This window comes from Meles meles, chromosome 9, assembly GCF_922984935.1.
Source record: "Meles meles chromosome 9, mMelMel3.1 paternal haplotype, whole genome shotgun sequence".
NCBI lineage: Eukaryota > Metazoa > Chordata > Mammalia > Carnivora > Mustelidae > Meles > Meles meles.
This window is the reverse complement of record NC_060074.1, coordinates 82,027,534-82,315,891: the sequence shown is the minus strand read 5'-3', so window position 1 is coordinate 82,315,891 and position 288,358 is coordinate 82,027,534. Positions and strand designations below refer to the sequence as shown.

The 288,358-nt window shown below is 41.3% G+C and overlaps 1 protein-coding gene and 1 pseudogene across 1 annotated transcript; one reads left to right on the top strand and one right to left on the bottom strand.

Annotated features, from left to right (window-relative positions):
- Positions 1-60,071: 60,071 nt before the first annotated feature.
- Positions 60,072-116,628, top strand: LOC123950439 (annotated as a pseudogene).
- A 4,620-nt stretch (positions 116,629-121,248) lies between these two features.
- Positions 121,249-223,396, bottom strand: ITGAV (integrin subunit alpha V). Its single transcript, XM_046018569.1, has 30 exons — positions 222,900-223,396; positions 211,906-212,033; positions 182,057-182,148; positions 179,113-179,227; positions 174,085-174,146; positions 171,507-171,552; positions 168,218-168,343; positions 166,389-166,433; positions 165,531-165,574; positions 165,387-165,443; positions 162,915-162,967; positions 162,314-162,516; positions 157,631-157,822; positions 155,438-155,483; positions 153,942-154,049; positions 151,968-152,026; positions 150,266-150,420; positions 140,347-140,484; positions 138,696-138,763; positions 137,894-138,041; positions 137,279-137,371; positions 135,286-135,365; positions 133,832-133,912; positions 133,235-133,340; positions 132,472-132,630; positions 131,350-131,460; positions 126,124-126,237; positions 125,916-126,023; positions 125,230-125,352; positions 121,249-124,971 (listed from the first exon to the last, which is right to left on the bottom strand). Exons 1-30 carry the CDS (start codon positions 223,082-223,084, stop codon positions 124,876-124,878), a joined length of 3,141 nt encoding a protein of 1,046 aa, XP_045874525.1. The 5' UTR covers positions 223,085-223,396; the 3' UTR covers positions 121,249-124,875.
- Positions 223,397-288,358: the final 64,962 nt, after the last annotated feature.

Below are 288,358 nucleotides of genomic sequence, written 5' to 3'. Positions count from 1 at the left end.
GGGACTCGATCCCAAGACCCCAGGATCATGACCTGAGCCGAAGGCAGCGACTTTAACCCACTGAGCCACCCAGGCACCCCAGGAGATTTTTGATTACTGATTCAATTTCATTTCTGGTGATTGGTCTGTTCAAATTTTCTATTTCTTTCTGATTCAGTTTTGGGAGGTTGTATATTCCTAGGAATTTATCCATTTCTTCTAGGTTGTCCAATTTGTTGGCACATAATTTTTCATAATATTCCCTTATAATCCTTTATATTTCTATGGCATTGGTGTTATTTCTCCTCTTTCATTTCTGGCTTTGTTTATTTGAATATTCTCTCTCTTTCTCTCTCTCTCTTTCTCTTTATCTCTCTCTTTTTATGATGAGTCTGCTAAAGGTTTCTCAATTTTGTTAATCTTATCAAAGAATCAGCGTCTGGTTTTATTGATCTGTTCTATTGTGTTTAAATCTCTATTTCATTTGTTTCTGCTCTGATTCCTATTATTTCCTTTCTTCTGCTAGTTTTGGGTTTTGTTTGTTCTTTTTCTAGCTATTTTTGGTATAAGTTTAGGTTGTTTATTTGAAAATTTTCTTGCTTCTTGAGGTAGGTCTATATTGCCCTAAACTTTCCTCTTAGAACTGCTTTTGCAGAATCCCAATGATTTTGTTCTGTTGTGTTTTCATTTTCATTTGTCTCCATGTATTTTTAAAATTTCCTCTTTGATTTCTTAGTTGACACATTCATTGTTTTGTAGCATGTTGTTTAACCTCCATGTATTTGGTCTTCTTTTCTCTTGCAACCCTCCATGTATTTGTGTTCTTTCCAGATTTTCTCTTGTGGTTAATTTCTAGTTTCATCATGTTGTGATTAGAAAAGATGCATAGTATGATTTCAATCTTTTTAAATTTGTTGAGACCTGTTTTGTGGCTTAAATATAATCTATTCTAGAGAATGTTCCACGTACACTTGAAAAGAATGTATATCTGCTGTTTTAGGATAGAATGTTCTGAATACACCTGTTAGATCCATCTGGTCCAATGTATCTATCAAAGCCACTGTTTTCTTACTGATTTTCTTTTTGGATGATCTATCTCTTGATGTCAGTGGGGTGTTAAAATCCCCTACTATGATTGTATTACTATTGATTACTTCCTTTATGTTTGTTATTACCTACTTTTTAATGTATTTGATGCTTATGTGTTGGTGCATAAATATTTATAATTGCTATATCTTCTTATTAAATTGTTTCTTTTATGATTATGTCCTTCTTTGGCTCATTACAGTCTTTGTTTTAAAGTCTGTTTTGTCTTAATAAGTGCTGCTGCCTCAGTTTTCTTTCACTTCCACTTGCATGATAAATACTTTTCCATCCTTTATCTTTCAATCTGTATGGGTCTTTAGGTATGAGTCTTGTAGGAGCATATGGATGAATCTTGCTTTTTTATCCATCATATCACCTTCTCCCTTTCATTAGAGTATTTAGTCCATTTACATTCAAAGTAATTATTTATTGGTATGTGCTTATTGCCATTTTGTTAGATGTATTATTTTTTTTTTAAATAATTCCTCTCTGTCCATTTCTTCTCTTCCTATCTTCTCTCACGGTTTGCTGGCTTTCTCTTTATTTTTTGCACATCTATTACTGGTTTTTCATTTGTGGTTATCATTAGGTTTGTATATGACATCTTATGCATATAGCAGTTCATATTAAGCTGATGATTTCTTAATTTTGAAATTCTTTAGTTCTTTCCCCTCAGTGTTGCAGTTATTTGGTTCATATTTTACACCCTTTAATTTTGACAGATTTTTACAGATATACTTGTTTTTGTGTTTGTGCTTCCTATTTTTCTTACTCTTATGTATGGTTTTTGTTTTTCACTCATAGATGCCTTTTAACATTTCTTATAGGGCTGGTTTAGTGGTCATGAATTCATTTAACTTTTTTTTTGTGGCGGGGTGGGGGGACTCTCTGTCTCTCGCTCTATTCTGAATGATGGCCTTGCTGGGTAGAGTATTTTTAGCTTCAGGTTTTTCCCTTTAAGCATTTTGGGTATATCATGCAGCTTTCTTCTGGCCTATAAGATTTGTGCTGAAAATGAGCTTATAGACTTCTGGGATTTCCTTTGTATGTAACTGTCTTTTCTCCTGCAACCCTTCAAATTCTTTCTTTATTACGATTTTTTTTTTTTTTGCCATTTTAATTACCATTGCCTTGGTGTGTATCTCCTTGGATTGATTTTTTGGGGGCTCTGGATCTAGATTTCTGTTTCCTGCTCTGGATTTGGGAAGTTTTCAGCTTTTATTTCTTCAAATACATTTTCTGCTCCTTTTTTTCTTCTCTTCTGGGATAACTAATGAGAATGTTATTATGCTTGATGGTGTTACTGAATTATCTTAGTCTACTTTAATTTTTTATTATTTTTTTCCCTCTCCTGTTCAGCTTGATTAGTGCTTTCCACTACTCTGTCTTCCAGGTTGTTGATCTGTTCTTCTGTTTCCTCAGTGTATTATTTTCCATGTAGTGTATTTTTATTTTCAGTTATTGAGTTCTTCCTTTCTGATTAGTTCTTTTTTATTTATTTATTTTTATTTCTTTGTTGAGGTCTTTGTTGTTTATCTCTCACTGAGATCCTACACGCTTTCCTCAATAGTTCTTTTTTATTTATTTATTTTTATTTCTTTGTTGAGGTCTTTGTTGTTTATCTCTCACTGAGATCCTACACTCTTTCCTCAAGTCCATTGAATATGACCATTACTTTAAATTTTCAATCAGGCATATTACTTATCTCTTTTTGCCTTCCTCCCCAACCTCCTAATATCCAGAATCTAGAATTTGAAGGTAATGGACAATTAGGCAGAGTCTGTCATTTTCATTAAGATGTTTGCTTACCCATTTCTTGAAAGATACTTTCAGAAATGTGAGGTTTTTACAAAAGTAAGTTAATTCTGAAGTTCACTTATTTTATGATTCCAGGTTTGAACTGAACGTGCTTACATGGTGAGAATGTGAAATGGCAGGTAGCACCTTCTGGGGAGACATGCTGTGTTCCTACCTGTTTGTCCCTCCTCACCCCTACCCCCAATTTTAAATATCATAAGTCTGTCCTATGAATATATATGAAAAGCAGAGACACAGTCTCTTCTAGGCTTTGACCCTGAGACTTCCTCCAGCAGTAGATGCATTTCTATAGCTGGGGGACCCAGTTGAGGGAGCGGCAGCTCATTCAAGGGGAACAAGCTCTCCTGCTGTAATGGGTCTGGAATGTAGATGTGGGATCTGTCAAAAGAGCTACTCTCTTCTTCATATTGACAGCTTGTGCTCACTCCATGACACGGGTGCTGCAGAAACATGACCTGGAACTGATATATTCTGGCAGAAACAAGCTGGGAGATTTTGGTCTCTTTCTCTTACTTTTTTCCTCTTCCCCAGTGGTACTGAATTGTTGAAGCAGGAGGGGGCTTGTAGATATCCGAGAGGGTTTCCAGCCTCGCCATCAAAACCAGCTCTGTGGCCCACTAAATCTATGTGGAGACCATTCCCGGAATTCTTGTTAGATGACACTGTTATATGCATATGAAATTGTACTATACATTGCATAAAATTCTAAGGTGGGCTATCTGTAAAATAGGGACTAAAAGAATAAACAAAACCAACTTTTAGATAGGAGAAAATGGAAGTAGTATAGAAAAGGGCTACGATGACCTGGTTTTTCAATTCCATATACACAATCAATTTTGATATTGGAATATAAAAAGTCTATTATGATCAGGCTTGATTGCCTATGTAAATAAAATTAAACTTTTTCTGTGTAACTTTAAAATTTATTTTTTTGGAGGCAGGACAAATGAAACTTTGTTTTTGAAAATTCTACCCAAGTCATCAAGCATATGTTAATACATTTATTCAACAAATATTAAATAATATTTACTCTGTATTAGGTACTAAGGATGCAGTGGTGTGGAGGAGAAGGATGATTCCCCCAAGGCTTGTCTTTATCAAAGGCAAGTACCCAAATAAAATATTTACAAAATCTGATAAGCATATGAATGAAACCAGAGAGGGACTGAGAAAGAGAACATAGGTAAGGATTAAGGGGTATTTTAAGTGGATGTTTAAGATGAGATTCAAAGAATGTGAATGGGATAGTCATGTGGAATGGAGGATGAGCATCTTGGGTAGGGGGAAAAGTAAATTCAAAGGCCCTCTCAAGATTTGTTCAAAGAACTGAAAGAAAACAAGTGTGGTAGAAGTTGAGAAGGGTGAGAAGTATAAAGAGGGATGGAAAAATGACCAAGAGAGTAGTAAGGAATTTGGATTTTGTTAAGTGTAATAGGAAGTCCATAAAGAGCTTTTAGCAGGGAAGAAACAATACACACACACACACACACACACACACACACACACACACACACACTTTTTAAAACAATCTTGGTCTTAAAGTATAGCTCTTCCTCCAGAACCATTTGAGAATAAGTCATTGTATGATACCCTGTATTTATTTATTGCTGTGTAACAAATTATCCCACAATTTAGTGGCTTAAAACAGCTTTATAATCTCAAAGTTTCTGCAGGTCAGAATCTGGGCATGGCTTAGCTTGCTCCTCTGTCTCATAGTCTTTCATGGGCTACAAGAAAAGTGTTGAGAGGGGCTGTAGTCTTACCTGACACTTGACTGTAACAATTCCAAGTTTGCTCAGGTGGTTGTTGACAGGATTTGCTTCTTCATATGTTACTGACCCAAGGCCTTGCTGAGGACTCAGTTCCTCACAGGCTTTATTACAGGTCTCCCTCAGCTCCTTGCCATGTAGCTCTCTCCCAAGGGCATCTCACAACATGGCAGCTGACCTGTTTCAGGGTGAGTGAGCAAGAAAAGGAGAAAGAGCAGGCAAGCCGGGAGACAGAGTCTTGCTATAACCTAATCTATTAAGTGCTATGGTATCATTTCTCTTATTTTCTAATAATTAGAAGTGAATCCCTGAATGTAAATACACTCAGTGAGACGAAATTGGGCATGGGTATCAAGAGGTGGGTATCATGAGGACCGTCTTAACAACTACCTACCACATGACCCATCACACCAAGCACTTTACAATAAGGATGTTCTACTAACCAAAATGCAATCACCAAAATTTAAAAATCAAATCAATACTAGCCTCAGGCCCTACTCAAGTTTTACCAGTTATTATAGTAATGTCCTTTATAGCAAAATGATCTAGTTCAGAATCATGCTTTTCTTTTAGTTGTCATGTCACTTTAGTTTCCTTCAATCTGCCTGCTTCTTCAATCCTGTCATGACAGTCATGGTCTTGACATTTTTGAATATTTGCAAGCTACTTACTTTGTAGTCAGTCTCTTGGTTTGGGGTTTTCTGACATTACTCTATGGTTGGATTCCAGTTATGCTTCTTTGGCAGGAATATCATAGAAGGGATGCATTGCATCCTATCAGGTGGCACATGGTTTTGATTAACCCATTCATTGCTGGTGATTTTAACTTTGATCTCTTAATTAGGATGATATCAGGTAAGCTTCTCGACTATAAGGTTAGTTACCTTTCTCCCTCCCTTGTAATTAATAAATATTTTGTGGAGAGGTGCTTCCCAGCTTTCCCATTCCCATAGAAACATCCAATCTATTCATTTTTTTATTTGTATCAGTATAGATTAGTCAGTATAGATTTCCATCTTATTACTATCACTATTAATTTTGATGCTAAATAGTTTCAGATTTGACCCATGGGAGCTCTTTCAAATTAGCTTCTATGTTTTTTGACATGTCCCCATCATTTTTAAGCACTTCCTTAGTTTCTGACATAAAAACACGTTCCAGGTTCATCTTGTACTTCCTCTACCCCAGCCTTGGGATTATCCATTTCACTAAGAAGTCCTTTGTTTCTTTTAGTGGAGAGTGGTATTTAGAAACCAAGACATGCACATATTGCTACTGGGGTGTTATATCTCCCAGGCTTTCTCAAAGGATAGAGCTAGGGAGGTATACATGTATAGCCATACACATGTGTGTATACATGTGTGTTTACACACATTTATATTTATGTTTATGTTCATGTCTATTGATGTATATGGGGAACTGTGAATTCACACTGCTATCTCCAATTCCAGTGCAACACTACAAGGCAAATTCTATTTTTCTACCATTTTGTATTTGTAGCCCCTTTTCCCACAGTGAGAAACCTGACTTCCACTATACTTGGTATATTTACTTGTTTAAACAGTATCCCTGTATGCAATCAACCTCCAATTTCTACTACCAATCCCTGCTCCCCTACTTCCCAGTATGGATGATCTCCTGATGGCACTCAGGCTCCCATAGCCATTTTGGATTACTACCGTATCCACCTCTTCTGTGTGGATATCCTTCTCACTCATCCAGGCTTGGCAATATGTACTATGATATCACCCCATGTAGATGTCTTCCTCAGCCCTGCTTAGGTTTTGATCCCCAGTTGTAGGCCATTGTGGTTAATTCCCCACTACATGGATGCCTTCTTTATTTAGCACCAATGAATGACTTTGGAGCTGAATTGGGCTTTTTTCCCTCCAGTTTTATTAAGATATAATTGACATATGGAACCGTATAATTTTAAGGTGTACAGTATAATAACTTGATATATGTATTATAAAATGATTATCACAGTAAATTTAGTTAACATCCATTAATTCATGTGGATACAAAAAAAAAAGAATTTTTTTTCCTTTGCAACAAGGACTCTCCTAAAAACATTCAAATGTACCATATAACAGTGTTAACCATAGTCATCATGTTATACATTCATCCCAATGTTTATTTATCTTATAACTGGAAGTTTGTACCTTTTGAGCACTTTTATCCAACACTCCCTACCCTTTGCCTCTGGTAAACAGAAATTTGATTTTTTTTTCCTGTGAGTTGTTGTTTGGTTTGGTTTTTTTAGATTCCACATATAAGTGAAATCTTCCAGTATTTGTCTTTCTCTAACTTATTTCACTTAGTGTAATGCCTTCAAGTTCCATCCACATCATCACAAATGGTAGGATTGCCTTTTTTATGGCTGAACTGTATCCAAAGGGCAAAATTTCTGAGGAAAGTTGAGAAAGCAAAATAGAAAAGAAGAGCCACAGTATATTTTCAGCCAGTATCTCTTATTGTTTTATGGAGCATGGATGAGAAAAGGCAGGAACTGGAACAAGGAGACCAGTTGAAGGGTACCCAACAATGTTAGCTGAGAGATGATGGTGAATGATTTAAGGGTCAGGTAGTGGAGTGGGAAAAAAAACCACTTGGGAAGTTGGGATCATTTTCTCTCAGAAGACAGTGGGAGGAGCAGGAAAGAAAGAAACCTAGTCATCTTGAGCAACTGATTGAAACATGGTGCTTTCTACTAAGATAGGAAGGAATTGGGGTTGAGAGTATAGTGTCCTGAGAAGAATCAATCATTATTTTTAAGTATGTCCAGCTTGAGATATATATGAGACATTTAAGAGGAGATGTTAAGTAGGTAACGGACATAGGAGTGAACTCAAAGCAGAAGTCTGGGCTGGCAATATAAATTTGGGAGACATGAACATAGAGAAGGAGTTTAAAAAGGGAGAGCATCCAGGACTGACCTTCAGAAAGTCCAACAATCAAATGCCAGGAAGAAGAGAAGGATCTAGCAATAGAGTTTGAAAAGGAGAGGCCAGTGGGTAAGAGAAAAACCATAAAAACAAAAGTGATACTACATAACTAAGAGAGGAGCATGCTTTAAGAAGGCAGAATTAATTGATTATATCAAATATGCTGAGAAGGCAAACATGAGAATTCAAGTGTCCATAAGCTTTACCATAAGCTATACACCAAAAGTCATTGGTGATGTTTACAATGTGGCATTCAATGGAATGGCTGGGGAAGAAATCAGATTGTAGTGGATTAAGTAGTTGAGAAGATACAAGGACATATAAATGTGGTGGGATACAATGCTTTTTTTTTCTTTTTTTTTAATTTGTTTATTTGTTTATTTACAGCATAACAGTGTTCATTTGTTTTGGCATCACACCCAGTGCTCCATGCAGTAAGTGCCCTCCCTATTACCCACCACTTGGTTCCTCAACCTCCCACCCCCCCCGCCCCTTCAAAACCCTCTGGTTGTTTTTCAGAGTCCATAGTCTCTCATGGTTCATCTCCCCTTCCAGTTTCCCTCAACTCCCTCTCCTCTCCATCTCCCCATGTCCTCCATGTTATTTGTTATGCTCCACAAATAAGTGAGACCATATGATACTTGACTCTCTCTGCTTGACTTATTTCACTCAGCATAATTTCTTCCAGTCCCGTCCATGTTGCTACAAAAGTTGGGTATTCATCCTTTCTGATGGAGGCATAATACTCCATTGTGTATATGGACCACATCTTCCTTATCCATTCATCCATTGAAGGGCATCTTGGTTCTTTCCACAGTTTGGTGACCGTAGCCATTGCTGCAATAAACATTGGGGTACAGATGGCCCTTCTTTTCACTACATCTGTATCTTTGGGGTAAATACCCAGCAGTGCAATTGCAGGGTCATAGGGAAGCTCTATTCTTAATTTCTTGAGGAATCTCCACACTGTTCTCCAAAGTGGCTGCACTAACTTGCATTCCCACCAAGAGTGTAAGAGGGTTCCCCTTTCTCCACATCCTCTCCAACACACGTTGTTTCCTGTCTTGCTAATTTTGGCCATTCTAACTGGTGTTAGGTGGTATCTCAATGTGGTTTTAATTTGAATCTCCCTGATGGCTAGTGATGATGAACATTTTTTCATGTGTCTGATAGCCATTTGTATGTCTTCGTTGGAGAAGTGTCTGTTCATATCTTCTGCCCATTTTTTGATATGATTATCTGTTTTGTGTGTGTTGAGTTTGAGAAGTTCTTTATAGATCCTGGATATCAACCTTTTGTCTGTACTGTCATTTGCAAATATCTTCTCCCATTCCGTGGGTTGCCTTTTTGTTTTGTTGACTGTTTCCTTTGCTGTGCAGAAGCTTTTAATCTTGATGAAGTCCCAAAAGTTCATTTTTGCTTTTGTTCCCTTGGCCTTTGGAGACATATCTTGAAAGAAGTTGCTGTGGCTGATATCGAAGAGGTTACTGCCTATGTTCTCCTCTAGGATTCTGATAGATTCCTGTCTCACATTGAGGTATTTTATCCATTTTGAGTTTATCTTTGTGTACAGTGTAAGAGAATGCTCGAGTTTCATTCTTCTACATATCGCTGTCCAGTTTTCCCAGCACCATTTATTGAAGAGACTGTCTTTTTTCCATTGAATATTTTTTCCTGTTTTGTCGAAGATTATTTCACCATAGAGTTGAGGGTCCATATCTGGGCTCTCCACTCTGTTCCACTGGTCTATGTGTCTGTTCTTATGCCAGTACCACGCTGTCTTGGTGATCACAGCTTTGTAGTAAAGCTTGAAATCGGGTAACGTGATGCCGCCAGTTTTGTTTTAGTTTTTCAACATTTCCTTAGCAATTCGGGGTCTCTTCTGATTCCATACAAATTTTAGGATTATTTGCTCCAGCTCTTTGAAAAATATTGGTGGAATTTTGATCAGAATGGCATTAAAAGTACTTTTAAGTGGTTTGCTCTGAATGACGGGAAAGATAGTAGCATCAGTGGAAGAGTATTTAGGGTTTAGAACAAATCATTTATGATGGGTGATATTGGAATCTATATTCTAAGGGCAGTAATCTCAGAGGAAGAGACTGATAAGACAGAGCAAAGGGGAAAGCCTAAACAGAGAAATCCTTGACGTTGGTGAGGGTTGTTGTCATAGGACAAGTGGAGGAGGTCTTTGATGTGATTGTTCTCAGTGGTAAGGGGAAAAGAAAGAGATGGTGGATTAACAGATCTATTTATAGTGTAGCAAATTGGATATTTAAAAAACATATCCTGACATATTTTTTCCTTCTTCCTCATCTGGATTTTTCTTCCTTAGCCTTCTACTATAAGTCTAAAGCATAAATCTTCTTGCCCCAGGGAAGAAGTGGAGGATATTGCTTTGAATAAAGTGTAAAGGATATAAGGAAATGATGTAATGGGAGTTCTTGCCTGGCAGACAGGGAAGTAGGAAGTGAGGAGAGGCTAGAGAATAGAGGAGATGTGAAAGAAAGAATCCTTTTGAGGTCCAACCTGAGTGTGTCGTGTTGGCAAGTTCCAGATAGATTTGCAGGAAAAGAATCCAGACAGCTGGTATTTACTCTCCTGGGGGCTAGCCTGAGTGGCTGAAATCCTCTCAAATAAGCCCTGCATTTCACTTGGCATCACGTTCAGCAAGGTGCAGGGCTGGCAATTAAATCAAACTGAAAGATGCATGAGAGCTGCCTCACAGAGCCTCTCTATCAACAAAAACCCACTCATCGGAGTGGGAAAAAGCAGATATTTCCAGCTTCCTGGAGGGATGGAGGTGCTGAGAGGAACAGAGATTCATAATAAGTCTGAGTTTGGGATGAGAAGCATGTGATGTGACAGGAGACCAGGGCATCATTTGTGGATACCATAGGACAGCCAGGATTTGATTAGAATGAGCCAACCCCTAGCCAGGACTGGTGAAAACTCAAAGGACAGTGCATGGACCAGAAGCTTCGCTTTTATTTCTGTAAATGCATGTGAGATTTCGCTATGTCCAGATGCTTCCAGGGAGAGGAGAAAGACAATAGGAAATGGAAAACACCTTGAAAGATTATTTACAACAAGGAGTATATTTAACCAAAGCCTCTTTTAAATTGAAAGAAAGTAAGTTACTTTTAATAAATTTGTTTTCATTTTCCCCACAGAAGTAGGAACACCAGGGAAAGATGAAGTCAATGAGAGAAAATTAAATTCGCCATTTCCCCAAACATGGGCTGCTCTGTCTCTGTGGACAGTGAATTGGTAGGTTTGTTGGTGTGAAGTTAAGAGAGGTTGCATTACAAGGCTTTCATTGTGCCTATGAAATGTGAAGTGAGTATTGGTTGAGAGTGGGAGTTAAGAAAGAGATCTGGGAATTTGAGAAAAGGAGAGAAGGTATAAAACTGTCTCAGGGAGATTCCAAATGCACCTTAGTAGCTTAAAAGTCTTTCAGAAGTCTTGTTTTAGAAAAAAGACACTTGTTCAAATTACATACAAGCTAGGACAGGTCCAGTTTTGGTGGATCCTGAAGCTTATTCAATTTGAAAACCCTTTTAAGAAAAGGAACCCAAGGGCTGCCTGGGTGGCTCAGTTGGTTAAGCATCTGCCTTGGGCTCCGGTCATGATCCCAGGGACCTGGGATAGTCCTGCATTGGGCTTGCTGCTCAATGGGCAGCCTGCTTCTCCCACTGCTGCTGCCACTCCCCCTGTTCCTGCTCTCTCTCTCTCTGACAAATCAATCATTAATCTTTTAAAAAATACAAAATTGCAAATACAAAATCCAGAACAGCTTGGCAGGGACTCATGGAAACAATGGTTTCTGAAGCTCCAGCTTCAGTAGCTTTACAGTAAATCCACCTCTACCTATGCATTAAATGACCATATTTGCTTATGAGAAGACTTTTTTCACTTCCACACCTACTGATGACACCAGAATAGGCTACTTAACATCAGGGTAGGACGTACTGACACAGCCTGTTGTGGATTCTCCAACTTGCCTTCCTTCTCTCATCTCTCACCTCTCTCACCTCAAACATACAGTTGATCCTTGAACAACATGTTAGGGGCACCAACCCCCCACACAGTTGAAAATCCATATATAACTTTTGACTCCCCTAAAACTTAACTACTCAGAGCCTACTCTTAACCAGAAGTCTTATTGATTAATATATGCAGTCAGTTAACATCTGTTTTTGTATGTTGTATGTATTATATATGGTGTGCTGATGATAAAGTAAGCTAGAGAAAAGACAATGTTATTAGGAAAAATCACAAAGAAGGAGAAAATAGATTACAGTACTGTACTTACTGAAAAAAAAATCTGCTTATAAGTGGACCTGTGCAGTTCAAACCTGTGTTGCTCAAGGACCAGCCATACACCATCCCATAGCTGCTTGTTATTTTCCTAAGAATACCAGTGTCACACCCACGCCACATCTCTCTACAGCTTAACTTCCAACCTCTGTAAATGGGTGCCTTTCAAACTTCTTATCCCATAACCCATAACAAAAAATATATTTTATATTGTAATCCAACACCCACATATATCACTGAGAAAACTTTCACAAAAGGCATCTTATTTTTTTATGTGCAACATACTGTAATATTTTCTAGTCAATGTCTTGCATATTTAAAAATAATTTTGGTTTGGGGACACTCTGGCTGGCTCAGTTGTTTAAGTGTCTGACTCTTGGTTTTGGCTGAGGTCATGATCCCAGGTTCATGGGATCAGCCCCGAACTGGGCTCTGCAGTCAGCCTGGAGTCTGCTGGAGATTATCTCCCTCTCCCTCTGTTCCTCCCCTGCTTGCACTCTCTCTCAAATAAATACATGAAATCTTAAAAAAAATTCTGTTTGAGCCACACTAAAATGATCTTACAGCCAGCAGATTGAGAAATACTCTCTAGCTAGTACTGTACCTCTAATGCCATTTTTTGCTCTGTGGCTCCCTTACCCTGGATCACCCTTAACCTCTGCTATGATTTTGGAGATCATTTTCATTCCTCTGGTTTAAAATAACACCTTACAAACTTTTATATAAAGCCATCCATTTAATCCTCTGCACTCTCATGGATTTTGCATTCATATCTGTATGCTAGATATTTTATTCTGCTTTTGATTATAGTTAATTATTTAAAATCCAATACTCTTCATTTGATTGTGAATTCCTTCAGGGTAAGATTATATCTGGTTCTGGCATGGTAATTTCTATGACTCCTATAGCATATAGCTCCCAGTACCTTGCAAATTTGTAAAGTCAGAAAAAAATAGTAGTGGCTCATAGGGTTGTTATGAGGATTAGATGAGAGAATACACTTCAGAACTAATGGTATGCATAACACCTTCTGTACTTGTTTTATAGCTGAAATAATTGGCTTAGGGTCACACAGCTTGTAATTGGTATAGCCAGGACACAAGCCAAGCCAAGCCCCACATTACCAGCCTCCATGCTATTCTCCTAGTGAAGTGCTTCACCTGTAGGAAGTACTCAGTAATTGGTGACTACTGTTATCACTTAACAAAAGGGTGTTGGATCAAAACTGAATGAATGATTTGGCAGAAACTATAGATTATCTGTAATAGCCTTTATGCCTAGGGATAATTTCATTCATCATTCTGCTATTAGCTCGGTATTTAATCTGCTGTTTTATTTTTCTGTGTGAGTGGCTGTGACTATATGATTAAAAATCACCAGATCAGGAAAATGAATTTACTGTCTTTAGTAGTCTTAATGACCACATCAGATTAACTGCAAGACTGATTCAACTATGCACAAATTAGATATTAAGATAGATGAAGAGAATCCAATTTGACCAAAAAATGATTTTGAGACTGCATAGGTCAAACTAATTTTCTTCCTTTGTGCAATTCAGTTCAATTCAGACCTTCAAATATTCAGTGCAAAGCACTACAGGGCATAGCAGGAAAATAAGCATCATCCCCTGTTACCAGGGATTTCACAGTCCAGTAGGGCTGCAGGTGGAAGGAATAAGATGTCCATATAAATAACCCTAATATAAGGGAGGGTAAGATCTGCTTCATGAGGTTTCAAAGAATCCTGAGGTCCCAAGGAGGAATGGATTTTTTTCTCCAGGCAGACAGTTGTGGAGTGGAAGAGACATCTTGAAAGATGGGATGAACAAGTGTGATTCTGGTTCTCAAAATGAAGAAGATGTGGGATTCTCCTCATGGCAGACCAGTGGCAATTTCATAGATTTTTAAGTAAAATTCTAGAATTACCTATTAATAGGGTGGTGGGGAGGTCAGGTGTATAACAGGAACCTGGGGATTAGTAAGTATCATTGAAGAAGTCATATCAAACTAATCTGATTTTCAAGGTGGGGGGTCATGGTTATTAAACTGGTACAAATGATAAAAGAGATATGTATGGAACAGTCAAATCCCAAGGATAGCCTTGGGGACAAAACAGAAGAAAAATGAGGTACATTAAAATTGATGAATTGAACAATTGTATCCAAAGGATGCTGATTAATAGAGAGATGTTATCCTGCAGGACACTCTTTAGTGTCTTTTCATAGGCCTCTAACTTGAACACTGTTTGATTCGTATTTAATCAGAAACTTGACTAAAGATATGCAAGACATGTTCATTAATCTTCAGATGAACAGAGCTGGGAAGGTTAGCAAACAAATAGTGACAAAATCAGGACCTATAACAATCATCATTAGGTTGAAATGATGGCCCAAATCTACCAAGATAAAACTCAGTCTTCTTGATCATCATCTAAAAATTTAATGGCACATGAAAAAGATGGTAGAGATATGACTTAGTAGTGGCAAAACAGGCTTCTAACTTTAATTAGTTGACTATGATGGACTAGGAATATTACAACATCAGTGAAATTATCATCTAATAGCGTTTATTCCATTGGGCCTAGGATGTGGTGGAATGGCAAGCATCTAAAGTTATGTGGCTGTTTGTGGTCAGATAGAGACTTGGATGATGTCTTGTCCTTTGCCAAAGGTGATGTATGCTCACTGAGGGTTTTGGAGGGGAGAGGGGTGGGAGGTTGGGTGAGCCTGGTGGTGGGTATTGTGGAGGGCATGAATTGCATGGAGCACTGGGTGTGGTGCATAAACAATGAATTCTGGAACACTGAAAAGAAATTTTAGAAATAAATAAAAATTTAAAAAAATAAGGAAGAGAACATTAAAAAAAAAAAAAAAGGTGATGTATCCTAATGGATTCATCTTTTCATCCAAAGAGTTACAATGAGGGCAGAGGGGAAAATTCAAAATGATTCCAAGGAGTCTTGAACAATTTAAAAGTGAAGCTTGACATGGATCATCTATATAATTGGACATGCTGTATTTTCTCTGCAGTTTCATGGGTGGTGAAGTCAGAAGGTGAGTCTTTGGGAAGTCTCCTGGATGGAGGTATGCTGGTGGCTTCAGGAACCCTGGGGCGAATTTCTGTAGCTGCTTGCCTGACACTGGGTGAGTCAGGTTATCCCACAGGTTTTCCATTTCCTCCTTAGGAAATTGCTGGCAGGGAATGTTCTGCTTAAAGCACAACCCTCCTGCACTGTAGATGGGCATGCGGGTTGTTGCAGCCACTCTGAAAGAGTATGGTGGTTCCTCCAAAAGCTAAAAACTGAACAACCCTAGGATCCAGCAATTGCACTCTTAGGTATCTACCCAAAAGACATAAAAATGCACATTCAGTGGGGTACAAACACCATGATGTTTATAGCAGCATTATCAATAATAGCAAAACTATGGAGGGAATCCCAATGTCCATTCACTGATGAATGGAAAAAGAAGATGTGGGAGATCATACACACACACACACACACACACACACACACACACACAATGGAATAGGACCCAGCTTCAAAAAGAATGAAATCTTGCCATCTGCAAAGACGTGGATGTATCTAGAGTGGATTTGGCTCAGCAAAATCAGTAAGAAAAGACCAATACCCCATGACTTGATTCCTGTGGCATTTCAGAAAGAAAACAGATGAACGTAGTGAGGGGAGAAAGATAGGCCAATGAGGAAACAGACTCAACCTTAGAGCACAAACCGAGGGTTGCTAGAAGGCAGGGGTGTGGGGGGCAGGGTTAAATGGGTGTTGGCTATTAGGGAGGGCACTTGTTGGGATGAGCTCTGGCTATTCTATGCAAGTGAAGAATCATGAAATCTTACCCCTGAAGCAAAGGAATTATCACTGCATGAAAATGAATTGGAATTGAAGTCAATGAAGAAAAGAAGACCACGTTCTGCTTCCTGAAGAGTGAGGTTAAAATGGAGTGATTTTTGCTCTCCTATTCTGTAGACGATGATTTTCAAACACACTGTGGAAGGATATGCTAGTTTCTTATTGCATGAGCAGTCCTCAGGAAGCTGCCATGAAAGATTCAGATGTCAGAGCATGTACATGTTCCATTGATTTGTTACTTACAGTTTGCCCAGGTAGAAAGGAAAGTGGAGAGAAATATGGCAGAAGAGGAAAGGAGGTGTTAACCATTCAGGAAGTAGCCTTCTCCCTTTCTCATGAAAGCCCTGGGCCAGTGTAATTTTGGAAGAAGGATGGGGGAATCCTAGAGCTTTGCTGCAGACAAGGGAGTTCCAGGTCTGCGTAGAGCTGACAGGCGTCCCAGGGGAGAGCTGAGCTAGAGGCATGACAGATTTGATCTGCTGGCACTTAGCAGCATCCCAGGGGGGCTGAGTTGAGGTGTCAGAAGGCTGTCAGACTCTGGGTTTGTGGCCAAAGGGGCTGTGAAAAGTGTGGGTGGCCTCTGGGGGGCATGCAGGTTTCTCCTGCTGAGGATTCTACACAGCTCGGAGCAGCACAGTTTCCATTTGCATTGCAGGCAGAGTCCTGGGATGTGTCTCAGGCATCCCCAATCTGAAGGGCTTGGGGGCTAGACCTATGGGGATGGAAGCCTGGAAACAGAACTTAGGGTTAGGGTTAGAACCTAGGGGCATGGCAGGCCCGATCTTCCAGGGCTGAGGCAGACTACCCTGGGGGTTGAGTTGAGGGCAGGGGTCATGTGGCAAGTCAGACTCTGGGTTTGTGGCTAGGGGAGTTGCAGAACATGGAGATGGCTTCTGTGGGAGGGCATGCAGGTTTCTCCCACTCTGAGTGTTCTGTGCATCTCCAAACAGCACGATTCCTCCTGGATGCCAGGCAGAGTCCTGGGGTGTGGCTGAGGGGTTCCCAGTCTGGAGGGCTTGGGGCCAGGTCTCTGGCGATGGAAGCCTGAAAACCCAAGCTAGGGTTAGGCTTAGGGCCTGGGGCATGGCAGGCCAGATCTGCCGGCACTGAGGCGGGATCCCTGGGGGGCTGAGCTGAGGAGAGGAGTCATGCGGTGTGTCAGGGTCTGAGTTTGTGGCCAAGGGGACCACCGTTGGGGTGGCTTCAGAGAGGCATTCCGGTTTCTCCCCATCTGAGGGTTCTGCACAGCTCCAAACCACAAAGTGTCCATCTGGGTGGCAGGAGGACTCCTGGTGTGTGGCTCCAGGGTCCCCAGTCTGGAGGGGTTGGGGGATAGGCCTTTGGAGACTGAAACCTGAAAACCCAATGTAGGGTTAGAGTTAGGGCCTAGGGGCATGGCAGGCCTGATTTGCCAGCGCTGAGGCAGGCACACCAGGGGGCTGAGTAGAGGGAGTGTTTGGCCACGTGTGAGCCTGGTTTTTGGAGCACTTTCTCTCAGGGTTTGGGCTGAGACCATTTGGGACCATAGTCCAAGACCAGGTGGCTCCCCTGAAGGCCCACACAGCCCAAAGCAAGTTCGGGGTTTGGGGGCCAATTCTCATGAGCTTTCTTCCCACATTGATATCAATTTGGCAGAAAGCTCATGAGAACTGTCTGGTGTTGTGGGGCAATGCTGGTTGCGCTCACACCCACTGTTTAGAGCGTTTTCCATGTGTGTTGTGAGCATATGGGAACACGGACCAGAGCCACGTGGCTCCACTAAGGTCCCTCGTCAGGGGAGCTTTCTGGGAACAGAGGTGAGGAAGGTTGTCAGGGTGAGCATCAGATTCCGTGTGTGGCCTGCTTAGGCACCAAAGGTGGGAGTGGCCTCAGGGTGGCATGCAGGTTTCTCCCACTCTGAGGGTTGTGCAGAGCTCCAAAGGGCATGGTTTCCTCCTGAGTGTCAGGAGGAGTCCTGGGATGTGGCTCAGGGATCCCCAGTCTGGAGGACTTGGAGGGTCAGGCCTCTGGGGACAGAAGCCTGAAAACTCAACCTAGGGTTAGGGTTAGGCCTGATCTGCCAGCGTTGAGGTGAGATTGCCTGGACACTGAGTAGAGGGCAGGGGTCTGACAGGGCATCAGGCTCCCGGTTTGTGGCAAGGGGGGACATAATATATATGTATATTAAACAGCATGTTTAAAAAATGCATTTATTGGAAGCAAATGTTGGAACAGGACAAAATATTATTAATTCCCATTCAGAGTTAATAATTCTATCAGAGCTAAGTTTAAATATCCCTTTAATATATGAATGAATATACTTTGCCAAAAGTGCTATGATTATCAGTTTCTGAGCTTTCTGTTATGTTCCATTGATTTGTGTGTCTTTTATGCCAGTAACATACTGTTTTGATGAGAACAGCTTTATAATCTAGCTTGAAATTGGAGTGTGGTGACTTCAGGTGGCTTAGTCACTTGTATTTTCTTTCCATCAATGAGATTATTTATTTATTTTTAGTTAGTTTACATTTGTATTCCAAATGTTTTTCTTTCACTTCTTTTTTATTATGATTATATGATCTTTTTGTTTCAGGGGTACAGGTGAGATCCTTCTGTTTTACAGAGCACATAGTGCTCACCACAGCTCATACCCTCCCCATGCCCATGACCCAGTCACCCCATTCCCTCACCTTCCTCCCCTTCAGAAACCCTCAGTTTGTTTCCTGAGATTAAGTATCTCTTTTGCTTTGACTCCCTCTCTGGTTTCATCTTGCTTCATTTTTTTTTTTTCTCATGCTCTATGATCCTCTGTCTTGTTTCCTAAATTCCATGTATCAGTGGGATCATATGATAATTGTCCCTCTCTGATTGACTTATTTCACTTAGCATAATATCCTCTAGTTCCATCCATGTCATTGCAAAAGATTTCTTTTTTTTTAAAATATTTTATTTGTTTATTTGACAACAGAGATCACAAGTAGGCAGAGAGGCAGACAGAGAGAGAGGGGGAAGCAGGCTCCTGCTAAGCAGAGAGCCCAATGTGGGGCTTGATCCCAGGACCTTGGGATCATGATCTGAGCCAAAGGCAGAGCCTTTAACACACTGAGCCACCAGGTGCCCCATGATTTCATTTTTTGATGGCTGCCTAATATTCAATGGTATATATATCCATTCAACTCTGGATGGACATCTGGGATCTTTGCATACTTTGACTCTTGTGGGCATTGCTGCTCTATAGGGTGCAGGTGAACTTTGGGCATTGCTGCTCTATTGGGGCGCAGGTGACCCTTCAGATCTCTAAATTTGTATCTGGGGTAAATATCCAGCAGTGCAATTGCAAGGTTGTAGGGTAGCTCTATTTCCAGCTTCTTGAGGAACCTCCACACTATTTTCCAGGGTGGCTTCACCAGCTTGCATTCCCACCAAGAGTATAAAAGTGTTCCCTTTTCTCCACATCCTCAGCAACACCTGTCATTTCCTGACTTGTTCATTTTAGCCATTCTGACTGGTGTAAGGTGGCATCTCATTATGGATTTGATTTGTATTTTCCTAATGTTGAGGGATGTTGAGCATTTTTTTTATGTGTCTGTTGGCCATTTAGATGTCGTCTTTGGTGAAATGTCTGTTCATGTCTTTGGCCTATTTCTTGGCTGGATTATTTGTTCTGTGTGTGTTGAGTTTGGTAAGTTCTTTCTAGATTTTGGATATGAGCCCTTTATCTCATACGTCATTTGAAAATATCTTCTCTTGTTCTTTTCATTTTCTTTTCATGTTGTTGACTGTTTCCTTTGCTGTGTAAAAGCTTGCTATCTTAATGAAATCCCAACAGTTCATTTTTGTTTTTGTTTCCCTCACCTTTGGAGATGTGTCTAGTAAGAAGCTGCTGTGGCTGAGGTCAAAGAGTTTCCTGCCTCTGTTCTCCTCAAGGATTTGGATAAATTTCTGTCTCACACTGAGGTCTTCCATCCACTTGGAGTCTATTTTTTGTGTATGGTGTAAGGAAATGGTCCAGTTTCATTATTCTGCATATAGCTCTCCCGTGTTCCCAGCACTATTTATTGAAGACACTTTTTCTCCCCATTGGATATTCCTTCCTTGACCCTAGAGTTGAGGGTCCATTTCTGGTTATTCTATTCTGTTCCATTGATCTGTGTGTCTGTTTTTGTGCCAGAACCATCCTGTCTGGATATTACAGCTTCGTAATAGAGCTTGAAGTCTGCAACTGTGTTGCCATCAGCTTTGGTTTTCTTCTTCAACATCCCTTTGGCTATTTGGGGTCTTTTCTGCTTCCATACAAATTTCGGGATTCTTTATTCCAGTTCTGTGAAAAATGTGGATGGTATTTTCTTAGGGGGCACATTGAATCTGTGGACTGTTCTGGGTAGCATAGACATTTTCACAATATTTGTTCTTCCAATCCATGAGCATGGAACATTTTTCCATTTCTTTGTGTCTTCCTCCATTTCTTTCATGACTATAGTATGGTTTTCTGAGTACAGATCCTTTGCCTCTTTGCTCAGATGGATTCCTAAGTATCTTATGGTTTTGGGTGAAATTATAGATGGGATGGACTCCTTAATTTCTCTTTCTTCCATTGCATTGTTGCTGTAGAGAAATGCAAGTGATTTCTGTGTGTTGATTTTCTATTCTGCCATTTTATGGAATTCCTGGATGAGTTCTAGCAATTCTGGGGTGGAGTCTTTTGGGTTTCCCACAGAAAGTGTCCTGTTGTCTGCAAAGGATGAGAGTTTGGCTTCTTCTTTTCCAATTCAGATGCCTTTTATTTCTTTTTGTTGTCTGATGCCTGAGGCTATGGAATCTAGTACTATGTTGAACAGTAGTGATGAGAATGGTCATCCCTGTTATTTTCCTGACCTGAAGGGGAAAACTCTCAGTTTTTCCCCACTAGGAATGATATTTTCTGTGGGTTTCCCATAGATGGCCTTTATGATGTGGAGGTACCCTCTATCCCTCCACAGTGAGGAGTTTTGATCAAGAAAGGATGCATTAATTTGTCAAATGTTTTTTCTGCATCTATTGAGAGGATCCTATGGTTCTTGTTCTTTCTTCTACTAAGGTAGTGGATTCCATTGATTGATTAGTGGTTGTCAAATCACCCTTGCATCCCAGGAATAAATTCAAATTGTTTGTGGTGAATCATCCTTTTAAAGGGCTGTTGGATCGGGGCGCCTGGGTGGCTCAGTGGTTTAAGCCACTGCCTTCGGCTCAGGTCATGATCTCAGGGTCCTGGGATCGAGTCCCGCATCGGGCTCTCTGCTTGGCAGGGAGCCTGCTTCCCTCTCACTCTCTCTGCCTGCCTCTCTGCCTACTTGTGATCTCTCTCTGTCAAATAAATAAATAAAATCTTTAAAAAAAAATTAAAGGGCTGTTGGATCTTATTGGCTAGTATGTTGGTGAGAATTTTTGCATCCATATTCATCAGGGATAGTGGTCTGTAATTCTCCTTTGGGATGTGGTCTTTGTCTGGTTTTGGGATCAAGGTAATGCTGGTCTTATCAAAAGGGTTTGGAAATTTTCCTTCCAGTTCTATTTTTTGGAAAAGTTTCAGAAGAAGAGTTATGAAATCTTCTTTAGATGTTTGGTAGAATTCCCCTGGGAAGCCATCTGGCGCTGGTCTCTCATTTCCTGGAGGATTTTTGATGCCTGCTTCAACTTTGTTGCTGATTATGAGTCTCTTCAGGTTTCCTTTTCTTCCTGGTTCAGTTTTGGTCATTCCTATGTTTCTGGGAATGCATCCATTTTTTTCGAGACTGCCTTATTTGTGGACATAGAGTTGCCATCCTATGTTCTTATAATTGTTTGTATTTCTTTGGTGTTGGGTGTGATCTCTCCTTCTTGACTCATGATTTTATTGATTTGGATCCTTTCTGTTTTCTTTTTGAGAAATCTGGCCAGGGGTGTATCAATCTAATTAATTCTTTCAAAGAAGCAGCTCCTAGTTTCATTGATTTGTTCTACTATTCTTTTGGTTTCTACTTCATTGATTTCTGCTCCAATCTTTATTATTTCTCTTCTCCTTCTGGGTTTAGGCTTACTATGCTTTTCTTTCTCCAGCTCCTTTAGGTTTAGGGTTAGGTTGTGCATTTGACATCTTTCTGGGTTCTTAAGAAAGGCTTGGAGTGCTATATACTTCCCTCTTAGGACTGCCTTTGCTGCATCCCAAAAGTATTGAACGGTTGTGTTTTCACTCTCGTGTGTTTCCATAAATTTTCAATATTCACCTTGAATTGATGGGTTGATCCATACATTCTTTAGTAGGATGATCTCTAGCCTCCATTTGAGTTCTTTCCACATTTCCTCTTGTGACTGAGTTTTATTTTCAAAACACTGTGGTCTGAAAATATGCAAGGAATTATCCCAGATTTTTGGGATGAGAATGAACATGGTAGCCTCCCTATCTCTGGCCCCAGAGTTGAGAACTTGGGGCCCCACTCCTCAGTGTGCCCTCATAGAAAAGCAGTCAATCCTTCATGTCTCCCCAGTCTCTGTCTGTACTCCATGCTCACCGGACCTGTGACCAAGTATTTCTGTCTTTGGCACACAACCCTGTTTGGAATCTCCAAACCCAGCAGACTCCTGCAGCATACACAGGCACCATTCTTCCTGGGGGATGAAGGGGGTTCTCCCCAGTAGTGCTGCTTCTTGGGTCCCTTCTCAAAGAACAGTGGCCAGACTGTGCTGTGGATCACAGTTTATGGTAACCTCTAGCTTAGAGCTCAATCCTGGGCTCACTCTTGGCAGCTGGCTTCCCTGCTCCAATACCTGGGAGCTCTGCTGCCCTCAAGTGCCCCTGGTCTTCCTGGGACCCCAAGGATCCTGAGACCACACTATCCCATTGAGGGTTCCACCCCCTGCCTAGCTGTCAGAGCAACATCCCTCACCAGAGCAGACTTCTAAAAGTTCCGATTTTGTGCTTTGCTGCTCCTAGCACTTGGCAGTAGCTGGCTGACAGAGATTTCCTCTCCCCAGGGTTTATATTCCCACCTATCAGCTTAGACTCACTTTTCTGTACCCCCTACCTTGTGGAAAGTGTTTGCTTTTCTGTTTGTAGAGTTGCTGCTATTCTTTTCTTAGGTCTGTGCTTGAATTTGCATGTGTTCAGAATGGTTTGATAGCTATCCAACTAAATTCCTTGTGCCATATGAAATGAAGGTGTCTTGCTCCTCTGCCATCTTGGACTCTCTCTCCTTCTTCTTTCTCCAGTTTGCTTTGGTACAGTGGACACGTTAATATTATTAACTCTTCCAGTTAATGAGCATGACGTATGCTTCCATTTATTTGCATCATCTTCCAAATCTTTGGCCCATACATCACCCACCAACACGCACATCCTTTTCTTTCCTTTACCACCATGTGTGCAGTATACCAGGTCTTTCTCTTCCTTGGTTACTTTTATTCCTAGATTTTTTTTTTTTTTTTTTTTTTTTGCCTGATGCAATTGTAATGGCATTACTTTCTTAATTCCTCTTTGTGAACGTTGGTCATCAGTATATAGAAATACAAGTTGGGGCACTTGAGTGGCTCAGTCGGTTAAGTGTTTGCCTTCAGGTCAGGCCATGATCCTGGGGTTCTGGCAATGATTCTGGCATTGGGCTCCCTGCTCAGCAGGGAGTCTGCTTTTCCCTGACTCTCTGCTGCTTCCCCTGCATATGCTCTCCCTCTCTGTCTCTCTGTCTGTCTCTCTCTGTGTCAAATAAATGCATTCTTTAAAAAAAAGAAATGCAACATGTCTCTGTATATTGACTTTGTATCCAGTAGCTTTACTGAGTTTATTTATTCTAATTTATTTAAATTTGTTTATTTGTTAATAAAACAATTTAATTTTTTTGTGTGGACTCTTTAGAGATTTCTACATATAGTATCATGTCATCTGCAAATAGTGACCATTTTCTTTTCCTATTTAGATTTCATATCTTTATTTATTTATTTATTTATTTATTTATTTTGTATAAATGGTGTGGGGAGGGCTTTCAATACAAAGATGAATGAAACTGGTAAGAGTGGGCATCTTTATCTTGTTCTTGCTGGTAGTGGAAAAGTTTTCAGCATTTCACCCTCGAGTGTAACATCAGCTGTGGGCTTTTCATATAGTGCCTTTGTTTGGTTGAGGTATGTGCCCTCAGTACCCAGATGGTTTAGAGTCCTTACCATAAATATATTGAATCTTGTCAAGTGTTCTTTCTGCATTTATTGTAACAATCCTAGGGTTTTTATCTTTTATTTTGTCCAGGTGGTGTATGCTATTGGTGGATGTGCAGATGTGGAATCATCCTTGCATCCCTGGAATAAATCCCACTGGGTCATGTTGTGTGATTCTCCTGATGTATTATTGAATCAATGTTGCCAATAATTTGTTGAGGATTCTTGCATCTCTGTTCATGAGGGATATTGGCCTTTCCTTTTCTTCCTTGTTTTGGTAGCAGGATAATGCTGCCTTCATAAAATAAATTTGGACATATGCGCTTCTCTCCTCTTTTAAAAAGTTTGTGAAGGGTTGGCGTTAATTCTTCTTCTACCTCTGGTTGAACTAGTCAGTGAAACTGTCTGATCTTGGGCATTTGTTTTTTGGGAGGATTTGATTACCGAATCAATCTTTTTACTTTAGTGACCAGTCTGTTCAGATTTCTTTTTCCCTTCAAGGTTCATTCTAGGTTGTTGTTAGGAACATATCTATTTCTTCTAAGTTGTCCAAGGTGTTGGCCTCTACTTGCTTATAGTACTCTCTGATGATCCTTTGTATTTTTGTGATATTCATTGTAATAGCTCGTGTTTCTTTTTTTAAAGTTTTTCAAATTTTTCATTTAAATTCAGTTAGCCAAAGTATAGTTTTTGATGTAATGGTCAATGATTCATTAGTTGCATGTAACATCCAGGGCTCATCACCACATGTCCCCTCCTTAATACCCATCACCCAAATACCTCACCCCCCCAACCTACCTCTTCTGAAGTTTGTTTCATATGATTAAGAGTCTCTCATTGTTTGTTTCCCTTTCTGATTTCTTCCCATTCAGTTTTTCCTCCCTTCCTCTGTGATCCTCCATACTATTCCTTGTGTTCCACATATAAGTGACACCATATCATTATTGTCGTTCTCTGCTTGACTGAATTCATTTAGTGTTACCCCTTCCAGTTCCATCCATGTCGATGCAAATGGTTGGCATTCATCCCTTACGATGGCTAAATACTATTCTATGATATGTATGTACCACATCTTCTTTATCCATTCCCCTGCTGAAGAACATGTCAGCTCCTTCCACAGTTTGGCTCTTGTGGACATTGCCGCTATGAACATTGGGGAGCGTGTGCCCCTTCCTTTCACTGCATCTGTATCCTTGGGGTAAATACCTAGGAGTGCAATTGCTGGGTCATAGGGCAGCTCTACTTTTAACTTTTTGAGGAACCTCCATGCTGTTTTCCAGAGTGACTGCACCAGCTTGCATTCCCACCAACAGGGTAAGTGGGTTCCCCTTTCTCCACATCTTCGTCAATAGTTGTTGTTTCCTGTCTTGTTACTTTTAGCCATCCTAACTGCTGGAAGGTGGTATCTCATTGTGGTTTTGAATTCCCTGATGACAATTGATGAGGAGCACTTTTTCATGGACTGTTGGCTATTTGTGTGTCTTCTTTGGAGAAGTGTCTTTTCCTGTCTTCTGCTCATTTCTTGAATGTTTTCATTGTTTCTTGGGTGTTGAGTTTGAGCAGTTCTTTGTAGATCTTGGAGACCAGACTTTTATCTGTCATGCCATTTGCAAATATCTTCTCCCATTCTGTAGGTTGCCTTTTTGTCTTGTTAACTGTTCCCTTGGCTGTGCAGAAGCTTTTTACCTTGATGAAGTACCAATAGTTCATTTTTGTGTTTGTTTCCCTGGCCTTTAGAGACATGTCTTGCAAGAAGTTGCAGTGCCCAAGGTTGAAGAGGTTGTTGTCTGTGTTCTCCTCTAGGAATTTGATGTGAGACAGCAATCAGTTATCTTTCTTTCCTGATTGTATTTGAGCCCTCTCTTGTTCTTGGTGAGTCTAGCTAAAAGTTTGTCAGTTTGGTTTATCCTTCCAAAAACAGCAGCTCATATTTTCATTGATCGTTTGTCTTTTTAGTCTCCATTGGATTTATTTCAACTTTCCTTTTTTTTTTTAACATTTTATTTATTTGACAAATGAAGATCACAAGTAGACAGAGAAGCAGGGGAGCAGAGAGGAAGGGAAGCAGGCTCCCTGCTGAGCAGAGAGCCTGAAGCGGGACAGGATCCCAGAACTCTGGGATCATGATCTTAGCGGAAGGCAGAGGCTTTAACCCACTGAGCCACCCAGGCGCCCCTCAATTTTCCTTTTTGTTATTTCCTTCTACCTACTGATTTGGGGCTTTGATTGTTTTGTTTGTTTGTTTCTTTTTGTTTTTCCACTTCTTTCCCATGTATATTAGGTTGGTTACTGGAGAGCTTTCAGATGGATTGATGAGGACCTGAATTTCTATGAACTTCCCCCTTAGAGCTACTTTTGCTGTATCCCATAACTTTTCCATTTGTCTCAAGGTATGTTTAAATTTTCTTTTGATTTCTTATTTGACTATTTGTTGTTTACTAGTATGTTGGTAAATTTCCACGTATTTATGACTGTGCCATTTTCTACTTGTGACTAATTTCTATTTTCATACTATTGTGGTTGGACAAGATTTGAACCAGAGCATGAAGGGAGCTTCAGTTTAAAGGTTATTTTCCTGGGGTATTTTCTGAGGGCTCATCATGACTTCTATGGGGACAGAGGAAGGTTTTGTAAGACTGAGGGGGAGGTGCACAACCCTTGTTAATAACTGATTACTACCATGCAGGCTGTGTGCCACTGTTCAAACTATAGCTCTGATGGACATGTATGTCCTTAGAAGCATTTTCCAGGAGGTTCCGGGTGGCCTTCTCTAATAGAAGGGTGCCATGTGGGTTCATGGCATGGCCCCAAGTCAGCAATCAGGATGTATGGTAAGTTGGGGGATCAGAACCTGACTTTCTGTAGGAAGTAACAGAAATAGGTCATGGTGAGTTTCATGACAATAGTTGAGGTCCCGAGTAACCCAGTGCATTTTTGTGGTGGATGATGTAGTGGAGCCTTTGGATCTTTCTCATCAGAAACTGTAGAATTCGGGACGCCTGGGTGGCTCAGTGGGTTAAAGCCTATGCCTTCTGCTCAGGTCATGATCCCAGGGTCCTGGGATCGAGCCCCGCATGGGGCTCTCTGCTCAGCAGGGAGCCTGCTTCCTCCTCTCTCTCTCCCTGCCTCTCTGCCTGCTTGTGATCTCTGTCTGTCAAGTAAATAAATAAATAAAATCTTTAAAAAAAAAAAAAAAAGAAAGAAAGAAACTGTATAATTCAGGGACACTCTCCTGTCTGTTGAGTTGTGTGGAGACAGGTAGACAGCAGTCTCTGGCCAGGCACGAAAGTCACACTAGACCACCACCAGAGGAGCAGTGTGTGGTGGAAGCCAGTGTTTGGTTTCCATGGAAACCAATCGGGATCTGGTGACTGTGATTCCAGAAGCATCCAGAGAAGAGGAGGGTGGTGGTGCACACTTCCTAGGGTTGTGGTCAGCACTAATCTGGAGTCCACTGAAGTGAACTGTGCCTGGCACAGAAGGCGTCCAGTCACTGTAGCTGTGGACACGGTGCCCATGGCACTTTCAGGTCCGAGTCTTCCATGCTGCCACCTCCTGCTTTTCATCATCTTCATGATCATGAGCCTATGCTCTTGCCTCATGGCCCCCTGGGGTATTTCCCTCTTTCCAACTGGCCCTCATCCTCTGCCTTGTGCAAGCCAATGCTGAAGTAGCCTTCTCAAGAGGTAGCTCTTTTGATCCCCTGATGGAACACTTCCTTCAATCCCCTGTGAGGTAAGGATGATGCCCTGTCCTGGAAGGAGGCTACAGGTCCCCAATCAGGAGATCCATGTCTTCCTTTTCAGCATTGTCAGCCCTCCCCTCAGTCCTCTTCAGGGAAGCTGTCCCCACTTCCTCGGGTGACAGCTCTGACCTTAAAAACCAATATTATTTTCTGTATCTCCATGCCTTAGTTCATCCATGGCATGTCTTTCAAACCTCTCAGTGGGTTTTCAGCAGTCCTGCAGGGCTGTCTGCTCAAAGAGGGGATGACCTCGGAGGGGCAGACTTCCCTGCCACCTCCCTCAACATGTCACTGAGTCCTGGAGCCAGCTGCCCCACTGAGTGCTGAGGGACCCGAGCCAGCGCTTCCTGAGCCCAGGCTGTGTCAGTGGTGTAGACTGATGTGTGCCAGGAGCGGTGGGCAGATGGCATGGACCAGGGGCAGGCAGTTTTCATTCTTATTCCTCCCCCTCCCCTCTCCCAGAGGTAGCTCAGAGCAGCCTCCACACCCCACATCACAAGATCCCTTGACCTGTGTCTCTTGCATTCATCTGGTGGGCTTGGTGGCTTCCCATTGCTTCTGTCTCCCATACCCACACCCATGGCAGTTCCTGGATCAGGGGAGGGATTATACCCTTGTCTGTACTTGACCCTCTTCCTATCCCACACTGAGCCCACCCACCTTTGTGTCTTCCCTGGATGTGCTTGGAAGCAAGCTCTTCTACAGAAAATGTATTAGCCAAATGAATCCAAGTAATGACCACTGAATTAGGGACCCAGGACAGAGAACAAACCTGCCCTGAAACCTGTCCCACACTCTGTGACCATCTCCTACTAAAACAGAAACAGTAATAGCTTTTTGGATTATGACATGGCATCTATCTCTACTTACACTCTCTCGAATGCATAGATGCTGATCCTGGATGAAAAGGGACCATGGCTCCTGTGGGCTAGGATTAACAGGTAAGATATAAGAATTTAGTGAAAATTGAATTTGAGGCATAGAGTGAATAAATATTTTCCAGGAAATACTCCCAAGTAGGGCATATGATCATTGTGTACAAAAGCTTTTTCAAATAGGTTACTGAAAGAAAAATCTTTTTTATTGTTTATTTTAATTCTAGTTGAGTTAACATACAGTGTTATATTAGTTTCATGTGTACAATGGCGTGAGTCAGTAATTTTCTATATCACTCAATGCTCATCAAGAAAAGTGGACTCTTAGTCCCCTTCATCTGTTTCACTCATCCCTCCATTTGCCTCCCCTTTGGTAACCATCAGTTTATTCTCTATTGTTAGGAATCTTTTTTTTTTTTTTTTTTTTTGGTTTGTCTCTTTTTTCCTCCTTTATTTATGTATGCTTGTTCTTCAATTCTACACAAGAGTGACATCATGTGGTATTGTCTTTCTCTGACTGACTGATTTCACTTAGGGTAATCCTCTCTAGATATCCATCTGTGTGGCTGCAAATGGCAAGATTTCATTCTTTTTATGGTTGAGTAAGTTTCCACTGTGTGTGTGTGTGTCTGTCTGTCTGTACATCTCTCATCTCATTTAGCACTTTATCAGTGGACACTTGGGTTGCTTCCCTATTGTTTTCTTGTATATAAGGCTGCAAGAAACATAGGGGTGAATGTATCCTTTTGTGTTATTGTTTTTGTATGCTTCAGGTAAATACCCAGTAATGTGGTTGCTGGATTCTAGGGTGGCTCTATTTTTAACATCTTGAGGACCCTCCATACTGTTTTTCAGAGTGACTGCAGCAGGTTGCTTTTCAACCAACAATGCACGAAGGTTCCCCTTTTTCCACATCTTCCCAACACCTGTTGTTCCTTGTGCTGTTGATGGGAGCCATTCTGACAGTATGTGCTAACATCTCATTATACTTTTTTTTTTTAAGATTTTATGTATTTGACAGACAGAGATCACAAGTAGACAGAGAGGCAGGTGGGGTGGGGGGAGCAGGCTCCCTGCTAAGCAGAGAGCCTGATGTGGGTCTCGATCCCAGGACCCTGAGATCATGACCTGAGCCAAAGGCAGAGGTTTTAACCCACTGAGCCACTCAGGCACCCCTCATTATACTTTTGATTTGCATTTTCCTGAGGTCAGGTGATGGTGAACATCTTTTCATGGGACCGTTGGCCATCTGTATTTCTTCTTTGGAGAAATGTCTGTTCAGGTCTTCAGACTGTTTTTTAACTGGATTACTTGTTTTTTGGGCGTTGAGCTGTATCCACTCCACATATTTTGGATGCTATCCCTTTACTGCATAGGATATTTGCAAATATCTTCTCCCTTTTAGTAGGTTGTCTTATTATTATTACTTCTTCCTAGTTCTTCTGCTGTGTGGGGAACTTTTTATTTTGATGTAGTCCTAGTTGTTTATTTTTGCCTTTAATTCCTTTGCCTCAGGAGACAAGCTAGAAAAATGTTGCTTTGGTCCATGTCGAGAGATTACTGTCCATGCCCTCTTGTAGGATTTTTATGGTTTCAGGTCTTTCACTGAGGTCTTGAAATTGTTTTGAGCTTTTGAGTCTGTATGGTGAAGGAAGCAGAATGGTTGCATTCTTGTGTGCATTGCTGTCCAGTTCTCCCAACACCATTTGTTGTACAGACTTTTCCTTTTCAATATTCTTGCCTGCTTTGTGAAAGACTAATGGGCCACACAATTGTGGGTTTATATCTGAGCTTCTCTTCTCTTCCCTAGGTTGCTGTGTGTGTTTTTGTGACCGTGTCATACTGTTAGGATGACTAAAGCTTTATAGTATAAATCGAAATCTGGAATTTTGACTTGTCCAGCTTTGTTTTTCTTTCTCAACATTGTGTTGGCTGTTCAATATCTTTGGTGGTTCCATACAAATTTGAAAGAGTGTTTGCTTGAGTTCTTTTTGTTTAACTGAATTTCAATGAGCCAACTTATAGTATAGGATTAGTTTCAGATGTAGTGTTCAGTAATAGATCGGGTGTGTATAATACCCAGTGCTCATTGCATCATGTGCCCTCCTTAATGCCCATCAGCCAGTTAACCCATCCTCGATCATCTCCCCTCCAGCAACCTTCAGTTTGTTTCTGTAATGAAGAAGCTCTTGTGATTTTTCTCCCTCTTTGATGACTTCCCATTCTGTTTTCCTTCCCTTTCCTTCTGACCCTCTGTGTTGTTTCTCCTATTTCACTTATGAGTAAACCCATGTGCCAATTGTCTTTCTCTTATAGACTTATTTTGCTGAGCATAATACCCCCCAGTTCCATCCAGGTGGATATGATGGTAAGTCTTCATCCTCTCTGATCACTGAATAATATTCCATTGTTGTTATGAGCCACATCTTCTTTATCCATTCATCTGTCCATGGACATCTGGGCTCTTTCCATAGTTTGGCTGGAGTGGATAATACTGCAATGAACGTTGGAGAGGGGGGCAGGTGCTACTACTTTTCACTCAATCTATATCTTTGGGGTAAATACCTAGTAGTGCAATTGCTGGGTCATAGGGTAGCTCTATTTTTTTTTTTAAGATTTATTTATTTATTTATTTGACACAGAGATCACAAACAGGCAGAGCACCAGGCAGAGAGAGAGGGGGAAGCAGGCTCCCCACTGAGCAGAGACCCCCAATGCAGGACTCTATCCCAGGACCCCACGATCATGACCTGAGCTGAAGGCACAGGCTTAACCCACTGAACCACCCAGGTGTCCCAGGTAGCTCTATTATTTTTAAGTTCTTGAAGAAACTTAATAACATTTGGCAGAGTGGCTATACAAGCTTGCATTCCCACCAGCAGTGTAAGAGTGTTCCCCTTTCACCACATCCTCGCCAACATTTGTTGTCCTGCCTTGATAATTTTAGCCATGCCAACTGTTGTAAAGTGGTATCTCATTTTGGTTTTGATTTGTATTTCCCTGATGGCTATTGATGTGGAGCATATTTTTGTGTGTCTATGGGTCTCTTCTATGTCCTTTGGTAGAAAGATGTGTTCATGTTTTCACTTATGTCTTAAGGTAGGATAGGGGTAGTCTCAGGAGCATGGAAAGCATGATGCTTCAGTGTGGAGACCTTAAGAGACATCTGAATTGAGGGCTAGCATTAAGGAGAGTATCAGGCTCAGGCTTTGTGTTCAGTATGGTATGAAAGTATAAATAAGCAGGGATTGGTTCAAGATGTTATTCAGATTTCTCCTGCTCTAAATCCTTTCTGGAGTTCCAAAAGGCATGATTTCTGACTTTGTTGTGGGATGAGCCCTCTGCTTTGCTTAAGTGTCCCCATTCCCTGGGGATTTGGAGCCAGGCCTCTGGGCTTGGTCCTTTAAAAAGCCAACCTACAGTTGGATTGGGGCCTAGGATCATGGCAGGTTCAATCTGCCAGCTGTGTGGCAAGACTCCCAGAGGGCTAAGTTGAGGGCATGGGTTGGGGTGAGTATCAGGCCCCAGGTTTGTGTCTAGTGGGCCACTGAATGTGGGGGTGGCCTCAGGTAGGCATACAGATTTCTCCTGCTCTGAATCATTTCCAGAGTTCCCAACGTCCTGGTCTCCTTCTGGGGGGAGGCAGAGTCCTCTGGAATTGCTTGGATGTCCCCAGTCCCTGGGGCTGTGGTGCCAGATCTCTGGGAAAGACCCCTCCACCCCAAGCCCAACCTAAGGTCAGGGGTGGGGTCAGGTTTAGGGTCCAAATTTAGGGTCATGGGTTAGGGTTAGGGCTCAGGGGTTTGCTAGGGTTAATTTATTTGTCTTTAATACAAGATATACATGCTTAAATAACACTTTCTTAGAGTATTTTACAGTGAGTAAAGTTTAATATACAACACAAATAGTTACAGAGAACCAAATTTTCCAAAGCAACACTTAAGGCAATATTTCTTAATATTTATGTTTTATGGTCAAATAATTAAAAATTGAATTTCTCTGTGACTCTTCTCCCAGATGAATTTGCTGGCCCTGTCTTTCTGGTCTTGGCTAAAAGCATCTTCTCAGTGGGCTTCCTTAATGGGCTTCTCTGAATACAATTGCTCTCTTAGCCCTTACCCTGTATTCCTTCCAATCATTAATCTATTGATTATATCCCACACTCTTTGCAAGCTCCCAAGTGGAACTAGAGCTATGTACATTTGCACTAAGTAGATACTCCATAAATATTTATTAATTCAACAAGTATGGCTTTCTTTTTAATAAAAAATATCCATGTTTTATCAGTGAATTTTTTACCATATCAGAATATATTTGGAGAAAGCTATTGCTCCATGAGTATACACCTGTCAAGGCTGTGACTTTATTATGTCCTGTGTCATGCTTCCCTGAGCTATCCAGAGTGCTCATGGCACATGTATGAATCTCAGCTTCAAAGCTTAGGAGTGAGTTCTGTGAAAACAGTGGGGGGGACGTTGGGGATTGCCCTGCTGGACACCACTGTGTCATGTGGGGCCAGATGTAACGTGAGCAGCCCCTGTTTCCCTAGCTTTTTCCATCATCTTCTACCACCTGTCAACGTGTGGGTTTTCCATCAGCCATATCTTTGCTGTGAGATGACCTATGGCTTGGGACTCCATTGATATCACAGAGTCTCATGACTAGTGTTAGAGGTTTCTGTGGCACTCACATGACCTTGGTTCCCAGAATATGCCCCATGAAGTGTCCCATGAGAGTCTGGGAGTCCAGGAAAGATCAATGGGTGGTTGCAGCTCTAGCTAAAGCCACTCTGGGGGATCATGCTGGAGGCCACCTCCCATCTCAGTCTGGCTCTTTTGCTGATTTCCAATATGACTTAGGAGAGTCATTTCATTGGAGCTTGAGGCTCCTCATTTCTAAAACGAGGAAATGTTTTTAGATTAATTTATTCATACAAGACAATGGAATGAACTCCTAGGAAGTTCTGGGCAGTCTCCAAGATGGATTCTACCTCAGGAGTTCTGACTCCCATCCTCCCCACTCCTAGTGAGTTCTCCCATTGGACACAGTGGCTGTTCCTTGGAAATTCCTCAGGGCAACACTGGACTAGCAAGTGTCTTCAGGGTGTGCCCCCCGGCCATCTGATGTGGCTGTGCCGCCTTACTTGCACAAAATAGCAGTGCCTGAGTCAGGCCCTCACTGCAACAGCTGAGCTGGCTTAGTGAGGACCTTGCCCAGGACACCAGCCCCTGACACTGTGAGGGCCTTGGTGTCTACAGTTAAGTCATGCAATGCAACAAGTGATTCTACATCAGGGTAGATGATGCAAGGTATAGTTTCAAGCAAACATGACAAAAGACATTTAAATGACAGAATAGTAAGTAGTTAAACATAGTCTATATTATGGCAGTGATGGGAAAAGCAAACAATGGGGTCAGAAAGGGGGAATGGGGGGCGCCTGGGTGGCTCAGTGGGTTAAAGCCTCTGCCTTTCACTCAGGTCATGATCCCAGGGTCCTGGGATCGAGCCCCACATCAGGCTCTCTGCTTGGCAGGGAGCCTGCTTCCTCCTCTTTCTCTCTCTTCCTGCCTCTCTCCCTACTTGTGATCTCTATCTGTCAAATAAATAAATAAAATCTTTAAAAAAAAGGGGGGGGGATGGGAGTTCCAAGAAGCAGGCTGGAGTCCTCAGGGGGTAGGGAGTGTTTCGTGAAGGAAGGGACCAGGAGACTTGTCACAGGTTGTAACAGTGCAGCATCAGGCTGTGTGGTCTGCCTGACCCGTGACACCCCAGGGGCACTGGGGGCATTCTAGCTCCAGAGGATCTATGGACTGCAAGTTGGCCTGAGCAGAGCTTCTGTGGTTTGCCTTCCTTGTTTTTGGGTGTGCCTCTTTCTCTGCTTCTGGAGGCTGTTGACTCTTCTTTTGTTTTCCTCTGAGCTGCACTATCTTGTGTGGATTCAGTGCTGATAGTTGACACAAATTCTTCCTGAAAAGAAGTGGAATAGTAGTCATCCTTGTTTTCTAAGTAGACCTGAGTAGATTCAACAGTAACAGCCTTTTCCCAGGCCCCTGGGCTTCATCAGCTCGCCAACACAAAGATTTTTTAAAACATCTACTATTCTTAACAGGTTGAAAGAATTAGTTTGGTTTTTAAAAAATTCAACAAAGTCACACTTTTCATAATCTATAGCATGATCTGTAAACATTGAATGAACAATGTTTGACAGGATGAAGGAAGAATTGGCTTTGCAGTGCGATTTGGGGCAATGCTTACTCACTGTTGCCCCCGTGTGGCCACTCTCCAGATAGCACATGGCCGAATGTGTTCGAGTTTTCCAGACTGGAGGGAGAATAAGACAGAAGAAGGTTGGTCCCTGAATTCCTTAGCTCCTAAAAACCACCCTCTAATTTAGGAGAAAAATTCTAAATTGAGTATATCTTAACTAGATACTAGGGTTTGGGCCAGAGTCAAGTTATATACATTAACTATGGACAGGTTTTTTTGTGTGTCAATCTTACCTGCCTAAAGCGCTTTTAAAACATAGACTGGAAAAGGATATAGTTACCAAGGCACTGAGCACATTACCTGCACCAGGAAATAGGTAACTAACATAATAATTGTTTCATCTTAGCTGAGGACCAGGAGCTGGTCCTACAGGTACTTGGCAGGTAGCTTCTGTGGCCAGCTGGCCATCTCCCCCTGACACCCACACCCAGCTCAGCACATCCTCTGCTCTGCTCAAGGGCAGCAAACAGACCAGATGCGGGTGGGACTCCCTTCTGTCAGGCATGGCTCACTTCCGACAGGTAGAGAAGTGGGCCAGCTCACATGCACATGACGTGTTCCTTTAGTTCCTTGCTATTGGCCTCCCCTTTCTGTCACCCGGGTCCTGAAACTTCAGCTCCTGTGAGAACTTGGGTTTGCAGATTTCTGTGGACATTTCGAAGTCCGTATCTGTGTTGCCTTTGTTCCATGTCCTGGGATCGGATATAAAGGCAGGTAAGTCGTCATACTTGAAAGCAACAAAAACAAATATCAAGTGTGTTCTGCCTCCCGGCACCTCAGGTTTGAAAGCCATGTCCAACGACTTACTTCATGTTCTACACAATGAGCTTTAGAGACTCATGGATGCATGTGACGTGAAATCGTACTGAAAGAAATCTCATTACCGAACTTTTGCTTTGCAGAAGACAGTTTAGGGATACCGCTCTTTGCCCACCCTGTCATGTCCAGTCTGGCCAATGCCAAGTCACACTGACACGTGTAGCCACACAAGGGTACAACTGTGACATCCTCCTGGAGCATTTCTGGTCTCTCTGTCCCCTGGTCTGGCCAACCCTGCACACACCCAGTCCTCCCAAGCATCCCTCATAGTGACACAGCTATGATCACTCTCCTGGAGCATTCCTGGTCCCCCTACCTCCAGGTCTGGCCAACCCTGCACACCCCCAGTCTTCCTGAGTATCCCCTTTCATGACACTTGTTACACAAGGCTGTCATTTGTTGTCTCTTGGTCTGTCCTTTCTCCTTAGGAGTAGATCTTTCTCATAGATGACAAGCAGATGAATGGTTTCAGGATCTTTTGTCCTGGAACAGCAGGCATCCTTCAAAACCCTGATGGGCAAGGGGAGTCTCTGTCCCTCTGTGTGCCCCCAGCCTCAGTGAAACCTAGTGTCCAGGACAAGGGACTTGGGGGTCCTCCCAGATGAAGTTTGTTCTATGAAGGTGGCTTCCTTCCGAGATCATTATGGAACCACATTTCATGGCTGTTCCTGTGGGACAGAAAGCTCGCTACTGTATTGTATTCTCCTAGCACACAGCTAGGCTAACTAAGAGGAAGCACACACTCACACTCACAAGTTCACACTTACACCTCCATTTCTGAGCATTAGTACCATAGAAAGGACAGTGAATTCCTGTTGGGCTGCAGACATGTAGATGTGCCATTCAAGGTGTAGAGGAGGATGGAGATGGTGTTGTGGTTAAAAGGATGGATGTCCTTGCCTCTGAAGAAATTAAATTTGACCCAGAAGTGCTAATGTTTTACTCAAAGAAGGGACATGATCCTAGGATCTATGAGACTAGGGATCAGCACAGACATTTCTGGAAAGTCTTCTGTAAAGATTTTCTGTGAGGTGTTGCAGTCCATGTGATGTCTCTGACAATGACGCCACTCTTGCACTGTGGCTTGAGAGCAGCCGCAGACTGTCCCTAACTAATGTTCCAGCCACACTAGATTGAGAGAATATGGGGGGAGGTCCCATTTGGCCCATGGGTGGTAGTTTCCCACATCCCAGATCCGCAACATGATAGATGGTGGGGGAGAGGGCTCTTCTTTTCCAGTGGCAGAGTGGGAACACACTGGATCTATTCTGCCTGACTCTGGTCCCTCCACTTGAAAGAAAAAAAAAAAGTTGATAGTGAGATTGGCCAACAATTAAGACCTCAGGAATCCCCCCCGCCCCCCATTTCTCTAGGCCTTGAACTTCCCACAACATGTTTGTCTGTGGTTGAATTCCATGTAGGTATTGTTTGGCTGTGTAAGTCCCCATTTCCTGGTGGGAATATCTTGCAGGTTATATACCACACAGATGGTCATCTTGTTCAGGCAAAGACCATGAGCAAATTTAGGGTTCTCCTGAGTTAGCAGAGGATCTAGCATGTGTGGGCTTCAGGTCAAGTCCGATTCAGCTCTCAGCAATGTTGTGGAGCACCTGGCTTCCTGGGCCATCTGTGGCACTGGCATGGGCCTGGCCTAGGCCACTTTCATAGTCATGATGGGAAACCCCTGGCCTGGGTGTCCACCCCATGCTTGGCTCTGCAGGCTCAGACCCAAGGTTTCTCCCACCTCCTTGGCTGGGACCAGGTCACATGCCCATGGATGAGCCAATCCCTGGAGCCAGGTTGTGGAGCCATGGAGCTTGGCACAGGTTGTTAGGATCTCTGTTATAATGACCTTTCTAATGGCTGTGGTGGCAAGATCTTCTGGGATGCATCTCGTAATAAAATAAATATTAATTTCTGATAGTAAGTGGGTCCAAGGTGCTGGCTGAGCACCTACTACCTCAGTTCCAGCACATCGGTACTACTCTACAGAGATAATGGCTGAGAATGAGCAAGGTGGATGGAAACTGGTCTGGAGTGCACAAGGGAAGGGTGAGGGTGTGTGTGTGTGTGTGTCTAGAGGGTTGGCGTAATAGCTCTGGCCAAGTTGTATCTCCAACTTATCTAGGTTCAAGAAGGTGCGGGGAATCCATGGCGTTACACCATTCATCATTTTGTAGATGAAAAATGTGCCTTTTGCATGGAGCAAGGCAAGACTTGTTCCAAGTATTCTCTTGTTGGTATGGAAGTTGGGGAAAGCAGCACCCTCTATCTGCTAGGATAGGCGTGAGAGGCTGAGTGCTCTCAAGAAGATGTCTAGCTTTTGCAGGGCTCACTGTGAGCCTGTACACAGGACTGATGAGGACAGTTCATGGTTTTGTTCTGAGGATGGAGTAATGGAAGAATGTGGTGCCCGTGTAATCCCAGGAAGGGGACAGACCTGGAGTCCTCTGTAGAGTTACTTCATGGGAGTGGTGGTGATCTGCAGCATCTGCTTCATGAGATGTCTGTCCTTTATTGAGTTCTGGGTGTGGTTTCTGTGACTTTGTCCTAATGTCTGTGATTTCCAAGGAGTGGGATTTTTTTGGCTTCACTGTAAGAATTGATCCACTGGGAGTGGGCAAGTTCTGCTCTCATGGGGAGAAGTGTGTCTCTAGTGGTTGGAGTGTGTATTACAAGCCTAAATATCAATGGTGAGGTGGTTACAGTGGTCAGCAGGCTATTATTATTGATGATTTTTATGGGTGAATTCTATTGGATGGGATGTTAGATCTTATGGTTAGGGAACCTTATTAAGTGCCCATCAAGGGTGCTTTTTCTGAGTTTCATATTCTCTATCTTTTTATTGCTTCTAATAGCCCTCCTTCTACTTGGTATCCAATGAGCAGTGCATTACAACATTGCCTGCATTTTATTTTATTTTTTTTTAAGATTTATTTATTTATTTGACAGAGAGAGAGAGAGAGAGAGATCCCAAGTAGGCAGAGAGGCAGGCAGAGAGAGAGAGGAGGAAGCAGGCTCCCCGCGGAGCAGAGAGCCCGATGCGGGGCTCGATCCCAGGACCCTGAGATCATGACCTGAGCCGAAGGCAGCGGCTTAATCCACTGAGCCACCCAGGCGCCCTTTTTTTTTTTATTTTTTTTTTAAGATTTATTTATTTATTTGACAGAGAGAGAGAGAGAGAGATCCCAAGTAGGCAGAGAGGCAGGCAGAGAGAGAGAGGAGGACATTGCCTGCATTTTACCCATGTGTTGATGAGGATTTGAGAAAGGAAAATGTTGTCAGTGCTTCCACAAATTGTACATTGGAAAGCCAAATAATAAAATTTTGTTTTGACACAATATAGGAAGTATCCTGCTGTGATTCTTAGTTTAAAGCAGGGGAGGGGGCCCTATTTCAGTACTGGTAACAAGTACCATAGGCCTTCCCAGGGAACATTATCAGATTCTATTGGAAACTTGGTCTTTATTATTGTGGAAGAATCAGAAGTGGACCAATTATTTGTCACCTGTTTCATTTTCCATGAACAGTTCCACAATATTTGGATTCTCTACCATTGTGTAATCATCCCAACTTTACCAGCAGCTTGCCCTTTTCTGCCAAGGGTATGTTTGAGACAAGACAAAGTGAATTTGGGTGATTTGGATCCCTGGGATCAGTATGCTGTCAGTAGGGAGTTACTGAGATCTTAAATTCTAAACCAGCTCCTGACACCCAGATGAAATATGTTTCAGATTTAGAAAGTTCAGATAGAAATGTTGTGTCCAGGATGACAACTGAAGAAAATGTGTCATTCCCTAAACCTAACCTTAACTCCTAATTTAAATGCTGAAACCTAACCTGACCTTAAACCCCAAACTAGAACCCTGAATCCCAAACTTGAAATTGAACCCAAAGCCTAGAGTCTGAACCTGAGCCCTGAACCATGAACCCAAACCCTAAACCAGAACTCTGAGCCATGAATCCTGAACCCAAATCCCAGCATGAACCCAAACCCCAAATTTGACCTTGAACTTTAATCTAGAAGCCCTGAGTCTTAAACCCTAAATCATAAACCCAAAGGCCTAGACTCTAACTGTTCCCTTACCCCTCACTCTAAATCCTCACCCTGACCCTACCTCCAAAGCCTGATCTAGAACTCCGACTAAAACCTGAACCTGAACCCAAATTCAACCCCTTCATCACACTTTGTTTATACATTCACCACTAATGGATATTTGCAGTTTCTACCTTTTGATTCTTGTGAACACTGTTTGGGTTGGGGGCTAGGGTTAGGGTCTTGGACTGGGGTCAGGGCCAGGCTTGAGAGCAAGTTGAGGTCAGAGTGTGGGTCTGCATCAGGGCCAGGGTCATGTTCAGTGCCACCTTTTGGGTCAGGGGCTGTTGTCATTCCATATTGTTTCCAATTCATTGTTCCTTAGCTATTTTTAGAGAAGTCGGGAGATATTGGGCTCCATGCAGCTTGAATTTCCAGAATGAAATGGCTTCAGCTAAACCCTCGGAGGAAGCAGGTGCTTCCACTGAAGGGTAAGCTCCCCTAGTCCTACACTGCCTCCACCACCTGCAGAGGGCAAAGGACCCCAGCTCCTGCCCTTAGCCTGGCCTGTGCAGCCACAGCTGGGACAGGAGCCTGGCCTCCTCAGGACCCACTGTGGAGACTTCTGGAGGATGTGGGGCCACTCCCATGCTGACAGGACAAGCTGGGGAGGATGTGGGTCCATATTCACACTGACAGGACCCACTGTGGAGGACATGGGGCCGTGTCCACACTGATAGCAGTCTAGCCCCCTAGGACCAGCCACTGGAGGAGGAGGTGAGGAGAAGCCACCTGAGAGGGCACTGGTGAGGAGGATTGTGGTCTCAGGACCCCATGGAGGAAGGGCGGACTGTGTGGACACTGGGGCTTCCATGGTTTTGTGTGTGGTGTAGTGGCCTCCCATGGTGCTGTGCGCATGGCTGTGGGGTCTCGCCTTTCTGGGCTCAGATGCACTCCCCGGATCCTGTGTCTGTGTTTTTGCACATGTGGATTTTGTTCCTGGGGCTCCTCAGACAGTCTGCAGTCAGGAAGCAGCTGCCTGGCTGGGTGCTCGTGCCCCCCCCCCCCACCTTGGCCCTATCCACACCCTTCAGGGTTGGTCTGGAGTCTGAAAGTTTGGGAACAACAGCGTGGACTCTGTAGATGGCTTTGGGGAGAGTAGGTATTTTCCCAGTGTTGGCTCTTCCCTGAGGACAAAGTGTCTTCCCGTCTCCGTGTGTCTCCCTGCCTGTGTGTCATCAGTGTCTCCTGGCTGTCAGAGGACAGGTCTGTCACCGCCTTGGTTCAGGGGACTCCTAGGTATCTTGTTCTTTTGGATGCAGTAGTCAATGAGATTGTTCTTCATAGTCTCTTTCTGGTGGTTTCCTCGGAGCATGTAGAAATGCAAACTGATTTGTGTATATTGATTTTGTTCCTTGCAAGTTTCTTGAATTTATTAGTTCTGTTTGCCTTAAACTCAAATTGCCAGTTATTTGACCAGCAAAATGGGTTTATTTGGGAAGAGCAGAGAATGGCAATCTGGGATTTGCAAGCTATGGTCACATCACAGGCAAGTGCAAGAAACAAAGGAGAGAAACATCATTTCCTGGAGAAGGAGAAAGCAGTTGGGAGGGTTGCTTGGAAGGAAGTTCACTGGAGAAAGGCAGGGGTTTGGGGTGAGGGAGTATTCTCACTGGCCGAGCTGTGGGCATTGTGGATTTCCTGTAGGAGAGGAACCTTCCAGCTTCCCCTGTGGGGCCTGAAATGGATGAGTCTCTCCTGTGGGTGATTCTAATGTGGGGTCTGTAATGGGCACTGAGCACCAGGTGCCCCCTTCCAGCCTCCCCTTCTGGAGTCCCCAGTCCACTTTACTGAGGCTTCCTTCATGCCTTTTCACAGTTCTAACCAGGTTGTGGTGGAGCATTGTGGAGAATTGGAATTCCGAATCCCACTGCTTCTACTGCACCCAAGACACCGGAGTGCACAATTTAATCCTCCCACAAGTCTCTTGCTAACATGTGGCTCCTCCAAGGGCAAGTGGCCTCTCCATGGTGGATAAACTGGATTTGGGGGGTGGGGGGGGGGGCTTGGCTGATGTCCTCTCTACTTCTGTGACATGGTGCTAATGTGGATGTTTGGAAGAGTCATTTACTCTGCTGTGATTTCAAATCTGCAGCAACTTGTCACAGCAGCACAAATACGATTTATCTCCACACTCAGACCCCCCAGCTGTTGTTTCTTTACCACGTGTGCCACTTCACACGGGCTGCTTCAGTGCATTTTACCACAAACAGGGACACTGCCATAGAAGCACCACGTGACCCCGCGTGAGGAAGTCATGATGGTTCCCACATGTGAACCCAGACCACAGGCCACTTCAGCTGCCACCACCTGCCTGGCGGTCTGAAATGTCTTCTCCATTCGGATCCAGTTTTCTTCTTCTCGAGCTTCTTCCAGGACTTTCCCTTATTTGGGTAACGTTGATGGACTTAAGGAGCACAGACGGTTCCAGTCTGAGTGGTATTTCTATATGGCTTGTGTCACTGGGGCTGTTTTCAGTGTCCATCCCTGTTGTGACATGCATCAGTCCTTCATTCACTTTTTCACAGTGACTAAACATAAGAACACTGACCCCTTAAAATTTCAGGTACATAATTCTCTGGCCTTAGCTGAGTTCCTATAGTTGTTCATCATTCTCCAGAATTTTCTCATTCTCCCCGAGGGAGTCTACGTGCATGAAATACCAACTCCCCATTGTCCTTTCCCCTCAGCCCCCTGAAGCCACATCCAGCTTTGTGTCCCAGACACCCCATCCAAGTAGAATCATACAGTATCTGTCCTTCCATGACTGGCTGATTTCACTCCGTGTAATGACTTCCAGGTTCAACCCGTGTTGTAGCCTGTGTCAGAACTCCCTTCGTTTTTAAGTCTGAATCATGTTCCATGGTGTATCAACCGCATTTTGTTTATCCATTCATCTGTCAGTGGTCACTTGGGTGGCTTCCAACTTTTGGCTGTTGCGAGAAATGCTGCTCTGAATATGGGTACTTCTACTTTCAATTTTTGGGGGCATATAGGCTACAGTGGAATTCTGTGTTTAATATTTTAAGGAACCACCATGTTTTTCCCCCACAAATGATCCATTTTACTTCATTCCTTCATAGGGTAGAAGAAGATAGCCATTTATGGCTCTACCTCATTTTGTTTATCCTTTTCCCCATGGATGGACATTTGCATTTTTTTTTTTTTTGCATTGTTTCTGGGTAGTGCCTATTGTGAACACTGCCACTATGAACATTCCTGTACATTTTTGTTTGTTTGTTTGAAACAGTGTTTTAAATTTGGGGGGGCATATATATCTAGGAGTACAGTTGTTGAACCATACGGTAATTCTGCTTTGATCTATTCGAGTAAATGCCAAATTATTTTATATGTAGACTGCACCCTTTTTCACAAGTGAGTTTTAGGGTTTCAGTTTCTCAACATCCTTTTGTTATTTTTAGTTTTCTTGATCATAGTGATTCTACTTCTGTAAAAGGATATCTAACTGATTTAAATCTTCATTTCCATAAAGACTAATGATGTTTAACATCTATTCATGTGCTATTCACCATTTGTATAATTTCTCTGGAGAAGGGTCTATCCAAGTCCTTCGTCCATTTAAAAAATGGGGTTGTCTTTTTGTTGAGTTGTAAAAGCTTTTTACATATTCTTGGCAACAGAGTCTTATTAGATAAATAATGTACAAATATTTCCTTCCATTCTGGGGGCTGTCTTTTCATTTTCTGGATAGTATCTTCTGATGTACAAATATTTTTAATTTTTTTTTAACCTTTCTTTTTTAAGAGTGAGTGAAAGAGATTGTGCAAGTGGAGAGGGGCAGAGGGAGAAGGAAAGAGAATCTTAAGCAGGCCCCCTAGGCATGAGGGTGTTATTTTATCTATTTTTGAGGGTATTATTTTATATATATATATATATATACATATATATATATGTATATATATATATATATATATAATAAATCTTTTTTGAGGGTATTATTTTATCTATTTTTTCCTTTCCCTTCTTATACTTAGGTGTCATATCTAAAAGCATTGATAAATCCAAGGTTATGAAGATTTATCCCCATTTGTTTCTTCTAGGGTTTATAATTTTACCTCTTACATTTAAGCCTTTAACTTATTTTGAGTTAATGTTTATATGTGGTGTGAGGTGAGGGTCCAGTTCTACTCCTCTGTACATGGATAGCCGATTGTCTAGCACCCTTTGTTGAAAAGACCATTCTGTCCCCCCCAGTGTAATGTTGTCCATCCTTGTCAAAATTCAGTGGACCATAGATGAAGGGATTTATCTCTGGGCTCTCAGTTAAATCCCACTGATGCATACTTTTAAAAGTATGCATAATTTAAAAAAAAATTTATTTTATTTATTTAAAAATTTTTTGTAAGTTTAAATTCAATTAATTAACATATAGTGTATTACTTGTTTCGAAGTGTATGCATACCTTTATGCCAGTATCACAATGTTTTATTTACTGTTGCTTTGTATTAAGATTTGAACTTTGGAAGTATGACCTTTCACCTTACTTTTTTTTTTTTTCAAGATGGTTTTGGCTATCTTGTGGTTCCTTAAAATTCCATATGACTGTTATGATTAGTTTGTGCATTTCTTCCCAAAGGCCTTTGCAAAATTTCTTGGGAACACATTGAATTTCCACATTGCTTTGTGTACTGTTGCCATCTTGTCAATAGTATGTCTTTGCATCACCATGGGGTGTCTTCAGATTTATTTAGGTTTCCCTTACTTTCTTTCAGCAGTGTTTTGTAAATTTTAGCGTACAAGATGTAGACCTTGATTACATCTATTCCTAAGTATTTTGTCAATGTTGATGTTCCTTAAACTGGAATTGTTTTCTTAAATTTCTTTTTGATGATTCATTATTAGTGTACACAAATAAGAGAGATTTTTGTGTATTGATATTTTTGTAACTTTGCAGAATTAGGGAACTGGCTGTGATCATTTTTTTGTTGATTCGTTCGGAGGCTCTCTATATAAGATGATGCCATCCCTGGTCTCTGAATAGACCTAGTTCTACTGTTTCCTTTCACATGTAGATTCCTTATTTCTTGCCTTAGTGTTCTGGGTAGAACTTTCAATGCACTACTGAGCAAGGAGTGAAAGCCAGCATGATGGACTTGTTCGTGATTTCAGAGTAGAGCTGTCAGTCCTCAAAACTGAGCATGATGTTTGATTAGGGTTAGGGTGGGGTTAGGGATAGGGCTTAGGGTTAGGGTCTCCATGTCCTCTGCTGTACAGAGCCCATTCTTCTCTGGTAACCAGCAGAGTGATCTTTTCAGAATATAACTTTTGATACTGTCTGTGATCTACTCCCCAGCTGCCTGTCCTCCCCAGCCTTTCCTCTCCCACCATATCCCTCCCACCCCCCGTGGGCCTCCCAGGTGTGTGATCCTCCCACATGTGCCTTGGGCCTGACTCCAGGCCTTTACATTCCCTCTACCCTCTGCCAGGAGCACTCTTCTCTCCCCCTGCTTCATGTCTGGCTTTTCTCCCTGCTGGCTGGACCTGGACTTGCCCCACAGTGACCTGACTTGTATCTGCCGGCTGTGTGTGGCCTTGTCCCCTTTTTAAATATAGCACCACTTTCCCTGTGTGAGCGATTTACTAAGCTGCCAAGTATGGGGTAGGCACAGGGAAGTAGCCTTAGTGCCTGTGTGAAAAAATCAGTCTCAGGGCCTGGGTGGCTCAATCATTAAGCATCTGCCTTCAGCTCAGGTCATGATCCCAGGGTCCTGGGATCAAACCCCACATATTTGGCTCCCTGTTCAGTGGGGAACATCTTCTCCTTCTCCCACTCCCCCTGCTTGTGTTTCCTCTTTCGTTGTCTCTCTCTCTGTCAAATAAATAAATAAAACCTTAAAAAATCAGACTCAGAGGGGCTCCCCACCCTTGCTGACAATGGGGAAGCTGCTGTCCCCACAGGCAGTCCCCTCAGAGAGACAAGCCTTCCACCTTCTTGGAGCCCAGGAGATGTAGACCTGGACCTGGAAGCTTCCACTCTTGGATTCATATGGCTAGGGCCTAAACAAGCCCCCTTTTCTTCCAGCAGTCCTCTTTCCCCTTGCCCATGGGCTGGACCTGATTCCTGATCTGGGGGAGGTTGAGGGTGACCGCTCCTAGGAATAGCAGTGGTTGACTGATGGGCCTTGTCAGCAAGAGGCCCGGTAGCCTTCAAGGGAGGACCCTAAGGGGAGGAGACAGCTCTGTGGGGGCCAGCGATAGCTCACTCAAAGCAAAGTGGGGCAGGAGGCCAGCCCTGATGATTCCAGCCAGCCTGTAGGCCATAGAAAGGAGGGCTGTGCCTAAAGGAGCTCCACTCCTGGCAGATGGGGACAGGACCTGCAGGGGGTTGGCCAGGGCAGGGCACCTGCGGGGTTTGCCTGGGAGCTTGGCTCAGGGGGAGTGTTCCTGGCTCCAGCATGCTGAACGTGGGCTTGGTTTCCCACCTCTGAAGCCTCAGACTCCCCTTTGTATGATGGGGTACTGATGGGGTGTTTGTGGGAGGCCCCACAAGCAGACTTGCTCAGGACAGGCTGGGAGAACGACTGTTGCTTAAAGCAGCCCAGGGCCTGTCCCCTGGATGAAGGCGCAGACATCCATGGCCCCCAGCTCTTGGGTCCTGCCACAAGCCTCTGACAGTCACCCTCCTCCCACCTTGTCCCTTGTCTCTGTAGATAGGTGGTCTTCCTGGAGCTGTCCCTGCAGAGGGCAGAGAAGCCTATCATGGTGGGACACAAGGTCACCTACTAGGCCGTCACTGACCAGCGGGCACCCAGGCCCATGTGCCCCCCTGGGAAGGCCGAAGGGTGGTGGTCCTTGATGTCCCCAGCGCCCCACACTGGCAGGATGTGTCCATGCAGCACATGGTGATGGTCAGCTTCTTCTGTGAGCAGCTCTTCCTTTGTGAGCTGGGCGACCTGGTGTGTGTGGATGTGGACATGAAGTTCTGCGATCATGTGGGCATGGAGATCCTGTCCCCCATTTAGTACCCTGCACCCCAGTTTCTACTGGGTGTCCTGTGAAGACTTCAGCTACCAGCACAGGCCACAGTCCCAGGCCCACATCCCCAGGGACAAGGGTGACGTTTACTGCATGGGGACCTTTTTTGGGAGGTTGGTTGTGGAGGTTCACCGACTGACCTTGGCCTGTCACCAGGTGATGGAGGTGAACCTGGCTAATGGGATTGAGGTTGTGTGGCATGACGAGAGCCACTTGAACAGGTACCTGCTGGACCACAAGCCCACCTAGGTGCTACCCCGGAGGACCTGTGGGACCCGTGATGGCTGGGCTGCCCTTTCTGCCCTTCATGAAGAAGCCAAGATTTGGGCTATGCCCAAGAATCACCGGGGCATCCGGGACTCATGAGGGGCTGTCCCAGAAGGACCTGTGGGACCCATGGCTTCTGGGCTGTCCCCTGGGGGACCTGGGGGACCCAGGGTGGCTGGGCTGCCCTCCCCACCTCTTCATGAAGATGCTGAGATTCAGGCCATGCCCAAGAATCACCAGAACATCTGGGACTCATGAGGGGCTGTCTCCGTCTCCATCAGGGGGTATTGTCCTGAGCATAGCTGTCAGAGCAGGCGTCTGCTTCTGTCCCCTTGAGAGAGATCATGGAACCCAGCCCGCCCACACATGCATGTCCAGGGCCCCCAGCTGCACCCACACAAGGGTGGCCTGCCTGGACACACAAGGTCCTTTCTTTGTGGTCACTACATTTTGATAACTTCTGGGTCATTTGCAGCTGTGAATGGCTCCAGTTTTAGGTCGGATATTTTCTGTGTCAACGCTGAGCAACTGTCTTTAAAAAGAACAATCAAGGGAAAAGGTTACAGACACCACCTGGTGGGTCTGGGAGTGGTCCTGCAGTGGCCATGGAGCCAGGATGGCCTCTGGTCAGGTCTTCCCTCCCAGTTTCTGAACCTTGTCATAACCATGGTGCTTCAGGGGCAGGGGTGCACCGAGCCACCTCTCAGACCTTCAGTCCCCTGACTGTCAGAGGCCTTGGCTGTGGCTGCTTGCTCAGCCTCCTGGAGCATGGAGCCCTCTAAGTTACGTACAGTTTATGCCTTAGTTTTATTTTTTTATTTTTATATTTAATATTTAATTTAAATTCATTAGCTAACATATAGTATATCAGTAGACTTTAATGTAGTGTTCTGTGATTCATTATTTGCCTGTAACACCCAGTGCTCATCACAACATGTGCCCCCCTTAATACCTGTTACCCAGCTACCCCACTCCCCACCCCCCTCCCTTCGGTAACCCTCAGTTTGGTTCCTGGAGTCCAGAGTCTCTCATGGTTTGTCTCCCTCTATGATTTCTTCCCATTCAGTTTTCCCTCCCTTCCTCTGTGGTCCTCCACTCTATTCCTTATGTTCCACATATGAGTGAAATCATATGATTATTGTCTTTCTCTGCTTGACTTATTTCACTCAACATAATCCCCTCCAGTTCTATCCATGTCAATGCAAATGATGGGTATTCATCCTTTCTGATGGCTGAGGAATATTCCCTTGTATATATGGACCACATCTTCTTTATCTATTCATCTGTTGAAGGACATCTAGGCTCTTTCCACAATTTGGTTATTACGGACATTGCTGCTATGAATATTGGGGTGCAGGTGGCCCTTTTTTTCCCTACATCTGTATCATCGGGGTAAATACTCGGGAGGTCAATTGCAGGGTCATAGGGTAACTCTATTTTCAACTTCTTCAGGAACCTCCATACTGTTTTCCAGAGTGGCTGCACCAGCTTGCATTCCCACCAACAGTGTAAAAAGGTTCCCTTTTCTCCAAAGCCTCGTCAACACTTGTTTCCTGTCTTGATAACTGTAGCCATTCTAACTGGTGTAAGGTGGTATCTCATTATAGTTATGATTTGTATTTCCTTCATGTCAAGGGATGTTGAACAATTTTTTTTTATGTGTCTGTTATGAACCTCCTCGGTCTCCTCTGCTCCCCTCATTTTCCTCTTCAGCCTAAAGATGATCCCAACCAATCTGCATCTTTGAAGACCAGTTCAGTCCAGATGCCAGGAACATACCCCGGGGGTCTCAGCCTCACCTGCTCATCTACCCTGTCCATGTCAGGTACACGTACCCCCTACCCCCACCACCAGCTGGCCACTGCTCCTCTCACAGATGTCCCCATCTCAGGAGAGGGAAACACCAAGTCCAGACCCTTGGATTCCTCTGTGACTTGACTTGTTGCTTTCCACCAACTCTCCTAGTAGTGAGGTGGCTACTGGAGGACATTTGATGTCCAAACCATTTAAAGGCATATGTGAGTCTCTGCTGCCTAGGGCAATGGGTAAGAATTGGGGCAAACTGAAACCAAGCAGAATCACTGGAAGAAAGGCTGAGTGATGAGGAGCTTTAGGGAAGAAGGGCCTGGAAGCTCTGGCCTATTCCTGAGCCCCTGGGACACCGCATGCATGGGCTGGGTGCCTGCTCAGGGCCGACTTGAGATGGCCCTAGGCTCTGCCCTCTGGTGATTGTCAGACATGGCAAGTAGGTAGTGCTTGCCAAGGCAGAGTGCTAAGGCGGAGTGCTAAGAGGTCTGGCTGGTGCTGAAGGTGTATCCCGACACCAACACCCCCAGAGCCCTCCTCCCCATCTGCAAGGACTGGATGGTTTTGTGTTTTTTTTGTTTTGTTTTGTTTTTTTATTCAGAAGGAGGGCAGTTTCCAGATATTTAAGAAAATCTCACCCAGTCAACAGTTGACTGCTACATTCACAGACAAGACACTTCTGTGGCCACACACAACAAGAGATACAAATTTGACAAAATCAGTTGAGAAATGTCACTAAAACAACAGCAGAACTACAGTGAGAGGAGCAGCAGCAGTGAACCCTGGGGGAGGGGAAGAACTGGTATTTGACTTGCTACATTACACTATTCAGAGGGTCCCAGATCCAAATGCAGAGAGACAAGTGGCGGTGACACAGGAAAGGAACGTATCTCAGTGCAGCCGACACGGGAAGGCCAAGGACTGGCAGGGTCTCAAGGTGTTGAAAACACTCCTGGGCTTTTGTATAAGGAAAATCTAGAACAAAGGTCGGTGGGCAGTTGCAGGAGGTCAGTAAAGTTCCAGTCAATCAGTGTCTTGGGGTCCATCATGTGGTGTCTTGCTGGTGACCTCAGGCAGTGGTTATTGCTTGAAGGCTAATTTTGGTGCCCACTGGGTCTTTGACTTGAGTTAACAGATAAGCCGGAAGGAGGGACATCATCAGTTAGGAAGTACAAGCGAAGGTCAGAGCGGAGGTGGGTAAAGTCCTCTTTCATTCCAAGATGGGGGGAGCTCCGAAACTTTGCTACACCTTGCCCTGCTCATTGCTTCCAGCTGACTGATCCTGAGTTCTGTCCTTTTAATAAACTGGTCATCTAGGAAATAACGTGTTTCTCTGAGTTCCATGAGCCACTGGAGCAAACTATTTGAACCTGAGGAGGAGGTTGCAGGGCCCTACGATCTGTAGCCATAGCTCAGAAACATGGGTGACCTCTCTGCTCAGCCACTGGCTGACCACTAAGTTAACAGCACAGGAATTCAGTGGCCACACACAGCAAAGAACATAGACTTGGCAAAGTTAGTTCAGAAAAGTCACTAAGCCAACAGTAGCAACCACAATGAGTAGCAATAATGAAGCCTGGGTTGGGGAAGGTCTGATATTCAGGATGCTTCCACTATAATATTCATCATCACACCCTGGACTTGTCAGTGGGGCCAAGTCCTCCAGCTGGGGGTCAGGTAGCTTCCCACATGTTCCACCTGCCTCCCCCTGGCTCCCCCAGCCATGCACAGCCCTGTGCTGCTTCCCAGCAGAGGGCGGTTTTAACCAAGGTCAGGAAGACAGGATGGATTTTCCTGACTCCACCTGCCACCACCACCGACCCTGGGCTGCAAGAGAGGTAAGTTTTCTTCAACTCCTCTTAAGGTCCCTGGCTGGGTCTGGAAATTGACAAAGATAGATAAACAGGAGAAAAGCTGGCAAAGCGTATTGATTTTTTTGCTGGGAATCTCACAAGAACATGGAGACCAGCAGAGGCAATTGGAATGACAGTTCTTCTATGTTTTAGGCAAAGAAGCAATAAATGTGTGAAGAATTGAGAGACACGGGGGTTTGAGCTAGGACTGGTAAACAGTAAAAAACTAACTAGGAAGATGAAGGTTAGTTTAAACAGGTTTGTTTCTATAGCCTTTGTGGCCCTAAATTCCTTGACTCTGGTTATAAGCATCTCCTCCCTGCAGTCTGGGGAGAGAAAGTGCCACATGGGAGTATTCTGACCTGCTGCAGGGAGGAAGGGCTAATGGCTGGGGATCAGAGGGAACTTCCTGCTTCTGCTCTGTGGAAAATTCATTCAGTTTCTATATTTAATTTGCCAAGGTGCCATAGTTGGGGCAGTGTGTCCTGAACCTCACTGACCTGATGCTGTACTCCATCTCCTCCTAGTATCCAAGACATTGAATGTGCTGCTGTGGAGACCGCCCAGCCCTGGGGCAGCCCCTTGTCCAGGGAGGCACCTGCCTCCAGGGAAGGGTTGCCTATGACTTCCCACAGGAGTGCCCTGTTCCTAAGGGTGGCCGCCCCTCCTCGGGGAGATTGGGTGAGAGTGTGCAGCTCTTACTTCGAGAAACTGACTTCATTTCCTGCAAATGTCTACCCAGTAATGGGATCATACAGGAGTTCCATTTTGAGCATTTGGGGGAAACTCCATACTTTTCCCAGCATGGCTGTGCTAACCAAAGTCAATTCTGGATTATTTTACCTATAAACCAGAGATTTTTCAAGAACCTCTCCAGCAGAGAACAGGACGAGAACATATTCAAGGCCTTGCAATGTTTACTAACCATAGGAACAAACTGGTAACTCAGAAACTATTGAAATGAAGAGCTGGTTGTCCTTCCATTTCTGGCTAGTGTGCCGGTCTGTGGCTCCATCCCACCTCAGGCCGCTGGAAGGTTGACCTCCCAGGTCGGCTGCCACTGAGATGGCTACTATTTCCAGAAATTCTTTGGGGGTGTGGCTGATTTTCCCCACCTGTGCACAGATCAAGTTGCAACCTCTGACAGTGAAGCCAGGGGTCCTCCTGGCATGGTCCCTCCCCCAACACCCAGTGGAGCCATCACACTGAGGGTTTAGGGGGACTAGAGCTGCCCCTAGGCAAAACCATCCGAGATTCCCACTGTCCCTACCTGACCTTCAGATGATCCTCAGTTACTCCTGTGCCTCTGGTGTCTTTCTGGAACCCTGACCTGCCTGTTTTCAGAGAGCTTGTCCAGCAGTAGCCTCACTTTCTGGGAGGGGGAGTTACTGGAATCCGCAGTGTGTCCTGCTGCCCCACCTGGATCACTTTTTGAAGTCACATCGTCTGGACTGTCTGAGGACACAAGACCATGGGCCTGTGGTCTGGAGGTGTTCTGAACAGAGCTGGTGGGATGGGAGGGCTGCAAGGCACAGAGGCAGGTTTCCAGAAAACTGTCTGGGGTCCCTGGCATTCTACCATTTTTGAATCCAAGCCTTGAGATCTTTAAAATGCCAGCAATGTTACAATGTGGGCCAGAAAATCACACGTCTCTGTGCGCCCAACACCACCTAAACTATTGGCCATTCCTTGCACGTGAGCGGAGTACAAAGGATTGGGAGTAGGAGCTTGAGGGGACATTCTGGGCCAGACTTTGTGTTTGGGGACGTAGGCCATCCAGACAAGCTTGTGCCAAGCCTCAGGAAGGGGCCTGTGTGGAGACCCCAGCTGCAGACACTGCTGTCTGCTGATGGCCCCTCAGTCCGTCCCAGTGCACCTGCTACTGGGGAGCACCTGCCCCCTCCTCTCTACCTGAGGGCTCTCTCCTGCACCAGCCATGCCCCTCCCCTACAAGGCACTGCCATCCTGCAGCCTGGGAGCGTGGATACCTTTATGACCTCCAGTCCTGGAGACAGATCCACTGTGGGTGGGACCAGGCCTCCATGGTGCTCACTCTCCTGGGGGCTCACTGTGCCACATCCTCCCTCAGGGTCCCTGAGGCCAACTCCTCCTCTGCTCAGGCACCACTCTCGGCCCGGGTTCCACACGCTGGAACTGGGAGCAAGTCATCTGGACCTTCTGGACTCGCACTTCCATGCCCGTGACATGGGCACAGCCTGGCCTCACAGTCTCGTCAGAGGAGACCCAGTGCAGGAAGATGCAGGCCACTTCAACAGAGAAGCCAGGTGACCCCAGATGGAGCGCACAGGCCTTGCACAAAACATAGGGCTCATGGAGCCCAGTGTGGATGTGGGCACCCAGCCAAGGGTCATGGGGAATCCTGGTGAGGGTGGCCCTGGTTGGGGCGGGGAGACCACAGAAGGGTCACAGAAAAGGCAGGAGACAAGGAGGATGGCAATACAGAGCTTCACAAGGAGGTCAATGGAAGAGTCAGAGGATCACAGAGACCCTTAGGAAAACACGGAGGATCTGGAGATGTCGGCTGAAATGCTGTCATTTGGTCAGAAAACTTGTGTCACAAACCCTGAGTCGACACTAGATGATTTACTCTTTGTTGCTTCTAGGAATCCAGGCCTATGGGCCGTCAGCACTTAAACTGAAGGAAGTCTAGGATACGTTTACTTTTCATCACTTTTCAGGACTAGATTTTTCTAGAGGAAGTGCTAAGCATGGGTCTCTCCATTCTTTTCTTTGTGCAACTGGCCTGTTTTCAGGGGTAGATTCCTGGTGCTCATCACCACTGCTAGCCCTGAGGACTGCCCCCTGTCACCTTCCACAGTGGACAAGACCACGTGGGTTTGGGGTTTGCTCACTGATGAATCCCAGTGCTCAGTACAGAGCAGGGACCCCAGATCTTCTGCTAATGAAGGAGGGCATGAGGGAGTGGAGGGAGGGAAAAGAGGGGGAAAAGGAAAGGAGGGAGGGAGGGGAAGAAAGGAGGGAGGATGGGGGAGGCAGGGAGGGAGTGAGGGAGAAAGGGAGTGTAGAGAAGGAGGATGGCAGGGTGGGAGTGAGGGAGGATGAGAGTGGGGGGTGATGGGAGGGAAGGCAGGAGGATGGGAGGGGGAAAACAGGAGAGAGAGGGAGGAAGGATGAGAGGGAGGGAGTGAGGGGAAGGAGGGAGGAGCAATGGGAGGGAGACAGGGAGGATGATGGAGTGGGGGAGGGAAGGGAGGGGTGGAGGGGAAGAAGGGTCATGAATGAGACAGCGAATAAATGAGGTAGGGAAGGAGGGAGTGAAAGAGCAGAAGTCTGGTCCATACATCAGGAGCCATTATTTGGGGTGAGGTCTGAGGGCATCACAGCCTGGGCCTTGGATGGTGGCTCAGAGCACATCCATCTGTCCTCCCAGGGCTGACCTTCCTTCTCCTTGGCCCTCCTGTCACCCTGAATCCTCTCCACCTCCTCAAACAATTCTGAAATTTCCCAGGAACAGGGTGGCAGGAGGGGTTCTCAGGAGGGACTTCCCAGATCCTGTGCCCAGATGACCCTGGGACAGTAGCTACAGGACATTCTATCACGAGGACTGGGACTGTGGATCCCATCCATCTCCTTGAGCATTAGCGCTGTTCCATTCCCTGCTCCCTACACCACCACTGTGCTGAACACTCCGGACAATCTAGCTGTGAAAAATTTTGCCAGAGTTTCTGGGGCTGAGTCTGAGGCTGAGCACTGCTGGGTGATGGGTGCACCTGCGGGCTGGGATGGGTGCTGCTCACTGTTCTCCCAGACAGGGGTGCCCATCACCCTTCTCTCCAGGGGATAGGCATTGGACTTCTGGTTCCTCACATTCTCCCCAGGACTGCTGGTCCCTGGACCAAACACCTGACACTCTGAGGGTGACCAGCGCTGCTTTCATAGGGTTTCCTTTGCCAGAGTCCTTCCCTGGGAGCTCCTGCATCTCTAAAACATACTCTCCACATGCCTATCCTCCCCCCCTGGACTTGCATGCATTTGGTTTTTGTCCCTGTGGAACCCCGTGACTTGGAGCCTGATTTGGAGCAGAGTCAGGTGAAACTTTTCTCTGGCTCTGGTTTGTGAGCGATATGTTTGCCCTCTGTGGTGTGTCTTCCAGCTTTCTGCATTTCCCTGGTTTCTGTGTGGGCCACAGGAGGAACCAGCCATGTCCTGTCTGGGGTCAGGCTGTAGTGACCCAGAAGGAACAGGTGTCTTGACCCCGAGATTGTGTTCATAATTCCTAAAGGGGCCTCTATGATTACATCTAATCTGTAATCCATCAGAGGCTTCAATATGGAATAAGGGTAATTCTATGTCACATAAACACAGAAAAAAAATATGAGTCCCCTTTGAAAATAGGTGGACAGACACAAAAGCATATATTGTGTGATTCCACGTACAGAAACATCCAGAACAGGTAAAGGAACAGAGAGAGAAAGCAGCTTAGGGGTTGCAAGAGGCCGGGCTGGAGGAGAAATGGGCAGGGAGGGCTTTGGGTCCAGGGTCTCCTTTGGGGAAGGGGATATCCTGCAGCAATGTTCTGTGGTGTGGTGACACAGCGTTGGGAATGTGCTTAATGTTCATGATGTGTTCAAGTGAAAACAAGTAATTTTATTTAAAATAAATAATAAACAGTATGCAGACCATGGAAAGATAAATAACAGTTAATAGGTACCAGAGAAAAAGAACATACAGGTAGGGGATGAAACATTCCTGTGGGCCATCAGGGTTGGCAGACTGATCAAGGGATAATTGTACAAAGAACAGGGCTGTGAGCTCTGGATGTGGCTCTGGGAGCCTCGTGGGAGCAGGAGTAGGGGTTGAGACAGGGGCAGGGGCAGTATCCAGGACAGATGCAAGAGCAGGAGCACAGGCTGGGGAAGGGAAGGGGCAGGAACAGGAGCACGGGTGGGAGCAGGGGCTGGGGGAGGGGCAGAGGCAAGAGCCATCTCTTCCAGGACAGCATCAGACCCTCCCTGGGCAGGTGCCTGGTCACCTGCTGGCTCCTGGTCTCCTGCTGAAGTCTCTCCAGGCACCATCCCCCCATCTGGAGCTGCGGATGAAGTTGGGGCTGGCTCTGGCTCTTCAGAACTAGACCCAGGTATCCAGACACCCACATTCCAGAGAAAGCCCCCTGCCCAGCTCATCTTGTTGGAGATCCTGAAATGAAGAACCCTCACCAGGTACTCTTCCCAACTGCAGTCCTCCCACTGGGTGCTCTGAGCCCAGTCATTGTTCCTGGCCCCACACCAGCCTCTGAGGTTTTCTTTCCTGTGGGGCCTAGCACTGATCTGTCCCCAGACAATCACATACAACCAGCCCAGCCCTGGCCTTCTCACCCTCAGGCTCGGCTTCCATGGGCTCCAGTGTGGTACCACCAGGGACAGTGGCCTGGGCAATGTCAAAGGCCTTCCCAGGCAGTGCCCAGTCCCTGCTCCTGGAGAGCCCCCTAAGTCACTCCGTCAGGGAGATGGAGCCGGTGTCCACCAGCCTCCTGTTTCATCATCCCTGGTGTTCTGCAAAGACAGGGACTGGTAGCCAGCCTGGATGCAACACAGCTCTGCCCGGGCATCCACACTGTCCTGCCCAGGCCCCCTGCTGCTCCCAGATCAGACACAGACCTGTGCGTGCACAACCCCACACCTGGGACAGGGACCCATACCTGCAGGACACAGTATAAACCCTGGAAGCTCGCAGCCCCCCACACCCTGTCCCACCCAGCCAGCCTTGACCTGGGATGTGGACACGACCTGCCCATTGGGCAGCTCTTAAGACCCTTGCTCTTGAGTGGGGTGGGTGCAGCCCAAGTGAATCTTCTTTGAAAACACACACACACACGCATGCACGCATGCACACATGGGGAGGGGACCTGGGGCTGCACAGGTTGGATCAGAGCGTATGGGGCTAGGGGCTGGCTCTGGGCCTCATGATGTCACCTTTCTGTACTTCTGGCCAAATGACCAGAGATGTCGGGGAGCCGTGGTATGACATGTACTCCCTTGAGGTCCTTCTGAGCAGAGAAAGTGTTTGCAGGGTGTGCTTTCCTCTGCCTGCAGCCTCCAGACTTTGGGATACAACATGCAAACACGTTCTTCTTTTGAGGATCTCCAATGAAATGAGCTGGGCTGGGGGTGTCTTTGGAATGTGGGTGCCAGGTTACTTGGGTTCCAAATTCTGTTAGGCTCTGTTGTCAGGGAAATGAGGTCACCACTTCCTAGGGACCCCTTACCCGACTTCCTCCTCACACCAGAGCTCCCTGAGGGCCCCCCTCCCCCAGCTGCTCAATGCTCACCCTCTACCTCATGCCCTGTCCATACAGTGACAACCACATAGCCTACCCACAGCCCCACGAGGCCTGGGTGCAGATGGTGTCCCTGCTGTGAGGACACAGAGCCAGGTTCAGACCAGGCTCCTGCTCATACCCAGGACTATGACCCTGGACAGACCCTGTGCCTCTCAGGGCTCCCCAGGATCCCCATCTGCACAGTGGGGTCTTCTGGCTTCTACTTCTAGGGACGCCATCAGGGGTAGGACCCCTACACATGTTCCTGCTGTCGCAGGAGACTGGGACATGCATGTGGCAATGCAAGGATGAGAGGGGGGCTGGATGGAGCTTAGAACACACCTTAGAGAGGTCTGGGTCTGCTCTGGGGTCCAGGCAAAGCCACCCTCCTCCTGCCTGTCTCCCAGACCCCTTGGGAAGTTTGCTGTGAACTGATTCTGACCTTGACTGAGTCTCCTCTCATGACACAGATGTCCAGGGGTTCCGATTAGATTTAGGCCCAAGTCCCAGGGCCTCGTCTGCACCCATGTGCTGGTCAGTCTCCACACTGGTTCTTAACATTCCTGAATCCTGGTCACACCTGCCTGTGGAATCCTCTCCCCTCCAGGGTGGATGGCCTGTGTGGCTGTGCTCTAAGGAACAGAATGGAGCACAATGATGGGATGTTGTTTCCAACCCGATTGAAGAAAGTCTGTGACTTCTCCTGGTTCTCTCTCTTGTGTTCATTCTCTGTCTCTGTCTTCTCTTGTGTCTCCCAGGAGCAGGACCTGGGGGCTCTGGGGGTGATGTGAGAGACCTCAGAAACCCACCTTCTTCCTGTTTCCCTCTCCTGTCCTGGTGCTTGGCTCCTTCCTAAGGCCTCCTCACCCTGACAAGAGCACTGTCTCTGGAACCTCTTCTAAATGGGGGCCTTGAGGCTGCAACAAGGAGAGTCCTGACCTTGGTCCCTAGACCAGTGGTCCAGAGCTTTGCCACATCCTGCAAACCCAGGTCATCATGCCCCCAAGCCCCCAGGCTGTCCTCTGCTCAGAAGGACCTCGAGAGAGTACAAAGCATTTTCCCAGGACTGGGAGGACAGTGGGTCAGTGATGAAGATCCAAGGCCAAGAGAATTTTCTACAAGCCTGTGGGACCCTAAAGACATCCCATCTCTATGGCCCAACTGACAGAAGAGTGAGCTGAGGCCATTTGTGCTGTAGCCCCGTCTGGACTTAGGGGGCATCTCTTCCTACTTCCAGTAGCCCAGGATGGTGATGGAAACCAGACCCCAGACCCTGTCCTCTCCCAGTGCCCTGGCAACCCCCCTGGGCCCTTTGGGGACCCCCTGACCATAAGCCTGGCCTGTCTCCCGACCCCATGCTATGGATATGGGGTCTTGCTAGAGGTTCTGATGTCCCTGCCCCATGGCCCAGCTGTCTCCAACCTCTTTCTTCTTTGCTCCTTGTCACCCACTTTTCCCCCAGGGTGTCCACCCCTTCTGACCCCAAGCTGGGCAGTCATAGTAGTGTGTGTGTGTGTGTGTGTGTGTGTGTATGCATGCGCACGTGCAGGCACACATGCCTTACTTGTCTGGGGATGCCCAAAGTCTTGTCCCCACATGGGATGGGGTGGGTAGCTATCCCCAAGGATCTGAGGCACTCTAATCCCCAAAGCAAACCGCATGGGAGGGTTGGGGCTGGGACTGGAGAGCAGCCCCTCTCCTTGGACTCTGTACCCCTCATTTGTCCTGGGCCAGTCCCTGCCTCTCTTGACCCCAGGTTCCCAACTATTCCTGAGTGTTTGACATGGAAATTCTTGAACTTGACCACTCCTCCAGGGGTAGGTGCAGGACAGGTCCACCAGGCACACAGGCCTCCCTCTTGAGAGGGCCAGGTATACACAGGGGACCTGGACACAGCATCTGTACCATGACCCAGTCCCACAGTGGACATGCATGAGACCCAGGGCTCTGCACCTGGCCGGTCCCCAGTGTTTCCTCACTGCTGCCAAGGGCTTTGTGGCCCCAAGGTCTGCTTAGCCCTGGAACCACACCTATCCTGGGCAGCAAGCCTCAAGGTACAAGGCTAGGTGGGTTGGACATCTGGGGACACGAAGGTCACTGAATACACCCCACCCAGCCGGCCAGGAATGCAGACTGCCTCCCAGGATCCATCTAAGTGCAGGGCTGGGCAAGAAGACCTGGAGGCAGCAATGGAGGCCGACTCAGGGCAGGGAGAAGAGCATTCCACCACATTCCCCTTCCCCTCTCCTCCTTCCTTGTCTTCCTGGTGGGACCCTGGGACAGAGATCCAGCCTGTCCCTGGCTGCAGCCTTGGCTGAAGTCAGAAGTGTGAGAAGGAGGGCAGGGAGGAGGGGCCCACCACCAGGATGCCCGAGTGTGAGGGTGCTGTTACTGTAATGAGGGACCCCATGGGCATTCAGGGATTTCAGCCCTTTATAGACATGAGCAGTGGTCCCAGTACTCAGCCCCTGCCCCATCCTTCACCCTTCACGAGGCCCTGCATTTCCCCCAGCCCCATCCTTGTCTGCAGCCAGTCCTCCCTCCAGCCCCAGGAAATCCAGCTGCTCCAGGGGTTGCAAACTTATTACAAGCTAGAGCCCAGTCAGTCCTATGGGGTCTGGTTCTGGGTCCTGGAGCCCTACAGTGAGGAAAGGTGATGCGGCACAGGGGCTGGGAGAGGGCAGAGTGGACTCTCCCTGTAGGTCATGGCTCCCTGGTCAGCACAGACCCTGTTGTGTGCTGGCCCCTAGGGCACCCAGACTCCATCTCCCAGGCAGCATCTGGGAGGGAGACCACAGTGTGTCTCCTGCCAGCTCAGATGTGTCATTCTGTCCTATAGCTACAGCCTGTCCCAGCTGTACTCCCACTCCTAGTTGGCCAGCAACACCCTCAGGGCCAAGAAGAACAGTGCATCATCCAGCTCAGGGGCCAGTGTGTGGCTGGGCAGGCAGGGGAGGGCTGGCTCCGGGTTCAGGGAGTCTCTGGCTGGGCTAACAGGGGGCTCAGGAGAGCTGGCCTTCCAGCCCCTCGCTGACCAGTCCAGTGACTGGAACCATTTGCCTCCCCTCTCTGGGCCCCGCTCTCCGCCTCTGTGCAATGTGGTGATGCTGAATGATTGCTCCCATGGCGAGAGAATGTGAGGTGCTGGTGATTGACCTAAGCTGGGCCCAGAGCCTGGACTGCAGAGTCCAGTGGGGGATGGTGAACAGTGTCACCAGTGAGCCCCCCCCCCCAAAAAAAAGGTAATTCAGCCCTTCCATGCAACTGCCAGGCCCCGGGAAGACCACACTCCTGACACCCGGTCCCAGTGTGTGGCTCTTCCTCGGCAGTGGAACAGGGTGGGGACCCCAGGATACAGGGCCAGCTCCTCCCTCTGAGGGCACAAGAACAAGGAAGACTTTCCCTGGGGTCCCCCAAGGCCACATAAGAGGGGAGGTGGCTGCCTTGAAATTCTGCTTCTGTTAGAATCTGAGCATGGGCTTTGTTCTTTCACACAGGCTCTCCATGACTCCTCCTCAAATGAAGAGCTGTTACAGGGCCTGCCCCTCCCTGGCTCCTGAAGGAGACCCATCCTCCCAAACACAGGATCATTTCAGGCCATAATCCTGGGCCGATGGGAGACAGCCCCTCATGGCTCCTGACTCGGGCTGAGAGGGCCTTTCTCAGGCACAGCAATGCCCACTGAACATGGGGACTTCAGAAAGAACACATACCTGGCCCACATCCCACCCCAGGATGGTGGCTGCCTTCTCCCCTCTGGAGGAAGAGGGACATCCTCTCCTTCTCTGGGTGGGGGTCCTCTGACCCACTAGCAGGCCCTGGAAGGGTTCTAGTCTGTCTCTGGATGTGCACCAGCACTGAGTGGACCAATCACTGTCCCCACACAAACATGGAAAACATGCTAAGGAAGCACTGGAGGGGATCCTGTGCAAATGGCCTGCAGCTGGTGGGGCTGGCAGCTTCAGTGGCCTCCAAAAGGCTCCCTTTCCCTGGATGGAAATCCTCCTGGAGTCTCTGTCCTCAGAGCTTCCTTCCTGCTGGTTTCAGGACCAAAGGAGACTGTGCTATGGCTTAGAAGGCTCCATCCCAGCCTCCCTCCTTCTATACACATCACTGCTCCCCAAGAAGCAGGGGCTGCTGCTCCCACATGCCCCACACAAGGCTGGTTTAAGGCCCTCATTCCCTCCGAGGCCCAGAGGCTCTGACTCTGTCACATACACAGTGGCCATGGCTGCCTGGCTGGGCCAGGAGTCCCAGGAGAGCTCTCCTTTCCCAGGATCACGGTTCATAGTCCTGGCCAGAGAAAGAAGTCCCATATGTCCTCTTCTAGAGAAGGTGAATTCCTAGGCTGAGTGGCCCTCAGGTGCCTGAGGACATGGGGGTCCCCTGGAGAGAAGGGTGATGGTCACCCCTGTTTGACAAAACAGTGAGCTGTGCTCATACTTAGACTCACCTCAGGAAACTCTGGCACGATTTTTCATGGATGTATTTTCAGGAGTGTTCAGAATAGCAGTGGTGGAGAGAGCAGGGAATGTACCAATACTAATATTCAGGGAGATGGATGGTTGCTCAGTTGTTTAAGCCCCTGACTCTTGATTTTGACTCAAGATGTGATCTCAGGGTGCTGGATTGAGCCCCATGTAGGTCCGTGTTCAGTGTAGTGTGGGCTCACGGTTTTCTCTTCTACCTGCTGCCTCTCCCATGACTCTTGTGCCATGTTCTCTCTCGCTCTCTAAAATAAATTAATGAAGTCTTTATAAAAATGGAATCATACAGAGCGTACTTTTAAAAAATTGTAAAAAAAAAATCCTAACATTGATTTTGCCATTTTAAACATTTTCAGTATAAAGTCCAGTAGTGTTAAGTATATTTACACTGCTGTGAAACATATCTTGAGAATATTTCATCATGCAAATCTGGAATTCTGTTCCCATTATTATGTTTTTCATGTAGAAAACATATCATATTTATTTATTTATGTATTTATTTATGTTCAGTTAGCCAACTTATAGTACAACATTAGTTTTTTTTTAAGATTTTATTTATTTATTTGTCAGAGAGACTGAGAGAGAGAGAGACTGAGCACAGGCACAGAGTAGTAGAGGGAGAAGCAGGCTCTCCGCTGAGCAAGGAGCCCAATGTGGGACTCGATCCCAGGACGCTGGGATCATGACCTGAGCCGAAGGCAGCCGCTTAACCAACTGAGACACCCAGGTGTCCTTAACATTAGTTTTTGATGTAGTGTTCAACGATTTATTAGTTGCATGTAACACCCAGTGCTCATCACAACACTTGCCCTCCTTAATACCCATTATCCTGTTACCCCATTCCCCTCCCCTCTGTAAACTGTTTGGTTCCCAGAGTCCACAGTCTTTCATGGTTTATCTCCCTCTCTGATTTCTTCCCATTCATTTCTCCCTCCTTTCGCCTATGGTCTTCCACACTATTCCTTACATTCCACATATGAGTGAAACCATATGGTAAATGTCCTTCTCTGCCTGACTTATATTATTCATCATAATCCCCTCCAGTTCCATCCATGTTGATGCAAATGGTAGGTATTCATCCGTTCTGATGGCAGAGGAATTGTGGGAGGCCGCGATAAGGCTTGAGATGAGGACCAAACCAGGCCCTGACTTGTGTCTCCTTTAAAGTCCGAATAGCCTAACCAAAGGTTTAGGATGGAAAAGTTGAGTAGCACTGAGAAAGGGTCTGTGCTATGTGCACTCGCCTATGCGATTTCCCACATGTTTATTTGTTAGATGAGAGCAATTTGGTTGGGGTCATAAATTCATAACTGGTCCTTGCTGTTCCAGCACAGCTTATGAATCACTCTCAGGTTTGTTGTTACTTCTTGTATGTTTTGAGTTACTTTGGAGTCAATGCAGCTGGTTAAGGAATTATCTGAAGACAGAGACCACTGGCCTTGGAGAATCTGCATTTAGACCGTGAGAAGTAGATAATGGGGAAGTCTGGAGGGTTTTTTCTGGATGTAGTAAATTCTTTTATAATCAGTTAAAAATAGTTACTATTGGCTATATAATGCCTTGCTGCCTTGAATAAACTCGGCATTGGTGGAAATCATCCCCTATGCTCCTCCTGCCCCCATCTCTTTGTCTCTTTAATTTCTTTTCACCATCCTCTTACCCTCGCGCTTCCTGGTCGATTTGTCACACGGGCCATGGCAAGGAATATTCCATTATATATGTGAACCGCATCTTCTTTATCCATTCATATGTTGAAGGTCATCGCGGCTCCTTCTACAGTTTGACTATTGTGGACATTGCTGCTATGAACATTGGGGTGCAGGTGCCCCTTCTTTTCACTTTGTCTGTATCTTTATGGTACAGGAGTGCAATTACTGGGTGGTAGGGTAGTTTTATCCTTAACATCTTGAGGAAACTCCATACTGTTTTCCAGACTGGCTGCACCAGCTTGATTTTCCACCAACAGTGTAGGAGGGTTCCTCTTTCTCCACATCCTCTCCAACATCTGTCATTTCCTGACTTGTTAATTTTGGCCATTCTAACTTGTGTAAGATGGTATCTCATTACAGTTCTGATTTGTATTTCCCTGATGGCAAGTGATATTGAACATGTTGCCCTGTGTCTATTAGCCATTTGCATGCTTTGGAGAAATGTCTGTTCATGTCTTCTGCCCATTTCTTGATTGGGTTGTTTCTCTTTTGGGTGTTGAGTTTGAGAGTTTCTTTATAGATCTTGGATACTAGCTCTTTATATGACAAGTCATTTCCAAACATCTCCTATTCCATGGGTTGCCTCTTTGTTTTGTTAACTATTTCCTTTGATGTGAAGAAGGGTTTATCTTGACTAAGTCCCAATAGTTCATTTCTGCGTTTGTTTCCCTTGCCTTTGGTGATGTGTCTAGGCAGAAGTTGCTGTGGCTGACGTCAAAGAGGTGACTGCTTACGCTCTCCTCTATGATTTTGATGGATTCCTGTCTCTCATGGAGGTCTTCCATCCATTTTGAGTTTAACTTTGTGTGTGATGTAAGAGAATGGTTGAGTTTCAATCTTCTGCATGTGGCTGTCCAATTTCCCCAGCACCATTAATTGGAGAGACTGTCTTTTTTCCCTTGAATATTCATTCCTATTTTGTCAAAGATGAGCTGACCATAGTGTTGAGGGTCAATTTCTGGGGTCTCTATTATGTTCCATTGATCTATGTGTCTGTTTTTGTGTGAATACCATGCTGTCACAGCTATGGAATGTAGCTTGAAGTCAGGCACTGTGATGCCTCCAGCTTTGGTTTTCTTTTTCAACATTTCCCTGGCTATGTGGGGTCTTTTCTGGTTCCATACAAGTTTTAGGATTATTTGTTCCAGCTCTATGAGAAATGCCAATGGTATTTTAACAGGGATGGTGTTGAAAGTGTAAGGTGCTCTGGGCAGCATAGACATTTTAGCCATGTTTATTCTTCTGATCCACGAGCATGGATTGGTTTTCCATATTTTTGTGTCTTTCTCTATTTCTTTCATAAATGTTCTATAGTTTCTAGGGTATAGATTGTTTTCCTCTTTGGCCAGGTTTATTCCAAGGTATCTTACAGTTTTTGGTGCAATTATAAATGGAATCAATTCCCTAATTTCTCTTTCTACAGTTACATTGTTAGTGTATAGAAAAGCAACAGATTTCTGTGCATTGATTTTGTATCCTGCCACATGACTGAATTGCTGTATGAATTCTAGTAGTTTGGGGGTGGAATCTTTTGGGTTTTCCACACAAAGTATCATGTCATCTGGGAAGAGAGAGTTTGACTTCTTTGCCAATTTGAATGCCTTTTACTTCTTTTTGTAGTCTGATTGCTGAGGCTAAGACTTCTAGTACTATGTTGAACAATAGTGGTGAGAGTGGGTATTGTATATGTACTCCTGATCTTAAGGAAAAAGCCCTCAGCTATTCCCCATTGAGAATGGTATTTGCTGTGGGCTTTTCATAGATGGTTTTTATGAAACTGAGGAATGTCCCCTCTATCCCTACACTCCGAAGAGTTTTAATCAGGAAAAGGTGCTGTATTTTGTCAAATGCTTTTTCTGTATTAATTGAGAGGATCCTATGGTTCTTGTCTTTTCTTTGATTAATGTGCTCTATCATGTTGATTGACTTGCGGATGTTGAACCACACACTTGCATCCCGGGAATAAATTCCAGCTGGTCATGATGGATAATCCTTTTAATGTACTTTTGGATCCTATTGGTTAGGATCTTGTTGAGTGTTTTGGCATCCATGATCATCAGGGATATTTCTCTGTAATTCTCCTTTCTGAAGGGGTCTTTGCCTGGTTTTGGTATCAAGGTAATGCTGGCCTCTTAGAATGAGTTTGGAAGTTTTCCTTCTGTTTCTATTTTTTGAAACAGCTTCAGAAGAATAAGTACTATTTCTTCTCTGAATGACAGCCTTGCTGGTTAAGGTATCTTTGGCTGCATGTTCTTCTCATTTAGTATCCTGAATATGTCTTTCCAGCCCTTTCTGGCTTGCCATGTCTCTGTGGACAGGTCTGACATTATTCTGATGTTCCTCCTTCCATCCATAAGAAATCTCTTCCTCCAGGCTGCTTTCTGGATTGCTTTATTGGTTCTAAGATTTGCAAGTTTTCCATTTTTAATTCTAATAGTGTATTTATAGATATTTTATATTTTCTATATATACCCTTATATTATCTGTGTATAGTCACAATTATCCCTCAATTCTTATTCTTTTTGTTTCTCTTGCTTTATAACACTTGGTAGATTCTCCAATGCAATGTTGACTAGAGTAGCATTGTTTGAAGATTTTAATATATCTTTCTCAATATCTGATAGAAAAAAACAGGTGAAACATTGGTAACAAGTGTGACCTAATTGACAAATATGGAACATTACACATTAAGTACAGAATACATTATTTTCAAGTGGTCCTAGGATATTGCCCAAGTAGATAAAATGTTGTACCATTAAGCTAGTCTACACATTTTAAAGCCTGAAATTAATTAGATTATATTCTTAGATCACAGGAGAATTGAGCCATAGTCATAATGAAAAGAAAACCATGAAGTCCCTCAATGTTTAAAAATTAAATGTAACTTTGCTACATATCCTAAGGGTCAGAGAGGGAATCACAAGGGAAATTCTCAACCTTTCCTACATCAGAGGTTGCAGACAATGGCACTCTATCTGTGAAGAGCAGTATAATTAGATAGATAGGAGCTGAGCCTTAAGTCAGAGTTCTGCCTGCCCCAGCCACACGGGGCAGCCTTGGTCTATGGTCCCCTCACAGCTGCCCTTTTTGGTAGCCCTGAGCTAAGAGGTACTACATGACCATACAGAAATAGGAAGCTCCCCACTCCCAGTGATGATGGTGGCCCCGCCCAAGCTGCCCTTTCTGGTGGCCCTGAGCTAAGGGGGACAACATAGCCATATGGAAATGGGAAGATCCACACCCCTAGTGATGATGGTGCTATTGTATTGTCCTCACCAGTCCAACAGCATGTTTTCTGAGTGAAATATAACACAGTAACAGGTTATTGACCTTCCTTAAGGTCTGAAAATCATCTTGTGAGTCATCTATTAGAAATATGGATTCAGGGCACCTGGGTGGCTCAGTTGGTTGAGCGACTGCCTTTGGCTCAGGTCATGATCCCAGACTTGCAGGATAGAGTCTTGCATCGGGCTCCCAGCTCCTTGGGGAGTCTGCTTCTCCCTCTGATCTTCTCCTCTCCCGTGCTCTCTATCACTCATTCTCTCTCAAATAAGTAAATAAAATCTTAAAAAAAAAAAAAGAAATATGGATTCAACATGTGTTCTTTCTTCTGGAAAAGAAGTAGACCCCAATAGTAATCATGGCTTCCTGAACACCTGCTCTTGAGAGCCATCACACTGGCTCTTTGTGGAATTCTCCCTTTTAAACTTCCAAACTATGATGTGGATATTATTAGTCACATTTTCTAGATGGTTATACAGGGGCTCAGAGATGATGGGAGTCTCAGAGGATTTTAGTGTCAGAAACCTAAGTGGGATCCCCAAACTGACTCCAAATCCTTTGTTATTCCATACACAGAAATATTTTCCTCTTATCTCTGGTCTTCTCAGTCTGGAAACACCTCAAGTCTCAGGATTTTCTTGTTGTGTGGTCGACTGGAATGAATTCAGCTGGCCTTTTTACCTCTGTCCATCATGATCATTAAGCATGGAGGAGCTTTGAGTAAAAGATGCAAAGATCCCTAGGAATAGAGACACCATAATATTTTTCTGATATTAAAGTTACTGAAAGAACTATCTTTTTAAAATTGATTCAGGTTCTGGTATGTTCAGAGTGTGCTGTAAGACAGGTCTGAAATAGTGTTTAAAAACACTCAGCTCAGTCTCTTCTACAAAGTGAGACAATGCTTATAAACATACTAAACTCTTACCTTGCCCATGGTTACTTATTTCCCAACTATTGCAGTGTTTATATGGTATGACTATGACTTGCATTAGTAAAAATCTGCAAGGAAAGAACTAAGACAGTGTATCCAAGCGTTAGGGGGACTTCATGTTTTATTTAGTGTTGTGACAATGAGCTACTCTGTTTCATTCTGTAGTCCAAGGGAATGGTGCCAGACATCTCTAAGATGTTGGGAGGTTCTAAAATTCTGAGTTTAAATTATCTGTGTGTTTCAGAGATTTGGGCAGGAGAAAGGAGGAGCCCAGCTTCTGTGAACACCTCTGTTACCTGTGTTGACCATGGAACAGGTAACCTTCTGTAGGCATCATTTCGATTTCTTAGTGCATTTTTAAAGGTGCTTTTGTCTCAAGTTCCTCTCTTTAGTAGTAATTAGAAGGATAATGGAAATTTTTGTCTTTTACCATCCATGGGCCCAGATTCTGGGCTCCCAGGGAAGCTATCCTTTAACATTTTACGAAGCTCAAAGTGACTGGGCAAAACCTCAGAGCATGGACCCTTTTTCTGCCCCAAGCACATGTTGTACATCTCCTTCGAGAAGAAAGAGAGAACAACAACAAAAATGCCATTGCAAACACAAAGATGAGAAAAACAGAAGAACCCCTCCTGCTCCCACAAGATTAAAGTCATACTGACTTGCACATACTGAAAACATAAGAAAAAGTCTAACTTTCGGGAATGTTTTTCCTCATGATGATGTGTCACTCTGTGTGTAAAACAAAATAGAACAAATGTAGAAACCTGCCCCAAATGTTCCTCCCCCGGAGCACTCCCTGCCTTGTGAAGATTGTGTCTCCCAGGCAGTTGTCTTGACTTGGGTTTGAAGAAAATTCTCTTCTTTTCTCCCTAAAATGTTTAAAAGGGTTTGTTCCTTTGTGTCAACAATAACAATACGTTTTCTTTTTAAGTGAAAAATCAATGTTCCTGGCTCACAACTCCAACAGTACAGAAGGGCAGTTGTTCTTGTTCATCCTGGAGCTTCCCTGCAGAACCAAGCATTTGTATACATATTCCAGCACAAGTGGACTCATCCTAGAAGGAGGCTCGGAAGGTCTGAGAAGCACTAGCCACTCCATGGGTGAGACCAGAAGGTGAAGCTCCTCCCACTTAGAGCATTACTTTTTGGCTGGAAATGTGGGAAACCACAGCATTTCCTTTTCTTCCCCTAAGATTTTATTTATTATTGGACAGAGGGAGACACAGTGAGAAAGGGAACACAAGCAGGGGAGTGGGAGAGGGAGAAACAGGCTTCCCACTGAGCCCGAAGCCAGATGTGGGGCTCGAGCCCAGTACCCTGGGATCATGGCTTGAGCTGAAGGCAGATGCTTAATGACTGAACCACCAATGTGCCCCAACAATTGCATTTCCTAAAGCCCAAGCCTGGGAAGGTCTGAGAGCAGCTGACCTTGCCAGGAGCCAGGGACAGCTCTATAGGCAGGGCTGGTGAAGGAAGGGAAGGGGTAGGGCTCTGAGGGTGGTCTGCAGCCAGAGGGGTCCCCGGAAGGTGCCAGATGTCTGGGGGAGGGGGCCCTGCCCACAACCCGCCCGTGACTGCCCTGTGGAGCCAGGTGTTTGAGCAAGGAGATGCCACCTCCAGCAGTCCCTACAAAAGCAGGGAGGTGTGGGTGTAAGGGCGGCTCACCTGGTACAGGGAGGCACAGCGTGCAATGGGCTCAGGGCACCACCCTCCATCCATCAGCACGTGGGAATGGAGCTATGTCCTCGGTGGGCAGACCCAGAGCTGCCTTAGGACGCAGAAGCAGGGCAGGCAAACGGATGCTAGGAGAGATCCTGGGGGAGGGGGGGTTGGGGGCGGGTTCTGGCTCACTGAATGTGGGCTGTCCACTGTCGTGGGGTTCCCAGGTATAGGGTCCTTGAAGGGCGCATGAAGCAAGTTCATCGTGAGGACTCAGATGGGTTTTCTTTTTCTCTTGAAAGTCTCTTCTGCCCAATCTCCATCAACAGGCCCTGTCCCCCACACTCCTGAACTCCAGGGCACCTTCTCACCCAAGCTTTTGTGGGATGGGTTGCAGACATTTCAGGGTTTCCTGTGTTCCCCAGGAAGAATGCATGTAAAGACAGCACACAGTCCCCAACTTCAGTGCCTCCCGTCCCCTGGCACAGTGCAGGTAATGGACTTTGAGCAGCAAGCACCCAGAGTTCAGCAGGATGTCTCCTGTTCCCCACCCCCCACAGGCATGGCACTAACAAGCCCCAGAACCATCCCCCAGCTTCAGCATTGTCCCCCGTGTTCCCCAGGGATGGTGGTAATGGGCTGTCAGGATCCCGCTGGAGGGTCCTCCAGGTTCCTGCCACCCACCCCCCAGCACAGGTGTGGTGGTAACAGCCCTAGAGCCATCCCCCAATTTTAGCATTGTGCCCCATGTCCCACAGGATGGTGGTAGTGGGCTGTCAGGATCCTACAGGGGTGTCCTCCAAGTGGGGGCCTGGAAGCTGGAGGAAACCAGATCCCATTCAAGTTGCATGAGGAACAGGTGAGTTGAGGTGTTCATTTGGAAGGATAATTTCACTTTTCCAAAAAAGACAAAGTCATTGGTCCACTTTAGAATGTTGATAATTACTACTTAAGAAAACAAGCATGTGTTTCCAAAAAAGAAAAAAGAATGAAAAAAGAAAACAAATAGTATGTGTTTTCCCTTCACCCAAGAACAGAAGCAGGTGTGCCTTCTCATCCACACCTGACAATGCTTCTCTGATCTGGCTCCATGAGACCGAAAGTTTTGAACAACAGTATCTGAGTCAGTCATGCAGCTTGTCACCAGATGTCAGTGTTCTGAGAAAGCAGCAGGTACATTGGGCACAATGTCATGTTTCAGGACTGGAGGTAAGACTTCTTTTTAATCCAAATCCTCCTGGGCTTTTCTCTTTTCTCTAGTTGAGCCACAAAGTGAAACTGAAGTAGCTGTCTGCATTCTGGCTTTGGTGCAAGAGTGACTTAGTGTCCCTGCAGGTAGAACATCACAGGGAATGCCATTTTCTCTGTTCATTTACTGCTTACAAAATGTCATCTGCACATCTGTTTTCTGGGAAATCACTTGTTTTAGAGAAGGAAGATGAGATTTACTCTTTGTTTGTTTTTAACATATAATTTGATCCTTACTCTAACAGCGTTTATTCACTTGGGCCTGGGGGATGGTCCTAAGGCCACCATCTAGAGTTAGGTGGCTTTTTGCGGCCAGAGAGAGACATGGATGATGTCTTGTCATTTGTCAAAGGTGATATTTCGTAACTGATTAGTGTCTTCATCTAAAGAGCTAAAATTAAGGTAGTGGGAAAACTCAAAATTATTCAAAGTAGTCTTTTACCGTTTAAAAGTAAAGCTTGACTTTCTAGTTTAACTAAATATATCATCTAGATATTTTGATATGCCATATTTTTCTCTGTAGTTCCTTTGGTGGTGGAGTCAGAAGGAGATTCTTTGGGAATTCTCCTGGATAGAGGCACACTGGTGGCCTCAAGGGGCTTGGCAGACTTCACCCTGGGGTGAATTCTGGAACTGCTTGCCTGACGCTGGGTGAGTCAGGTTATCTCATGGAGTTTGTTTCTCCTCAAGAAAATGCTAGAAGGTAATATCTATGGAAAGGCTTTTTACACAGAAACTTTCAGGCTAATGAAGAGCAACTAACAATGAGGTGTTTTGGGCTGTATTATTCTGTATATAATAGTTTTATAACCCCCGTCCTAGGCTATGGTATTTTATTGCACAAGGAGTCCTCATAAGTCTACAATGAAAGACTCAGATCTCAGAGCATGTTCATGTTCCACTAATACGTTACTTATAGTTTGCCCAGGTAGGAAGGTGAGTTGAGAGAAATACGACACATTTATGAAAGCCTTGGGCCAGTGTAATTTTGACAAGAGGGGGGAATCCTGGAGCTTTGCAGGAGAAGGGGAGTTCCAGGTCTGGGTAATGCTGGCAGGGATCCTGGAGGAGAACGGAATGCATTCTGCAGGAGGGTGTGGGCAGGGCTGGCTCCAGGGGTGGCTGTGTGTCTCCCATGTGACAGTTGTGACAGGTCAGGGCCGTGAGCATGTTCCTGGTTGAGGACAGGGGAGGCCTGGGTGGCAAGCTGGCAGAGCCCCTTCTTCTGAGCCACTGGCCTCAGCCAACACACATGAGCTCTTTGTCTGTCCCTATCACTCTAGTTCAGACTTCGCCTTGTCAGGCCAAGATGTCGGTTTGTGCTGCTGCTGCTGCTGCTGCTGCTTCTTCTTCTTCTTCTTCTTTTTAAATTAGAAGATTTTATTTATTTGACAGAGAGAGAGAGATCACAAGTAGGCAGAGAGGCAGGCAGAGAGAGAGTGGGGGGTGGGGAAGCAGGCTCCATGCAGAGCAGAGAGCCCGATGTCAGGCTTGATCCCAGGACCCTGAGATCATGACCTGAGCTGAAGGCAGAGGCTTAAACCCACTGAGCCACCCAGGCACCCCAGGCTTCTTTCTTTGAGTGTGTGTGGAGTTTCAAAACCTAGATGATGGAAATAATGGGTCATAAGAACATCTGTTCCTCTTGTATTTCCTGCTCTCCTTTAAGTCACCACAGTGAATTGTACCTGCTAGTGGAAGGGACTATCTGTACATGTTTATTTCTTGTTTTAATTAAACAATGGGAAACAAAACTTCTGATATATTAAAAGAATTCTTTGTGGGTGTTCATGGTTTTCTCTTCCATGAACCACATTCCGATATTGGAAAATATTTTTTAAAGTAAAACACAGGGGCAGGACTCAACAGGGCACAGTGGCCTTTGTGAGGAGGACACATGGAGAAGGAGTGTAGGTTGTTGAGTAGCTCAGGGAGGGACTCATTGTGCTCCCAGAGAACATCTATCCTTCCCTCGGTGGGGAGGGGTGGCTGCTTACTTGGTGGCCCATCCTGGGCTCTGAAACCTGACCCAGTGAGTCCCTTGTGACTAGAACTGGGGAATTTCTGAAGAAAACAGAATGAACCCTGGAGGGTGCCTGCATTCTTTGCACTCGGACAACTCCTGGAGCAAAGGAGCTCATCACCTGTGAGGCATGTCAGGATCCCTGAGGGTGTGGGCTTTGCTTCCTGGGAAAAGGTTCTGCCTTGATCCTTATCTGAACCAGAGCCATGTTGTCTGCTTATGGAGACCCAGACCTTTACGTGACCATGTCACTATTATTCTTGTTATTTTAAGAAAGCAATATAGACACTGACTTTGAGATCCAAATATCAAAGGGAAAAACACAAGGCCAAATATATATAAGAGGACTGAACTTGTGGTATCTCTCATTAGTATGGGCAATGTAGGGCTGCCCGTATGAGAAGGAACATGGAATTCTATTCAGATAGAAGTGTGCTGTGCCCACATAGTGTTTTATTCTATCCTTTCCTTACTTCTCTGAAGGGAATATAGAGTGGTGACTGGAGCTTGGTTTCTCATTTGAAGGAATGGGAGACAAGAGATTTGAAAGAGCAGTGTTCATGCTGACGTGGTGCTCCATACCCAGTGAGGGAGGGTTTGAAATTTGGACTTGGAAGCGTTGGTGCTCAGGGAGGATGTGGTCCAAGTTTCCCACCCACAGAGTCACTCAGCTGGTCTGCCTAAATGGACCCATTCCAGCCTTTTGAACACTGAACACGTTTCTGAGACTGGAGTTTGCTTCTTTGTGAGTAACATTGCGCTGGGGTGGAAAGCAGTCTCTGGGTCTTAGGAGTCACCGTGTCAGCAGGCGTGAGCCTGACAGGGCAGTCTGCTCAGATGGCTGGGAGACTGTGAGGCTGTGGCAGTGGCCTTCGCTGTTGATGCACAGGCCAACTTGCTCCAGCGACAGGGCTCTGCTCCCCAGCCAGCCCTCCCGCAGATGTGAAACTTGCTTCCTGTTTGATTCTCTAGCCCTCATCTCAGCAGGGGGCTTGGTAGGAAGCAGCCCACAGGCAGCATTATGGATTCTTGCCCAGTGTGCCCCTTGCCTCCTCGGATGAGGCACTATAGGTGTCCTCTGCCTGGTGTCTGTGAATTCAGCCAGCAGAAGCACTTATTCCAGAACCACACCCCTGAGAAATCCTCCACTTTCCTGTGCTATGTGGAAGAGGCCAGTGTTCATTTGGAACTCAAATCCCAGCTCCTGCCATTGGGTTCCAAGGCCACATGGCACACCAGTCTCCTTGAAGCTCTAGTTCTACATGGAGCCTGATGTGCAAGGCTGAGACTGAACCTGGCGGCCTGCTGCTGCTGCTGCTACTGGTTCCTTCCTTAAAACTGTGCAGCAAACCCTGGTTTGAGATGACGTCCCAGGAAAGAGGGACAGGTGTACCACTCTGCCCCAGCACAGGAGGATGCCAGACATCAATCACGGGTGGCTGGTGCAGGGAGGAGAGATGTCTGTTTCCTAGGACCTTGGCCAGAGGGAGATTTGGATCCTGGGATGCTTCTCTGCTCAGCTTTCTCAGATGAGCACATCAGGCAAGGGGAGGATGTATGTGCGCTCACCTGGAATCAAGGAAGGTATCTGGTTTCAGGTTTCATGTGCAAGTGAATTCCTCTTATGGGTCATTTCCCTGATGGTCTTCAGGGTGCCATAGGGGGACCCATTGTTCCAGGCATCCTGACTATGTAAGAGCTCTAGTCATCTTTTCCCCCAGGGCTCTGGACTAGGAAATCGGAGGGAGTGAGTGGTGAAACCATCTGAGTAGGGCTCTATTTCCTCCTTGCCGAGATGGCTTGGTGACTGTGATAACTACTCTGGAAATAGAAAGCAGGAGAGACAGGGCCAGGATGCTGAAGGGGAGGTGGCGGTGGTGCTTGCTATTCACATAGGGGCCAGGTGGGACTTCACTAGGAAGGTGACACTTGAGTCAAGTTCTAAATAAGGTGAGTGATATCAAACCAAGAGCCTTATAAATGGCAAGGAAAGCATATGCAAAGGCCCTGGGGCAGGAGCATACCAGGTACGTCCAGGAACAGAAGCCCTGTGACCACAGGAGACAGCTTAGGACATGACCTCAAGAAGGTGACAGTAGGGTAACAGAAAGCCATTGCAGGGCTGTGACCCCATGGGACCCTGTTTCACTGAGCTATCCTGGCTACAGTGTTGAGAACAGATGACACATGGTTGAGGATGGACAAAGGAGGTCAATGATGAAGATTTTCATGGAACTCAGGCAAGAGATGGGCTCCAGTTTGGACCAGACAGGTGGCCTTGGAAGGAGGGGTTAATGCTATTCTGGGTACCTATTGAAGATGGAGCTCACAGGATTTGCTGATGGGTTTGATATTGGGTATGGGAGAAAGGAGGAATTGAGGTACCTCCGAGCTCTTGCTGGTTGTCCCAATCAAGGTGAAGGAAGAGGTTTCTGGGGGTAAGAGATAGTCTGTGTTCCACCTGCTGAGGAAGGTGCCTTTCACAGTGGATCTGCTGATGTTTGTGTCTGGGAGAACTCTGAACTTCTACCCCCTTCAGCATCTGTCAAGTACAAGTCTTTCCCACTTTTCTCAAAGTTAATGGTAAGACACTTGGCTTTTTCAAAAGGTCTATGTTATTACCCAGCTCCAGTATCAGGAAGAAACCTGAAGAGGATTTCTCTCTTATGAAAAAAGTAAAAAAGTGGGCATTGCATTCAGCATCTGTTTTGTGGGGAACCACTACAGAGGCGGCGTGCACTCCAACCAGCTCCTTCCTGGGCACCGCTCTCTGCATCCAGCCATCAGTGCTTTGAATTGTGTCTGCGAGTATCTGCTGTGCTTTATCTCCATTTATTTTGGGCATCCCATTAAGATGTTGTGTCCTGAGGTCCAAGAAGAGCCAAAGAGAAGGAACTTTTATTGTCTGAGCATGCTCACTTGTTTTTCTGTAGAAATGAATGGTAATTCCTTTTTCTGTTTACACCACTTCTGTTGTGAAAGGTTTCCTAGGACCACTGTACTTTTAAGCCTGTACCCCATCCTGCAGGGTTAGCTTTCGTCTCCATGTTGCACAGAACATTCCATGACTTGCTGATTTTACCAATCAAACATGGCACCTTTGACTACCTTTACCCGTTTCTCCTCACCATCTCCAAACCTGGCAACTAGCCATCTGTTCTCATTATCTATAAGTTCAGTAATTCTTTTTTCCATGTGGAATGTCCATGACAGCCTCTGGTGTTTGTCTTTCTATGTCTGAGTTACTTAACATAATGCTCCCAAGGTTGATGTTTCCATGTTGGGTTATTGTGAATAATGCTGCCATGAACATGGGAATGCATCTCTCTTTTGGAGGGAATGTTTTTGTGTTCGCCAAAGAAATACTCTGTAGAGCAATTACCAGGTCATGTGATAGTTCTATTAATTTTTCCTGGAACCTCCACAACATTTGTCATAGTGGCTGCACCAATTTCCATTCCCACCAACAGTGCACAGGGTCCCCTGATGTACACACCCTTGACCACACCTGGTGTCTGTCTCTGGGACAATTGCTATTTCCACAGTTGTGAGGTGATAGCTGACTACAGTTATGACTTGTATTTCCCTGATGACAATTAGTGATGTCGAACAACTTTCTCTGTGTCTGTTGGCCACATGTATGCCATCTTTTGAAAGTGTCTATTCACATATTCTCCCCAGTTTTTATTCAGTTTTTGTTTGGATTTGAAGGAGCCTTTTGTGTATTCTGGATGTTAGCCTCTTCTCACACATAGGATGTGCAGATATTTTTTCTCATTGGGGAGGTTGCTTTTAAGGGTTTGATGGTTTCTTTTGTCATGCAGAAATTTCAGTTGGATGTCCTTCCACTTGTTTATTTTTGCTTTTGTTGCCTTTGCTTTTGGTGTCTGATGTAAAAGTCTCTTCCCCAAAACCAGTATTGAGAAACTTACTACCTGTGTTTTCTTTTTGGAGGTTTATAGATTCAGTTCTTATGTTCAAGTCATTCATCCATTCATAATTTGTATGTGAGGTGTAAGAAAGTGATCCAGTCACATTCTCCCACATTTAGTGTCCAGTTTTCCCAGTACCATTCACTGAAGAGACAATCCTTTCTCCATTGTGTATTTTTTTGCTTTGTCATAAGTTAAGACCATACATGTATGGGTTAGTTTCTGATCTGTTTTTCTTTCTTTCTCTTTTTCCTCCCTTCTTTCCTTTCCTCCTTCTTTCCTTCTTTCCCTCTTTCTGGTCTTATGGTTTATTTGTTGGGAAAATATTTTTCCTGTCAGAATATATGCATTGTGGACTTCAAAGGCAATGTCTTCATACTCTTTGTTAGGACTTTTCTCTCACATCTATGTTTTTGTAAATGAGTAGCTGGATCTATAGCTATAGGTTGAATATTTAGGCAGAACTACTTAAGTAGTATTCTGTTCTTCCATCAGATACCAGATTGTGTCTGATTGTCTTCTTTGTGATGTTCTCAGTTGTGATGATGGATATCTATATTTCCTTTTCTGTGGTAGGTTTATTAAAGTGAGATTAATTTTTCTTAAAAGTGTGGATTTTAAATCATCCATATTTTATAATATATATTTATACAAAACAGTATCGTTTAAAAATGCATTTGTTAGAAGCAAACATTGGAACAGAACATAAATATTATTAATTCCCATTCAGAGTTAATAATTCTATCAGGGTTAAGTTTAAATATACCTTTAATATATGAATGAATAAACCTTGCCAAAAGTACTATGATTATGAGTTTCTGAGCTGTCTGTTGTGTTCCATTTACCCATATGTCTGTTTTTATGCCAGTACCATACTGTTTTGATGACAAGAGTTTTGTAATCTTGCTTGAAATTGGAGTGTGGTGACTACAGGTGGCTTAGTCACTTGGCTTGCTTGCTTGCTTTCTATCAGGGAGATTATTTATTTATTTATTTTTATAGTTTATATTCTAATTTTTTTCTTTCACATCCTTTTTATTATGATCATATAAAGTGTTATTTGTTTCAGGGGTACATGCTTGTGATCCTTCCATTTTACACAGCACACAGTGCTCACCACAGCACATACCTCCCCCATGCCCATCAGTCATCCACCCCATTCCCACCACCCCCCTTCAGAAACCTTCAGTTAGTTTCCTGAGATAAAGTGTCTCTTTTGCTTTGACTCCCTCTCTGGATTCATCTTGCTTCCTATTTTCTTCTCTTCCACTATGATCCTCTGTCTTCTTTCTTAAATTCCAATTATCAGTGAGATCATATGATAATTGTAGTTCTCTGATTGACTTATTTTGACCATAATACCCTCTAGTTCCATCCATGTCATTGCAAATGGCAAGATTTCATTTTCCGATTACTGCATAATATTCAATGATATATGTACCCATATATATATCCATTCATCTGTCAATGGATGTTGGGCTCTCTGCATACTTTGGCTTTTGCAGGCATTGATGTTATAGACATAGGGGTCAGGTGCCCCTTCAGATCACTACATTTGTATCTTTGGATTAAATACCCAGTAGTGCAGTTGCAGTGTTGTAGGATACCTCTATTTTCAACTTCTTGAGGAACCTCCACACTATTTTCCAGGGTGGCTTTACCAGCTCACATTCCCACCAACAGCATTAAAGTGTTCCCCTTTCTCCACATCCATAACAACACCTTTTGTTTCCTGACTTGCTCTTTTTAACCATTCTAACTGGTGCAAGCTGGTATGTCATTATGGATTTGATTTGTATTTTCCTAATGTCAAGGGATGTTGAGCACATTTTTATGGGTCTGTTGGCCATTTAGATGTCTTCTTTGGAGAAATGTCTGTTCATGTCTTTGGCCTATTTCTTGACTGGATTATTTGTTCTGTGGGTGTTGAGTTTGGTAAGTTCTTTCTAGATTTTGGATATGAGCCCTTTATCTGATATGTCATTTGAAAATATCTTCTCTTGTTCTTTTCGTTGTCTTTTCATGTTGTTGACTGTTTCCTCTGCTGTGTAAAAACTTGCTATCTTGATGAAATCCCAGTTCATTTTTGTTTTTGTTTCCCTCACCTTTGGAGATGTGTCTAGTAAGAAGTTGATGTGGCTGAGGTCAAAGAGTTTCCTGCCTCTGTTCTCCTCAAGGATTTGGATGAATTTCTGTCTCACACTGAGGTCTTCTATCCACTTGGAGTCTATTTTTTGTGTATGGTGTAAGGAAATGGTCCAGTTTCATTATTCTGCATATGGCTCTCCTGTGTTCCCAGCACTATTTATTGAAGACACTTTTTCTCCCCATTAGATATTCCTTCCTTGACCCTAGAGTTGAGGGTCCATTTCTGGTTACTCTATTCTTTTCCATTGATCTGTGTGTCTGTTTTTGTGCCAGGACCATCCTGTCTGGATATTACAGCTTTGTAATAGAGCTTGAAGTCTGCAACTGTTTTGCCATCAGCTTTGGTTTTCTTTTTCAACATCCCTTTGGCTATTTGGGGTCTTTTCTGCTTCCATACAAATTTTGGGATTCTTTATTCCAGTTCTGTGAAAAATGTGGATGGTATTTTCTTAGGGGGCACATTGAATCTGTGGACTGTTCTGGGTAGCATAGACATTTTCACAATATTTGTTCTTCCAATCCATGAGCATGGAACATTTTTCCATTTCTTTGTGTCTTCCTCCATTTCTTTCATGACTATGGTATGGTTTTCTGAGTACAGATCCTTTGCCTCTTTGCTCAGATGGATTCCTAAGTATCTTATGGTTTTGGGTGCAATTATACATGGATGGACTCCTTAATTTCTCTTTCTTATGTCACATTGTTGCTGTAGAGAAATGCAAGTGATTTCTGTGTATTGATTATATATTCTGCCACTTTATGGAATTCCTAGATGAGTTCTGCAATTCTGGGGTGGAGTCTTTTGGGTTCCCACAGAGTGTCCTATTTTCTGCATAGGGTGAAAGGTTCAGATGCCTTTTATTTCTTTTTGTTGTCTGATGCCTGAGGCTATGGATTCTAGTACTATGTTGAACAGTAGTGAAGAGAATGGGCATCCCTGTCATTTTCCTGACCTGAAGGGAAAAACTCTCTGTTTTTCCCCATTGGGAATGATATTCTCTGTGGGTTTCCCATAGATGGCCTTTATGATGTGGAGGTACCCTCTATCCCTCCACGGTGAAGAGTTTTGATCAAGAAGGGGTGCATTAATTTCTGAAATGCTTTTTCTGCATCTATTGAGAGGATCCTATGGTTCTTGCTCTTTCTTCTACTAAGGTAGTGGATTCCATTGATTAATTAGTGGTTGTCAAACCACCCTTGCAGCCCGGGAATAAATTCAGTTTGGTCATGGTGAATCATCCTTTTAATGGGCTGTTGGATTTTATTGGCTAGTATGTTGGTGGGAATTTTTGCATCCATATTCATCAGGGATAGTGGTCTGTAATTCTCCTTTGGGATGTGGTCTTTGCCTGATTTTAGGATCAAGGTAATGCTGGTCTTATCAAAAGTGTTTGGAAATTTTCCTTCCAGTTCTGTTTTTTGGAAAAGTTTCAGAAGAAGAGGTATTAAGTCTTCTTTAAATGTTTGGTAGAATTCCCCTGGGAAGCCATCTGGCGCTGGGCTCTTGTTTCCTGGAGGATTTTTGATGCCTGTTTCAACTTCGTTGCTGATTATGAGTCTCTTCAGGTTTCCTTTTCTTCCTGGTTCAGTTTTGGTCATTCCTATGTTTCTGGGAATGCATCCATTTTTTTCGAGACTGCCTTATTTGTGGACATAGAGTTGCCATCCTATGTTCTTATAATTGTTTGTATTTCTTTGGTGTTGGGTGTGATCTCTCCTTCTTGATTCATGATTTTATTGATTTGGGTCCTTTCTATTTTCTTTTCGAGAAATCTGGCCAGGGATGTATCAATCTAATTAATTCTTTCAAAGAAGCTGCTCCTGGTTTCATTGATTTGTTCTGCTATTCTTTTGGTTTCTACTCATTGATTTCTGCTCCAATCTTTATTATTTCTCTTCTCCTTCTGGTTTTAGGCTTACTATGCTTTTCTTTCTCCAGCTCCTTTAGGTGTAGGGTTAGGTTTTGTATTTGACATCTTTCTTGGCTCTTGAGAAAGGCTTGGAGTGCTATATAATTCCCCCCAGGACCACCTTTGCTGCATCCCAAGGATATTGAATGGTTGTGTTTTCACTCTCATGTGTTTCCATGAATTTTCAAAATTCACCTTGAATTGATGGGTTGATCCATACATTCTTTAGTAGGATGCTCTTTAGGCTCCATTTATTTGAGTTCTTTCCACCTTTCCTCTTGTGACTGAGTTTCATTTTCAAAACACTGTGGTCTGAAAATAGGCAGGGAAAGATCCCAGTCTTTTGGGATGAGAATGAACATGGCAGCCTCCCTATCTCTGGTCCTAGAGTTGAGAGTTCAGGGCCCCACTTCTCAATGCTCCCACTTCTCAATGTTCCCTCACAATCCTTCATGTCTCCCCAGTCTCTATCTGTACTCTGTGCTCACCGGGCCTGTGACGAAGTATTTCTGTCTCTGGCATATGACCCTGTTTGGAGTTGCCAAACCCAGCAGACTCCTGCAGCATGCTCAGGCATCACTCTTGGGGAAGGAAGGGGGCTCTCCCCAGTTGTGCTACTTCTTGGGCCCCTTCTCAAAGAACAGTGGCCAGACTATGCTGTGGATCACAGTTTATGGCAACCTCCAGCTTAGAGCTCACTCCTGGGCTCACTCTTTGCAGCTGGCTACCCTGCTCTAATAACTGGGGCTCTGCTACCCTCAAGTGCCCCTGGTCTTCCTGGGACCCCGAGGATCCTGAGACCACACTGTCCCATCAAGGGTGCTACCCCCTGCCCAGCCACCAGAGTGACATCCCTCACCAGAACAGACTTCTAAACATTCTAATTTTGTGCTCTGCTGCTCCTAGCACTTGGCAGTAGCTGGCTGACAGAGGTCCTTCCCCCGGGGTTTATCTTCATGCCTATCAACTTAGACTCACTTTTCTGTACCTGCTATCTTGTGGAAAGTGGTTGCTTTTCTGTTTGTAGCATTGTTGCTACTCTTTTCTCAGGTCTGTGCTTGAATTTGCAGGTGTTCAGAATGGTTTGGTAGCTATCTAGCTAAATTCCTTGTGCCATATGAAATGAAGGTGTCCTGCTCCTCTGCCATCTTGGACTCTCTCTCCTTCTTTCTCCAGATTGCTTTGGTTATGGTGGACATGTTAACATTATTAACTCTTCCAGTTAATAAGCATATGCTTATGGAAGCATATGGTTCCATTTATTTGCATCATTTGCATCATGCCATTTATTTGCATCATCTTCCAAATCTTTGGCCCCTACATCACCCACCAACACACATATATTTTTCCTTCCTTTTCCACCACGTGTGCAGTATACCATGTCTTTTTCATTCTTGGTTACTTTTATTCCTAGATTTTTGTTTTGTTTTGTTTTGTTTTGTTTTGTTTGTTTGTTTGTTTTGCTTGATGCAATTGTCAATGGCATTGCTTTCTTAATTTCTCTTTATGAATGTTGGTCATCAGTATATAGAAACACAAGTGGGGCACTTGGGTGGCTCAGTCAGTTGTCTGCCTTCAGATCAGTTCATGATCCTGAGGTTCTGGGAATGAGACTGCCATTGTGCTCCCTACTCAGCAGAAAGTCTGCATTTCTCTGACTCTCTGCTGCTCCCCTTGCTTATGCTGTCTCTCTCCGTCTCTCTGTCTGTCTCTCTCTGTGTCAAGTAAATACATTCTTTAAAAAAAAAGAAAGAAATGCAACATGCCTCCATATATTGACTTTGTATCCTACAGCTTTCCTGAATTTATTTGTTCTAATTTATTCAAATTCATTTATTTGTTAATAAATTAATTTTTTTGTGTGAACTCCTTAGAGATTTCTACATATAGTATCATGTCATCTGCAAATAGTGACCATTTTCTTTTCCTATTTAGATTTCATATCTTTTTTTGTTTTGTTTTGTCTTTTCTAAATGGTTTGGCAAGGGCTTTCAATACAATGATGAATGAAAGTTGTAAGAGTGGGCATCTTTATCTTGTTCTTGCTGGTAGTGGGAAAGTTTTCAGCATTTCACGCTTGAGTGTAACATCAGCTGTGGGCTTTTCATATAGGCCTTTGTTTGGTTGAGGTATGTTCTCTCAGTACCCAGATAGTTTAGAGTCTTTAACCATACATGCATTGAATCTTGTGTTCTTTCTGCATTTATTGTAACAATCCTAGGGTTTTTATCTTTTATTTTGTCCAGGTGGTGTATGCTATTGGTGGATGTGCAGATGTGGAATCATCCTTGCATCCCTGGAATAAATCCCACTGGGTCATGTCGTGTGATTCTCCTGATGTATTGTTGAATAAATGTTGCCAATCATTTGTTGAGGATTTTTGCATCTCTGTTCATGAGGGATATTGGCCTTTCCATTTCTTATAGCATCCTTGTCTTTTTTAGTAGCTGGGTAATGCTGCCTTCATAAAATGAGTTTGGATGTATGCCCTTCTCTCCCTTTTTAAAAACAGTTTGTGAAGGGTTTGTATTAATTCTTCTTCTACCTCTGGTTGAACGTGTCAATGAAACTGTCTGGTCTTGGGCATTTGTTTTTTGGGAGGATTTGATTATCGAATCAATCTTTTTACTAGTGATCAGTCTGTTCAGATTTCTTTTTCCCTTCAAGATTCATTCTAGGTTGTTAGGAACATATCCATTTCTTCTAGGCTGTCCAAGGTGTTGGCCTCTACTTGCTCATAGTACTCTCTAATCTTTTGTATTTTTGTGATATTCATTGTAATAGCTCATGTTTCTTTTTTTAAAGTTTTTCAGATTTTTCATTTAAATTCAGTTAGGCAAAGTATAGCTTTTGATGTAATGGTCAATGATTCATTAGTTGCATATAACACCCAGGGCTCATCACCACATGTCCCCTCCTTAATACCCATCATCAAATTACCCTACCACCCCCCCCCCCCCAACCTACCTCTCCTCCCATTGGTTTCCTATGAATAAGAGACTCATGTTTTGTTCCCTTCTCTGATTTCTTCCCATTCAGTTTCCACCCCCTTTCCCCTGTGGTCCTCCACACTATTCCTTGTGTTCCACATATGAGTGACACCATATGATTATTGTCATTCTCTGATTGACTGATTTCATGTAGCATAACCCCCTCCACTTCCATTCATGTCGATACAAATGGTGAGTGTTCATCCCTTCTGATGGCTGAGTATTATTCTATGGTATGTATGTACCACATCTTCTTTATCCATTCCTCTGTTGAAGGACATTGAGCTCCTTCCACAGTTTAGTGCTTGTGGAGATTGCTGCTATGAACATTGGGGAGCGTGTGCCCCTTCTTTTCACTGCATCTGTATCTTTGGGGTAAATACCCAGTAGTACAATTGCTGGGTCGTAGGGCAGCTCTACTTTTAACTTTTTGAGGAACCTCCATGCTGTTTTCCAGAGTGACTGCACCAGCTTGCATTCCCACCAACAGGGTAAGTGGGTTCCCCTTTCTCCACATCTTCGTCAACAGTTGTTGTATCCTGTCCTGTTAATTTTAGCCATCCTAACTGCTGGAAGGTGGTATCTCATTGTGGTTTTGAATTCCCTGATGACAATTGATGTGGAACATTTTTTCATGGACTGTTGGCCATTTGTGTGTCTTCTATGGAAAAGTGTCTCTTCCTGTCTTCTGCTCATTTCTTGAGTGTTTTCCTTGTTTCTTGGTTGTTGAGTTTGAGCTGTTCTTTGTAGATCTTTGATACCAGACCTTTATCTGTCGTGCCATTTGCAAATATCTTCTCCCATTCTGTAGGTTGCCTTTTCATTTTGTTAATTGTTCCCTTGTCTGTGCAGAAGTTTTTACCTTGATGAAGTCCCAATAGTTCATTTTTGTGTTTGTTTCCCTGGCCTTTAGAGACATGTCTTGCAAGAAGTTGCAGTGCCCAAGGTTGAAGAGGTTGTTGTCTGTGTTCTCCTCTAGGATTTTGAAGTGAGACAGGAATCAGTTATCTTTCTTTCCTGATTGTATTTGAGCCCTCTCTCTTTTTTGGTGAGTCTAGTTAAAAGTTTGTCCGTTTTGTTTATCTTTCACAAAAAGGCAGTTCGTATTTTCATTGATCTTTTGTCTTTTTAGTCTCCATTGGATTTATTTCAACTTTCCTTTTTGTTATTTCCTTCTATCTACTGATTTGGAGCTTTGCTTGTTTTTTGTTTTTTTTTGTTTGTTTGCTTGTTTTGTTTTCCACTTCCTCCTCATGTATATTAGGTTGGCAATTGGAGAGTTTTCAGATGGGTTGACGAGGACCTGAATTTCTATGAACTTCCCCCTTAGAGCTACTTTTGCTGTATTTCATAACTTTTCATAGGTTCTCTTTTCCAATTTCTCAAGGTACTTTTAAATTTTCTTCTGATTTCTTACTTGACTTTTGATTGTTTACTAGCATGTTGTTAAATTTCCACATACTTGTGACTATCCCGTTTTCTTCTTGTGACTGATTTCTACTTTCATACTATTGTGGTGGACAAGATTTGAACCAGAGCATGAAGGGAGCATTCAGTTTAGATGTTAGTTTCCTGGAATACTTTCTGAGGGCAGACCATGAGTTCCATGGGGACAGAGGAAGGTTTCGTGAGACTTGGGGAGAGGTGCTCAACCCTTGTTAGAATTACTGATTACTACCATGTAGGCTATGTACCACTGTTCACACTGTAGTCCTGATGGACATGTACTTCCTTAGAAACATTTTCCAGGAGGTGCAGGGTGGCTTCTCTAACAAGTGTGCCATGTGGGTTCATGGCATGGCCCCCAGGATGTATGGTAAATTGGAGCATCAGAATCTGACTTTTTCTTGGAAGTGACAGAAACAGGGCATGGTGAGTTTTATGACAATTGATGAGGTCCCAAGTGACCCACTGGGTGTTGGTGGTGGGTATGGTCATGGAGCCTGTGGATCTGTCTCATCAGAAACTGTGGAATTCAGGGATACCCTCCTGTCTGTTGAGTTGTGTGGAGACAGGTAGACAGCAGTCTCTGGCCAGGCACGAGGGTCACACTAGACCACCACCAGAGGAGCAGTGTGTGGTGGAAGCCAGTGCTTGCTTTCCATGAAAACAGATCAGGATCTGGTGACTGTGATTCTGAGCAGCATCATGGGGAGAGGAGGGTGGTGGTGGTGCACACTTCCTAGGGTTGTGGTCAGCACTAATCTGGAGTCCACTGAAGTGAACTGTGCCTGGCACAGAAGGCGTCCAGTCACTGTAGCTGTGGACACGGTGCCCATGGCACTTTCAGGTCCGAGTCTTCCATGCTGCCACCTCCTGCTTTTCATCATCTTCATGATCATGAGCCTATGCTCTTGCCTCATGGCCCCCTGGGGTATTTCCCTCTTTCCAACTGGCCCTCATCCTCTGCCTTGTGCAAGCCAATGCTGAAGTAGCCTTCTCAAGAGGTAGCTCTTTTGATCCCCTGATGGAACACTTCTTTCAATCCCCTGTGAGGTAAGGATGATGCCCTGTCCTGGAAGGAGGCTACAGGTCCCCAATCAGGAGATCCATGTCTTCCTTTTCAGCATTGTCAGCCCTCCCCTCAGTCCTCTTCAGGGAAGCTGTCCCCACTTCCTCGGGTGACAGCTCTGACCTTAAAAACCAATATTATTTTCTATATCTCCATGCCTTAGTTCATCCATGGCATGTCTTTCAAACCTCTCAGTGGGTTTTCAGCAGTCCTGCAGGGCTGTCTGCTCAAAGAGGGGATGACCTCGGAGGGGCAGACTTCCCTGCCACCTCCCTCAACATGTCACGGAGTCCTGGAGCCAGCTGCCCCACTGAGTGCTGAGGGACCCGAGCCAGCGCTTCCTGAGCCCAGGCTGTGTCAGTGGTGTAGACTGATGTGTGCCAGGAGCGGTGGGCAGATGGCATGGACCAGGGGCAGGCAGTTTTCATTCTTATTCCTTCCCCCCTCTCTCTCCCAGAGGTAGCTCAGAGCAGCCTCCACACCCCACATCACAAGATCCCTTGACCTGTGTCTCTTGCATTCATCTGGTGGGCTTGGTGACTTCCCATTGCTTCTGTCTCCCATACCCACACCCATGGCAATTCCTGGATCAGGGGAGGGATTATACTCTTGTCTGTACTTGACCCTCTTCCTATCCCACACTGAGCCCACCCACCTTTGTGTCTTCCCTGGATGTGCTTGGAAGCAAGCTCTTCTACAGAAAATGTATTAGCCAAATGAATCCAAGTAATGACCACTGAATTAGGGACCCAGGACAGAGAACAAACCTGCCCTGAAACCTGTCCCACACTCTGTGACCATCTCCTACTAAAACAGAAACAGTAATAGCTTTTTGGATTATGACATGGCATCTATCTCTACTTACACTCTCTCGAATGCATAGGTGCTGATCCTGGATGAAAAGGGACCATGGCTCCTGTGGGCTAGGATTAACAGGTAAGATATAAGAATTTAGTGAAAATTGAATTTGAGGCATAGAATGAATAAATATTGATGAGGAAATCCTCCCAATTGGGCATATGAACATTGTGTGCCAAAGTCTTTTCAAATAGGTTACTGAAAGAAATTTCTTTTCTATTGTTTAATTCCAGTTGAGTTAACATACAGTGTTATATTAGTTTCTCATGTACAATAGCATGAGTCAGTAATTCTCTATATTACTCAATGCTCATCAAGAAAAGTGTACTACTAGTCCCCTTCATCTATTTCACTCATCCCTCCATCCACCTCCCCTTTGGTAACCATCAGTTTGTTCTCTATTGTTAAGAATCTGTATTTTGGTTAGTTTCTTTTTTCTCCATTATTTATGTACATTTGTTTCTTTAATTCTACACAAGAATGACATCATGTGGTATTGTCTTTCTCTGAATAACTGATTTCACTTAGGGTAATCCTCTCTAGATATCCATCCATGTGGCTGCAAATGGCAAGATTTCATTCTTTTTATGGCTGAGTAATATTCCACTCTGTGTGTGTGTGTGTATACACATCTCTCATCTCATTTATCAATTTATCAACAGACACTTGGGTTGTTTCCACATTGTGATCTTGTATATAATGTTGCAAGAAACATAGATTGCATGTATCCTTTTGTGTTATTTTTTCATATGCTTTGGGTAAATACCCAGTAGTGTGGTTGCAGGATCCTAGGGCAGCTCTATTTTTAACGTTTTGCAGACCCTCCATACTGTTTTCCAGACTGGCTGCAGCAGGTTGCTTTTCCGCCAACAGTGCACGAGGGTCCCCTTTTTCCACATCTTCCCAGCACCTGTTGTTCCTTGTGCTGTTGATGGGAGCCATTCTGACAGTATGTGCTAACATCTCATTATACTTTTGATTCGCATTTTCCTGAGGTCAGGTAATAATATCTTTTCATGGGACCATTGGCCATCTGTATTTCTTCTTTGGAGAAATATCTGTTTATGTCTTCCAACTATTTTTTTTTAATATTTTATTTATTTGACAGAGAGAAATCACAACTAGGCAGAGAGGCAGGCAGAGAGAGAGGAGGAAGCAGGCTCCCTGCAGAGCAGAGAGCCCGAAGCGGGGCTCCATCCCAGGACCCTGGGATCATGACCTGAGCCAAAGGCAGAGGCTTTAACCCACTGAGCCACCCAGGCGCCCCCTGGACTATTTCTTAATTGGGTTGTTTGTTTTTGGGTGTTGAGCTGTATCCACTCCACATATTTTGGACACTATCTCTTTACTGCATAGGATATTTGCAAATATCTTCTCCCTTTTAGTAGGTTGTCTTATTATTATTACTTCTTCCTAGTTCTTCTGCTGTGCAGAAACTTTATTTCGATATAGTCCCATTTGTTTATTTTTTTCTTTTATTTCCTTTGCCCCAGGAGACAGTCTAGAAAAATGTTGCTTTGGTCCATGTCAAGAAGTTACTGTCTGTGCCCTCTTGTAGGTTTTTTATGGTTTCAGGTCTTCCGTTGAGGTCTTGAAATTGTTTTGATTTTATGTGTCTGTATGGTGTAAGGAAGCAAAGTAATTGCATTCTTCTATGAGTAGATATCCAGTTTTTCTAACACTGTTTGTTGTAGAGACTGTCCTTTTCCTTTTTGATATTCTTGCCTGCTTTGGGGAATACTAATTGGCCACACAATTGCAGGTTTATATCCGAGCTTCTCTCCTGTTCCCTAGGTCACTCTGTGTATTTTTGTGCCAGTGCCATGCTGTTAGGATGACCACAGTTTTGTAGTCTAACTTAAAATCTGGAATTATGACTCATCCAGCTTTGTTTTTCTTTCTCAACATTGCTTGGCAGTTCAGTATCTTTGATGGTTCCATATAGATTTTTAGAAGTGTTTGCTTGAGTTCTTTTTGTTTAACTGAATGTCAATAAGCCAACCTACAGTAGTACATCATTAGTTTCAGATGTAGTGTTCAATAATAGATCAGGTGTGTATACCACCCAGTGCTCAATGCATCACATGCCCTCCTTAATACCCATCAGTCAGTTACCCTAATCCCCATCCACCTCCCCTTAGCAACCCTCAATTTGTTTCTGTAATGAAGAGTCTCTCATGGTTTTTCACCCTCTCTGATGACTTACCATTCAGTTTTCCCTACCTTACCCTCTGATCCTCTGTGGTGCTTCTCCTATTTCACATATGAGTGAACCCATGTGCCGATTGTCTTTCTCTTATAGACTTGTTTCGCTAAGCATAATACCCTCCAATTCCATCCAGGTGGATGTGATGGTAAGTCTTCATCCTCTCTGATCACTGAATAATATTCCATTGTAGTTATGAACCACATCTTCTTTATCCATTCATCTATCCATGAACATCTGGGCCCTTTCCATAGTTTGGCTAGAGCGGATAATGCTGCAATGAACATTGGGGGGCAGGTGCCACTACTTTTCACTCAGTCTGTATCTTCAGGGTAAACCAAGTAATACAATTACTGGGTCATAGAGTAGTCTATTTTTAAATGTTTTTAAGTTCTGGGGTGTCTCCAAGATGGATTCTATCTCAGGAGTTCTGACTCCCAGCGTCCCAGCTCCTATGGAGTTCCCCCATTACACACAATGGCTGTTCCCCCATTACATACAATGGCTGTTCCATGGAGATTCCCCAGGGCAACACTGGACTAGCAAGTGTCTTCAGGGTGTGCCCCCAGGCCATCTGATGTGGCCAAGGGGCCATGAGCAATCCTGAACCCAAATCAAGGTTTTGGCTGTAAGTTTTTGTAAGGTTTTGCAAGTAAGGCTGTTCTGCCTTACTTGCACACAAATAGCAGTGCCTGGGTCAGGACTTCACTGCAACCGCTGAGCCGGCTTAGTAAGGACCTTGCCCAGGACACTAGCCCCATGACACTGTGAGGGCACAGCAAAGTCAGCCAATGTGATAAGGGATTCTACATCAGGGTAGATGATGCAAAGCATCGTTTCACAGAAATCATGACCAAAAACGTGTAAATGACAGAATAGTAAGTAGTTCAATGTACACTATATGATGGCAGTGATGGAAAAAGTAGAGGATGGGGTCAGAAAGGGAAATAGGAGTTCCGAGAAGCAGTCTGGAGTCATCAGGGGGTAGGGGGTGTCCTGTGGAGGAAGGGACCAGGAGGCTTGTCACGGGTTCCCACAGGGCAGCATCAGGGTGTGCACTCTGCCTGACACATGACCCCCAGGGGTACTGGGGACATTCTAGCTCCAGAGGATCTATAGAAATGCCAGTTGGCCTGAGCAGAGCCTTCGTGGTACATCTTCTTTGTTCCTGGGTGTGGCTCTTTCTCTGCTTCTGGAGGCTGTTGATTCTCCTTTGTGTGCCTCTGAGCTGCACCATTTTTGCATTCTTTTATTGGTGTGAATTCAGTGCTGTTAGCTGACACAAATTCTTCCTGAAAAGAAGTGGAATAGTAGTCATCCTTGTTTCCTAAGTAGACCTGAATAGATTCAACAGTAACAGCCTTTTCCCAGGCAGGCCCCTGGGCTTCATCAGCTCGCCAACACAAAGATTTTTTAAAACATCTACTATTCTTAACAGGTTGAAAGAATTAGTTTGGTTTTTAAAAAATTCAACAAAGTCACACTTTTCATAATCTATAGCATGATCTGTAAACATTGAATGAACAATGTTTGACAGGATGAAGGAAGAATTGGCTTTGCAGTGCGATTTGGGGCAATGCTTACTCACTGTTGCCCCCGTGTGGCCACTCTCCAGATAGCACATGGCCAAATGTGTTCCCATTTACCAGATACAAGGGAGAATACGATGGAAAATTGTTGGTCCCTGAATTCCTTATCTCCTAAAAACCATCCTCTAATTTATGAGCAATATTCTAAATTGAGTATATCTTAACTAGATATTAGTGTTGGGTCAGGGTCAAGTTACATACATTAACTATGGATAGCTTTGTGTATGTCAGTCTTACCTGCCTAAGGTGTTTTTAAAATATACAGTGGGAGAGGATATGCTCACCAAAGCACTGAGCACATGGCCTGTCCCCAGAAATAGGTCACTACACATAATGATTGTTTCATCTTAACTGAGGACCAGGAACTGGTCCTACAGGTACTTGGCAGGTAGCATCTGTGGCCAGCTGGCCATCTCCCCTCGGCAGCCACACCCAGCTCAGCCCATCTTCTGCTCTGCTCAAGGGCAGCAAACAGATGGACCAGGTGCAGGTGGGACTCCCTCCTGTCAGGCACGGCTTACTTCTGAGGTAGAGAAGTGCGCCAGCTCACATGCACATGACGTGTTCCTTTAGTTCCTTGCTAATGGCCTCCCCTTTCTGTCACCCAGGTCCTAAAACTTCAGCTCTTGTGAGAACTTGGGTTTGCAGATTTCTGTGGACATTTTGAAGTGTAGATCTGTGTTGCCTTTGTTCCCTGTCCTGGGGTCGGATATGAAGGTGGGAAAAGTCATCCTACTCTGAAAGCGACAAAAAGAAATATCAAGTGTGCTCTGCCCCCAGCACCTCAGGTTTGAAAGCCATGTCCAAATAGGTGTTTCATGTTCTATGCAATGAACTTTAGGGACTCATGGACGCATGTGACATGAAACTGTACTGAAAGAAATCTCGTTACTGAAATTTTGCTTTGCAGAAGATAGTTTAGGGACACCGCCCCTCACCCATGCTGTCATTTCCCATCTGGCCAATGCCCAGTCACACTGACATGTGTAGTCACCCAAGGGCACAGCTGTGACATCCTCCTGGATCACCCCCTTGTCCCCCTGTACCCCTGGTCTGGCCAACCCTGCACAGCCCCAGTCCTCCTGAGTGTCCCTTGTCATAGCACTTGCCACACAAGGCTGTCATTTGTTGTCTCTCACTCTGTCCTTTCTGCTTGGAGTAGATCTCTGTCACAAATGCCTGGCTGGGTGACAGGTGGATGAATGGTTTCAGAATCTTTTGTCCTGGAACAGCAGGAATCCCTCAAAACCCTGATGGGAATGGAGACTCTCTGTCCCTCTGTGTGCCCCCAGCCTCAGTGAAACCTAGTGTCCAGGACAAGGGACTTGGGAGTCCTCCCAGATGAAGTTTGTTCTATGAAGGTGGCTTCCTTCTGAGATCATTATGGAACCACATTGCATGGCTATTCCTGTGGGATAGAAAGCTCACTACTGTATTTTATTCTCCTAGCACACTGTGGCTAACAAAGAGGAAACAAAGAGTGTGCTCACACTCACAAGTTCACACTTACGCCTCCATTTCTGAGCATCAGTACCATGGAAAGGACAGTGAATTTCCATTGGGCTGCAGACCTGTAGACCTGCCATTCAAAGTGTCAATAGAGGAGGATGGAGATGGTGTTCTGGCTAAAAGGATGGACGTCCTTGCCTCTGGGGGGTGAAGAAATTAGATTTGACCCAGAAGGCGCTACGTTCTATTCAAAGAAGGGACATGATCCTAGGATCTTTGAGACCAGGGATCAGCACAGACTTTTCTGGGAAGTCTTCTGTAAAGATTTTCTGTGAGGTGTTGCAGTCCATGTGATGTCTCTGGCAATGACTCCACTCTTACACTGTGGCTTGAGAGCAGCCACAGACTGTCCATAACTAATGTTCCAGAGCCACTTGATTGCAAGAACATGGGGGGAGGTCCATTGGGCCCATGGGCGGTAGTTTCCCACACCCCAGATCCGCAACATGATGGATAATGGGGGAGAGGGCTCTTCTTTTCCAGTGGCAGAGTGGGAACACACTGGGATCTATCCTACCTGACCCCAGCCCCTGCCCATGAAAGGAAAAAAAAAAAAGATGATAGTAAGAATATTCCCCATGAAGAGTCCCATGAGAGTCTGGGAGTACAGGAGAGATCTGCAGGTGCTGAGGCAGGATCGCTGGGGTGCTGAGAGGAGGGCAGCTGTCAGACGGGGCTTCAGGTTCTGGGTTAGTGGCAAGGGGCCGTGGAAGTTGGTGGTGGCCTCAGGGGGCAGGCTGTTTCTCCCATTCTGTGGGTTCTGTGCATCTCCAAATGGCACTCCTTGGGGGCAAATTGTCTCTTGGGGTGTAGCTCAAGGGTCCCTGATCTGAAGGGGTTCAGGGCCAAGGCTCTGTGGATGGAAGTTTGAGAACCTAACCCAGGGTCGGAGCTCGGGCTTAGGGGCCTGGCAGGGCCCACCTGTTGCTGCTGAAACGGGCTCCCTGGGGGGCTTTAGAGGGTGGGTTACCCCGGCATTCAAGGAGACCTGGGCCACTCCTACAACCGGCATTTAGAGCACTTTCCGCAGGCTTCCAGCGACACCACACAGGACCACAGGCCGGGACCAGGCAGCTCCGTGGAAGGCCCCACTGCCAGAAAAGAGTTTGATGGGGCTTTCCGGCCAATTCTCAGGGGATTTCTGCCCAAATCGACATTGATTTGGGCAGAAATCCCCTGAGAATTGGCTGGCATTGTGCGGCAATTCGGTCCACACGCCAGCCCCGTGCTGAGAGCGCTTTCTCACTAGGGGCGTGTTGCGGCCATGTGAGACTGCAACCCGGGCCACCTGCTCCTGGAGGCCCCCCACAGAGGCGAGGTTCCCAGGGGCAGAGTTGAGTTAGGTTGTGAGCCTGAGCCTCAGTCTCCAGCTTCTTTTGGCAGAAGGGGACTCCAAAGGTGATGGTGGCCTGAAGTGGACATGCAGGTTTCTCCCGCTCTGAGTGTTTCCCGCAGTTCCCAATGGCATGCTTTCCTCCTGGGTGGCAGGAGGAGTCCTGTGGTATGGCTCAGGGGTCCCCAATCTGGAGGGCTTGAGGGCCAGGCCTCTGGGGACGGAAGCCTGAGAACCCAACCCTGCGTTATGGTTTGGCCTAGGGGCAGGCCACACCTGCCGGTGCTGATGCAGGATCCCAGGTGGGCTGGGCAGACATTCAGAGGGTACCGGGGCTGTGCATACACCTGGGGTTTAGAGGGCTCTCTTGCAGGCTTTGGGCGCAACCACACAGGACCCCGGGCCATGCCCAGGCGGCTCCCATGAAGGCCCCTGCCGCCGGAAGCGAGTTTGCCAGGGCTTTCCAGCCAATTCTCACGAGCTTTCCGCCCAAATTGACATCAGTTTGGGTGGAAAGCTTGTGAGAATTGGCTGGCACTGGGCAGTTTTTCAGCCTGTGGGCTGGCCTGGTGTCGGGAGTGCTTTCTTGCTAAGTGCGTGTTGGGGCTGTGCAGAACTGCAAGTTGGGCCCACGGGGCTTCATGCTGGCCCCCGCAGAGGAAAGCTCCCCAGGGGCAGATTTGAGGAAGTGGGTGAGCATTAGTGTAGGGCTCCGGCTTTTGTTGGCAAAAAGGGGTACCGAAGGTATGGGTGGCCTGAGGTGGGCATGTGGGTTTCTTCAGCTCTGAGTGTTTCCCGCAGCTCCCAAAGGCATGGCTTCCTCCTGGGTGGCAGGAGGAGTCCTACGGTATGGCTGAGGGTTCCCCAGTCTGGAGGGCTTGAGGGCCAGGCCTCTGGGGAGAGAAGCCTGAGAACCCAACCCACGCTTAGGGTTGGGGCTAGGGGCATGGTATGCCCCAGCTGCTAGTGCTGAGGCAGCCTCCCAGGGAAGTGAGTAGAGGGGGGATTGGCCGACATTCATAGGCGACCCAGGCTGCACGTGCACCAGGCATGTAGAGCACTTTCTTGCAGTGTTTGGGCCGCGACTACGCGGGACCTTGGGCCAGGCCCAGTCAGCTCTCCTGAAGGCCCACACAGCCAGAAAGGAGTTGCTGGGGGTTTCTGGCCAATTCTCACAAGCTTTCTGCACAAATTGATACTGATTTGGGCAGAAATCTCGTGAGAATTGGCCAGCATTGTGCAGCGATTCAGGCCACACTCGTACCTGCTATTGAGATCACTTTCTGGCTAGGGGTGTGTTGCAGCCATCCAGGAACTTGGGCCAGGAACACCCAGTTTCGTGGACGTTGAAATCAGAAGGAGAGTCTTTGGGAATTCTCCTGGATAGAGGCATGCTGGTGACTTCAAGGGGCTTGGCATCAAGAACCCTGTGGTGAAATTCTTGCCTGATGCTGCATAAGTCAGGTTATCTCACAGATTTTCCGTTTCTTCCTTAGGAACTTGCTGGCAGGGAATGTTCTGCTTAAAGTGGAACCCTCCTGCAAGGTCAGTGCACGTGCAGGCTGTTGCAGCCACTCTGGAAAAGGGTATGGTGGTTCCTCCAAAAGCTTAAAACTGAACAACCCTAGGATCCATCAATTTCCCCAAAGGACACAAGAATCCACATTCAATGGGGTACAAGCACCGTGATGTTTATAGCAGCATTATCAACCATAGCAAAATGATGGAGGGAATCCCAATGTCCATTCACTGAAGAATGGAGAAAGAAGATGTGGGAGATCTATATCTATATCTATATCTATATCCAATGGAATAGGACCCAGCTTCAAAAAGAATGAAATCTTACCATCTGCAAGGATGTGGATGGATCTAGAGTGGATTAAGTGAAGCAAAATCAGTAGGACAAGACCAATACCCTATGACTTGACTCCTGTGGAATTTCACAAAGAAAACAGATGAACATAGTGCGGGGAGAAAGGCCAATGAGGAAACAGACTCAAACTTAGAGCACAAGCCGAAGTTTGCTAGGGAGCAGGGGTGTGGGGGGAAATGTTAAATGTGTGACGGCTCCTAGGGAGGGTGTTTGTTGGGATGAGCTCTGGGTGTTCTATGCAGGTGAGGAATCATGGAATCCTACCCCTGAAGCAAAGGAATTACCACTGCATGGAAACGAACTGGAATTGAAGTCAGTAAAGAAGACCATGTTCTACTTCATAAAGAGTGGGGTAAAAATGGAGTGATTTTCGCTCTCCTGCTCTGTGGATGATCATTTTCAGACACACTGTGGTAGGATACGCTAGTTTCTGATTGCCTGAGGAGTCCTCAGGAAGCTGCCACGGACGATTCAGATGTCAGAGCATGTACATGTTCCATTGATTTGTCACTTACAGTTTGCCCAGGTAGAAAGTTAAGTGGAGAGAAATAGGACAGAAGAGGAAAGGAGGTGTTAACCATTCAGGAAGTAGCCTTCTCCCTTTCTCATGAAAGACTTGGGCCAGTGTAATTTTGGAAGTAGAAGGGGGGATCCCAGGCCTTGCGGCAGATGGGAGTTCCAGGTCTGCTAGAGCTGACAGGGGTCCCTGAGGTGAGTTAAGGACATGGCAGGCCCGATCTGCCAGTGCTGAGGTGGCTTCCCTAGGGTACTGAGTTGAGGCAGGATCAGGTAGCACGTCATGCTGCGGGTTTGTAGCTGGGGGCTGCAGAAGATGGGGGTGTCCTCAGGGGGGCATGCAGGTTTCTCTGGCTCTGAAGGGTTCTGCAAAGCCCCAAATGGCACAGTTTCCATCTGGGTGGCAAGCAGGCTCCTAGGGTGTGGCTCCAGGGTCCCAAATCTGGAGGGCTACAGGGACAGGCCCTGGGGACAGAAGCCTGAAAACTCAACCTAGGGTTCGGGATAGGGTCTAGGGTCATGGCAAGCCTGATCTGCCAGCGCTGAAAATGAAACCCCACGGAGCTGAGTAGAAGGAGAGTCGGCCATCTGTGTGCCTGGCTTTTAGAGCGCTTTCTTGCAGGGTTCAGGCCCCGACGACTCAGGACCTCCGGCCAGGCCCAGGCAGCTTCCCTGAAGACCCATGCAGCCAGAAGCAAGTTCATTGAGGGTTTCCGGCCAATTCTCATGAGTATTCTCCCCAAATCTATATCAATTTGGGGAGAAAGCTCATGAGAATTGGCTGGCGTTGTGCAATGATTCAGGCTGTGCTTGCGCCTGCTGTTTACAGCGCTTTCTCCTTACGTGCATGTTGTGACCATCTGGGAACTTGGGCCACACCCACTCGACTCCCCTGAGGGCCACAGCTGAGGGGAACTTTCCAGGGCCAGAGTTGAGGAAGGGGCTCAGACCAAGCCCCAGGCTTCATGTTAGTGGCCCGGTGGGGCGCCAAAGGAAGGGGTGGCCTCCAGGGTGCATGCTAGTTTCTCCCACTCTGAAGGTTTTGTGCAGCTCCAAACAGCACAGTATCCTCCTGGGTGGCAGAGAGAGTCCAGGTTGTGGCTCAGGGGTCCCCAATCTGGAGGGCTTGGGGGTCAGGCCTCTTGGGATGGAACCCTGAAAACCCAACTTAGAATTAGGGTTAGGGCCTAGGGGCATGGCAGGCCCAATCTGCCAGTGCTGAGGTGGGATCCCCAGGGGGCGATGTTGAGGACAGGTATCATGGGGAGCGTCCGTCTCCAGGTTGGTGACCAGGGGGGGCCACTGATGTTGCGGTGACCTGAGGGAGCATGCAGGTTTCTCCCTGTCTGAGAGTTCTGCGCAACTCCAGATGGCAGTTTCCATCTGGGTGGCAGGTGGACACCTGAGGTGTGGGTCTGGGGTTCACAATCTGGAGAGCTTGGGGGACAGGACCCTGGGGACGGAAGCCTGAATACCTGACATAGGGTTCTGATTAAGGCTTGGGGCATGTCAGGCCCGATCTCTCAGCACTGAGATGGGCACTCCAGGGGGCTGGGTAGATGGAGTCTTTGCCCACGTGTGCTCATAGTTTTTAGAGTGCCTTTTGGCAGGCATCTGGTGACACCATGCGGGACCCTGGGCCAGGCCCAGGCGGCTCCCCCGAAGCGTTCTAAACACTGGGTGCATGCACGGCCCAGGACACTCCAAATGCCTGCCCAACCTGTCCTCTACTCAGCCCCCTGTGGATCCTGCCTCAGCACCGGCAGTTGGGGCCTGCCATGTACCTAGGCCTGAACCCTAACCCAGGCTGGGTCCTCAGGCTTCCGTCCCCAGAAGCCTGGCCCCTCTGGAGGGGACCCCTGAGCTATACTGCAAGACTCTGCTTACCACCAGGAGGAAACCATGCCCTTGGGAGCTGCAGGAAACACTCAGAGCAGGAGGAACCTGCATGCCCACCTCAGGCCACCCTCACCTTCCACAACCCCTTCTGTCAACAAAAGCCAGAGCCCTATGCTAATGCACACCACCTCCCTCAAATCTGCCCCGGGGGAGCCTTCCTCAGCCAGGACCAGGCAGAGACACGTGGGCTCTGCTGGCAGTCCCTCATGGCCCCAACACACCCCTAGTGAGAAAGCGCTCCCAGCACCGAGCCAGCGAGTGACCCAAATCACTGCCCAGCGCCGGCCAATTCTCACTTCTTGCTGCCCAAATCGGTGTTGATTTGGGCAGAAAGCTCATGACAATTGGCTGGAAAACCCAGCAGACTCGCTTCCAGCAGCGTGTGCCTTTGGGGAACTGCCTGGGCATGGCCCAGGGTCCTGCGTGGTGTTGCCCGAAAACTTCGAGAAAGCGCTCTAAATGCCCGGTACACAAGCGGCCCGGTTAGCCTCTGAATGCTGGCCCAACCCGCCTTCTACTCAGCCCCCCAGTGAGCTTGCCTCAGCACCGGCAGGTGGTCCTGTCATACCCCTAGGCCCGAACCCTAACCCAGGGCTGGGTTCTCGGGCTTCCATCCCCTGAGGCCTCAGCACCAGCAGGTGCTGCGGGCAACTGTCAGAGCGGGAGAAACCTGCATGCCCACCTCAGACCATAATGCCCTTTGGCACTCCCTGCTGCCAAAAAAAAAACCCCAGAGGCTAACGCTAATGCTCACACCCTACCTCAACTCTGCCCCTGGGGAGCTTTCTTCTGTGGGGACTCTCAGGGAGCATCATGGCTCCACTCGCAGTCTCGTAAGGCCACTACATGCAATTAGCGAGAAAGCGCTCCCAGCACGGGGCCGGCGCACCATCTGAATCACCACCCAGAACCGACAAATTCTCACTAGCTTTCTGCCCAAATTGGTGCCCAAATCATTGTCCTGTGTGGTGTTACCCAAACCCTTCCAGAAGGTGCTCTAAAAGCCATGTGCACACGTGGCCAAACACTCCATCTACTCAGCCCCTGGAGTGCCCGTCTCAGCTCTGGGAGACATTCTCCAGCCTTAAGCTGGCCTGACATGCCCCAAGACTTAATCAGAACCCTATGGTATTCAGGCTTCTGTCCCCAGGAGCCTGTCCCACAAGCTCTCAGATTGTGGACCCCAGACACACACCTCAGGTGTCCACCTGCCACCCAGATGGAAACTGCCATCTGGAGTTGCGCAGAACTCTCAGACAGGGAGAAACCTACATGGCTCCCTCAGGCCACCCCAACCTCCGGCAGCACCCCTGGTCACCATCCTGGAGCCTGATGCACCCCGAGATGCCTGTCTTCAAAATTGCCCCCAGGTATCCCACCTCAGCGCTGGCAGATTAGATCTTCCATGCCCCTAGTCCCTAACCCTAAGTTGGGTTTTCAACCTTCTGTCCCAAGAGGCCCTCCAGATTGGGGACCCCTAAGCCACACCCCAGGACTCCGCCTGCCAACCACAAGGAAACTGTGCCTTGCGGAGCTCCTTAAAACCCTCAGAGAGTGAGAAACCTGCATGCCTCCCCCCATGCCACCCCATCTTCAGTGCCCCACTGGGCCGCAAACACAGAGGCTGACGCTCAGCCAGACCCTCTCCCTGAACTCTGCACCCAGAAATCTCCCCTGCACAAGGTCCCTCGTAGGAGCTGCATGGGCCCGGCCCGTGTTCCAGGATGGCCACGAATCCCACCTAACAAGAACACATTCTAGACCACGGGCGCCAGAGTGGCCCAAATCACAATCCAACATCAGTCAATTCTCTCAAGCTTTCTGCCGAAATCAATGTCGATTTGGGCACAAAGCTCGTGAGAACTGGCTGGAAAACACCTGGCGAATTTGCTTCTGGCTGCGCTGGCACCCAGGACCACCACTTGGGCCTGGCCCGAGGGCCCAAGTGGTCGCGGCCCACCCCTGTGAGAAAGCCCTCTACTAGGCAGGTGCACACGAGGACAAAGCCTCCCGTTACTCAGCGCCCTGGGTTGCCCACACTGGTGTTGCTCGCTCAGGCTTCCCCTAGGCCCTGGCTTTAACCCTCAGTTGGGTTTTCAGGATTGCATTCCCAGGGGCCTGTCCCTCAAGCCCTCCAGATAGGGGACCCCTGAGCAAGACCCCAGGACTCCGTATGACACCCAGGTGGATCATACGTTCCGTTCAGATCTGCACAAAACCCTCAGAGCAAGAGAAAGCTGCATGCCCACCCTGAGGCCACTGCCACCTTCAGCGCCCCATTGGGCACCAAACATAGAGGCAGATGCTTAGCTGGAACTCCCCCTCAACTCTGCCCCAGGAAAGCTCCCCTGTGCAGGGGAACACACGGGAGCCGCTCAGGCATGCCTGTGTTCCCAGATGGCCACGACACACACCTAGCAAGAAAGCTCTCTAGAACGTGTGCCCCAACGTGGCCTGAGTCACTACCCAACACCAGCCAATTCTCACGAGCTTTCTGCCCAAATGGATTTCAACTTGGGCAGAAAGCCCTGGCACACTCGCTTCTGGCAGCGCGGGCCTGCAGGGCCGCTGTCTGGGCCTAGCCTAGGGTCCCGAGTGGTCATGGCCTGAACCTTGCAAGAAAGCCCTTTATGAGGCAGGTGCATGCCTCATAAAGTGGGAGGATACACCTCCCACTACGCAGCCCCCTGGGTGCCTACCCTGGCACTGGCAGTTCAGGCCTACCATACCCCTAAGCCCTGTCCCTAAACCTCAGCTGGGTTTTCAAGCTTCGTCCCCAAGGGCCTGTCCCTCAAGCCCTCCAGACTGTGGACCACTGAGACCTACCCCAGGATTCTGCCTGCCACCTAGGTGGAAAGTGTGCCGTACGATTCTGCGGGAGAAACCTGCATTCCCAGCCTGAGGCCACCCACACCTTCAGTGACCCACTGGGCTGCAAAGATGGAGGCTCACGTTCAGCCGGAACCGCTCCATCTTCTCTGCCCCCAGAAAGCTGCCCTGCACGAGGGCCCTTGAGAGAGGCACGTGGGCTCAGCCCGTGTCCTGGATGGCCCCGACACACACCTAGCAAGAAAGCGCTCTAGACCACAGGCTCCAGCAACCCGAATTGCTGCCCAAAGCCAGCCAATTCTCAAATCGGTATCAATTTGGGCAGAAAGCTCTTGAGAATTGGCCGGAAAACCCCTGGCAAACTCGCTTCCAGTGGCTCAGCCTCACTGGGCCAATGCTAAGGCCTGGCCCCGGCTTCCAAGTGGTCACGGCCTGAACCCTGCGAGAAAGCCCTCCGTGAGGCAGGTGCATGCAAGGACAACATCTCCTATGACTCATCCCCCTAGGTTGCCCACCCTGGGGCTGGCAGATCAGGTCTTCCATGCCCCTAGGCCTGGCCCTAACCCTCGGTTGGGTTTTCAGTATTGCATCCCCAGGGGCCTGTCCCTCAAGCCCTCCACACTGGGGAACCCTAAACCATACCCCAGGACTCCACCTGCCACCCAGGTGGAAAGTGTGCCATTCAGATCTGTGCAAAACCCTCAGAGTGGGAGAAATCTGCATGCCCACCCTGAGGCCCCCCACCTTTGATGACCCACCAGGCTGCAAACACAGAGGCTCACGCTCAGCCAGAACCCCTCCCTCAACTCTGCCCCAGGAAATGTGCTCTGTGCGTGGGCCCTCACGGGAGCGGCATGAACCCAGCCCATGTTCCCGGATGGCTGCGACACGCACCGAGAGAGAAACACTCTAGACCACAGGTGCCAGCATGGCCAGAATCACTGTCCAATGCCGGTGAATTTTCACAAGCTTTCTGTCCTAATCCATATCCATTTGGGCAGAAAGCTCGTGAGAATTGGCTGGAAAACCCCCAGAAAACTTGCTTCCAGAGGCAAGGGCCCCCAAGGACTCTGCGTGAGCCTGGCCTGGAGTCCTGAGTGGTAGTGGCCCGAACCATGCAAGAAAGCCATTTAAAAGGCAGCCACATGGGAGGACAATGACTCCGCTACTCAGCCCCTTGGGGTGCCTGCCCCAGTGTTAGCAGATTGGGCCTGCCATGTGCCTAGGCCCTGGCCCTAACCCTTGGTTGGGTTTTCAGGCTTCCGTCCCCAGGAGCCTATCCCTCGAGCCCTCCAGATTGGGGAGCCCTGAATCACACCCCAGGACTCTGCCTGCGACCCAGGTGGAAAGCGTGCTGTTCGGATCTGTGCAAAACCCTAAGAGCGGGAGAATCCTGCAAGGCACCCCCTGAGGCCACCCCCCACATTTGGCACCCCACTAGGCCGCAAACACAGAAGCTGACGCTCAGCCGGACCCCTCCCTCAACTCTACCCCTTGAAAGCTCCCCTGCGTGGGGGTCCTCGCAGGAGACACATGGGCGCGGGCCATATTCCCAGATGGCCACGACACGTGCCTGGTGAGAAAGCACTGTAGACCGAGGCACCAGCGCGGCCCGAATCGCCGTCTAACACCGGCCAATTCTCACGAGCTTTCTGCCCAAATCGATATCAATTTGGGCAGAAAGCTCGTGAGAATTGACTGGAAAACCCCCTGCAAATTCGTTTCCGGAGTGCGGGCCCATGGGGCTAACATCTGGGTCTGGCCTGAGGTCCCAAGTGGTCACGGTCCGGTCCCTGCAAGAAAGCCCTTGACGAGCCAGGTACACACGAGGCCAATGCCTTCTGCTACTAAGCCCACTGGGTTGCCCGCACTAGTGCTCGCGAATCAGACCTGCCATGCTCCTAGTCCCTGGCTCTAAACCTTGGTTGGGTTTTCCGAGTCCGTCCCCAGGGGCCTGTCCCTGGAGTCCTCCAGATTGGGGACCCCTGAGCCACACTCCAGATTCTGCCTGCCACCCAGGAGGAAACCGAGCCCTTCTGAGCTGCACAAAACCCTCAGAGCGGGAGGAGCCTGCATCTCCCCCTGAGACCATCCCCACTTTCGGCGCCCCATGGAGCCACACAGGGGCTGACACTCAGGTGAACCCCCTCCCTCAAATCTGTACCCGGAAAGCTACACTCTCGGGGTCCCTCGCGGGAGCCACATGGGCCCCACCTGTGTTCCCGGACTGCCTTAACACACACCTAGCAAGAAAGTGCTCCAGACTATGGGTGCCAGCTCAGCCCAAATCGATGCCCAATGCTGTCCAATTCTCAAGAGCTTTCTGCCCAAATCGATATCGATTTGGGCAGAAAGCTCTTTAGAATTGGCTGGAAACCCCCCCACAAACTCGTTTCTGGCGGCGTGGACCAGCACGGTTACCGCCTGGGCTTGGCCCAGGGTCCTGAGCAGTTGTAGCCCAAACCCACCACAAAGTGCTTTATGAGGCAGGTGCACGCGAGGCCAATGCCTCCTACTATTCATCAGGCCTCCCATGACCCTAGGCCCTCGCTCCAACCCTAGGTTGGATTTTCAGGCTTCTGTCCCCAGGGGCCTGTCCCCCGAGCCCTCTATATTGGGTACCCTGGAGCCACATCCCAGGAGTCTGCCTGCCACCCAGGAGGAAACTCTGCTGTTTGGGACTGTGCAGAACTCTCAGACCAGGAGAAACCTGCTTGCCTCCCTGAGGCCACCCCAAAATTCGGCAGCCTTACTGATCACAAACTCAGAGCATGATGTGCCTCAGACCTTTGTCCTTGACTCAGTCGAGGGGAGCCTGCCTCAGCGCCAGCAGATCGGATCTGCCATGCCAATAAACCCTAACCATAACCCTAGGTGGCGTGGCCAGACTTCCATTCCCAGAGGTCTGACCTCAGCCCTGCCAGATTGGGGATCCCTGAGACTCATGCTGGAACTCTGATGGCTGCCTCAGTCGCAATGTTGCCATTTGGAACTGTGCAGAACCCTCAGAGAGGGAGAAACCTTCATGCCCCCCTAAAGCCACCCCCACCATCCGTGGCCCCCTGGCCACAAAGCCAGATCTGGTGCACTGCTGGACACATGTCCACAACTCAGCCCTAGGGGGATCCTGCTTCAGCGCCAGCAGATCGCGCCTGCCATGCCCCAAGTTACTAACCCTAACCTTAGGTGGAGTGTGCAGTCTTCCATGCCCAGAGGCCTGGCCCGCAAGCTTGTCAGATTGGGGACCCCTGAGTCTTACCGCAGGACTCCACCTGCCACCCAGAAAGGTGCCTTTTGCAGTTGGGCAGGACCTCAGAGTGGGAGAAACCTGCTTGTCGCCTGAGGCATCCCCAGCATCTGCAGCCACCCTGGACACAAACCTGGAGTCCGTCGTGCCACCTGATGCCTGCCCTCAACTCAGCCCACCATGGAGCCTGCCTCAGAACTGGCAGATCGGATCTGCCATGGCCCTAGGCCCTAACCCTAACCCTAGTTTGGGTTTTCTGGCTTCAATCCCAAAAGGCCTGGCCCCCAAGCCCCACAGATTAAGGACACCTCAGTGACACCCCAAGACTGTGCCCGCCACATGGGAGGAAACTGTGTCATTTGGAGCTGTGCAGAACGCTCAGAGAGGAAGAAACCTGCATGCCACCTTGAGGCCACCCCCAGTTTCTGTGGAGCCGCTGGACACAAACTCGGAGTCAGACATGCTGCCTCATGCCTAGCCTCAGGTCAGCCCACCAGGGAGCCTGCCTCAGCACTGGCAGATCCAGCCATGCCCCTAGGCCCTCACCCTAAGTCTACTTTCTGTTTTCAGGCTTCCATCCCAAGAGGCCTGGCCCCAAAACTCCCCAGATTAAGGGCCCCTGAGTGACAGCCCAGGAATCCAACTGCCACGTGGGAGAAAACCATGCCATTTGGAGCTCCGCAGATCCCTCAGAGAGGGAGAAACCTGCATGCCCCCCTAAAGCCACCTCCACCATCAGCAGCCCCCCTGGCCACAAACCCGATTCTGTCACACCTCCGGATGCATTCCCTCAACTCAACCCTGAGGGGAGCCCGCCCCAGCGCCAGGGGATTAGGCCTACCATGCCCCCAGGCCATAACCCTAAATTGTGTTTTTGGGCTTCCTTCCCGGGGGACCTGTCCCCCAAGCTCTCTAGATTGGGAACCCTGGAGCCGCACCATAGGAGTCCACCTGCCACCCAGCAGGAAACCAGTCCATTTGGAGCTGTGCAGAACCCTCAGAGCTGGAGAAACCTGCATGGCCCCCTGAGAACTCCCCCACGTTCTGCAGGCCCTGTCAACAAACCCGGAGCCTGATCCTCACCTGATCCTCATCTCAGCCCCTCAGGCAACCCACTTCAGCACCAGCAGTTCGGGCCTGCCATGCCCCTAGCTCAACTCTCTTCAGGGAACCCTGTAGACTCCAGGCAGACCCGGAACTCCCCTGTCTGCCACAAAGCTCTGGGATCCCCCCCTGCTTCTTCTAAAATTACACTGGCCTAAGGCTTTCATGAGAAAGGGGAAAGGCCATCTCCTGAACACTTAACACCTCCTTTCCTCTTCTGTCCTATTTCTCTCCACTTAACTTTCTACCTGGGCAAACTGTAAATGACAAATCAATGGAACATGTACATGCTCTGACATCTGAATCGTCCGTGGCAGCTTCCTGAGGACTCCTCAGGCAATCAGAAACTAGCGTATCCTACCACAGTGTGTCTGAAAATGATCATCCACAGAGCAAGAGAGCGAAAATCACTCCATTTTACCTCACTCTTCATGAAGTAGAACATGGTCTTCTTTACTGACTTCAATTCCAGTTCGTTTCCATGCAGTGATAATTCCTTTGCTTCAGGGGTAGGATTCCATGATTCCTCACCTGCATAGAACACCCAGAGCTCATCCCAACAAACACCCTCCCTAGGAGCCGTCACACATTTAACATTTCCCCCCACACCCCTGCTCCCTAGCAAACTTCGGCTTGTGCTCTAAGTTTGAGTCTGTTTCCTCATTGGCCTTTCTCCCCACACTATGTTCATCTGTTTTCTTTCTGAAATTCCACAGGCATCAAGTCATAGGGTATTGATCTTGTCCTACTGATTTTCCTTCACTTAATCCACTCTAGACCCATCCACATCTTTGCAGATGGTAAGATTTCATTCTTTTTGAAGCTGGGTCCTATTCCATTCAAAAGATGTGGGAGATTATATATATATATACATATATATATATATATACTCACACAGTCACCAGTGAATGGACATTGGGATTCCCTCCATCGTTTCGCTATGGTTGATAATGCTACTGTAAATATCACGGTGTTTGTACCCCATTGAATGTGCATTTTTGTGCCCTTCAGGAAAATACCTAGGAGGGCAATTGTTCGGTCCTAGGGTTGTTCAGTTTTAAGTTTTTGGAGGAACCATACTCTTTTCCAGAGTGGCTGCAACAGCCCGCCTGCCCACCAACAGTGCAGGAGGGTTCTGCTTTAAGCAGAACATTCTCTGCCAGCAATTTCCTAAGGAGGAAATGGAAAACCTGTGGGATAACCTGACTCACCCAGCATGAGGCAAGCAGTCACTGAAATTCACCCCAGCTTTCCTGACACCAATCCTCTTGAAGCCACCAGAATGCCTCTATCCAGGGGAATTCCAAAAGACTCTCCTTCTGACTTCACCACCCATGAAACTGCAGAGAAAATATGGCATGTCCAACTATCTAGATGGTCTACTGAGTGAAACTAGAAAGTCAAGCTGCCCTTTTAACTCGCCCAAGGCTCCTTGGAATCCTTTTGAATTTTCCCTCTGCCCTCATTGGAATTCTTTGGATGAAAAGACGAATCCATTAGGATACATCACCTCTGACAAAGGACAAGATATCATCCAAGTCTCTATCTGACCACAAACAGCCTCCTAACTCTAGATGCTGGCCATTCCACCACAGCCTAGACCCAATGGAATAAACACAGTTGGTGAAGAAAACACACACCGAGTCAATTTCATCTTCCCTTTCTAATCCAAGGGATTGCCTAGGAAAGAGGTGCTCCAAATACCTTCGTAAGCCAGAAATAAAGAGAAAATGGGATCCCCTGCCACGGACTCCCTGCAGGGAAACTCAGGAACTCTGACACCCACCCTAGATTGCTGACAGCTGCTTCAATTTGACTTTGTGGCTCCACTGAAGACAAGAGAAAATCCCAGGAGATTTGGGGTGAAAGAGAAGTTTTACCTCTCATCCTGCCATGGATGTGACATTGCGCCCAATGGGCCTGCTCTTTTCTCTGAACGCTGACGTCCTGGGACAAGCTGCAGGACTGACTCAGACGCTGATTTCCAAACCTCAGGTCTCGTGGAGCCAGAGTGAAGAAGGGTTGTCAGGCGGGGATAAGCAGGCACCTCCCACCTGAAGCCTGCACACCTGCTCCAGTTCCTGGGAGAAGGAGACACATGCTTGTTTCTTAAGTGGTCATTAACTTACTTCTAAAGCTGACCAATGCCCTTGTCCTTTTGGGAGAAGCAAATACACTCTTCCAAACAAACACTCAACTCCTCGGTTCCAAATGCAGCATGAGTAGGGTTTGATTCCCCCCTGGCTCCAGAGCCCCACCGAGAGGACCCTCCCGACCATCCTGACAGCACATTACCAGCAAACCTGGGAAAACGGGGCACAAGGCTGAGTGGGGGCCTGGCTCCAGGGGTTGTTACCACCACTCCTGAGCCTGCAGAAACAGAGACTATATAGCTCACCACTCCCTCCTGTAAAAACAAGCTGCAGTGCCTCACCTTTCAGGGTCTCTCACCCAGCACCTCGCCACTGTCGTCAGAGCCAACAGGCTGCACTGACTCCTCTTACAGCGTGTTTCCCACTGCAGCTCGCCACTGCCTCCAGTGGTGGCAAGCAGCATTACCATGCCGTCCAGGGACTCTCGCACCACAGCTCACCACTCCCTCCAGTGGCGTGAACCGGCACTGCCGGGCCTTCCAAAGACTAATGCAGCTCCCAACCCCTCCACAGGTCTAAAGCCACATTGGCACTGTCCCTCCAGATTGGGGAACACTGAGCCACACCCCATGACTCCACTTGTCACCCAGGAGGAAACCGTGTCATTTCAAGCTTCACAGAACCCGCAGCAGGGGAGAAACCTACATGACCCCCCAATGACACCCACACGTTGGTGAACACCCTGGCTCTAAATCCGGAGCTTGACACCCAGTCTGACCACCGCCCTCCTCTCAGCTACCCTGGGATCCCACCTCAGCACCAGCAGATCGGGTCTGCCATGTCCCTAGGCCCTAATCTTACCCCAGCTTGGGTTTCAGGTTTCTGTCTCCAGAAGCCTGGCCCCCAAGCCCTCCAGATTGGGGACCTCTGAGCCACACTCGAGAACTCTGCCTGACACCCAGGACAAAACCGTGTCATTTGGAGGTGCACAGAACCCTCAGTGTGGGAGAAACCAACATGCGCCATGAGGACACCCCCAACCTCAGCAGACACACTGGCTACAAACCCAGAGTCTGACACTCTATCTGAACCATGCCCTTCACTCAGCCTCCCAGGATCCCAGCTCGGCACCGGCAAATTTGCCAGCTATGCCCCTGGGCCCTAACCCTAACCCTAGGTTGGGTTTTCAGGCTTCCATCCCCAGAGGCCTGGTTCCCAAGCCTTTTTGGCTTGGATTGAGGGCCACTGAGTCACAGCACAGGAGTCCACCTGCCACTCAAGAAGAAACCATGCTGTTTGGAGCTGAGCAGAACCCTCAGCACAGGAGAAACCTGCATTAGACATGAAGACACCCCAAAATTGACGGACACACTGGCTACAAACCCAGAGCCTGATACCCTATCTGAACAACACCCTCCACACAGTCCCCCGGAATCCCACCTCAGCAATGGCAGATCTGGCCTGCTATGGCCCTAGGCCAAACTTAACCCTAAGTTGGGTTTTCAGTCTCCGTCCCCAGAGGCCTGGTCCCTAAGCCCTCCAGACTGAGGACCCCTGAGTCACACCCCAGGAGTCTGCCGGCCACCCAGGAAGAAACAGTGCCATTTGGAGCTGTGCAGATCCCTCAGCACAGGAGAAACCTGCATGCACCCCTGAGGCCACCCCCACCTTCAGCAGCCCTCCTGGCTATAAACCCAGGCCTGACACCCCAACTGAAACCCTCCCTCCACTTAGCACTCTTATGATCCTGTTTCAACACCAACAGAACAGGCCTGCCATGACCCTAGTCACTAACCCTAATCCTAGGTTGGGTTTTTAGGCTTCCATCCCCTGAGACCTGACCCCCAGGACCTCCAGTTTGGGATCTGGGAGCCACATCCCAGAATTCCCCCTGTCACCAAAGAGGAAACCGTGCTGTTTAGAGCTGCACTAAACCCTCAGCGAGGGAGAAACCTGCATGACCCCCTGATGACACCCCTACCTTCGGCGGACACCCTGGCTCTAAATCCAGAGCCTGACTCCCCAATTGACCACCGCCCTCCACTCAGCCACAGGGGATCCCGCCTCAGCATCGTCATATCGGGCCTGCCATGCCTCTATGCCCTAACCCTATCCCTACGTTGGGTTTTCAAATTCCATCCCCAGAGACCTGGTCCCTAAGCCCTCCACATTGGGCATCCCTGAATCACACCCCCGAAGTCAGGCTGCCACCCAGGATGAAAAGGTGTCCTTTGGAGCTACAAAAAAAAAAAAAAAAAAACCCTCAGAGTGGGAATCATCTATCTGTATGCCCCCTGAGGACACCCCCATGATCAGCGGTGACCCTGATCATAAACCCAGATCCTGATGCCCCATCTAACCCCGACTTCCACTCACCACCCCTGGGATGCTGCTTCAGCACCAGCAGAATGGGCTTTCCTATGCCCCAGGCACTAACCCTAACCCTAGGTTGGGTTTTCAGGTTTCCATCCCCCGAAACCTGACCTCCAGGCTCTCCAGTTTGGGGACCTCTGAGCAATACCTCAGGACTCTGCCTGCCACCCAGGAAGAAACCGTGCCTTTTAGAGTGGCACAAAACACGCAGTGAGGGAGAAATCTGCATGTCCTCCTGAGAACACCCCCCACCTTCGGGAGAAACCCTGGCTCTATATCCGGAGTCTGATGCCCCTTCTGACCTCACCCTCCACTCAACGCCCTGGGGATCCCACCTCAGTACCAGCAGATGGGGCCTACCATGTCTCCAGTCCCTAAACTTACCCGAATTTGTACTTCAGGCTTTTATCCCCAGAGGCCTGGCCGTGACGCCATCCAGATTGGGGACCTCTGAGCCACACTCCAGAACTCCACCTGCCACCCAGGAAGAAACCATGTCATTTGGAGCTGCACAGAACCCTCAGCGCGGGAGAAACCTGTATGCCCCCCTGAAGCCACCCCCACCATGGGTGCTACCCCCTGGACCAGTAACCCCAAGCCTGAAGATCAGCCTCACCCCCTCTCTGAACTCTGTCTCTGAGAGCTAGCCTCAGTGGGAGCCCATAGAGAGCCGCATGGGCTGGCCCTTGGTCCAGGACAGTTGCAAAACACACCTATTGAGAAAGCTCTCCCAGCACTTGGTATGCTCCTGGCCCGATTCGCTGCCAAATGCCGGCCAAGTCTCATGAGATTTATGCCCAGATAGATATTGATTCGACAGAAAGCTTGTGAGAATTGGCCAGAACCAGCGGCAATCTCACTTCCAGTGTTAGGTCCTTCAGGGGAGCCGACTGGACCTGGCCCGTGGTCCCAAGTGGTTGCAGGCCAAAGCTCTGTGAGAAAGCGACCTAAACACTAGGCACACACAGGACCCAGATTGCCTGAAATGCCGACCAATACTGCCCTCTGACTAGCCCCCAGGGGGGCCCACCTCAGGGCTGGCAGATCTGGACTGCCATGCCCCTAGATCCTAATGCTAACCCTAGGTTGGGTTTTCAGACTTCCATCCATTGAGACCTGACCCCTGGCCCTCTGAGCCACATCCCAGGACTCTACCTGTCATCCAGGAAGATACTGTGTCTCCTAGAGCTGCACAAAACCCACAGCAAGGGAGAAATCTGCATGACCTCCAAGGAGACCCCCAATTTCGGTGACACCCTGGCTCTAAATCCAGAGCCTGACACCCTCCACTCAGCTACCCCAGGATCCCACCTCAGCACCAGCAGATTGGGCCTCCCACTCCCCTAGGCCTTAACCATAACCCTAGGTTGGGTTTTAGGCTTTAGTCCCAAAAGCCTGGCCCCAAGCCCTCCAGACTGGGGACCTCTGAACCACACTAAAGACTCCACATGCCACCCAGGAGGAAACCATGCCCTTTGAAGATGCACATAACCCTCAGCATGGGAGAAGCCGGTATGCGCCCTTGAGGATACCCCCAACTCGGTGGACACACTGGCTACAACCCCAGAGCCTGATGCCCTGTCCAAACCACTCCCTCCACTCAGCAACCCTGGAATTCTGCCTCAGCACTGGTAGATTGGGCCTGCTATGCCCCTAGGCCCTAACCCTAATCCCAGGTTGGGTTTTTCTGGCTTCTGTCCTCAGATGCCTCCCCAAGCCCTCTAGATTGAGGGCCCCTGAGTCATACCTGGGAGTCCACCTGCCAAACAAGAAGAAACCATGCCATTTGGAGCTGTGCAGAACCCTCATCGAGGGAGAAATCTGCATGCCCCATGAGGACACCCCCAACTTCAGCAGACGCACTGGCTACAAACCCCGCGCCTGATGCCCTGTCTGAACTACATCCTCCAATCAGCCCCTGGGGATCCGGCCTCAGCACTGGCAGATCAGACCTGCTATGCCCCTAGGCCCTAACCCTAACCCTAGATTAGGTTTTCAGGCTTCCATCCCCCGAGGCTTATTCTCCAAGCCCTCCAGATTGAGGGCCCGAGTCACACCCCTGGAGTTTGCCTGCTACACAGGAAGAAACTGTGCCATTCAGAGCTGCATAGATCCCTCAGTGCAGGAGAAACCTGCATGCACTCCTGAGGCCACCCCCCGGCTATAAACCCAGGCCTGACACCCCATTTGAAACCCTCACTCCACTCAGCACTCCCGAGATCCTGCATCAGCACCAACGGAACAGGCCTGACATGCCCTAGTCACTAAACCTAAACTTGGTTCGGTTTTAAGGCTTCCATCCCCTGATACCTGACACCCAGGCCCTCAAGTCTGGGGACCTCTGAACCACACCTCCGGACTCTGCCTGGCACCCAGGAGGAAACCATACCATTTGGAGCTGCACAAAACCTTCAGTGAGGGAGAAACCTGCATGCCCCTAGAGGACAACCCCGACTTTGGCAGACACCCTGGCTCTAAATCCTGACCCTGACACCCCATCTGATCCCTGCCCTCCACATCACAGTATCAGCATATCAGGCCTGCCATGCCTCTAGACAATAACCCTAACGCTTGGTTGGGTTTCAGGCTACTGTCCCCAGAATCCTGACCCGCAAACCCTCCAGATTGGGGACCTCTGAGCCACACTCCAGGAATCTACCTGCCACTCAGGAGGAAACTGGGCCGTCTGGAGCCGCGCTCAACCTCAGTATAAGAGAAACCTGCATACCCCCTGATGACACCCCCAACTTCGGTGGACACACTGGCTACAAACCCATAGCCTGATGCCCTTTCTGTCCCACGCCCTCCATTCTGCCTCCTGAGGATTCCGCCTCAGTACTGAAGGTCAGCCCTTCTATCCCCCTAGGCCCTAACCCTAACCCTAGGTTTGGTTTTCAGGCTTCCATCCCCAAAGCCTGGTCCCCAAGCCCTCCAGGTTGAGTACCCCTGAGTCACACCCAAGAGTCTGCCCGCTACCCAGGAAGAAACCGCACTGTTTGGAACTGCGCAGATCCCTCAGCGCAGGAGAAACCTGCTTGCCCCTTGAGGCCACCCTACCTTTTGTAGCCCCCCGGCAATAAACCCAGGCCTGACTCTCCATCTGAAAATCGCCTTCCACTCAGCGCCCCTGGGATCCTGCTTCAGCACTGACAGACTGGGCCTGCCATGCTCCTAACCCCTAACCCTAACCCTAGGTTGAATTTTCAGGCTTCTGTCTCCAGAGACCTGGTCCCCAAGCCCTCCAAATTGAGGACCCCTGAACCATACCTCAGGAGTCTGCCTGCCACCCAGGAAGAAGCCGTGCCCTTTGGAGCTGTGCACAACCCTCAGCACAGGAGAAATCTGCAAGCCACCCTGAGGCCACCCCCACCTTGGGCACCCCCTGGGGCCACAAACACAGCCTGACGCTCAGCCTGACCCCCTTCCTCAACTCTTCCCGCCTGGGAACTTGCCTCAACAGGGTCCTCAGGGGAGCTGCTTGGGCCAGCCCATGGTCACAGAGGGTCGCAACACACACCTAGAGAGAAATAGCTCCAAACACCTAGTGCACCTGCGGTCAGAATTACCACACAACGCTGGCCAATTCTCAGGAGTTTGCTCAAATGACATCGATTTTGGCAGAAAGCTCATGAGAATTGGCCTGAGACCCCCGCTGAGCTCGCTTCTGGTGGCAGGGACTTTCAGGAGAGCCACCTGGGTATGGCCCAAGTTCTGGAGTGGTGGAGGTCTGAACCCTGTAAGAAAGTGCTCTAAAGGCCAGGTGCAGGGGTGGACTGAGTCACCTTAGAATGCCGGCCAACCCGGCCCTCTATTCAGTCCCCTGGGCAGCCGCCTCAGCGCTGGCAGTTCAGGCCTGCCATGCTCCTAGGCCCTAATCCTAACCCTAGGTTGGGTTTTCAGGCTTCCATCCCCAAAGGCCTGGCCCCCACGCCCTCAAGATTGGGAACCCCTGGATTGGTGACACAAAAGTGTTGGCTAGATATCCATTGTTCATGGATGAAAAAAATTAATATTGTTTTAATGTCTATACTCCCCTATAGCCATCTATAGATTCAATAAAATATCTATCAAAATTCTAGTGGCATTTTTCATAGAAATTTTAAAAATCCTATAATTCATATGGAGCTCCAAAGGAATGTGAATTAGCCAAAACAATCTCAAGGGGAAAAAAAAAAGTCCTGGAGACTTTATACTACCCGATTTCAAAATACGCTCTAAAGCCATAGAAGTCAGAACAGCATGGCACCAGTGTAAAAACAGACATTGGGCAAATGGAACAGAATGAAGAGCCCAGAAATAAATCCAAACATTTATGGTCAATTGATCTTTAGCAGGTAGCCAAGAACACACAATGAGGAGAGTTTCTTCAATAAATGCTATTGGGAAAACTAGTTAGCCACATACAGAATAATGAAATCAGACCCCATCTCACTCTATAAACAAAAAATCAACTCAAAATGGGTTAAAGATGGGCACATGGGTGACTCCGTCAATTAAGAGGCTGCCTTCAGCTCAGGTCATGATCTCGAAGTCCTGGAATCCAGCCCTGAGTTAGGCTTCCTTCTCAGTGGGAATCTACTTCTTCTCCCTCTGTCCCTTCCCACCATTCATGCTCTTTCTCTTCCTCTCTTTCAAACAGAGAAATAAAATCCAAAATGTGTTAAAGACTTAACTGCACTACCGAAAACTATAAAACTACTGGAAGGAAACATGGGGGATAACTTCTTGATATCCCTCTTCTCAGTGTTGTTTTTGGACGTGACACCAAAGCAACAGCATTGGAAGCAAAAAACAAATGAGATTACACCAAACCAAAAACCTTCTGCACAACAAAGGAAACAATTACCAGAGTGAAGAGACAACCCATTGAAACAGGAGAAAATATTTGCCAACCACACATCTTATAAAGGGTTAATGTCCAAAATACGTAAGGAATTTAAACAACTCAATAGCAAGAAAACAATCCAATTTTAAAATGGGTAAATAAAATAGAGAACCCAGAAATAGACATACAAAAATTGACAATTAACTTATGACAAAGAGGCAAGAATATACACTGGGGAAAGGACAGTCTCTTTAGTAAATGGTGTTGGAAAAACTGAGAAGCCACATGCAAAAGAATGAAATGACTATTATTTGACACCATATACAAAAATTAGCTCAAAAGAGATTATAGACATGAGGGGTAACTGGCTGGCTCAGTTGGTGGAATATGTGACTCTTGATCTCAGGCTTGTGATTTTGAGCCCCATATTGGGTGTAGAGATTAATACCAAAATCTAAAGAAATGGATTGAAGATTTGATGTAAGACTTAAAACTATAAAACTCTTAGAAGGAAACATAGGCAATAAACTCCTCAACATGCATCTTGACCGTGGCAAAAATAAAGAAGTGTGAGTGCATCAAACTAAAAAGCTTCTGCACAGGAAAGGAAACCATCAGCAAAATGAAAAGGCAATCTATGGAATGGGAGAAAATATTTGTAAATAATATATCCGATAAGGGGTTAATATATAAAGAACACACACACAAATCAATAGGAAAAAAAAAAAACAATATGATTAGAAAATGGGTAGAGGATCTGAATAGACATTTTCCAAAGAAGACACATCATTGGCCAACAGGTACATGAAAAGAGGCTCAACATCACTCATCATCAGGGAAACGCAAATCAAAACCTCAAAGGGATCTTACCTCACACCCAAGAAATAACAAGTGTTGGCAGGATATGGAGAAAAGGGAACCCTTGTGCACTGTTGGTGGAGAAGTAAATTGGTGTAGCCACTGTGGAAAACAGTATGGAGGGTCTTCAAAACCTAAAAAATAGAACTATCCTACAATTCAGCAATTCTTCTTCTGGACATTTATCCAAAGAAAATGAGAACACTAATTCAAAGAGATAACTGTACTTCTAATGTTCTGTGCAGCTTCTTTTCAATAGCTAAGATATGGAAACAACATAAGTGTTCTTCAGTGGATGAATGGACAAAGAAAATGTGTTACACACACACACACACACACACACACACGAATACTATTTAACCATAAGAAAAAATGAAATCTTACAATTAGTGACAACATGGATGGATTGTGAGGGTGCCAAGCTAAATGAAATAAGTCAGAGAAAGAAATACCTTATGATCTCATTTGTTATGTGGAATTACATAAAAACAAGCCAAGCTTATAGATACAGAGAATGGATTGGTGGTTGCCCCAGGCAGGGGGTGGAGGGTGGGAGAAGTGGGTGAAAAGGGCCAAAAGTTACAAATTCCAGCTGTAAAATAAATAAGTTATGGAGATATAATGTACAGCATGGTGACGATAATGAAATACTGTATTGCATATTTAAAGATACTAAGAGTCCTTAAGTAAATAAATAATATTTATAAAATTTATAAATGTTTATAAAATATACATTATAGTAACAATGCGTGCTGACAGATGTATACTAGACTTAGTGTGATGATCACTTTGCAATATATACAAGTATCCAGTCATTATGTTGTACACCTGGAACTAATAATAATAAATGTCAATTATACCTTATTTTTTTTAAAAAAGCAAAGAAACAAGAAAGAAAGAAATCAAATTCATCTACCAAATTCATCTACAGAATCAAAACAATCCTTACCAGAATCTGAGATGACTTCTTTGTAGAAGTTGACAAACTGATTCTAAAATTCACATGGAGTTGCATGGGACCCCATATAGCCAAAACAGTCTTGAAAAAATAAGAATAAAGTAAGTAGATAGCCTCGCTGGCATCCCACCTGGCTACTGGTCACAGCTGAAAAGAGTTTGCATAAAATTAATGGGAAACGTATTCTAGGAGCCACACCTGTACAACATTTTAAACTAAACTCTGCCACTTATGGAAATAACCAGATAATAGCCCTTTGTACTCCCATTTTGGGGTGGGGTTGAGGGGGATAGTGGTATGTGATATGGCTGATCGCCAGCATCCTCCCGTCCTGTTGAAGAGACAAGGTGGTTTTGAATCAGACAGGTTATGTCTAAGGGTTTTGGTTTTATGGAATTCGTGGATGAACTTGTACAGAAGCAGACCCCAACAGGATGCCAGGGAACAGTGGGACTGGGGTCCAAACCAGTGCTTCTGAGTGCGGCAGTCACTAAAGGGAGCTATGTGAAGCCAGTGGAATATAATCAGTTGTCCATTTGTAGCTACAACCAGTGTTCCCAGCAGTACCAGACTACCATGCCTAGTGGAGTTATGACTAGAACACAGGCAACAACAGCTACAGTTACTCCCCAAATGGCTATCCCCAGAGCTGGACACGGACATAGGAAGAAGTTGGAGGTAATGCCCCCAGTGACCCCAGGCCGGAGCTCGATGTGGCTGAGGCCAACAAGGAGTTCATGGAACAGAGTGAGGAGCTGTGTGTTCACTGGTAGTCTCTGTACACTGTGTCTTCAGAGATCCCACCATGACATAGCCACGACAAAAACTAGCCAGAATGAACATGATGTGAGGGAGAAGTCAGAATCCTTTTCAAACAAATTGTTGTGAGAACTTTTACGTTTTTTAGAAATACGATTTTTGAGATGTCAGCATCAACTATTCTTTAAATTATGACTATTCCTGCACTACTGCTGTTTTCATTTGATGGTGAACCATTTCATTTGAGTTTGAAAGCCACTATTGAAGAGGACTGAGCAAGGTTGATATTTGTATTTTTGGGAACAAGAATTGTTTACCCAGATAGGGCTACCCACACTCCTGGGGATAAAGACAGTTTAGGATTATTAGCCAAAGTGGATCATGTGATTCGAACAGTTACTAACACTCAGGTTTAGAGCCTTCTCAAGTGACAGGCATTGTAAGTCATCAAGATTACAGTCAGAATACCTGGGTTACGTGCCGTATGTCAAAGAGTGGGCAGTTTCATCTGTGGCATTTCAGGTAACCATCCATGTACAATCCCTCCAGCCCCACTCTTGTGTTTCTTGTCCTTAATTATATAAATTCATTAAGCAAGTATAAATTTATAAAAAGAGAACTCAGGAAACCAGGACTTGATGATTTGCAAAATTCTCAACATATCTAGACTGTGTGATAAAATAATGAGGCTCATCCGATGACCAAGATTGAATGGATCTAGGAGAGGATGTGGAGTGGGTAAGGTGAAGAACAGAATTTGGAATATTAGAGGTGAGAAGAAGAGCCCATCTCTGTATGGTGGGCAAACCACATTCTCGGGGCTGTTACTGAACCACTGCTCTACTGCAGCTGCTTTAGGGTTCCCTTGCGAGGCTAGAGCTTTCCAGTGGGAATAAGGTGAACTTAGTTACCACTATGTCATCTCTGTTACTTGGGGATCACTGAGTACCTGTGGGATGATTGAGGAAAGACCCTGGAGTTTCAATTTGTGCCAGTAGTTTAATACCACACGGTGATGAAATGCTTGGCTTTGGTTTAGTATTAAAGGTTTTAGTCAAAGTCAACACCGGTATTACTAAGAAGTTGGAAATTCATTATTCTTTAATTAAGTCTTTCCTTTCATTTCCTCACTAAAGTATACTGAAAAATTCAAAATGATTCACTTCTCTGTCAGATGATAATATCTCTGAATTTTGAAAGTGCTTGTCACTTATAATCTCATAAACAATTTTAACTGCACTGTTCAAAGATGAGAAAATTTAAAGATACCAACTTTCTTGTCTCCCATGGGAAATTTACCATGTATCTTACACAAGATCAATTTCTATTACTCAGGTGGAAAGCATAATTCTCCAAATTAAGTACTACTAGTATATATCATTTAGTACTTTTTGTGAATAACCCTGTAGTCATTAATATTCTGAATACAAAATTGGCTAAAAAGTAATCCGTAAAGATTCCATTTTGATACTCTAATATCTGAAAAATGGTATAGAAGTTGAAATTAATTACTTTGAACAATTTTTTTAATACCATGAAGGTAAATTACTATATAAACTTCAAGTTCAAAATCTAAATGCTCCTTTTATTAAAACACCACCAATTAATGTATTTGTTACTTTTCAGGAAATAAAGCTGATAAGGGAAGTGAACCAGGGTGCAAAAGGAAATTAAACCACATAACTCTAGGCAGTCCAGAACAGTTCAGAAAGTGAATAAAAACATCACTTGGAAACATCCCAGTATTGTACCAACTAATATTCAGGCACCCAGCCTATGCAGTAGATAGTAACAAATCTATTTTATATAAAGGGTCACTAGGAATGTAGGAATGTAGTCTTGCACAGCAGAAAGCACATGGGACTAAGAATTTGGATATATAAGCTTTAGTTCCAATCCTGCCAGTATGAATTTGGACAAGAAATGAACTCTGGACATCATTACCGGTATGTAGGGGTGAGGTAAACCCTTTATTTCTTTCTTTCTTTAAGATTTTATTTATTTGAGAGAGAGAGAGAGAGCAAGCGAGCATGAGAACGGGGAGGGTCAGAGGGAGAAGGAGACTCCCCACCAAGCAGGGAGCCTGACGCGGGACGCGGGACTCGGTCCCGGGACTCCAGGATCACGACCTGAGCTGAAGTCAGTTGCTTAACCAACTGAGTCACCCAGGTGCCCCAGATGAACCCTTTCTAACTTGCAGTTTTTAGCTGTTGGACCATGATGCACATAGATAGTGTTTTTGTGATTGTCATGTTTAGGGTTCACTGAGCTTCCACAACTGTATGGTTGCTACATTTTACCAAATTTGACAACTTTTTCAAGTTAGTCTGTCTCCATTTTCTCTCTCCTTTCTGACTCCTTTTCTTTTACACCTATCACTGAGGCCATTTATTTTATAATCCACACCACTAGCCCCCTGCCCCACCCCCGTGTGGCGCTTCGGTTTAGATGCATTCTATTGCTCTCTAAAGTCACGAATTCTTCCTTTTCTTGATCTACTTTTTATCCCCCTCCAATGAGTTTCTGACTTCAGATACTGCATCTTTTAGTAATGGCATTTCCACTTGAGTCATTTATTAATTTCCAGTCTCTTCTGAAATGCCCATAATTTCCATGTTTTTCTTAAATTTTTAACATATTTATGATGGTTACTTAAAGTCACACCTGCTAAATTGTTTGTGGGTCTGTTCCTATTGACTTTTTTTCTCTTTTTTTCCCCCTTCAAACTATGGGTAACATTTTCTTTTCTCATACACACACACACACACACACACACACACACACACACACGACATCGTGGATGGAACACTGCAGTCTTTATACGTGGTCTTCCACTCAAAGTAACTGCCTAAAGGAGCAAATGAATTGCACGTGGATCACCTTAAATTTGTGAAATCTTGGTTTTACGCTTTGTTAGGGGGTCCAATAGCGTTGCTCTTCATCCTAGGGCTAATCAGTCAATCTTGGTGTGTAGTATTTATTCCTAAGGCATAGATCCTCCAAGGTTTCAATGGAAAGACTGGGTGTTTCCAAGCTCTTGTCACTCCAGTCTCCAATTTCGCCAATCTCATTTCTCCTACAGTAGACAGTAGCTGAATTAACTGTTCAGCTCTTCCAAACTTCCACCTGCTGTTTTCCTTTTGGGCCCCTTGGAGTCTCAATAGAGCAGGTCGTGGTCAGGGTCAGAAAAGAATTTGAGGGGAAAACATTCCTCCCTTCCACAGTGCAGCTCCTTTCTTTCCTCAACTTTTATCCATGATGGCAGTCCCATCATTCCAGGAAAATGAGGGCCCTTCTCTGCTTATATTCTATCCAACAACAGAAAGTAACTTCCAGGAAAAAGGTGGTTCCCCTCTTTAATAATCGAATCCACTCCAGTTTCTGTCAAGCTGCTTTTACTAACTTCAGTGTTTTCAAAAAGGTTTTTCCCCCCTTCTTTTGTTCATCACTTATCATTTTTTTAAAAAAAGATTTTATTTATTTATTTATTTGGTAGAGAGAGATCACAAGTAGGCAGAGAGGCAGGCAGAGAGAGAGAGAGAGAGGAGGAAGCAGTCTCCCGGGTGAGCAGAGAGCCCGATGCGCGGCTCGATCCCAGGACCCTGGGATCATGACCTGAGCCAAAGGCAGAGGCTTAACCCACTGAGCCACCCAGGCGCCCCTCATCACTTATCATTTTTATCTGATAAAAGCTACCTTGCCATTATTGGAAATGGAAACCCCTTTTAAATTTTAAAATGTCTATGATTCTGTGATTTGTATGATCTCCCTGATATGAGGACGTGGAGATGCAACATGGGGGGTTAGGGGGATAGGAGAAGAATAAATGAAACAAGATGGGATTGGGAGGGAGACAAACCATAAATGACTCTTAATCTCACAAAACAAACTGGGGGTTGCTGGGGGGAGGAGGGGTTGGGAGAGGGGGAGGGGGTTATGGACATTGGGGAGGGTATGTGCTTTCGTGAGTGCTGTGAAGTGTGTAAACCTGATGATTCACAGACCTGTACCCCTGGGGATAAAAATACATTATATGTTTATAAAAAAAAAAGAAAAGAATGGATGAATACCCAACTTTTGTAGCAACATGGACGGGACTGGACGTGATTATGCTGAGTGAAATAAGTCAAGCAGAGAGAGTCAAGTATCATATGGTTCACTTATTTGTGGAGCATAACAAAGGACATGGAGGACATTGGGAGATGGAGAGGAGAAGGGAGTTGAGGGAAATCAGAAGGGGAGGCGAACCATAAGAGACTATGGACTCTGAAAAACAACCTGAGGGTTTTGAAGGGGCGGGGGTGGGAGGTTGGGGGAACAGGTGGTGGGTAATAGGGAGGGCACGTATTGCATGGAGCACTGGGTGTTGTGCAAAAACAATGAATACTGTTACGCTGAAAAAATAAATAAATAAAAAGTTAAAATGTCTATGATTCTGTGATTTGTAATTGGTGTATTTTAAACTTAGGTTCATTTTGCTTTGTTTGTGTTACCTTTTTTCAAAGAAATAACACTCATAAGGAATTCAGACTTTCAGAGAGGCACCTCTTTGAGGTCATCCTCTCAGTCCACTATTGCTGGTTCGTGTGATTAAAAAACAAAACTGTGATCACAAAGGAAAATATACACAAAAGTGGCACCATATGCTCAAATTTATTGAACAGACACAAGTTACACATTGGAAACTAAATAAAACACTGTACCGGTTTTTACTAAATCAAGTCAGCAAATGACAAGTTTTAGAAGACACGCGTTTTATGTCTCACCCAATGTGGGTGATCATAAGAGAAGCTAAACAAAGAAAATTACTATGTTATTAGGTAGCAAATTAATCTGATACACAGTTCCAAGTTAGTTTAAGATATTTCAAAGTGTTTCAAAACTAGTAGGGAATAGGTCATGTCCAACCTGAAACAAAATGTAGAATGTACCTTTTAGGGGTAAATAACTTTATTTGTATATCCATAGCAGAATCCCTCCTTCCTACTAACCAAAATTCTAATAAATTTAAATCTGTTTAGATTAGGTTTATTAAATTAACAATGACTCTGAAAATTATCTAGGTTTGGTTACATTGTTATATTGCACTTGAGAACAATGACAACAAATATCAAGGATTTGGTACCTCTCCCAAGAAGCTCATTACATATCAGCAATTACAAAGAAATACAAGCATATATGCCTGGGGTTCATTGTCCAAACTAGCATATCAACAAATTTAAAGGGCTAGTCTCCAAAACACTGAGTATTCAGTTATTTTATTTGCCATTTTTGATCCTATATTCAATTTCTGATTTCCACATTTTTTAATTTGCGAAACTACCACATATACAAACTATCCAAGAGAACATACAAAGTGACATTAAGATAGGCAATGGTTATACACATGTATATAAAATTCCAATTATTCTTCTTCTCCAAGCTTGGCACTGTGTTTTGCAACAAAGAAGTGTCTATCAACTTACAGTTTGCCTTATATAAAGCAGCTGATCTATTATATACTGTACTTTTGCCACTTAAATCTCTCTTGGGGTCAACATTAACTATCACAAGTCTTTTCACAGCCCTCTTAAGGAAGTCAGTATAAGTACAGTCTCCTTTACTAATACTTCAATTTTCTTGTTATACGAAGTATTGATGAGAATCTACTATGAAGTAGTAGTTTTAAAACACAGGTAAAATTGTGGCACTAAAGTTTTAATTGTTTTATCCTTCAGAATTATGAAGACCTATATCATAACAGTCATCATCATAATAAAATAATAATTCATCACAAGAGAAAGCTAAGGGGAAAAAGAAAGAATATCTCTTGCACAAATGTTTTTCAAAATATCAATCCTGAAATATATGCTTACATAAGAAATTGACAACAGAATCAATAGTTCTTACCAACATTAAATGCTTTAAATACTATCTCACTCATGTTTTTTAAAACTGATCAGATTATTAAAATTTTACACTCAAAATGGATTTTAATTCTCAATAAATCATAAACAGTAGCATTTAAAATGTTTGAAAATTAAAAGTTTTCATAGAACTACTGTCTGACATTTTAACCAAATACATTCAATGCTGCTTCAGGGTAAAAAGAATCCCAACAATTTCCCAAATATTTTCCTCAAAGAATAAGCTTCCAAATCATTCTTCTACCATATTTTTGTAGAGATATGCATTTTCATTTTTTAAAAGAAAATAGTACTGCTTAAAACTACATTTCATAAAAGGGAACTTAAAACATCATGCTTCCAATAACAACAACCTTCAGTCTCCCATACAAGACTATACTTGAGATAGAGGCCATAAAAAGAACAGAACGTGCAAAAGTGAACAGTTAAGTTTTTTTTAAAAGAGTGAATTTTATGCAACGTATACTTTCAGGGATAATTACTATTAGGTGGGAAAACAGGTAGTGAAAGTTGTCAACTTAGTGACTGTTCGGTGGCAGACCCTAGGATAAAAGTATTTTTTTCTTAAAAAAACTTTAGACTCATTGGTAGTAAAAATACTTATTGCATATGACTAAGATCTTTTAAGCTACTAATAAAATCTACACTATAAACCTATTAATTTTGAGATTCATTAAAGCAAAATACAGGGTCTTGTCATGTTCTAACATATATAACACGCATTCCTCTGTTTACACAAACTTAGCCATTTGTGTAAGGAATTAGAACACAAGATATGGCAAGATAAATTTCAATTATTTTTAAAACACAGAAAAGTATTCAATTATTTGAGGAAAATATTTATCATTGCCTAATGAGGACAGCAGTTAAAAACCTTTAAACTCTCAATTTCTAAAGAATAACATGATGTAATTGCACAAAAATAGGTTCAATTAGGAGTCATTCCCAGACCTTGAGGAAATGTGAATATATCACATATTCCTCCAGAAGAATCATCACCCTACAGGCATATAAAACTACAATGTGCCACCTGTGCAGTTTTTATATAAAAAATCCTAAAAAAGTAATTTATGTTAATAAAACTACAAAAGTTTTAAAAGGCTCCCAGTTAACCTGAATTGCTTATAAAAGTAACTTTTATAGTTATTTTGATAGCTGAAACTGGTTTTCCATATGATACCTTGTCAAAACTAAGGTAATACCCATGTGAAATAGCATCATGCTATTTCTACAAGGACACCAGCAAGTTACGTTAAGGATTTCAATTCCAAGCATTTCTCATGGGGTTGGAAGGTTGGATGCAGGTTCCTGTAATTTGTAAAGATTCCTCATTGATCTTAGCCCATTCTCAGTAAAGTTTAGGAAATATAAGGAAGAATACATATATAGGAAGAAAATAAATTAATCTCAACTAAAAATCCTTGCTCTAAGAGCATACTACAAATAAGCAACTTTATCAAAGAACTACAGTGTTTTAATTTAAATGTTTTTTTTTTTTTTTTGTATTGTAAATAGCTGGACTAATACAATGGAATACATGTACTTTGGAAACGATTCCCAACTGCATATGGCTTTAAGCATGATGATGATGAGTGGAAATTAAACTATTACACAAAAGAGGCATTTTTGATCATAGAATTTTTAGTACAGGTTAGCTTAAAGGATTTGAAATAGAACCTAAACATACAAATTAAAATGTAAGGAAATGGACTGTGGATTAAACAAAAATTAAAATGTAATAGCATGTACCCAATTTTTATATTAAAAATACTGTATCTTTACTATTACAGCAAAGAATTTGGATGGACCATGCTTTTTTTCTTTTTTTTTTTTAAGTTCTACTACATAGGTAATATTAAAATCCAAGTTCATGCAGTTATAAAGTTAGTAGCTTAAAAACTCATCTGTAGTGTAATGTATATTAACAATAAATTCCTGTACAAAAGATGTGGATCCTAAGGTCCAAATATGGATTGCTTTAAAACAACAAAAGCAACAACAAACAAAATCAACATATAAAATCAGAAACAATAATTATAGGAGGTACTATTTTATATAAAGTGGTAACTCAGGCACTACCTGTCTTATGTACATTGAAGAACTATCACTTGAAATTTTATTATTTAAATACCTAAAAACACAAGTCAGTGGGTGTGTATTACACGTAATTAATTACACACGTAACTTAATTATCACAGAAAGATTGACAAATATTGCTCTTGTTTTGTGGTTAATACCAATGGGCACCATCAGCAGTACAGTCCTGGAATTTTATTCCTCGCAAAAGAAACTGAAACCAATAATGAAGTCAGTGATTCTAATGGGTCAGGATGTAGCATAACTTAAAAATCATAGTTAAGTTTCTGAGTTTCCTTCACCATTTTCATGAGGTTGAAGCTGTTCCCTTTCTTGTTCTTCTTGAGGTGGCCGGACACGTTTAAAAAAGCCCATCTGTTAGGTGAAGAAAAACTAACATTACTACCACATCAGTGAAGAAAATTAAAAGTACTAAGTGACTGTATTATCACCAAGAAAATTTGAGCAGCACCTCATACAACTTTTCTCCCTTCAAATATATGGTGCTCATCATGCATCATTAAAGTTCCCTTTCTTCCTTCCCTTCTTTTCTATTCTTCCTCCTTTCCCTCCCTCCCGTACCCTTTTCTTCTGCTTCTCCTCCCCGCTGCTCTTCCTAAGTCCATTACTTACCCTGTACATTACAAATACCAAAACAGCCAGTAACAGCAATCCTGCTAGCACTGCTAAAATGATCACCCACACAGGCACAGGCATGGGTGCGGGCTGAATGCCCCAGGTGACATTAGTGGTAACCTGTTGGGGGGAAAAGGTTTTGAGTTTTAAAAATAGTTCACTAAATCACTCAACAAATGTCTGAATGCCTATTACATTTTGTTTTAATGGTATTCACATTTTCTTTTCTTGTATATGATAATCTGTGATTGTGTACTTGGTACTGAAGCACGCACATACGCACATAAAATTCCCAACAGCTGGTTAACTTCAAGGTACCTCTGAAGTGACTTTTAAATAATTTTAAATAATTGAATATCCAGCTTTGATGTACTGGTCCCATTTTTAATCCTCAAATTATAGATCTTTAAAATCGTTCACCTTCACCTTTTATAGTTAATTTCCAACTTTCTAACTTCATGGGGAAAAATTCCCCATGAAATCTCTTACATAGGGATGCTAAAGTAAAGACATCTACCTTTAATAATTTGGGGGTAAGGGAGTAAAATAATATTTAATTAGGTTACTAGCCTACCAGGTAACTTTTACAATAGTTAGGGTGTCATATTTAAAATAAAATAAAATAAAAATCTATGGCATTGAACTGAGTACATTTATTCCATTTCCCCAAATCAATGACTTACTAATGTGGAGTTGAAGATATCCTCAATTGGAAGGTTCTTATAAGGAAATTCAATGACGTTAAAAGAAGCAGATGACTTCAGAGAGTATGAATGATTCTGGTTTTCTTTCTGTATGGAAATAACAATGAAATGATTTCCAAGATGTGAGGCCTTTTTCATGTCTTGGAGAAAATGATAGACTGTTGAATGCTGTTATCTATCTACTTACATTCATAAAGGTCTCAGTCCACAGCAAGGACTTTACATACAGGATGGCACTCTTTCCTCTGTCTAGTCGTCCAACCTGGCAGACAATCTTCAGGCACTCAGCAATTCCACAACCCTGCCGAAACAAATTCTTTACTTAAAAGAAAAGTAATGTTTTATGTGAGGAATAAAGAGATGATCCAGATTCTTTTGCCTTATAAGAATAATATTTATTTATTTTTTTTTTTAGAGAGAGAGAGATCACAAGTAGCCAGAGAGGCAGGCAGAGAGAGAGGGGGAAGCAGGCTCCCTGCTGAGCAGAGAGCCCGATGCGGGGCTCAATCCCAGGATCCTGAGATCATGACCTGGGCCGAAGGCAGAGGCTTAATTAACCCACTGAGCCACCCAGGCGCCCCTAAGAATAATATTTAAAATGACAGGCTAATAGTGGAGTCTATGAATGCTTTTTTGTTAAAAGGGGTCAGTTTTAGGGGCGCCTGGGTGGCTTAGTTGGTTAGGCTTCTGACTCAGTCTCAGCTCAGGTCTTCATCTCAGGGTTGTGAGGTTAAGCTCCATGTTGGGCTCCAAATTGGGCATGGAGCCTACTTAAAAAAAATAATAAAATAAAAATAAAGGGGTTGGTTTTAATGCGATTTGTTATATAAAGATAAGATCTATAATATTAAAAGATGTATTTTCATGGCCAGAAGTCAACATTCTTCTAGAAATTAATATTCTTAGGTAAACCCAGAGCATGATGATTATATTAAGACATAATAATCAGATCATACTATGCCTTTGGAAAAGAAAAAGAACCAGAATGAATCTTAACAGCTATGCCATGTCAGACCCGTAGAAATCAAATGGCATGCTGATGGTCTTTGCTACATTCAGTGTTTTTATCAATAACTGGAAGGCAGGCAGTCAAAGATAGGAAATAATGACCACCTTGCATGTGCTGGTCAAACTGCATTAGGCCTGTCACATGCATAGTTACACAACAATGCTATCCAGTAAGTAGTACTACTAGTAGACGACAAGGAATAACCAAGTTTCCATGACCCAAGGAAGGGCATCTGCGAAAAGCTGGTAAGTAATACCACACTTAATGGCGAAAGAAAAATGCTTTCCCCCTAAGATCAGAAACAAGACAACAGTGCCTGACAGAAAACTGACAAAAATTGTCCAGAAGGCCCTAGCCAGTACAATTAAGCAAGAAAAAAATTAAATTAAATAAAAGGTACCCAAATTAGAAAGGAAGAAGTAAAGCTATCTGTTCATGGATGACAGGATCTTATATACAAAAACACTAAAGATCCACAGTAAAACTATTAGAGCTAATAAACAAGTACAGAAAAGGTACAGAATGCAAGACTGATATATAAATAACTTGTATTTCTACATACCAATAATGAAAATTCTGAGGATGAAATTAAGAAAACAATTCTATTTAAAAAAGAGCATCCCCAAAGAATAAAATACATAGAAGTAATTTAACCAAGAAAGTGCAAGACTTGCATACACTTACTAGTACAAAATATACTTTAAAGAAATTAAAGAAGACCTAAATAAATGGAAAGATACCTCATGTTCAAGAACTGTTAGACTTACTATTATTAAGATGAAAACACTCCTAAATTGTTCCAGATCCAACAAAACTGCTACCAAAATTCCAACTACCTTTTCTGTAGAAATGATCAGCTGATCCTAAAATTCATATGGAATTGCAAAGAACCCCACATAGCTAAAATAATCTTGAAAAAGAAGAAAACGTTCAAGGACTCACACTTCTCAATTTCAAAACTAACTACAGAGCTATAATAATCAAAACAATTTGGTACTTGCATAAAGATACATGTATAGATCAAAATAAGACTCAAAAGTATAAAATTTAGAAAACCAAAAAACTTAGGTGTATATGTTCAGGATCTCAGGTTAGGCAATGGTTTCTTAACTGGGACAGCAAAAGCAGAAGCAACAAAAGAAGAAAAAAGTTTGACAAATCTGAACATCTTCAAATTAGAAAACTTTTTGCATCAAAGGGATACTATCAAGAAAGTGACAACTTACAAAATCAGAGAAAATATGTGCAATAATAGCTCTGAAAAAAGAAGTATCTAGAATATATAAAGAACTTTTGACTTAACAACAAAGGCAAACAACCCAATTTAAAAATGGGCAAAATGGGGTGCCTGGATGGCTCAGTTGGATAAGTAACTGACTCTTCGCTTCAGCTCAGGTCATAATCTTGGGGTCATGGCATGGAGTCCTGTGTTGGGCTCCATGCTCAGTGTTGAGTCAGTCTGCTTGGGATATTTTTTCCCCTCTCTCACTTCTCCTCCCCCTCTTCTCTAAAATAAATAAATTTAAATAAACAAACAAACAGAAATGGGCAGAGGATTTGAAAAGACATTTCTTAAAAGAAGACCTACAACTCAAAAGATGCTAAACATCATTAGTCATTAAGGAAATACAAATAAAGCCACAATGAGACACCACTTCACACTGACAAGGATGACCATAAAACAAAATAAAAACAATTTTTTTTTTTTTTAAGGCAAGAGCAAGTGATAGCAAATGTGGAAAAATGGAATTGCTGGTTGAGAATAAAAATGGTGCAACCACTTTGGAAAAGTTTGTTGTTTCTCAAAAGTTAAACAGAGTTCCCATGTGACCCACCAACTGTACTCCTAGGTTTACTTCCAAGAGAACTGAAAACATATCCACACAAAACATGTACATGAATGCTCATAATGGCACTATTGAAAGTAAATAAAAAGTAAAAAGAAACAATGTTCGTCAACCAATGAGCAGACAAAATGTCATATATCCACAGAATGGAGTATTATTCAGCCATAAAAAATGACTAAAGTACTACTATATGCTATAACACGGTGAACCTTTTATGTTTAAAATATGAACTTTAATGTTTAAAAACATTAAACTGAGTCAAAGAAGCCAAACATGTAAGATCACATATCATACGATTTCACGTATATGAAATGTCCAGAACAGACAAATCCTTAGAGACAGAAAGCAGACCAGTGGTTGCCGGAACTGGTAACAGTTCTGGAAGAATGGGTAGTGACCAATGGGTACAGTATTTCTTTCTGAAGCAATGAAAATGTTCTGGAATTAGATAATGGTGGTGGTTGCACAAGTCACAAATACACTAAAAATCACTCAACTGCATACTGTAAATTGGTCAAAATGGTGAATTTTATATAATGTAAGTTTTATCTCAATTTTTTTTTAAGGTAGTTCTATATAGGAGGATAACGTACAGAATGAAAACTGGGGTGGGGGTTAAAAGTAATTTCTATTTCACATGGGTTGGTGAGGGAAGTCCTGTCATAATCTGCCATCTAAGGACACTGGAAGGAGATGGAAAATAAGCCACGGGGTTATCTGGACAAAGAGCATTCCCCCTAAAGAGCGTTTCAGGCAGATGGGAGAAAAATTTTCAAAGCCTGGATGCAGAAACATGTTTGGGGATGTCTATTCAATAAAAAACTAAGGTAGCCAAAACATGAAGAGCACAGTAAGGAGCGGAAACGCAGCCAGCAAGTTCTAAGGGCCTAGATCTTGTTGGGCTTAAAGGCTTTTCATGCTCTGGCTTCCTCTCTGACTTAGATGGGAAGGCACTGGATTAACGTGACCTCTTCACCATTTAAAAAAATCACTATGAGGGGCGCCTGGGTGGCTCAGGGGGTTAAAGCCTCTGCCTTTGGCTCAGGTCATGATCCCAGGGTCCTGGGTTCGAGCCCCGCATTGGGCTCTCTGCTCAGCAGGGAGCCTGCTTCCTCCTCTCTTTCTGCCTGCCTCTCTGTCTACTTGAGATCTCTGCATGTCAAATGAATAAATAAAATCTTTAAAAAAAAATATCACTATGGTTCCTATTTGGCAAATAAACTGTAATGGGGGAAAAAGACAAATATGGAGTCCAACTAGAAGTCTGGCAATAATACAAGTGAGAGAGGAAGGTAGCCTGGGTAAGGCTCTAACAGCGGTATAGCTGCTGAGAAGGGGCCAGATTCAGGGTAATCTGAAACTAGTATTGATAGCATTTGCTAATATATAGGATGTGAGGTTTGAGAGAAAAAGAGGAGTCAATCACAATTCCCAGGTTCTGGACAATGAATTACTAAGATGTGGGACACTGCAGAAAGAGCAGAGTTGGGAAAACTCAGGGGTACATTCTTGGGATTAAATTTAAGATTACTAATAAACATTTAAGAGGAGTTCCAGTAGGCAGTCGGATAATGGAGTCTGGAGTTCAATGACTGGGATCGGGTTAGGAATATAAACTGAAGTCATCCACACAGAGACAGTATTTATAGCCATGAGAGTGAGTAACATCCTCTAGTATAGCCCTGTCTCATCAGAGCTTCCTACAATCATGGAAATCATCCGTATGGAGATATCTCTGCCTCCCAAAGCAAGAGCCACATGTGGCTACTTGAAATGTCCCTGGTGTCTATAGTATTGGAAGGCAGAGATCTAATGAATGAATGTACATGGAGCAGGTAAGAAATCTGAGATGTGAGCCCTGGACCACTCTATAGAATTAAAGGTCTGGAAGTGAAGAATGAGAAGCAGCAAGCTGTGACAGGTGAAGAGCCAAGAGAGCCGTGTCTCGGAAGTGAATGAGGAGTGATGGCACAAGAGAGGAAGTGACGAACGGTGCCAAAAGTCACTGAGAGTTGAGGCAGATGAAAACTAAGAAGACCTATGGAATTTGGTGACGTGAATGCAATTGGTGCTTGCTAATGAATATAAACACTATACTGGATTCCCCACTAGCTAATGGTTTGCCGATCTGTTAAATTTCAAAAACTTAAATGATAAGCCATTTTACAACATTGTAGTCCTGACTCAACAAAAGTTGATCATAATGCTAATTATTCTTGTAATTCATTTTTGTTGAGGCCTCCTGGGTTTTTCTCCCAATACTGCACTAAAGCCTCCACAATTAGGGTGCGGTCAGGAAAGAGATCAGTTGGAGTATGGCCAAAAAAAAAAAATTGGAATATAAAATACTTTTATTACCAATCTACAAAGATAGATCATTTGAAGAAAATCTGGCATTAATTTGACTCGGAACAAGGAAAATAAGAGGAATGAATAGTATAAAAATATATGTGGTTCTTCCAAGCACAGATGTTATTTTTGAAGCGTTCTTTGGCATCAGTTCTATAATCACATATTTTTAAATGTTTAAAGTGCTTGTTGTTGAAGTGGCGCTTACCAAAGTGTGAATATCTCCTTCACTGAGGGTGAGATCCCGCTTGGTGATGAGATGGTTCCGGTCCCCTTGCCCAGGAACTGTGTCATTCTTTTCGGTTTGTGAATTTGAGATCTAGGGTTACAGAGAAACTGGTGATATATAAGAGTGGAAAACATTTTTGCATTGATGTTTTGGCATAAACCGTTATATGTGATTAAAACACGGTGGCTGAAAACGTGTTAGGACAAACTTACCACTTAGTATATGGTAGAAAGTAAGCACAGAGAGTCCTTAATATATGGAAAGTTACCTCTGCCTACCTATGATTTTCTTCTTCCCTTGCACAGCTAGGGGAGACACGGATAAAACACAAGGGAACAGCCTGAAATTTCACGGTGCACAACTGTGATAAGTGTCAATCATGAATATGTATCATTTCAAAAGAGCCTTTTGTTCTGTTTTCTTAACTTTCCTTAGTCCAAATTGGGCAATAGCTTCTTATCCAAATACATGTGCTAGGATGGAGAGGACTATATCCAAAAGTACAGAATTCCACAAAATGACATTTTTCTAAGTCACGGAAGTCAAAAGAGCCAGGTTAAATAAAATGTTAGATCTTTTCCACAGGCAAAAATTTGAACGACAAAATACCCCTGTTGCAATATCATATGTGGATAAACCACAATGCAATGGAACCAAAGTCAAACCGGGTCTCTCCATAAATAAATGATTCATTAGGACTTCTCAGAGTAAGGAATTAATCCTTACTTCTTATACATATAAACAATTTAATCCTTAGTGTACTGGTTATGAAGTAAAATATTTTTGTAGAATGGGTTTGTGTTATTAAAATAATTGTTTTATTTTGGGCACCTGGGTGGCTTAGTCATTTAAGTGTCTACCCTCCGCTCTAGTCATGATCCCAGGGGTCCAGGGATCGAAGTCCTGCATCGGGATCCCTGCTTTGCAGGGAGACTGCTTCTCCCTCTACCCCTCCCCCTGCTCATCTCTCTCTCATTCTTGAATAAATAAATAAAATATTTAAAAATAAATAAATGGTTTATTTCATACATTTCTCTCATAGATATAGAAAGAAAAGCATTAAATATCATCATAATAAAAAGTTGCTATTAAGCACATTACCTTAATTCTCAAAGGGTTGATCTCCATATCTGAAGTGCAGTTCATTGGCCCGTCAATTTCATATTGAAGGATGTATAACAAAGTGTTATTGTTGTATTTGTAAGGCCACTGAAGATTTAGCATTGCCTTGCTGAATGAACTTGGACCGTTGTTTCTCAACTAATGGGGAAAAGAAAATGTAAATACTTTGAGCAAAAATCTATTCCTTAATCCTCCCCCTACACCAATTTTAGCTGAATAACAACAGAGGTTCCACGGTTACTCTGACATTACAACATGATCATTACTGGCCAAAGGAGATCAAACTCAGCATTTGCCTCTACTATAGGGTGGTATATGTCAGGATGAAAATATGTAAAAAGAGGAAAATATGAAAAAGTTTTCAAATGAACGATGGCATAGAAAATTTTCTTTCTGTAGGAAGAAAATTCTGATGATCTGCTACAGGCACTTTCAATTTTTAGTTAGAACTGAAAAACGTCCATATGAAAATATTCAACGATTACCTACTGCTTTTATTCAAGTAGAAGTAACTGGTTTTAGACAACAATTTGTATAAACTGCATTCTTTAGCCACTTGAAGCTATTTGTCTTTAAAAAAGGAACTTCTGAATAGGGAAACAATTCAAAGAAAGTTCTGATACATCCTTAAACAATCAGTTTACATAATCATTAAGCAGATTTGTTTTTTTATAAGTAGACTACCTGTTCTTCTCTTTAAAAGCTCTCTAGCACGTATCAGTTAAAGCTAACAACGGCAAACCTCATAGATGTGCTGAACAACTGGCCCAACATCTTCTTCAGTCTCAGGGTTCTCCTTATGCTCCCAGTTTGGAATTGGAAGAAAGATATGATCAGGACTTGAAACTCTAAACAATGGCCAAAGAAAACCTACCATGAATACCAAACTGATATGGTCAGTTCATTTTCAAAAGTACTCTGTATCCAAACGAATCAAATCATTACTAATTAAAAATATACACATTTAAAAGAAAAAGAGCTGTATGTATATGTGAACAGGCACACATACCTGCACACAAACTACTCGTTACTGAATCTAATGTAACAGGTGAATTGGCAAATGAAGTCGCATAAAAGTTCAACACACTTTCTTTGTGCCTGCTGTTGCCACATCCCGTTTATTTCCAGAGGTTACCAAATAAATATTTGGGGCTTTGGAATACACCTAAGACCTTATTTCTACAGAAGCTATAGCGCTAGTAAAACTACCATGAAGCTTGGAGGGATACTTCCCGCACGAAGCTACTGAGCCTCATAGTTGCTTTTAAAAAGTAATTGCATTTTTAAAGCAGTTTAAATCTCACAAGAATGAGACACTCAACTCAGTAATCATACTGACCCTCTTATCTCAACAGCAGCTAAGACAGCGAGGTCAACTCTGTAAGAAACAACTGGGCTTACTTTGTCAAAGAGATTGGAGCTGAAAAAGAAAAAATACACGTTTAGGCCTGAACTAAGCATGATGATCATCAAAGACATACAGAGGCAAATGCAGTGAAATGAAAAATGAACAAATTAAAAGCAACAAAGAAAAGAAAAAATTACTAAAATGATTTTCATTGGCATTTAGTTCCAAAATGACCAAATTTTACTTCTTTTACTTTTGTTTTATAAGCTCAAAACTCAAAATAAATTATTCTTAGAAATATTGATTTTAAAAATGGCATAATAAAAAATGAAAAACATATTTTCTACAAAGATGTCCATCACAGTTTGAAAAAAAAAAAAGAAATTAGAGGCAGGGGTGCCTGGGTAGCTTAAGGGTCCAACTCTCAATTTCGGCTCAGGTCTCATGATCTCACGGTCATGAGATGGAGCCCACGTTTGGATCCATGCTCAGCACAGAGTTTGCTTGAGATTTTTTTTTTTTTTTAAGATTTTATTTATTTATTTGACAGAGATCACAAGTAAGCAGAAAGGCAGGCAGAGAGAGAGGAAAGGAATCAGGCTCCCTGCTGAGCAGAGAGCCCAATATGGGACTCCATCACGGAACCCTGGGATCATGACCTGAGCCAAAAGCAGAGGCTTTAACCCACTGAGTCACTCAGGCGCCCCCTGCTTGAGATTCTTTCTCTCCCTTTGCCCTTCCGCCCGCTTGCTTGGTCTCTCTCTCTCAAAATCAGTAAAATCTTAAAAAAAAAAAACTGGAGGCAACTTAAATGTCCACCAATAAGAAAAATGGTTAAACATATAGAGATGTGTTCAAGTAAAATAAGAATCTTTTTCTGTAAAAGAAACTGATACAATACGATATATAACAAAATGTTCACAAGGGTATTTATGGGTAATTATTATTTTCTTTCTATTTGTTTCTAGATTTTCCATATTTTTAGAATTTATGACATTAATACATTTATGCAAAAAAATGAATACTATTTTATTTTTAAAAATGATAATCGGGCGCCTGGGTGGCTCAGTGGGTTAAGCCGCTGCCTTCAGCTCAGGTCATGGTCTCAGGGTCCTGGGATCGAGTCCCGCATCGGGCTCTCTGCTCAGCAGGGAGCCTGCTTCCCTCTCTCTCTCTCTCTGCCTGCCTCTCTGCCTACTTGTGATCTCTCTCTGCCAAATAAATAAATAAAATCTTTAAAAAAAAAATGATAATCAACCTTTAAAACATTATGTGAAATTTTAAAAATAAAATTAAAAAATAAAAAAATAATAAAAATGACATAGTCAAGTACTGAAATTTCAGCCTACTCTATTCCATAGCATTTAGAATATATTAATATTATGTTTATGACAAGTAACATTTCCTCAGTAGTTCTTACACACTGAAAAAAGTTGTTTCCATACCTTTGGATCTGTAAATCGAATTTCACAGAAGTATCCATCTCTGATTGCTGGTGCACACTGAAACGAAGACCAGCTAGGAGCTGAAGAAGGAGGAAAAGATAGCAATGTGTTAATTAAAACAATGTCTAATCAGTGATAAATTCCAATGTCCAAATAATAAGAGTTGTTCCAAAATAGGGTTTTTCTGAGCTTATAATAAAACTGAAAACACTCTAACAGAGATAATTAAATCTGATCTTCTATCGAATCTCTTTTATTTAAAAATACATTGGCCAATCATAAAGGAGCCTACTTAACAATTATTAACATAATTTTATCTACTCATAATAATACCTAATATTAACTTTGTAAAAAATGCAAAAGTGAGTATCTGTTGATTCAGTGACAGTACAGCAATTCTGCACACTGATTTAGTGACAGGAAATTAACAACTGAACTTGTGTTACTGGAGCAGGAAGAAGAATGAATGAGTTTAAGAAGCGAGAGAACCTGGCTTACACAAGGCTTGAGAGATAGGGTTAGTTAGAGCCAGAACTTCTCTATGCCTATCACAACTCCACTAACAATAATCATCCTAATTCCTGCATGGGAACATTGTTCTTAAAGAAAATAACTGGGATGCCTGGGTGGCTCAGTCATTAAGAGTCTGCCTTCTGGGGCGCCTGGGTGGCTCAGTGGGTTAAGGCCTCTGCCTTTGGCTCAGGTCATGATCCCAGGGTCCTGGGATCGAGCCCCGCATCGGGCTCTCTGCTCAGCGGGGAGCCTGCTTCCTCTTCTCTCTCTCTCTCTCTGCCTGCCTCTCTACCTGCTTGTGATCTCTGTCAAATAAATAAATAAAATCTTAAAAAAAAAAAAAAAAAAGAGTCTGCCTTCTGCTCAAGTCATGATCCCAGGGTCCTGGGATCAAGCCCCATGTCAGGCTCCCTGCTCAGCAGGAAGCCTGCTTCTCCCTCTCCCACTCCCTCTGCTTGTATTCCCTCTCTCACTGTCTCTGTCAAATAAATAAATATATAAAATATTTTTTAAAAAAAGAACTGAGCTAACAGGGTAAGAGAAAGCAGGCTTCTTGGGGATCATTTATGATACACAAAAATGAAACTTCTGTGGTGACTTCATCAAACCACCTCTCACTTTATAAAGCCTGGAGTGGGCCACTTGAAGTAACGTGAAATTATCTACACTGGATGCAGGGCTTGATCTTGTGACCCTGAGATCATGACCTGAGCTGACACCAATAGTCAGACACTTAACTGACTGAGCCACCCAGGCAGAGCTGTGCATTATATCTCTAAGGCTTATTTACTATTAACTGCCAAGTCTGTACCTTTAAATAATAATCTAACAGGAAAGATAAACAGATCTTCAGATTACCAAAGTCTTTGTACTATAATTAAATTTTATAAGAAAAGTATCAAGAAAAAAAGTAAGATGAAATATACTCCCATTTTTCCTTGATACTAAGAGTTCTCCAGCTATGTTTGTTCACTTTTTAGAGCATTTCAGAAGCAGACCCATTGAGTGCATTTTCTCAAACTCTTGGGCTCCCTTCTCCACCTCAAGGGGAGCCTGATCCAACTAAGATGCTCTTTGATTCTATTTGGGACGATGATAAAGTTTCAAATTCATAAGATAATTCTATCACACTTAATAATGATAGTCTTGGTATCTGTCAGAATAGCTTTAAGGATTCATTAAAGCATTTGGTAAGAATATTAGAGTTACAATTTTAGTCCTTAGTTTAACCACGTTCTCAATCCATTTAGCAAAACGAAGGCGGTGTAAACACTGCTTATTGAATACAGTGTAATAGCACAATCCATTATTATATTTTCTCAGTCATAATCAAACTCTGATAATCATTAATTCTAAATTAAAACCAACTTACAGAGCTATTCCGAAGTATTTATTAAAAAAAATTTCTGTGGAAAAACTCACAGAAAAATATGCTTTTTTCTTTAAAAGAAAAAAAATCCATTTAGTTAAAGTATCTTACTTGAGTTCCAGCCTTCATTGGGTTTCCAAGATCACATACCACCTGGCGGGTTTGGTTTTCTGTCTTAAATGCACAGGAAAGTCTTGCTAAGGCCTTTGACAGCCAAAAAAAAAGGCGGGGGGGGGGGGGATTGAAAGGAAAATAAATTAATGACTCCAAAAAAAACAAACTATAAAATTCCTAAACAACATCATGCAGTTGCAGAGTTAAGCTTCTTATTTTAAAAATATATCCATCCATTTGAGCAAATGGGGAGTGGGTATGGGAGAAGCCAGAATTATGTACAACTGCCACATATAAATGCAAAGGTGTTTCTAAAAGATCCCTAGAGGATTTAGACACATAACCTTACAAATTATTTGATGGACAGGCTAAGACACTTTATCTATCTGACCTTGTTTCAGGCACTTAGCCAGCAATTCTAAAAATGTCCCATCAATGCATTATGCAAAGTATTAGGCTTGAAAGGAATTATGTAAGACAGGCACTCTACTGCCTAGCAATTTAGCCTTAAGTAGAATGGCTAAGCATATACTACACTAATAGGGGAGTAACTCATTAATGTTAATGAGATCTATGAGTGCGTTTCAATTTTTAAAGAGGCAGTGTGCTTACTTCACTATTGCGGACAACCCCGATGAAATCAGCCTGCGGGGGGATGGAAACGATGAGCTCAGCTTCATAGGCACCTTCTCCTTGATTCTGAGCCTTAACAATCAATGTCAGAGGATTGTCGTCCCCAATATAAATCTTCTTTTGATCACTAGAAGTTAATACAAATCTAGACAATGAAAAAAAACTGCACGGGGAGAGCACGGTTGTTCAAAGAAACAAAAGAAATATATAGCACTGACATGTTCAACAGTGTCTCAAGATATTTTAAGCCTATTTCACGGCTCAACAGAAAACTAGAAATAGCACACTAGATGCAAATCCAATGCTTCTCTCAGGAAAAAAAGAATGAATGCCACTAATATATAACTACCGGTCATATCTGTTGAAGTAATTTTGTATCTCTTTGTAGGTACTTAATAATTCCCTGAATTTTTTTCTAAAAGCTGAATTAATCACTGTCACGATTCTCAAAATATTCTTTAAAATTTATATATCATAAAATACTAAACAGATCCCTGCAGTTAACAGGGTATCTACAATGAAATATATCTTTAAGAGATATTACTTTGTAACACTGCTCATCCTGCATGCAAATAGATTTGTCAACCTAGGCTAGTAGTGAAAAGAGTGCTTATTTTTTCAGAGTTCAATACTGATAGTTTTACTACTACAGAAAATTATGAACTATCCTCCTTTATAACTAGTTCACATTAAAACATACTGTTGCTTTGAACAGAAAAGTAAGTGTGTTCTTCCATTTAAATTTCTTGTTATACTGTTTATTGTTTGGAGCAAAACTTACCTATCTACAGAAACTTCCAGTTTGGGTTTGCAGACATTGTCTTCCCCGCAGTCAAGCAGAATATGGGCCTAGAAAAAAGCATTTTATTGCTTTTGCTTGAAAAAATACCAAGGTAGGACACATATGCAGTGTAAATCAATATAAATCAAAGTATATGCAGGTATATGTGAATATACATAAACACACATATATTTATATACACTCATCAACCTGTTTGCATACCTGAATGTAAAAAGTATCGTGGCTGCTTTTTTTTAAAGATGTATTTATTTTAGGGACAGAGAGAGAGACAGAGAAAGAATCCTCAAGCAGACTTCCCACTGAGTGCAGAGCCCAACACAGGACTCGATCCCAGGACCCTGAGATCATGACTTGAGCTGAAATCAAGAGTCGGATGCTCAAACGACAGCCGCCCAGGAGCCCCATGGCTGCTTATTTTTAAATAGGTCAGTGTAGCTAGTCAAGAATGAAAAAGAAGAAAAACACTCACAGCATATAATACAATTAGCTGGAACATTTTAGTTCTATCTCAAATTAAGTTGTTATGATTCTGGAATGAAGTGTTATACAGAAGAGAAAGTAGCCTAGAAATGAAGATTTGGAAAAAAAGAAGAAGAAAAGAAATGAGGATTCAGCATGAACCTGCTGCTGCTCGCTAAGTTGCGTGATCTTGGGAAAAACAAATTTCCCTTTCAGAATTTCTTGTTGCAGACTATGCCACTGTCAACATCATGGATATATGGCTGCAGAGTGTAAAAGAATAAGGAACTATGGGCACATGGAAGCAATTCTGATGCGCACACCAAAAGGAACGGAAACTGGACAAAATGAGTCCAGCATATTCATGGCCATTTGGAAGGAGATGAAGGAAAAGGGACTAGAAGCACTGAAATTAACCAATCCAGGATGGGTGAAATAAACAAAAAACCTGAATTTTCTCCCTTTAGATCTGGAGGCTAGAGCAGTATGGAAAATCCAAAAGACAGAAATAGTGGGAAGTAGCAGAAGAGGCTGGGCCGAATATGAAAAGAAGGAATCTAAAAATTTTTAAAAGAAGAAAGACGAAAAAGAAGCAGCCATTCCCCATCTACTGTTAATATTCAAAAAGCTTCAAGCCCAGGGACAGACAAAAAGAAGAGAGAAAATGATTTGAAGGGGGAAAATAATGAAAGGATTCCTCTTCCAAGTCACAAGGGATATGCAGAACAGAATAAAATTACATGACACAGATCTTAACTGTCAATTTAACTGGAATGAAAACAATACACATGAATTAATTAGACGACAGAGATATAAGAGGTTGCATACATGTACACATATACTATTTTTTACAATTAAAATGTAAAGCAAAGAAAAAATAGATATAAAATTAGTTTATCAAAAACAGTAAAGTAGTATGTAAACAGAGTTTTCCTTGAACTATTTTACTATTTAATGTGTATGAAACATGACCCTGCTTTCTCTGCATATAACTAAATTCTGAGTGGCTTCCAATATCTCTGACCCGAAAATTCAGATTCTTTCCTCTGACTTCTTTGACTAGAAACCCAACATTTTAAAAGGAATCCCATATGACATTTAAAAAGATGAAGTGTAAGACTTTAAAAAAATTAAAGTATAAAATTAGCGACAAGTGGAGATAGTACAGTACCTGCCGACTAACGTTGGCGGGAGTGAACTGGTTAAGAATGGGTTGCAAGCCTGTCGCGTCAGCAGCTGTTCTGTAATCCAACCGATACTCCATAAAAACGGTAATTGGAGTGAGTTTGTCTCTAAATTCGGATTCATCCTAGAAACAGAAAAGCTCCTAATTAATGATAATACCAATCTATGACATCAAACTATCTACAGAAATCTGTAAGTGTAAACACAAAGCCAGCCATATTCAACCCTGATCCAATTCTACCAGAATTCTGAAAAACTACACTTATGTAAGAATAAGAGTATCCAAAAAGATTTATTATTCAGTGAGAACCCTTAATTTTTATTTATAATGGAATACTTGATTCATACAAAATATTTATACATGTATAAATATTTACATGTATATAATGTATATATGTATATAATGTATATAATGTATATTATATATGTATAATGTATATTATACATGTATATTATACATTATACATGTACATTATATACATGTACATTATACATGTATATATGTATATAATGTATATAATGTATATTATATATGTATAATGTATATTATACATATTTATACATGTATAAATATTTATACATGTATAAAATATTTATACATGTATAAATATTTGTATACATGTACATTTATACAACACAAAAATATTTAAGGCACGTTAAAAAAAACAGGTGCTCCACAACCAAAATAACTAGAATATTACCAGTAATGCTTAAGGTACCCAGGAGTTCCCTTATCATTTCTTCTCAGAGGTTACCACCATCCTACATTTTAAGTACATCATTCCCCTGTTTTCAGCATTTCACTATACTGTATATTTGTCCTTAGAAATTATATTTTTCAGTTTGCTTTTCCTTTTTTCCAGGTTATTTCAAACAGAGGTCATATGTATTCTTTTGTGATTTGCTTTCTCTTCAAGACCCTTGTTAAGATTCATCCATGCTGTTGGAAATAGCTGAAGCTAGTTTTCACTACTGAGTAGTTTCTCATCAAATATTAAACCCATAATATAATTACTCATTCTCCTTTCAAAGGTTATTTGAGTTTTTTGGGCTTTTTGTTTTTGCCATTACAAAAAACAAAAACAAAAAAACCAATTCTACATAGTGGCAAGTAGATTTTTGAGCTCTAGAAAATCATATCATAATATTTTCCTAAGTCTTTACAACTTACACTGCCATCAGCAGTGTGTAAGAATTCCATTAATTCACATCATGACCAACAAACAAGTAGTGACAGGCTTTGAATGTACGATGATGGTATTTGTTCATAGTCACAATTTGAAGCTTATTTATTTAATTTTATTTTTTTGTTTTACATTTTTTAAATTTAAATTAATTAACAAAGAGTATATTATTAGTCTCAGAGGCAGAGTTTGGTGATTCATCAGTCTTCTGTAATACCCAGTGCTCATTACTTCACATCTCCTTCTTAATGTCCACCACCCAGTTACCCTCCCCCATCAGAAAACCTGATTAAAGCTCTCTTATGGTTTGTCTCCCTCTCTGATTTCATCTTATTTTTCCCTCCCTTCTCCTATGACCCTGTTTTGTTTCTTAAATTCTGCATATCAGTGAGATCATATGATAATTGTCTTTCTCCGACTGACTTATTTCTCTTAGCATACCATTTAGATCCATCCATGCCATTGCAAATGGCAAGATTTCATTTTTTGATGCCTGAGTAGTATTCTGATGTATCTATATATACCACATCCATGCATCTGTTGATTGGCACTGGGGCTCTTTCCACAGTTTAGCTATTGAGAACACTGCTGCTATAAAACACTGGAGTGCAGGTGCCCCTTCAGATCACTACATTTGGATCCTTGGGGTAGATACCTACTAGTGCTATTGCTGGGTCACAGGATAGCTCTATTTTCAACTTTTTGAGGAACCTCCATTCTGTTTTCCAGAGTGGCTGCACCAGCTTGCATTCTCACCAACAGTATAAGAAGGTTCCCTTTTCTCCACATCCTCACCAACATCTATAATTTCCTGACTTGCTCATTTCAGCCATTCTGACCTGTGTGAGGTGGTATCTAACTGTGGTTTTGATTTTTATTTCCCTGATGCTGAGTGACGTGGAGCACTTTTTCGTGTGTCGGTTGGCCATATGGATGTCTTCTTTACATAAATGCCTGTTCATGTCTTCTGCCCATTTATTGATCAGATTATCTGTTCTTTGGGTGCTGAGTTTGACTAAGTTCTTTATAGATTCTGGACACTAGCCCTTTATCTGATAAGACATTTGCAAAGATCTCCACCCATTCAGAGCGCTATCTTTTGGTTTTGTCAACTGTTTCCTTTGCTGTGCGAAAGCTTTTTATTTTAATGAAGTCCCAATTGTCGATTTTTGCCTTTGTTTCCCTTGCCTTTGGACTCATATCTAGCAAGAAATTGCTGGACCAAAGTCACAGAGGTTACTGTCCATGTTTTCCTCAAGGATTTTGATGGATTCCTGTCTCACATCAAGATTGTTCATCCATTTTAAGTCTATTTTTGTGTATGATATAAGGAAATGGTCCAGTTTCATTCCTCTGCATGTGGCTATCCAATTTTCCCAACACCATTTATTGAAGAGACTGTCTTTTTTTCACTGGATGTTCTTTCCTGCTTTGTCAAAGATCAGTAGACCATCGAGTTGAGGGTCCTTTTCTGGGTTCTCTGTTCCACTGACCCAGGTGTCTGTTTTTGTGCCAGTATCATACTGTCTTAATGATTATACCTTTGTAATAGAGCTTAACTCCGGGATTATGATGCCACCAGTTTTGGTTTTCTTTTTTCAACAAGTCCTTTGGCTATTCAGGGTCTTTTCTGGTTCCATACAAATTTTAGGATTACTTATTCCAGCTCTGTGAAAAAAGTTGATGGTATTTTGATGCAATTTCATTGAATGTATAGATTGCTCTAGGTAGCATAGACGTTTTAACAATATATGTCCTTCTACTCCATGAGCATGGAATGTTTTTCCATTCTTTGTGTCTTCCTCAATTTCTCTCATGAGTGTTCTATATTCTTCTGAGTACAGATCCTTTGCCTCTTTGGGTAGGTTTATTTCCAGGTATCTTAAAGTTTCTGGTCCATCTGTAAATGGAATCGACTCCTTAAATTCTCTTTCTTCTGGCTCATTGTTAGTATATAGAAATGCAACTGATTTCTGTGCACTGATTTTATATCCTGCCATTTTGCTGAATTCCTGAATGAGTTCTAGCAATTTTGGGGTGGAGTCTTTTGAGTTTTCCACACATAGTATCATGTCATCTGTGAAGACTGTGAGTTTGACTTCTTCTCTGCCAATCTGAATGCCTTTTATGTCTTCTTATTGTCTGATTGTTGAGGCTAGGACTTCTAGTACTGTGTTGATCAACAATGGTGAAAGTGGACATTCCTGCCATGTTCTTGACCTTAGGGGAAAAGCTGTCAGTTTTTCTCCATTGAGAATGATATTCTCTGAGTGCTTTTTGTATATGGCTTTTATGATATTGACGTATGCTCCTTCTATCACTACACTGTGAAGAATTTTGATCAGGTGTATCTATTAAGAAGATCATATGGTTCTTGTCCTTTCTTATATTTATGTGATGTATCACACTAACTGATTTGTGGATGCTAAGTCACCCTTGCAGCCCAGCAATAAATCCCACTTGGTTGTGGTGAATAATCCTTTTAATGTACTGCTGGATCCTACTGGCTAGTATCTTGGTGAGAATTTTTCACCCATGTTCATCAGGGATATTGGTCTGTAATTCTCCTTTTTGCTGGGGTCTGGTTTAGGGATCAAGGCAATGCTGGCCTCACAGAGTCTGGAAGTTTTCCTTCCATTGCTATTTTCTGAAATAGCTTCAGAAGAGTAGGTATTAATTCCTCTTTAAATGTTTGGCAGAATTCCCTTAGGAAGCCATCTGGTCCTGGATTCTTGTTAGAGGAGATTTTTGATTACTGCTTCAATTTCCTTCCTGACTGTGCATCTGTTCAGGTTTTCTATTTCTTCCTGCTTCAGTTTTGGTAGTTTATATATTTCTGGAAATGCAACTATGTCTTCCAGATTGCCTAATTTGTTGGCGTATGGTTGCTCATGGTATGTTCTTATAATTTCTTTGGTGTTGGGTGTGAACTCTCCTCCTTCATTCATGATTTTATTTGGGTCCTTTATCTTTTCATTTTGGTAAGTCGGGCCAGGGGACTATCAATCTTACCTATTCTTTCAAAGAACAAGCTCCTAGTTTTGTTGATCTGTTCTACTATTCTTTGGTTTCTAATTTCTAATTCACTGATTTTTTTTTTTCTCTAACCTTTATTAATTCTCTTCTTCTACTGGGTTTAGGCCTAATGTGCTGCTCTTTCTCCAGCTCCTTTAGGTGTAAGGTTAGGTTGTATATTTGAGACCTTTCTTGTTTCTTGAGAAAGGCTTGTACTTCTATATACTTGCCTCTTACGACTGCTTTTGTGGCATCCCAAAGATTTTGAATGTTGTGTTTCATTTTGAACAGTTGTGTTTTCATTTTCATTTCTTTCCATTTTTTTATAATTCCATAATTTTTTAAATTCTTCAATTTCCTGGTTGACCCATTCATTTTTAATAGGATGCTCTTTAGCCTCTATGTATTTGAGTTCTTTCCAAATTCCCTCTTGTGAATGAGTTCAAGTTTCAAAGCACTGTGGTTTGAAAATACACAGGGAATGACCCCAATCTTTTGGTACCAACTGTGACCCACATTCTGGAGAATGTTCCGTGTGCACTCAAGGAGAATGTGTATTCTGTTGCTTTAGGATGGAATGCTCTGAATATATCTGTGAAGTCCACCTGGTCCAGCGTGCCATTGAAAGCCCTTGTTTCCTTGTTGATTTTCTGCTTAGATGATTTGTCCATTGCAATGAGTGGGGTATTAAAGTCCCCTACTATTATTATAATAGTATCAAAGTATTTCTTTAGTTTTGTTATTAATTGGTTTATATAATTGGCTGCTCCCATGTTAGGGGGATCAATTATTTATAATTCTTAGATCTTCTTGTTGGACAGACCTTTAATTATAAGGTAGTGGTTTTTCCTCATCTCTTATTACAGTCTTGGTTTAAAATCTTATTTGTCTGATATAAGGATTGCTACCCTAGCTTTCTCACATGATAAATGTTCTCCACCCCCTCACTATCATTCTGGAGGTGCTTTGGGTCTAAAATGCATCTCCTGCAGACAGCATATGGATGGGTCTTGCTTATTTATCCAATCTGATACCCTGTGTCTTTTGATTGGGGCATTTAGCCCATCTACATTCAGAGTAACTACTGACAGATACAAATTTAGTGCCACTGTATTCCCTGTAAAGTCATTGTTTCTGCATATTGTCTCTGTTCCTTTCTGGTCTATGGTACTTTGGGCTCTCTCTTCACTTAGAGGATCCCCTTTAATATTTCTTGCAGGCTTGGTTTAGTGATCACAAATTCTTTTAACTGCTGTTTGTCCTGGAAGCTTTTTCTCTCTCCTCCCATTCTGAACGCATCCTTGCTGGATAAAGTATTCTTGGCTGCATCTTTTTCTCATTTAGGACCCTGAATATATCATGCCAGTCCTTTCTAGCCTGCCAGGTCTCTATGGATAGGTTGGCTGCCAATCTAATGTTTCTACCATTGTAGGTTAAGGTAAAGGTTGTCCTGAACTGCTTTCAGGATTTTTTTCTCTTTGTCTCTGAGATTTGCAAGCTTCACTATTATATGCCAAGATGTTGATCTATTTTTATTGATTTTTGAGGGTGACTCTCTGTGCCTGCTGGACTTGAATGCCTGTTTCCTTTCCCAGATTAGACAGGTTCTCAGCTAGAATTTGCTCCCAAATACCTTCTGCCCCTCTCTATCCCTCTTCTTCTGGGATCCCAATTATTCTAATATTGTTTCACTTTATGGTATTACTTATCTCTCGAATTTTCTCCTCATTATCCAATAACTGTTTATCTCTTTTTCTCAGCTTCTTTACTCTCCATCCATTTTGTCTTCTGTCACTAAGTCTCTCTTCTGCCTCATTTATCCTAGTAGTTAAAGCCTCCATTTTTTATTGCATCTCAGTGGCCTTTTTATTTCAACTTGATTATATTTTAGTTATATTATTTCTCCAGAAAGGGATTCTCTAGTATTTTCTATGCTTTTTCCAAGCCCAGCTAATATCTTTATAATTGGTATGCTGAACTCTAGGTCCGACATCTTACTTATATCCACACTGATTAGGTCTCTGGCAGTCAGTACTCTCTCGTTCTTTTCTTGAGGTGGGTTTTCCTTCTTGTCATTCTGTCCAGAGAAGAATAGATGAACAGAAGAACAATATACTAAAATGGCAACAACAATCCCAGGAAAAAAATACACTAAATAAGAAGAGACCCAAAACTGGAAAAAAATTTAAAAAAAAAATTGAGAAGAGAAAATATAAGCAGGTGAGCAGAACAGAGAAAAACACTGGGTCCTATATGTCTTTTGGTCTGTTTGTTAGAAAACTAGATCCCAAAACTGTAAAGAAGAAAAATTTGTATATATACAAAAGTGGCTAGAATGTAAATGTAAAAATGAAAATTAAAAAAGATTTAAAAATGAAAATCTTGCCATTTGCGACGACACAGATGGAACTAGAGGGTGTTATGTTAAGCAAAATAAGTCAATCAGAGAAAGACAATTATATGATCTCACTGATAGGAGGAATTTGAGAAACAAGACAGAGGATCATAGGGGAAGGGAGGGAAAAATGAAACAAGATGAAACCAGAGACAGAGACAAACCATAAGAGACTTAATCTCAGGAAACAATCTCAGAGTTGCTGGAAGGGAGGTGGGTGGGAGGGATGAGATGGCTAGGTGATGGACATTGGGGAAGGTATGTGGTATGGCAAGTACTATAAATTGTGTAAGACTGCTGAATCACAGACCTGTACCTGTGAAACAAATAATATATTATATGTTAAAAAAAAAAAGTTGATAAAGAAACTGGTTGAAAAGGAAAGAGGAAAAAAAACGGAAATGGAAAGATTGCATCATGAGAAAAAAAACCATGAATTCTATATACTCTTTTCCCCTAGCACTGGAGTTTTGCAGTTCTACGTGATCTGCGTAAACTTGGTCTTAGCTGGATGTTTTGCTGATCTTCTGGAGGAGGGACCTGTTACTCTGATTCTCAAGGTGTCTTTGCCTGGGACAGAATTGCACTGCCCTTGCCAGGGGACCAGGCTAAGTAAATGGCTCTAGGTTGCTCTATGTGGCTTTAGTTCCCTAAAGGTTTTCCACATCACTTTAGAGGATGAAAATGAAAGTGCAGCTTCCCAATCTCTGCCCCAGAGCTGAAAGCTTGTACTCCCAACTACTCAGTGTGCCCTCTGGGAAAAGTAGGCAATCACTCCTATCTCCCTGGTCTCTGTCCACACTTCGTGCTTACCTAGCCTGTGACTGAGCATTTCTATCTCAGGTATGTGACTGTTTTGAGTCTCCAAACCCTGCAGACTCCTGTGGCACCCACCTGCACCACTCCTCCCGCTCCTCCCAAAGGAGGGAGGGGGGTTTTGCTGGGGTTCTGCTGCTTGCTAGGCCCCTGCTCAGAGAGTGGTTGCCTAACCATGCTGTGGTTCACAGTTTATGGTATCCCATAACCCCACTTCTGGGTATGATGATTGCAGCCAGCTGCTCTGCTCTGATGCCTGGGAAGTCTGCTACACTCAGGCACCTGTGGTCTTCCTGTGATTCCAGGGATCCAGAGGATTCTACCTAGGATGTCCCACCTAGGATTCTACCCTGCTTCACCACCTAAGCTCCTCTAAGGTAGTGACGTCCCTTACTTGAGCAACTTTTAAAAGTTCTAATTTGGGGCTCCACTGCTGTGTCCCTTACCAGTGCTGGTTTACAGAGGCTCCCCCACCATCCCCCACACATTTCATCTTCCTATATAGTGCCTTGGAATCACTTCTCTGCACTTCCTATTTTGCAGGAAGTGATTGCTTTTCTACTTATAGAGTTGCAACTATTCTTTTGTTAGCTCTCTGGTTGAGTTCACGGGTATTCAGAATGATTTGATAGCTAGCTAACTGAATTCCTGGGACCAGACAAAATTCAGGTCTCCTACTCCACCATCCTGGAAAACCTCTACCTTGAAGCTTGTTTAAATCATGAAGAGTTACTTAATTTAGTCAAAAGCTTTTCCTATATTTAAGACATTCATTTTTTTTTCAGTCTATTCGTATGTTAAGTTATATTTCTATATTTTTAAGCTAACTCACCCTAGAACAAATCAAAATAGGTCTAATTATTTTATCTTTTCTTAGAAACAGCTAGGATTTAGTTTGCTTATATTTAATTTAGTAATTTTACATCTATGTCTGTCTGAAACACTGGCATGAAATTCTTGCTGGGACTATCCTCCACAATGACACATTCTGGGTATCAATTATACTAACTTCACAGAATTAAGTTGGATGTATTTTCTATTCTTCTATTCCTTCAAAGAGCTTACTTAATATTGGAATGTCTTGTTCTTCATGGCTTGGTAGATATCACCTATAAAACCATTTGGGATTTGTGTTTCCTTTGTGTAAAGATTTTTAACTGTCAACTCAATTTTTAAAATGGTTTATAAGGTTAATGGATTATTCAGGTTTTCTATTTCTTCTTTTGGTAGTTGTGTTATGATTTTCTAAGAATATCCTTGTTTTGTCTAAGTTTTTCTACGTCTTAGCGCACAAGGATATTATAATATTCTGTTATTGTAAACTCGTCTTTACCTGTAGCTATGTCCCTTTTTAATTCCTTATTCTGTGGAGCTAAATTTTTTTGGTTTTGTTTTCCCTCAATTTTTTCTTGATCAGTATTTCATTTAAGTTAAATAGCATTTAAGGCTATACATTTACTTTATTTTCTGCTTCTGTGACATCCCACACATTTTGATAAGCAGAATTTTCATTATGATTCATTTCTTTTCTTTTTTAAAGATTTTATTTGACAGAGAGAAAAAGATCACAAGTGGACAGAGAGGCAGGCAGAGGTGAAGGGAGGAAGCAGTCCCCTGCTGAGCAGAGAGCCCAATGCGGGGCTCGATCCCAGGACCCTGAGATCATGACCTGAGCCGAAGGCAGAGGCTTAACCCACTGAGCCACTCAAGCACCTCATTATGATTCATTTCTAAGTAAATTTCCATAATGATCTTTTTGATCCATAAGTTATTTAAAATCACAATCCCTAATTCCCATTTATCTTTTGTTATAGCTTTCTAAAAACTATACCATGATCAAAGAGTGTATTTCTATGATTCCAACTTTTTGAAATTTGTTTAGGCTTCCTTTGTGACCTATATATGGTCAATTTGTGTATTCTATATAGGTCTGTTAAATTGAGGGTGTTAATTATGTTGTCTTCCAAATCTTCACTGATGTTTTCATATTCTTTTTAAAAGTTTTATTCTTTCTTTAAACATTTTATAAAAATTCGTATTTTGCGACTGATAATTCCAACACCTCAAGCCTTTGCAGGTTTAAAATTTGTTTCATCTGGGGCAATTACTGCTCATCCTTTCCCCAGCCACTCTGGCTCACATATTCACATACAACAGGTCAAATTTTACCAATGTAGTTTTTTAACTGAGTGCTTATTTTTTTGGACCCTGGAGATTTCTTTTATGTTTTGAGAATCTAGTGATATTTAAGAAATATGTTTGTTATAATTTATTCAGCAGCATTACTATAGAACAGTCATTTGGAATATTCAGTTTGCCAGCAACAAAAATCCATTACTCAGGCTTGATACTTTAAAAAGTCAAGTTTTCTCAAGTGTATTTTTCAGTGTTTCCTTTTTGATTTAATACCAAAAACTTTATACAAAGTGAAAATCACTTAGATTTTAAAAAATAGTAAAAATTAAAAGATACTGAAGCAGAAAAGTATCTCTTACCCGCAGGTATGCTATTAGTTCCTCACACTGCATCTGTCCCCCCCTTGAAATGGTCATGTTCTTAGAGTGACCTGGCGACCGGTTATGGAGAAATAGAGCTCGTCGAATTGCTCCTTTTTGCTTGAGCTTATCCAAAAGAAGCTCGACCTGGAAGTCTATACAAACCAAAGGATTTATAACTAACATAATCTTTATGGACACTTACCTGTCCTAGATACCTAGAGCTGTCATGTAAACAGAGATATTTATTTCTTAAGAAGTAATTTCCTGTAATTCACTAAAAATGTCATACAATGTAGTGAGAGTACAACACATTAATTCTGTACAAATATTTAAGAGTAATCAATCCAATGACCGCCAAAGTAATGCCATATATTAATCTAGATAACAGACAATAGTAGTAAAATAACTATCAGATGAAAAGGAAATTCTTTTCATTTAATTTAAGCTGAGAGGAAGAAGTTCAGAGCATGAAACGTATGTGAACTGAGACTTCCACCATTAATGAGAGTAGCAGCAATTTCTTGCTGACTGCAATTAAGAAATATTTAGTAATATGTACTGGTACTATTTCATTAGACACTATGATGAATACAGTTTTCATCACCTGCAACTACTACTTCTAATGAAGCTGCCATATCAGATTGTCAGACACATATGTCCCTCACGAAGCAGGTAGCCAAAGTTGACTGGATCAAGAACAATCTTAAAACGAATGTACAACCAATAGTCTGAAGCACAGCTGTCATTAGGGTGACTTCCCGCTAAGATTCAGTTCTTCTTTAAGTAGTTTCTTCAAAGCGGAGAGTGCAGACCTTGAAAACCAACTTTCTAAGTTTTTCTAAATGTTGAACTTCAGGTCAAATTGGGTGAGAACACAGGTTACCCTGCTTCCAGTTCTGTTCCACCCACCCACACTGCCTTCCTTGTGCTTCTCAAACACACTAAGCATACTCCTATCTTAGGCCTCTTGAAACTGCCATTTCCCCCGTGCAAAATATTCCTCCAGTCATCCCCTAGCTCGTTCATTTCCTTCAGGTCTCTACTGAAAAGCCATCTTCCAGAGATGCCTTGCCTTGCTCCTATATGTGAATGTTCATGCAAACCACATATCCCAAAGATTCAGTCCTCTTTCCCTGCTTTATTGTTACTTCTCAGCACTGTCACTAACATAATGACAAATCTTGGCAACAATCACTTAGTTCTCCTACCTTACTTTCTGGACCACATAAACCATTTTTGGGGAAGGAAAAGTCAGGTTAGGAGTTTGCCATGTGGGTTAAATTTAGTAGCCCAGACTTCTTCTTCCGCCATTTCTAAAGTACCCTTAGTCCTAAGATTGCTGGTGGCTTCTCTAAAACATAAAATAGCAACTCTTCTGTACATCATCTATTTAAAAACAATGATACCCATTTCCCCTAGAGTTCATTTACCTCTCATTGTTAATTGTTTAACTCTCTGAAGTCCATATTTACCATTCAGTGGCTACTTTGTTCACAATGTCAATAAACAAACATGTATTCTATCTGAACTTAAAAGTCAACAAGGTAATTATGTTGCAGTGTTAACTGTCTTTAACCATAAAAAGTCAAACAAAGAACAACAATAACAGGTATTTGTGTTAACTATTCAAATATCTTAAAATATTTTCTGAGTGCTATAGATGTAGAGTCATTATATAATTTTTCCGTAGAACACTTACTAAGTTTCGTGGGAAGTGCTCCTTTGCCATCTGCCTTTAAGCAGAACTTGACATTAAAACTGTAGAAAAATAAAAATATATACAAATCCTATAATCCAGTTTAGACATATTTTTGAATATCATCCCCAAATATCACATTTCTAATACACAGTTTATATATATAGTAAAACCTTTTATATCTTTCCTCATGTTTTAATATTATTCCCGAAACATGAAACTACACAGAGTAACCTAACTCATGCTTCAGTAATTTAAGCACATTTACTTTCATGGTACCTTGATGCAAAAAAAAAGAAAAGAAAAAGAAGAAAAAGAAATGAATCTCCTAACTTTCTCTCATATTTAGAGAACATACTGATAAACCCCAATGAAGGAAATGACTGACCAGATTTAAAATAACATCTCATTTACTAAAAAATCCCACCAAAGCTTCCTTTAATTAGAAAGCTCTTATAGAATAGTGCTTTTCACGATTTACTAATGGGTCATGAATAGGTTTATTAATGGGTCGTGAAATTAGTTTAATAGGATAGGTTAGCCACCATCTTAAAAAAATAAATAAATAAAATTGAAGGGTAAGATTTCATGGAATTTTTGTTTTAATTACATACATGTCTTTGGTGGATTATGATATAAAATACATTTCATACTACGTGCCATAATCAAAAACACATGAAAGCTACTGCTTAGTGTATTCAAAGCCTTTGGATTATTTGCATAATTTAAAATTTATTATTAGCAACTTCACAGGGGCATGCAGGGTAAGTGAAGGGAAGAAAGACAGTAAAACTTAAAAAGCCAAAATCTGAAAACAACTTCACTGCTAATCAATGTAAATTAAGACAAAATGTTACCAAATTTTTAATGCAATCCAATGAAAGAAATAAAATTTTGAAAAATGTTTTTAATGAGTGTAATAACTCAAAAACAAAATCAGGAAAAATATTTTTTTCATTAGCTCTTCTGAAATAAAATTTTCCCAGCTTCCAATCATTCTACCCTGCGTTTGTCAGAAGTTCTCTGATTTTTCTGTGTAACCAAGGAACATAAAGAACAGTGTCCTCCAAAGTAGGGTACTCATGGTAATTTTAGTAGTAAATAGGGTCAAGATTTTTCTTCATTTAATACTTATTTTGACATGTATGAGAAAGATACTGGGTTTTTCGATCTTATTTTCAAACATTTTTAAGTAAAACATGAATTGCTTTAAAGAAAAAAAAAAAAACAAACTTTAGGGATGCCCGGGTGGCTTAAGTCAGTTAAGCATACAACCCTTGATCTCAGCTCAGGTCTTGATATCAGGGTCATGAGTATAAGCCCCACGTTATGCTCCACGCAGGGCATGGAGGTTACTTAAAAAAGAAAAAAAAAAAAAGCTTAAAAAAATTATAAATACAGGTAGAATGAAACTATAGCAAAAATCATATAATGTAGCAAAAAACAGCATACAAATAAAGGAGACTTGAGAAACACTGGGCTAGAGAAGAATTCAGACATTAAACTTACCAAAAAAATTAGTTTTCTTTAGAAACTAGTAAGGGAACAAGTAGAAAAACAAGTACATTATACTAGTAATAGGTTATTTATAATATAGATTTAATGTATATAATATTTTTCATACAACCATTTGCAGATATTAATCTGGAAAAGATCATATCTTTTGAAAATTAAAATGTTCATGGGCTTGTTTAAAAGTATATATAAATCAGTTCTGTGATCTTATTAGCTTTTTCTTTTTGAATATATTGATTGAGCATGCATCATTTATTTAAAATGAAGTTCATACTAGTTTGTACCATATTTCTAGAGACTTCTACATATCTCCTTTGAAACAATATTTCCATAGTTCAATCTATGAAAAGAGAGTATACTCACAGAAACTGTTTAAGCAATATTTTAGCTTATTTTCAACTGTTTTCACAATGACTACACAAATAATCACAATAATAACTATTACGAAACTAATGCCCTTACCATGAAACTTTGAGATCTGTCCCAGGCAGTGCGCAGGTTTTATTATCTTGATTTAAAATGCTAGGGTATACTTCCAGGCCAGCATTGACAGTTATAACTGGTCTGGCCCTGGTTTAAAAAAAAAAAAAGAAAAGAAAAAGAAAGTTATTTGAAATGTTATACTAACCCAAGCATCTTAGGTTTACATTCACAGTATATGTAAGTGCAATGTTTACTAAAGCACTGTTTATAATAGCAAAAAGAATAAAACAACCTAAACACAGAACAACAAACTATTCCAGTTTGCCAGGGACAGTGCTGATTTTAGCACTGAAAGTCCGATGACCTGATAAATCCTTTAGTTCCAGGCAAAGAGGGACAACTGGCCAACCTATCTGAACGGAGTCCACCACAGCAGAATGGTTAAAACGTCATGGAGCATGTATCTAATGCAACGCAATATAGTAGAGGAAATGAGCGACATAAATCCATCTGTGTGGATATGAGATGATTTCTAAGATATATCCAAGATCCAGTTTTTAAATAAGAGAGAGAAAAAAACCCACGATGTACAAAAGATGCATGCAAACACACACACACAGACACACACCCACAATTTTTTAATGCACGGAATATTTCTGGGAGGGTATACTTATAAACTAGTAACTGATATGAGATACAGTATGTTTTTTTGTCTATACCCTTTCTGTACTATGTGAGCTTTTACTACATGCATTATTAATTCTTTGATAACAATTTTAAAACCTAAAATGATAAAATAAATAGTTTTCCAAAGTTCAGATGCACAGACTTAAACCCTGCATTAAAATCGGGTAGGCTCATGTCAGAGTGCCAGTCTCAACCATGATAAATCCTGGAATCTACATGAATACACAGGTGGCGCCAAGTTAGCCAACATAAATTCCATTACGTAGAATTAATGTTCATTATCCTGGCATATATAAACACATCCCATGGAAGTGTAAACACCTTAATCTACTTGGGATGCCACATGGTAGCCTGAAGCATGGGGAATTGATTAAATATAGAGAATAACCAGGAACACGGATGAAGCTGAGAAATATAGGTTATATGGATTTATAGGTATTGCTCTAATAATAAAAACACTGATTTGGGGAGTCATTACATACTGCCCTTGTGGTCACAGAATGCTGTAGCATAAACATCAAGTTAATTTCTTGCCTCTTTAGAAGAAAATGTAAGCTCATATAAATTTTAAAGAGATTTAAAATGCAGGAGAATATTCTTTAATACAATTTAAAGAATAAAGAGGGAAAAATCTGAATGTTTTCCTAAATTAAAGAATCTACACCTTTCTCTACTTTGGGATTTCCTTATATAAATGCTACTTGCCTGCAACAATACGATTAAAAAGAACAAACAAACTTTATCATTACTTGAAGAAAATTAAACTGAAAATCAAACACTGGACTTAACTATAAAACTGTCAAATAATTGAGAATATTCCTATATTACAGGATATGGAAAATGCTCACCTGTATAATACAGCTCTATCTACACCAAAAGCTCCTACAATTAAGTCTTAAAAGAGAGTAGAAAAACATGTAAATAACAATATTGTTTTTCTTATTCACATACCGTTCTATAAAACTTTCAGTGCATACAATAAAGATTTACACACAGTTTCAAAACTAGTCTTCATTAAGTGGTTGTCAGATAATATCTAAAAGGTGAAAACATATCAAAACTCTAAATAGGATATTATCAAATGGCAAACACTCATCATAAAATTAATCTTTCATCGGGGTAGATGAGTGTCTATTTAATGGATACTTCTACAATAAGGAAATGCACATCACCCAAATACATATACCTCTCATAGGAAAAAGTTTTATATGTGCCTGTGGATTTTACAATTTCACTATAAAATTCATTATAAATATAAAATTTCATTATAAATTTTTTCACTGTTAAAACCAAAAAAGCGTATTACATATATGTAGAATACTTAGAATAGTAGCAGGTAGCATTCGAATTAACAAGAATAAAACGCATTAATTTCTAAATGCAGTTAGTAACAACAGGTTCACGATCACAAAAAAATGAAGAGCCTTATCTCATAGTATATCCAAGGTAAACCTGGGGAAACCCTTTCTAAGCAAAAAAATACATGAGAAACCATAAAGATCAGTAGATTGGATTACATAAAAATTAAGAACTTTTTAATGCACACAACCCAAATGTGGCAAACTGAAAAATAAATACATGCTAAGGAGTTAGAGTCTTCAATATTGAAAGCACTGCCACAAATTAAAAAAAAAAAAAAAAAGAAAAAAAAATCTCAATAAAAACGAAGCAAAAAAAAATAAAAAGAAATTCATGAAAGCAAATATATACAAAATAAATAAAAATGCATACCCTCCCTAATAATTAAAAATGATAAGGCAGAACAAAGTAACATTTTCCACCTATCACATAGTTTAAAGTTATTTTAAAAGAAAAAACAGGTGACCCTCAGTGTAGGCACAAATGTGGAAAAATGATCACTCACTCTGGTAAGTGCTTAAAAAAGTTGTAAAACCTTCTTTTGGAGGGAGTGGGATTTTATTTGACAGTATGTTTCAACAGACTTTAGAAAGTGCCTATCTTTGACACAGCAATTCTAGAATTTTGTCCTAAGGAAGTAATGTCCTGGAATTACATGCAAGGATATAAATGCCCAAACATAAATTTAAATAAGATATGATGCTGACATTTGACAGAATGGGAAACACAATTCATGTTTAGAAGAGTAATTAATAATACAGGGAAACATTCCTGGTTTTAAGTGAATAAAATATGCTATTAACAGTGCCTGAGGCATACTTCCATTTTGTTAAAAAACTGTATGAACGCATTGGAAAAAATGACTAAAAGATATGCTTTCCTGTATTTTCTAAAAGTTCTACAATAAATATATTGCATTAATAACCAAAAAATTTCCTGAAATAACACTAACAGGTAAAAATCAACTTCTATCCTACTTCTAAAAGCATGTCAACACACCTGTATATTGGGCACATAGGAACTGTTTCAACAATAAAGGTAACCAATTTTTCTGCATTATTATTTCTTTTAAAGAATGGACCCACTATGATCCAGATCCATTAAAATACCCAAAGTATGTAAGAGCTAGAAAAAGGCCTCCCTTCCTGCTCAGGTTTAAACCAATAGGCAAATCTCAGGCGAATCACTTTTTTCAGTCTCTTTTCTTATCCATAAAATGGTATAATAAAGAGATGAGCTAGGTTATATTCCTCACCAGCCTTACTGGGAGAATTAAATGAGATAATGTATTTTTTTAAAATCAATGATTAGTCAAGTCATAAAAATGCTAGACCGTTAAAAACAAACTAAAAAGACATTTTAAAAGTCAGAATGAACATTCAGCTTTTGTTTCTAGCTTCTACAACATTTTTCTCTGACACTTCATTACAGACTTCAGGACAACAACAAAAGATGAAACTTAAGAGTATGTATTTTATTGGAAGCTTCCAGGATGTAGAGCTGTCTATGCTTCATACCCTCTGCAGTGATGAGAACAGAGCTTTCAGTCTAACAGGGGTACAAATGATACTTGAAGTATGTAATGGAAAGGACTCATAACATAAATCAAGAGAGCAGTAACTAAAACTATTTCTATTAGGACTGAAAAACCTAAGAAACTCTATGTATTTCTAGGAAAGCACCTGGATATCCATTTCTGTCTATATCTGTGGCTCCTTTCATGGAATAGCCAAAGCTTGGTGGCATGCTCCGGGCAGCCCACTTCCCCTCAAGGATTTGAGATGGTGCCGCAGTCAAGCCTGTTAATCTTCCATTGAAAATATACACGATTCCTTTTTTATCTTCACCCCCATATGGTGCAGCAATTGCAATATCTGTAGGGGAAAAAAGAGGGGAGGGGGGATTTGGAAAGAAGGAAAAAGAAGGAGACGGGGAAGAAGGAGAAGGAAAGAAGATGGAGAGGGAGGGCAAGGACAGAGAGAAGTCTCAGTACTTATTATTTACATGGTGAAGATCTTAATACAGATGGCTTCTGCATTCCAAACATAGCACCACTTGCTTTTAGGTAAGACCTACATGAGTACCTGTTTTGCTGACTGAAAGAAATCTGAAGAGGATTCGCTTTTACAAAGAAAAGCCAAAATAGCCTTCAGCGTTTGTTTTGCAATGAACCCTTCTGGAGGCTGTGCGCACCCTGAGTAGCAACAGCGGCACCCCTAAGCTCTTTCCGGAGAAGTTACATCCAGCATCTCAGCATTAAACCACTATAGCATGGAACTGTGTGAACATCTGTACTCTATCTCAACTTTTTTTTCCCTCCATTAGCAAGATGTGTCCTAAGGTATCACGAAAGCCTGAGAGAGGTTACTTTTCGGGTTGGGGAAATTTTCTGGCTCTGGAGAAGTTTCCATATAAATTAATGATAGTTGCTTCTTCACTTTACACCACTTCTGTTTATTAAAGTTTTTTTTTTAAGATTTTTATTTATGTATTTGAGAGAGAGAGCACACATGAACAAGGCAGAGGGACAGAGAGAAGGTGAAGCAAACTTTTGCTGAGCAGGGAGCCATATCAGCACTCGATCCCATGACCCTGGGATCATAACCTGAGCTGAAGACAGACACTTAACCAACTGAGCAACCCACGCGCCCCTCTGCTTATAAAAGTTCTCGTAGGAAGGCTCTACACTTCTGGACAGTGGGGAGAAACCTATATTCACACAACCCATGTATCCCAATAAATACAGAGTCAAAGCTCCATAGCATATTATTCAAAAGCAACAATCTAATTTAAGGAGATTCAAGCAAAACTGTGTGGAAATGACACTAACTTGGAGTCAGATATTCTGGGTCTGACCTTGGATAAATCACTTAACTTTTCTGGACCTCAAAATACCTCTTCCTTAAAAATGGAAAGAAGGGGACACGGCAAAATGTTCATCTAAGGTTCATTCCAGCTCTCAAATTCTACTTAATTTAGATGTACATGGATTTTGTTTTTTGAAGAAGAAACAGTCTGGCTTGGAAATTTGGAAGTTATGATTTCATTTCAATCTTGCTCAACTTGTATTAAGATAACACAAACAAATTAGAAGCTCGAAATTCTTACTAAAAACAAAACAAAACAACGCTAAGCAAATGGTCACTATGACCATTTCTAAGTCTGAGATGTATTATAAATATGTCCACTTCCCTGTCTCTGCTGGTACCATCCTAGACAAGTCACTCTCACCCTTTCCCTGGATCCCTAAAGTAACCTACTGGCTCCCGCTTCTGTTCTTGACCCTAAAAGCCACTCTCCTCAAAGCTGCCAAAGGTTAGTATCATGTCAGCTTCCTTCTGAAAATCCTTCGATTATTTCCCAAAGCATTTAAACACTACCTAATTTGTCTACTTGTTCTACCACTGCTCCCCATCTCCCCACGCCCCAGCTCTATCCCTCCCTCACCCTTCCTATCAATCCTGGCCTTCTCCTCTGTTCCTTAAACATGCCAAGCTAGTTCCCATCTTCAGATTTATACTTGCTTCTTCCTCTGCCTTAACAGCTCTTGCTCCAGGGCTCTTCAAGCTTTGCTCCTTTTGTTTATCCAAATCACAGATGAAATGTCATCTTATCAGAAAGGTTTTTTTCCCTGACAACGAACCCATGCACTCTCCCCTCTCGCTCACACTGTCTAGGCACTATCACACTCACCTGCTTTTTTGTTGTTGTTTATTTTAACCCTTAGCCTTTATCATTGTCTGAATTCCCCCACTACGTGTTTATTCTATGGTTTCCCCACAAAACATAGCTTTCATAAGAGCAAGGATGTGTCCATCTTGCCTGTGACAGCCATTCCAAACTGCCTTAGTTACATCTCAATATACACAAACTGCTGTCAGCCTCCTGGATGCTGCGTCCTCTGACACACCAAAGACTCCCTGATCTCTCATCTTTTATGGAAGACCATTACGCCCAAGAACATCTCAAATGTTGTGATGACTGCATTCTAATGTTTACTTGTTTACATAAAAGTTGCCCCCTAGTGATGCTAAATGCCTTAAGGGCATGAATGAGCTCTGATTTATCCTCTCATTTTTAGCCCTTAGAACAGTGCATGGCCTACAGTAAACACCAACTAAGAATTCTTTTTTTTTTTTAGTAGTATTTAAATTATGGAAGACTCTTTTCACCTTTCTTAAGTTTCAAAGGGAAGCATAACTTCTAACTTGACATATGATTAAGAATGTATTCATCAAAATACAAGTTCCCAAAAGAGAACTCCAGTGTTGAGAAATCATTTAATAAAAATTACCTTTAACTCTTCTAAGGTTCTCATTATTTCATACATTCTAATCATCTTCTCTCTTGGCTGGCATCTGTTCAGTCTGGAAAGCCCTTCTTTTTTACTCAACTGATTTCTTCCTTTGATCATTTCAGTTTTTATTTTGTGTTTTTTCCCTCTTTCTAGAGGGGTACTGACAAAAACTGCACATTATTATAGAACACAACTTTACTGTTTTGTTTTCAGTATCCCTCTTGATGATACCGAGGGTTTTCTAGGGGGTGTCAGCAGAAAGAGAGGAACAGAAGATGAATGGCATAACAAAGGGTTAATATCCTCAGGTTTAAACAAAGAAAAGATCCAGGTCATAATTAATAGCTCATTTTATGTATATGAACTATACAGACATGCAATCTGTAAGTATATATAAATGGTTACATAAGCACAGCTCATATCATTCATAATCTACTACTTGGGACAATAAGACTCCAGGAGAAACTTGGAAAGAACAAAATCATTCTCTACGGTATCCATCTCTAGAAGTAAAATCTGTTTGTTAAATCTTTGTAAAACTTCAGTACTTTTTATCTGTTGTTTATCATTGTTATATTCACAGAAAACATTTTGATAAAAGTACAGAAAGCAGAATGAGATGTTGGCCAGATCATGATACTGAGGAAACTTTCTTTAAAGTGGCTGAAATACCCTTAAGACACGTGACAGCAAACATGCCTACGATCTCCCAGAGAACCCAGAGACGAAGGTCCTGCTATAGCAAAGAACTCATTACATTTATTCAAGATAGAACCTCAAATCTGGCCCTGTGTTTTCTCGGTAGTTTTATTATCAATAAGTGATAGCTTCATCTGTTCTATGCTGTTCTTTTCAAGTTCTATTTTAAACTTTACATCAGAGTTCCATTTGATTTATGTCCTCTTGGTAGTAAAGATCTTTAGGACTCTATTTTAGGAATCAAGATGTCTCCGTGGGTAGTTCTCACTAACACTGAAAACATCTAGGGTTAATCTCAGAAGTGACACTTCCAAACTATCGGAGAGGCAGGAGTGGAGTGGTCTTGAAGTCTAGAAAATGTTTTCTTTTCCACTACTACTTGGAAGACACGAGTCAACTGTATTTTTGAATTTTTCTCTTTCAATTATAGCTTTCTTTAAATTTTAAGGGACATATTCCTAAATATTACCGATTATTCATAAAACCAACCACTCAACTCTATTCGGTGATCTCCAGAGTTTTGTAATGTGTTTATTTTTTTACAAGTTTTGATAATTTGTAATTTAGCTTTTATTCTAAAATAAAATCCAACTTTGATTTTTAAAGATACCTACGATATTAATTACAATATTAAATAGGAATATCATAAAACAATGAGCTTATATTCTTTACTTGCCCCCACGAGGGGAGTTAAAACCACTTTCAGAATTTCTTAGACAGCCACAACAAAGTTATGGCTTTAAAAATATGAATGTCCAGGATGCCTGGGTGGCTCAGTCGGTTAAGCATCTGACTTTGGCTGAGGTCATGATCCCGGGTTCCTGGGATCAAGCCCCATGTCGGGCTCTCTGCTTGGCGAGGAGCCTGCTTCCCTCCTTTCTCTCTCTCTACCTGCCTCTCTGCCTACTTGTGATCTCTGTCTGTCAAATGAATGAATAAAATCTTTAAAAAAAAAAAATGTATGAATGTCCATTCAAACCTTTGAGAGATTCAATTATAGTAAAAACAGCCTTGACAATGTACCTGCGTGCATTTTTTACATTCGTATCCAAATGGGACAGTAGAGGGCGCTGCTGTAAGCAGGACAGAGAAAATCCCCACCTTATACTGGGCTCCCTGAGAAGGCAGATTTCCTTTCAGAAATTAACTACTGCAAAATTCTAACTTGAGGCTATATGAATAATAACTCATGAGAATCCTTTTTTTAAAAATTTTCTCTGATTTTTAACAAAAAAGAGCAACTGTTGTTTAACCTAGTGTGTCACTGTCAATCAAACGCTTCTTTCTAGGAAGATTTGCTGGTATGAACTTCAATTGATGAGGGTAGACACAAAATTAGGAACCCACCATTGCTGAACTTTGATCTTACCATTGAAGCCATCCTGGTCCAGATCTCCCAAAGGTGCTATGGCACTGCCGAACCTTGCAAAGACCTCAAACCCATTCAGCTTTGTTGTCTGGAAGTCTCCTGAGGCTCTTTGCAGAGACACGGACACCTGCCCCACCTCTTGGAGTTTGCCATCAGAACCACGATCCATGAACAGAGGTGCTCCAATAAACACATCTGCATAACTAGAAGAACAAAATCTTCGTCACCAAAGCAAGATCAAATTCCATCTATTAACAATATTTTTTCTTATAAAACCCATTTTCCCTCTTTCTGTATCTCTAATAACCAAACTGAAGTATAGAACCATTTCAAATTCAAACCTTCCTTGAACTCCTATAAGGAACCATGAGTAATTCATAAAAATTACTTTATTCCTTCATATCATAAATGCTACTGAAAGTAATTATGAACAACACAGAGGTTTTCTCATATTCATGATAAGGTTGCTTCAAACTGTTTCCTTAAATAGAAAGATTAGCAGGAAGGGGACAAAGAAACAGAAGAAAAAATGTTTAGTTTTAGTAAAGCACTCATAAACATGAGAGGAAAACTGTTCCTGGAAACATCTTTTTAAACTTACTCATCACCATTAATGTCAGTGGCAGCAACAGAAAATCCAAAATATGCAGCCATCTGGATAACAAAAAGAAAATGAAATGTTTACATTTCCTCCAACTAGTTTGGACAGTTAATATCTGGGTTATTTTTTTTTCTCTGCACATAGTGTGTCAATCTTAATTTCTTTAGTTTATACTACCAACACAATCAGGTAATGAGGCTTTTTTATGTTTCTAGATTTATGGGCAAAACATATCCCATGTATATTATTTCAGTGTCTTCAACACATCCTACTTAAGTCCAAGTATAATAAATGCTCCTTCCCAGGGCTAATATCCTATCTCCCTTCCTCTCCACTACCCAACAGGTGCCAGATACAGACACACTATCAGAAAGCCATACAGTCACAGACAGAAGTTTTAAATGAGCCCAAGAAGTTATCAGTGGGAGTTTATACAGTAAAGATAATAGAGAATAATTATTAATAGATCATAATTGGTTCTTCCTACGTGAAATCACTGCTACTCTCAAGAAATCACTGGTTAGAGATACTGGAATGGCTTTGTTCTTGTCTCACATCTCAACTGATGACTTGCCAGTGGATTTGCTTCTGAATTACACACAGTACAAATGTTTTTGATTTATTACAGGATTATGCATAGAGTGAAGGAATGTCCTTTCCCCCACTACAGGAGACTGGGACCATCACAGACAGAACAGCCTGGTTGGAAATAAATGTGAAAAGAAAAGTTCTAGAGATAGCCCAACATGCAAAGCAAAACTACAAGAGATGACAGTTTAAAGATGAGCTAAAGTGAGGAATGAGTCAACAAACCAAAAGAAGTAAAGTTAGCAAAGCTTCCAAAATTTGATTAATGGAGCTATCAGGAGGGAATGATACAGGAGATTCCTACATTATCTATTTTGGGTTGATTCAGTGCAACTGAAGACAATGAAAGGGGCAGTCTGCATTCAATTACAAGATAAGAGCATGTGTATAAAGTATATTGTATCTGCAGTGCACTTTAACAGAATATTACTTTTGGGTCCTAGTCTTGCAGGGTGCTCTGCTTGAAAGTGTAAAGAAACCAGAGCATTTACTGAGACAGTATTATCCTAAGCACCAGGACTGAAAGGTTTTCATTTGATTATTACTACAACCCCATAAGGAAGTTACGAGTATCCCCCTTTTTACAAATGATCCACCAGATTTACAGTCGCATATACCTTGTCCAGTGCAATAAGACTGAGAATTTAGAGCCTAATTCTGTCCTAAAGCAAAGCCTGATTTTCCCCCTACCACAAAACAGCTCAGGAGGAATAAAGAAAGCATTGTGGACTGTGTACAACATGATCCAGAGACACACATGGGCATCCAACAGGAGAAACTGCTGGAGGTCAAGAAGTCACGGCCACACAAAAGGATAACCACCCTTGTCCCAACTCTAACAGCCGTCAGCTGCAGCCCACTCTGTGCTGTGTGCCAACCCTGACTGCCATACATGAGGTTTCTGGAGATCATGAGTCTACTTCCTTATTCTCTCAATCCTCTCACACAGACCAACAATCTCTACTGAACAAGAAGTGGGCCTGAATCCCATCTGGATCTGCAAACTGGGAGATACATATTTTTCCTGTACCTACTAATTTTCCCTTTGTCATTCCTAACTTGTCATTTAATTCTCCGAGATATACAATCAAAATGTTATAAGATGCCCATACCTGCAGAAAATGTCTAGTACCTTACCGTACTTTATAAATATTTTTAATTCAATTAATTAACATATAATGTATTATTAGTTCCAGAGGTAGAGGTCAGTGATTCATCAGTCTTATATAATTAAAAGTACTACTTTTTAACTGAAGAATTTTTTTTTAAGATTTTATTTATTTATTTGACAGAGAGAGAGGGATCACAAGTAGGCAGAGGCAGGCAGAGAGAGGGGGAAGCAGGCTCCCTGCTCAGCAGGACTCAATGTGGGGCTCGATCCCAGGACCCTGAGATCATGACCTGAGCCAAAAGTAGAGGCTTAACCCACTGAGCCACCCAGGTGCCCTTAATTGAAGAATGTTTTATTTCATGTACTACATATGAAGTTTACTTATAATATCTATAATGTACACGTCTGTGCCAGGCTTTGTTTTGCATCAAATAAAATTAAAAGGCACAGATCACTTCTTAAGGGAGAATCTGATGACATCAGCAAAGAAAAAGGAAGTTTTTCTGGTTTTGTGTATACAGCATGTATGCATGCAATTTCTGTATTTCCTTAAAAAACAAGCCATAATGTGCAATTACAAAAGGCTCTGCTTATACAAATTACTTTGGTTAAAGGTGAATTATTTAAAGCCTACTTTATATTTACAATACTGAATATTAAACCAATATTTATTATATAGTCAATGTAAAACATTATGATGTTATGGAGAAAAATTTCACATTAGGAATGCTGATGTTAAAATGTTAAATGAACAAAACATTTTAAAAGCATACCTGCTCACCAGTAAAATTGTATAAGGAGGACATGTTTTTCCCATCATAAATATAAACCTGTGGAGGAAAAACAAAAGCATATGAAATATAGTAAAATATAAGATAACCCAGAGTTTTTTTTTAGATTCCTTTTAATTTTCCTACCATTCCCAAAGTCCTCGCTGCTCTTGGAACACCTGAAACAAAGTCTGAAAAGAAAAACATGATTACTCACTTTCAAGACCAATACTGAAAACTGCAGGAGGAAATGGATATATCAGAAAACTTTAAGTTCTGTTTTATTATTTCAGTAGAAAACAAATTTTAAAATCTTAAAAACTGGCACTCCAGAATAAATGACCATAGTATTTTTTAACTACAAAAATCAAATCTTTACAAAATACAGAAAGATTCTTAAGAACCCTCAAATAAATGCATGTGTGAATGGCTAAGATAAAGTGGCCTAAGAACAAAAGAAGGCTGTATCTACAATAATGACAAATAATACTGAACAAAGTGAAATAGGGTAGAGGTGGCAGTGACTCGGGAATATGGTCAAAACCAGGCAGTCTCTGATTCCTAAACTGAGCTCAGAAGGAAGATGGATGGACAGAGGATGGGGTAACAATCTTACAGACAGAACCCAGAAAGTTACAAATTACATCTACAGAAAGAAGAAACTAAGCCCTTCCAAGAGGACTCAAACTACTGAAAGTAAGAAGGAAGAAGGTGAAGATAAACTACAATGTTAGGGGCTGGAAAGGAGCAGGTGGGAAAGACACAGGGGCCCCCAGAAACCTGCTGGCTCAACGTTCAGCAGCTGCTAGAGAAAGTTTAATATAAACCAAGCTCAAGTCGCGTACTAACATCTCCCTCATTTCTCTTGTTACATTATATAGCAATGTTTTCAAACTCTTTAACTGCTGAGGTTTTTCAATGGCACCTGTTTTTCAATGGCTCCTGTTTCAGATGCTTAGTCTATGTCTTTAGAAAAGAATTAAATATAGCTTAAGTGCATCATACCATCTATGCCATCGCCATTAAAATCTCCGACAGCCACAGAATAACCTAAAGGAGGAACAAAATGAGAAACACCATCAGGGCACACACAGTTACCTACAGCATACTTGCTGAGTAGGCTTTCCTTGAAAATATTTTCAAGTAGAACAGACTCCTGAACAAGCAGTTTAACGTGCACAGACCTACTTAGACACGGGTTTTTTTTTCAATAAATATATACAGTACTGTAAATGTATGTTCTTTTCCTTATGGTTTTCTTAACATTTTCCTTTTTTCTAGCTTACTTTACTGTAGGAATATGCAATATTCCTACAATGTTAATTGACTGTGTTATTGCTAAGGCTTGCAGTCAACAACATTAGGTTTTGGAGGAATCAAAAGTTACACACAGATTTGTGACTGCACAGGGGTTGACGCACCTAAGCCCTGCATTGGTCAAGGGTGAAAATAATTCCCTTAGTAATGTAATATTTTGGTCTCTAGGGGTAAAAGATTCATATGTGTATGGTAAGTGAATCTAAAGGAAATAGCTAAACATTCAAATAGTATAGCCCTATTAGAAAAAGAAGACTTACCAATTTTACAAAGGAATCTGTTAAGAACAGTAAATTTCTTACAGATATGGAGAAGAGATAGAAGATTAAGATTGCCAGAGGCAGGAGGTAACAGATGGGCAAAACGCATAAAGGTGGTCAAAAGGTACAAATACCCGCTTATAAATAAGTCATGAGATGTAATGAGAACATGGTGACTTAATTAATAATACCGCATTGTATATTGGAAGTTGTAACAGAGTAGAATTTAAAAGTTCTCATTACAAGAAAAAAAAATTCGTAACTGTGTGTGGTGATAAATGTTAACTAGACTGACTGTGATTATTTCACAATATATAAAAATACCAACTCATTATGTTGTATACCTAAGAGTAATATAATATTACAAGTCAATTATATCTCAATTTTTTTAAAATGGTAAATCTGTAATTCATCTTAAAGAAGAAACAAATAATAGATTTCCTCAATCAGCAAAGTACAGCTTCCGTCATATGTACTTGGTTTAATAAGAGACGTTTAAAGGGAGGTAACAAAACTTAGTAAGTCTTAAAAACCACAGTTTAACATCACAAATAATACAGTAAACAGAAGCCTAGGAGTCAGACTGTCTGGGTTTGAATCTTAGAACAGCAATTTATTAAATGAGTGACTTTGGGCAAGTTATTTTGCCTCTGTGCCTTAGTTTCTTTACCTACAAAATGGGAATAATAGCACTATGCTTTTATAGATTTGTTGTAAAGATTAAGTCAATTAATACAGATGAAGCATTTAGAACAATGCCTTGAATATGCAAGCACACTTTAAAACTTATTTATTATTATTGGGGTGCCTGGGTGGCTCAGTTGGTTGAGCAGCTGACTCTGGGTTTTGGCTCAAGTCATGATCTCAACGTATTCATACTGAGCCCCAAGTTAAGCTCTGTGCTGGGCTTGGAGCCTGTTTAAGACTCTCTCTCTTTATTTCTGCCTTGACCCACTCCCCATTCATGCACTCTTTCTCTCAAAAAAATAAAATAAAGTAAAAAATAAAAATAAATAAGTTATCTATTATTATTCATCATTGTATAAATAACCACTCTTAAATTTCAACTACTGAAATACAACCTAAGTACTCAATAACAATCTGAAACTGTTATGTTCCTGTTCTTTATATTTGAAAAAAAAAAAAATCTTAATCTATTTCAACATAAAAGATTTTCCAGCTTACAGTAGCATATGTGAATACAGGAAAAGGAACACTGCAACTCCAGAAAATGAATCCATATTTTAGTTTACTCACCCAAATAACTGTCATCAAAAATAGCTTGAGCAGTCCGAGTTGCTAACTGGTTATTATATTTGATGCTGTAAACTTTGGGATCATATTTAGATACGATTTCTGCCACCTGATCTGAAATGAGCTGACCTGAAAAATATATATAAAATAAGTTCCTAATGGGAATTTATGATCCAGATGATAGAAGGCACCTGCACACATAGCATTAGAGATGAGTATTTCTAATTCTTAGCCTTAAATAACTTTCCATAATACTAGATCTGAAATCTAGTATTTCTAAAGTCACAATTACTTCTATTCAAGATAGTTCTTAAAATTAGCCACTGCTAGTAAACAAAAATTATGAATATAGGATTTGTCTTAATTCACAAAGAAAATTGATGTTAAAGAACTGGAATAATAAAATCAAGGGCTGTTTCCCAAACAAATATTAGAATTTAAAAATCCATTTAAGGGACGCCTGGGTGGCTCAGTTGGTTGGACGACTGCCTTCAGCTCAGGTCATGATCCCGGAGTCCTGGAATCAAGTCCCGTATCGGGCTCCCAGCTCCACAGGGAGTCTGCTTCTCTCTCTGACCTTCTCCTCGCTCATGCTCTCTCTCACTGTCTCTCTCTCAAATAAATAAATAAAATCTTTTAAAAAAAATAAAAAATAAAAATCCATTTAAATAATTACTTTTTCTTTTACAGTAAGAATAATTGGTTCAACTGGTTTTTTTTCCTCCCCCCACAAATTATCTGGATACCTTTAAGAAGCCTGAATGGGTAAGTTCACTTTTCTTCATAACCTTAAGTTACCAGGTCAACAAGAAATCTAGAGCACTACACAAAAATCAGATTGTTCCCTACCCTAAGAAAGGTTGGCTAATTTATCAAATGTCATCTCCATACATGAAGTAAATAATCTCTTCATTTCTGTTGTTTTGGAAAAAAATTCATAGTTAATGTTTATCAGTCTGTTCCAATCTGTCCAGTCACAAAAGTTGAGTAGTCTATAGGGTAAGAACACTTCCTGTTTGAGTCACTACTTTATGCTCTGTGCCTAAACAGTACCTAGCACATGGCAAGAACTCAATAACTATTCCTTGAATCCAAGAACACATCTGGGGTGCCTGGGTGGCTCAGTGGGTCAAGCCTCTGCTTTTGTCTCAAGTCATGATCTCAGAGTCCTGGGATTGAGCCCTGCGTCGGGCTCTCTGCTCAGTGGGGAGCCTGATTCCCTCTCTCTGCCTGCTGCTCTGCCTACTTGTGATCTCTCTTTCTCTCTCTCTCTGTCAAATAAATAAATAAGTAAAATCTTTAAAAAAAAAACAAAACACAGGAAAATGCTATTATCTCTTTTGAATAAAACACTGTAATTTTGTCTATTTGTACACAGGTAATTCTGAGATCTATGGAAAATTCATTCTGACATACTTATTAATTCAGAGTAAAACCTGCTGATTTTAAACTTATTAGAACAAAATATTCTCTGTCCAGCCCCTGAATCTTTCAATGACATATCCTAGACCATTTATAATAAAATACCAATCAACACAGTGTCAATTATCTGTATCAGTCCTAATTTTTAAATAGGAATAAATAGGCACTGTATAATACTCAAAGGTATTACAAGAACAAGTCATCTAGTTCCATCCGTTAAGTGTTCACCTTCGGCTCAGGTCAAGATCCCAAAGTCCTAGGATCAAATCCTGCCTCCCTGCCTCAGCCTCCTTGCCTTGGGCTCCCTGCTTCTCCCTCTCCCTCTGCCATTTCCCCTGTTTGTGCTCTCTCTCTCTCACTCTTTCAAATAAATAAATAAAATTAAAAAAAAAACACAAAAAACTAGTCACAAAAACATGTTCACAGTGTGTCTCCTAAAAAGGCAGTGGTAACAAGTGGTCCTGACTGAGAATCACAGAATCATCGTTGGTTCCCAGGCATTCCCAGCAGACACCTCCCTCCCCTCCACTGAATGACATAATTAGCACTGAAGAAAAAAAAAATCCATGTTTTTCATCTTACTAGAAAGCACTAATATCTCCTATTTTAATCTCCTATGCAATTAAACTATTTTCATTTTCATTTTTAAACTGTAAAACCCAAAACAGTTTTCCTACATCATTTCATTTTCCAATAGGTGTATAAATTCACTGAAATTCAAATTTTTCTGCTTCAGTGAGTATGTTGATCCATCTTTCCCTGATTTTTCTCTTCATTTTCTCCTTTGCCATCAAACTTTTCAACTTTTTACTTATTTTTTTATTTTTACTTATTCCCATTTCTCATCCCTTATTTTCTTTCTTTACTATTTTTCTTCAGTAAATCTCTTCCTTTAGTTTCCTTTTCTATGAAGCAAAAGCAAGCATGGATTTTCCTACAAAAAAGCAAGTCAGGAAACCATAGTGTCAAATACAGAAGTAAAATTCGGAAGAAAGTATTTGCACATTAATGTAGTCACAGATTTCTTCCAAATACTGGTAATGTTTAAATATCAGAATGCCAAAAAACAAAAATTCTGACCTTGTAAACAGCACTTCTTAGCAGAAAGCAAACATGTGAATATATGAACTAAATAAATATCTGTGTGTACCTAATGATAAATGAAACTAGTAAAGCAAGTAAGCAAATTTAGTTACCTGTTTTGAAATTGTCAACAAATAATGATGTGTTATGCATCTGTCCAAATGGCAATTTTACTAGGCCTCTCAAAATGACTGAAGCAAGTGTTTTATATTTATACTGATGCCAGTTTAATTACTCTTTTGAAACTTAATAAGATCCACTATTTCAAAAACTCCCCACACACAAAGAAATCACTCTTGATGTCAGTAATTAATGAGAAAATAACCACTTAAATATTCTAATGAGCAAATTCAAAATACTTTAAAACCATGAGCTTTCAGAATGCCAAAATTTGCCCGTCACAGATCAGTTCCGCACTTCCTAATGCTTACATCATAGCCTCTGGAGTACAGAGATGAAGAAGCATAAGCCACAAACAACAAAAATAAATTGTTTTAAATTACTTTATAGATTTGCTTTATTATTTACTTTAAAAACATTGTTTATTTTCTCCTAGGAATATATATAAATATATTACAATATGCCATATATTTTATTTTCTATATATCATACTATATATAGGATACTACGGTCCTTTTTAAAAAAATACTGTATAACAGATAGTGATTATACATTTAAATTGTATTTTTCAATTTCTTCCTTTAAAATAATTTGAAAAATCTCAGGCATATAAGCCAAGAAAGTATTTATAATCATTGCTGAGTAATTTAAAAAAATATTAACCTACCTTGCCAATAAAAGCTACCAGGACCACCAAGAAGTACTCTATCAGCCTAGATTAAATCAAACAACAAAAAGACACATATTTAAAAACAGGCAGTTTGAAAACTGAAAGCAATGTAATACACATAAGAGCTATATATGCATACACATCTAACATTTAATATATATAAAAGCTATATACATATATATACATATAACAAAATCATAAATCTCAAACTCCTCTAACTCATTCTCAGTAAATTTTCATTGCCCCTTTGCTAAAATACATTAAAATACAATACAAATCAAAAAATAGTTATAATGATTCAATATCTGAAAATACACAAATACACACATGGATTCTATAGATCTGGCTGCTTCCTATACTTGTTATGAAGTACTACTGCAAAACATTTCTGAGTTACAATAAAGACAAAAAGTCACTGATTCTGTCTATTACATTTGTGACTACACAAATAATTAAAAATTCTTTGGCTAGGGGCACCTGGGTGGTTCAGTGGGTTAAGGCCTCTGCCTTCGGCTCAGGTCATGATCCCAGGGTCCTGGGATGGAGTTCCGCATTGGGCTCTCTGCTTGGCAGGGAGCCTGCTTCTCCGTCTCTCTCTGCCTGCCTCTCTGCCTACTTGTGATCTCTGTCTGTGAAATAAATAAAATCTTTAAAAAACAAAACAAAACAAAACAAAACAAAAACAAAAACAAAAAACCCTCTGCCTTCGGCTCAGGTCATGATCCCAGGGTCCTAGGATTGAGCCCCGCATCAGGCTCTCTGCTCAGCAGGGAGCCTGCTTCCCTTGCTTTCTCTGCCTGCCTCTCTGCTATCTGTGATCTCTGTCCAACAAATAAATAAAAATCTTTAAAAAAAAATTCTTTGGCTAAGGAAAAATTATTTTTCATCCTGCAGATCTACACAGAAATGAAGTTGGAAGGTAAATTTTTCAGGGTATATTAATATATACAAATTACACTTGACTAGCATTTCATGTATCTATAACAAACTGTAAGTATTTCAAGGAAACTGTGTTTACTGTTTGAGCATATTTTGATATTTCTTCCAACTGGAGAGAAAACAGTTTTCCCCTCCAAATATACATATAGTCCTAAGATTTCAACAGACAATTTCCTGCCCTGGCTATGAAAAAGATACTTCTAAATTGTCTACTTCAAAAAGATACTTTTCAGGGGTGCCTGGGTGGCTCAATGGGTTAAGCCTCTGCCTTTGGCTCAGGTCATGATCTCAGGGTCCTGGGATTGAGCCCCACATTGGGCTCCCTGCTTAGTGGGGAGCCTGCTTCCTCCTCTCTCTCTGCCTGCCTCTCTGCCTATTTGAGATCTCTCTCTATCAAATAAATAAAAAAAAAATCTTTAAAAAAAAAAAAAAGAGATACTTTTCAGAAATGGGTTGAAGAAAGCAAACAGTTAATTTAGCAACGAATATTCATGGTATGAGACTATTTCTGGGGTTACAGTTGCATGGGCATAGGTATAGAAAACATGGACTTTTTTTTGAATCAACGTCTATTTGAAAATATTTCATCAAAGTTTAAAGCTAGTATTTATTAATATACTTCTTGTTTTGCTTCCTCAAATTTTGAATTTTTAGTAATTACAAGTATATTTTGAATTATGAATCTCAAACTGAGTGATTTAAATCAATTAGGTAGTAAAGAAAGTTAACTATAATTATAGTCCTAGTCTAGAAAAAAAAATTTTTAGTAAAGATAAAATACAAATTTCAAAATATAAGAAAAAGCTTTATTAATTTTCTGAATTACATAATTAGGTAGTTTCTATTGTTTTAATAAATTTAAGGCATTTTCTAAGAAAGCCATATTGAGCTTTCTAAGGATGCTCTACTTTAAATCAATATACTTAAGATTTCTCTAGGTGTAATTAATATTCTCAATCTGATATTCAAAATTTTCATATATCCCAGCCCCCCCAAAAAAACCCCCACATACACAAAAGAAAGTGATAGAAAGAAAAATACTCCAGAAGATTTTCCTTTGAAAACATACACTGAACTGTTATTTTAGGAAAACAGATAAAAACTATCAACTCTGGAGAGCATACTAGCTTAGTGAAAAATACATAGAGCCACACATATGAGATTTTTTACAGTAATTAAGTTGTCCAACTTTACTTGGTGCCTATAGGCACATAATAGATGGTAAACATGCATATTTCTCAGATTTTATGCAACAAAACTACAATTTTGTAACAGAGCTCCTACTGACAAGATTTTGTGAAAACCCAATTTCAGTCAAACAGGAAAAACTTTAATATTATATAAATTTATCTAACTGGAAATTTTAATATTGTCATAATAGTTATCTGCATTCCTGAGGAGATTTTCTACTGTCCTCCATTCCCATTCTGATGTCTATTTCAAATAAGCAACATCTGTTAGGGAGAGAATAATATAAGGCAAAGAATATCAAAATACATAGGTCATTTTTATTAGCTATTTTCATAAATCTTGTAATAGTTATAGAGAAGCTGAAGTATTAAGCAATTAATTTTTAACAATGGTTTAGATAATGAGATAGATCTGAATCTCATTTAGTCTTAAAGTAAGAACTTACTTTGGTAAAATCAATGCTGAATCCTCCTTGACAAAATCCCTGTCCATCAGCATCAATATTTTCTAAAATAAAAAGATTAGAAATATACACAAACCCAAAAACAAATAACATAAAACAAAACATGAGAGAAATCTCTATCACTATAACCATAAGACAATGTACCATGAATTGGGAATGTTCATTCACTCAAGCACTTAATGAGCTATTATCACATTCTGAAAAAGTTAGTATCCATTTTTATCAGCACCATTTTCTCAGAAATGGCAAGAGAGATCAAAGTACCTGGAACAGTCACCAGGAAACAGAAACATCACCTAAAATGGGAGATTTAAAACTTATTTTTAACTACAACCTACAGCAAGATTATATATCATAACCCATAAAACCCAATATTTACATGTTATATGTGTATATTCTAGATACATCAATAAGACAAAATTTCACAAAACGGTATCAATATTCCCATGTACAATATATTCTGACATTTTCTATTTTATCTCATTCCATTTTTTAAAAAATTACTGGCTATGAACCACTGTTTTGAATTCATAAAACAAAGATGAGTTGTGTTCTATGAGTTAAAAACTCCAATCCTAAATTCCTATTATTACCCTACAGTGGCTAGCCTATGGTCTTCACAAATCTATTGTGAATACTGGTAAAGAGAATACATACATTCCTAATACATACTCACCACACATACATTTTGTAGCCAACAACAATAAAAAAAACTATTAAAACCGTAGCTTGGAATATGGGGAGAAAGCCAGGCCCTAACTTAATGTACAGTAAAGAACAAAATATGAAACTATCTTCACAACCTATTTAGAACTGCAGTCCAATGAACAAGAACACCTTTAAACATGACACTTTCAATTATTTTCCAGAAGATAACAGACTCACTAGTTAAGACTCTTTTGTAGTTACCTTTTATCTGGTAGTTTTCACAAAAGGGTACCATTTCTGGACAATTAGCCAATTCATTCAAATTAACTCTAATCATAAGTAATACTGTACCTAGAATACAGGTTAGGATGAACCTGAAGACTCTCCCTTGTTTTATTTTGAGGATAACAAGGAACAATGAAAACACTACTCTTTCATTATCAAGGAATTCTTCTAGTCAATGTTACAATACGTAAATCATTATGCTATATAGTATTTACTAAATTTCCCACCCAAACACAGAAACCAAAAATATCTATTTTCAGTACAACTGAAAGGACAACTTCCAAAAATTTTTGTCAAATATTCCCATCAAAAATTTTGAATACATTTTAAAAACCTGGGAACTGCCCCATGATTATACACTTAATAACTAAATTTAGATTTGTTTTAGAAAATAGCCTCAAGAGTGTAATGCTACCCCAATGTAAATTTTTCTAACCAAGAGGGAATGGGAAAATGTGGGCTGGGGTTTCCAGTATCTAGTGAATCATACTAAGGAATCCTGCTCTGACCTCAAGTCAGCCATTTATTTCCTTTATTCAAGTTGTATTCAGGGGAACTATTTCAGGCCATTTATAAAGACATCCCTTTTTGATTATCATACTGTATATTTATCTGCCTTATTTGGTTTCCCAGAATGTCCAGCTAGAAAACATGATCATCCTTTAAATTTTCTTAACAGGTACGTATTAAACTGAGTGTTTAAGGCAATGTAAAGAATTTTATGCTAACCACAAGCTATTTCAGTGAAGGCTTTTGTTTTCATTCTGACAGATGAATAATATTTCTCCCATTCGTCAAGCCTGACAGCATGATAAATAATATTATTGATTATGATAGTAAGAGCAGCTAATGTTTATTAAGCCCATTCCCCAAGCCACATACTGTACTAAATAAAGTATTTTCCAAGGCATTATCTTTTAAAATCTTATGCAATTCTATGAGAGATACTATTATTATTCACAATTTATAGATAAGGGAATGAAGGCTTACAGAAATTAAGTAACTTGACCAGAGTCAGCCAGCTAGTTAGTAAATGAGAGAGCAGGGATCTGAGCCCAGTGTGTCCACACCATTAACCTGCACTATCTCAAATCAACAATGTACTTAGAATTTCCTGAGTAACAATCAAGGGGAAAGAAAAGGCAACTAGCTTTCAAAACAGAAAAATCTACGTACAAATAATGTCATCAGAAAGCGGAAGGAACAAAGGACACAGCCTGACCATGGAATTGAAAGTATTTAAGTTACAGGATTTGTGGCTCTGGAACTTTTAGAGAGACACCTGGCCTATTGTGTAAAGCCATTAGGCCATAGATAGTTAAGAAAAGCCAAAAGCAAACATACTTAGAAATAAAGAAATTTTTTACAGACAGAGAAGTTTCATGCCCAGGGTGTCCACACAAGTCATGCTAAAAACAAAAGCAAACAAAAAGCCCCACAAACTACCAAAACAAGGCAAGTTATCAACTAACAATGCAGCCGTTCAAACTTGGCATGTAAAATCAGTCATTGGCTACATAATTTAATGAAGCATCAAGAAAATACAAAATACAAAAACTGTACCTCTAAAGTCTGTTATCCAAATCGGTGTTTTAACAAGGGTGAAACAAAGGCCCAGAGTGATTAAGTAAATCACGCATAGCTACAGGAGGCTTTTTTGACAAAAGGTGAGAATATAACCCAGGTTCTCAGATTCCCTCTCCTGAGCATTTTTTTTTCCCCTGCGGTCATGTTGCCCCTTGTAATCTGGACCCGTAGGTAGCTTCATATCGCAAAGGTTACACCAAAAAGCATGCATGTACAATGATCAGGGGAAACTGAAAGCCAGATTTATCAGGAAGAAGGGCATTCACTTTGATTTTTGAAGTCATTCTTTTGTTTTTTCTAAGATTTGAGGTATTATTATTTGATCAGGGATCAACAAACTTTTTCTGTAAAGGACCAGATACTATTTTAGACTTAGGGGCTATATGGTCACTGTTGCAACCACTCAGCTTTCCCTTTATGCACAGCATGTAAACAAATTGGGGTAGGGGTGTGTATTCCAATAAAGTTTTATTTACAAAAAGAGGCTCACAAGCCAGTTTCGTGACCCAATTTGGATGTTAAATACTTCAGAAAATAAGGTTTAAAACAATTTTACAATTTCTGTGCTGATATGTAAAATTTCTGTGTCTAAACCAAATGAACAGAAGCATTATGTAACAGAAACATCATGCAAATACTGCCTTCATCCTTTAAATACATGCTGAGAAAAAAACTGGTCATCACTGAAGAGGCAAAATGACAGAAACTATTAGCCTAACCCAGCAGTATATACCCAAAGCACCATCATTAGAATGCTCGTTTTCAGATGGGTACTGAGTACTCTTCCACATCCAGAAAAATCCAAACCTGTATTTGTAAAAGCAAGATGTACTTCTCATGGATAAGGTATGGTTAACACTGAGGCAAGTGAAACGGAAAATATTTCCCATTGTTAGTATTACTAGGTAAGGAGTACTCTCATTTGGAGTAAGACCTGGGTTCAAATCCTCATTAGGCCGCTCACTACTACAAGATCTGGGAAAAAATTACTTGCAATCATCTGAGTCTCGGTTCCCACAACTACCATGTGTGAATAAGGGTGATTTTTATATGTCAGTCCATCATATAAGTGGTAAGTTACAAACCCGGCATGCAAGAGTGAGCTCATTCCTCATAGCTATAAGATTATCTTTTCACAACAAGAACATCTTTGCAATGCAGCAAAACACAAATTTAGTTCTCGCATGTTCCACATACCACAAAGTCAGGAGTACTGTGACCAAGACAGCAACATAAAGGTGATGATACAGATGGCATCAAGCACTGAGTGTAGGGCCACCAACCTCCTCTGGTCTGTATGCTTTCTGGCCTAGCCTCATAAGTAATGCAGTTCTGGAGGTGTCATTCTTTTATGTGTACCTCTCACTTACAACAAATAGGGTAAAGCTGGTGGATTAAGAAGTTAATTGTTAATAATTTGCAATTTCCTGGAGGTTCAAGTGCTTAGAATTTTGACTTTGGCCTGGTGTCCTAAATCCCCTAACATGGAAAAAAAAGAATTTTAGCAGTAACAATCTTACATGTTACAATCATACTTCTATTACTAATTCCCTCTACCAAACTATCTGGTGACCAACGGAACAAAGTATCAGTCTAAGGTCGCTCAGTAGGCTAAGCATCTGGCTTCAGCTCAGGTCTCAATCTCAGGGTCCTGAGATCAAGCCCCACATCCGGCTCTATAGCTTAGTGGGGAGTCTGCTTCTCCCTCTGCCTCTCTCCCCTGCTTGTGCTCTTTCTCTCTCTTTTTGTCTCTAATAAATAAATAAAATCTTTAAAAAAAAAAAGAACTGGAATCTCCTTTGGAAAAGCATTATCAAAACTACAAGTGCTCAAAATCACTTTTAATTGCAATATGAATTTCATCTGAAATTTCAAATAATATTAGACAACAAAGTGAGATCTTTCCGACCATTAAAAGAGGAGTAAGCTTGATAAAAGATTAACAGAGAAACTCTGATTTAAAAGAAGGAAATTCAGGAACGCTTGGCTGATTCAGTCGGTAGAGCGTACGACTACTGATCTTGGTGTTGTGAGTTTGAGCCCCAGGTTGGGTGTAAAGATTATTTAAAAGAAAATCTCTCAAAAAAAAATTTTTATTAAAAAAAAAATTAAAGGAGGAAAACTCCAACTCAGGAGTCCTGAGCTCAATGCTTCACCTTCCTATATAAACTCTGGCTCTTTTTAAAGACTTTTTTTTTTTTTACATTTAACACCATTATTAATATAAAACTCTAGTTCTTAAACTTTGGTATCTCTGAAATTGCCTTGTGGAGTTTTCCTAAAAAGGAAGGTACCCAGGCCTGACAGAGATCTACTGCATCAGAATCTTTTATATAAGAGTCCCACACCTATGTTAGAGAAGCTCAGTGGAGCATCTTTTGACTCACACACCATAAGTCTACAGTTTTTAATACACACACACACACACACACATAACAAAGTAGCCTTCCCAACCCTCTTTTAAAAGCTGGTACAACTTCCTACACATACTTGATCTACATGGGGCATACTCCACAGTCTTTGTTCCATCCTGAAGAAAACATGTTCCAACAGGCTCTCTCTCCTGTTTCATTTCAGTCCTCCAGTGGTAGAGCGGGGCACAGGCCTAAAATCAAAGGGATAGTCCACAGCATAAAAATTCCCTGAAAAACTGAGTGTTTCAGACAATCTGTATTACTCTAGAATGCAAAAACACTTTCTAAGCATTAATAAAAATTAATGAAACCTGTCTTATACCAAGAATTCTTTATTACAACAGTGGATACAGATTTTAAAAGTACTTTCCTCACATACTCTTTTTCAAAATAGTTAGCAAAACTATTTCATATAGCATTTTTCTTGATGTTATGCACTAGGCTGATGGTCACAGATCAAATTAATGTTTTCACTAAATAACATTCTCATGCATGTAGAATATACCCTGAAATTATAAAGAAAATAATTTGTTATTATGAAAAAATAGGGATGCCTGGGTGGGTCAGTCGTTAAATATCTGCCTTTGGCTCAGGTCACGATCTCAGGGTCCTGGGATCAAGTCCCACATTGGGCTCCCTGCTAAGTGGGGAGTGTACTTCTCCCTCTCACTCTGCCTGCTGCTCCCCCTGCTTGTGTGTGCACTCTCTCTTTCTCTGGCAAATGAATAAATAAAATCTTAAAAAAAAAAAAGAAAGAAAGAAAGAAAAAGAACAAGAAGAAAGACTTCAGAGTGCTTATTTTACCTATTTTCCAAATAATGACCTTTTTGTTTTCTGTGTTACAGATTTTAACACCATGTACAAGCAGTGGAATAATGCACATTTTATAACATAGTAATTTACCAAAATGTAACATTTAACTTGCTGGAAAAAGGTTCAATTAACTTTCTGTAATACTTTTTTGAAGCAAAACATTAACACAAACACTGCAGAAATTAATAGCAGGTTATTTTATATCTACGCTGGAAAAGGTGAAAGGAGACGATTATTGCTACTTCTCTACATTAACTTGATGTTTCATGTACACGGATTATTTGCTCCTCCTGCTTACGTCTGCTTCTGTGCTTTCTGCCTAGAGTGCCCCCACTCTCAAGCCCATCCTTCATTTCCAACTGGACGCATCCATTAAAACTCCTTTGAAATTGCAGCTCCTAAACAAATTCTTTCCTAATGCTCCACAACTGGATTTTAAAAAAACAGAAATGAACACAATGCAGATAATTAAAACAAGGAAAGGCTTTCTGAGGAAGTGAAATGAAAGTTGCAATCAGAATGGCAAAGGAGTTGGCCAAGTGAAAATCAACAAGATGAGCATAAAATAGGCAGAGGGAACAGAAACAGTGAGATACTAACTGCAGTGACTTGTCATGTGGAAGGGATAAAGACCAGTCTAGCTAAAGCATGTGAGGCAGAATGAGATGAGGCCAGAGACAAGAGCCACTGACCGGATTATGGAGGTGCTCCTAAACCAGAAGAAGCAGGGATTTGTCCTCTGAGAATGATAGAAAATCACTTAACTGTTTTAATCAAGAAGATGAAATGTTCTGATTCCCTCTGGTCCTCCCATGGAGAATGGATTGTAGTTGAGGCAGGAGAGGAAGCAGAAAGAGGAAGAGAGCCTCTGCAGTAACCCAGGCAGGCAATGACGCTGGCTTGATACAGGGTGGAAATGCAGGTGAGAACTTATTGATGGATGTGGAATATATTCCCGGAGCCAAATTGATAGGGCTTGCTGGTGGATAAGGTGGAGAGTCATGGCTCTATACAAGGTGGGAAGGTTTTATATGGAAACAGTTATCTTTGTTTTTTTCCCTTTTTTAATTGTTATTTATTTATGTATTTATGTATTTATTTTATTTCAGAGAGAGAGAGAGAGACAGAACACAAGCAGGGCGGGCTGCAGAGGGACAGAGAGAAGCAGGCTCTCTACTGAGCACTGAGCAGGAAGCCGGACACAGGCCTGATCCCAGGACCCTAAGACCACAACCTGAGCCAAAGGCAGACGCCCAACTGACTGAGCCACCCAGAGTTCTATTCTGGCCATGTTCATTTTCAGTAATATAAGAGATATCCAAATGGAAATGCCACATAGCTAGTTTGGAAATATGACTCTGAAAATCCAAAGAGAATTAAGAGCTAGAATGACAGATTTAGGGATTATGACGTATGGATTTTATTAATAGCCATGAAACAGGATAGGAACAGACAGCTAAAAGGTATAGTTAGAGAAGATAGGGGTCCAGAACACAGCCTGGGAATAACCCAACATCTAGAGACTGAGCAAAAAGGAGACTGCAAGGAGCAGACAAGTGAATGAGAGAAAACTAGGAAAATACAGTGTTCCAGAAGCCAAGGGAAGAAAAGCATTTCAAAAAGAATGGGCTAACTGGCCTTGCTGAATGGTGCTGAGAGGACAAGAAACATAAGAAAACACTGGTATCAGTGACCTGAGAGCCAAGGTGACTTTGGCCATGCCTACCTGAGCCTGACCACAGTGGCTGGGAAGAGAACGTGAAGAAGGTAGAGATGGTAGACTGTAGAAAACACTTTCAAAAAGTTTCTGAAAAGAGGAGCAAAGTAATGAGGCATAGCAGTGCAGAAGAGGCAAAGGGAACGTTGCTGTTATTTTTAAAGAGAGGAGGTACTAGTGTGTTTGATTAATCATAGACCCACTAGTCCTAAACCTGGCTGGATAGAAACATACTGACCGGAAGTATCAACAGGGCCAGGAGAAAGGAACAAGATAGGAATGAAGGTAGAAAGTAGCAGAACCCAGGTCTGTGAAGGGTGGGATGGATGGGATCCGCAGACAGAAGACCTTTGATCAGAGCTATCTTATCTCATCTTGCACTGTGCTCCAGAACAGGCTGAGTTTTACTATCACCTTTCAAACATAAAATCTTCTGTGTTTCCACATAAATTGACAAATCAACCTATGAGGAAATAACCAAAAGACTTACCAAAATTTTATCCTGTTTTGATCTCACAGATGCTCCAAACCACTGGTGAGACTTAAACTCCAATGGATCATCCTTAGCAAAATCTCTATTGCCTAAGAAAAATATTTTGAGAGGTGAGAAACAAAATATTCTTAGTAAAACAATTCATTTCAATCTATCCAGGTGTACAAACAGTGTGCCTTTCATTAATCAAATTCCACATTAGCTTTTATCTCATGCACTTTATGAATGTCTGAAACTTTCAACTAATCAAAAAACAAAACACTGGATGACTAAAAGTGTCTCACAGGGTTGCTATTAACCCCTATTAACTATTACCATGTAGATGTGAAAAAGTAATAGTAAAGTTTCCCAACTGCTAAATTATCAGATAATTAACTATTAAACAAATACTTACAGTCACCTACTGTACATCCACAAATTCTGCAATATAAAGATATTTATGAAAACAAAAGGCTACTGCCAGGATGCCGGGATGCCTGGGTGGTGCAGTCAGTTAAATGACTGCCCTCAGGTCAAGTCATGATCCCAGGATCCTGGGATCAAGTCCCGCATATGGCTCCTTGCTCAATGGTGAGCCTGCTTCTCTCTCTGCCTGCTGCTCCCCCTGCTTGTGCGTGCACACTCTCTCTCCCTTCTGAGAAATAAAATCTTTAAGAAAAAAAAGGCTCCTTTATAAAACACCAGTAGCAGAAGACTAAAATAAAGACTAAAAAATAAAAGACTAAAAGATTGAGACAGTGCAAATGACATTATAACACAGGAGTTAGAATCCAGAAGACATGACTTGGCTGGTGGGAAAAGGAATTAGATTTGGCACATACAAATATTTACTTTCAGTTTACATTATTGAGAAAATTATTCCCAATGTACCAGCCACTCATGTAAAGCACATATAAAATAAAGAAAGAAAAGAAAAAAGTAACAGAGAGAAGAGAAGAGACGAGACGAGACAAGAGAACGGAAGAGAAGAAAGGGAAGGGGAGGGGAGGGGAGAGGAGAGGAGAGTGTTTTTTTTGTTTGTTCTGTTTTTTTAGAATTTCTAAAATGAGTATTTATTGACAGAAGTCTTGGCACAATGAGGCTGGGGTAAGCATGGTTTACCCCAACTGTTCTTGGTTTCCCCCTATGCTGCAGCAATTAGTGGAGTGAGGCTGGAGAGGGGCTTGGCAATCTTCAGGAACTGACACTGCAGCAGCTCTTCGGCTGAACCTCTCTTCTCTGCATCCATCTCGGGACAGCGGTTCAGAACATCCCAGAAGAAAGCTGACAGCTTCTCTGGGTTCTGAAGCTCTACGGTCCCATTGGTGGCAATGAGGTACAAGGCTCTCAGAGGATTTTCACTGAGGTATGGGGGCTCCCCTTCAATCATTTCGATGGCCATGATGCCCAGGGACCAGATGTCAACCTTGGGTCCACAGTCCTTTTGCATCACGACCTCTGGTGCCATCCAGTATGGAGTTCTCACCATGGTGCTGTTTGCTCTGCTCTGCGGTGATCTGGGCACAGAACCCAAAATCGGTTAGCTTGACAGGAGAGGAGAGGAGAGGAAAGGAGAGGAGAGGAGGAGAGGAGAGGAGAGGATCCTTTCCACTGAAAAGCTGTTAAATTGTTCAAGAAAAAAATTATGGAAATATATCCATAAAGTATTTAGGGAAAGAGACTATTTTTTTTTTTTTTTGAGAGAGAGAGAGAGAAATTATTTTTAAAGTCTAGTCTGTTCTTCTTAAAATCTATTTATATTAATCATTATTTATAAACATATATTCCAAGGGGCACTTGGGTGGCACAGTGGGTTGTGTGTCCAACTCTTGGTTTCGGCTCAGGTCGTGACCTCAGGGTCCTATCCCCACTCACATGAGAACACTCTCAATCTAAAATAAATAAAATTTTTTTTAAAACCCCATCATAAATTTCTTTTTTTAAAAAAATATTTTATTTATTCATTTGACAGACAGAGATCACAAGTAGGCAGAGAAGCAGGCAAAGAGAGAGGAGGAAGCAGGCTCCCTGCTGAGCAGAGAGCCCGACGTGGGGCTCGATCCCAGGACCCTGGGATCATGACCAGAGCCGAAAGCAGAGGCTTTAACCCACTGAGTCACCCAGGCGCCCCTCTTCTTTTTTTTAAAGATTTTATTTATTTATTTGACAGAGAGAGATCACAAGTAGGCAGAGAGGCAGGCAAAGAGAGAGGAGGAAGCAGGCTCCCTGCTGAGCAGAGAGCCCGACGTGGGGCTCGATCCCAGGACCCTGGGATCATGACCAGAGCCGAAAGCAGAGGCTTTAACCCACTGAGTCACCCAGGCGCCCCTCTTCTTTTTTTTAAAGATTTTATTTATTTATTTGATAGAGAGCACAAGTAGGCAGAGAGGCAGGCAGAAGGAGAAGCAGACTCCCCACTGAGCAGGGAGCCCAATGTGGGACTCGATCCCAGAACCAAGAGATTGTGACCTGGGCCAAAGGCAGATGCTTAACTGACTGAGCCACCCAGGCACCCCCTTTTCTCATTATTTTTCAAAAAATTTTCTTTAATATGTCAATCTCCAAAGGCCCCTATCTGTAGTCTAAATATAGCTGTTCTTTGTCAGTGGTCACAAATATACATTTTTAGAAGTAGAAGGAAGGAGAAATGGAACTTACTTAGTATATGCCTTTCACCGTAAAGACCAAGGTTTCCCAGCAGTGGTTGGCTTGACTCTGAAGCCTTTGTTCACCTTGCCATCACCACTGGGAACAATACGACCAATGACCCATAGATCACTAATCCACCTGTCCACGGACTCCCTTATATTTCCCATCCTTCTACAGTTAGGTTAAAGCCACATAGCTAGTGGTTGCCAATAAGATAAGAGTAGAAGTGGCAGATGTCACTTCCAGTTCAAGTAAGTTAAAGGTGGGTCTGAGCTCACTAATCCTCAAAGAAATGCAAATAAAAATCACAGTAAGATATCATCTCACACTAGCTAGGATGGAAATTATCCAAAAACAACAAAACAAAACAAAAAACAAATGCTAACAAGTGTTAGTGAGGATGTGGAAAAAAGGGAACCCCTATACATTACAAGGGGAAATGTAAACTGATACAGCCATTATGGAAAACAGTATGGAAGCTACTCAAGAAATTAAATATGGAACTGTTGTATGATCCAGGAATCCAACTTCTGGTATAAAGGAATGAAATCACTGTCCTCAAAGGGGTGTCTGTATTCCCAAATTCACTGCAGCGTTACTCATAACAGCCAAGACATGAAAGCAACCTAAATACCTGCTGATAGGTCAACAAGACAGGATACAAAAGAATGTTATTTAGCCACAAAAAAGAATATCCTGCCAGTTGAGACAACACTGATGGATCTATAGAGTATTATGCTAAGTGAAATACATCAGACACAGACAAATACCTCATTATATCACTTATAAGTGGAATCTAAAATAATCAACTCACTAAAAAGCAAATAAAACAAAAAAAAGTAGATATGAAATCTTCATGTTTTCTCTTTCCCATCCATTAGGCTAGAATAGATGGTAAAGTCACATGATAAAAGCAGCTTTGGCCCAAGCCCTGAAACGGTAAGAACAGCCGAATGACCCACCCTAGAGGATGATATGAGCAAGAAAGAGTCTTTTTTACTTTTTAAGTGAAATTTGGGGTTTTGTTTGGAAATAAAGCATGACTGATTCCAAAAGGGCCTGACCAACAATTACAAAGAAGTTTAGCCTCTGGACGAAATGGGATTCAACTGATAATTTTCAATGATTTAAACCATAAAATTTATGGTTACAATTTACTTAACAGGATTTTTTTTTATTCCACTGCAAGCTAACTGTTCTCTTACTGTGCTACAGACTTTCTATTCTATTCCTAACTACAAAGGAGATGAAGGCATTTACCTCTCACATTAATGAAGGAGGAGAAATACAGCAGGACTGTGAAACAGCTGGTGCTTGAAAAGATTCACTGCCACTCATTGTCCCCTGAGACCACAAATACACTCAGGTAATCGTAGCCCAAGGGAACTGAGCTAATGAGCAAGAATGCATGTGAACAAAAAGTGCAACATTCTCAGAATTGCTACTTCTCCCTTCTGCTTTCATTTAAAACAAAGCCTTTTCAGCAAGACCCTAAAGACGTCCAAGAAGAAACAAAGCTTTTTTTTACTAGAAGAAAACTTTGCCTGTTCCACATCAGAAAGGCTCAAATTAAGGCTCCATACATTTCCTCATAAGTTCTACAACTGCCGATTTCAAATACAAAATGATGCAGAACCAGTATCACTATATTCTTTGTTGGGGAAAGAGGATGTTTATCTGTTATGTTTTTTTTTAACTGAAATTTAATTAACATATAATATATTATTAGTTTCAAAGTAGAGCTCAGTAGAGTTCAGTAGAGGTCATCAGTCTTTTTTTTTTTTTTTTAAGATTTTATTTATTTGACAGAGCACAAGGAGGCAGAGCAGCAGGCAGAGGTGGAGGGGGAGGGAGAAGCAGGCTCACTGCTGAACAAGGAGCCCGATGCAGGGCCCGATCCCAGGACCCTGGGATCATGACCCGAGCAAAAGGCAGAGGCTTAACCAACTAAGCCACCCAGAGGCCCTGTCAAGAGTCTCAGATAATACCCAGAACTCATCACATCACATGCCCTCCTTAATGTCCATCACCCAGTTACCCCATCCCTCCACCGCTCCACTGTATACATATACCACATCTTCTTTATCCATGCATCTGTCCCCCTGGCATCGGGGCTCTTTCCATAGTCTGGTTATTGTGGATGCTGCTGCTATGAACATTGGGGTGCAGGTGCCCCTTCAGATCATTACATTTGTATCTTTGGGGTAGATACCTGGTAGTACAATTGCTGGGTCACAGGGTAGCTCTATTTTCAACTTTTTGAGGAACCTCTATGCTGTTTTCCAGAGTGGCTGTACCAGCTTACATTACCACCAACAGTATAAGAGGGTTCCCCTTTTCCCTCATCCTCACCAACATCTCTCATTTCCTGATTTGTTAATTTTAGCCATTCTGACTTGTGTGAGATGGAATCATTTGATGTTTATTTCCCTCATGCTGAGTGATGTGGAATACTTTTTCATGTGTCGGTTGGTCATTAGGTATCTTCTTTGGAGAAATGTCTGTTCATGTCTTGAGTGTGGTAAGTTCTTTATAGATTTTGGATACTAGCCCTTTATCTGATAAGACATTTGCAAATATCATCTCCCATCTGTCAGTTGTCTTTTGGTTTTGTCAACTGTTTCCTTTGCTGTGCAAAAGCTTTTTATCTTGATAAAGTCCCAATAGTTGTTTTTGCCTTTGTTTCCCTTGCCACTGGAGTCATGTCTAGCAAGAAGTTGCTATGCCTGAGGTAACACAGGTTGCTGCCGCTGATCTCCTCCAGGATTCTGATGGATTCCTATCTCACATTGAGGTTATTCATTAATTTGAGTCTATTTTTGTGTATGTTGTAAGGAAATGGCCCAGTTTCATTCTTCTGCATGTGGCTGTCCAATCTTCCCAACACCATTTGTTGAAGAGACAGTCTTTTTTCCGTTGGATATTCTTCCCCTCTTTGTCAAAGATTAGTTGACCATAGAGTTGAGGGTCCATTTCTGGTTCTCTATTCTGTTCCACTGATCTAGGTGTCAGTTTTTGTGCCAGTACCTTACCGTCTTGATGATAACACTTTAGTAATAGAGCTTGAAGTCCAGAATTACGATGCCACCAGTTTTGGTTTTCTTTTTCAACATTGCTTTGGCTATTTGGGGTCTCTTCTGGTTCCAAACAAATTTTAGGATTATTTGTTCAAGATCCATGAAAAAAACTGATGGTACTTTAACAGGAATTGGAGTGAATGTATACATTGCACTAGGTAGCATAGACATTTTAACAATATTTATTCTTCCAATCCATGAGCATTGAACATTTTTCCAATTCTTTGTGTCACCCTCAATTTCTTTCATGAGTGTTTTATAATTTTGAGTTACTATCCTTAGCCTCTTTGGGTAGGTTTATTCCTAGGTATCTTTTGCTTTTTGGTGCAACTGTAAATGGGATCCACTCCTTCAATTCTCTTTCTTCTCGCTCATTGTTAGCATATAGAAATGCAACTGACTTCTGTACAATAATTTTATATCCTGCCACTTTGCTGAATTCCTGAATGAGTTCTAGCAGTTTTGGGGTGGAGTCTTTCAAATTTTCCACATAAAGTATCAAGTCATCTGCAAGGAGTAAGAGTTTGACTTCATCTTTGCCAATTCGAATGCCTTTTATTTGTTTCGGGAGTCTAACTGCTGAGGCTATGACTTCCGGTATTATGTTGAACAACAGTGGTGAAAGTGGACATCCCTTCCATGTTCCAGTCCTTAGGGGAAAAACTGTCAGTTTTGAGAATGATATTCACTGTGGGCTTTCCATATATGGCTTTACAATACTTCAGTATGTTCCCTCTATCCCTACGCTGAAGTTTTAATCAAGAAAGGATGCTTTAGGGGTGCCTGGGTGGCTCAGTCAGTTAAGCAGCTGCCTTCAGCTCAAGTAATGATCCCAGGGTCTGGGGATCAAGACCCGCATCGGTCTCCATGCTTGGCAGGGAGTCTGCTTCTCCCTCTCCCTCTGCCTGCTGATCTGCCTACTTGTACTCTCTGTCAAATAAATAAATAAAATCTTTTTTAAAAATTTAAATAAAGAGGGGCACCTGGGTGGCTCAGTGGGTTAAGGCCTCTGCCTTCGGCTCAGGTTGTGATCCCAGGGTCCTGGGATCGAGCCCCACATGGGGCTCTCTGCTCAGCAGGGAGCCTGCTTCCCTTCCTCTCTCTGCCTGCCTCTCTGCCTGCTTGTGATCTCTGTCTGTCAAATAAATAAAATCTTAAAAAAAAAAATTAAATAAAGAAAGGATACTTTACTTTGACAAATGCATTTTCTGTATCTACTAAGAATATCATATTGTTCTTGTTCTTTCTTTTATTAATATAGTGTATTACAAATCACATTGACTGATTTGAGGATGTTGAACCAACACTGCAGCCCAGCAATAACCCCCACTTGGTCATGGTGAATCCTTTTAATGTATAGTTGGATCCTATCGGCTAGTATCTTGGTGAGAACTTTGGCATCCACGTTCATTAAGGATATTGGTCTGTAATTCTCTTTTTTGCTGGGGTCTGGTTTAAGGATCAACGTAATGCTGACCTCAGAGAAAGAATTTGGAAGTTTTCCTTCCATTTCTATTTTTTGAAACAGCTTCAGAAGAATAGGTATTAATTCTTCTTTAAACGTCTGGTAGAATCCCCCTAGGAAGCCATCTGGTCCTGGACTTGTCAGGAGATTGTTTTTTTTTTTTAAATTTGATAGACAGAGATCACAGGTAGGGAGAGAGGCAGGCAGAGAGAGGAAGGGAAGCACGCTCCCTGCTGAGCAGAGAGCCCGATGCGGGGCTTAATCCCAAGACCCAGGGATCACGACCTGAGCCAAAGGTAGAGGTCTTAACCCACTGAGCCACCCAGGCGCCCCTATCAGGAGATTTTTTTATTACTGCTTCAATTCCTTCCCAATTATGCGCCTGTTCAGGTTTTCTATTTATTCCCGTTTCAGTTTTGGTAGTTTATATGTTTCTGGAAATTCATTCATTTCCTCCAGATTGCCTAATTTATTGGCATATAGCTGCTCATGATATGTTCTTATAATTGTTTTATTTCTTCGTGTTGGTTGTGATCTCTCCTCCTTCATTCATGATTTTATCTGGGTCTTTTATCTTTTCATTTTGGTAAGTCTGGCCAGGGGGTTATCAGTCCTATTTATTCTTTCAAAGAACCAGCTCCTAGTTTCATTGATCTGTTCTACTATTCTTTGGTTTCTATTTCATTGATTTTTTTTCTCTAACTTTTATTAATTCTCCTCTTCTGCTGGGTTTAGGCTTAATGTGCTGCTCTTTCTCCAGCTCCTTTAAGTGTAAGGTTAGGTTGTATATTTGAGACCTTTCTTGTTTCTTGAGAAAGGCTTGTACTTCTATATACTTGCCTCTTACGACTGCTTTTGTGGCATCCCAAAGATTTTGAACTGTTGTGTTTCATTTTTAACAGTTGTGTCTTCATTTTCATTTCTTTCCATTTTTTTATAATTCCATAATTTTTTAAATTCTTCTTTAATTTCCTAGTTGACCCATTCATTCTTTAATAGGATGCTCTTTAGCCTATGTATTTGAGTTCATTCCAACTTTCCGCTTGTGAATGAGTTCAAGTTTCAAGGCACTGTGTTTTGAAAATACACACGGAATGACCCCAATCTTTTGGTACCAGTTGTGACCCATATTCTGCAGAATGTTCTACGTGCACTCAAGGAGAATGTGTATTCTGTTGCTTTAGGATGGAATGCTCTGAATATATCTGTGAAGTCCACCAGGTCCAGTGTGCCATTCAAAGCCCCTGTTTCCTTGTTGATTTTCTGCTTAGATGATTTGTCCATTGCAGTGAGCGAGGTATTAAAGTCCCCTACTATTGGGGCACCTGGGTGGCTCAGTGGGTTAAAGTCTCTGCCTTCAGCTCAGGTCATGATCCCAGGGTCCTGGGATCGAGCCCCACATTGGGCTCTCTGCTCAGCAGGGAGCCTGCTTCCCTCTCTCTCAGCCTGCCTCTCTGCTTATTTGTGATCTCTGTCTGTCAAATAAATAAAATCTTAAAACGAGATTTTTTTTAAAAAGTCCCCTACTATTATTGTGATAGTATCAATGTGTTTCTTTAATTTTGTTATTAATTGGTTTATATAATTGGCTGCTCCCATGTAAGGGGCATCAATATTTGTAATTCTTAGGTCTTCTTGTTGGATAGACCCTTTATTTATAATATAGTGGTTTTTCCTCATCTCTTATTACAATCTTGGTTTAAAATCTAATTTGTCTGATATAAGGATTGCTACCCTAGCTTTCTCTTGATGTCCATTAGTATGATAAATGGTTCTCCATTGCCTCACTATCATTCTGGAGGCACTTTGGGTCTAAAATGCATCTCCTGCAGACAGCATATGGATGGGTCCTGCTTATTTATCTAATCTGATACCCTGTGTCTTTTGATTGGGGCATGTAGCCCATCTACATTCAGAGTAACTACTGACAGATATAAATTTAGTGCCACTAACTCTGCCGTACTCAGCCACCCATGATCTTCCTGTGACCTCAGAGATCCTGGGGTCACACTGTTCCACCTAGGATTCTGCCCCATTTTGCCACCTCAATGGAGCAGACTTTTACTGATTTTGCCCTCCACTGCTTTACTACTTTCTGGTGCTGGCTTAAGAAGTCTCCATCCCCCTGCAGTTTTTCTTCCCATAGATCACCTCGGATTCAGTTCTCTGCACCTCCTACCTTGCAGAAGTGGTTACTTTTCTGTTTGTAGAATTGTACCTATTCTTTCTTAGACCTCTGGTTGAGTTCACAGGATGTTCAGAATGATCTGACAACTATCCAGCTGAATTCCTGGGACCAGACAAAACTAAGATCTCCTATTCCCTTTGGACTATCCAAAATCACTACATTCTTGCCAGTACAATTATTCCTGCTTACAAGACCTGATATAGATTCTTCAAAAATGTCAATGTCAAGAAAAACAAAATAGTAAGGGAGAATCAAGAAAGAAGAATGAAATACAGTAACCCAATGGACGATATGATCTTTGAATCTAGTGTCTAAAATTCTTTTAAAAGTTACCAAAGAATTTTATTAGGAATTATAATTGTGGAAATTTAAATATGAACTATACAGTACATGACCATACTGTAATAATAACACATTACCAGGCTGTGATAATAGTGTTCTGATTATGTAAGGGAAGATCCTAGTTTTTAGAAGATACATGCTCTGATGCTTAGGGGAACAATGTTACCATATCTGCAGGAATGGCTGAATGTAGATGAAGTATATATTGTTCATTGTATTACAGTTGCAAATTTTATGTAAGTTTAAACATGTTAACAGCATAGCAACCAAAAAGTACAGACTATATGTATTATAAGGCCACAACAGGATATCTTCTATTTCTTTTTATTTGAACTCTTTATTGTATTTACTCTGATTATAAAACATTACAAAACAAATTAAGACAGAAAGCAACATGTACGAACGCATCTAAAATTCCACAATCCCCCATAAAGAAATGACCTCTGCTGATATTTTAGTGTCTATCCTAATGACTTGTTTAATGAATACATGCATATCCTTTTATTTGTATAATACATATTTTAAGCCAATATTTACAAAACATTAAAGTTATTATTATATATAAATGTACGTACCTTCTCCCCTTAACAATACATTAAAAAAGGTTGACCTACAGCACTATTTTCATTGTTATGCAGTACATCACTATATAGCCATAAAGTAGTTTATTTAACCAATTCTTATCTCTCTCAGTTTCATTTAAGAATATTTCTATTTTGATTTAAGAGACATACACATTCCCTTGGGCACCTATGTGGCTCAGTCAGTTAAGCATCTGACTTTGGCTGAGGTCATGATCCCAAGGTCCTGGGATCAAGTCCCATGTCAGGTTCCCTGCTCAGCAGGAAGTCCGCTTCACCCTCTCCCTCTGCCCTCTCCCCCCACTTATGCTCTCTGCTCTCTCTCATGCTCTCTCAAATGAATAAATAAAATCTTTAAAAAAAAAGAAACATACACATTTCCTCAAATTCTTATCTACTTTCTCTTCCAATATAGCTAAGAAGCACAGCATAATAACCATTGTTGGGGTATGAGATGGGCTAAATGAAAAATTAACATGATAAACCCTTCAGAAAATGGTGTGTAATATATATTATTATTATAATGGAGAAGTTTTTTTCAAGGCTCCAGGATACACTTATTTTTACATGTAAGAGTTGCCTTACCCTCAGCCCCCAGCTCCAGAAAAAAGTCATGCACATTCTTACCTGCAAATCCCTGCTCAATTCCCACCTGCCTTTGCAACCATGGGCTTCTAACCTGGAAACCCTTATTCCTTCCCATTCTTGATTAAAACCCTTAAGTCGGGGCGCCTGGGTGGCTCAGTGGGTTAAAGCCTCTGCCTTCGGCTCAGGTCATGATCCCAGGATCCTGGGATGGAGCCCCACATCGGGCTCTCTGCTCAGCAGGGAGCCTGCTTCCTTCTCTCTCTCTGCCTGCCTCTCTGCCTACTTGTGATCTCTGTCTGACAAATAAATAAATTAAAAAATAAATAAAATAAAATAAAACCCTTAAGTTGTAGTTGTCCTGTCATGACCCTAACGCAAGATCAAATAGAGGAGTTTGACCCTGGGAAATAACCTAACGAAGACACAAGCACAGGAACCAGCAATGACGGTGGAGCTCTGGCAGAGGAATGTGTGAGGTGTTACCGTAAGAGGGTGGCAGAGAACAAGGAAGAGAATGCTTTCTCGGCCAAGGGACATCTGTGGCAAGAAATGGAAGAGTGGATATGACTGAATTTTTTAGAAAACTGTGAGCTCTTGGCTATGACTAGAGGGAAGGGTCAGGAGGGGCATGGTTGTCAAGAGCTTTATTTACTGCCATGCTAAGAATGGGTTTCATGGGGTTTTTTAATTGCCCTCTATGCTAAGCAATTTCTCTTTAATTATATTCCTGAAAAGTGGAAGAGAAGTTTCCTCTTTATAAACTATCTCTGTGAATTTCTTTTTTTCTGAAGAAACAGACTTTTCTCTAAATGTGCATGCAGCAGCAACAGGATATGGCTCCACACTGTCATGTAGCATAAGCTTCTCAATTGCTACCATGTTCTATTTCCGTTTTAAACAAGCATCAAAAACATTCGCTGCTACAATGATTATGATATCTGCCTTTGTGGATAACAGGTTTAGCTTAAGCTAGAAAATGTCCTGGAAAAGAATTAAAAATTTTACAAATTTTTGTTTTATTTTCATCACCAAGTATTGTGGAACACAAAAATCCAAAGTTCTTTCCATTTGGCAATCTATACCCAATAGTTTTTTATAAGAATGAAGGACTACCAGTCAAGTGTGAAAACCCATCAAACTATATGGTTCTTTAAAAAAAAAATAGGAGCCCCTATATGGTTCTTTTTTATACAAGAAAGTACATTTAAAAAACCTGGAGCTGGGGCGCCTGGGTGGCACAGTCGATTAAGAGGCTGCCTTCAGCTCAGGTCATGATCCCAGGGTCCAGGAATGGAGCCCTGAGTCAGGCTCCCTGTTCAGTGGTGAGTATGCTTCTCCCTCTTCTTTTGCTCCTCCCCCCTGCTCTCTCTCTCCCTCTCTCAAATAAGTGAATAAAATCTTTAAAAAAAGAAAAAACTTGGGCAAGAGTCTTCAAGAAAATACGTATTATCCACTGCTTTGAATACTTTCAGTTTAAACAAGGTCACAACCTCAGATTACCAAATTTTCAAGAAGTTTCCTCAACAGGAAGCTTTCCTTTACCAATCAGAACTTTCTTCCCAGAAAATTAAAATAATTATCTTAAAATAAAATACTTGATTCCGGTGTAAGTTTCATTCAGAGGAAGTGTGAACAGAGGGGTGGGTGGGGAGAAAGAAAAGGAAAGTGTCCTCTATGAATAAACTGACAAGAGGTTCATTCATAACCTGGCTGAAACTGGCAGCAATTCTGGGGCCTGAGTGAAGTAAATATTTTGAGTCACAGTCCTGAAGTCACCATTTCAAGTGACACTGGGACTCCACAGACTGCCTGGACCACACCACCAACCTTGAAAGGGAAATTAGACACAGACAACTGCAGAAACTGCAAAGCCAGATGAACTGCTCCCTCAGGCAACAGTCAAGAAAGAACAAAAATTTTTCCTTTTTTAAGATTGATTTATTTTAGGGGAGGGCGAGAGGCTGCAGGAAAGAGAAAATCCTGAAGCAGACTACCCACTGGGCGCAGGACCCCAACGCAGGGCTCTATCCCAGGACCCTAACTGAGGTCATGACCTGAGCCAAAACCAAAAGTCCAATGTTTAACCAAGTGAGCCACCCAAGTACCCCATGAACAAAGATTTCTACCCATAGTTCTATAAAACACCTTGGACGACCAGCGCTGATCTTCCAAATAAATTAAAGGGGAAAAGAATGTCTCACAATGGTAAAAATGAGAAACTGACATGTGTTGCATAACATAAAACTCTGTACTGTCACTTTCAAAAAGACATAGAGAAAAATGTTGCTAGAGAAACTTGATGTTAATTAGCAAGTTAGTCACTAGAGGGTTGAAAATTTAATGTCTTTTTTTGCCTGCTTTTAAACTGTCAATTGCAATTTATCAGACTCCTATGACTGAATACTTCAGGACAGAAGCATATATATTGAGCAGAGCAAACTGTCACAGCTTTAGACTCTGTCCCAATTAGGAGTCAGCGCTTTCCTCAGAGTGTTTCAAAAGACACTGTTGAACATTCAGCTTGCTCTACAGGGGATGTTTTTTAAGACAAAGTTACCTTATCACCCTAAAGCTAATCTTTGTTTTGTTGTTGTTTCTTCTTTTCATACCTAAAGAATATCCTTTGGAGCAACAAGATTATGTCTTCTTTTTTGAAAAGACCAAAGTCAAAAAGAATGAACCAAGGCAATAAACTTCTATTTGGAAGTTTTTGTGTTTTTACTCATCTGGTTCCTATTCATAATTATATGACTCTATGGGTCAAGAAATTATTTAGGTCCTCAGAGAGCTTATTCTTTGCTCAAACAAGTGACTACTAAAACAATGTGATATACAGCATCATGGTGACTATAGTTAATAATACTGTATTGTGGATTTTAAAGTTGCTAAGGCAGTGGATCTTAAAAGTTCTCATAACAAGAAAAAATTTTCTGTAACTATATATGGCAACAAATGGTAACTAATTGGGGTGATCATTTTGTAGTACATACAAATATCTAATAATTATGCTGTCTATCTGAAACAAGTATCATATATCAATTATACCTTAATAAAAACAAAACAAAAAAAAATGTTTTACCCCCCAGTTATCCTTTAATAACCAATTTACAAGTTTCTTTAAGCAGCTTTTTGCCTCAGACATAACTTGCTCAGTTGCACTTCATATAAATCTGCCTCAAAGGAAAATCTCCCAATATTGCTTACTTATTTTGAAAATTAACAGGCCAGAGGAAGAATCTCTTTGATCATTCAGTTAAATAAATAAATCATAGTTACCTCCTACATCTAAATTCAAGGTATATATAGCAGTAAATGAGAAAGATAAGGTCCCTGGCTTTCAAAAGAGAGAAATAATAAGCAAATAATTATGTAAGATGTCTTCAGGGAGTCACAAATGCTATAAAAGATATTTGGGAGAAAACAATAAAGAGGTAGTCAGACAGGACTGGCATTTGTAATCTAATGCTATTGTGAAATAATGTATTTCACTGATTTGGAGCTGCAAATATTAAGATACTATTAATACCTTTGAAATCGGAGTACTACAGTCAGTAGTGACTTAAAATTAGCATGTTTTAGAAATACATATAATACATTTTGACAATCAATGGCACTATTACATTTACAATCAAATGATTTTTTTAAAAAGGTGCCAAGAAAATTCAATGGGAAAGAAATACTGTTTTCAATAAATGGTAATGAGACAATTGGATATCCTTACACAGGCAAAAAGATTAATGAGAAACCCTATCTCAAACCATATAAAACAACAACAAAAAACAGATCACAGACCTAAATGTAAGAGCTAAAAGTATAAAATGTTTAAAACAGGAATAAACCTTAAAATCTTAGATTAGACAAGATTCAGGAAACCAAAGTTCAAGAGATAAAAGGTTGGCAAATTGAACTTAATCAAAATTCAAAACTTTTGAGCTTCAAAAAACATCATTAAAAAAAGTGAAAAGGCAACCCACAGCACAGGAGAAAATATTTGCAAAGCTTATATTTTCAATAGGAGACCTGTATACATCATGAACACACACACACATCTAGCCCAATTAAAAATAGGCAAAGTACTTGAATAGATGTTTCTCCCAAAGGGATACACATACACCCAGTAAGTACATGAAAAGATGCTCAACATCACTAGCCATCAGGTCTACCAAATCAAAACCACAATGAAATATCACTTCACATTCACTAGGATGACTATAATGAGATAAAACAACATATGTCCATAAGGATGTGGAAAAACTGGAATCTTCACATATTGCTAGTAGGAATGTAAAATGGTGTGGTATAGCCAATTTTTAAAATAGTTTGGCAGTTTCTTTAAAAAGCTAAACACAGAGTTATTTTATGACCCAGTAATTCCACTCCTAGTATCCATCCAAGAGAAATGAAAACATATGTCTAAAGACTTGCTCATGATCGTTCATAGCAACATTATTTACAGTAACCAAAAAGAAACAGCCCAAATGTACATTTACTGGTGAATGAATAAACAGGGGTTCAAGAATGCTACCGGACAGTAAAAGAGGAATGGAGTACTGATACATGTGGCCACGTGGATGAATTTCCAGAAACAAAAGACCACATAGTATATAACTCTATTTGTACTAAATATCCAGAGAAGGGAAACACCCAAGCCTAGAAAGTAGACTTGTGATTGCTCAGGGTTAGGGGTGCAAATGGGAGAGTGGCTGACCATGAACATGGTTAGGGAAATGCTCTGGAATTAGATTATAATACTGTAAAACTCTATGAACATGTACAATTCAGTGTACACTTAAGAACTGCACACCAGTGAGCCGTATGGTAAATTATATCTCAATAAAGCTGTTGTAAAAAACAAATAACAAACCTGTCAAGTGCAAAGGTAACTGCAATACTGAGCAAAAATGTATGTATATAACAAAGACTGCTTTTCAAAATTAACGGAAATAAACAGATGCATTAGTAGGGTAACAGATAGAGAATACAAAAAAAAATAGAAAGACCTAATAAACATATGAGAAAAGACTTAAATCTCCCTAGAAATCAGAAATAGAAATTGAAACATAAATGTTTCACCTGTGGGACTAAGCAAGACTAAGAAAGCTTGGTTCAGGGATAGGCTGCATCACTTTTTCCTATTTAGCAAATTTTTATCAGACGTATGCTAAAAAAAACACATCTCACTGGCTTCTAAGTTTCATTTTTGGAAATCCTAAGTAAATAAAAATATGAACAAAGACTTAATAAACATGTTCAAAGCTTTGGTATAATAGCTTTAAAAAAGCAACAAAATGCCCCACAGGAGGCAGACTGAACTATAATTTTTTATGTACACACACACACACACACACACACACACATCTACACAGGCCACAGGGTACATACAAAAACACACTATACACACACATACAAATATAGTCTATGGCTACTAGTGGTTGGGATTTGGAAGATTTTCTTTTCTTTTAGCCTCTTGGTGTTTTCTCATTTGTTCAACCAATGAATATGAATTATTTATATGTTTTAAAAAAGGGGGGGGAGTAGTGTGGATATGTATCAATCTTCACATATAAAAGCTTTAGTCAGGAACTTCTACATCCCCCTCCCCAACTTTTTTTGAGAGAGAGAGAGAGAACCTGGACAGAGAGAGAGGGAGCGAGAGAATCCCAAGCAGCCTCCACACCCAGCACAGAGCCTGACACAGGGCTTGATCTTACCACCCTGAGATCATGACCTGTGCTAAAACCAAGAGCTGGATGCTTAAATAACTGAGCCACCCAGGTGCCCTCTACATCCTCTCCTAATCAACTTTATGTTTACATTTTCATCCCCCACATAAAGCAGCTTTAGTTCATAAAATTCAAGAACATTTAGTAAACTGAGTAAGCATTACTATTCCTACTCCTCTATTCTATGTTTAAATTGTTTTAGAGTCAAACTATTGAGCAGAATGTTGCAAAAAATAATCCATTAAAAAAATCAAAACTCTAGATATTATGGAAAACCAAAATAGAAGTTAATGATTTCTTTGACTTAGTAACAAAACAGTTTCTTAATTTAAGAAACTGATGAATAGGTAGTAGTTATATATCAGTATTAAGAGTGATTTGTTTTATAAACTTCAAAATGTCTTTAAAAGTCTTCAGAAGCATGATAGTATTGACTTAAAATAACATGAGATAAAAATCCCTAAACTCAAAGTGTTTGAATTTGCAGATAATTGAAAAACTAATTATTTGTGAATATAAAAGTAAGTTCTGAAATCACAATCTACAAAGATGAGAAAGTGTTGAGAAACATTTTATATAAAATTAGATTGTTTTCCAAAAGGAAACAAAAGTCAAAAGCAGAGCCAGAAGAAAACATGATGAAGCTCATTTCACTGGGATTTGTATTTATTTATTTACTGAATTATGACTACCACTGGGTACAGAGAATCGAGATCTCCTTCTCCTTCCATGAGCAAGTCTGATGGTTCTGTGGGAGCCAGCACAAAGAATACAGGCCCTTTGAAAACCTCTATTGCTTTATCAATGCTGGTTTGTTTCCTCCTAGCAATGAGAAGGAAATGATCCTGAAAGCATCTAACAGTTTAAAACAAAAACTCTTTACTAAAGATTTAAAAAAAAAAAAAGCCAAGTCGTTGTTAAGTCTTAAAATAATGGGTATGAGTCAGGTCAAAGCGGGGCAGGAAAAAGATGGATTTTAAAGGTTCATTTAAGTTTAGTTTTGGTGAAACATTTAAAGTGTTAAAATAACAGCTAACTGCATGTGTATTACTTGACTAGTAAGAAAAGAAATGGATTAATTGGATTAACTGATTTCTAGATTGCCTCCCAGCTGTCTGTGGAAAGGAATGTACCAAGGACAGGTTATATCAGAAGAAACAATTTCATTTAAATAAAACAAAATTCCTGGGGCACCTGGGTGGCTCAGACAGTTAAGCCCCCAACAAAGGACTCTTGCTTTCAGCTCAGGTCATATCTCAGGGTCCTGAGATCAAGCCCTGCTTTGGGGTCTGTGCTGGGCATGGAACCTGCTTAAGATTCTCTCTCCCTCTGCCTCACAGGCACGCACAGTCTCTCTCAAGAATAATAATAATAATAATAATAATAATAATAATAATAATAATTTTTTTTTTAAACTTCTGGGGAGCAATCTGGCTAGCTCAATAGGCAGAGCATGCAACTCTTGATCTCAGGGTCATGAGTTCAATCCCCAACTTAGGCCTTGAGCTTACTTTAAAAAAAAAAAATTTTTTTTAAATAAATGTATTTTGTATTAAACAAGGAAAGGAGACTATTTTTTATGTGTCTTGACTTTCTAATTCTCAGTCCTGTCACAGCTGTAGAGACACTGAGACAGAACTCTGAAAGAAAATGCACAAAGACAACAAAGACAAACTTGGGCTGCTCCTGATTATTTTAATTGCACTGAATTACAAATTGAATGGCACAGAGGTCAGAGAGCAGCTAAAAGTTTTCTATTTTCTATTAAATGCAAAGTGTAGTAATAGCCAGAAAATACTCCACAGTGTTTTTCTTGACCAGAGAACTGGCAGAGCCAGTTTGTGGGTTTGCCCACAGCCTACAGCCACGCCCTTTTGGGAATAAGTGGTTTAAGTGTCCCAGCAAGCTGTTTTGGGTAGGCAGGGCAGTAAACTGACTTCTGGCCTTCTCTAAGACAGATATAGTTAGTGAGAGGTGACATTCATTCACTGAATTTGGAATACAAATATAGGAGCTTCTCCTTCTTTTAAGGGACTTTTTTTTAAAGATTTTATGTATTTATCTGAAAGAGAGAGACACAAGAGAGTGAAAACAAGGAGGGAGAGGGATAGAGGGAGAAGCAGGCTTCCCAATGAGCAGGGAGCCTGATGCAGGGCTTGATCCCAGGACTCTGGGATCATGATCTGAGCTGAAGGCAGCCACTTAACCCACTGAGCCACCCCAGGCACCCCTTAAAGGACATATTTAAAAATCATGCGGGAAGGCCCATTTTTTTTAACATATTTCTTTTTTTCAGTGTTCCAAGATTCATTGTTTATGCACCACACCCAGTGCTCCATGCAAATGTGCCCTCCTTAATGAAAGCCCACATTTCTAAATGGAGACTTTGGCCAGGTGCTATATGTTCTCCTCCCTCAGTGCAGATCATCAGTCTAATCTTTTTGGGAAAGACTCACCATTGAGAAAACCAGGCAGTAGTCAGTCTGTTCACAACATCTGCTTTACAGAAGAGGAAATCATGTTGCTAGGAGAGGATTTTTCCCAAATGTCACTGTAATGGGTCAAATGGGAACCCAAATATAATCCATTTAAGAATAACTATAATTATCTTTATTTCTTCCATTTTCTATGATTACTCACTTCCCCATAGCTGTTTTATAGGCATGATAAAAACAACCCTTTCTTAACCTGTATACCTCTTCATTGTTTACAAAATACCTTCAGACATCATCTCATTTGATCCCCCCCCACACACACACACACAACACTTGGGGGAAGGTATTATGTTTATTTAACAAATGGGAAAAACGAAGGCTGGCCAACAAGTCATTTTCCCCAAGTCACATCTAAGGAGTGTGAGCCTACCTCTTCTAAGTCAAATTTGCATTCCTCATACTCCTGGAGCCAAAGCAAAAAGAACAAGAGGGAATAATGCTGACTTTGACAAGCATGGCTCCTGCCCTGAAGTAGCTTACAGTATAACCAGTATCCAACAACAAATATATAAAAGGGTAACAGAAAAATGTCCCATGCCCAAAAAGCTCCCTGTCCTAATCTCCAGAACTTTACATGTGAATGTGTCTTCACATGGCCAAAGAAACTTTCCAGATGTGAAGAAGTGGAAGATTTCTCTGGATTATTCGAGCAGGCCCAGTGTAATCGCAAGAGGGGGCAGAAGAGTTAGTGTCAGATGATGTAGCCCGAGAAAGACCAGATTAGCTCTTGCTGGGATGTGGGTGATTTCTAGAAGCTGGAAAAGGTACGAAAACAGATTCTTCCCTCAAGCCTCTAGGAGGAAGGCAGTACTGCCAAAACCCTGACTTTAGTCCAATTCGCATTTTGGACATCTGACCTCCAAAACTGAAGATAATAAATTGTTCTATTTTAAGCCACCAAGTTTAGGGGCACCTGGGTGGCTCAGTCATTAAGCATCTGCCTTCAGCTCAAGTAATGATCCTAGGGTCCTGGGATCAGGTCCCACATCCGGCTCCCTGTTCATCCTGAAGCCTGCTTCTCCCTCTCCCTCTCCTCTTCCCCTTTGCTTGTGCTCTCTCCCTCTCATGGTCTCTCTCTCTCTCAAATAAATAATTTTTTTTAAAAGCCACCAAGTTTAAAGTAACTTGCTACAACGACAATAAGAAACTAATTCGGGCATGAAGACAAAATTGAGGAAATGGACTAGATCTAGTGGACTACATAAATATTCTTGATATTGTTTTACAACCCAATATAATATATTTTAGAATATTTTTACTTCTTAAAACACATTAATCTTAAAGCATATGTTAAACTTTCCTTAAGTCCTACTTTTTCACATCCACATTCAGACAGATTAACTGTGTTTTCTACTATTAATCATCTTCACATAAGACAAATCATCAAAATGATGTTTTCATTTTTACTAATTCTACAATGGTTCAAAGTTCATATTATTCTGTCAATTTAGGGAAAAATCCATTTCAGCCATTATGCAGACCTTGGTTAAAACCTACAAATGGTGTGCAGTCATTAGATCAATGGGTTTAAAAATCCAAGAGGGCTACTATTTCAAAGCAAGTTGTACTATTTCTTTCTTTTTTAAGATTTTATTTATTTATTTATTTATTTTGAGAGAGAGAGAGAAAGAGAGAGGGGGAGAGCGCACGCCCACACAAGCAGGCAAAGTGGCAGGCAGAGGCGGAGAGAGAAGCAAGCTCCCTGCCCAGCAAGGAATCCAATGTGGGACTTGATCCCAGAACCCTGGAATCATGACCTGAACCGAAGGCAGCAGCTTAACCGACTGAGCCACCCAGGCGCCCCAAGTTGTACTATTTCAATCATTATCCAAATATTTGTAAAATAAGACATTAGATTCTCCTTTTTACATCCTAGTCATGACTGTTTACATATAATGTCAAGAAAATCAGCAGGAAAAGAAAAGCAAAGAAGTCACACAAAGGGACACAACTAGGAATGCAATAAAGGTTATGTTTAGAAGTTAACAACAATAAAAAATGGCAAGCAAAATTCAGTAGATTGAAAGAAAAATAACACAACATGTTTGAGAGCTAAATTTCACAAATCCAAGAGATAAGAAATTTTAGGCTGTGGTTTCCTTTTGTTCCTGCAGGCTCAGTCATACATAAATATCATTCAAAAATCAGAGTAGCAATTACGCTTGCCATCTTGCACTGAATTTTCTACTGAAACTTTCAATCACGGAACCTTATATTTTCCCTTGCTGTTTAAAAGGCATTAGGTACAATATTTTGAGGATATCCATGATAATATCCATCATTTCATATAACCTATATATAATTCTACTAAAACTAATGACTAATAAAATTAATAATTTGGGTACTGAAAGTGTTATTTTCTCTGTAATGTTCACATCAAATCGACACAGTAGGACAAAGAACCAAGATCTATCTGCTGAGCTCTAGATCCTCTTATTTTTAATACCATGCTCTGTATGTGTTAGGCTTTACGGTCACTGGATTTCGTTAGACTGCTGGTTTAGAGTACCTTTTAAATTCATTTAGATGTTTCTTCAGCTTACTTTCAACTTCATTTCTCATCACGTCCTCAATGAGGACTTACTGTCCCTCACACTATATATAGAAACTTGATACTCACATAGATTCCATGTACGTGGGTCACACAGAATGACTTTTCATTACAAACATCTTTTACCAACCTATGCACATACTGTTTCTTCTACGTGGAACCCTCTTCTACATCTGGTGAATTCCATCTCCTTTTTCATTAGCTAGCTCAAATGTCACCAGCTGCTTTAAAGCCTTCTTCAAAGATGCCAGCAGAGTTCGACTTCCCGGTTATGCTTTATTTCCGTATAAATGTATCTGTCTACTACGCAAAGTTAAAGTGAAATAAATGTAGACTGGTCTTCCTCTGCCCCCACTACCCAAAATCATGCACTCGGGTAGGAAAAAAAGCACAGTAAGCATATCTGTCTTTCTTCTATAAGGGCTTCCTTAATTTCTTAAACTAAGCATTACGCCATCTTAAAATCAAAATCTAGACTTCCTTCCTTTAGCTACTACATGTCTTAATGCAGGTGACCAGCTACAGCGAAACTGACTTCTAATAAATTACACACTCCCTAAATATCCAGGGACATCTTTGGTAAACACTAAAAGTAAAATTAGCCCCTGAATTGTTTATTGATCAGTAATATATACACCTTGTATTTGTATAGAATGTTTTCTTTCTAGTACCTTTTTTCCAGCCAAAAAGAAAAATGTACCCTCTTGCTTCTATACTTTTTCTTCTTTTGAAGGACACTTTTATTTCTATAAGCTGATAACCTATCATTTCTTAGTTGTGCTAGATAAGTCAGGCTTTTCCTGACTTTCACAGGCATGAGACTTAGACCCATACCATCAAATACTACCACAAAAGCTCCGAATCTCTAGCAAGTGATGCAAAGAGGCAGAGAGAGATAAGAAATCATTCTTATGGTGTCCCTGGCCAATGACAGCAATTCCAGCAGCAATAAAACACGGTATCAATAGTTCCTCTGCTAGCTTCTCTTGCCCATTTTTCAGAAATCTAGTGAGTTACAATATCCTTCTAATAAATTTCTGTTCAGTTAAATTTAGCTAAAGTCAGTTTTTATTGCTTTTCACAAAGAACCCAATACTTATATGCAAAATATACACCTATGCATTCTACCCTAATGCCAGATACCTCTCTATACACTAGCATACAACAGTAGGCAGAAATAAGTTTGTTCCCTGGTTTGGAGAGCTTAGTCTAGCCAGGAAAACAAATACATCATAACATAACTAGGAAAAGAAAAAAAAAGAAAAGAAAAGAAAATCAATGTAAATTTTACCTTAATAAAGAAAAAGAGCTGTGTTTAGTGCACTAAGACAGCCTGTATAGCAGAACTTGATAGAAAGGAAGAGGAGGGAAACTTGGCAAAGGCTGTTCAAAACATACAATTTAACAGCAAGCATTTATACATCTCCAAAAAGTACCTTACTACAAAAATTTTTTTAAAGATTTTATTTATTTATTTGACAGACAGAGATCACAAGTAGGCAGAGAGGCAGAGAGAGAGGAGGAAGCAGGCTCCCCGCTGAGCAGAGAGCCGGATGCAGGGCTCGATCCCAGGACCCTGGGATCATGACCCCAGCCGAAGGCAGAGGCTTTAACACACTGAGCCACCCAGGCGCCCCTATAAAAATTTTTATAGTGACTCTGGAGCTAGCTGAGGTTTGTTCTTTTTATAGGAAGGGATAGTCATTATTCTGTTTTTTTAAGGATAAACAGCCTAGGAAACAAAGGAGCCTAAAGTACTTCACGCAGCTACAAACATCAAATGTTGCAGCAAAAATCACGAGGGAAGACTTCTCAAGGTTCGAGTGAACTTTCAAACTCAAAAAACTACCAAAGGCCACACATACCAGCAGTCTATTTAGAGGACACTGGACAGAATCAGACATACCTCCCAAATGAGAGTGCTTACATGAACTTGCCTGTGCAGCAATATGTACATACAACTGTCCAGAGCTCTTCTCTTGGCCTCACCAAGTGACAGCTCACATAGGAAGAAACCAGATCTGTGGGTATAGGAGCTACCCTGGCTTCAAAGCCTCTCTCGTAATGACTCCACAGCCAGAAGTTCCAGAGTGCCCACAGAGGGCATGCCATCTATTGTTAACTGTACCCAGGGAACCCCAAAGCTATGTACAGCATCCCCATCGTGAATTTCAGTCTGTTTATAATTGCAACCAGTCTAAATGCAATTTACCAACCAAGGACCATTTTCAGCATAAGCAATGGTATCTAGTTACTTAACCACTTAGGATCCAGTAAAACAGAACAAAAAATAAGATCAATAAGATCGGCATGTAGAACAGGAAAGGGTTTCAACAACCATTTTTCAACAGAATATTCAACTTTACTGTCCCTCCATGTATTATTCAGTTAGGCTGCATTATGCTATAATAACAAGCATCCCTAAAATCTTAGTTGAAAACAACCAAGAATTATTTTGTACATGTACACTGTAGGTTAGTAAGCATCTATGCTTCACGTCTTCCTCACTCGGGGGACCCAGGCTGATGGAGGTTCTATCATTAAACTACCACTACTCACATTTGGTAAGAGGAGAGGTAGAATAACACCCCAACTCCTAAACCCCTCTACCCACAAATTATATATTTCTACTCATGTTTTATTGGCTACAAAAAGTCATATGAGTGTACCTAAATTCAAAGGTTTTCTCCAGAGTTTTAGAAACATGATACTGAGGAACAGTTGTATTGTCTACCACATCATATAAACCAGAGCTTATTTAAATGATTCTGGGAATTTTATTTTCAAAATATTAAAAACATGAAGATGGAGCCCTTTTAAGCATTAAAGTCTCTTCTGCACCCAGAAACACAATAAAGTAGCAGATAACTACCTAATTTAAATTCTTCAGGATCATCCCACTAATGTACTACAGAATGTAGAAAGGGAGGTAATTTTTCCAACCAACACTGGAAAGGCCTATTCTCTTTCCAAGACACTACAACGTACAACAAATATAGAGTAAGAGAAGAAAGAAGAGTCACAGGGCAAACTCAACTACAGAATCAAGAAGGTTAGGAACAGTAAGGGGACACAATAGTTCCAGACAAAGAGCAGAGACTTTAAAACAAGGAAGGAATGGTCAGCGAGGCAAACTGTGAAAGGCCCAACAAGATGAGGGACCCCAAGGGACCACGGAGTAGGCAGCCAATAATGATTTCAGTCAGAGCCACTGCTGGGTTGCTGGACTGAAGTGGCTGGACATGGGAAGTGATAAAGAGGATTCCATATCCTGAATGTGATAAAAGGAGAAAGGAAAATGACTAAAAGGAAATAATAATGTTCACGGGAAAGCTGTTTTGATTAGTTTTTCAGGTAGAAACAATGTAAACATATTTGCAAGTTAAAAGGGGAAAAAAAGGGCAAATACAGAGCAGAGACAGAGAGATAAATGAAGGAACAGGCAGAGTCCATGAGAAGGCTGAGGGGAGCAGGTGATAACACAAAGCAGCCTGTATTAACTGAGCCACTGTGAGGTGCCGCTCCCAGTACCAAGCACCTTACACGGCTGAACTCACACATTTTTAACTCATTCAGTTTAATGCATACCCAGGAGCAGGTTTGAGGAGGACACTGCAGGAGGAAAAGACAGTAACTGTGCAAGTTAAACCACTATAAATGGCAGGACCAGCATTTGAGCCCAGGCCGGCAGCCTCCAGAAACCACACTCATCCCCTTAGCTACTCTCTCCCTTGAAATGTGACTGAGATGACAGAAAGACAGAAAAGCCACTATCTCCCTTGAGATGCTGGAAAAGATAAAAGGCATCTACGGTGTGGAGATGCTTTATGTGTCTGGGCTTGGATAGAGTGAGAGCTCCTCAGGAGAGAGGTGTAAAGCAAGTTGAGGGGATGCTTAAATTATAAGCAGTTCTTCCACAGTCAAGACACAGTCTATTTTCCAGATACACATTATCTTGACTAGATTTTTGCGATCTATATTGTCCTCTTTCTTAAATTCAAATAAACACGATATGGACAAAAATTCTAACATAAAAAATGAATGTATTCCAATGTAAAAAAATGAAGTCTTAATTTGTATATTCTTTTCATGAGGGAAGTCTCAGAAGTCCCAACCTGTGCTAGGCAACACACATTATTCTAGTAGGCTTTAGGGTTTCAGCAATGAATAAAACAGATAAAAACAAAACAAACAACAAACAAGCAAACAAAAAACCCTGTCCTCATGGAACATATAAACTAATTGAGAGAAGGAGACGCTAAATGTATAGCAATGTGAGTATTCCAGGGGAAAATGAAGCAAAAAGAGGACCGAGTACAAAGTGGGAAAGGGGTAACTGCAGTTTTAAATAAGATGGTCAGAGAATTACTGAGAAGACAGTATTTGAGCAATTCCTGAAGCTAGAGGTGGAGGGGGCACCCGAAGGTGTTTCAGCAAACAATGTTTCAGGCAGAGGGAAAAGCCCACACAAGGATGAGGTGGGACTGTGTCCTTTGTTTATGAGCCCCTGCCAAGTGAGGCTGAAAGAAAAGGTAAGGAAGAACAGAAGATGAAGGTAAAGATACAAAGAGTGGACTGGAATACTCAGGGACCTCTCAGCTACTATGAGACAGATGGGAAGATATTAGTGGAATACAAGCAGGAGTATTATCATCTGAATGTTTTAAAAGAATCACTCTGATTGCTGTAGAGAACAGTCCAGAGGCAACCAGAGCAGAAGTAGAGAGAACAGTGAGATGTGCTAGCTCTCTTCCAACTGCCCCTCCAGGTTTCCCATGCACCCTGATCTTTGCCCAGGATGCCCGGGCTGCTGGCTCCCAGAAGGATTCCAGCAGTGGGGAACACACACAGGACTACAGGGAGGAAGAAGGGTGAGGTCAGGTTTTATTCCCTGGCTCCTCCCTTCCAGTTGCTCTGGGCTGGCTACTACCCTCTGACAAATGCCACAGCCCCTGTGTTGTGGCTCTCTCCACCTAATCCTCTGGATTCTGCTAACTGCTCCTTCCCTTAACTGCTCTTTCCTACCTCCCTTCAGGCCGACAGGCCCAATTTTAATGAGACCTTGCACAGTACTTTTTGTAAACAGTCCTTTTACTAAAAGCTCCTCAAACCATCCCAATTTAAATGTACCATCTCCTTCCTGGCAGCACCCTGACTAATTCAGCAGTCCAGGGCAACAGTCCGGGTGGAAGATAATGGCAGCTTAGACTAGGATGTTAGCAGCAGAATGTCAAGAAGCAGTTAGATCTTGATTTGCTGACAGATATAATGTCAAGCTTAACTCCAGATTTTGGCCTAAGCAACCAAAAGGATGGAATGCCATCAACTGAGATTCATTTCTTAAAATCACAAATCAACAGAAAATATGTGTAAATATATTAAAACCGGCATACAGAAAAAGGAATACTATGGCATACAAACAAATGCAAATATGCTTCTCTTACCCTTAAAGGAATGCTAATTAATATAACCATATAAAACAATAAAACATATATAATATATAATACATGATATATGAAATAATATCCCATATAAAATTGACAAAGATAAATATATGGTGATAAATGGTCCTGTCATGAATGTCAGAAAACATAATTGAAGGAGCCTAAACCTCTGTGAAGAGTAATCTGCAATATCTACCAAAACTTTAAATATATATATTTAAAAATCCCCTACTAGGACTTTATCCTATAAACATACTCACATATTTGCACATATCATGAGTACAAGATTTTTTTGACTGCTGAAGTGTTTATAATTACAGAAGACTAGAAACAACCTAAATGTCCAGCAACAGGAAATACGAGTTAAATAAATTAGGTTATATATACTAAAGAATAAAATACTATTAGTGATTTGCAAAGAATGAAGTAAATCCATACGTATATCAATATATATCAATTATGGAAAAGAAAGATCTACAAAGGATTTATACTGCTGGAGGGGGCGTGGAGGAGTCAGGTGCCTAACAGAAATATTTAGTATATTCTTATTTGTGAGTTGTTGTTTTTTTTTCTGAAGGATATACATATATGTAGGAATAAGAAAATTCTAGAAAGATCAAAGAAATTGTTTAGCGCAGTTGCCTTTAAGCAGGCTGATGTTAGAGACTCCTATTTTTCATCGTATACTCTCTGTGGACTGTTTGAAATTTTTGACCAAGTACATATATTATTTTTTGAATAAACAAAATAGTATATAAAGCCAAATTTCAAAAAAATAATAAATTATCTTATACTGCATAAAAATAGTGCTGAACGCAGAAATATATCTTAACAGTACCACCTATCAAAACTGAACTACAGTTTTATTCTATTATTATTTCTATTTTGTTAGAAAATATAAATGCCCTGACCATTAATATTTTGAGTCACTGGTATTTCTCCATTTGTGGCAAAATTGAGCCTATTTACATACTCTTGGGGTTTTTCCAAATGTCAGCCATATACGGAAAAAACAACAGGGTTTAATGTAGATGATTTCAAGTGGAAAAAAACAAACGTGACCTGATTTCCATTAAAAGTTAGTTTAATGACTGACACTCATTTTGGCACTGATTAGGATGTCAAATGGAACAATCTACATCATGACTCCTGTTTCACTAATATAATTCCCAGAACTACTATGTTTTAGAACTAGCAGGAAACGATATGGAAAAGAAAAAAATTAGTTATCTTCAGGCTTACCTTAAAATAACTCTATCAAAGCCCAGCAAATCCGAAGAGCTAAAAAAATTTTGTGAAACTATTTTACCAGAATGATATCATATTACTTCTTTAAAGATTCTCTAAGTTTTCACAAATGTAGATAAATATACTAATACATATGTGTACAGGATTATATATATTTTCTTTCATAGATATAAATTAAAACTCAACTTATTTCTTCTCATCTTCCTTATGTGATTTTTCTCCTCTCCACCACAATTGTGAATGATACAGAAATTTATCCTTGTAGATAAGATTTTAATGTTATCCAAACCATAATGTATAATTCCCCCAGTAAATTTGGTGTAAGAATTTTTTTTAAGTCAACCAAATCTACTTGAATATAAAAGATTCCACAACTGGTTTTGGTAGTACAACTCAAGGCTTAGATTATTTCAAGATTAGGGAGTTGATCTACAATTGTCAATGAGGCATTCTTCAATTTTGCTGACAGAAAAAAGGACAAGAAAGCTTTGCTCCCTCTTCTTAGAAGAGGTACAAAAACATTTTAATAGATTTTCCCCAGATTTCTACAGACTATCAGTTTGAAATTGAAGACATCCAAAATAGTGAAAACACAATGTATTGTTAAGTCTTTTATATACCACAAAAATTGTAAAATATAATACGTCTTTAGTGTTCATGTAACTTTCTCTGGGGATGTGAGTTGCTTATATACATTGTTCCATTAAGTAGTTACACTTAAAGTAAGTTCTTTCAAAAATTAAATAATATTAAAACATACCAAATGAGTGGAATGAAGGGATTCAGGACTGCTCTCCCCCTATTCCTGAATGCACCACTTTGGCATATGGATTATTTTGAGCTGAAGACACTTGAGATCCTGCCAGCTCAAAAGACTACTTTTGTCCCCTTAACCACAGAGAAGAAGCTAAATTGAGGGTCTTTCCCAGAGTAGTTACTAACAGAGATAAATTTTAGCTGAGTGACCCATCTGTATGGTAGGGCAAACATCTAATTATCAAACATCTGCTCTTTTTTTTTAAAAGATTTTATTTATTTATTTGAGAGAGGGAGAGAGCATGAGCACGAGCAGCGGGGAGGGGATGAAGTAGAGGGGAAAGCAGACTCTCCACTCAGCAGAGAGCCCAAACAGGGCTAGATCCCAGGACCCTGAGATCATGACCTGAGCCAAAGGCAGAGCTTAACCAACTGAGCCACCCAAGTGCCCCAAACATCTGCTTTTCTTACCACTCCATGAATGCATTCCTTTCCTCTGAAATCCCAGCCCCTTACTCCCTCTCTCCTTAGTTCAGAATGACATATATACCTCATTTTGCCTATCTTTGGAATTTCCATATCTCCATGGTTTCCTGGTACTTCTCATTCTCTCCTGTTAATCTGTCTCATATCAATTTGATTCTTAGTCCAGCTAGAAGGACCTTTAGAGGAGACAAGCATTCTTGCTCCCCAACAGGAGGGAAGGGAAGAGGGGAAAATACCAAATAATAAGAAAAGGGACCACTGCTTCAACCTTTACCTGTTGCATCAAATTCAATTGGTTGGCACCCTCGGTGAGAAGACCAGTCACACTTCAGGACTTGTCCTCCTTCCACAATCCCAGGCTGGGTAGTGTTTGCTTTCGGTGCTCCCACCAGAAGAAACATCCTGCAAAAATACAAAAGGGAAGACAGGATTTTAAATGGAACAAAGCATAAACAATAACTTATAATTTAGGAAGAAAAACCATTCTCTTGCTATTATCCCAATTTTTTTAAAAGCATTCACTGAGAGCATAATCAATCTTCTAGATTCATTTGGTGTTCTTACATACATATATTATTTAACATAGTTTATTCGTCCTAACAACACATTATAAGGCAGTTTCAGGGTTACATCTCATTTAAAAATGTGTGTTGCTCAAACTTTACGTTTAAATATAGAAAATTTATCATATGTCAATTACATGTCAAAAACTCTATGAAAAATGTATGCTGGCTAGAGTCTGGATGTTTCATCTTGAATTTTTGATATTATATTTTGTCTTTTGGGAGGGTTTTTTTTTTTTGGTCTGTGTTCATGGTCAGCTACAGACTTTCTATATCTTGAATGCTAAACAAAAAACCATATATATAAATTATTCTAAAGTATGGCAGTTCTATGGGGTGCCTCAGTGGGTCAGTCAATTAAACCTCTGCCTTCGGCTCACGTCATGATCTCAGGGTTCTGGGATGAGCCCCACATTGGGCGCTCTGCTCAGTGGGAGCCTGTTTCTCCCTCTCCCTCTGTCTACAACTCCCCCTGCTTGTGCTCTCTCTTTCTGTCAAATAAATACATAAAATCTTTAAAAAAGTATGGCAATTCTAAATATTATTAATATTTTCCTTTATGGAAACCTTGTTTCAGAACTGTTGTATTTTAAGTGCCAAACAGATTCCTCTTTTCAGAGGACTAATCAATCCCTGGCCAAAGAATAGGATCAGTACTCAATTTCTTATCTGGATAAAATGAGCAGAAGACAAAATAATCAGGAGTTAAGTTTTTAAGCAAAAGAGACTTTTTCTTCAGTTTTTTCCTATTCATTCAGAAAAAGAAATGGCCTGAGTGTCTGCTCTACACAAAGCACAGTGCTGGGCACTGGAGGCACCAAGATGAAAAACACAACCTAGGTTCTTGCTCCCTTTTGGGAGACACAGAGAACCTAACCAAAAAAATTAGTCATGGTTACAAGTGCTGTGAAGGAAACCAACAGTTGGCTGAGACAGATTATTTGGAAACAAGGAAAGGAAACCTTCTTTAGATAAAGGAAAGTGATTATCTTTGAGGAATGCGAGAGAAAGACTTCCTTTAGATAATGAAGTCTAAGGAAGTTTTCTGTAAAGACCGAAGAGAGACCTCATTTAGATATGCAAGACCCTCACTTCGCAAGGAAACTTATTTCTAAATAAACCAAGATTAGAAGGTCACCAAGCAGTGTTTGTGTGTCAGCAGTGGAGGGCAGGAGGAGAAAGGGAGAATTCGGGAATGGAGTGGTGAATTGAAGTGGTGAATGAAGTAGAATTAAGGAAGTAAAGTGGTAGAAGGCAGCACCCTCCTGCCCCCCATCCCGCCCCCCAGCAGGGGACAAAGACCCTGGACTAGAAAGAGCTTAGTCTCCAAGAGTTTCAAGAAAAGAGGTGTGGCTGAGGCAAAGAGCAAGCTAAGAGTGACAGAAGATAAAGGCGGGGAGCTTGGCCTGAACTAAACCAAGCAGCGCTATTCAGCCAGGGTAAAACTTTGGATTTTATCATACGGGCCATGTGAAGACGTGGAATTTTTTTTTTTTAAGCAAAAGAATGACACAATCTAATTAAGAAAACTAAATCTGGCACCTTCTGGGGATAGAAGTAAGAAGGGAGGGGAACAAAACGGAATAAGGAAAGCAAGAGACTTTAAGCAGCTGAGAGATGATAATGACCTAGATTGGAAAGGCGGATGGAGAAAGAGATGGGTGGGCAGACTTGGAAAATATCTGAGGGCAGAATGAACAGGGATCGCTGGTGGCTTGAATATGGGGAAAGGGAAATTTTTAAAAAGTCACTTAGGTTTCCTTCAGGACTGCATGAATGGGAGAACCATTTATTGCACACAAAAAATGCTTCAAGAATAGGGAAGCAAAAGGCAGATTAAGTATTCACAGGAGAACCAAGAATTCAGTTGTCAATGTCAGACAGAAAAAGGGCAAAGAGTAAAAGAGAATGAGAAGAAATTGATTGAAGTTGAAAAGAAAACGGGATATAGTTATACACAGAAGGCCCTAAATAAATGCTATCACCATTATTTCATTTCCTTATTAAACACTTAACTTCTAGCGAAGAAAATATTTAAATGTCTTTCACTTTTTTGCAGTTATGAACAAACCTACATTTTAATATGGAATGCACTCATTTTAACTTTTATTTACAAATTTCAATTTCATTTCTTGTGGGTGGCATTTGGTAAATCATACTTAAACTAGTCAAGAGCTGGCTGCATGAATGGCTGGGTTATAGAAATCCTGCTGATATTTATCTTAAAACTCCATACTCAAAATAAAGGCAAAACTCCCAACCGAACCACACCCTGTTTAATAAAGCTTTATGCAGTCATATTTGGCATCAGTAAAACATCAATGTTGGCTCCTTCTCATCAGAGCCAACTGAGTTTTCATTCAACAGGAAAAAAAAAAAAAAATAAGGCTATGAGTAAGAGAGCCCTTACCCCCCATGAATAAGAGAGCACTAAGCATCGCCATACCCTCCTTTACTGCAGAGAGCTGGTTAACAGCTAAATTACATATATACATATGAAATTTTCTATTTCAACAGGTCAAAAATTTGGCCACAAAAATCATAAAACTTCCCCCATTCATCTGGATGAAATGATTTTTTAATGCATGACAGGGAAAAAGAGTATTTCATACAAGAGTACTTTTCAAGATCTATACCTGAAAAGACATAGGATCAATTCCTGCAAGAGTTCTAATAAGCATAATACAAGCACAGATATCCCCCTGATTTCAGTGCTGTGGATAATAACCAGGTTCCAGAAGAGGACAGAAAAGGTGCTCTCAGAATCCGCCTAGCAATCTACAAGCAAAACTCATTTCTGGACCACCATCATAGTGCATGTTACAGAATCTTCTGTAATTTTTTTTCAAAGCTATTCTTCCTACTTTATAATAAATCGCTTCCTTGAAGGTAGGAGGATCTAATTTATCTATGCATCTGCCACATAACCAGCACTTAAGAAAAGTTTTTGACTTTTTAAAACTTTTTTGAAGATTTTATTTATTTATTTGAGACAGAGAGCATGATGGAGGTGGGGGAGGCATTGAGGGAGACGGAGAACCAGGCTCCCCGCTGAGCAGGGAGACTGAAACAGGGTTCAATGCCAGGACCCTGAGATCATGACCTGAGGTGAAGGTAGATGCCTAACCAAATGACTCACCCAGGTGCCCCAAGAGAAGTTTTTTTAAACTGACAGGTAAGTAGCAAGTAAATTGGATAGTTACAGGTCTCAATCTTAAAAAAGCCATGTATAAAGAGGCCATTTCCACTCTCACCAACCCCTTTAGAATGCAGAAATCATCCTCTATTAAACATCCAATTATTTAAATTACCCTTAAAATAAATTATAGAACATATCTCTTCTTAATCTTGGATTTCAGATACTTTCTTTACTTGGGCACTGTAAGACAGAGAGAGGGCTGAGAAGTTACTAGTGGACATGGACTTCAGCAAAGACGGAAAAGGGACACAGTAGGAGAGTTCTGGAAGCAAACTGCACTCCATTGGCAGCACAAAGCTCACCTTCCTTGGATAAGACCAGGGACAAGGCTGCTGCTTTTCATCAGACCATCTGCACATTGAAAGCATGAAATGATAGTAATTAGATGTACTTAATGGCTGTTCACCAGGTTTTCCTAAGCTTACCTTCATGTGCAGTCTTGCACATTGGTGAAATGCCACAGAAATGGTAGGATAATATAAAAGGAATGTGTGAGCATTGTCAATTTGTAAATGCTGTGTTAATGGGGGGGAAAAAAGCTGAGGAATAAAAGTGCTTTGTCCAAAGTGTCAGCATGATATTTAAATTACTTTTAAAGAGTATTACAGAAAGTTCATAAACTTCCTCCCAGAAAGTTCATAAACTTTATGTAATAAATGGAAAATGGAAAGATGGAAAAAGTAAATTACCTTAGACAAATGTTAAGTCCTAAGAGGGAGTTGTATAGAAGAAAAATTAAATATTTGTAGAGAATAGGGTATTGGATGATTTTTTAAAAAAGGGTATTTGAGAAAATTAAGGAATATAAAAGCAACACATATTACAGAAAACAAAAGCCTGCTGATGTGTATTTGGAGGGTAAATTTTATGTCATACGTATTTTTCTGCCACAATAGTGGAATAGCCTGTTAATGAAATGTTTTCTAAAAATTAAGTAATCATTACTTTAAGTTTATCTAAGAATTCATGTCTACAACACCTTAGGATAAGGGAAGCGACAGCACTGAGAAAATCTTTGCAATATAAGCAACACTGTCTGATAGTCTGATACTATAGGTTATATCACCCAATATAAATTAATTTAGAAAGTCACTTCTAAATCTCTGAGCTTCAGTTTCTTCTTCTTGTAACAATGCCCATGATAAGTACTTTCAAAAAATTCCTGAATGTGGACAGTAGACAACAGAAAAATCTGAAAGCATCATAAAAGTACAAAATGATGGCACTGGAATTCAAAACAATGAATAAAACACTCTCTAATAAAATAAGAAATATAATAGCTAAAATCTGTTTTCAAAAGGGTTTTTTTCCCATTTCCTCAAAGAACCAGTAATTAACTTAAATGCAAAATCTCAAGAAGAAAAGGAAGTAGAGTACCAAATAGGGTACTTGCAACATTTCCTGAAAATGGTGATGAGTTGGGGAAGATACAAGGGGTTAGCCGAGGCTAACAAGAGATTTCACTGCTTAGCAGCAAAAATCTGAAGCTAAGCAACTTAGTTTCATATCCCTGCAGCCTTCTGCTGGACTCCATCTCCCTCCAAAAAGTTTACCCAAGAACAGTATCAGGATCCTCATCCTCACCATTCTCAAATGACTTGAGGCATTTCCATAATATGATTTATACATTACGGTTTACATACCTGAGCACACTATTAATTAAAATCACGCCAATAAATTCTAAAAGATAAAGGGCAGAGCGTGCTGGGGAAGGAAGGAGGAGGAGTAGAAGAAAGAGGTAGAGGGAGTGGAGAGAAGGAACGTAAGGGAAAAGGTGGGGGGGCAGAGGATGGAGAAGAAGAAGAGGGAAGAAAGGTAGAGAAGAGGTGGGGAGAAGAAAAAAAGGAGAGATGGGGAGGGAGAAAGAAAAGGAAGTGAGAGAAACAAGAGGATGAGAGAAACCAGCCAGGAGAATGCCCTTGGGATGTACTTCCTATCCAAAATGTACTTTAAGGGCAGCTGCTTCAGGGAATGTGACCTTCAGTACCAAGGAGAGGCAACCAGCCAAACAATGACAAGTACATTTTTTAAACCCTCCAAATGAACTAAGTTATTTGGCTGCTTTCAGCACTGACTTCTCCAAGATAAAGCATGTTTAATATAGTTGGCTGACTCTGGGCTGACCAATGAATGAGGCTTCAACAAAAGCAACTTTATAAAAATTATCATCTGCATATATAGAAAAATGTGTTTAAAATAGCATGAATATTTTTTCAGAGCTGTAATTCCAGTCTGATTTACTTTTCATTTAAAAAAATGCTACAGAGTCAACATTTATATGATGTAAAACAACACAGTAACTGTAAATTCTATGCACTTTCCATTTTCTCTTATAAGGTCTTATAAATCCAGAGTCTTAATCAAGAGAAATCAATATAGAGTTTGGTTTTTAAATAACAAGGCTGTAGTGTATATATTATTTATGATAAGAATAAAGAACCAGGGCACCTGGGTGGCTCAGCGGGTTAAAGCCTCTGCCTTAGGCTTGGGTCATGATCCCAGGACCCTGGGATGGAGCCCTGCATCTGGCTCTCTGCTCAGCGGGGAGCCTGCTTCCTCCTCTCTCTCTGCCTCTCTGCCTACTTGTGATCTCTGTCTGTCAAATAAATAAATAAAATCTTTTTTAAAAAAAAGAATAAAGAACCAAAATAGTCAGATCCACACTAAGTTCACAAAAATGAGCAGGCATCACCTTGTCAAGGGTTATGAAGCTGGTTACAATGGTGAGGAGGAGAAATGGTGCATGAACATTGAAAAGGACATGTGAATTGTGACAGACTGAAAGGGTTTTCATCCAAGTAAAGCAGTCGGACTTCCACTGCTGAGGAAATTTTAGTAGAATACCAGATCAAAAAGACACTTCAGAAAGATAAAACTATTAGGAAAAAGTAAGATCTAAGAGCCAAATGATGGGCAAAGTGATAAGGATCTGAGTGGCACAGACCACACTTTGGACTGTGCTGAAATAAGGAGACTGAAGTCGAAATGGAAGGCAGAGATGAATGCAAGGAACATTAACAACCAAGAATTTCTAGGACCTTCTGTCTGGTGACTAATCACTGACTAATATCAGGGGAGTACAAGAAGAGAGACAAAGAAAAATAGAAAATGAGAGGGAGGAATATGAAATTATTTCCAGGGCAACAAGAGAAGATGATGGCACCATTAATAGAAACAAAGGTGCAACTGACCCCATTTGGTGAAAGAGATCATTTTTAGTTGAGGTAAGATGGGCTAGTCAAGGAGAAATGATCCACAAGCTGTTGGAATATGAAGGTGGAGCTCTATTTTTAAGTCCAAGATGCTGCCAGAACAGCAGTTTTATTTTAAAAGCTCTCCAGGTGCTACAAACAGGATGTTAGATGGAGAACTACAGAATGTTCTGCAAGACCTGTGCTGAGGGCATACTCACCCTCACCTTGTCCCTGGGGTCATAGGAACATGAAGTAACAGTAAATACGCTTTGTTAGTGTTTTTTTTTTCTTTAATATCTATTTATTTATTCAAGATAGAGTGCAAGTGCACAGAGGGGCAGTGGGAGGTGAGAAGCAGACTCCCCTCCGAGCCAGGAAACTGACTGGGGCCTGGATCTCAGATCTCGCCACCTTGAGATCATGACCTGAAATCAAGATGCTGATACTTAACTGACTGAGCCACCCAGGGACCCCAGGATTCACTAGTGTTAAACAGAGAAAAGGGCAAGAATTCTAATCCAGTGTTGCTCATTATAGCATTATTTAAAAATAAGTACAGATGTAAAATGAGAACTGTGTAACTTCTATTTGAAGAATAAGTAAGAAAATCATCCAATTACTTTCTTCTCAAAAATTTATATTTGAATAGGAAAATTAAATGGAATTTGAATTTCATACACTGTCTTTTGATCCCACCTTGCCCTCTCCCCCACACCAATCCACCCTAACAAGTAAAGACTGAAACAGTAGTGGAGGTACCTGCATGGCTCAGCCAGTTAAGCATCTGCCTTCAGCTCAGGTCACAAAGGATCAGAGGCTCCTGGGATCAAGCCCCACATGCTGAGCAGGGAGCATGTTTCTCCTTCTCCCCTGCCACGCTCTCTCTCAAGTAAATAAATTTTAAAATCTTAAAAAAAAAAAATGACTGAAAACCCTTCTGGCCTCAGTGTCCTCATTCATAAGAATGAGTTTATCCACTTCCCTATTTCCCCTGGTGGTTTGTGCTATATAGAGTAAAGTGAGAGATCATACATATGCAATTAAAGTGCTTTATAATTTATAAAATAGACCAACCAACATAAGATCATTATAGTAGTTAAACCTGGGGTACAATTTTTAATGTTTCCAATTATTCCCCAGAGGATAAATGTAACTTTGTAACTTTACTCCATGGCCTATATATGATCCTTAAATTTTATGTAAGTTTGGCAATATAATCACTGTAAATCAATGCATACAAGAAAAAAAATAATGGAATGCTAACTCTTCATTTCTCAGAATTTTTAAAACACAATTCTTGTGACTTTTCACTTTAAACCAAGGACTCATTACTGGAGGGATTTTCTTGAGGCGTCCCCCTAATATATTTCCTTAGTAATTTATTTTTCCTTTTCTTTAATAAACAGTGATTCATTACTTTTCACATAAATATGGAAATAATTTAATACCAATTTTTTATAACAACAGTAAAACCTAAGATGATTGCTGTGGGTACTTATTTTTTTTTAAGATTTTATTTTATTTTTATTTATGTTAGAGAGAGACAGAGGGAGCACTCAAGAGGGCAGGGGATAGGGCCAGGGAAAGTGGGAGAGTCGGAATCCAAGCAGACTCTGGTGCTGAGGAAGAGCACAGAGTCTGATACAGGACTCAATCTCAGGACCCTGAGTATCACTACAGGAGTAGAATGCTACAGTTTGGGTGCTCAACGGATTGAGCCACCCAGGAGCTCCCCCAACCCGACTGCTGTAGGTATTTAGACATGGAAAGAAACCAGAAGGGACAGGAGAAGACTTCATTACCATTGCTTCTTCATTAATCCAGGCATTCTTCCTTCAGAAGAAAGGAATCTTTAATTAGCAAACATTTTTTTATTATGTGGATATTTTTTCTTTTAGAAGTTTATAATCATACCAAGTAACAACAACAATAAACACAGCTGCTAGCTAATACAAATGGTATCCTCGTATACCTTGGATTCCAATGCTTGTTAAATTTAAAGGCATATTTTACAAAATTAAGCGTAATTTTACATTAATCTTTGTTAAATCTGAAAAGCTCAGTAACTAGAAATCTGTTTCTATGTATTTTGGGTTTGTTTGTTTTTTTAAATCTCAAGAGTGATGTTTTTTAAGGTAGGCTACATCTAGACCTCACCTGTCTATCAGTTATAAAGTCACTGATGAACACTTCAAAATATTATATGAAACCAAACCAAGTTCAATTTTACCTTACCATTCATTGTAGGCCGGCATGAGAAGTCATGTCACCTGTGGGTTCATAATATATTCAATGACTACAATGATTAGTCAAAGATTAGCCATCCAGCCTTGTAAACAAAAATAGTAAACAACTCAAGCCAACATTCAATATTACTGCATTTTCCATAGCAACAACACTTAAAGTTTATCATCTTGTCATTTTCTTTATACTACTAAACTCAGAGGGTTGCCAGAGAATTACTCCCACCTTTTGCAAAACATTCCAACTATGAAATATTTAAGTGCTAACTCTTGCTAATTTTAAAGGATCAACTCTTGACAGGTCTTTTCAAAACTATTAGAATTTCTGTACAAATTAAATCTAAAAGAGCACCGCTAAGAACTAAAATCTGTACCAGAGGGCACCTGAGTAACTGAGTGGGTTAAGCCTCTGCCTTCGGCTTAGGTCATGATCTTAGGGTCCTGGGATCGAGTCCTACATCAGGCTCTTTGCTTAGCAGGGAGTCTGCTTCCTCCTCTCTCTTTGCCTGCCTCTCTGCCTACTTGTGATCTCTCTCTGTCAAATAAATTAATAAAATCTTAAATAAAATAAAATAAAATCTGTACCATAAAGGCACAAACTTAAAAATATCTGGAAACAAAAAACCTTTTAAATAACAGGTAAGACTGTGCTCGCTTCGGCAGCACATATACTAAATAACAGGTAAGATTGGCAAAATGATTAAATTAAATGAGAAGACAGAAAACACTATCCAAGTTAATGATTATTTTTTATCATTCTGGAAAATTTGTGCTCAACAAAAAGCACTGAAACTGGAGACAACAAACAAAACTGAGTTCATGACATAAAATGTCTAGTTTCCAGTAACTGCTTCCAACCAACTTACTGCTGCAAAGGTTTTCACCAAAATGAATGATAATCAACACTCGCACTATTAAGAATAAATCCTGCTGAATGTTATAACAGTCATGAAATTACTATGGGAAATACTTAGATCATCCTCAAATTAGGCACGAATGAGTTGGAAAAATGGTCCTATCCCAGTACTGACCATCAAAATTATCCTCTCTCCCCCACCTCAAAAATAGTATCTTCATTATAGAAGGGGGGAAAATGTTGCAATTTCTAAGAGCTTGCAAAGAGTCCTAAGGATAGTTTTGCTTCTTGAAAACAATATTTGAACATCATAAGACATCTAGTGAACATTTATTAAGTAAGTACTTCTAACGCTAATATGGGGGTGAGGTGGTGACAATGAGGTCATCGTTTGGTAAAGTCAGAGACAACTCTGAATCCAATAATGACATTAACTCTTGTTACAAATCCTGAGGGCCTTTGAAACGCGAAACACTGGCAATTTGAAAACATAACTGAATTGTTAAATACTGCAGTATTCAAATGACCTGGAGTGAGTGAAAACTCAGCAAACACCCTTGTTCTTTCTGAACAATGACCTAAATAATGAATCACTATAAAAAGAACACAGGACACATTCATCTGTTCACTCTCGCATGTGCAAAGGTCTGTCAGTACCGGAGATAAGACACAATGAATTTACTACGACAGTCTGGTCATTTTAGTCATCAGAAAGTCTGTAAAAGGAGTAAATGAGAAACAGGCGGAAAGTGTGGGGGAGGGCTTGCGCAGGGAGAGCGAAAGGGGCTGGTGTTCAAGTCCGTGAAGCGGACAGAGTACGTACGGGGAAGGCCAACTGGTACCCGAGAAAAAGAAGTTCGGAAATAGGACCATCCGAGTCCCGAGTCCCCCGGACACCAGCAGAGGCGGCGCGGAGTCCGGCGGGACCAGCCTTTGTTGCTTTCCACCTCCCCCAAATTTTAAGCACAAGTCTGCCTCAAAGCTGTTCCTCTGGGGAGAGGAGAGGGGGAACTGCGGAGACGGGTGGGTGCCGCGGGGGTTCACGTCCCCCAGATATTTCATCCCCCCCCCCAAGCTAACCCCCCGGTGGCGGGTGGAGGGTACAGACAGGCAGACGCCGGGATCCCTCCCGGAGACTCTCCCTCGGGAAGCGCAGGGTGGGTGCGCGCGGTGGGGGAGGGGGCTGATTCCCCTTCCCAGGGCGGCCACTTACGAAGACGCGCTGGGCACGAAGAAATCCACCGCGAAGCCGAAGTAACTTCCCTCGGGGCCGGAGTATTCGGCAGGACTGTCCACGTCTAGGTTGAAGGCGCCGCAAAGAGGCAGCAGGAATCCGGGAAGAAGGAACAGCAGGCGGCAAGGGCGAAGGCGCAGTCGCTGCCGCGGCGGAGAAGGCATCGCCGAAGTGCGCGCCGGGCGCCGAGGCCGGAGCCGCGGCCACCCCTCCCGGAGCGCACGGTGTCCGCGGCCCGCCGCCGCCTTCGCACGCCGAAACTTGCCCGTCACTCGCTCGGCGGCGAGTCCCGGACACCGCCGGAGGAAGCAGGAGGGCTGAGCTGCCGAGCTGCCGAGCGGCCGCCCGGGAAGTGGGGCGCAGGGCGCGCGGGGCGGGGACAGCAGCGGCGGCGGCCCCTCGCCTTCCTCCAGCTCGGCCACCCAGCGCCTCGGCTCGGGCTGGGGACTGCGCGGGTGAGCGCCTCACCCCCGGCTAGAGCGCGGCGGCGGGCGGGGGGAGGGGGCGGGGAAGGGGGCGGGGCCGCCGGAGGCCGGGCTGCCGAGCCGGAGGAAGTGGGGGAGGAGAGTCGTCCTGCGACCGGGGAGAGCTGAGCGCACTTCCGTGCGCGTTGTCGCTCCGGTGCCGGGAGTGAGGTGCCCGCGCGTGAGCCCCGGTCCTTCCGAGTCCGCGGCAGCGCTAGCGCTGCGGAACGAGGGCCTCAGACCCAGCTCGAAGGGGAAAGTGGTGGACGAAGGGCTGGCCGAGCATCCCAACCCGCCCACGTCCAAGGGCACCCCACATCCCCGGTCCCGCCGAGAACTCCGTGCGACTTTTGTTTAGAGACCAGGAAAGCTTTATTCGCCTCTCTGTTTCTGCTTCTTAAAACCGTGGCACGCTCTCACAAACGAAACTCTATAATTAACGGTCGTTTTCCTCCCCCCACTCTCCCATACCCACTGAACTTAATCATAAACTTCCAGAATGCTAGCGCAGCCTCTTCCAGGCGAGTTGTGCTAAAGCGGAACTGGAAGGATTGGCAAGGCAAAGAACTGGCAGTAACAGTTTTAAATCAGGTAGGACTAGCCGAAACCTTAAGTTTATTAGCTGACGTTGTGAGATTTCAAATAACTCTCATTGAATTAAGACATTTGAGTAGAAATATTATTTTAGAGTTGGAGGAAGTCATGTGCACGTTTGAAGTAAGGCCTCTCTGGACTGTTGCTTTTGGTGTGTTTCGTGGCGTCCAGGTTCCTGACGGTGGGATTGAGAGACGAGGGCAGGAACCCTGATTTCTGTCTTGATAGTCTGTAGTCCTACCACCTTGCCAAGCAGAGAGTGAACGAACGATACAATGTTGAATGGACATGAAATGATGGGTAAACTTTGCCCAGGGACCTGACTCCTATACTGTGTATCATGTGCTGAAGAATTTGGTGAACAAGACAAGAGAGTATAAATGCATTGTATAGACCTTAAAAACTTACAAGTACTAGAACAGTAATTTTGGATCATTTTCCCAAAGTAGCTATTAAAACTCAATCACAATGCACATTAATCTCATAGTTTTTAATTAATCCTGTGAAGGAATATGTATATAAGGAGAAATGAAATGGCTAGTTTGAATTTATAATACTTAATTGGATTATATATATTGATTCTTAAATTTGCCTAAAAAATATGCAGCAAAACCTTGGCCATGTTTCAAACCATGGCCCAGCACTTGTCTAAAGGAACTTACCATGTGAGACAGGTGATGCTACACAAATACACAAGAATACAAATGCACGTTTCTCCTGTATTCCAGATGCACCAAAGCGGCATAAACTCAAAGGGGTTTTTATTCCCTAAAAGCCTGATAACCAATCCTCTTGGAAATCCATCCAGACTGGAAAGGCAGAAGAGTGTGGAGTTTTAAACTTGGCTGGAACAGGTAAGCCCTCCCACTCCCCAACTTCTGATCCAGGACAGAGATCCAATAGATCAGGGGAAGGGAGGAAAAACACCAGGAAAAGGAAGAATCCAAAGCAATGGCAACACCTATGTGCCCACCAAAATTGGGTAAACTTGGGGCGCCTGGGTGGCTCAGTGGGTTAAAGCCTCTGCCTTCAGCTCAGGTCATGATCTCAGGGTCTGGGATCGAGCCCTGCATTGGCTTCCCTGCTCAGCAGGGAGCCTGCTTCCTCCCCTCTCTCTCTCAGCTTGCCTCTCTGCCTTGTGCTCTGTCTGTCAAATAAATAAATCAAACCTTAAAAAAAAATTGAGTGAACTCGGGACCTCATTTCTATTAGGAGACAATGAATCAGACTAACCCAATACCTTAAGGCACACTGGGTTATAAATGCAGGCATCTTGGAGCGCCTGGGTGGCTCAGTTGGTTGGGTGACCGGTTTCAGCGCAGGTCATGATCTCAGGGTCCTGGGTTCCCTGCTCAACAGGGAGTCAGCTTCTCCCTCTCCCTCTGCCCTATCCTTCCCCTCTAATGCATGGGCAAGTGTGTGTGCTCATGCATGCTCTCTCTCAAATAAATAAATGCAAGCTTTTTTTTTTTTTTAATCAGGGTAGTCATACTTGAGCAGTCATCTACCAAGCATCTTGCAAATTGAGGGAATTTATTACAGTACGTATCAATTCAGCCAGCACTTATTCAGGATCCACAATGTGCTAAGGTACTATGGGCATGGGAGAGGGAGAAGCATATTTTAGTCTATGGAAGAAAACATGTGCCTCTCCCCAGTCCAATGACACTACTCTTTAACTACATTATAATAATTTCCCAACTTAAATGAACTGGATAATAATATATCTACATTAAGTATAATTTCCTCTGACAGAGGAGATAAAATATTCGATAGTAAAAAAAGAATTTTGACTTCAAATTTTACCCTCTACCAATGCTGTCCTTTAATTAGAAGTTTGATTCCACTGGCTTCTGTAAATTCAAAAGCCTGAGTGAGTTCAATTCCGGAATTCATTCAGTACTGGCTCTGTAACCCTGGGCACATTCTGTGCCTCAGTTTTCTTATCTGTAAAATGGGAAGGATGATAGCACCTACCCATAGAATTGAACAGTACTTGTTGGCAAGACTTTTACTACTATTAGTAGTTTAGTATAGTAGTAATAGTATATTTGTATGACACTAAATTTGTATTATTACACTCTCTTAGTTCTCCTAATACCTATCCAGCAGTTCCTTCAATAACCATAATCAAACTAGGACTCCACTTGGCTTTGTCTCTGCCCACACAAAAGCACAGTCCCGTTATTCCAAAATAATGTAAGAGAAATTTCAAATTTTTCTCTCTCAACATCAGGGTGGATTCAGGTCATAACTTATGGAAACCCTCGGCAAACCCCTTTTTGCTAGTCTCCATTACTCCATGGCTTCAATCCACTAAACTCAATCCAGTGTTGCCGTTGCTTTTGTTGCTTTTTTTGCCTGACTCCTGCTTCTCCTCTCCCAGTTATGATTAATGAGGAACATTTACTTGGCCCCTCAGGCTTCATCCCCATCCCCACCCCCAGTGCTGCCTTTTCCTATCTGAAAAGATAAGAAATGATTCCCAGCCAGCACCGGGTGTTCCTTGGGTGGTTGGGAAAGGAAAGCAAGGAGAAAACTTGTTTGCTTTTGGGGTTTTGCTTCCTAATCTACACCACGTTAGGATTATCCAAGTCTTTGTCTTGATTTACTGCATTTCTTGTTCTACATAATCCCTGCATGATCTTACTCATCAGCATGCTCTTACCACTTTCCACCTCACAAAGTAGCTTTAGCCATGTTAAATTAATTACTTCCAGTTTCCCCACAAGAACATCTTGGTTCACAGGGCTCTATCTTCCTAGAAAACATTGGCCTCCTCTTGAACCACTTCCCCCAGCCTTCCTCCTTCTGCCACAAACAAACTTACAGAAGGGCCTCTACTTAGCAGTTTCCTCCTTTTCTTTCAAGACATATATTAGGCTACATCATGTCCTCCACGAAGCCCATAAAGAACCATGATTTACTGTTTTTCTTTCCCTTGCGTTCAACACTGAGCCCAACAATGGAATTAATTCTACTGTCCAAAGATTAAATAATAACTAACAATTCTATTAAGTTTACTCATTATGTGCTGAGCACTGTGCTAAGCATTCTGATACATACTAAATCACTTATTGGTCATAAAATCCTATCACATAGGTTTTATTAGTAGCCCAAATATAAAGATGAAGAAACTGATTCTCTAGGAGATTGAATAATTTTTTCCAGCCATCACATATCCGTGTGGTCAAGGAAGGGAGCTAGTGGTAATCTCCAAGGTCTTCCCCATGCCTGAGAACCTGGACCTTCAGTGACCTCCTCAGGCCAACTAGGGTGATTGTTCATAACCCCCATGAAATGAAGTCATCTGGTCACATTCATGTATCTTTCCCCTACACTAGGCAGAATAAGATGCCCACTGAGGATAAACTGGCTCACGTCCATGAACATTAGAAATGAAAAGCGGAAACTTGTTCATCCTCATTTATAGGTCTAATCCTCATCATAACATGAAAAGCGGAAACTTGTTCATCCTCATTTATAGGTCTAATCCTCATCATAACATTTTCATAATAGCAGGAATCAGTTACTTGTTGCCTTTAGATCAGACACTCCTTCTATATACTAGCAAAAATTAGTTACAAATGTAACATTCACATAAATGCTGGGAAAAACGTGGAAATATCTTAGTTCTCCTGCTGAAAGAAGGAGACAAAGATAACTAATCTTTTGAAGTTTCAAAAAATATGCAACTCTCTTCCTGTCTTGTTTTGTTTTTGTCTTTCAGTGGGTTTAACTTATATAGATCATTGCTTACTCGAAATATTTGCTATCCAAGAAGCTTCTTTTGATTGTTTTACCCTGAGGACTAAATATGTTGATAAGCCAAAGCAAATATGTACTGTCTTTTCTAATTTGATGAACAGGTAATATTTCACCATTGGAATGGTGAAATTGCTCACCAGCAAGCTTTCAGTTTATTCATTTCGCCGGCTTTTAAAATGTTCATCTTTTCTTTTTGAAGATTATTTATTTATTTATTTGACAGGCAGAGATCACAAGTAGGCAGAGAAAGGAAGGGAAGCAGGCTCCCTACTGAGCAGAGAGCCTGATGCGGGGCTTGATCCCAGGACCCTGGAATCATGACCTGAGCCAAAGGCAGAGGCTTTAACCCACTGAGCCACCCAGGCGCCCCTCATCTTTTCTTTTTAATACCATAGGACTTAATGGTAAAAACCGAAATTACCATATTGATTACTTTTGTATAAAAATCCTAAAACAGTAACATGTATAAATGCAAATATGAAAAAATTAATAATATCACTATATAACCTCAAGTACAAAGAGGAAGTTAGTGAATGGATTAAGAAATTATACATAAAACACATTGTTTCCACTAAAGTCAAACTTACATTTTATTTATTTTTTTTTTAAAGATTTTATTTATTTATTTGACAGAGAGAGATCACAAGTAGGCAGAGAGGCAGGCAGAGAGTGAGGGAGAAGCAGGCTCCCTGTGGAGCAGAGAGCCCGATGCGGGGCTCGATCCCAGGACCCTGAGATCATGACCTGAGCCGAAGGCAGCGGCTTAATCCACTGAGCCACCCAGGCGCCCCCAAACTTACATTTTAACCAGTCATGTTTCCTCCTGGGGATGTACAATTATTGACCACCTTCCTTGTGGTCCTATTGCTACAAGACTCCTTTTTCCTTTTTCAATTTAAATTCAGTTAATTAACATACAGTGTATTATTAGTTTCAGAGGTAGAGGTCAGAGATTCATCAGTCTTATATAATACCCAGTGCTCATTACAACTCATGCCCTCCTTAATGCCCACACCCAGTTACCCCATCTCCCTACTCCCTATCCCTTCCAGCAACCCTCGGTTTTCTTCCTATGATTAAGAATCTCTTATGGTTTATCTACCTCCCTGATTTTGTCTTATTTTATTTTCTCTTCCTTCCTCAATGATCCTCTGTTTTGTTTCTTAAAGTCCACATATGAGTGAGATAATATGATAATTGTCTTTCTCTGATTAACTTATTTTGCTTAGGATAATACCCTCTACATTTTTGATGGCTGAGTAATATTCCACTGTATATATATACACCACATCTTCTTTATGCTTTCATATGTTGATGGACATCTGGGCTCTTCCCATAGTTTGGCTATTGTGGACATTGCTGCCATGAACATTGGTGTGCAGGTGCCCTTTTGGAGCACTACATGTGTATCTTTGGAGTAAACATCTAGTAGTGCAATTGTTGGGTTGTAGGGTAGCTCTGTGTTCAACTGTTTTCCAGAGTGGTTGCACCAGCTTGCATTCCCACCAACAGTGGAGGAGGGTTCCCCTTTCTCCGCATCCGCGCCAACATCTGTAATTTCTCGACTTGTTCATTTTAGCCATTCTGATTGGCGTGAGGTGATATCTCATTGTGGTTTTGATTTGTATTTCCGTGATGCCAAGTGACACTGAACATTTCTTCATGTGTCTTAGCCATTTCTATGTCTTTTCTGGAGAAGTGTCTGTTCATGCACAAGAGTCTTTTTTCAAACAATCTTTCAGGGTTTGAATAAACTAAGATAGAAGATATAGTACAAAACTGAGATCCAAAGCATCAAATCAGAAGACAGAACACAAAGTAACTTTAATACCTATAAATAGGAAAACAAGCACTTGGAATTCTGTGCCCAAAGGCAGCAGAGCATGGTGGCCAGGAAGCTTTGGTAAGGTAAGTGCCTGTGCAGGTCTCCTCAAGTCTTCCAAATGTGCCATGATCACCACTTCCTCTATTCCCGGGGCTCTATTCCCGAGGCTCTTTTTTTTTTTTTTTTTTCCTTTTTCAATCTGGAATATCTTCTTTCACCTGCTCTCCCACCCCAATTCCACCCAAACTTCAGCATTTGGCCTAAGACTCAACATTTCCAGGAAGCTTTACATAGCTTCAGTTTCTCCCTTCTCTTTAAAATGACTTGTATTTCCAAGTCTCACCCACTCACAACTTAGCATTTAATTATTCTTCTACTTATTTCCTGGTGTTTTTTTACAGTATTTGAATAAAATTCTGTTTAATATTCTTGATGTTTTCAGACATCCAGTATTTTTTTCCAATAAAATTACCAGTTCCTTAAAAATAAGAGCTGTGTTTTCTCAATTTATATATTCTCCCACAATATTGAATACAGTGCTAAATTTATATTTCAAAAAAATCACAAAGAACTTGTTAAAGAATTGTCTATAAAATTCCATGAGAGAACCAAACATGTTGATCTTCCCCACACATTTACTGAGGCAAAACTGACAAATAAAATAGTATTAAACATGTTGATCTTACCCATCATTAAATGTTCAGTGCAAAGCACAGTTCTTACTGAATTGCAAAAAACCAAGAAGTATTTGCTGAAGGATAAATAAACAAATGTAAGAATAAAATAGCAAGACCGGACTGGAAGAGATTATGCTGAGTGAAATAAGTCAAGCAGAGAGTCAATTATCCTATGGTTTCACTTACTTGTGGAGCATAAGGAATAACACAGAGGACACTGAGAAATGGAGAGGAGAAGTGAGTTGGAGGAAATCGGAGGGGGAGACAAACCATGAGAGACTGTGGACTCTGAGAAACAAACTGAGGGTTTTGGAGGGGAGGGAGATGGGGGCTTGGGTGAGCCTGGTGATGGGTATTATGGACGGCATGTATTGCATGGACTACTGGGTGTGGTGCATAAACAATGAATTTTGGAACACTGAAAAGAAAAAAAAATGGAAAAAAGAATAAAATAGCAATTGTCAACTTTATAAATTGAACACAGGAAGGCAATAACTCTATAAATATTCTTCTATAAATGAATGAATGAATATATTTTCAAGAAGTAGAAAAGTCCAAGAATATCTAGTAAGTTCATTTTATAACTAGCAAAGAAGTAGGATTAAACTACTAACTTTATTGAGAATAGTGCTTCCAAGATTTGTAGCTGTTTTTCATTCCTGGTTGCATTTTGGGATTAGGTCTTAGGGCTTATGAAGGAGATAAAAATTAATCACCAATGACAAGAAATGTCCTCTGCATTCCTGGAGTTCTCTACATCTCATTGTGAAAAACCACTGTGCTCTCAAAATAGGCATTTTCTTAAGTTTATTTAAGTAATGTCTACACCCAATGTGGGGCTCAAACTCACAACCCCAAAATTAAAAGTCTTATGCTCTTCCAACTGAGCCAACCAAGTACCCTGAGGCATTCTTTACTTCAAGGACATGTCTGGTGGTTTTCCAAATTTCCCTTCAAATAATCAACATGTTGTACAAATTTAAAAGGAAAATTATGTATATTATTTAATTTAAACTAATTAAAGATTATAGCGTCCTTTTATATTATAACTACCTAAGAGGATTTAATTTGTTTTAAAGTCTTGGAAGTGTGAGTGTGTGCTAAGACATCAACTATATTTCTCAGTACAGCACTTGTACTACCAAAAAATCCATGTTTGAAAAAGGGTAATGCTGTCTAAATTACTTTTCTATCACTAAGAAGTCAAGAGGCTCAGATAGAGCCTTAGATACAGAAACAAATTGTTTGTCCTATACCCAGAATTAGCAAACACATTTTTAAAAATAATACATTGAAAAAACAGAGTTTCAAAGAACACTATGTTTTATTTATATCATGAGTTGTAAAAGGAATCATGGTATAACTTAAAATGTCTCTGGCACTTGATAAATGATTGCTAATACTTTCCTCCTACTAATCATTTTGTATAAATGTAGCCTTGCTGTTACTGAGATTAAAACTCAAAACTTTTCTTTTTTTTTTTTTTTTTTTTTTTAAACTCAAAACTTTTAATTCTTTTTTTTCCTTTGGTTGAATGGTAAATATAAACAGTCATAATCAGAAGATCTTTTAGAACTACAGTCTACAGAGTTTTACATATATTTATTCTTTTCCTTGGAAAAAATGGCAAGAAAGTGTCACTAATGACAAAACACACCATTTTTATATCACATATGTATGTATGACTACTATGTGTGTATAGTTCCTAAAATTCTTTTCCTTGGATACATGCTTTAATCCTACTATTATTTAGTAGTGTGTCATCTAAATGATTATCGAAATTTTTTTTAGTAAGTAAAAATAAACTCCATATCTCAAAAAGACATAGCTAAAACATCTGTCTACAAAACAGAATTTTTCAGGAGAAATTTTAATATCAAGACCACAACAAGGTGATATTATTATATCTATACAATACTATTAAAGTATGATACTATGTAATACTATTAGAGTATCATATGCCAGTGAATGTTATTGATGTTATGTAACTTAGTATCCATTACATTGGTATTCACCTTTCCATGCCCTATTATATAAAGAGTTATGTAAATCTGATTTTTAACACAAAACATAAATTTATTCACATGACTATTGCATTATTTTTCTTTTGACTCACTCCATTTATACTGGTCTTATTAAAGAATATGTTAATCATTCACTTATTCATTGGATATTTATTATTAAGTGTCCCCTATAAGCCTAACTCTGCAATTAGAGCTTGAATTACGAAGACAAATCAGATATAACACTTGCCAGCAACTTATGGTTTAATTAGACAAATACTTAGGTAAATAATATGAGCTTCGATTTATTAAGAGACATGTTTTACTATGTGCCAAGTGCTCTATTAAAATTATGTATATGGATTATGCCCTTTCACAAAATAAAATTACTGTATGTGGGTAATTTTATCCCATTTTACAGATGAGAACAGTAAGTGTAGTGATATTAAAATATGCTCCCTTTGGGAGAACCTGACAGGCTCAGTTGGTAAAGCATGCAACTCAAGATCTCAGGATCATGAGTTTAAACCCCACATTGGGTGAGGAGCCTACTTTTTAAAAAATTTGTTTAAAATATGCTCCCTTCACTGGGTGTGGTGCATAAACAATGAATTCTGTTATGCTGAAAATAAATAAATAAATTATATATATATATATATGTTCCCTTCAGTGTGTCTGGGAGATTCAATCAGCTGAGCATCTAGCTCTTAATCTCAGCTCAGATCATGATCTCAGGGTCGTGCAACGGCGTGGAGCCTGCTTGGGATTCTCTCTCTCCCACTGCACCCCCCTTGTGGGTACTCTCTCTATCAAATAAATAAATTAATTAATTAATTAATCTTAAAACTAAACTAAAATATGCTCCGTTCAAGACGTGGAGCAGAACTCCCCACCTCTTGAGTGTGGGCTGGAGTTCATGAATTGCTTTTAACGACTAGGATAAAGAAGTGACTGTACTTTCATTGCCTTGGTCATAAAAGGCATGTGACTTCCTTTGGTCCTCTCTCTCAGTTGGAAAACCAGATGCCATCTGGTAAGAACAAACAAGCTACCTAGGGAAAGGCCCACATGGTGAGAATGTGAGGCCTCCACCCAACAGCCGCTTGAGTGGAATCCACAAAGTGGATTCTTCTTCCCCATCTGGCCTTCAGATGATGACATCCCCTGACAATGTTTAAACTCAAGAGAGATCCTGAGTTAAGACATTATCCCTCTAAACTGTTCTTTAATTTCTGAGGCACAGAAACTGCGAAATAATATCTGTTGCTTTGAGCCAATACATTTTGGGGACAATTTACTATTGGGTAACAGATAACTAACACAATGAGTTTAGAGAAGTTATACCGTTTGTCATTAGGGTCACAGAGCAGGAAAGTGTTAAAGATGTCCCAGTCTATATAGCTAAAGTGACCATATAATTTATTGTCCAACAGGGACACTGTAGAGAGTAACAGAGATACTGATAATAAATATATGGTACCGCAGCTATGTCCTGGAACTACCTAGGGAAACTGGGGCATAGGATCACTCTAATTACAGCCTATGTTCTTTACTGTTAGACTACTCTGTCTCCTGTATAATTAAGTATACACAGTGTGACCAGTTCAACACCAGAAGTAAAGTACAGGGAAGAGACAATCCATCTGGCCTGCAGAGACCGCTAGCTACCTCCCCAATATTCATTGTCCCCTTCTTGTTTGGTAACAAAATTCTTATATTCTGTGGTGGCAATAATATGTCTAGCTGGAAAAAACAAAACCCCCAAACCCCTGCATTTCCCAGCACCCTTATAGATAGATGCCCAGAAGATGTCAGTAGAAGTTGTTAGGTAGAGGGGCACCTTGATGACTCAGCTGGTTGAGTGTTGAAACTTGGTTTGGCTCTGATCATGATCTCATGGGTCCTGGGATCCGGCACCATGTTATCATTAGGCTCTGCACTCAGCAGGGAGTCTACTTGGAGATTTGCTCCCTCTTCCTACCACCCTCCCACTGCTCTTTAAAATAAATAAATAAATCATTAAAAAAAAAGCTGTTCAGTAGACCTACTAGCCTCTTAGAGGAGGTCTAGCTTAAATATCAGGAGCCATTTTTCCTTTGTAATTTCTTTACAGTTGATGCCTGGGACATGGATATGATGGCTGGAGTACAGTAGCCTCTATGACAACATAAGGACCAATACGTGGCAAAAGAGCTCAAGGTATAAGAAAGTCTGGGTTTCTGATAACCATGAACCCATCATTCCTGTCTTGGGAGGTAAACATGCAGATTATATTCTATAAGAGAAAAATATACTTCTCTCTTTGTTTAAGCAGATATTGCTAGTGTTTTCAGTAACACTTTAACCCACCTTAATTCCTCAACCAATAGATTTAAATTTGAGCACCAAACATCTGTATTTTTATCCTATTTGATGTAAATGATTCTAGATATATTGACCATTCTTCCTCCTTTAAAAGTGCTTAAAACAGAAGCATTATCTGACAGTTTTCTTCGAGAGAGAGAGAGAGTAGAGAGGGACAGAGGAAGAAGGAAGGAGAATCCTAAGCAGGCTCTAAGCTCAGTGTGGAGCCTCACATGATGGGGCTTGATCTCATGACCCTGAGATCATGAAATGAGCCAAAACACAGAGTTGGATGCTCAACCCACTGAGCCAACCAGGTGCCCCAACAGTTTTCTTGATTTTACAAGTCAGTTCACTTTTTAGTGCCTAATGCAGGTTTACATGCTCTATGGAAGTTCTTTCAGTTGTTGATTTCAATAAAACAAATATGAGTTAAGTTCTTATGAGCAATACTCTTAGATCAGCTGGTACCTTTACCAATTTTGTTCCTTCTAAATGATTCATTTGAGGGGTTTTCTAAGCTCTCCACTCTTACTTCCTCTAAAAACTTGAATACCAATTAAGGATTTCCACCTTTCAGTCATTATGGAAATGTGCCAGGGGATTTTCATGAAATGTTAAATATTTGGATTTAATAGGAAATGATTACATTCACTAAGAAGTTAGATACAGAGCTCTTAATCACATAATTGCATTAGGTCTAGCTCATAGAAACATAAAAGAATTAAATAAAAGGCTTGATGCATGTTCAGCTTTGTTGTGAAGCCTAAAGGTATTTCTACAGGGTATTTTTCCCTTTGAGTTTAAGAAAAAATAATTACTATTGTGGGGTTTGTTACATTAATGCTACCCTAGGGATAAATGAGAGTCTTTAAGAAACTGGGGTATATTTTTTATTCCAGGTATTTCATGTCAGTTAATCTATATCAGTTTAGAATTCCTTTATCATTAACAAAATTTTTAAACAGTTTTTAAAAATTTTAAACAGTTACTGTAGCACCTAGGAGGTACAGTCAGCTAAGCATCCAGCTCTTGGTTTCAGCCCAGGCCTTGATCTCAGAGTCCTGAGATCAAGCCCCATGTTGACTCTGTGCTCAGCTCAGAGTCTGCTGAAGACTCTCTCTCTCCCCACCTCTGACCCTCCCCCTACTCTCTCTCTCTCTCTTTCTTTCTTTAAAATAAATAATTCTTTAAAATGTATATCTTTTAAAAAGTTACTGTAATAATATGCTCCCTATAGAGAATAAATATTTTCATACATCAAAAAAAAAAAAAAAATCCAGGATACGGCTATAGAAGAAATCTTCAAGGACAACCTAATAATTATGTCTGAACCAAAATGCAGTGGTTAATGACATTCATTAAAAATAATTTAAACTTGGGGTGCCTGGGTGGCTCAGTTGGTTAAGCCTCTGCCTTCGGCTCAAGTCATGATCCCAGGGTCCTGGTATCGAGCCTTGCATCAGGCTCTCTCCTTGGCAGGGAGCCTGCTTCCCCCCCTCTCTCTGCCTGCCTCTCTGCCTATTTGTGATCTCTGTCTGTCAAATAAATAAATAAAATCTTTAAAAAAATAATAGTAATTTAAACTAAACTAATGATAGAGATGATTTGATAGAGATAAAATAGATCTGTGTTGTCTTATAGAACTTTCAGCAATGATGAAAATATTCTGTATCTATACAGTCTTGTATATTACTTGGTAATATACAAGACTATTGTATTAGTCACACGTGGCTATGGAGCACATGAAATGTGGCTGAGAAATTAAATTAAATTTCAAATTCTATTTAATTTTAAGAGCCATGTGTAGCTAGTGGCTAGGTGGTATTCACACAGAGGTAAAAGAATCGGATTGGTTGGATTCTGAAGTCTCTTCCAACTTGTTACTACCACAGCTACAAAAATGAATGGTTAAACTTCATTTCTTCCCCGTGTCTTTATTCTGCACCAAATTTTCCCTGTTTCTAATATCTAGAAGTAAATAATTCATTAATTTAGTCATCACAGAACTACAATGTGCCAAGTGTGATGGAAAAAAACCAAAGTCTGTTCTGGCATTAACATTTCTTTTTTTTTTTTTTTTAATTTTATTTATTTGGCAGAGATCACAAGTAGGCAGAGAGGCAGGCAGAGAGAGAGAGGAAGGGAAGCAGGCTCCCCGCTGAGCAGAGAGCCCAATGTGGGGCTCAATCCCAGAACCCTGATATCATGACCTGAGCCGAAGGCCGAGGCTTTAACCCACTGAGCCACCCAGGAGCCCCTGGCATTAACATTTCTAACCTTCCTGATTTTCCTTCTTACTGTCCTCATTAGCCCTTCCTTCCTGGAACACCTTTCTCATCTTCAAATGTGATGGTTAGGTAGCAGGGTATGGATACCATACCTAAATGGTGGAATTTCCAGACTCACCGGAGATATCCGTGCTCGGATAGAGCAAAGCCACAGGAACCGATGGGTTTCTTGCAGAAGCACTAAGCGTTCTGACTCAGATTCAAGGTGATTTAAAGTAAATAGGGCAATATTATTTGCACATCTGAGATTCCCACTCTTGCCAGCATCTTTCCCAGCGTTTCCCAAGATTCATGAAGGGGCTTCTGCCTACAGAGAGTTCTCAATCTTACTTGCATGTCACTTCTGCATCTCGTCTGTTCACTCAACCTCCACACACCCTCGCTCCACCCAAACATGGAACATGGTCCCTTTTACATTGATTCCAAAAAGCAGCCTAAAAACAAGGCGGTCACATGTAACAGAATTCAGTAGAAAGTTTGAGGGTGATGGTGGATAGAGTAGGTTGCAGTGAATATTAGATTTGTTCTTTAAAGCCCTCAGCATTCCCTCTGTGGGAGCCCCTCCTGCGTGTGTCTCATTCTCAGACTCCTGACCTCCCATCGTGCTGTTTGCATCCACCTCCACCAGACACTCTTTTCTCTTCTCCTCACTCTCGGGCCCCCATTTCTTCCCTATGGGCCAAGGCCGTGTCTAAATCTTTCTCATTTCTATATCCTGAACAATTGAGTCTTCTTTGTTTTGCCCAATTTTTCAAACCGTGTTTAGGACTTACATTGTCAGATTCAAATTTCCAAGTAAAAAACTAACTAAAAAATATCTTCTTACCTGAAAAAATATTCTGGCTCCAGATTTTAAAATAAAATTTTCTCTTTTTCATACAACTGTATATTACTCTAAAGTAATTTCAGAGAAGACTCGTCATAAAATTAATAAAAAGTGTTGTGGGGACTGGAAGGCAGGGCTCTTGAGAAGCATTTATGTTTTCATTATATCAGAGCCATAACAAGTGTGGGCTACATAAGATTCTATAAGCAGGTCTGAGTATCTCGCAACCTACATACAATATCATCTTCAATAGGAAATATTTCATGAGCATTGGAAAATGGCATGACAAACATTTGGAAAACAAGTCATATAAAAATTAAAACTGTACGAATTCAAAATGTGTTCGAGGGGAGCCAGGTGGCTCAGTCAGTCAAACGTCTGACTCTTGATCTCAGCTCAGGTCTTGATCTGAGGGTCGTGAGTTCAGCCCTGTATTGGGCTCCACAATGGGCATAGAACCTACTTAAATACGTAAGTAAGTAAATAAATAAATTTATTTTTTAAAAATAAAAAATAAAGAAAATAGAATAAGAATTCAGCCATACTGTGAGGATATAATGTGACATAGAGAAAATGGAAATTTAAAAGGAAAAAAAATATTTTTTTCTTTGAGTTGACTTACAGAAGCAACTAGGTAATAATAATAATTTTGACAACGTTATGCCATGTCGTCTAGAGTAGTACCTTTCCATGATGCCATCAGGAAGATTCACATATGCTTTCACTGAGTGTAAACCTTTCCGGAGACAGTACTACACGTAAGACACCATGTGGCAGAACTACAGGGCCTTCAGGAATGAAGTGTTTGTTGCGTTTCTTTCAGATGCAAGTGCCAACAACCCAACTCGCATTAGCTAAAGCAAAAAGAGAATCGATTGCTTCACATAACCGGGAAACTCAGGGTTGGCTCTGGCTTCAAACATAGCATATTTCCAAGGAATGTGGTCCCCACGCCCTTCCTCATTTTCCCCTCTTTTCCACCTCTGTTTCTGTCTTTATTTCGTTCTTATCCTCTCCTAGTGCTTCAGGCTAGATTGCAGATAGTTAACTATCTGCAGTTACTATCTGCAATCCTAGGTTATGCGTCATAGTTTAGCAATCCCATCCTAGATGAAAAAGATGTCTTCTTCTCAAATAAACATATCAACTCCAGGCAATGATTCTTAATGGCCCTATTTATAATAACTGCTCACCATTGAACCAAATACTATGTGCAGAGAAGGGAGATACTATGATTGGCCATGCCTTGGTCAGGTGATCACTCCTGTGGCAAGGCTGCGACACAGCACAGTAGTAAATAGGATTTTCTTAACAATTCAGGATGGAGCAAGGGTGGTTCTGCAAAGAAGGGGATGAAACCACACATACAAATACAATATGTGCCCCCTGTGGATTAACATGTCTTGTCCTCAAGGAGTTTTCCTTGTATAAATCTTAGTAGTTATGTAAGAGAAAAAAAAAATCCCCATATTTTCTCCAAAATTATTATTTATGAGTTGTTGTTTTTTTTAGGAGAAAGCAAAAGAGAGCATACACTCTCTTGGGGGAAGGGGTAAAGGGAGAGGGAGAGAGAGAATCCCAAGCAGGCTCCCACACACAGCATGGAGTCCTCTTCCTAGACCCCACCCCGGGCTCTACTTCACAACAAGAGATCACGACCGAGATGAAATCAGGAGTCTGACACTTAAGTGACTGACCCATGCAAGCACCTGTGCCCAAAACTTTTAATTTCAATGTTAATCAGTTATCTAGATTATAAAACATTTAAATATCCCCTCTTGTTATTCTTTTTTTTTTTTAAGACTTTTTATTTGTTTATTTGAGAGCGATCACAATTAGGCAGAGAGGCAGACAGAGAGACAGAGGGGGAAGCAGGCTCCCCGCTGAGCAGAGAGCCCAATGCGGGGCTCGATTCCAGTACCCTGGGATCATAACCTGAGCCGAAGGCAGAGGCTTTAACCCACTGAACCACCCAGGCGCCCCCCTTTTTATTCTTATGTAAATCTGGTTTTGTTAGTTATAAACTAAGTGTGAAAATTATTTGATCATTAGCCTAGTATTTTTGTGGTCAAAATGCAATGTTGGCTTAAAACTTTTCTCCGGATGATAAATGATAAATTTATCTTTAGATATTGTGGAAACTATGTCAAATCTAACAGGCCATTTCCTCAGTTAACTCTGGTTTTGTGGTTGCAATGGTTTGAAAATTGTTTCTTGGTTTAGCCATACTTTGGTTCCTACTATATTTGGAGGCAACTTATTTTAGCCTTGACAGAAAAACCTGCTATTTTTAGAGGAAGTGTATTGACTAGAAAGCATAATTGTGTTATTTTCTACTCATGCTGTCATGGTATATACAAAGAAAGAAAAAAGCCCAATGTTTGCGTCACATATTTTTACTAAATGTGTCTCACATGCAAGAGTGTGAAATACACGCTTTTGTTGGGTTAGGCCACTGAGATTTTTTAGTTAATTTTTAGTTAATTTGATACCATAATATATCCTATGCAATCCTGACAAATATAGATGTGAACACAGATAATCATAATTGTAAGCAAAAAGATTCTCACCATAATTCTGTAAATATTGTAACTTTTCTCTTATTACAATACATATAATTTATATTATATACAATTATATATTATATATATAATACAATATATAATAATATAATTTATATTCCAGGCAAAAAACACATAGATTTCCCTAACAGTGAGTTAATTCTACCTTTTTCCTCCTAAGATAAAAAAAAAAAAATCATAACTCGGTGGGTGTTAGAGAGTCTTCAAACCCATAAAAGCCAGATGGATCATCTATACCAACTCTCTGTACATACCTATGATTTTTTTTTCCTTAATCTTTACTTCACAACCGCAGGTCCATAATCTGAAACTAAATAACAATTTCCTACAGGCTTTAGCTCTGTCTTATTCAAATGTTTCTTGACCATGGAACCTTCTCTTCCAATGGTATGTTAATTCACACAAACAAGACAGATAAAAGCAGGACCCAGACACTTAAGTATCAGGACTCAGCACACCTGAGAGCCAGGCCCTTACCAGGTTAGCTCATGATGCCCCTGTGGTGCGGATAGGAGGAAGGAGGACCCAAAAGTAAAAACCTGAGGTGTTTCTCTCAAGCAAATTCATGACCTTTCTATCATGACTTCAGAAGATTCACCTACATTTCATATTGCTCTCCACTCACTCAAATAAACTTCCCCAAGCATCTGCCTTTTCCCATTGTCCTGTTTCCTCCTTTCACAGCATTTGAGAAAATCTGCACACCTTTTCTGCTTCTGCCTCATTTCTGTTGCATTTCTTATACCTGACCTCTTACTTCAAGACTCTAGGCCATATCACTTTCACTGAAAATCTCCCACTAGATCTTTGTTTCCCCAGCAGGACCGTTACTGCTCTCCCATTCAGCCCCCATGCCAATGAATCCATATTAGGCAAATGAAGAGGAATAAAAAGTAACCGTATGTATATATGGCTCTCTATTCTCGTACATTTTTCAAGAATTCTGTCTGTACCCAGACACTGAATATGGTGATGCAAACGTACACTGCACAAATCCAGGAGCACTGCTGGCAGGTGTGACGCACAATTCTGTGGCCACCTGCTTTGGGCCTCCTTTGTGCGGAAGGACATCGCCTCTGAATGTTTTCGCAAGTGGCAGTCTGAGGAGTACCTCCACCTGGGGTCCTTGTGTGAAAAGTGTGACATGGAGATCCCAAGCCAGGCCTTCCAAACCAGAATTTATGAAGTGGGGACCTGGGATCTGCATGTATGTATGTATGTATGTATTTGAGAGGGAGAGTACAAATACAAGAGCGTGAGCAGGGGAGAGGGGCAGAGGGAAAGGGAGAAGCAGACTCCCCACGATGCAGGGCTCTAGGATCCTGGGATCATGACCTGGGCCAAAGGCAGCCATTTAACTGCCTGCGCTCCCCAGGCTCCCATGCTTTTTTTAAAAAAACAGTTTCCTTTGTGGAGTTTTAGCTACTGACTGTTAATGAACACTCCTCACCCCCCAAAAACAGTGGCTTAAAGCAATCTACTATTTCTCATGATTCTATGTAGATTCTGTGATTCTATGTAGCCGTTTCTCTTGGTCTCACTCAGCAGCCTCACTCTGGTGGATGCACGGCTGGAATGGAAGCGCCAAGATGGTCTCACTCACATCGTTGTCAGAGCTGGCTGTCAGCGGGGTGCCTCAGTTCTCCTTTTTGTGGCTTCTCATCCTCCACTGGGCTCCTGAAACCATGCTCAGCTTCCTTACATGGCATTCTCGAGGCAATATTTCAAGAGGACAAAGGTAGAAGATGCAAGTTCTCCTGAGCCTAGGCTTTACTGACATAACATCATTTCTCCCACGCTCTGTTGGTCAATAGCAAGTCCCAAGGCAGGACTAGGTTCAAAATATGGGAAATAGATTATTTCTTGATAGTGGCAAAGCATTTGTGGCTGCCGTAGGGTATTACTAAATATATATTAGGTACTTAATACTTTTAGCTTTCATGTTTGCAGGGATTGAAATGGTTATAAAACTTCTGGAATATGTGATTTGTGGACTTTTTTTTTCACGCCCAACATGGGGCTTGAACTCACTACCCAAGATCGAGACTCGCATGCTTTACTGACTGAGCCAGCCAAGCCCTTTTTGGGCTTTGTTTTTAAATGGAATTTCTCTGGAAAACAATATGGAGACTTCCTCAAAAAGTTAAAAATAGAGCTACCCTACAACCCAGCAATTGCTCTATGAGGTATTTACTCCAAAGATACAAATGTTGTGATCTGAAGGGGCACCTGCACCCCAATGTTTATAGCAGCAATGTCCACAATAGCCAAACTATGGAAAGAGCTGAGATGTCCATCAACAGATGAATGCATAAAGAATATGGGGCATTTTTACACAATGGAACATCACACAGCCATCAAAACAAATGAAATCTTGCCATCGGCAATGATGTGGATAAAACTAGAGCGTATTATGCTGAGCAAAATAAGTCAATCAGAGAAAGATGATTATCATATCATCTCACTCATATGTGGAATTTAAGAAACAAAACAGAGGAGCATAGAGGAAGGGAGGGAAAAATAAAACAAGATGAAATCAGAGAGGGAGACAAACTATAAGAGACCCTTAACCATAAGAAACAAACAGGGTTGCTGGAAGGGAGGAGGGTGAGGGAATGGGGTAACAGGGCGATAGGCATTAAGGAGGGCACATGATGTAATGAACACTGGGTATTACATGCAACTGATGAAACCCTGAACTCTACCTCTGAAACTAATAATACACTCTATGTTAATTAATTGAATTTAAATAAAATTTAAAAAAATTTAAAGGAAATGTAAATAAATAAATAAATAAATAAATAAATGGAAGTTTAGCCTGTATTTGCTGGAAACAAGTTGATTTGTTTTCAGGTCCTGAAACCAGATTGCCAGTATCATGATTCATTAAATATAAGGGTTCGACCTCAGCAGAAAAGATGTAGCAGCTCAGAAAAAGAGTTGGTATGTACACTACCATTTTCAACGTATTCAAAATCAACTATGGAATTATTTAAGGAAAGTCATTATTACACAAAATCGCAAAATTTTCGTGACTATTTTATTCAGATTTTCTGATAAAATTTTTCTAAATTAAAAAATTCAGAACTGGCTGATGTAAATTTACTTTCCTCTTTTACCACAGCTTTATGATTTGGTGCTTTTGATAACAGCAAGAGATCTTATTTAAAATGGTAAAATTGCAGGACAGAGTGAAGGACTGAAGCCAACCTGACAAGTTAGGTACAAGAGTTTAAAATTAAATCATCCTAGGAGATATCGGATTGCCTGTAGTTATCAAGCCTGTTGTGAGTCATTGACAAAGGGAGGGTGCACATCGAATCCAGACCCACATCTGTGTTCAAAAATGCCTTACTTGATTTGCCAACTCCATGCAGTATGGAGAAAATGGATCTAAAATGTATTCTTGGAAAGCAGCCTTGGAGGGGCTTAAATAGCAGTGATTCTTAAGAAAAATACCAGCTTCTGAGTGCAATAGTGGAACCAACCATGAAAATGTCTTTTAATCAACCAATAGAAAACATGGGATTACAAGCTGTTGCCTTTGCCTGCAGCCTCAAGTTGAAGTGTTTTATATGTTGTACTGTATCTAACATTTGCTTTAGAATTTTTTTTTCTTTTGTTTTAGACTGAAGGAAAAGTTTGCCAAGGTTTATGTGTTCCTGAGTCAGCAAGTAAATTTCCCATTACTCTCCCAGTTGGGTGAGTCACCAGTCCGGTTTAGGAAAGTCACAGAGGCCTGGCTGTCTGGACGGGATGAGAAACATTACAGTCAATCAGTCTAGACAGCTTAGGGGACAGCTACTTGGCCATTTATGGTATCATTTCCTCTTTTTTTACTGGGACAGCCCAGAGAGCAAAGAGACGCTCCTGGGAATATATACAGGGTTACCAGATTTCAGGAATAAATATACAGGATGCCTGTTAAATTTGGATTTCAGACAATGAATACTATTTTTAGTATACATATGTTCCATACAATATTTCTGACCCACTTTTACTTAAACAAACAAAAATGTCACTTATCTGAAATTCATATTTAACTAGGCATACTATATTCTATCTGGCAACCCTGAATATATGAATCTCACTTCATATCATCCACTGTTTATTACTTTGCAGAATGTCATAGAAATGAAAGTCTGTTTCCGAAGTTTTAGAGAACAAAAGTTGAGCTATTCTTCCTTTCATGTAATTACTGCCTAACATGAAGAAAGAAAAAGTGATCAAAGATAAGAATTCTGTAGAGCAGTGATTCTCAGACTTGAATGTGCATGTGAGACACATGGGGATCTTGGCAAAATTTAGATTCTACTTCAGCATCTGGGGGTGGGGCCTCAGATCCTGCTTTCCTAACAAGCTCCCCGCTGATAGCAATGAGACTGGTCCGTGGACCCCCCTGTTCAGTAGCAAGTGAAAGGTTTTCAGTGTTTCTCAAACTTGGCTGCATATTCGAAATACCCAGGGAGCTTTGAAAACTCTTGGTGCCCAAGATGCATCCCATCCAAGTTAAATCCAAATTGCTAGAGGTGCGAGCCAGGTGTCAGTATTTTTAAAGGCTCCTCTGTTGCCTCCAGAACACAGTTAATGTTGAGAACCACTGTCTTTGATGAATCCACTATGGGCTAGTTAATGTTTACTATCACTTGCCTGGGAAGCAAAGACTTAAAAAAAAAATCGGCCTGGTGGTGATAACACATTAACTGTAATCTTGAGAAACTGAAATGTGCAGAATTGCCACCACGGTCTTTCAATGCGTCCACTTTCAGTCATGTTTTCTAAGCAATGGAGAAAAGCAATAGATTTTATTACTTTAATTGTCGGATCACTAAATATTTTCCGAATTTGGAGATTTTATGTCTATAACACGCATTTTTCTGTGAGTCAAAATAATTTATTTCTCTTAATGTTTCTAATAAAAGCCAAACAGCCACCACCTCCGAGTCAGTCTGGCTCGGAAAACACTGGAATTTATCATCTGTTACTCTTTGTGAGGCTTGGCTAGAGTCGAGGAATGCAACTTAAGGAAGAAAATCAAATCTTTACATTCTTGTTTTTTTTTTTGTAAAGATTTTATTTATTTATTTGACAGAGAGAGATCACAAGTAGATAAAGAGGCAGGGAGAGAGAGAGGAGGAAGCAGGCTCCCTGCTGAGCAGAGAGCCCGATGCGGAACTCGATCCCAGGACCCCGAGATCATGACCTGAGCCGAAGGCAGCAGCTTAGCCCACTGAGCCACCCAGGTGCCCCATTCTTGTTTTTTATATAAAGACATGTCAGTTAAAAGGAAAGTGTGCCTTCAAAGCTGCTGATAAAAATATGGCATGTATACAACATACTTTTCACAGACTAGGTCCTAACATAAAGTTAGCTGTGGGAAATTTCTATAAAAACCTTCTTAGCTGAATACCTTCCTCTTTTGTCATGGCAGTCATTTGTTTTTATCCCATCTTCCCTTAAATCACATCTTTTCTGCAGTATTGCTTCGCTTGAAGAACGCTTTTGGGGTTTCCTGTACTTTACAGTGGAATGTTATCTAACAGGTTTTTGTTTTTGTTTTGTTTTGTTTTTGTCCATGTCATTCCTCATGCATTTATTTTTCTTGTATTCATGCCTAACCTACACCGTCCATCAATTCTCTGCTCAATTTCCTACCTTGTGTCCAAACATTCTAGAGTCCGTGACTAGACTTTTCATTTTACTGGCCTCCCTCACCAGCCCCAGAAGTTACCATGCCCTGGGAAATAACCCTTAAGAATCTCACACATGTCCCTGACCCTGGGTGGCCCAAGCAGCTGGCTGAAAGCCTGCCAACATGAACAGTTGCCTCAGAAGAGGCACAACAAGACCATTAGGGGGTGGACGGCAAATTGTTCTGCAAACATTTAACTGTGGGTTCTCTCCGTAGTGTGCCCTTTCAGAGAACCTAGGAGAGCAGCTCTTAGGCAACAGAAGTCTCCCAGGAGGAGGAAGTTAATCTGATCTGTCCAGCATACAAAGTATCCACCTAAAAATATTTTTGTTCTGAATAATGGTAGTTTAATCTTCCTGTCATAAGAGGCTTATACACATTTTCTTAAAATTTAACCTGTAGTATAGCAGTGTACAATATTTAAAAACAGTAACTGAGCTAACATTTATAAAGCACTGTGTGTTTTTATATGCATTAGACCTCTCTTTTTTTTTTGAGAGACAGGCAGGAGGGTCAGAGGGAGAAAGAATCTTAAGCAGGCTTCATGCCCAGTGCAGGGCCCACTCCATTTCACAGCCCTGAGAACATGACCTGAGCTGAAATCAAGAGTCAGATACTTAATTGTCTGAGATACACATCAGGCCTTTAAATCTTTGTAACAACCCCAACTCTGGCTTTAAAGATGAAGAAATTGACGGGGTACCTGTCAGGCTCTTGATCTCAGGGCTGTGAGTTCAAGCCTCATGTTGGGCATGGAGCCTACTTTAAATAAATAAATAGGTATGGAACCACAAAAGATCTCAAATAGCCAAAGCAATCTTGAAAAAGAAAAGCAAAGCTGAAGGCATCACAATTCTGGACTTCAAGTTATATGACAAAGTTGTAGTCATCAAAACAATGCAGTATTGGCCCCAAAACAGACATATAGATCAACAGAACAGAATAGAAAACCCCAGAAATGAACACACCACTATATCAGCAATTAATCTTTGACAAAGCAGGAAAGAATAGCCAGTGGGAAAAAGACAGTCTCTTCAAAAAATGGTGTTGGGAAACCTGGACAGCAACATGCAAAAGAATGAAACTGGAGCACTTTCTTATACCACACCCAAGAATAAATTCAAAATGGATGAGAGACCTAACTGTGAGACAGGAAACCATCAAAATCCTAGAGGAGAATGCAGGCAGTAACCTCTTTGACATGGCTGTAGCAACTTCTTTCTCGATACGTCTCCTGAGGCAACGGAAACAATTACCAAAAATAAATTATTGGGACTTCACCAAAATAAAAAGCTTCTACACAGTGAAGGAAATAATCAATAAAACTAAAAGGCAAGCTATGGGATGGGAGAACATATTTGCAAATGACACATCTGACAAAGGGTCAGTATCCACAAATATATACAGAACTGGTAAAACGAACACCCAAAGAACAAATAATCCAGTCATAAAATGTACAGAAGACATGAATAGATATTTTCCCAAAGAATACATACAGATGGCCAACAGACACATGAAAAGTTGCTCAGCATCACTCATCATCAGGGAAATACAAATCAAAACTACAATGAGATACCACCTCATACCTGTCAGAATGGCTAAAACGAACAATGCAGGCAACAACGGGTGTTGGCAAGGATGCAGAGAAAGGGGAATCCTCTTACACTGTTGGTGGGAATGCGAACTGGTGCAGCCACTCTGGAAAACTGTATGGAGGTTCCTCAAAAAGTTAAAAATAGAACTATCCTATGATCCAGCAATTGCACTATTAGGTATTTACCCAAAGGATACAAACGTACTGATTTGCAGGGTTACATGCACTCCAGTGTTTATGGCAACACTATTACCAATAGCCAAATTATGGAGAAAGCCCTAATGTCTAGCAACTGATGAATGGATAAAGAGGTGGTATATATATATACACAATTCAGTATTACTCAACCATAAAAAAGAATGAAATTTTACCATTTGCAATGACATGGATAGAGCTAGAGAGTGTTATGCTAAGCAAAATAAGTCAGTCAGAGAAAGATAAAAACCATATGATTTCACAGAAATAAAGAAAGAAAGAAAGGAAGGAAGAAACTGATGACTTGCCCACAGTCACAGAGATAATTAGTAGTAAAGCCAGGATGTGAATCCAAAAAGGAAATCAAGTTAGAGGGGAACCCTGAATAGCTTTGCTTCTGTGTATTTGTATACGTCCAGGACCTCCGCTATCCTGTACCACCTCTTACAGTTCTTGCAGAGAATAACAGGGTCCTAAAGGACTTTAATTTTAAGTACTAATGACAATAAATGCAGTAGCTGTAGTAGTTTTCTCTAAACTGAAGCAGTGGTTAAAGAGGTTATTAGAAGTGTTATATAAATGAGTCACAGTAATAATTTATTTCCTTTTCAAATTTCCTTCTGTTTTTCCGATTATAACAAAAATCAAGTCTCAGATTGGTGCTAATTTATATTAACATCCCCATCCACATTTGTTAATCTTCCTTTTTTTTTTTTTTAAAGATGTTATTTATTTGAGAAAGCATGAGCGCAAGCAGGGGGAGGGGCAGAGAGAGAGGGCAAGTGAGAAGCAGACTCCCTGCTGAGCGCAGAGTCCTATGCGGGGACTCCATCCTAGGATCCCGAGATCAGAACCTGAGCCAAAGTCAGATGCTTAATCCACTGAGCCACCCAGGTGCCCCTCTAATCTTCCTTTTTAACAAAGAAGGGCGGGCCTTGGAGTAGGAATATTTAGTAGACAACAGTATATACTGAAAGTTGAGAAACACTATTTTATATTCATTCTAAGGTTACCTGCTCTTTATGACAAATGATTCTGTTTTTCTTTGATCTTGTTTTCCATTTATGGCAGGAATGTATATGCTCTTATAATAAAATGTAAATACTGTTTTTAAACTACATAATAGAGTGGATATGCAGACGTGTTAAAAATCACACCATTGGTACTTCAGCTGCTAAAATCTGGAATACTTTAAACAAAATAAGAAAAAAAAACACCACCACCAAATCAATTCTGCAGTCTCATTTCCGCTAGCTGCATGAAAATGTTTGTTAATTCCTAGTCTTAACGAAGACAGAATGTTAATTGCTTTTGAATTCCCTAGTCTCTAGACCTTAGGGTTTTAAACTATGGGAAAGTTCATTATTCCTCCCTCATTCTGTGCTGTATTGTATTGTAGAAAGAGCTTTGGACTCACACTCAGCTTGGGTCCATGCTCTGCCACTAACTTTAGGTAGGTCCTAATACCTCCTTGAATGCAGTTTCTCCATTGAGAAATAAAGGCCCAAATGAAACTATTTCTTTTAGCCTTTTTTAAAATTTCAAGTGTTTATTTAAATTCTAGTTAACACATTAGGTAAAATTGTCTTCTAGCTTTTTAATCTGTGATGCTTCGGTCAATGTACTTTCAGTGACCTGCACAGGTATTTGCCTTTATTGTGTAGAAATTAATAAAGGGAAACCTCACTAAAGTGAGAGGCGAAGAGGGAACTATGCCACTCGACTGTCAATTACAGGAAGAACTGTCAGTTACAGATGCCAAGGGAAAGGTATCCACAGGAAAGAATCACCAGTTACAGGTAAACAGGGAGAGATGTACATTAAATCTCCTACAAGAAATCCATTACTTCAGCAACTCTGCTAATGAGAAACCGCCAACGGACTTTCATTCAAAACAACCCCTCCCAACTTCTTCCTTCTTCTCCCTGACAGTCCTCTCCTTTGTTTGTTGGACTTGCTTAAGGTTTTGCCATAGCTTTTACATCCCAAACTGCAATTCTATGCTATTCCCAAATAAGACCATTTTTGCTGGTAAAATAATTGTTTTCTTTATAAGGTTAACCCTTCCAAAGTGCTTATCCAAGTGGATCTTTGTTTACATTTTTTGAGAGGACATAAACGACATTAATGCTTAGTTCATCAAGCCTCTGTTTTTATCAAAAATTACTAAATATAAAGGCTCATTTGGAGGTGCGAGGAGGGTGCTCTTAGGTCAGCTGCTGTTCTAACCCGATATTATTCTTGGAGGAAGAGAGGCTTTCACTTCCTTTACACCACTCAAAGAAACTCGCCTAAATTCCAAGAATGCCAGCGGCATTTACCAGACACTGCACTTTCCCCTGTGTTTATTTTTATGTTGGGCACAAAGTACAATTAATTACCACCGGTCACCGGAACAGAATGTAATTATTGCCAGAAAGGATGACCAAACTGCCTTCTCTTTTTGAATGACTAACTGCAGAGAGACACTTTTCCAGAGAGGCTTATCTGCGTGGTCAGCTCAGCGAGTTGCTGAGCATGTTCTGTACTGGATGTCCCAGTTTTATTCAGAGCTCTTAAATCTGCCAGGTTCTAGTTGCCCGACAAAAACTAAAATCAGATTACATCCTGAAAATTCAAAAGGGCAGAAAACACAAGACCAGTCCTTGCTAGCTGTATGAGATCATAAACCCCTGGTTGTAAAAGATCAGATTTCAATAAACACCTTTTTGAAAGTTGTAGCTTAGTTGGAGGAGAAGAGACACACTCTGCCCCATGATCAGGCATTAGTTAGAAAGAGGATATATTACATTCATTTCATTATACTTTGCCACCTGGCATCAACCACATAATGCTCCCATTCTATTCTTCTTTGTGTTCACTAACATTTTGAGCACTTTATGTATGAGATGGCTTTCACAAGACATCATGGAAAGTGTGGAAAGAACAGAATAATACTTAACTACATTGAGATCCTGGGAACACAGAGATAACTACCTGCAAAATAATGCTACTGAGGGTTTTGGATGGGAGGGGAGTGGGGGTTGGGTGAGCCTGGCGGTGGGTATTAAGGAGGGCACCCATTGCATGGAGCACTGGGTGTGGTGCATAAACAATGAATTCTGGAACACTGAAAAGAAATAAAATAAAATGAAAAAAAAAAGCTAATCTAACAAGCAGGGCAAAATAATGACTTTTTCATTAACAATAACCTTTACAGGTCCTCACGCTGGAAACGGTATTACTTAAAAACAATGAAAGATTGTTAAATGTCCCATACAACAGGCCTCGTAAGAAAAGTCTGATATGAGGGCTCTAGCTCCGTGACCTGGAGACAACGCAGAGTAACAGTGTTTCCGGTGATGGCCAGGCTTCTAGAGCAATCAAACTGAGAAAACCCTCAGTTGCCGCTGTTCAGTTTGGAGTAAACATCTGAAAACTTGCCTGTGTGTCAGGATTAGTGGAAGAGTGGGGGAGGAGAAGGGAGCTAACTGGAGCAGAATCTATGTTTTTCAAAGCAGTCAACAGCCTCCAGCTGCGCTGCGTATCATTTCCACCCAGCAGTCTCACCCCGCCTCCTCCCCGACTCATTCAAACAACCACATATGACAAATGACAAGCATTCAGAAACTTAAAATGAATGGGTCGTGTCATTCATGGTTAAAGCCACTGATGAATCTCGTCACTTAGTGATCTATAAAAATCTTCCCGGGGATCTTACTAATTTCAAAACATTTTTTGCTGTAACTTGTTGAATCCCTCTAGAAAGGCAAGGGTTTGGTTTGGTTTTACTTCAAGCTCCTGCATGTGATTTTTAGTAATAAGCTTATTCCAAAGAGGTTTTGCCATCAGAGTGAGGTTTTCCTACGGAATTCGGTATCTTAGATTTTGACCTGTAGGAAGCTAGGGTGGCCTGATGTTTAGAGCAAAATGTGGAACACAGAAAGCCGGGTTTTGAAGTCCAATTCTGCCATTTTCTGGCTGAGTGACCTCAGGCAAGTCACTTAACCTCTCCATGACTATTTCCCTCTTCCAGTTGCTCTATCCAGTCATTTTTCAAATCCACCTATCCTTTTTTTCTTTGTAGTTTTTTCCCTTATGTTTCTCTTCCTTCATCTGTTTACTTTTTTCAGGAAACTTATTTCATAGCCGATTTCTTACGGTTCTGTTTTCTTAGCTTTGTGGGGGTGCTAATCTCCCCAATTACAGTACCTGCTGATGTTCCTAGAATTCATCAGTGATGGCTTTTGCTAGAGAAACTTCCTGTGGCTTTATTTCTGGAAGTGCTTCTTATAATGTTTCATTTGTTTCTACCAGATATCACTGACAATCACTAATCCAGAACCAGTGGATTTGGTCCAGAACCAAATCGTTTAGGCAGAGATAAGTTTTCCTTTGGCTCCTGGACAGACTTTTTTCTTGTTCTCCTTTCATCAAGGATGGAGACGTTGGTGGTGTTGGTGCATAGAGAAATCTCCATTTCAAATCTCTACCTTGTCTCTTGTTGCTGTTGAATGGTGAATTCCAAATCTCTAGCCTGTAAAACCTATTTCAAGCTTAGAACCCCCATGCAGACATAGTGTCAGCTTACTTTACCACACCAAGCTTTAGTTCCCCCTTAATGCCTGGTGGTTTCCCATTCTTTTTTGCAAGGTTACCTAAGTATTTTAAAATTTATTTATTTATTTATTTATTTTTGGTCTTACGGTGTTGGTAGGAAGGGCTCTTATTATTTAGTCCTCCATAACACAAGAACTGTGTTCTTACCCCTTGAAACCTGGATATCTGTGTATGAGAAATAGAGATAATGATGGCACATACCCTGTGTGGTTTTGGTAAAAATTAAATGAGGTAAGGATTAAAGTGCTTAGCCATATGCCAGGTACACAGGTAACTGGGTAATAAATGTAAGCCTTTAGTGGCTGAATTCTGTTGGGGGTATCCTCAGGATTCACCTGGGGACTGATCTCTGGTATGACTATTGACGCTTGATGAGATCAACGACTCGATAGGTCTGCTGTAATTCACTGAATTAACTTGGTGGTTCTCTGCTAGATGCAACAGCATCTTTGGTTGTCATGGTTGGCTCCTAGCAAACTGGAGACCAGAGGGGTTGGGATCTACCAGTATACCTCTCCTCGTAAAGGTGGCAAGTTGAGAGTAAGAAAACTAACACCGAGGGAGGGAGGGGAATAAACAAAAGCCCAGTAAGATTAGTGGTAAACTAGGACAGGTTTTTAGTGGCCAGGATAAAGACCAAATGACAGAAGCTAAATTTAGATTTATAAATTTAATCTACTGACGGCCAGTTATCCAAAATCCAAAATCAAAGTGGGGTCATAATTTGGAGGCACTTTGGAAGCTCTCAAAGTGCAGCATAAAGTAAAATAAGTTGAGCAGAGAAAGTCAGTTATCATATAGTTTCACTTATTTGCAGAACATAAGGAATAGCATGGAAGACATTAGGAGAAGGAAGGGGAAGAATGAAGGGGGGAAATCGGAGGGTGAGCCCAGTGATGGGTATTTAGGAGGTCATGTATTGCATGGAGCACTGGGTGTTATACACAAACAATGAATCAAGGAATACTACATCAAAAACTGATGATGTACTGTATGGCAACTGACATAACATAATAAAAACAAACAAAGTGCAGCATAAATTAGTGTCACATAGCCCAAATATTCCCAGAATTTCATCTAGAAACAAGGCAAAGTAGAATGTGAAAAGTGGCCAGGTTCTGAAAAGTAGTTTTGATCAACGAGGACAAGAATACAGATCCCCAGCCAATAGGAAAGCAGTGAAACTCCCCACAGAAGATCATAACTGGAGTTAGAGGCTTGGGGTATGGAAATGTCAAACACCCGAAATACCCAAGCAAAATTCATTCAAATAAGTAAAACATACCACATAAGCCCACAGGGAGATTACTCGATATTCAACCTGGAATGACCCAGGCTGGACGCAGGTGTGGGCTGGGCCTGGCATGCAGGAGGCGAGCAGACATACAGCGTCTAAAGGAAAATGAGAATCAGGGAGACAGTATCGCTGAGGTGTCATTCAAGAGAAAGTTAACAAACAGACAAAATTTAGGCATCAAGCAAAAGCCTGAAATCCAGAATGTCAGAGTGGAGGGTTTGAAATTGCACAGAGGTAGTGGGAAGGGAAACACTGTACTGTCATTGGAAGAGAAGTTTACCGAGGTCCTCCTCTTAGGGAGTGAGGTGGGTACCTCTAAGGGCACTAAGTTTATTCAGACCCAATGTAATATTCTTCATCAAATAGCTTGAGATGAGGAAACCAGAAACCTGAGAAGTGTGAGTCTTGGTAGAAAGTGACATGTGTAATAATCGCACTTGAGTGTGAAATACTTTTTTTAAAAAAGATTTTATTTATTCATTTGAGAGAGAGTGTGTGAGAAAGAGCATGAGAGGGAGAGGTCAAAGGGAGAAGCAGACCCCGCAGAGCTGGGAGCCCGATGTGGGACTCGATCCCGGGACTCTGGGATCATGACTTGAGCTGAAGGCAGTCGCTTAAACAGGCGCCCTGAGTGTGACATACTTTTTAAGCATGGCTTAGAGTGGCAATTAAATGAAAGAAAGGTCGTAAACATCTTAAGACCAGAACTCATGTGGTTAAATCACGGCTCACTTAGGCAATGGAATATAATGGTGACATTAGCAATATAATCACAAAGAGTTTTGATGACTTCAAAATGCTCTTGGTCGATGGTGCTTTCCCTCTCCCACAATAGCTTGAGTTCTTTCTTTCCAACCGAAGCCCAGTTGAATGGCTCAGAAAAAGAAAGGTGGAGAGGAAAGAAGGCCATTCTGCCATCAGGGAGGTAGCGACTGGAGAATTCATCATCAACATCCACACGCGCATCCATGAAGTGGGTTTCAAGAGGCGTGCCCCGTGGGCACTCAAAGAGATCCAGAAAGTTCCCATGAAGGAGATGGGGAACTCCAGAGGTACCTTTGACACCAAGGCTCAACAAAGCTATCTGGGCTAAAGGAATAAAGAACGTTCTGTGCCATAGCCAAATGCAGTTTTCCAGAAACACAATGAGGACAATACATGCAGAAGGCCATATAGCTGTTTACCTACGTACCTGTCACCACTGTCAAAAATCTACTGACAGTTGACGCAGATGAGTGCTAACAGCAGATTGTCAGTTCAAGTTCTAAAACTGCATAAAAGAAGCTTTGTTATGTCAAGTGGATAAAGGAGATTCTTTACAGAATTATAAATATTATCCACTAGAAATTGTGTTCAGCTGCTATTACCAAAGAACTAAAACTCCAGTCCTTAAACAAGAGAGGTTTGCATTTCTCTCACACTAAATGAATCCATGACAATGAAGTTCCGTAGTCACCAGGCACCCCATCTCTTTCTATAATCCTCCAAGTTGGCTCAAATAGTTCCCCATGCACTGGCCCTTGTGTCCATGCTACAGGCAGAAAGCAGAAGAAAAGAAGAGCAAAAAAAGTTCATGTTAGGGGCATGTCGTCTTTTGAAGGGGTCCCAGAAGCCTCACTGTTTTAGTTAGAATTAAATTGGACAGAAAGTAACAGACATTCAGAACCATGGTGGCTTAAGTGTAATCAAAGTTTATTTCCTGAGGAGTCTGGCAGCCTAAGGTCGATATGGCAACTCTGTTCCAAACCCCCTCCGGAACTCAGGCTCCTTCTGTTTTGTGGGGTGTCTCTAGCTGACTTCCATTCCAGGATCACCTCATAGATCAAAATAGCTGCTCTAGCTCCAGCCACCATGTGATATTGTGACCTGTAGTAAGAAATATATATTTGGTCTTCATGGTTTCTAGGACAGAGCTCCTAAAACCCTTGGAAATTCCTAAGTGATCAGGCGATCAATGTAGGTACTCTTTGTTTTTCTTAACAAACACCTTTCAACCACATTAGTGGTTGAAAAACTAATGAGTAAACTCGTTAGTTTACCTAATGAGATTCTTTTTTGAAAACTCATAAAGATGGGGGTGCTTACTGTCCAAGGAACCAACCATAATTAGGTGCTGGGAGAGTAGCTGCCGAGAGAAAACAGGGAAGGTCTATACCCCTTCCCCCATACCTTTCCCTATGCAGTTCTTCCATTTGGCTCTTCCAGAGTTACATCCTTTTTATAATAAACTGCCAGACTAGTACATACTCTATTTTCCTGAGTACTATGAGCCACTCTAGCAAATTATTCCAGCCCGGGAGTGTGTTTTGTGAACCTCTGATTTATAGGCATCTGTCAGAAGCATAGGTGACACCTGCCATCTACAGTGGGTGGGTTGGGGGCAGTCGTAGGGGACTCAGCCCTTAGCCTGTGGGATCTGGCGCTATATCCAGGTAGATAGTCTCAGAGTTGAGTGAAATTGTACAACACCCAGATGTTATTGCAGAATTGCTTGGTATGTGGAAACCCCACACCTCTGGTCAGAAGTGTTCTGAAGAAGTGTGTTCTGAGTGGAGGGAGAGTAGTGAGAGCAGAGAGACACAGAGTGACAGGAGTGTTTTTCCCTTTGTACACCGTATCTATAATCTAGCCAGCAGAAAAGGGAAAGAGACATAGAAGAAGAAGAGGCAAGCAGCTCATCCCACATACCTTTTCAGGAACTTTTCTGGAAGCTCCCATACCATCTTTCTGCTTATCTTTCATTTGTTAGAGCTTAGTCATATGGCCACACCTAGCTTCAACGGAGCTGGAGAAACAGTATTTTTGGCCAAGTGCATTAATAAATCAAATAAAATCAAGATTCTACTACTATGAAAAAAGGGACCATAGATACCAGCTAGGCAGTTGGCTGTTTGCCACACCTATACAGTATGAGCACAGCTATATGATTTTAAAACAGAAAAGGCCGGTGGGAAGAGACACAAACATGAGGACATATACATGTTGATTAGAACCTAGGACTGGAGAATGACCTAGAGGCTGGGAAATGGACAGGGAAGGGCAGGCCAGGTCAGGCAGTATGTTGGGTGGGTTATGGGCATTCATAAAAGTGTTGAGAAGTTAAGAATAAGAAAGGAAGGAATAAAGGTGGAGTAAATGGAGGTGGAGCAAATCAACTGGAGCAAATGTTGAGACTGAGGGTCTGAATAAATGTGTTCCAAATCTATCTATCTATCTATCTATCTATCTATCTATATTATATATACATATATATATATATATTTTTTTTTTCTTTCTGTTTTGCTTAGCCTCCCTCACTGGCCACTTCTCCCATTTAGACTCTCACAGGTGTGACCATCATCTCTTTTTTGAAACATTTATCTCAACACTGAGTTAGTACTTGTTTGTGTAATGTATAGATCGACGGCATAAGCGTCCTTAAAGCAGGCACACTGAACTTTTTTGCCAGTGGTTATATCCCCATGCCTGGCGCAGTGCTTGGTACACAATAAAAAACGTCCCCCAAACTGCTGAATTAATGAAATGAATATGTAGAAGACAGGGTGATAGGAAAGGAATGCAGATAGGACGCATAACAACAAGGTCTGGAGCAGGGCCTTTCAAAGATAAAAGGTATGCGAATTTGTGAGGCATCACCTCTTTCCAGAACAGGCTTTGCTATAAGCAATTGCAAACTGGAAGGTGCCAGTTTCCTTATAATAATAAATTATTTTGTTCTATTCTACCAAAAGACAGATCTTACATATATTCTTTTACTTTTATCTTTACTTGAATCATCTAGTCTCTGCCAGACCCTGGGCTCATTCTCTCCTACCCAGCCCCAATCCTGTGACATAGATAAATCGGCATTACCTGAGTGGAGTCCAAAACCGCACTTCCAAGATTCACAGGAGGCCGCAGCATTCCTTCCCATCTTACATTATTGCTACTTACAGGCTGTATGATCTTGGAAAATTTATTTAACTGATTTATGCCTCTGTTACCTGAAGTGGGAATAATAAACCCACACATCGGATTGTTGAGAGGATTATATGAGGTAATCCATGCAGAGCTCTTAGCAATAACTGTCTCACTTTGATTCGGCATATGTTAACAATTATTACTTGGTCATGAAACAGAATGGTAGGAGATGATGCTCACACTTTCCATGGGTAGGCGAGACCCTTCTCAATAATGGCTGTGCAAGAGAACTCCTGGGAGAAAGGACTCTAGCAGAGGGGACGGTGAGAAGGGAGGAGATGGGGAAGGCAAGGAGAGGGTTTTCCAAAGCCCCACAGCCAGTAAGTGGCGGTACCATGAGGTGGTAAGGAGGGAGAGGGTGATGGAGTCCCACCCATACTGGCTCTTGGGGAACTTCCAGAATTAAGTGGAAGGTAGAGATAATCTGACTTAAAAATTTGCTCACAGAGGGAGCAAAACACTGGCTGTAACCACGTGAGTCATGGGTTTTGGAGAAAAAGCAACACTGACTCAATGGATTGAAGAGAAAGGGAGTTTCCTTAAGGACTAGTTCCCGAATCAGCCATTGTTTGCCTAAGATAAAATAAACTGCACTTGCAAGTTGTGGTAGGCAAAAACAAAACTTATAAAACCCTCAAACACAAACTAGATGAAGAAAGGGATTCACTGGTGCACATAACTGAAAAATCCAGAGGTAAGAAATTCTTTTGTTGTTGTTGTGCTGTTGTTAAGGCTTTATTTATTTATTTGAGAGAAAGAGAGGGAGAGAGCACAAGCTGGGGGAAGCAGCAGAGGGCAAGGAAGAAGCAGACTCCCTGCTGAGCAGGGAGCCCCACATGGGGCTCCATCCACGGACCCTGAGATCATGGCCTGAACCGAAGGCAGACACTTCACCCACTAAGCCACCCAGGTGCCCCAGAAGCTCTTGACTTCTCTCTCTCTTTAATATGCATATGAAGAGCCACGCGTGATATACTCATGCTTCATTCTAAGGCTCCCAGTGGTGACAAGAGAGTTGCAGTAGCCCCAGCCTCACAATATTTCTGTTTGGAGTCCAGCATGAAAGAAGACTGTCAACCTGACAGCTCCAACAAATCTGGGAGTCTCCACATGACTGACAAGCTTGTGAATTACTAATGAGCACATATAAAATAATGCTCTGGCCAAGCCTGGGTCACGTGACACACTGCAGAGCTGAAAGTGGAATTAACTGCATGGTAACCACATGGACTGAGAGTGGGGAGGGGGTCAATACCTAAATATAATACGTGGGCAGTCATGTTTGCTGGGCAGCCAGAAAAACTGTTTCCCACACTACCCATTGCCATGTGTCATAGGCACTGCTAAAATGCAACTATATTCTATACAGTGGTAATCCTGAGAAAACATACCCTTGCTTTGGCATTAGGTATGAAATCCCCTTAAGAGGTAAAGGGTACCAGTAATTGTTTCACTCCAGCTTAGAGATGCTTAGCAGGGCTGTCCTACTCACCGGCATGTAATTCAGGCTGTTTTCTCGTGGTGATGCCATTGTTCTCACCAACAGTTTTGTCTCTCTCTTACACTGCAAGGCGCTCGGGTCTACCCAGTGCCCTACGTAATGTCAGTATCAATACATGATTTTGTTCATGATTCATTGACTTAAGGGTTCTGTTTCCAGTCAGATCTGACACAGTCAGAAGCATCTGAGCTTCTGTTGGCTTCAAAATAGGAATTATAATTATTTTTGGCAAGTGTGAAATCATCGTAACTCATGTTCTTTGGAAACATATTTTGAACATCCTGCTGACTGGAAAGATGTATACATTCCCTCCACAGAGCAATTGCTCATTCAACAGTTACATTTTAAATGGAAACAAAATTTTAAGTAATTAATTTGGATCATTTACCAAGTGGTTTTTAGCAATTAGGTCCATGCTACCTTTCTTTTGAATATGGATGATTTTTCTAGAGCAGGAAAAGGAAAATTTCCCCCTTTCAATTGTAACTAAGGTGTCGGTTAGTCAATTTAAAGGTTGAGAAGCATCTGTTTAAATTTGAGGCATTTGAACCTGAGCTCTGATCCTGGGTATCGGGAAGGGGGGTGTGTGTGTTTGAGAGATGAAAAGAGACAGAGAGACAGCAACAGAGAATTATCAAAATTGATCAGTTCTCTGGGGAACATGGAATTCAAGGTGTTATAAGAAAATGCTAAGAAACAAAATCAAGGGGTGCCTGGGTGGCTCAGTAGGTTAAAGCCTCTGTCTTCATCTCAGGTCATGATCCCAAGATGCTGGGATCAAGCCCCGCATCAGGCTCTCTGCTCAGCAGGGAGCCTGCTTCCTCCTCTCTCTCTGCCTGTCTCTCTGACTACTTGTGATCTCTTTCTGTCAAATAAATAAATAAAATCTTAAAAAAAAAAAAGAAAACAAAATCAAAGTCTGACCAAAATAAGAATCGCAGAGAAATAAGCAGAGAGGCTGCGACCAAACAGGAGACATAGGAAGTAAGATTAGTACAGATACTACTACTACTAATATCATACATAATATATTAATAATAATATCTGTATGATTCTATGTAATTATGAGGTAAGAACTATCTAAGTGTTTCACACAGGAATACATATTCTCTATTCTAGGCTACAGCTTTAATGAGGGTAGAGAATGCATTTATTTTTTTGTAGGGCCCCTTGCTCAATAAATATTGTTGAATAAAATGAGGCTGGATTTGCCAAAACAAAACAAGTGGGATAAGGCACGGAGGATCAGGAGCAGATACAGGGACAGTCACTGGGCAGCTAACTGAAATTGCTGACCCTTCCTACAGGGTATCCCAGGCTTGGTTGTGGGTGAGGAGGGACTGCTTAAGTGTGTTAGAGCATATCAGACTGTACCAGATTTTGTCCATGTTCCAGATAATTTACTTTTTTCCTTTTTTTTTTTTTTTTTTTAAAGCGGTGCAGGGTTCGATCCCATGACCCTGGGATCATGATCTGAGCCGAAGGCAGAGGCTTTAACCCACTGAGCCACCCAGGCGCCCCCCAAAGATAATTTAAACCTTGATTTTCATTAAATCAGCCATCAAAAGGCAACTCACTGATGCCTGCGACATTATCAATCAGTCCGTGCGTGTTGCTTTCTTTACCTTATCTTGCTCCCCCTCTCTAACCTCCCCTAACCGACTCACACATTCCGGGGTATTCTGGGAATTCTAAAGTGGGCACACTACATCTCTGCTTGCAGTAACGCTGGGCAGAGTTTGTTACCTCCTATTAGGCTTGTGTGGAGGTGTTTTTCTGGAGCTTCGAACTGGTAGCAGCAATGGAGGCAACTGTCTTCAAGATCTGAGTTGTATATATCTACTTCTCTTCAGAATGCATGGCTCTGATTTGTGACAACTCAGCATGTCCCAAGAAACAGCCAGTTTAGTCTGCCAGGCCTGCGTTTAATCAGCAAGGAATTTTTCATTCCCACGAATGCCTTCATGTCACACAGCCTCTATCATGTTTTATTCGCTAAGGAAAGTGTCTTAGTAGTAAACTGAACTTTTTAAAGAAAATACAGCACATTCCTGGCTTGGGGGAATAGTAGTGAGGGGAAAGAGGCACCTCCAGACAAGAGACTGTCACTTAAATACTTATTTTACAATGGAAATCAAGTTAATGAAAAATAAAACATCTGAAGCACGCTTTTCGCTACTTCTGGAAGGCCATGTAGATTCTGGAAAGTAATCTGGGATTTCATTATTGATGCATCATATAATGGTCTGATCACACGGTAACAGATAGTTTTCATTTGCAGGCTACCAAATCAGTAATAACCTATTTGTGACAAAGAGAAACCTTGAGTAGCTGAAATTGCTAGGGATGGGGAAGTGGAGTATGAGTTGGGAAGGTTTCAATAGCAAAGCAGTATGAAAAGGGCCATTAATATTTTTCAGCTTATGAATAGTTGGGTTCTAGAGGGAGGCTGTGTGTGAATTCTAGCTCTACTACATACTAGCTGTGAGAATTTGCATGAATTTTTTTTTTTAAAGATTTATTTATTTATTTATTTGACAGACACAGATCACAAGTAGGCAGAGAGGCAGGCAGAGAGAGAGAGGGAAGCAGGCTCCCTGCTGAGCAGAGAGCCCGATGCGGGACTCGATCCCAGGACCCCGAGATCATGACCTGAGCCGAAGGCAGCGGCTTAACCCACTGAGCCACCCAGGCGCCCCAATTTGCATGAATTTTTAAAATTCTCTGCATCCTAGTTTCTTTATAAAGTGGAGATAATATTAGTTCATGCTTCATAGAGTTATTGGGATGATAACTGAATTAATACAATGAAAAATCTTGGAACAATGCTCTAACTCATTGTAAATTTCAGCGCATATTGCTACAAGTACTAACATTATTATTACATTCACGTACATTTCTAAACTCCCCTTTGTAAATCGTTTTTCTTCTATTCCTTGTTCATGAATCTGATTGGGTGTTAGTTGAAGATAGACTATCCTTTTAGATTTCATCATCTTCATCAAGGCCAATCCTCATGTTACCAAGCAGAGGGAATTCAACTGCTCTCAAATATCTCAGGTCCCTGCTTTGTCATTCATTTATCTTCTGGGAGGGTTTGGGAGAAGAATGTAGGCTCTGTGGTCCATGCATCCATCATATGCTGAACCGATACATTCTCGTCTGGTTCTACACCAGTTAGTCTTGGTCCTGGGGAAGATTTGAACTTACCTAGCTCTTCCATGAGAGGGTAGATAAGCCTACTGTTTTAGAGCTATAATATCAAGTCATTTGGTCATATTTTCTAATCTAGTTTTTATTAATAATGAAGCTGATATTTCTCCACCAATATGACTTCAATGTCTTCCTCAGTTGGTTTTGACTCAGGGAGAGAATAAAACATTTTCTCCAGATTCTCAAAAACTATTATGTGTAAGGTTAAAGGAGTTTACTGTAGGTGATACATTGATGATTAAGATACCTTCTCTTCCTTAGGGAGCTTGAAATCTAGAAAAGGAATGACAACTTTTCATTAATAACTATAACACAAGATTAATACTTAAAATAATAAAATAAAATTTTATGGGCAATTCAAAGGAGAGAAAAATCACTTCCAGACATAAAAAAAAAAAACACACACACCCAAGGAAGAGATAGTATTTAATGTGATTATTACTTTAGCAGATTGCACTGGGGAAGAGGAGAGAATTTTAAGCAAACAGCAATGACATAAAGGCAGAAAATCGTGAATGTGTGTGTAGGGGACGGTGAGGAGATATCTGTGGAGAAACAATAAATAGTTCATTCTGGCTGAAATTTAGAGTATAAATAAGGAATAGGGGAAGAGGCTGGGCAGGCATGGCCTATATAGGGGAAACCCATGCAAAGTTTTTCAATGGGACACTAACTTTAGAGGTGCATTTAACGAAGATTAATTAGGCTATGATACATAAGGTAGATTCAATTCAGAGATTGGGAGTAATTGGGGTGTAGTTTATTTCCTATCTGTTTGACTCTAAGTCTTGGTTTATCAAAATCAAGCATATAACAAAGATTTATCTTAGATGGATAAGATAATTAGCTCAGACTTATATATTGAGTTTGAGATGCCACAGGAACATTCAAGTGAATTACTCTAGTCACTTCTGGCTCCATTCTATCCTCCAACTGGTAGGAAAACAGACTTCACCTCTTTATGGCAGGAAATATAAAGGATTTGTTGCAACTTTTAATCCATTATACCAGTTCTTCAATTTATTAGCTCTGTAACCTATGGCTTTTAAAACTTTCTCAGCCTTAGTTTCTTAATATGTCAAAAGGAAAATCGCATAGACTTCTGAAAGTAAGAGAAGATAACACATGGACCTAACTGGCACCGGTCCTGGAATGGGTAGGTTGCTAAGAAATGATAGCTATCACTATTGTCATCATCCTTCCAGGCAGGTTCAAATACTGGCTCTGTCATTTAAGTGCTGTGTGATTATTTGGCCTCTTTAAACCTTGGTTGGCTCATCTCTATGGTTGTAAAAATTTAATGATCTATACCTAGAACTTCTCAAGATGGTAGGACTAGTAGCTCCTAAAATTGTTGTGAAGATTTAATAAGTCCTTGAATATAAAGAAAGGCAGTGTGAGAATATGATCTGGTGGGTCAGTAAGAGTGGTCTGGCCTCAGGGACCAGCCCAACTTACTCTCTAGTTAGGTGACTCCGTGGAAGCTATAAGCCTTTCCACATCTGTTTTCTCATTGGAAAATGGGGGTCATATTAGTGCCCAACTTCTAGAATTGTCGTGAGCACTAAATGGGATAATACAAATAAAGTGTCTCACAACTGACACCTAATAAGGGTTCAAAGTATAGTTTTTATTAATATTTACTGTTACCTTCCTATATTGTCATGAATCATACATCCATGTCTATCCTTGGGAGGATGACATGGCTTAAGGTGAAGGGGAAGACTATAAATTGAGTACTAATTTTAGAGATAAGTGGATGATTGGGTAAGGAAGGTTAGAAAGCCCAGCTAAAAAATGCCTTCTACAATAGAGATTGACTACCTCAAAACAAGAAATTCCCAAGTGGAACTGCTCCGAAGTGTAGTGCCACTGGCTTAATGATATCCCGAAAAACCTAGATTCTGCCTCTCCTTGTTAGCTTGTCTTCTCAGGCTATTTTCCCATCATGTCCCCAGCATCGGCAGCTTTATTTTCAGGTATCTTTAGGAAATGAATCTGAGGGACCCTTAGTGGATCTCTTTAGGATGTGAGGGGGTTAGTACCTTTGGTTTCAGGTTGTGGGAGAAGACAACAGAGAGGCACCATTTCATACTTTGGTAAATAAATGATACTCTAATGAGCACCCCTGTAGAGGCCTCATTCCACATGTGTGAAGTATTTCTAAGATGATCAAGGAGATACAGTGTTCCAAAGTGGGCACATTTTATGGTTGTCAAATCTTACAGATGGCATTACTGCTTTACTCTTCACTCTCATTAGTGGTATATAAAAGTAAAAATTTCTGGGGCACCTGGGTGGCTCAGTGGGTTAAAGCCTCTGGCTTCAACTCAGTTCATGATCCCAGGGTCCTGGGATCAAGCCCCAGGTCAGGCTCTCTGCTCAGCAGGGAGCCTGCTTCTCCCTCTCTCTCTCTGCCTACTTGTGATCTCTGTCTGTCAAATAAATAAATAAAATATATAAAAAAAAGTAAAAATTTCCATACTTCTCATCCAAATTTTGGTAATGTCAAACTTCTAGATATTTGCTAATCTGGCAGATGAAAAATATATTTCATTGCTCTCTCAGTGTCATTTTCCTGGTTACAACTGAAGGTGATTGTCCTTTCAAATGTTTCTGGGTCAGCTGCACTTAATTTTCTATGAGTTTCCTGCTCATAACTTTTGCTTGCTTTTCTGTTGGGCTGTTGATGTTTTCTCAATTTACAGAAATTCTTTATATAGTCTGGATACTACATAGCAATCCTTTGATGGCTATTCTTTTTTTCTAAGTAGGTTCCGTGCCTAGCATAGAGCCCAATGTGGACCACAATGTGGGGTTTGAACCCATATACCAAGGTCAAGACCTGAACTGAGATCAAGAGTTGGATGCTTAACCAACTGAGCTACCCAGGTACCAGTGATTGCTATTTCTATCTTTTGTCTGTTTGCTTTGTTGAAGCTGTCTATAGTAGGAAACAACTTTTCATTTGCACAGAACTTTTTGCACTCTAAGGTTCTTGGGCTGTTTTGCTGGCAGTAACTAGCTATTTCATCTTTAGGATAAACCCTGCCCAAAGTTAATCCAGGAAGCTCCCTATACATTGTTACTTGTAGGGTAAGGAAAGAAAGATTCAACTCCTTAAACATAATTTAACCCCTGGTCTGATGCCATCAAAACTCCCCCTCATGAGTCACTCCCAAGGGGCTTTCTGGGAACCTGGATTTTAACCGAGCAAAGGGTGTTATTATCCTGCTCAGACATATTAACCCATTAACATATTTACACTGATTGTGTTTTCTGGTTACATGTTTCTGCCATTCATTTTTATTGGAGGGAGCAAGGTGTTCAGGGACAGTAAAGAACATCTGAAACACTGTGCCTGGCCCATGTTATTGAAGCACTTTTATGGAGGACTTGAATAGCAAGAAGTAGCTTCAAGGCACATTTTCTCTTTGTCAGGTATAGGGAGAAAAGAGAAAGACAAAAAGGAATACTCTCAAAACAAACTATGATTTTTTTTCCCTCCCTTTGGCCAAAGTTCTTTTTGTCTTCTAATACTACTGGGCTACTGTTAGGTCAGTATGAAAATGTGATGGTTTTCCACTGAAATTAGATGGTATTCTGATTATTCCCTTATTAAAGCCACCTTAAATAAGAAGTTCTACAGTTAGGACTTAATAGATCCTTTTGAATATTCCTCACAAAAGAGTTATATGATAGAGAAAATCATTTGAGATTGAAAATGAGGGGACTACAAAGAAAGTGGGATAAAAGGTTTGTCTTTTGCCATGTGTTAAGCTGCAAGAATTTATCCCATCCTTGTAAGTGGTTTTAGTCTCTGAGAGAAAAAAATATTTAAAGAAAGCAGATGTTGATGAGTCACATTTAAGCTCTCATAGTTTGAAACACATGTTTTATTCGTGTATAGGGCTGTTGTTTGGAAGGTGGTTGGCTGAAATCCTCAGCTAAAACCCTAAATGGTGGATTTTCCTGTGCTGTCAATACTGAAGAAGTTGGGACTAGATAATCTCTAAGAACACTCCCAGCTCTTACGTCCTATACTTTTTTATGAGCTTTATACCTTTTTTGCTTTTGTCCCTGTTATGTAGCTACCAGATGATATCATCCCCCAGACCCTTTTCTCCTCTGGTTACTTCTTTTTTTTTTTTTTTTTTTAAAGATTTATTTATTTATTTGACAGACAAAGATCACAAGTAGGCAGAGAGACAGGCAGAGAGAGAGGCAGGGAGAGAAGAGGGAGCAGGCTCCCTGCCGAGCAGAGAGCCCGATGTGGGGCTCGATCCCAGGACCCTGGGATTATGACCTGAGCCGAAGGCCGAGGCTTTAACCCACTGAGCCACCAAGGTGCCCCTCCTCTGGTTACTTCTTGAAGTCACTGTTCAACCTCTAACAGTGAGGGACTTAGGAAGAAAGAGAAACTTTCAAAGTGGGAGAATGGGAGCAATTCATTCACTGTTCAATAAATACTTACAGATTTCTTACCATGTGTTGGACTAACCACAAATAGACAGACTAACCAAATCATCATAAGCAAGACTATAAAGATCAGTGCTAGGAAGTTTCCCTATAACAAAGGACTGAAGACCTGACCAAGGAGTCCCAACAAGCTTCTTTTGGGAAGAACCAATACCTGAGCTGAGATCTGAGGAGGAACGGGGGTTACAAAGCGAAAGAATGTGTGTGTGGGTGGGGGGGCGCAAAATTGTTCCAGGAAGAACAACAAACATTCCCAGGGGTCCTGTAGCAGAAGGAAGCCCAGTGTGTTCAGAAGCTTGGTGGCAAGGGGATACATCCCACAAGGTAGTCAGGAGAAAACAGACAGAACCAGGTAACGATTTGGATAACTGGAGATAGTTCTCTCTCTTGCTACTCTCTTCCTCCCTCTTTCTTTCCTAACAGAGAATACTTTAGCCAGGCATTGTTTTAGCACTTTATATGTATTAACTCAACAATAGCCAAGTGAGTATGTGGTAGAATACATGAACTCATGACCCTACTGGAAAACCTCCTCTTAGACCTTTTCTGCCCCCCATATACTGAGCTATCCTTAAGATAGCAGACAGTTTTTGGGCGCCTGGGTGGCTCAGTGGGTTAAACCGCTGCCTTCGGCTCAGGTCATGATCTCAGGGTCCTGGGATCGAGTCCCGCATCGGACTCTCTGCTCGGCAGCGAGCCTGCTTCCCTCTCTCTCTCTCTGCCTGCCTCTCTGTCTGCTTGTGATCTGTCAAATAAATAAATAAAATCTTTAAAAAAAAAAAAAGATAGCAGACAGTTTTTGCAGGGACAAGCCCAGGATTATTTGAGAAAAGAAACAAACAAGCAAAAAAGATAAGGGTATGTAAATATATTTTGCTCATGCTGAGTCCCAAGGCATGGGACTTAAGGAGAAAACTACTGAAAACCACAACCCATTCATGTGTTATTTAATGGTGATGTGTAATATTTATATTTATCAAGTGTATATTGTGCCAGGTACTGTTCTGAATACTTCCAAATATTAGTTTATTAATCTTCACACCTACGTCATTATTATGGCCATTTTACAAGTTAGAAAACCAAGAGGAATCTCCAAAGGTGTACAGTTATCAGCATTGATGGGAAGTGGGCAAGGATCCCACCACCTGGTAGTCTGTCTTCCAAGCATGCTTCTAGGCATCACTTGCTCATTTGCATGACTGTCAAAGCCTTGCTACCTCCTAAAATCATTCTCTTCTTCCTTCTCTAAAAGACTCCCTTATTTGCATTAGGGAAGAAAGATCCTCATGACGAACATAATATATTCAAGGGACAGGGAAAATCGGGTGCACTTCTCTGTAAGAACCACCGCTGAAATTGCCTTCACTTCAACAAGTAAGTGGAAGTCATTTCGTGGCCAATGAACATAAAGTACTTAAGATACACACCAAGCTACTATGTAACTCTAGATTCCAGAAATTGGTAGTATGGAAACAGCTCCAAGGCTGCTTCTGAGCAGGGATTATAGTCAATCCTATACCACTAAAGTAATTACAGTAGAAAAAAGAAGGACTGTTTTCAATAAAGTTGCAGAATTTCTCTAATTTGCATTAAGCATCTGTCATTTTCTTGGCACTTGTTTTTCCTTTCATCACTTAACTGTATGAGAAATCACGTGTTTCAAGTCTGCCTCACTTTCATTTGGGTTCAAATCAAATTCCACGGTATTCTTTTGGAAGAAGGGGTTTCCCTGAAGTTGAAGAATTTCCTTCATTTTTGTTGAGATCTAAAGAAGCAGGATTTCAGTTCCTCTCATCACTTTAATCACTTTCTTCCTCCATCTTACTCCCCCCCTAGCAGATAATAAAGCATTTCTGTTGTATTTTTTATGTGCCAAACACTGTTCTAAGCACTGTACACCTACTAACTCGACAATACCCTATGCATATATGGCAGAGTATACGGGTCCAAATGCAGAGAGGTTGGAAGACAGTGTGGTGGAAGCATACAAAAGATCTCTTCTAAACGCTTCTAGTCTCTCCAAATGAGAAACAGGCTATACTCATTTTATAGATGCGGGACCTAAAGCACAGAGAGAGTAAGCAGTTTGTTCAAGACCACATAGCTGCGAAATGGCAGAACCATGATTCAAATCCAAACAGTCTCACTGCAGAATCTATACTCTTAGACTTCACGCTCCTGTAAAACTTCTCCTTGGTTAAATTCAACTCTATACTTCCCCCTGCCTGTCCTTGGGAAGTTGAATGTAACTGAACAAAAATGATCATGCTGAGTGTTCTCCCTTCACATTCAGGCCTTGACATAGTCCGGAAAGCCTACTTTACATTCTAAGTCAGTTCCTTTGTGTATTATTTCACACCTTCTCCCTTTTCAAACCTTTGCTGCCACTTCTCCAATCTTCACTCTGTCCAAGTGTTACTTCCCATTTCATCGAGAAGAAACAAAGAATCAGAAGAGAACTTCCATATGCTCCCACCAACACATCTTCTCATCTACTAGCTTTGGGCCCTCTCAACACTGCCTGACTTTTTACCATGGGTGAATGTCTACACTCCTTCTAAATCCAATAGCTTCTTATTGTGCACTGCATCCCATTTCCTTACCTTTTCTAGGATTGGTTTCTTTCAAATGTATCCTCCTCATTGTATCAATTTTCCCACCATCAGTTATTCCCATCAGTATAGATATTCTATAATATCTCCTATATTAAAAACAAAAACAGACTTTCTGGGTTTCTGGGCTGGCATGTAAAGAAGTAGGTAACTGGGGCATCCGGTGGCTCAGTCAGTTAAGCATCTTCCTTCAGCTCGGGTCGTGATCTTGAAGTCCTGGGATCCAACTCCACTGTCAGGCTCTCTGCCCAATGGGGAGTCTTCTTATTCCTCTCCCTCTGGCCCCTCCTCTGACACCCCACCCCAGTGTACCTGCATGGCTCCCAAGCACTCTCCCACCCTCTCTCAAATAAATAAATAAAATCTTCTTTTTTAAAAAAGAGGTAATTATCAGTCTGTCCTAACAATAAGTAAAAAGCTGAATAAATTGAAAACTCAAAAACTTTTCTTAGATTCACCAGAGAAGTGAGGTCATATCAAACCACTATCTCCAAATACGAGAGACAGACAGGCAAATACAGACAGTAACAACTTACTGGAGCAGAAAACTGCGTAAGAACGTTTGTTGTGTCAGGAAAACCTGAACTGTAATTGGTGAGTTACTGGAGGCTCAGTGTGGACAAATCTGGGAGTTAAAAACTCCAGAGAGACTCAGTCCTCAGAGGTCCCCAACAATTATGTGAGTTTTATCTCTAGAAACTTGACTTGGTTCTCACAGTGAGTATCAGAGAAAAATCAGCTTGTATTTCTGGCAGGGAGAAGAGAAAAGAAATTAATTTGCAAGAGCAATCTCTTCTTAATAAGGCCTGCCCACAAGAGAAACTATTTTATAGATCCTAAGCTACTGAGATTTTATCAGAAGGGAAATGCTCAATTCTAGCCAGCTCTAGCCTTCCCTGTGGAAGAAGGGAAATACCCAACCCAATCCCTTCTAGCCTTCTACATGGGGGAAGGGAAGTAGCCCACTCCAGCCCCCATTAGCCATCTTGTCCCACCTGGGGGGCAAACACAGATGCATTTGTGGAGTTCACAACTTAGAGGGACTTACAAAAGACCGAGGCCTAGTAGGACTATAAAACACTTTCCCTTACTGCCTTACATCTTACTACCACATTACTAAAGGCCTATTTACTATAGTTAATATTACCTAGTATATCATGTATGACTATCAAGGAAAAATTTAAAAGCATACTAAAAGGCAAAAATACTGTTTGAAGAGACAGCATGCATTAGAACCAGACTCAGATATCTTAGGGATGTTGGAATGATCAGACCAGGAACTTAAAACAATTATGTTTAATATGCTAAGGGCTCTCATGGATAAAGTGGATAGCTTGCAAGAAGAAATGGGCAATGTAAACAGAGAGGTGGAAATTCTAAGAAAGAATAAAAAAGAAATACTAGAGATCAAAAAAGCTATAACAGAAATGAAGAATATCTTCATTTTGAAATGAAGAACTGAAGAAATATCTTCATACCAATGTACCTATTGGTAGATAGGACACAGATGAGAAAAGAATCTCTGAGCTTGAGGAGATCTTAATGGAAACCTCCAAAACTGAAAAACAAAGAGACAAAAAAAAAAAAAAAAGATTGTGGGGAAGAAGACAAAAAGAATGTCCAAGAACTGTGGGACAATTATAAAAGGTGGAATATATACATAATGGGAACACTAGAGGGAGAAGAAAAAGAGAAATGAAAGAGGGAATATCACTACAGATTCCACAGACATTTAAAAGATAATTAAGCACTTCACAAAAACTAACTCAAAGTGGATTATAAACCAAAATGTAAGACACAAATCTTAAAACTCCTAGAAGAGAACACAGGAGAAAACCTGAGTAACCCTAGGTATGGTGGTAGTTTTCAGATGATAGAAAAAATTGGTAAGGTGGACTTCATTAAAATCAAACACTTCTGCCTTGCAAAAGACAATCATCAAGAGAATGAGAAAACAAGCCTCAAGGTTGGAGAAAATATTTCCAAAACATATCTGATAAAGGACTGTTTTCTGAAATACACAAAAACACTTAAAACTCAGCTATAAGAAAATGAAGAACTGCATCAAAAACTGAGTCAAAGACCCGAATACTCAATCAAAGAAAATATATGTGGCAGGGGCGCCTGGGTGGCTCAGTGGGTTAAAGCCTCTGCCTTCGGCTCAAGTCATGATCCCAGGGTTCTGGGATCGAGCCCCGCATCGGGCTCTCTGCTCGGCAGGGAGCCTGCTTCCTCCTCTCTCTCTGCCTGCCTCTCTGCCTAGTTGTGATTTCTGTCAAATAAATTAAAAAAAAAAAAAGAAAATATATGTGGCAAATAAGCACATAAAAAGATGCTCAACATCATATGTCATTAGGGAACTGTTAATTGAAATAATGAGAAGCCCCTATACACCTTGTAAAATGGTAAAAATCCAGAACAAACACCAAAAACTGGTGAGGATATGGAGGAATAGGAAGTGTCATTGCTGGTGGGAACGTGAAAGGCTTTGGAAGACAGTGTGACAATTTCTTACTACACTAAACATATCTTGTCACAAGATCCTTAGTATTTACTCAGATCAGTTGAAAAGTTATATCCACACAAAAACTGGCACATAAAGATGTTTATAGCAGCTTTATTCATAAGGGCCAAATGGGGAAGCAATCAAGATGCCCTTCAGTAGGTGAATGGATAAACTGTGGTACATCCAGACAATGGAATATTTCTTAGCGCTACAAAGAAATGAGTTATTGAGCCATGAAAAGACAGAGGAACTTTAAGTACATATTATTAAGTGAAAGAAGCCAGTTGGGAGAGACTACATCCTGTATGAGTCCAACTATGTGACCTTCTAAGAAAAGACAAAACTATGGAGACAATAAAAAGATCACTTGTTTTGGGGGTGGGGGTTGGGCATATGAATAGGTTACAAAGGATTTTTAGAGAATTTGGTTCTGGAAAAGCCAAACTATGGAGGAAGGAGAAGGATCAATGGTTGCTAGGGTTTGGGGGAGAAGAAGATGAACAAGTGGAGCGTAGGATGTTTATGTCAGTGGATCTATTATTAGGTGGGACACTATAATAGTGGATATGCACAATTACACATTTGTCTAAGTCCATACAACGTGCAACACCAAGAGGAGCCCCAATGTAAACTATGAACCTAAAGTGATAATGAAATATCAATATAGGTTCATCAATTGTAATAAATGTACCAATCTGATGTGGGGTTTCGATAGTTGGGAGGCCTCTATTTATGTGTGCTCAATGGGTATGTGGAAAACCTCTGATCTTTCTGCTCTATTTTGCTATAAACTGAAACTCATCTTAAAAATAAAGTTAATTTAAAAACAAAACAAAACAAAAACAAAACTGAAACAAAACAAACAACCTCCCTGGACCTCACATTCCCTTCCAGCTGCCACCTCACTTATCTCCTCTCTTTTAGAGGAAAATGCCTTAAAAGAGCTGCCTGTGCTCACTCCTCATTTCCCCTCTTCCCTTCTCTTGAATGTATTCACACCAAGCTTTTGCCCTCATTACTTCACCAAAATGTGGTCAGTCCTCACCTTCCTTGAAATATGAGGAGCTTTGGACACCGTGATCATTTCAGGTTTTTTTTTGGTAGACTTACTTCACTAGGTTCCTAGATTAAATATTCTCCTTCTTCCTTATGCATCACTCATTCTTAATCTCCTTTGCTAGTTTTCCCTCCTGTTCCTAAATGCTAATCACTGGAGTGGACTGAACTCAGTCTTTGGTCTTCTTTTTTGTATCTATACTTACTTTCTTGGTGATTTCATCAAGACTCATAGTTCTAATTACTATGGATAACTGAGGATGCCTCATTCAAAACACCCAACTTATGGGCTGTGGGGAGGATTAAGTAAGTTAATATATATAAATTTGTGTCTGGAACAGAGTAAGTACTTTACATAATCAGCTAGAAACTTGGTAGCTGTATTATGGGCATCACAAATGGTATGTGTTCAAAACTAAATTTTCAATTTTTCTTTCTTGGGTTCCCCCTCCTGTAGATTTTTTCAAATTATCACTTACTTCCTAACATATTCACCATCTGGCCTATGAGAAAATTTTGGTGGTTGTACCTTCAAAATATATTCAGGACCAATTCTTCCCATTCTCATCACTAGAGCAGAAAACTGAATCATATCTACTTTTCCTGTTAGATCCTTGTCCAAGGTACAATCATCACCTTCCACCTATACCGTAAATTTACGGACGAGTCTCCCTGCTTTCCTTATCGCCCTTTGGTCTAGTTCAACACAGCAATCAAAGTGCTCCTCTTAAAATGTAAGTCAGATCCTGACATTATTTAGTTCTAACTCCTCCAAGGGCTGTGCATCTTATACAGGGCAAAAGCCAATATCTGTGCAATAGCCTACAAGACCTTAGATTAATTGGCTTGGTGCTCCTGATTTCATCTCTTGTCACTCTGTGTAGTTCACTCCACTTCAGCATATCAGCCTCCTTGCTGTTTCCTAACTATACCAAATATATTCCTTCCTCCATTACTTTTGCATTTGATTTCCCTCTGCCTGGAATGTCCTTCCTCCAGATAATCCGCTCAAATGTCTCTGCTCATCGTTTCTTGCCTTCTTTCGTATCACCCTCAAAAACTTTTCCTCTCTCTTGCAGTATCATGACCACCAGGAGAGGACCTAGTCTGTAGATAAAGTTAAACCTTCAAAACTAGGTTCTTGTTGATATTCTTTGAGCATCTAGATCAAGCCTTGCCTAATGACAGCCGTACCCTTGGACTGTTACATGAGGCAACCACGCCCTGTAGAGCTGATTAACATTTCTGGCAAACAACCTGGAAGGCACTGTATGTGAAAAATATCGCTATCATTAGTATATTTTAATCATAACTTATTACTCATATTGTAATGTTGTAGAATTGCATAATGAGTATTAGCAAAAAGAAAGTTGTAATTTGTGTAAATAAAGGATGGAGAAATGTATGGCTTAATCTTTTCTTCTAAAGATATTATTGTGTTGTAAAACATGAAGAAAAAAGAGTAAAGACAGGGTAAGGAGACAAAGGGAAGAGAGCGGACAGTTATAAATTGTTAGGCTTTATGCTAAGTGCTTCACATGTATTTTCTTCTCTGAAACTCAGCAACCCCCCCCCCCCCCCGGGCAAACGTTTTCCACTGCATTTTACAGACGAGGAAGGGCAGAAAGTTAAGGTCATCTAGCTATTAAGGGGAATAGCACTTGTGACTAGGGTTGTGTTACTCTAAAAATCTATCCTTTTGCCATTTTCACCATGCTGGGTTTGGTCTTTAAATCTTTCTACAATAAATAAGTACTATTTATTGAGTCAGTGAGTGAAGCCAGAAACCAAGTGGAAAAAAAAATTCTTTTCAGTCTGCAAATGTCAAGGATGATAATATGTGGCTGTGTTCTTACCATTGAGCTTAAAATCTTGTAACTCAGGCTTTTATAAAAATATGAGGAACAGAAGAAATTTCCTATCAGCACTTTTAAAGATTAAAGATTGGTAAAATGTTACTGCATATAGCGACAATAACTCATCTATTTCTTGGAACCAAGTCTATGAGGGAGAAGGCTATGAATTAACTACAAATAGAAAAATCAGCTCATCTGATTTTCTTTCTCTTCTTTCTTTTTTTTTTTTTAAAGATTTTATGTATTTATTTGACAGAGAGAGCGTGAGAGAGTACAAGCAGAGCCGCGGAAGGCGAGAGAGAATCAGTCTCCGTACTGAGCAGGGAGCCGGATGTGGGGCTTGATCCCAGGACCCTGGGATCATGACCTGAGCCACCCAGGCGCCCAGCTCATCTGTTTTTATCAGATGCAGTCAAATTTTTATCTAGGGTAAGAATTAAAGAGTCCCCCTGAACTTGCCTTTTAGTAAGCAAAAATTTTTGAAGAGTATATGTTAAAGAAATGATGATTATTTACTGTTATATTGTGGCTTAAAGTACATCACATGAGAAACATTTAAAGAGGATAATTTGATATCTTTCCCAAGAGAAATTAACTTTAAACTACTGTAAGATATCAGGTTAATTCACTCAAGTAACATTATTTATTATCTATTTGTGCTTTGAACTCTGTTGGATACTATGTACAAAGAGAGCATGGTGTACTCAAACTAGTCCATAGTCTCTGGAAATCCTCCAGGGGCCCCTTCTTTTGTTAGTTCCCAGGCAAAGCAAAAGCTATTTGGGATGAGCTATTTCCTGGGCAAAAAGCAGGCATTTAAATCGGCCACCTCACCTCCTTCATGAAGTCGGAGAACGGAAATAAAGGCAGGGTATTCTTTTAAAATCCTTTGCATAACCAACCTACAATTAATCCTTGAAGTGTCTTTTCAATTAATCTGTCTTGCACATAAATTGCTTTCATTGCTATTTTTTGAATCTTTGCCAAAATATGTTATATATTCCCAGTGCTGAGATATGGACACAAGGACACAAAAATTTTCCAGTAATTCTTATGAAAACATGTATTTTAAAAAAAAATCATCACTTGGGGTTTTCATTGGGACAGCTGCCCTACTAGGTTTATTGTTGATACTCCAGCCATGTTAGTTTGGTATCTACTTTTCCTGTTAGAGTCACTGTTTAGTTCATTTGTCACTGCAAATATTCTCACTCCCATTAACATTTTGTGCTGTGCCAATTAAAACAGGTTTTTAATCTACATTAACATTTTTTGTTTGTTTCTTCTCGCTCAAGAATTTGCAATAGTAGCCAATCTCCGTTTAGGGCCACCAGTGTGTTACCATGCTCTAATAAGGAAGTTGTTCACAGCATTATATCATACAGTTAAAAGATTCCAGGAAAAAGTCCAATTTAGCCACACCTTTTAATACACATATACAGCAGTATTTCTGTACATGGATGGGAAAACCACTTGGCAAATAAAACCACAGCACAGCTGGGGGAGGAGAGGGATGACACAAAGGCCAAGAAGGCCCTTACGCCTGCACTTTTGTATTCTTCAATCCACTCTAGACTTCTGCGGGTCCAGATTCAAGAAACCCTTATTAGTGGTGGTTACCGTACCTTGCTTATGTGGTTTCTGGAGATTGGGGGAGGCGCCTATGATTGTTGTGAATGTGTTCAGGCATGAGGCAGTTTTCAGGGACCATAAGAAGTGAGAAATCATGACCACCAGGTAACTTTATTCTTTCTTCTTTATCCATTATGGAATACACAACTTTGTCAGTTTGTGGTCTGTGCAAAAAGCATGGTGAGCAAGGTGGAGGAGTGTAAGGAGAGAGAAACGTGTCTTTTTTATGTTCAACCATGGGACTCCAGAACTTAATTTATAATAATACCTTCTAATTCAGTGGGAAATACAAAGCTTTCACATGTCACTTTACTATTTTTTAGAAAGAAAAACCCAAGGTAATGGTTGAGAGACCTTCACAGTTTCTAGAAATTAGCTTGAAATTGAAGTCAACTCTGGAAATAATATTTTTTTCATTTTAATGTTGAATACATGAAATGACTCAAGAATAAATTTTGTATTTTCACACCAGACATGTATAACAATCCATGGTTTCAAAATTTTCATTTGTCAAGTTAAAGTATATCACATGAGATTAAACACCCTTGTGTTTAATTCTTTTTTCTGGGTCATCTAATTCAATAAATATAAGAATTTGATCAATGTAGTTCAATCAAATCTAATTTATGTTTTATAAATGGGCTCATGTCTACCTAATTATAACATATTAGTCTGAAACATTAATAACTATGTTTAAAGCTATTGTTGAGTAACATGTCATGTTGAGTAACATATGTTGAGTAACATGTCCTCCCTGTTCTGAGTTAGGTGATATCTCTGTGACACTGTATTAAACTCATCCATTTATTTTCCAACCTCCCCACTGGACTGGGGCCTCGTGAAGAGTTTTGTTTTGTTTAATCTCTGTTATCCCTAAAGCCTAGTATAGTGCTTGCATGTGGTACCTGCACAGCAAGTGTTTGTTGAATAAATGAAAAAGTTGAGATGCTTAACAAAGGAACAAAATTGTGGGGATTATTTTTTTCCCTCTATGCGCGACTGAACTAGTCATTGCTAAGTAAACTCAGCACACAGATGTGTTTCTATACTGATTCTTTCTCCTCTAATGATGTCAAGTGAATTACCAAGCAGTTAATGCTATATATAATAATAGCACATTATTAATGGGGATGTCTTGGTCATTCTAATTAAAAAGTTCTAAAGATGATTGTGAGGATAATGTTACCCTGAAAAGAAGGGAATGACTAGATCCAAAAAATGGAAATAGTGGATTCATTAAATGGCTAAGTTTTTGCCTTAGAAGTTCACTGGTATCACTGCATAATAATTTGGGTCCCAGGGTTCAGTATTCATTCTGAAAGGATCTGCTGTGCCTTAGCCCAATTAATTAATCTTGCAGATCCACTGCCCAGAATATGAGCAGAATGGGTAGCTGAATAGACTCAGATATTTTTCTAATTAAATCACAGTAATGCTGATTTTTTATATTGATAATCACAATAGCCCCATAGTATACTAGCTGAGGTTAAAAATAAAGAACTATTCATAAAATTATGTCTAAAAGACTGAGATTTAATTCTGCTTCTAACACTTAGTAGTTATTTGACCTTGAGACATTTTCTTTTTCTTTTTTTTTAAGATTTCTTTTTTTTATTTTGGAGAGAGAGAGAGAGAGAGTGAGAGAGCATGATTGGAAGTGGCAGAGGGACAGGGAGGGAGAATCTCAAGCAGACTCCCCACTGAGCACGGGGCTTGCTCTCAGGACACTGAGACCACGATCTCAGCTGAAACCAAGAGTTAGATGCTCAACTGACTCTGCTACCCAGGCACCCCAGGGACATTTTCTTAACCTCTCTGGGACTCATTTGGTTTTTATGGGACAGAGGGATAAGAGTACTCAGCTCAGAGAGTTCTTGTGAGGAATACATGAGATTAGAATGGAAAGAATTTAGCATAATGCCATAATGCCTGGTACACAGTAAGTGCTCAATAGATGTAAAGTGCTATCATCATTACTACTACCGCTTCTACATGTGAGTGTTATCATGTAAGTGTTGTTCCTTCTCAACTCTATTGGGTTGAACCCCAAGTAGAGGAAAATCAAATCTAAATTTAGTAATTAACAAAATTCAAATAGGTTAAAAAAAATCCTTCACAGTACTTTTAAGTATCCACTAAACAATTCTAATATCTTGTTTTTTATAATTATAATGTATTTATAATAAAATATAAATAAAATATTGATTTATATACATACTTTGTAAATAATTTAGGAATTTAGGCATAGTTTCATGAAAAGGAAACTTTGTGCCACTCATCCTATTGATAGGATGTGAAAATAGGGTTTTTTAAAGTTCCTTTTTTTTTTAGTAATCTCTACACCCAACATGGGGCTCAAACTCATGACTCCAGGATCAAGAGTCATGTACTTTTCTGACTGTGCCAGCCAAGCACCCTGAATATAGTTTTTAAGACAAGAAAATACTTATTTCAATTGATGTAGAATAAGCTTTTGACATAAATCAATACCCTTTCATGATAAAAATGAGGGATAAAAGGAAAGTATTTAAACATATTAAAAGCCATACATGAAAAATTCACAGAACATCATAATCAAATGTGAAAGACTGAAAACTTATCTTCTATAAAGAACAAGGCAAAGATGTCCACTCTTGACATTACTATTCAATATAGTACTGGATGTCTAACTAGGGCAATTAGACAAGAAAAATAAAAGGCACCCAAATTATAAAGCAAAAAGTAAAATTATCTCTGCTCTCAGATGACATGTAGAATGCATGTATATGTAGAAAATCCTTCATATTTCACACCAAAAAATTGTTAAAACTAAAAAACTATTTTAGCAAAGTTACAGGATACAAAAGCAACATGCAAAATTCAGTTGCATTTCTATACACTAATGATGACCAATCTGAAGAAGAGGAAATTAAGAAAACAATCCCATTTATAAAAGTATGAAAAAGGATAAAATCTTAGGAATAAATTAAGGGACTGGAACACTTACATACTGAAAACTATAAAACATTGCTAAAATAAACTGAAGGAGATACCAAAAAAGTGGAAAACTTTATAAGTGACTTATCATTGTTAAAAATGTCCATACTACCCAAAGAATCTGCAGATTTAGGAAATCCTTATCAAAATCTCAACAATATCCTTTGAAGAAATAGGAAAAAACCTAAAATTCATATGTAATCCCATGGGGGCCCTGACTAGCCAAAACAATGTAAAAGAACAAAGTTGGAGCCCTCACACCTCCCTACTTCGAAATATACTACAAAGCGACAGTAATGGTATATACATACAATAGAATGTAATACAGCCTTTAAAGGGAAGAAAATACTGTCACATGCTACAACAGTGATGAACCTGGAGGACGTTAAACTAAGAGAAATGAGCCAGTTGCAAAAAGACATCTACTATATGATTCCACTCATATGAAGTACCGGAAGTAGCCAAAAATCATAGGAACAGAAAGTAGAAAGGTGGCTTCCCAGGCCTTGGGTTGGGGAAAAGAGAAAGGGGAAATTAACATTTCAGTTCTGCAAGATGAAAAAGTTCTAGAGATCTGTTGAACAACAATGTGAGTATACTTAATACTATTGACTGTTACACTTAAAAATAGTCAAGATAGTAAATTTAATGTTATGGGGTTTGTTTTTTGCTACACACACACAAATCTGAATGTCTAGGGTCTCTGTAACTATACTTCCTCCCTACTACGATTCTACTACATAAAAACCGTTAATACAAAGACAACTACTGTTAACAAGTATATAGCTTTTCTTTTTAACAAGATCCACACACACAATACACCTATACACGCTTTTCAGTACACTTTTGATACTTGCCTTTCTTTTTTAATAGTCAACGTGATATCGTGATTATCTTTTCACGTCAGTATGTAGAAAAATCTACTTCATTTTTTTTCTTTTCAGATTTCATTTTTAAGTAATTTCTACACCTGGCATGGGACTTGAAGTCACAAGTCCATGAGAAAGAGTCGCACTCTCTATGGAATGAGCCAGCCAGGTGTCCTCTACCTCATTCTTTTAAACAGCTGCAAAGTACCTCATTGTATGGATGTGCCGTATTTGACAAATGTAGAACCACAGGTCTCAGAGATTTAATATTACCAAAGGAATGAGCACTTTAATGATAAATACTTTAATAATGAATAAATATTTATGAAAAGCACAGCACTGGCGGGGGGGGGGAGTGCTAAAATTAATGAGAGTTCCTGTCCTCAAGCAAATAATACTCTAATATGGAACCAAAGATATATACATTAATAAACAAGGTAGAAATATTCGAATGTGAATTTTAGACCACCAGTTTGGGGGAATCAAAGGTGGTTTTGAGGGAATGTGTCTTCAGACTATTGAAGGATAGGAAGGATTTAGGAATGTGGCGCTTGGGAGACTGGAAAAGAGCAAAATACTTCACAAAGTAGGAACAGGTAGATAAAACATATGAAATTACAATACAATAACATAAAAACCTACCAGTTCCTCACCACCTATGTACTAAGCACTTGGTAGCAAGTACTAAGTACCTACGTACAAAACTGCATTCTTTATATGTAATACCATATTTTAGCCTCACAACTGAGAACTATTTTATTCCTATTTTACTAGTGAGGTAATTCAGGACCAGGAAAGGTAAACATTAACATTTTGAGTTATTTGACTAAAGAAAGGATAATGTTGTGACAACATGGATGAACCTTGGGGGCATTATGATAAGAGAAATAAGTCAGAGGAAGACAAATACCCTATGACGTCACTTACATGTGGTATCTAAACAAAAACAAAAACAAAAAACCAACTCATTGAAAAAGAGGTCAGATATCTTGTTACCAGCTCTGACGATGAGGATGGGGAAATTGGATAAAAGTGGTTAAAAAGTACAAATTTCCAGCTAGCAGATAAATACATACTAGGGATTTAATGTACAACATGGTGATTATAGTTTATACTGCTGTATATTATATTTGAAAGTTATAAGATGGACAGAACATGCAAAAAACTGAAACCGGACCACTTCTCTTACACCACACACAGAAATAAATTCGGAATGGATGAAAGAACTAAATATGAGATAAGAAAATATCCTAGAGGAGAACATACGCAGTAACCTCTTTGACATCAGCCATAGCAACTTCCTTCTAGGTATGTCCCCTGAGGCAAGGGAAACAAAAGCAAAAATAAACTATTGGGACCACAGTAAAATAAAAAAGCTTCTGCACAGTGAAGGAAACAATCAACAAAACTAAAAGGCAACCTACAGAATGAGAGAAAATATTTGCAAATGACATATCTGATAAACGGTTAGTATCCAAAAATCTAGGAAGACCTTGTAAAACTGAACACCCCAAAAATGAATAATCCACTTAAAAAATGGGCAGAAGACGTGATTAGATATTTCTCCAAAGAAGACATACAGATGGCCAATAGACATATGAAAAGATGCTCAACATTACTAATCATGGGGGACATACAAATCAAAGCTATAATGAGGTAACACCTTACACCGTCAGAATGGCTAAAATCAACAACACAGGGAACAACAGGTGTTGCTGAGGGTGTGGAGAAAAAGGAACCCTATTACACTGTTGGTGGAAATGCAAACTGGTGCAGCCACTCTGGAAAATAGCATGGAGGTTCCTCAAAAAGTTAAAAACAGATCTACCCTATGATCCAGCAATTGTACTACTAGGTATTTACCCAAAGAATACAAAAATACTGGGCGCCTGGGTGGCTCAGCGGGTTAAAGCCTCTGCCTTTGGGCTCCCTGCTCAGTGGAGAGCCTCCTTCTCTCTCTCCTTCTGCTGCTCTCCCATCTCATACTCTCTCTCTCTCACTTTCAAATAAAATCTTTGAGGAAAGAAAAAAGTTCCATGTATGAATGAAATCATATGATATTTATCTTCCTCTGATTTATTTCATTTACTGTAATACTCTCTAGCTCCATCCATGTCATTGCAAATGGCAAGATTTCATTTTTTTTAATGACTGGATAATTTGTGTGTGTCTGTGTATCTCATTTTTTTTTTAATATTTTATTTATTTGACACGAGAGAGAGAGTACAAGCAGAGGGAGGGGCTGACAGTGGGAGAGGGAGAAGCAGGCTCCCTGCTCAGCGGGGGGCCTGATGTGGGGCTCAATCCCAGGACCCTGGGATCATGACCTGAGCCCAAAGGCAAACACTTAACCATGTGAGCCATCCAAGTACCCCTGTATCTCACTTCTTTATCCATTCATCATTCAAGGGACATTTGGGCCCTTTCCGTGATTTGGCTATTGGTGATAATGCTGCTATAAACATTGGGGTGCATGTATTCCTTCAAATTAGTATTTTTGTATTCTTTTTTTTTTAATATTTTATTTATTTGACAGAGAGAAATCACAACTAGGCAGAGAGGCAGGCAGAGAGAGAGGAGGAAGCAGGCTCCCTGCGGGGCAGAGAGCCCAATGCGGGGCTCGATCCCAGGACCCTGGGATTATGACCTGAGCTGAAGGCTGACACTTAACTGAGTCACCCAGGCGCCTCCATACATGGAACTTAAGACACAAAACAAATGAGCAAAGGAAAAGAGAGAAAAAGAGAGGGAGACAGAGACAAACCAAGAAACAGACACTTAACTATAGAGAACAAGCTGAGGGTTACCAAAGGGGAGGTGGGTGGGGGGTGTAGGTTAAGTAGGTGATTGGTATTAAGCAGTGCTCTTGTGACGAGCACCAGCTGTTGTACGGAAGTGTTGAATCACTATAATGTACACCTGAAACTAATATTATACTGTATGCTAACTACAGGAATTTGAATAAAAACATTAAAAAGAGAGTTAAGAGAGTAGATCCTAAGAGTTCTCATTACAGGAAAAAAACATTAAAATATTGGGGCACCTGGGTGGCTCAGTTGTTAAGCATCTGCCTTCAGCTCAGATCATGATCCCAGGGTCCTGGGATTGAGCACCACACTGGGCTCCTTGCTTAGAGAGAAGCCTGCTTCTCCCTCTCTCACTCTCCCTGGTGTGAGCTGGTGTTCCTGCTCTCTGTCAAATAAATAAATTAATTAATAAAATCTTTTAAAAATTTGGGTATTTATATAAGTTGATGGATGTTAACTTACTGTGGTAATAATTTCACAATATATTTAAGTGAAGTCATTATGCCGTAGACCTTCAACTTGTACAGTGCTGTATGTATTGAGTTATACCTCAATAAAACTGGCGGGGGGGGGAAGAAGTGATAATCTAAGAGAGGGAAGATGGCACCAGACCAAAGTAGACTTGGAACATAATGCCCGGATGTTTAGATTTTTTTGTTTTAGACAATTTAGAGCCATTGAAGAATTAGGAAGATGGAGACCTCATGATTAAAGCAATGCTTTAAGAAGCTAAATCTGGTAGTGCTTTGGATGATTAGTTATAGGAAGGAAAGGAAACAAGTTAGATTAGTTAGAGCACAGTGACCAAATGCACAGGTTTGAAAGGGGGCAGTTTCAATGTGTGTCAGTTGCACTAGTATAAGTATTAAAAGAGTTTCTTCACTTCCCACAATGTCTTTTTCACACTCAAAATGTCCCAGTTTGGAAGATAAATAATTATGAAGGCAGTTGAGAGCCTGAGTAATACAGAACAGTAATGGAGGATAGTTAAATAGAAAGGAAGATGGATGTGAGAGAATCTTGGTGTTGTTAGAATAATCAATTTGTATTTTTTAGTTCAAGTTGATGGATAATAAAATCTCAGTAACAAGGACGATAAAAGAGAGAAAGAAGAAAAAGAAGAAACAATTTAGGAGAGAAAATGATGACTTTAACCTGGAATCTGATGTGGTGGCAGGAAATTCATGTTGAGCCATGAGGTAGCTTATTGGAAATATGAGGCTGGAGTTCATATGGAAGTGATTATTGAAATCATGGAAGTGAATGAGATTGCCAAAGAACAAGGAATAATTAAAGATGGCGAAGAGGCCTAGAGGACTTCAAGGAAAGCCTATGTAGAAAAATTCTCAAACTGTAAATACTAAACGAAGTTAATAGAGTTAATAGATAATTCTGCAATTACTTGAGCATGTTGAGCCCAGTCAACAATCGCCCGCGGGGAATGATGAGTTTGAAAGTAGCTGGTCAAGAAACCAAAGGGCAACTTCACAAACTTTGCTGCATGTTAACACTTCGTGAAATCTGCATTAACATTTTCCTTGCGAATGTGAATTCCTCCCAAGTATTATGTTATAACCATAACACATATTCTTAGTCCAGGACTAGAGTGATTAATATGCTGGTGAAAAAAATGTTTCCCTTCTTCCCTTCTAGGTCCCTTGGCTGGTCTCATAATTAAGTTGGCATAAAACAAACAGGAGAAAAACAAATTTAATTTCATACTCATGGGAGCCCCAAAGATAAGAGACTTCAAAAAAAGTGACCAAAGCAGGCAGCTTTTATAGCTTTCGGACAAAGAAACAGTATCTGTGAAGATTTGACAAAGCAAAGAGGTTTGGGCTTAAGGTAACAAATTAATGAAGAAGTAATAAGGTTTGCTTATCCAGCCTTCTTGGCCTTGAATTCCCTATCTCTGGCAATAATGATGCTTTCTCCCTACCTGGTATAGAAAGGATAAATTCACATGGGAGGTTTATTTCCTGCATTCACAGTGTCCTTTTTACACTGGCTATTTCTTAAGTACTTTAATTCAAAATAATCAATATGCCTAAGTGGCATATTTTGTGAGCCTTCAGATGTAAGAAGGTAAATATTGCAGTAGATAATGTGGGCCACTTAAGGGTCTACATTCTCTGTCACTCACTTCCCTGTACATGACTAAAGAACAGAATTCATCTCTGTATTATCAGCGTCTTCAGAACTACAGGGTACACTGGCAAATTATCAAGCATTCATATGTAAAAGCCCATGATTTACTGTTTGATTTATATCTAGAGATGTAAATTTCATCCAGGAAAGACCAGATACATCTTAAAATTACTATATGGAATTGATAAACATATATAAAAAAAAAAGAGATCTGAATTTAAGGCTTCTTGACAATTGAGAAAAGGGTGCCTTAAAAATGTTTTTATTTTATAGAGCAAATTCATATTCTTTTTTCCCTTAAAACAAAGCCATATGAAAGCATTTTAAATGCAAAACTTCATGTACTGTGCTGGAAGTTGAAATCAAACACGAGTACCCCCATGGTTTTTAGCTTGTCTCTTCAAACCAAACCAAACCAAACCAAACCAAACTTTGATGTTTCAGTACCAACAACATTTATAATTAACTACAAGTCTAACTGAAAACAGAGACTTTGCAACCGCTATGCTCTCTTCCTTCATTTAACAAAATTCACTTTTTGGAGTAGAAACAGTTTTAAAGTAAACCACGTATTTTTCCATATATCTGAAAACAAATGGCACAGTCAACTGGAGTTAATTTAGGAAGAAAACAGAGGATTATAATGAATCTTTCCAAGCAATTTTAATACATTCCAAACCTTAACCTACTGTCAAAAAGACAAATAGTGCAGCAACTCTGCTAAGACTCTCTGAAAAGCAATGTGTTTTTAATACCTGTTTGGGGGAAAAAATGTATGTGTCCAGTTAAGAATTCAGATACTTTGCCAATATTGTAAGATGAATTCAGGTGGTATGGTAATCCGCAATATGCAGAGTTCATTACTCATCAATGCAACCAATTTTTCCAGGTTGGTATTAGGACTTTCACATGTAAAACTGAAAATTTTTAATACAGTCATCATTGGAAACTTGTGCCTGATGGTAAAACACATTAATTATTAAGTTGTAAAGTCAATTAATGGCTAGAATCTAGCTAGATACTATGCCGTTTGACATAGTTAATGGCTTCATCTTTGTTTTTTTTGAAAAAGGACTACCATATTCACATCAAGAAAAAAAATCTGTAAACCGTTTTTGGTGATAGGTTTAGTAAATAGCCTATAGAGCCTGAGAAGTTTTCTTTCCCAGGAGCTAAACTATTCCCATGATAGGTTCAGAGGATGAGGCAAAATAAACTGTGGTCTTGTATGTTCCCTGAATTTCCAAATTTTAAAGTGGAGAGCTTGAACAGTTTGTTATTACCACTTCAAATGTTTTCCCCATTTTTAGGATGGTGTTAACTTCAGTCTTTGTCATTAACATATAGGCAAGTAAATGAACCAAGACACCAAAAGAGGTCAAATGTGTCAAAATATTTCTTGAGATCCAATATAAAGCAATAGCTTTTAACCTAAACATATGGAAATAAAAACAAAGCATAAAGATACATCTGTATCTTCTCTGAGAAGATAATCCACTGAATATTTTAGCTTCTATAAATTTATATAGTTTTAAAGAATTTGTTAGTTATTGCGGCTTTTACATAGAAAGTCTTAGGAAAGATTTGAAAGCAGTAATTTGGGGAAAATTTTTTTGTTTCACATAATCATCTAAATACAGACACATTTTTTTTTTTTAAAGATTTTATCTATTTATTTGATAGAGAGAGATCACAAGTAGGCAGAGAGGCAGGCAGAGGAGAGGAGGAAGCAAGCTCCCTGCTGAGCAGAGAGCCAGATGCGGGGCTCGATCCCAGGACCCTGAGATTATGACCTGAGCCGAAGGCAGAGGCTTAACCCACTGAGCCACCCAGGTGCCCCCAGACACATCTTTTTAATAGTGAATTCAAAAAAAGTATGTGCAATAATAAGACCATTCTTTCAGCCACTCAGTAGACCTCTTTATCAATTTCTGCTGAAGTTCTTTACATTTACTTATATCTGAGTTGTTCTCATGAGATTTTAATATTTCATACTATAATCACACAGAGAATTTCTACTCAAATGTTTAACCATAAAAAAAATCTTAACAAAATAAAGCAAATTGTTCTTTCTTGAGTATGAACATTCTTAATATTTACAAAGCTATTTCTGTCAAGTAATTTCACAAATAGTACTGACTAAAAACACAAGCTACTTGGGTAAACATAAGGATCTGTGGTGAAGAATTAATGGGGGGAGTGGTAACTTTGTGAACCCCCACACTTCTGCAAGATTTTGAAGGTTAGGCCAAATTTTTCCTGCAACAAAGAAGTAGTGCAAATCTAAATTTAGACTTCACTTTCACTTTTGGCCAATTGTCACAATGAATCAGATTTATCTCCTGCTTGAAAAATGGTTTTCCAGGCACTGAGTATCAGACAATAGGAAGTGATCCCTAACAGATGGAAAACAAAGGTGAACCCCGTGATTGCTCCCAGCTAACTATGTGGAGTTTCCAGGCCACAGAGCAGGAAGGTGAAACCCAGGAGGATATGGCGTCTAGGAAGGCCAAGGCAACTACAATTTGTAAGACAAGAGTATTAGAGAGAAGAAAGCCATACACAAGGCCACTCTAGAGATATTTAGAAGATGTTCTCAACTGAGAATTAATGACATGTCCATGCATTTCAGTAAAGTATACAAGGCTGGAGGAAAAAACCACCTAAAAGTTTTAGAGAGAATAATACTCAAAGCTCAGACCGACATGATCTCAGGGTTCTGGGATCGAGTCCCGCATTGGGCTCTCTGCTCTGCGGGGAGCCTGCTTCCTCCTCTCTCTCTGCCTGCCTCTCTGCCTACTTGTGATCTCTCTCTCTGTCAAATAAATAAATAAAATCTTTAAAAAAAAAAAAAAAAAAAAAAAAAAAGCTCAGACTGAGCCAGAACAATTCTTACTCTCACCAATCAGAGAAGAAGATATCCTAATTCATGGGGCATCTGACACAGTACTCAGAAAGGTTTTGCCTCACTTGTGAGGAAAATTACACCTAGACTAAATCTGTTCCTAAGCAACTTAACTACATACAAAACTCAAGTAATATTTACAGAAATACAAAAGTATCCAGCACTCAA

Bases quoted from the DNA above. Each gene is read 5' to 3' on its own strand.
- ITGAV (XM_046018569.1), bottom strand. From the start codon at position 223,084: ATGCCTTCTCCGCCGCGGCAGCGACTGCGCCTTCGCCCTTGCCGCCTG. The intron at 171,553-174,084 runs GTAAGTTCTTAC...GATTTAATCTAG, and splicing joins TCAGCATTGATTTTACCAAA to GCTGATAGAGTACTTCTTGG. The intron at 152,027-153,941 runs GTAAGGGCATTA...ATTTTTCTACAG, and splicing joins ACAGATCTCAAAGTTTCATG to TTTTAATGTCAAGTTCTGCT.